The sequence below is a fragment of the Mytilus californianus genome, unplaced genomic scaffold (genome assembly GCF_021869535.1).
Source record: "Mytilus californianus isolate M0D057914Y unplaced genomic scaffold, xbMytCali1.0.p SCAF_18, whole genome shotgun sequence".
NCBI classification, from domain to species: Eukaryota; Metazoa; Mollusca; class Bivalvia; order Mytilida; family Mytilidae; genus Mytilus; species Mytilus californianus.
This window is the reverse complement of record NW_026262666.1, coordinates 6638096-6926453: the sequence shown is the minus strand read 5'-3', so window position 1 is coordinate 6926453 and position 288358 is coordinate 6638096. Positions and strand designations below refer to the sequence as shown.

The following is a 288358-nucleotide window of genomic DNA, read 5'->3' as shown; positions in this document are numbered from 1 at the left end:
AAGCTTTACGACATAAGAGATGATTTCAGCTTCCCAATAAATCATTATTGTGAATTTCTATTTCTATGTAGCATTTCAAAACATGGCCGAAAAAAAACTTAATCATCCTATTCTGAAATTACCCTCATCTTGAGTTAGAAATGGTAGGTCTTTTGTTTGTGCATCTCTGGTTATTCGAGAAATGTCTAGATAACTATATGTTAGAATGGTATACAATTACGGAGTGAACTCCCTTAATTGTTAATCTCTAGTGCATTCCAACCATACCATATCTTGAAATACCACAAAAGGTAAGGAAAGGAATGTTATATTCGTACACCATTATACATTCGGAACTTTAAAAAATGGAAACTTTAGCGGGTTTTGTTTGTCATGTTTTGCTCACTGCCTGATTTTTAGACAGATTTGCACTTCACACTAAACATACATACTCGGATCCAGATCAGTAAAAATCATTTCAATGTTTACTGTAAACACATTTGGAGAAAACTGGTAAGACAAACTAGTGAATACTACTAATAGTCGAGTGACATTAAACATACAATTTCATTTTAAATGCACCCACCGAACATACGGCTAAATCATATACCATTCGAAAGCATATCATTCTGTCAGTTCTTTTTTGCCTGGTCGTCAAATATTCGTAGGGTGCAATTTATGTTAAATCACGATAAAAGGTCAAGGACGGACAATTTCTTATTTTACAAGACGTCAGCATTTTTGCATTTTCTGTCTTCTAAAGAAAAAAATTCAGTGTGGAAATATGAACACTTTTACAAACAGCGACTATTAGTCGATTATCAAACGTACTTCTGCGTTGACATGAGTTGTCACTGATATGGTCATAAGTATAAATCAATTGTTTGCAAAACAATGCATTTTTCGAAATACTACAAATTTTCTACCGCGTGTATAGATAACCTTAGCTGTATTTGACAAAATCTTTCGGAGTCTGGGGCCAAAAATGCACTTCAACTTCGTCTTTGGCCTTTTTACTGTTTTTGATTCAACCGTCACTAGGAAGTCTTTTAAAGACAAAACGTGCGTCCGGCGTAAACTTTTTAAGCCTGGTATCTATGAGGAGTTTATTTACATCAACTTACAGTCTATATTTTTTTTATTTTAACATTCTAGCAATTCGCAACAATTAAAGTTATAACCAGACTTTCTAAATAGTAAAATTTTTACATGTAGAATAAAAAGCTTTAACAGAATAATTACTTTGTGTCACACCAACAATTTAACCATCACCAAGAACGCTTTGTGAAATAACAAATTTAATGTTCCAAAAACCTCAAATGGTAGGAGAAAGCCACAAAGAGACAACCAAAGCTATAAGGGTCCTGCTATAGAGTCAAACAAGGACAAGACCAACAAGACTTGTCACAGTAGCTGTGGTCTTTTCGGAGCCCCAGAAAGAACAACAGTTGACTCGAAGGTAGGTTCATATTTGATGATGTGTACAGAGATTCCGGTAGGAGGGCGTATAAAATATTTTCTTCAAAATTTGGAAAACATAACAACAGATTAGTGAGTACTTTCAATAATACAGGAAGGTTACAAATTGGAATTTCTTCAAAGACTTGCATGGACAGGTATCAAGAAAACTATAGTATCTCACAAAAAATAGATTCTTTATTAGAAAAGAATGCAATAGAAAAAGTGAATTTCCTGGAATCTCTCACTGGTTTTTACAGTACACTATTTCTGGTACCAAAGAAAAACGAAAAGATGAGACCTGTGACAAATTTAAAGCCATTAAATGCACATCTGAAGAAAGTTCATTTCAAGAAGGACACATTGAGCAAATTTATAAATCTAGTGAAACCAAAAGATTGGGCGATTTCAATAGATCTGAGCGATGCATATTTGCATGTACCAATATTTCAGAAAAATCGTCCGTAAATGAGGTTTTGCATAGCAAATCAATGTTATCAATGGAAAGCAATGTGCTTTGGCCCAACATGTGCTCCTCGAATTTTTTCAAAACTGATGTCAGTGGTAGCTGCATTTCTGAGAACTCAAAATATCAGAATGTCATTGTACTTAGACGATTGATTGATAGTCAATCAAGATCAGCAACAATTAGTTCCAAGTCAACTGATAACATATGTAGGGGGAGATTTTCATTTAGACAAGGGTTTAGTGTATCCAACAATAGAAAGGAAAGAGAAAATAAAGATATTTCTAAAAAAAAATGTTTTCAGGGAAGACTTTGGCTTTAGATTTTTTGAAAATTTTGGGGATGATGGCATCATGCAACGAGTTGATTTCCAATGCTCGTCTGTTTAAGAGGCCCATTCAACTTCATTTGTTAAGTTTTTGGATACCAGTCAGCAAAAAATATGTTGGCACATGTTCCATTGACACAACATCTGAAATCCTATCTTGGAAATATTCAGCCAGCACGCTGAAAGGCTGATATTTGCAATTACCGAAAATCAATGTGACCATAACAACAGATGCTTCAATGACAGGTTATAGGGGTCACATGGGAAAACAGATTTTTCAAGGAGTTTGGAATTTGGAACAGAAACTTTGGCACATAAATTGTTTGGAAATGACAGCTGTAATTTTGACATTTCAGCATTTTCTGAAATTTTTGAAGGGAAAATGTGTTTTAATAAGGAGCGACAACACAAGTGTAGTACAAAACATAAATCGTCAAGGGGGACGAAGTCACCAAATTTATGTTACTTGACTTGGGAGCTATGGCAGATAGCACTTTAAAACAATAAAGTCTTGAAAGCAGCCCATAATATGGGCAAAACGAATGTTTTAGCGGATCATTTGATTCGGGAAAAGGTTTGTCCAACAGAATGGTCTCTGATCAAGTCAATAGTGCAGCAGATTTTTTTCTGATTTGGGGAACCCCATTGATATATTTGTTTGCATCAAGGGAAATTCGACCGACAGAAAATATTTTGCATTGGATTCCTCATCCCAATGCTTTGGCCTTGGATGCTCTGGCAATTCCTTGGGAGAACATGTACGAGTATGTGTTTCCCCCAATTTGTCTGATTCCAAGGATATGACAATATATAAGGAAGTTCCACTGTCAGATAATTTTGATTGCGCCCCGGTTGCCAAGGAGACACTGAGATTTTACAGTTACTGATAGCGTGTCCAAAAAGACTAACAGTAATGGACAATTTGTGGTCTCAGGCCAAAATGAAAATTTTTCATCCAGATCCAGAAATATTAAATCTGACGGCATGACTTCTTTCGACAGACATTTTGAAACAGAGAGATTTTCTCAATCAACTAGAACATTGCTCTCAGCTTCATGGTCAGATGGTACAAAATAACTATTCCTCAAAATTCGAAAAGTTTAATAGCTGGTGTAGTGTTACGGCCAGAAAATCGCATTTTAATTGTAGCCAACAAAAGACACAAATCAATAATAAAATTTAACAAGATTTATTATACACAAGTTTACAAGCAGTATTACACAAATAGCAATGTCAACTTAACTGTCAAAATATGAGTCCAATCTTTTATCTTTTCTTTATCCGGAAATCTTCTCGGGAATCCACACAGAATATTACGTCCAATAGGTCACAATCTAGTAGGATGTAGTTTGTAAATAAAAGTGTCAATGCAACTGCTGAGAATGTTGATGTCTATCGATGTCTAAGTCTATATCTATGTCTCACTTAAGGGTAGCATTTATATATGCTTGTAACGGAGCGTTCTAGATAACGGTAGAATTGAATTACGCATCTTTTGTTATGATCATTCTGGAAACGTTATGTAAGTGAAATAGAAAGTTCTAATCATTCCATGAGTATCCGTGATGGTCCTAGTGATTTCTAAACTGCATAGTTGTAACACAATGTGTATTATTTTGTACACAATGTAAATTATATAACAGGCCACACAACACAAATTAGGCTAACTTCATAAATATGATAGTTACAATATCATAACAGTAGTTGGAGAGGGGCCTCGGTGGCCGAGTGGTCTAAGTATTACTACTGTAATCACTAGCCAGTCAACACTGAGGTTGTGAGTTTGAAGCCCGCTCGTGATGGTGCACTCGACTGCAATCTTAATTGACTAGGATTGTCAGTTTTCCTATCGAAGGTCGGCTTCCTCCACCAATAAAAACTGGCCGCCACGAAATAGCCCAAAAGCGGTGCTTAAAAGTGGCGTTAAAACACCAAAAATCAAATCAAATCAGTAGTGAGAGACAAATTGATCCATATTCAGCAAATTTAAATCAGGTGGCTGATCTTTTGGCTCATTTGTTTCATACTGGTTTGCAATATACGACAATAGTAGGTTATCGATCAATGTTTTCTGCAGTGTTACCTCCAGTGCAACATAGTTAGAATTGTTAAAGGTGTGTTTAATTCTAGACCATCTAAGGTTAAAATTCTACCTGAATGGAGCTTAGAACTATTATTACAGGCTCTTTTAAAAGAAACCATTTGAGCCTATGCAGGAAGTTGATTTAAAGTTTATTACTTTAAAAACAGTATGTTTAGTTGCTATAACTACATTTAGAAGATGTAGTTATTTACAAAGCCTCCGTATTGATGAAGTCAATGAGAGTTCAGTGTAAGGGTATCACTTCTGTAAGACATGGCTTAACTATGCAAGATTGGTAAAAGCATTTTGGAGAAAAATTATTTGTACCTAGTTTTCCAGGGAAAACTTTGATAGATCCAAAAAGGGTTCTTTCATTATATTTGGATAAAACTAAGAATTTTCGGGAAAAGTTAAGTGAATCAGAAAGAAATAAACTTTTTCTGGGAATAAATGAACCACATAAGCCGGTGTCAACAGTAACTATTTCAAGTTGGATTGTTCAGGCCATTAGAATAGCTTATGATGATGACAATATGAAAGTAAATGCACATTCAACACGTGGTATAGCTTCAAGTTTGGCTTTGTACAAGGGAGCTTCGTTGAAGTCAATATTAGATTCTGCAGACTGGGCAGTTGAATCAACATTCGCAAAATTTTATTTGCGAGATTTTTATGCTACTAAGGTTTTATAGTAGGATGTTAGCATACAAATTCATTTATTTGTATGGTATTTTGTTTGTTTATTTGCAGTACTCCCACCCCTGGATTGCCCCCAAAAAGGGAGGTCCTAAATATTCAATCTGTATTTTGTATGTTGAGCGTGTCCGATCGTCGGGTTTCTAATCCAGACACAACTATCCTCAGGCTCAGTATGTCCGAATATGATTGTTTGTTTATATTTGAGAAGAAAGGGGGGGTGGTTATTAAACCGTTACATATAAAATACATTTATGATTACCTTCATTAAACTGACACAGGTAAGTGCTTTGGGTGATAATATTGCCTTTATCTTTAGTCTCTTCTACCAAATCCAACGCTTGACTCCGTCTTATACCCGTCCATATTTATTGACAACTGCATACAAGGAGTTTGATGTATTTGTTTTAAAAAAAAAAGAATGCATGAAACGGTCAACCTTGACCTGCTGATCCATATTAGCACATGTATTTAACGGGAATATGCAAAACAGCAACTTTGACATTTGTAAAATCTAAAAAGTTTGAACGAAGATAGCCAAAGTAAGGTTACTAGTGGGGTTTCATGTTAAAAAAGTCTTATAAATTATGGTTTGATATTGTAAATAAATATTCTATCCATTCTTTTTCATTTAGTAATTAATGTTAAGAAATATAGGTTTAGCATGGGGTGTAAGTTAGTTATACACCTCGGGATACGGCGTGTCTGGATAAGAAACACCTCCGGCCTCCGGCCGTCGGGGTTTCTTATCCAGACACACCGATCCCTCGGTGTATAACTATTACATAAATGTTAATTCTCACTGGTAGGTATAACTCTATTATTAAAAATCTCAATTTGGGAACAAATTGTTCCAATCTTCCACAATATCAATTTTCTGTCGTTACTGATAAAACAACTAATATAGAATGTAACAATGTGATAGCAAAACAAAATAGCAGGATTTGTGATTGTAAAACGCATTCGAATATTCAACGAGAATAAACTTCTTAATATGTTTTCCACTTTTGACATGGAAAAAACTTATTTTTTAATGCACATACCTTGCATATTACATAAGCACTTTCATCACCATTTTTTTTTTTTTATAAATGTGGAAAATTATTTTCTCCTGATATTGGCAACAATCGAGATGTTATCTTTAAACAATTAAAAGCAAAATGATTACTATTTGCAGATGGTGGTATTTAGGGCAACTGCAAAAGCTTCCTTAGAAGGCTGATTCCTGGTCAATTTTATCTTGATTGCAGTTTGAAATTTAAAAAAGAAATCCCTTCACCAATAAACGATAAATTCATTCCATTTTTGACATAAATTATTGATACCTGAAGAAATATTTTGCTTTTTGCACAATTTTATCATTATTGAAGTGTTTTGTAAGAATTGCATTTTTTTGCAAATATTGCACAATTAATATTTGAATATGCATTTGAATTTGAATTATGGTATTCTGTTCTATTATGTCCTTATGAGTTTTAGAAAAATAATATCGTAGAAGAACCAGCAAAGTGCATTTTTAAATTCTTGTGAAATTTGGGAATGTCCATTCTTGACCTTTGACCTCGATTTAAAAAAATATGCAACGTACGAATTATTGACGACCGGGCAAAACAGAAAGTACAGATGATAAGATTTGGAATGATAAATAAAATAGCCGTATTTTACCACGTCTTAGATTGTGGTTTAACATCTATGTCGTCGGTCTGCTAAGTAGTCCCAAATATGACTGTTTTGTCGAGTGTGAATTTGCATTACTATACGACGTGTCTCGGTATTTAAACATCCAATATTCATGTATTTGTTATGTTTCTCTAGTGGGTTTTGTTGGAAATTGTGTTATGTTTTATCGTTTGTGGTTTGAATTCTGTATTTTCGGTACATTTCACATATGTCTTATTTGTCAGTTTAGTCGAGTTAATTTCCATTTTCCATTAATAAAGTATTGTATTAGTCTAAATAATTATGACGTCGTTACAGCATTAATTTAAATAGACTTTCAAGACCTTCATAATCAAGATAATAATTTGGATTAGTATTGTAAAAATAATTGTAAATTTTGGATCTCGTTTCATATAATTGTATGAATTTTAAGATTATATATACGTCACAAATATACGTCACTGTTTGTGGTGTCCTGTGCTGTCGTTAAAGGAAGATGTCCGTTGTTATTCTGCGGTTTACATGTTGAAATGCATTATTATATTATTTATTTATCCGTTTCTCTGTGCTGAGTGTTCTTGCGTTTGTTTGTACTGTATTGCTGTCAGGTAATGTTGTCATTTTTATCGATATTTTCTTAACATTGCCATATACACGGGAGGTTTGGCTAGCCATAAAACCAGTTCAACCCACCATTTGTTTCTTAAAATGTCCTGTATCAAGTCAGAAATATGGCAGTTGTTATCAAATAGTCTGTTTATATGTATGTTGGCGTTTGTTTTTGTTGCACTTCAGTGTTTCTGTTGTTCCGTTGTTTTCCTCTCAAAGTTGGTGTGTTCCTCTCGGTTTTTGTTTGCAACCCGGATATGTTTTCTCTCAGTCGATTTATGACTTTTGAACAGCGGTATACTACTGTTGCTTTTATTTAGGTGGGTGCAGTAAAGTCGTTTACTAAGCATCTTTTTGAAAAATATCACTCGCCTATAAAACTACATGTCATATTTCAAACAAATATTAATATACGCACTAAATCTCATACAGAATCTCCTTTTCATGTGAAAGGTGACGTTGTAATAACATAACAATAATATAAATTGTTATAGAACTGAACCGCGTACAACTATGAATTTGCTCCCTAAAATTGAGTCTAGAACACAACACTGTTATATAATTGATATGTTGTGTGAAAGCAAGCTGTTAATGCCTTTAAAATGGCTCTACACGTGTAAAGTAATCTCTACAAATGTTTTGTTCAAACAACAGCTTATTTTTACCTGCATAGATACTCAACAAATTTAGTAATGAGTTTAAAGGCCAGTATAACAAAACAACAATTTAAACAAACAAAGATCAATGTAAGACGGAGTAGAGCTCTCCATCGATAGCCGTAAAACGGTATTAAAACACGAGAAATATTTCCATAATCATTTCGTACCTCAAAAATTGTAAATATTATATCGTGTGCCTATATTGCAACGAAAGATCCCCAACATGTAAGCAAAAGTTTGAGATTTTTACCTCCAGTTCAATCGTAAGTTATCAAATCAAGACGGAGAATGACGGGAAATCTACTCATAATCATGTTTCCAAACGTTTAGAGGTCACATTTACTTTTATTTCAACCAATAAGAAGCCTTTTCATGCAATTTCATAGTAATTTTCAGAGGTGGGTAATACCCCCGCACATTGTGGAAGTAAATGATATTTCATTTCTCAGTCTTGACCAAATTTTTAGGATATATTTTTGTGCAACCGTATAAAAAAATAATTCTGATGAAAATTCAACATCCTTCACTTTTAAATTTTGTTAATTAATTTAATGTCTGAAACACAGGCTTCTCGTTGGTTTTTACTTAGTAATAGCGCAACTGCAAAATATTTCGAATATGTCTCCTTTTCCTTTTCACCGACGTATGTAATTCTTCAATGGCATTGACTTCCCCACTGAATTGTCAAGTGTTTTGTAAATCCCATTTGAAATGAAAAAAGTAAGAGCAATTTCAAAGATGACTGTCTAATAAATTTTAAGAACTACCTTTTAAAACTAAGTTCATTTCAAATAAGGAAAGGAATCATATAGACTTTAATAAAATATGATAAAATTAATCAATAGTTGTTATCACAAGTTAGTTCCATTGACAATATTTTTTTCTAATTATTGTATCTGCATAAAAACGTCCACGATCCTGTGTTTCACTCACCTGCACATAATTATTCCCCTATAGATAACAAAGATACAGGACGTTGTGCTTTATGTTGGCTGATACATCAAATCCTTTTGCGTGAGTTTATAAATAAAATACATCTGTATATAAAAATTGTAACATTAAGTCACGTTTCATAATCACTGAATTTCAAAGTCGTTAATTTTCTTTCTTTGTCTTTAGTGGTTTCTTTTGGGCTTGTATTTGTGAGAGTAACGGATGTGCTTGCTGCTTGAAAAAGCAAGCTTTCTCATGTTGTGGAGTTACATTAACCATAAAAAGTATTTTTATGCACCCATTTTTATGACATGCTATATCATAAACCTTTTAAAAGCATTATAATCTGTATTATCTGTTTTGCCCAGTCGTTAAATATTTGTACGGTATAATTTAAGCAAAATCAAGATCAAAGGTCAATGAGGGGCATTTTTTTTTTTTTTTTTTAAATGTCATCATTTTTGCATATTCTGCCTTCTTAGTATTTAAATATTGTATTAAAACATGAGATTAACAGACTCATCTGGCTCTTTTTATATATTAATAGCGCATTTTTTAATAAAAAAAAGGGCCTTTTTCCAGAAATTCCATTTAATAATTTAAATCACTGAAAACGAAAATATGTGTTTGTATTTTAATATTAATCACCTAACACCAAATATAATCCTTTATTCATTGCTAAGGAGTTTTTCATCACTAATTGACCACAATCAGACCAATTATTAATTTAACGGTTAATCACTCAACACATACAGATTCCCAAAATACAGCTACCTGCAAAATGATAGGTGTTTTATCTGTCATACTTGAGAAAATGAGATACTCTCATAGCAGTTTGAAGAAAAACAATTCTTAAAAATTAATAAGTTAGAGGAGAATGATGTACAAGGAATTCATACTCTATATGGTAATTTAGTGTCGGATTTTCTTTATTGAAAAAAAAACATTTAATGAAAACACTAAGGTGTTTCTACCTTTAGGCAAAACTCGTCCAAATCGTTTGGTACATTGTTTACTTATTTTTTAATTTTCAACTCTCTTCAAGTTTTTATTTTATTTGGCCTTCTAACTCTTTTCATTCGAGCACCACTATGTAGACGAAATACATTATACATGTTATGATGGGTTCAAGAGGAATCGAAGTGGCAAAATAATATAGATTCCCATAATGAAATCGAGAATGGAAACGGAGAATGTCAAAGCTCTATGACACCTGACATGTGTGTTCTCAATTTTACAAGCTTTAAATTGTTTTGAATCTAGAAATAACTGCTAACGCTACCATTACTTAATGTTACAATGATTAGTTGCATAACTTAACCGCGAAATACGTTCTGATTACTTTCAGATATGAAAATATGGTGAAATTATATGTTTCCTTTTGACATTAGTGATATTAACTATGTGTCTTCCACTAACAATTTTAATTGACTAGGATTGTCAGTTTTCCTACCGAAGGTCGGTTGTTCTCTCCGGGCAATCAGGCTTCCTCCACCAATAAAAACTGACCGCCATGAAATAGCACAATAGAGTTGAAAGTGACGTTTAACACCAACCAATCAATCAATTAATTCACTAACAATCCATAGGAGTAAATAATAACATTAGCAGTACCAATACTATTGCACCAGATGCGCAATTCGACAATAGAAGTTTCTCCCGTGATGCTAGAGGGCAAACTTTTGAAATCCAAAACCTAATGCAAACGTTGAAGACCTGATAAAACAAAAAAAATACTTTAGTATAACTAAATCAGGGCAAGGATTCATAGCTCTTCATTAGGGAGATGTATTGCTTTATTTAGAATTATTTCCAAAATGTTAACAGCAATTTTTATCACAGCAATATCCGTATTTTCATGCCGGTACCGAAGTACTCGCTTATTGGCTGGTGATACCATCGGGGACTAACAATCCACCAACAGGGGTATCGACCCAGCAGTACCACTTTTACTGCAACCGATGCCTATTCGACAATTAATGTCTTTGTGGTGATGCACAAGGCCAAAATACTTGTAATTCAAAACCTTATACAATCGTTGAAGAGCACTTCAAGCCAAAAAGGACCTAAAGTATAGCCAAAACCGAGCAAGGAATAAAAGCTATGCATAAGGGAGATATATCCCTTAATTTTAAAATGATTCCGAAATTATTAACATCAAATTTCAATCAAAAAAATATCCGTATTTTCATGCCAGTACCGAAGTATGGGATGGTGATAGCTTCGGTGACTAACAGTCCACCAATAGAGGTATCGACCCAGTCGTAGTATTAACTTCAACGGTACCAATTTTACTGTACCAGATTCACATTTCGACAATTAATGTCTCTTCAGTGATGCCCGAGGCCAAAATATTTGTGATACAAACGTTGAAGATCTGATCAACCCAAAACTGACCTACAGTATAGCGAAAATTGGGTAAGGAAACAGAGCTTTGGATAATGGAGATATATTCCTCAATTTGAAATGAATTGCAAAATTTTTACACAAATTTCAATAAAATCAATATCCTTATTTTCATGAAACTAAATACAAATTCCCTAGATGCCGACAAAACCATTAGTTAAAACAAAGTAAAACCACTGACAAAGTTCTTGACTTGGGTGGTTGAAATCAAACCTCTCCTTGGTGGTTTCAAATTGGTTTCCAAATCCATAAAAAAAAATCCTTTATCAGCAGTTCACATGGTTCACACGTATACAACATTTTTGCGCCTTTTCTGGCAAGGGAGCACGACCATATTTGTTATGGTAAGATGACAGATGTCTAGCAATGTTTGGTTATAACCAGATATGTGTAACTTGAGCCGTGACAGAACCGTTAAGCTTTTACCCTTGCGCTCATTGAAGTGGAGTGGATATTTCTTACTATTACAGCATTAAAGGTAAAAACTTGACACATGTGATATTTATCTAAATAGCTTCATATAACATCGTAACAGTTAACTAATTTTAACATTTTGACATTTTGTTATTTTTGCCAAGAAGGCAGAAAAGCAGAAAAAAGAACGAAAGTATATTTCGAGTTATCCAGTATAAAATAGAAAAAAAATTAAATTATAAAGACTAGACAGTTGTTAATTGAAAAGATTGCTTACATTATATATCCGAATCGAACCGATGCTTTCGGATTTTGTTTGTCCCTTTTTTGTCTCTTGGTGTTTAAAAAAGAAAATCATGATTTGACCAATATGAAATTGGGATAATAATTCATCACATCTTCAATTTTTAAACTAAAACTTTCAACAAAATAATAATGGGTAGATATGCAGCGTAGCTGTCGATTTTCAAATACTTCTTAGTTTGAATCAACGAGATCAAATCTTAACCTCATTCTCTAAGCTACAGTCTATATGGTTTCTTTCAGTTTTAAGAAACATTTCAAAGATACAGGGCTTATATTATCTAGTATTCAGTTACCAGAAACACGTAACGTCTAACTACGCCTCATCAGAAGCGCTCAATTTAAAAGAGGAGACGAAATTAACAGGAGATGAGACAATTGTCATACAAGCACATCTTCTTAGGTTCTATGTCAAGTTAACAGTGTATCCAAGTAGTGAGATACTTGATAGAGACCGTATATCCATCATTCATGTGTGATGAAAATACATTAAAAGTTATCATTTATTTAACGATTCACATACAACATATATTTGGCATTTTAAAAGGTATAAGCACTAAAAGTATCCGAGCAAGGAGTTAATAATTAAGGATATATATAACGTTGGATAAATCAAAATATGATGATATAGATACAAATATAGATATTCCAAGAAAAATACGATATACATTCTTTTCGATGGTTTTTACAGATACAGTATATATTTCTGGACATTAAGCTATCTTATCACTAATAAAAACGAAGAAACGTATTAAGCATCCTGTCCTTTGTCTTCATGTATAGATATAAATGGTTCTAATTCATCTACTGAATATTCCAGACTTTAACATGCGCGTAGTGGACATGTCTGAGGTAACTGCTTTTCTTCTGGTGACTCTTCACGTAAATCAACAAGTTCTCCGACTTGCTCCTTCTTCGAATTTTCGTGCTCTGGAGTATCTGCATTTACGATTGATTCAATGTTTTCGTTGACCTTATTACCACATTCGTCATTGCTAGTAGAATTCGAATCAAAGTATAGATTGTCGTCATTTTCTTTTGTCTGACCCGAGTTGCTTAGTTTAGAATTTTGTGTTATTTGCATCAAATCAGACTTTCGTTCAGCAAACAATTTCCTTACTACAAGGTACAACTGAAGAAGCGAGAAGCCAAACATAATTACATGTATAATAATGACTGCAAAAAAATTACCACGGTGTTCCACTATTTCTGTCGGGCACAGTTTCATTGCTATATTGTGATACATCTACTCTGGCAATCTGAAGTATTAAGATTTTCATTATCATGTAAAAAGTTAAATCACAAAAATACTGAACTCCGAGGAAAATTCAAAACGTAAAGTCCCTAATCAAATGGCAAAATCAAAAGCACAAACACATCAAACGAATGGATAACAAGTCCATATTCTGCAGTTTACAAAGTATTGAAGCTGGTTCGTCATACATTTGCGTATTAGTAAATCCCATACCAAATGCTTTTGATTATAATTTCCCACTTTTTTTCATTGTTTTGTTGTTTATAAAGATCTCCATGTCTGATACCAACGTAGGCGTGGAGCAAAACTTTTGTAAGTCACAGACAAAGCTAGGAGCAAAATGATGTCGATTGGGAGCGTGCATGATTGTGAAAATGACGTACCTGTTTTTCTGTTGTATGCAAAAGATACGTCATCTTTTCAAAGAGAGTTCTATCGGACGTATTCCGCATAGAATATTTGCAAATGTACAGGCTAAAGTATGTGTAAAACTCTGTGTTGAATAAGGAATGCTAGTTATGTGTTCAGCTGCAAATTTTCCATTTTCATACAACAGAATAGAATTATAAGGAGATTGCAGTGGTTTTGCACATAAATGATGCAATATGCAGTATTCATCCGGTAAGACATGATTCCAGGATTGTTGGTCACAAAGTTTTTCCCTGGTCAGTAGATGTTTTCCAGTTCCAAAATGACTTGCAAGTGTTAATAATAAAAGCATTTTTGCTAGAAATGTATGAACAGTGTATGTGTCTCCATTGTATTCAGCACCTGCAATATAATTTTTCAGAGTTATAATTATCACAGTTTTGTTGCTGAGGCCTGTATATGTACAGTATTAAAAAGTAATACTGTAAATTCAGAAATTTTTGCGAGGATTTTATCATTGAGAATAATGGGTAAGCATCGCAATAATTAAAACTCGCATGCATTTTGATATCTGATAGATATATCTGTTTGCAATGTTTCTTGAAATAGCAATAATTAATCTCGCATGTATGTCCATTCTCAAAAAATCGCAATATAAATGAATACACGCAATAATTTCTGAATTTACAGTAGTGAAATCAATTAATTATTGCCAATTACGTATTGATCATTTGCTCCAACCAGATTAGCTGCCATTTCAATAAATAAAAAAACAATAATCATCAACAGATCGTTTATTGATACAGAAGGTCAGAACCCATCGTTTCAAAAATATAATAAAAAGTATGGGTCACCATGCTATTTTTCAAGCTACAAGTCGTGCAAAATTGCCGAAATTTGCATAGATTGTTCATGAAAAAACTATGAGGTAGAATTTAAAAATAAAATATTGATAAGATAGGTTTTATAATATGCTTTAAGAAAATAAAAAAATAAAATAAAAAGCGCTCTTCCTTTGCTTCCTGTGTGTTTTTTTGCAATACATGTACTGATTTTGTGTCATCAATGGATACCCCATATCCTTTATTTTTCTATTATGTTAATATAATAAACATGTAATTTTGTTTGGAGCAAGATATTTGTCAAAGAATACTAGTGATATAAGAATTTGAAGCGTTTGAATCGCAAATGAGTTTATGACAATAGTTGCAACATTTTTGTAACCTGCTGGCTGGAGTATGACTTTTGAAATCAAATTATACGTTTAAATCTTAATTACACATGATTCCATTACAGAACGCTTGTTAAGTATACCTCATCACAATATTTCTGAAGCTCATCTTCAACTATTGAAAGAATTGTGGGAAGATGTTTACAAAATCTTGACGACCCGGCAATATATCGTTCTTTATAAGGAGTTAAATTATGTATCTAGTATAAAGATGGAAGATTCTCGTCGTCCCTTTTTATGTTAATACTGAATGAGAGAAGGACGGATTTGTGATTTTCTAGCATCTTTTTTTTTCGTTATTAATGAAGGGGTATACGTTGGATTCCCATTTTGCTATAAATGCCAAGTTCTTTACTGAGACATTCCAAATAATGATTTTTGCATGTAAAAACAATATTGCTCGAGGCTTTGTCTACTGGAGCAACAACATATTTGTCGTGAAGAGAGAATAAAGAATGCCCAACCTCGGGTTTCTTGGAAGGGTCATAAACCCGTAAGTTTATTGTGCATTGTAGGTTTTGAATGCGCCTATATATACATGACCGAACAACTTTGATCCATTCGACTAAAGTGTCGAGTTTTGTTTCGCGCTTTGCTTATTTTCTGGCATATTCGTCAAATAATCCATCAGTAACTTATAGTTCTTCTTCCAGTTGATGGGCTAGGGAACTCGTTATTTCGGGACTTTGAATAACAAATATCTAAGTTATTGTTAGTTTATGATGTTAAGGTCTCCAGTCATAAAACAACCAGCGGGACTATATTTGTATGGGACCGGGAATTTTGGATTTTTACATCCCAAAAGTGTAAAAGTCTTTAATACCCTCTTGTAATTGAAAATCTTGGAAGCAATTGGTTTGGTTTAAGTTTATGAAATGACAATTATAGTTTTATCTTTGAAGTAGTCTAGTATAGTTTTCTGCACGGATTTGTTAATACTGATGACATCCAAACCCTTATTTGGAAGTAGTTGTCACTGGTTTTAATAGCATGTGGCTAGCAACGTCCATAATTACTTTGTTTTCTTATTCAAACAAACGGCATGGATACAAGTTATATAATTTGGCTCCTACACTACTATAGGATTCCGTATGGTAAAGTTGATGCAATCTCTTCGAAATTTTTATAGACACCATTGTGGTTTCATTGACTGTAAAGGGAAATATTGTTTATGTACCTAGTATTTTTGTGTAAGAATAACTTGCTCATGCTTACAAATTTGTCCAGTGTGTTGCTCAAAACCGTTTTTCCTGTATGCCCTTACGCTGCTGTATTATATATGTGTCGAATTACAGACACTGGTATTACAGAGTTTAATATCAGCATGTTAACTTTATGTGAGCATAACTTCAGTATAACTACATATAATCTGATAAGTTTCTATCACAAGATTCTTGTTTTGATCCTCATTGAACTTAATGATATGTACTTTTGTTATGGAACTTATTGAAATTAAAGGGGTGAGCTTGAGATCTCAAAAAATAGTTTAACCCCGAAATGTTCACATTAATCAGAAATCTTGTTAGCGCTTGTCTTTGATATGTGCAGTTTGTGTTTGTCCTTTTTTCATTTGGAGAATGGAGTGTACATTTCAGATCGTCCAAAGCCTCTGTCAAATTCATATACAGCTTTTTAGCTCACCTGGCCCGAAGGGCCAAGTGAGCTTTTCTCATCACTTGGCGTCCGTCGTCCGTCGTCCGGCGTCGTCCGTCGTCGTCCGTCGTCGGCGTTAACTTTTTACATTTTGAACTTCTTCTAGAGAACCACTGAATGGAATGAAACCAAACATGGCATGAATGTTCCTTATGAGGTGTTGACCAAGTGTTGTTACTTTGTAGCCGATCCATCATCCAAGATGGCCGCCAGCGGGGGACTTAGTTTAACATAGGACCCTATGGGAAATGCATACAAATGACTTCTTTTAGAGAACCACTGAATGGAATGAAACCAAACATGGCATGAATGTTCCTTATGAGGTGCTCACCAAGTGTTGTTACTTTGTAGCAGATCCATCATCCAAGATGGCCGCCAGCGGGGGACTTAGTTTAACATAGGACACTATGGGAAATGCATACAAATGACTTCTTTTAGAGAACAACTGAATGGAATAAAACCAAACATGGCATGAATGTTCCTTATGAGGTGCTGACCATGTGTTGTTACTTTGTAGCCGATCCATCATCCAAGATGGCCGCCATCGGGGAACTTAGTTTAACATAGGACCCTATGGGAAATACATACAAATGTCTTCTTTTATAGAACCACTGAATGGAATGAAACCAAACATGGCATGAATGTTCCTTATGAGGTTCTGACCAAGTGTTGTTACTTTGTAGCCGATCCATCATCCAAGATGGCCGCCAGCGGGGGACTTAGTTTAACATAGGACCCTATGGGAAATACATAAAAATGTCCTCTTTTAGAGAACCACTGAATGGAATTAAACCAAACATGGCATGAATGTTCCTTATGAGATGCTGACCAAGTGTTGTTACTTTGCAGTCGGTCCATCATCCAAGATGGCCGCCAGCAGGGGACTTAGTTTAACATAGGACCCTATGGGAAATACATATAAATGTCTTCTTTTAGAGAACCACTGAATGGAATGAAACCAAACATGGCATGAATGTCCCTTATGAGGTTCTGACCAAGTGTTGTTACTTTGTAGCCGATCCATCATCCAAGATGGCCGCCAGTGGGGGACTTAGTTTAACATAGGACCTATGGGAAATACATACAAATGTCTTCTTTTAGAGAACCACTGAATGGAATGAAACCAAACATGGCATGAATGTTCCTTATGAGGTTCTGACCAAGTGTTGTTACTTTGTAGCCGATCCATCATCCAAGATGGCCGCCAGCGGGGGACTTAGTTTAACATAGGACCCTATAGGAAATACATAAAAATGTCTTCTTTTAGAGAACCACTGAATGGAATGAAACCAAACATGGCATGAATGTTCCTTATGAGATGCTGACCAAGTGTTGTTACTTTGCAGTCGGTCCATCATCCAAGATGGCCGCCAGCAGGGGACTTAGTTTAACATAGGACCCTATGGGAAATACATACAAATGTCTTCTTTTAGAGAACCACTGAATGGAATGAAACCAAACATGGCATGAATGTCCCTTATGAGGTTCTGACCAAGTGTTGTTACTTTGTAGCCGATCCATCATCCAAGATGGCCGCCAGTGGGGGACTTAGTTTAACATAGGACCTATGGGAAATACATACAAATGTCTTCTTTTAGAGAACCACTGAATGGAATGAAACCAAACATGGCATAATGTTCCTTATGAGGTGCTGACCAAGTGTTGTTACTTTGCAGTCGGTCCATCATCCAAGATGGCCGACAGCGGGGGACTTAGTTTAACAAAGGACCTATGGGAAATACATACAAATGTCTTCTTTTAGCGAACCACTGAATGGAATGAAACCAAACATGGCATGAATGTTCCTTATGAGATGCTGACCAAGTGTTGTTACTTTGCAGTCGGTCCATCATCCAAGATGGCCGACAGCAGGGGACTTAGTTTAACAAAGGACCTATGGGAAATACATACAAATGTCATCTTTTAGAGAACCACTGAATGGAATGAAACCAAACATGGCATGAATCTTCCTTATGAGATGCTGACCAAGTGTTGCTACTTTGTAGCCGATCCATCATCAAAGATGGCCGACAGCGGGGGACTTAGTTTAACATAGGACCCTATGGGAAATACATACAATTGTCTTCTTTTAGAGAACCACTGAATGGAATTGAACCAAACAAGGCATGCATGTTCCTTATGAGTTGCTGACCAAGTGTTGTTACTTTGCAGTCGATCCATCATCCAAGATGGCCGCTAGGGGGGGGGGGGGGGGGGGGGGGGGGGGGTGGGGGGGGCTTAGTTTAACATAGGACCCTATGGGAAATACATACAAATGTCTTCTTTTAGAGTACCACTGAATGGAATGAAACCAAACGTGGCATGAATGTTCCTTATGAAGTGCTGACCAAGTGTTGCTACTTTGTTGCCGATTTACTGTTCAAGATGGCCACCAGGATATTTTATTAAATAACGGGACCAATATTAATCAAAATTTGGCCTCAATCATTATTTGGGTATCTGTTATGATTTTTATCTATCTTTACATGATTTCTAAAACCAAAGTAGAGTCAGGTGAGCGACACAGGCTCTTGAGAGCCTCTAGTTATATTTAGATTTGGGAAGATTAAGAGCTTATCACTTGTCTATTGCTGAAAGCCGGAATTTGACTTATATATATCTTTTGGTTTTGGTTTCATGATGTTCCGTATCTGTATCCATATTTGGTAGGTCTCATTACTCAATACGATATGCAGAAAGAGAGATGGATGTTTACAATCGCAATAATGTCGTAGAGGACTCTGAAGATTTTCGATTCATTGTGTTTTCTACTATCTTTTGCCATTAATCAACGTGTTTTTTTTTAATTTCCGATTAGCTGGCAAAAATTGAAATCATCTGTCATTGTGTACTTGGAATCGAGGTATGCCATTTTTAGTGTCAACGTCACTAAATGAGTAGCTTGTATCATATTATTTTATTAGCTTTAATGTGTACAAGGAACTAAGATTTTGCCGAAGCTAGTCTATCCACAATTGTGATCTGAAAAAGACAGGCTTATGTTGTACTGTTACATTACTGTCCCAGGTTAGGGGAGGGTTGGGATCCCGCTAACATGTTTAACCCCGCCACATTCTGTATGTATGTGCCTGTCCCAAGTCAGGAGCCTGTAATTCAGTGGTTGTCGTTTGTTTATGTGTTACACATTTGTTTTTCGTTCATTTTTGTACATAAATAAGGCCGTTTGTTTTCTCGTTTGAATTGTTTTACATTGTCATTTCGGGCCTTTTATAGCTGACTGTGCGGTATGGGCTTTGCTCATTGTTGAATGCCGTACGGTGACCTATAGTTTTTATTTTCTGTGTCATTTGGTCTCTTGTGGAGAGTTGTTTCATTGGCAATCATATAACATCTTCTTTTTTATATTAGCTTCGTTGATTTTTTTTGCAACTTTGATTGACCAGGAGGTTTTATGATGTCTGTGACAGCGCATGGGATTCTTAATTTATAAAATAAAGGCACCCTTTCTTTGAATTCGTTCGATTCTATGGATGTAATTCTCTAGACAGGAATCAAAAACAACTAAGGCTTATTGGAAGAGCACTGAATACCATAAACTCCAAACAGTAGTACCCAATCTGATTAAGGCTTTCTTTGCCTAGGGGTAGAAAAACCTAAGTGTTTCGAATGATTTTAGCAGTTCTGTTACAGTAAATTTACAGAAAATGATCGCTTCAATCGTATTTCTTGTCAGCATGACTACATGATTGGTGATGCTAAGGGGCTTATAATTGAGTACGCCGGGTGCGCGTTTCATCTATACAATACAAAAAAGAAGATGTGGTATGATTGCCAATGAGACAATTCTCCACAAGAGACCAAATGACACAGAAATTAACAACTATATGTCACCGTACGACCTTCAACAATGAGCAAAGCCCATACTGCATAGTCAGCTATAAAAGGCCCCGAAATAACAATGTAAAACAATTCAAACGAGAAAACTAACGGCCAAATTTATGTACAAAATAATGAACGAAAAACAAATATGTAACACAGCAACAAACGACAACCACTGAATTACAGGATCCTGACTTGGGACAGGCACATACTGACTCTTCAGTGACTCAATATGGAGCACTTCATCGCATGCCTTTAAAACTAGAGAATTAAAATATCTGTTTGATTTTTAATCAACGCTTCCCGTTAAAAAGTATCAATCAGTATGCTTATATAAGAACCAGAGGAGGTAACAGAATGAAAGACATAATGACAGTTGGCAAGCACATTTTATTTTTTCCAGGTTGTTGAGGATGTGGAGGCAATGTATTCCAAAAGATTCGGGGTAGCTGATGAGAGTCGTGTCAATATATATTTTGCTTTTGTGCAAATGTAAGGCAGTATACATGTGTCCAGTTGGCTGTGGAATATTAAACAAAAAGTAGTTGCTAGTCGTGTGTTTAGGAAAAGTGTACTGATTCAAGTGTGATGTTCTGGACATCTGTTGTAGTGTATTCATGGTAGTAGTTCAAAGCAAGTTTACAAATTTTGAATATCAATGAATTAATGTTAATACTCTCATATTTTCAACACAATCAGTGTACTCACGTATAGGCAAGAGTATATCAAATAAGTAGCAACAGAAGAACTGGGACAAGGCGATTTCTCATCTTTGTTAGGTAACTAACAGTCCTTCTGAAGAAAATATATACTCTTACGGTAGAGAAGTGGAGGAATAATTAAGATCAGCCATAGGTGTAAGCCTTGGAAACATGCTCTTGTTCATATATCCTACCTCTCTTTGGATGAATTTTAAATGGCATTTAAACACAAACATTCGAATCGAATTTTAAGTTTTATTAATTTTGATTAAAAAAAATATTTAATTTCCCTGGAGGCGCTCTCAAAAAATTTAATTTTGTTGTTTTAGCTTAAGAAAGCAAGAAAGCAACAACATTCTTACAGGAAACCGATTAGTCGAGTATCATTTTGGTAATCGATACTCGAGTACTCGAGTACTCGTTGACATCCCTAGTATTTATATAACTTGAAATCAGCAGAGAGATATATATATTGTACTGTAAAGGAGAATAAACCTTTGTGTTGATGCGTGGACACCTGGTTCAATTCTTTTGTGATTAATATCTGTATTCTGAAGTACACATAGATATTGCTTTGTCAGAAGACAAGTATTTTTCTAAATCGAAAAAGCGATGACATGTCCACCCACGCATACCTTCCAATGAAATGCTTGAAAACAGAAAACTCACCATTTCCCAGCATTCATAAGTTCCAATAATACTGATTCTTTACATTTGAAAAAAAATAATGATAATTCTAGCTCACAAATGGACACGAAGCAGATATTTGGCCATGCAGGGGATCAGGCTATATTGTTTGAAGTGCAAAGAAGTATGATTTACAATATACCCAACGTGCTCATGGCTTTTGGCATAAAATGGAAACAATTAAATGACGATAACTAGCTAGTTCTTGACTTGTAGGGTATAGATTTTCAGTGATATTTGTTTATAGTATGAGGGTACTATTAAAGTTACCATCCATGAATATACTTATATCTACATATATTTTCCTTTGGTATAATTTACAGTTCATGTGTAGTAATAAACAACAAGTGTAAAGACGTCATAAACAATCCGAGAAAAGCACGACCTTGTGCAATGCCAAACTATAAGTAGATAGTATCTACAGGATGTAGGATCATGAGTTCTCATGACTGTATATATATGTAAACCTCAGATCTGTGTACGGCCTCAAATCTGTGTCCGTTTCGCCAATCTGTGCCCCATCGTGACGTCAATCGCTAATCTATGTCCGTTAAAAAAGATACGGCCTCAAATCTGTGTCCTATTTTCAAATTTGTTTTCAATCGTGACGTCATTCGCAAATCTATGTTCGTTTAAAAGATACGGCCTCAAATCTGTGTTCTTTTTTTAAATCTTTTTCCAGTTTGTTTCGCCATGCGCAAATTTATGCCAGTCTAATAAGTACGGCCTTATAGGATTTTTGTTTTATTTTAGTCATTTCCCATAATTTAATGTTAAGTTGGGATGTGTTCTCCATGTGTGTGCTTAAAAATTTTACATGCGTGTGTAATTATTGTATGATTTACATTTTATTGTAAAACTACAACATTTTCAAATTGTTTGTTTTTCTTGATCCCTTGTTTAATTGTTCTGTAGTAATTATCGTTACTTCCCTTTACTCATTACGTCTTGATAACAAATACGAAATATAAGTTAATAAACAACCTGAGACAAAATGACATCTGTATACAAGCAACTAAAGATACATGTATGGCCTTCAACAATGAACTGAACCTATTCTGTATCGTAATCTGTAAACACATACACCTATTTGTTCAATGTTTCAATGTATAGGTACCACATACAAATGTTTAGGGTATAATTTATTGCCGGTTTAACAACGACATTTTGTGCCACTATCTTGTTAAAAAAGTTTTTTTTCTGGTGAAACTATTCCGGTTTCGAATCTATGTATTTTTAAAAATCCATTGTGTACCATGACATCAACATTCAACAACCGTAACATAATTCTGTGTACAAACTATTGGCATAACGAGCATACATGTTACTTTATTAATGTGCCTTCAAGAATGAAACTACACATATTTTTTTACTTGATAACGGTTTGCTATGTCTTACGTCACCACATTTCGATAAAGGACATAGATTTGTGACAAAAATGGCCATAGATCTGAGTTAATAATGGACATAGATTTGAGACAATAAAAGACATAGATTTGAGACAATAAAGGACATAAATTTGGAACGTCTATGACGCAATATTAAAAGGGACATAGATTTGCGGAAAAGACATAGATTTGAGGCTGGACATAGATTTGAGGCTTACATATATATTGACACTGACGAAGGCTATTTGTTAAGCCGAAATATTTATCAACACGATTTATAACATCATCTTCGTATATTACCATCTTCAATATTAGTACCGTTGTGCATATCTTTAGACTTATATATATATATATTATATATATATATATATATATACATGTATATAGCAGTATATATTTAGTTGTGTTTTATTTTTCAAAAAACAAAATCAATTTAAAATTTAGTACTGATAAAAACAATATTTAAAGATGTAACTACTGTATTTAATTGATAACCTTTTAGAAGAAGTTTATTCAAAGGATCAATTAGTTTACATGGATCGTAACTAAATTTAAGGGCCCTATAAACAACATCAACAAAATTAAGAAGTGATATCCTGTTTTTAAATAGAATTCTAAAGGTACAGCAAAAATTCCTAACCAAATCTGTGTATCTATGAAAGAATTTGGGAAAGGTTTTATTCAATTTGTCGTCCAATTATACATAAATTTTAAAGTTCATTGAAATCAAAAACGCGACTTCAAGCACGGGCATAGCGAACAAGTTGTGAAATATTCACAACGTAATAACGGGCCACAGGAACATAACCGTCCAAAAAGGGAAAATTGACAATCGGGAACGACAAATCGTCTCTTTTGTCGTTAACTTTTTTATAGAGTTTCCTGTGTGAAACTGAAAGGTCAAAAACTAGAAAAGGACATTTATTGCTGTCAGTATTAGATTTCCGCATTCAAATTAGAAAATCCTAGATTTTTTAAAGCAAACTTGACATATCATCAAGTTGGTTTTTTTTAGTTTATCAATTAAATGTGATTAAGACGGGTCTTTACTGAGTTTGGCCCTTAACTGTGATTCATAACATACATTGTATTGCCAAAACGTACAACGATGTTGTCAAGGAGAAAATTTACATATTTCATCGTCTCGTCACAGTTCCAGTAGGTATATCTAGCATATTTCCTTTTATTTCATTAAAGAAGAAGGTTTTATATGATTTGCAGCAAAATTCTGTAATCAAATGTTTCAAAGGACCAGTCTAATAGAGAACTTCTGTTCGATCAGATTGTGTGGTAGGGTAGTGTACAGAGTCGAAAATTTATAACTGTCAACCGAATTGAACGGACCATCAAAAGCCCGTAATTTATCCAAAACATCTAAAGGGTTTTTAATACTCCAAAATTAGTTAATTTTATTATTTTCATATGCTTTATTATAAAAATTTTAATAACAAGTTCTTTAATAGAAGTAAGGGAACTACGGTGACCTACAGATGTTAACTTCTACGTCATTTTGTCTCCGATGCAGAGTTGTCTCATTGGCAATCATGCCACATGTTCTTATTGTTATATTTTTAAACAGCACAGAAAGATTAGTCATAGAACACTTTCTAAAAGTCGAGTTGAAACGAAATTTGAAAGGATTTTTGAGAACATAGTAGGGACTTTTTGTTTCTTTGGAGCACATGGCCTTAAATGTAGATGACTGTATAATTTCATTCTGAAGATCTTCCGTGTAGTATTTACGTCATACCACTACCGCATTTTTATGAACACAAATTAAACGTTATGCGAATACCTTTTATAAGTTGGTTGACCGTTATGGAATAACCGTTTCACAGATGATATCGGATATCTTCCTTATGTCGTTACTACAATACCCTTCCCTTTTCACGAATGTGACCTACCGAATTAGACTATTTACCGGATTTGTAATAACATAAGCAACACGACGGGTGCCACATGTGGAGCAGGATCTGCTTACCCTTCCGGAGCACCTGAGATCACCCCCAGTTTTTGGTGAGGTTCGTGTTGCTTAGTCTTTAGTTTTCTATATTGTGTCATCTGTACTATTATTTGTCTATTTGTCTTTTTTTATTTTTGGCCATGGCGTTGTCAGTTTGTTTTCGATCTATGAGTTTGACTGTCCCTCTGGTATCTTTCGTCCCTCTTTTACTTGAATTTAGTTTTTTATCCTAGAAATGATCGTCTTACTTACACATGTTACAATTTTACTAATCTATAAATTATTACTTTAATGACCTAACAACACTCTTTCTAATTTAATTTCGACGATGGACATACGGTATTTTGGTCCTTTTTCAGAAATTACTTTAATGACCTAACAACACTCTTTCTAATTTATTTTCGACGATGGACGGTATTTTGGTCCTTTTTCAGAAAGTTTGTAACCTCTCGGTCTTGAACGATGTTGGGCAGGGGCGTAGATACCCGGAGGCACGACAGCACCTGCATCCACGTCGTTTTCACAACAACAACAAAAACAACAACAAAACAGAGAGAGAGAGACGTACAAAGTTATAATATAGGAATTGGTCAATCAGACAGATTGGGAGAGGTATTAACGTGATGCATCTACTATGGAACGTGATATTTGTTTAACTTTCGTATATATAAAATAAGGAGATGTGGTATGATTTCCAATGAGATAACTATCCACCAAAGTTAAAATGAAGTGGATGTAAGTAATTATAGGCAACCGTACGGCATAAAAAAGTAAACTTCTACTTATACGTACAAGAAACTATAGTTGGCTCTAAAGCCTCTATGTTATCAAAATATAAAGCCAGGAGGTATAATGTTTTGAACGGTGGAGTCATAAAAAATGCTAGACAAATCAGTGATAAAATCAATACCTCTATTAATGTGTCATGTTTTTAGAAAATGCCTTTGATGATCTTGAGGTTTGTCAATACGAGGATGCAGTCTATGGTGACAAAAAGACAGCTCTCACTGCTCACAAGCAAAAAAAAACGTAACTGTGAACTATAAGTGCATACACCACAACATGCACAAGCACTGGTACTCCACTGTGACATTCTACCTGTCCAGTTTCAACTGCTAACGAATGAAAAAAAGTATCATTTGGGATACAAGAGGGATTATAAATCAAGTTGTGCTGAAATCTCCAAGAGAACCATCCGGCGTTTCATGTTGAAGTTAGCGTATACCGGCAATTTTTTGTTGATTAAAGAGGGCGTAAAGGGGGGCATCTGCACGGAAGAACGCGAAATAAAATTGCCATTTCACGATGAACGAACAATTAAAAATTTCTTGCACGTTGATCTTTTTACCGATTTCACGAAACACGGTGAATAACGAACCTTTTTCACGGCTGCACTGACGTGAAATAAAAATGGCAAAACACGTTGCACGAAAATAGCCCTTTACCACCCTCATTAAATGTGTCTTCTAAAATATGAACAGTAATATTGACCTTATCAGGCTATTTAAATATACAGTTTAAAACATTATATAACTTACTTTTATGAATAATTTGTTCAGTGTTAGATCTGGGACTAATACCGATAAATGTATTAGTCCCAGGTAAGATGTATGAGAAATGTTTTCCAAAAACACTTTATAACAGATATGTCTGGACTTTATTTCAATGAAAATTACTTACTTACTTATACTTGTTAGAAGGTGTAACTAATTACATTCACCATTTAATATTCCATTATTGTGTATTTTAATATGATATATGAATGATGGTATGTAGTTGATCATTGAAAGGATTCATATATATCGTTACTATAAATCCTTGATCATCAGTACTGCCAAGTTTTCATGAAGCAAATGCGTGAGATTTGGCCAAAATTGTAAAGATCAAAGAGAAAAAACAATATATCAAAGGAAAATGCCGCCAAATATGCATGAAAATGCGTGAGTGAGACTTGGCAGCCCTGAATCATTGTTGTGTGAATATTCTTGTGTTCTTTTGTATGTAAACGATCAAAAATCTAATAAAGATAAAAAAAAACAAGTAACTCAATAACATGCTTCGCTTGACTTAATTTTTAAGCCCGTCATTTTCCGCGGACTAATTATTTAGTTTTTAATCATCAGATTTGATTCAAAATCATTCAAGACAAATGTTAGCAAATGGAGAATCATTACATTTTCAAGATTAGCAATGACGTAGAATAAAATCCATGTGACACGTATTTGGGGTCAAACCGTGGACGAACCGTGTTCTGCTTTTCAACTGAGCTGGTAGGTCACCAGGGGCGTGTTTTTTTGTTCTTCGGTAGTGAACCAGAAGAGGCCCATTTCTGTTTTTTTGCATTGGGAAGATCTTCTGGCTCTCTTCTACCTCTTCCTTTTAAATAGGTAGTTTAGACGGCAGAAGCACATAACAAACATGGCGTCGCTTAGTCTAAATAACATTAATAAATTTATGAATGCAGATATAATAGAATGTGAGCTGTGTGATAAACGTTTTTATGGTATGACAGCCTTAGTAGAACATTCTTGTAGGAACGATAAGCTGGATAAATATAAGAACTACACGGACAATAACAGTAAGGGGACGACTATTTGATAGTCTGGGGAGGGGGAGGGGGCAGGAGGATATTTTGCGGATTTATTATTCATTTTAATCTGTCGCTAATCATGCTTTTATTTTAGCTCTAACCTGGCCACATTTTTCATATATAAAATCCTCTTGTCCCCCACCCCACCTCCCAAAAAAAAATATCAAATGGTTTTCCCCTTATTTAACACAACTTTAAATTGATTGATTGTTGGTTGCTTATTTAGAACGTCCAGTGACAAAAAATTCATGCATGTTCAGGAAAACACGAGTGTAAAAGTCAGGTATATATTATAAAAATAAGGAGATGTAGTATGCTTGCCAATGAGGCAACTATCCACCCAAGTTCAAATGAAGTGGATGTAAGCAATTATAAGCAATCGTACGGCCTTCAACAATAACAAAAACCCATACCGTATAGTCGGCTATAAAAGACCCCGACATGAAAAATGTAAACCAATTCAAACAAGAAAACTAACGGCCTAATTCTATATTACAAAACAATTTACAAAAAATCAAATATGAGTTGACAGACAACCACTGAACTATACAGGTTCCTGACTTGGGACATGCACATAAAGAATATGGCAGGATTAAACATGTTTGTGAGCGCTCAACTCTTCTCTAAACTGGGACAGTGGTGTAACAGTACCACATAAGAACAAACTGTAAAAATCAGTTGCAATTAAATTAACTCAACAGATCGGTACGAGACACAAACAACAACTAACATTAAGACAATAGACAGAAAGCACCGAAATAAGAGTATTTGCAGTCATTGAAAGTTTGTTCAAAGCTAATTACAAGTAACGCTGACATAAATCTTGTTCTCCCAGACTAAGTATACCTTGTGGTGGTCCGAAGGTTTTGACAATAAAAATTTTGCAATAGAAATAATTGTTAGAATTGACCAGCTGATTTTCCTCAAGGATCACCAGGGAAAAAAGTTTTGAGAACTCGGTGATATCTTTGCCGTATATACAAAAATAATCCAGTTTAGTTACTTTAAAAAAAATGATAGACAAGATGTTCTTTTCGATCATATAACAGACAAACATTGACAAATTCTTGCACAGTTTAAGATTATTCCTGAAAATCAAATGGTCGGGGCTTCAAGCCGGATTTATTTAGCAAAATTGAGTTAGGAAAGCATAAAGAAAAAATGTCCAACCAATTTTCTTTGTTTTTATACTTATTGTATAATTACATCAATGTCAAAACAGAGCACTCCATTACAGACTTGACTCAAGCTAGCGAACAATTGTAGCGAACAATTAGCCAGCGAACAATTAGGAGGTATAACCAAAAACCACAATTTCACATAAGACAATCACGTTTTTTTCGAGCTAGCGAACAATTACAGAGACCTAGCGGACAATTATAAGAATATTCAAAATATTAAACAAAAACGAATAAAAAAAATTAAAACAAAAGGGATACCATAAAGATTTTGAGCAATTTATAGAGATTGTGACAGGCAACGACTGTAAAGGTAACATAGAGGAGACATTATCGTATCTAATAAGACAAACTCCAAAATGGTTTATGTTTAAAAATCTGAAGTTAAGTTTAAACTGAAATTGTAAAAACGAAAAGGGAGGAGGGGGCATACATTAAGTTGATTTTTGACCCATTTATAGAGATTGTGACGGTACACGACTGCATAGGTGATGCAGCTGAGACATAAGCGTATCTATTCAGACGAACTCCAGGATGGTTTATGTTAAAAATCTGAAGTAAGGTTGAAAAAATTGTAATTAAAAACAAAAAGGGGGATACCTTAAGTTGATTGTCGACCCATTCATAGAGACTGTGACGGGCAACGACTGCCTATAGGTGATGCAGCGGAGACATTGGCGCAACGTTTAGAAAAAACACCAGAGTAGTTTATGTTCGAAAATATGAATTTACGGTTAAAAAACTGAAATTGTGAAATTGACAAAATGAGATTAGGGGGGAAGGCCAATTTAAGTTAATTTTGAACCAATTTCATGAGATTGTGACGGGCAACGATTCTATAGGTGTTGTAGAGGAGACATTGGAGCATCGTTTAAGAAAATCTTTTAAAAAAAAGTTAATTTTGGACAAATTTCAAGAGATTTTGACGGGCAACGACTATATAGGTGTTGTAGAGGAGACAATGGCGCATCGTTTAATAAAATCTCCAGAGTGGTTTATGTTCGAAAATCTGAAGTTCCGGTTAAAAAACTGAATTTGTGAAATTGACTAAATGAGATTGGGGGTTAGGCCAATTTAAGTTAATTTTGGACCAATTTCAAGAGATTGTGACGGGCAACGACTATACAGGTGTTGTAGAAGAGACATTGGCGCATCGTTTAGGAAAAACTCCAGAGTGGTTTATGTTCGAAAATCTGAAGTTACGGTTAAAAAACTGAAACTTTTATTGTAAAATTGACAAAATGAGATAAGGGGGTAGGCCAATTCAAGTTAATTTTGGACTCATTTGAAGAGATTGTGACGATCAACGACTATATGAGTGTTGTAGAGGAGACAATGGCGCATCGTTTAAGAAAATCTCCAGAGTGGTTTATGTTCGAAAATCTCAAGTAACGGTTAAAAAACTGAAATTGTGAAATTGACAAAATGAGATTGGGGGGGTAGGCCAATTTAAGTAAATTTTGGACCTATTTCAAGAGATTTTGACGGGCAACGACTATAAAGGTGTTGTAGAGGAGACAATGGCGCATCGTTTAAGAAAATCTCCAGAGTGGTTTATGTTTGAAAATCTGAAGTTACGGTTAAAAAACTGAAACTTTTATTGTGAAATTGACAAAATGAGATTAGGGGGGTAGGGCAATTCAAGTTAAATTTGGACTAATTTGAAGAGATTGTGACGGGCAACAACTATATGAGTGTTGTAGAGGAGACAATGGCGCATCGTTTAAGAAAATCTCCAGAGTGGTTTATGTTCGAAAATCTGAAGTTACGGTTAAAAAACTGAAACTTTTATTGTGAAATTCACAAAATGAGATTAGGGGGGTAGGCCAATTTAAGTTAATTTTGGACCAATTTCAAGAGATTGTGACGGGCAACGATTACATAGGTGTTGTAGAGGAGACATTTGCGCATCGTTTAAGAAAATCTCCAGAGTGGTTTATGTTCGAAAATCTGAAGTTCCGGTTAAAAAACTGAAAATTTTATTGTGAAATTGACAAAATGAGATTAGGGGGGTAGGGCACTAAAAGAAAAATTTGGACCATTTTAAAGAGATTGTGACGGGCAACGACTATATAGGTGTTGAAGAGGAGACATTGGCGCATCGTTTAAGAAAATCTCCAGAGTAGTTTATGTTCGAAAATCTGAAGTTACGGTTAAAAAACTGAAATTGTGAAATTGACAAAATGAGATTAGGGGGGTAGGCCAATTTAAGTTAATTTTGGACCAATTTCAAGAGATTGTGACGGGCAACGATTACATACGTGTTGTAGAGGAGACATTAGCGCATCGTTTAAGAAAATCTCCAGAGTGGTTTATGTTCGAAAATCTGAAGTTCCGGTTAAAAAACTGAAATTGTGAAATTAACTAAATGAGATTGGGGGTTAGGCCAATTTAAGTTAATTTTGGACCAATTTTAAGAGATTGTGACGGGCAACGACTATAAAGGTGTTGTAGAAGAGACATTGGCGCATCGTTTAGGAAAATCTCCAGAGTGGTTTATGTTCGAAAATCTGAAGTTACGGTTAAAAAACTGAAAATTTTATTGTGAAATTGACAAAATGAGATTAGGGGGGTAGGCCAATTTAAGTTAATTTTGGACCAATTTCAAGAGATTGTGACGGGCAACGACTATATAGGTGTTGTAGAAGAGACATTGGCGCATCGTTTAGGAAAATCTCCAGAGTGGTTTATGTTCGAAAATCTGAAGTTACGGTTAAAAAACTGAAATTTTATTGTGAAATTGACAAAATGAGATTAGGGGGGTAGGGCAATTCAAGTTAATTTTGGACCTATTTCAAGAGATTGTGACGGGCAACGACTATATAGGTGTTGTAGAAGAAACATTGGCGCATCGTTTAAGAAAATCTCCAGAGTGGTTTATGTTCGAAAATCTGAAGTTACGGTTAAAAAACTGAAAATTTTATTGTGAAATTGACAAAATGAGATTAGGGGGGTAGGGCAATTCAAGTTAATTTTGGACATATTTCAAGAGATTGTGACGGGCAACGACTATATAGGTGTTGTAGAAGAAACATTGGCGCATCGTTTAAGAAAATCTCCAGAGTGGTTTATGTTCGAAAATCTGAAGTTACGGTTAAAAAACTGAAACTTTTATTGTGAAATTGACAAAATGAGATTAGGGGGGTAGGCCAATTTAAGTTAATTTTGGACCAATTTCAAGAGATTGTGACGGGCAACGATTACATAGGTGTTGTAGAGGAGACATTTGCGCATCGTTTAAGAAAATCTCCAGAGTGGTTTATGTTCGAAAATCTGAAGTTACGGTTAAAAAACTGAAAATTTTATTGTGAAATTGACAAAATGAGATTAGGGGGGTAGGGCACTAAAAGAAAAATTTGGACCATTTTAAAGAGATTGTGACGGGCAACGACTATATAGGTGTTGAAGAGGAGACATTGGCGCATCGTTTAAGAAAATCTCCAGAGTGGTTTATGTTCGAAAATCTGAAGTTCCGGTTAAAAAACTGAAATTGTGAAATTGACTAAATGAGATTGGGGTTTAGGCCAATTTAAGTTAATTTTGGACCAATTTTAAGAGATTGTGACGGGCAACGACTATATAGGTGTTGTAGAAGAAACAATGGCGCATCGTTTAAGAAAATCTCCAGAGTGGTTTATGTTCGAAAATCTGAAGTTACGGTTAAAAAACTGAAACTTTTATTGTGAAATTGACAAAATGAGATTAGGGGGGTAGGGCAATTCAAGTTATTTTTTGACATATTTCAAGAGATTGTGACGGGCAACGACTATATAGGTGTTGTAGAAGAAACAATGGCGCATCGTTTAAGAAAATCTCCAGAGTGGTTTATGTTCGAAAATCTGAAGTTACGGTTAAAAAACTGAAACTTTTATTGTGATATTGACAAAATGAGATTAGGGGGGAAGGCCAATTTAAACTAATTTTGGACCAATTTCAAGAGATTGTGACGGGCAACGATTACATAGGTGTTGTAGAGGAGACATTTGCGCATCGTTTAAGAAAATCTCCAGAGTGGTTTATGTTCGAAAATCTGAAGTTACGGTTAAAAAACTGAAAATTTTATTGTGAAATTGACAAAATTAGATTAGGGGGGTAGGGCACTAAAAGAAAAATTTGGACCATTTTAAAGAGATTGTGACGGGCAACGACTATATAGGTGTTGAAGAGGAGACATTGGCGCATCGTTTAAGAAAATCTCCAGAGTAGTTTATGTTCGAAAATCTGAACCTACGGTTAAAAAACTGAAATTGTGAAATTGACAAAATGAGATTAGGGGGGTAGGCCAATTTAAGTTAATTTTGGACCAATTTCAAGAGATTGTGACGGGCAACGATTACATACGTGTTGTAGAGGAGACATTAGCGCATCGTTTAAGAAAATCTCCAGAGTGGTTTATGTTCGAAAATCTGAAGTTCCGGTTAAAAAACTAAAAAGTGTGAAATTGACTAAATGAGATTGGGGGTTAGGCCAATTTAAGTTAATTTTGGACCAATTTTAAGAGATTGTGACGGGCAACGACTATATAGGTGTTGTAGAAGAGACATTTGCGCATCGTTTAGGAAAATCTCCAGAGTGGTTTATGTTCGAAAATCTGAAGTTACGGTTAAAAAACTGAAAATTTTATTGTGAAATTGACAAAATGAGATTAGGGGGGTAGGCCAATTTAAGTTAATTTTGGACCAATTTCAAGAGATTGTGACGGGCAACGATTACATAGGTGTTGTAGAGGAGACATTTGCGCATCGTTTAAGAAAATCTCCAGAGTGGTTTATGTTCGAAAATCTGAAGTTCCGGTTAAAAAACTGAAAATTTTATTGTGAAATTGACAAAATGAGATTAGGGGGGTAGGGCACTAAAAAAAAAATTTGGACCATTTTAAAGAGATTGTGACGGGCAACGACTATATAGGTGTTGAAGAGGAGACATTGGCGCATCGTTTAAGAAAATCTCCAGAGTGGTTTATGTTCGAAAATCTGAAGTTCCGGTTAAAAAACTGAAATAGTGAAATTGACTAAATGAGATTGGGGGTTAGGCCAATTTAAGTTAATTTTGAACCAATTTTAAGAGATTGTGATGGGCAACGACTATATAGGTGTTGTAGAAGAGACATTGGCGCATCGTTTAGGAAAATCTCCAGAGTAGTTTATGTTCGAAAATCTGAAGTTACGGTAAAAAAACTGAAAATTTTATTGTGAAATTGACAAGTGAGATTAGGGGGGTAGGGCAATTCAAGTTAATTTTGGACATATTTCAAGAGATTGTGACGGGCAACGACTATATAGGTGTTGTAGAAGAAACAATGGCACATCGTTTAAGAAAATCTCCAGAGTGGTTTATGTTCGAAAATCTGAAGTTACGGTTAAAAAGCTGAAAATGTTATTGTGAAATTGACAAAATGAGATTAAAACGGTAGGGCACTAAAAGAAAAAATTGGACCATTTTAAAGAGATTATGACGGGCAACGACTATATAGGTGTTGTAGAGGAGACATTGGCGCATCGTTTAAGAAAATCTCCTGAGTGGTTTATGTTCGAAAATCTGAAGTTACGGTTAAAAAACTGAAAATGTTATTGTGAAATTGACAAAATGAGATTAAAACGGTAGGGCACTAAAAGAAAAAATTGGACCATTTTAAAGAGATTATGACGGGCAACGACTATATAGGTGTTGTAGAGGAGACATTGGCGCATCGTTTATGAAAATCTCCTGAGTGGTTTATGTTCGAAAATCTGAAGTTACGGTTAAAAAACTGAAAATTTTAATGTGAAATTGACAGAATGAGATTAAGGGGGTAGGGCACTAAAAGAAAAATTTGGACCATTTTAAAGAGATTGTGACGGGCAACGACTATATAGGTGTTCAAGAGGAGACATTGGCGCATCGTTTAAGAAAATCTCCAGAGTGGTTTACGTTCGAAAATCTGAAGCTACGGTTAAAAAACTGAAAATTTTATTGTGAAATTGACAAAATGAGATGAGGGGGGGAGGGCACTAAAAGAAAAATTTGGACCATTTTAAAGAGATTGTGACGGGCAACGACTATATAGGTGTTGAAGAAGAGACATTGGCGCATCGTTTAAGAAAATCTCCAGAGTAGTTTATGTTCGAAAATCTGAAGTTACGGTTTAAAAAACTGAAATTGTAAAATTGACAAAATGAGATTAGGGGGCAGGCCAATTTAAGTTAATTTTGGACCAATTTAAGAGATTGTGACGGGCAACGACTATACAGGTTTTGTAAAGGAGACATTGGCGCATCGTTTAAGAAAATCTCCAGAGTAGTTTATGTTCGAAAATCTGAAGTTACGGTTAAAAAACTGAAATTGTGAAATTGACAAAATGAGATAAGGGGGGTAGGCCAATTTAAGTTAATTTTGGACAAATTTTAAGAGATTGTGACGGGCAACGACTATATAGGTGTTGTAGAGGAGACAATGGCGCATCGTTTAAGAAAATGTCCAAGAGTGGTTTATGTTCGAAAATCTGAAGTTACGGTTAAAAAACTGAAATTGTCAAATTGACAAAATGAGATAAGAGGGGTAGGCCAATTTAAATTAATTTTGGACCAATTTCAAGAGATTGTGACGGGCAACGACTATATAGGTGTTGTAGAGGAGACAATGGCGCATTGTTTAAGAAATTATCCAGAGTGGTTTATGTTCGAAAATCTGAAGTTACGGTTAAAAAACTGAAAATTTTATTGTGAAATTGACAAAATGAGATTAGGGGGGTAGGGCAATTCAAGTTAATTTTGGACCTATTTCAAGAGATTGTGACGGGCAACGACTATATAGGTGTTGAAGAGGAGACATTGGCGCATCGTTTAAGAAAATCTCCAGAGTAGTTCATGTTCGAAAATCTGAAGTTACGGTAAAAAAACTGAAATTGTGAAATTCACAAAATGAGATTAGGGGGCAGGCCAATTTAAGTTAATTTTGGACCAATTTAAGAGATTGTGACGGGCAACGACTATACAGGTTTTGTAAAGGAGACATTGGCGCATCGTTTAAGAAAATCTCCAGAGTAGTTTATGTTCGAAAATCTGAAGTTACGGTTAAAAAACTGAAAATTTTATTGTGAAATTGACAAAATGAGATTAGGGGGGTAGGGCACTAAAAGAAAAATTTAGACCATTTTAAAGAGATTGTGACGGGCAACGACTATATAGGTGTTGTAGAAGAGACATTGGCGCATCGTTTACGAAAATCTCCAGAGTGGTTTATGTTCGAAAATCTGAAGTTACGGTTAAAAAACTGAAAATTTTATTGTGTAATTGACAAAATGAGATTAGGGGGGTAGGGCAATTCAAGTTAATTTTGGACCTATTTCAAGAGATTGTGACGAGCAACGACTATTTAGGTGTTGTAGAAGAAACAATGGCGCATCGTTTAAGAAAATCTTCAGAGTGGTTTATGTTCGAAAATCTGAAGTTACGGTTAAAAAACTGAAAATGTTATTGTGAAATTGACAAAATGAGATTAAAGGGGTAGGGCACTAAAAGAAAAAATTGGACCATTTTAAAGAGATTATGACGGACAACGACTATATAGGTGTTGTAGAGGAGACATTGGCGCATCGTTTAAGAAAATCTCCTGAGTGGTTTATGTTCGAAAATCTGAAGTTACGGTTAAAAAACTGAAAATTTTATTGTGAAATTGACAGAATGAGATTAAGGGGGTAGGGCACTAAAAGAAAAATTTTGGACCATTTTAAAGAGATTGTGACGGGCAACGACTATATAGGTGTTGAAGAGGAGACATTGGCGCATCGTTTAAGAAAATCTCCAGAGTGGTTTACGTTCGAAAATCTGAAGTTACGGTTAAAAAACTGAAAATTTTATTGTGAAATTGACAAATTGAGATTAGGGTGGTAGGGCACTAAAAGAAAAATTTGGACCATTTTAAAGAGATTGTGACGGGCAACGACTATATAGGTGTTGAAGAGGAGACATTGGCGCATCGTTTAAGAAAATCTCCAGAGTAGTTTATGTTCGAAAATCTGAAGTTACGGTTAAAAAACTGAAAATTTTATTGTGAAATTGACAAAATGAGATTAGGGGGGTAGGGCACTAAAAGAAAAATTTGCACCATTTTAAAGAGATTGTGACGGGCAACGACTATATAGGTGTTGTAGAGGAGACATTGGCGCATCGTTTAAGAAAATCTCCTGAGTGGTTTATGTTCGAAAATCTGAAGTTACGGTTAAAAAACTGAAAATTTTATTGTGAAATTGACAGAATGAGATTAAGGGGGTAGGGCACTAAAAGAAAAATTTAGACCATTTTAAAGAGATTGTGACGGGCAACGACTATATAGGTGTTGAAAAAGAGACATTGGCGCATCGTTTAAGAAAATCTCCAGAGTAGTTTATGTTCGAAAATCTGAAGTTACGGTTAAAAAACTGAAAATTTTATTGTGAAATTGACAGAATGAGATTAAGGGGATAGGGCACTAAAAGAAAAATTTGGACCATTTTAAAGAGATTGTGACGGGCAACGACTATATAGGTGTTGAAGAGGAGACATTGGCGCATTGTTTAAGAAAATCTCCAGAGTAGTTTATGTTCGAAAATCTGAAGTTACGGTTAAAAAACTGAAAATTTTATTGTGAAATTGACAAAATGAGATTAGGGGGGTAGGGCACTAAAAGAAAAATTTGGACCATTTTAAAGAGATTGTGACGGGCAACGACTATATAGGTGTTGTAGAGGAGACATTGGCGCATCGTTTAAGAAAATCTCCTGAGTGGTTTATGTTCGAAAATCTGAAGTTACGGTTAAAAAACTGAAAATTTTATTGTGAAATTGACAAAATGAGATTAGGGGGGTAGGGCAATTCAAGTTAATTTTGGACCTATTTCAAGAGATTGTGACGGGCAACGACTATATAGGTGTTGAAGAGGAGACATTGGCGCATCGTTTAAGAAAATCTCCAGAGTAGTTTATGTTCGAAAATCTGAAGTTACGGTAAAAAACTGAAATTGTGAAATTCACAAAATGAGATTAGGGGGCAGGCCAATTTAAGTTAATTTTGGACCAATTTAAGAGATTGTGACGGGCAACGACTATACAGGTTTTGTAAAGGAGACATTGGCGCATTGTTTAAGAAAATCTCCAGAGTAGTTTATGTTCGAAAATCTGAAGTTACGGTTAAAAAACTGAAAATTTTATTGTGAAATTGACAAAATGAGATTAGGGGGGTAGGGCACTAAAAGAAAAATTTGGACCATTTTAAAGAGATTGTGACGGGCAACGACTATATAGGTGTTGTAGAAGAGACATTGGCGCATCGTTTACGAAAATCTCCAGAGTGGTTTATGTTCGAAAATCTGAAGTTACGGTTAAAAAACTGAAAATTTTATTGTGTAATTGACAAAATGAGATTAGGGGGGTAGGGCAATTCAAGTTAATTTTGGACCTATTTCAAGAGATTGTGACGAGCAACGACTATTTAGGTGTTGTAGAAGAAACAATGGCGCATCGTTTAAGAAAATCTTCAGAGTGGTTTATGTTCGAAAATCTGAAGTTACGGTTAAAAAACTGAAAATGTTATTGTGAAATTGACAAAATGAGATTAAAGGGGTAGGGCACTAAAAGAAAAAATTGGACCATTTTAAAGAGATTATGACGGACAACGACTATATAGGTGTTGTAGAGGAGACATTGGCGCATCGTTTAAGAAAATCTCCTGAGTGGTTTATGTTCGAAAATCTGAAGTTACGGTTAAAAAACTGAAAATTTTATTGTGAAATTGACAGAATGAGATTAAGGGGGTAGGGCACTAAAAGAAAAATTTTGGACCATTTTAAAGAGATTGTGACGGGCAACGACTATATAGGTGTTAAAGAGGAGACATTGGCGCATCGTTTAAGAAAATCTCCAGAGTGGTTTACGTTCGAAAATCTGAAGTTACGGTTAAAAAACTGAAAATTTTATTGTGAAATTGACAAATTGAGATTAGGGTGGTAGGGCACTAAAAGAAAAATTTGGACCATTTTAAAGAGATTGTGACGGGCAACGACTATATAGGTGTTGAAGAGGAGACATTGGCGCATCGTTTAAGAAAATTTCCAGAGTAGTTTATGTTCGAAAATCTGAAGTTACGGTTAAAAAACTGAAAATTTTATTGTGAAATTGACAAAATGAGATTAGGGGGGTAGGGCACTAAAAGAAAAAATTGCACCATTTTAAAGAGATTGTGACGGGCAACAACTATATAGGTGTTGTAGAAGAGACATTGGCGCATCGTTTAAGAAAATCTCCTGAGTGGTTTATGTTCGAAAATCTGAAGTTACGGTTAAAAAACTGAAAATTTTAATGTGAAATTGACAGAATGAGATTAAGGGGGTAGGGCACTAAAAGAAAAATTTGGACCATTTTAAAGAGATTGTGACGGGCAACGACTATATAGGTGTTGAAAAAGAGACATTGGCGCATCGTTTAAGAAAATCTCCAGAGTAGTTTATGTTCGAAAATCTGAAGTTACGGTTAAAAAACTGAAAATTTTATTATGAAATTGACAGAATGAGATTAAGGGGGTAGGGCACAAAAAAAAAATTTGGACCATTTTAAAGAGATTGTGACGGGCAACGACTATATAGGTGTTGAAGAGGAGACATTGGCGCATCGTTTAAGAAAATCTCCAGAGTAGTTTATGTTCGAAAATCTGAAGTTACGGTTAAAAAACTGAAAATTTTATTGTGAAATTGACAAAATGAGATTAGGGGGGTAGGGCACTAAAAGAAAAATTTGGACCATTTTAAAGAGATTGTGACGGGCAACGACTATATAGGTGTTGTAGAGGAGACATTGGCGCATCGTTTAAGAAAATCTCCTGAGTGGTTTATGTTCGAAAATCTGAAGTTACGGTTAAAAAACTGAAAATTTTTTTGTGAAATTGACAGAATGAGATTAAGGGGGTAGGGCACTAAAAGAAAAATTTGGACCATTTTAAAGAGATTGTGACGGGCAACGACTATATAGGTGTTGAAGAGGAGACATTGGCGCATCGTTTAAGAAAATCTCCAGAGTAGTTTATGTTCGAAAATCTGAAGTTACGGTTAAAAAACTGAAAATGTTATTGTGAAATTGACAGAATGAGATTAAGGGGGTAGGGCACTAAAAGAAAAATTTGGACCATTTTAAAGAGATTGTGACGGGCAACGACTATATAGGTGTTGAAGAGGAGACATTGGCGCATCGTTTAAGAAAATCTCCAGAGTGGTTTACGTTCGAAAATCTGAAGTTACGGTTAAAAAACTGAAAATTTTATTGTGAAATTGACAAATTGAGATTAGGGTGGTAGGGCACTAAAAGAAAAATTTGGACCATTTTAAAGAGATTGTGACGGGCAACGACTATATAGGTGTTGAAGAGGAGACATTGGCGCATCGTTTAAGAAAATCTCCAGAGTAGTTTATGTTCGAAAATCTGAAGTTACGGTTAAAAAACTGAAAATTTTATTGTGAAATTGACAAAATGAGATTAGGGGGGTAGGGCACTAAAAGAAAAATTTGGACCATTTTAAAGAGATTGTGACGGGCAACGACTATATAGGTGTTGTAGAGGAGACATTGGCGCATCGTTTAAGAAAATCTCCTGAGTGGTTTATGTTCGAAAATCTGAAGTTACGGTTAAAAAACTGAAAATTTTATTGTGAAATTGACAGAATGAGATTAAGGGGGTAGGGCACTAAAAGAAAAATTTGGACCATTTTAAAGAGATTGTGACGGGCAACGACTATATAGGTGTTGAAAAAGAGACATTGGCGCATCGTTTAAGAAAATCTCCAGAGTAGTTTATGTTCGAAAATCTGAAGTTACGGTTAAAAAACTGAAAATTTTATTGTGAAATTGACAGAATGAGATTAAGGGGGTAGGGCACTAAAAGAAAAATTTGGACCATTTTAAAGAGATTGTGACGGGCAACGACTATATAGGTGTTGAAGAGGAGACATTGGCGCATCGTTTAAGAAAATCTCCAGAGTAGTTTATGTTCGAAAATCTGAAGTTACGGTTAAAAAACTGAAAATTTTATTGTGAAATTGACAAAATGAGATTAGGGGGGTAGGGCACTAAAAGAAAAATTTGGACCATTTTAAAGAGATTGTGACGGGCAACGACTATATAGGTGTTGTAGAGGAGACATTGGCGCATCGTTTAAGAAAATCTCCTGAGTGGTTTATGTTCGAAAATCTGAAGTTACGGTTAAAAAACTGAAAATTTTATTGTGAAATTGACAAAATGAGATTAGGGGGGTAGGGCACTAAAAGAAAAATTTGGACCATTTTAAAGAAATTGTGACGGGCAACGACTATATAGGTGTTGTAGAGGAGACAATGGCGCATCGTTTAAGAAAATCTCCAGAGTGGTTTATGTTCGAAAATCTGAAGTTCCGGTTAAAAAACTGAAATTTTGAAATTGACTAAATGAGATTGGGGGTTAGGCCAATTTAAGTTAATTTTGGACCAATTTCAAGAGATTGTGACGGGCAACGACTATATAGGTGTTGTCGAAGAGACATTGGCGCATCGTTTAGGAAAATCTCCAGAGTGGTTTATGTTCGAAAATCTGAAGTTACGGTTGAAAAACTGAAACTTTTATTGTGATTATTGAAATTGACAAAATGAGATTAGGGGGTTAGGGCAATTCAAGTTAATTTTGGACTAATTTGAAGAGATTGTGACGGGCAACGACTATATAGGTGTTGTAGGGGAGACAATGGCGTATCGTTTAAGAAAATCTCCAGAGTGGTTTATGTTCGAAAATCTGAAGTTACGGTTAAAAATCTGAAATAGTGAAATTGACAAAAACGGAAAAATTTATGAAATTTTCGTTTCCGTTCTCTAACTTCAGTTTGCCTCAACCAAATGTTATGAAGCTTAGACACAATGCTTATTACCACAAAACGATCTCAACTGTATGTGGAAGTTGACTCATGCATATTTAAAATCTTGAAAAATAGACCAACACTCATCCTTAATGTTTAAAATTAATTATTTTCCAATTATTCAAAGTGACAATTTATATACCTTCAGACATTTATTGACATGTACAATATAATATTTCAGATCACTTGAAGTAGTATTGGCAGTAATTTTAAAGTGATCATTTGATTAAGCATTTGAATGGGCTTGATAGTGCTTTCTTTTTTCGATATCTCTCTTTTTGTAGTATTCATTCAAAATTCGTAATTTGTCTAAATAAACATATCTTTAATAAATAAATATCACAAAATAATAAAGAAAAAACATACGGAAACAGAAGAGAGCAAGTGGCCGAAAATGGTTTATTTATTACAATAACAAAAATAGACATAATTTGAAAGTCACAATTATGAAATGCTTACGTTTTCCCTTTTCTTTAGATTACTACGTATTCGTGAACATATACATGCAAACAAATAAATATTTTCCTCTCATTCTACGTTTAGAATTAACAATGGGAATGGAATTAAATGAGGTTTTTCTAAACATTTAATTTTATTATACTTCACGTCAAAATGCCATATTTTGATTGGCTAATACGAGGGTGTAATTTACTCTATTACCCTTCATGGAGACGCTTGATCAAGTGTGCGCTTTATTAAATACGACTCTATCATATGGCAAATACTCTATTACCCTTCACGGAGACGCTTGATCAAGTGTGCGCTTTATTAAATACGACTCTATCCTATGGCAAATACTCTATTACCCTTCACGGAGACGCTTGATCAAGTGTGCGCTTTATTAAATACGAGGTATAATAGTTGTGGTTCTTATGATCTAAAAACCACGATATGGACCACGCTCTGATTGGCTTATTTATTTTTCATTTTTGTTATCTATCATACGATTGGTTCTCAATGTAACTCGGATTTATTCTACGAAAAAAAGAGTTTCCGAAGTGTACTTTCTGTTTCGATTTCACGTTATATTTATACTGCTGTTAATTGACGGGCAAGAAGTCTTTAAGATGCGGAAAAGGGTAAACACTTAAACAAAAATTGCATGTTTACGACCAAATAACAAACATACCTTTGTTTTAAACATTAAGGCCAAAATATCAGGATTTGATCCAACCTGGGATTTATAAACTTAAAAGTTTTCAGTATAACTTATAAGTCTTTAACTAATGAGTGGTGTGAGCATGTTGATAGTAAGAGATATTCATATTCATTATTACACAGTTGTGCCCCTATGATTTTTTTTATTATTGCCCTTAGAATAGGGGGTCTAATTTTTTTTTGGGGGGGGGGTTCTGATCCTGGATCCCACTTATTGTTTAGTGAGAATCCCGTATCCCTCTTCTCATTGCCATAATAGCGCATGTAATTTCCTGTGTCCTGCCGGACTTCATTTCCTGTTTTTACGCTTAATTATTCGACCATCACGTGTCATGCTTAAAAAAATCAGCCAATACCGGGTCACGCTTAGACCCTAATGAGACCCACTTAATTAGTATTCATAACCATATGATTAAACAGTTAGGCTGTGATAATCGTCTGATTATTGCCCATTATAATCATGATCATATGATTAAACAGTTCCGCTGTGATCATTGTCTGATTATTGCCCTTGATAATCTTGATCATATGATTAAACAGTTCGGCCGTGATGATCGTCTGATTATTGCCCTTGATATTCAGTATCATATAATCAAACAGTTAGGCCATGATGATTGTTTGATTATTGCCCTTAGTATTCATAACCATATGAATAAACAGTTAGGTTGTGATGATCGTCTGATTATTTCCCTTGATAATCATGATCACATGATTAAACAGTTAGGCCATGATGATTGTCTGAGTATTGCCCTTGATAATCATGATCATAGGACTAAACAGTTAGGCCGTGATGATCGTCTGATTATTGCCCTTGATAATCATGATTAAACAGTTAGGCCATGATGACTGTTTGATTATTGCCATCAAAATTCATGATTTTCTTATTACACAGTTTGACCGTGATGATCATTTGATTATTTCCCTTACTTTTCATGATTATCTGATTACATATTTTTGATTATTGCCCTTAATATTCATAATTATCTAATGTAAGGTTTGATTGTTGCCCTTGATATTCATGATAGATTAGATAATGTTATATCACACTTTGATCATGTTAATCATTTGATTATTACCCTTATTGTACATGATCCCGGATTTTGAAAAAGGGGTAGAGGCCCTATGGTAAACCAACATTTAGAGCAATACGTTTATAAAGTCTATACATTTATCATATATGAAGCTCCCTGCTCCCTCTAAATCTGCCTTTGATGATAATGTTATTACAGGGTTTAATCATCACTTCAAATTGATTGGTTAATTATTGTCTTTTATAACCTTGTTTAATCATGCCAATAGTTTTGATTTCTGCCCTAAAAATTCATGATCATGTTATTTAATAGGTTGATCATTAAATAGTTAAATAGTTTGATCACTGCAATGTAATTGCAATACTTATATCAAGCCTGTACCTTAGAACCATATCAACAAAACAATACATACATGTCATATAGACTGTACCTAAGAACCATATTAGACAAAACTTATAACCTGAACCTAAGAACCATATAGACAAAACTTATAACATAAACCTAAGAATCATAAACAATACATATACCTTCAATATAAGAACCATAGAAAAATATATAAAGCCTATATCTAAGAACCGTAGGAAATACATATATACTGTAGACTATACTTAAACACCATAGACAACATAATAAGCTTATAAAATTATCTAAGAATTATAGACAATATATACAGCCTATTTCTAACAACAATATACTATACATATAGACTGAAACTAAGAACCATAGACAAAACATATCATGCATATATCCTTTATCAAAGAACAATAGATAATACATATAAACTAAACCTAAGAACCATAGACTATACATATAGCCTATATCTAAGAACCACAGACAATACATATAGACTGTACCTAAGAACCATAGACAATACATAATACATATAGACTGAACCTAAGAACCATAGACAATACATTATACATATAGACTGAACCTAAGAACCATAGACAATACATAATACATATAGACTGAACTTAAGAACCATAGACAATACATAATACATATAGACTGAACCTAAGAACCATAGACAATACATAATACTTATAGACTGAACCTAAGAACCATAGACAATACATTATATATATAGACTGAACCTAAGAACCATAGACAATACATAATACATATAGACTGAACCTAAGAACCATAGACAATACATAATACATATAGACTGAACCTAAGAACCATAGACAATACATTATACATATAGACTGAACCTAAGAACCATAGACAAACATAATACATATATCCTTTATCTAGACTCAAAGACAATACATTATACATATATATCCTTTATCTAGACCCAAAGACAATACATATAGACCAGTTAGGCATATAACTCTACAGGGTTATTCCAGAAAATATCTTACATGTGTTATTACAGATACTTTCATGAGTTGTCTACTCTTTAATCCTTTTATTATCTAAATCTGTGAGAACAAATGTTTGTGATTAGTAAAATAAATCATAAACATTTTAATATTTAGTGGGCTCTAGGGAACTCTTGAAACTTTGTGGAAAAACTAAATGCATAGCCTTGAAAACTGATTTTTGAATTTTCATAAACCATGTAAAATCAATGTGATGAGGCTTTTAAGGGATAAACTTAGCTGTAATAACAAGGCTTAGATATTAAAAGCATGTGACTTATTATATGAGACACTTGGGAATTACTGGGAAGCTTGCAGAGAACCTAATTACATGCTCTGATCCTTATTTCTTACAATAAACTAAAAAACATTGTAATTAAGCCTGATGTATGTCTGAGCAAATGCTTTGGAGTGATGTAGAAAAGCTATAATAACACCCTTTTAAATAGTTATTACAGGCATATTTTTTCTGTAATAACAAGTTACATAGATGTACTATGCATGTTTGGCAAACTATGAACTGTTATATCTTTCTATAGTTGTGTATACATAGGACAAGAGTAATATCGATAGAACTTGTCAACATTTTAACAAAACTAATTATGTATATTGTCCCTTTGAAACATGTAACAAACATATGTTATCACAGTTCTTTGATTTTTTAGTCCACAATAACAAATATATGTTATTTTTCTCTAATAACCCTATAGAGTTATATCCTTGACTGTAGGTGGAACCTAAGAATCATAGACAATACATATAGACTCTACCTAAGAACAACAGACAATACATATAGACTGAACCTAAGAACTATAGACAACACATAATATATGTATATAGACTGTACCTAATAACCATAGACAATACATATAGACTGTACCTAAAAACCATAGACCATACATATAGACTGTACCTTAGAAACATAGATAATACATATAGCCTATATCTAAGAACACTAGACTGTACATGCAGACTGAACCTAAGAACCATAGACAATACATATAAACTCTATACATAAGAACCATAGACAATACATATTGCCTATATCTAAGAACCATAGACAATACATATAGCCTATACATAAGAACCATAGACAATACACGTAGACTAAACCTAAGAACCATAGACAATACAAATAGACTGTACGGTCTGTACCTAAGAACCATAAACAATACATATAGACCATATCTAAGAAGCATAGACTATACATACAGACTGAACATAAGAACCATAAACAATACATATAGCCTATATCTAAGAACCATAGACAATACATATAGACTACCTTAGAACCATAGACAATACATATAGCCTATATCTAAGAACCATAGAATATACATACAGACTGAACCTAAGAACCATAGACAATACATAAAGACTGTATCTAAGAACCATAGACAATACATATAGCCTATATCTAAGAAACATAGACAATATATATATAGACTGTACCTAAGAACCATACACAATATATATATAGACTGTACCTAAGAACCATAGACAATACATATAGCCTATATCTAAGAACCATAGACAATATATATATAGACTGTACCTAAGAACCATACACAATATATATAAAGACTGTACCTAAGATCCATAGACAATACATATAGCCTATATCTAAGAACCATAGACAATATATATATAGACTGTACCTAAGAACCATAGACAATACATACAGCCTATATCTAAGAACCATAGACAATATATATAGCCTATATCTAAGTACCATAGACAATACATATAGTTCCGTGTTGAAGGCCGTACTTTGACCTATAATGGTTTACGTTTATAAATTGTTACTTGGATGGAGAGTTGTCTCATTGGAACACATCTTCCTATATCTATATACCTAAGAACAATAGACAATACACATAGACTAAACCTAAGAACCATAGACAATACAAATAGACTGTACCTAAGAACCATCAACAAAACATATAAACTGAAACTAAGAACCATGGACAATGCATATAGACTATACCTAAGAACCATAGACAATACATATAGCCTATATCTAAAAACCATAGACAATACATATAGCCTATATCTAAGAACCATAGACAATACATATAAATTGAACATGAGAACCATAGACAATGCATATAGCCTGTATCTTAGAACCATAGACAATGCATATAGACTGAACCTAAGAACCATATCTAAGAACCATAGGCAATACATATGGACCATTTCTAAGAACCATAGACAATACATATAGACTGAACCTAAGAACCATAGACAATACATATAGCCTGTATCTTAGAACCATAGACAATACATACAGACTTAACCTAAGAACCATTTCTAAGAACCATAGACAATACATATAGACTGAACCTAAGAACCATAGACAATACATATAGCCTGTATCTTAGAACCATAGACAATGCATATAGCCTGTATCTTAGAACCATAGACAATGCATATAGACTGAACCTAAGAACCATAGACAATACATATAGCCTGTATCTTAGAACCATAGACAATATATAAATCCAAATGTAACAACCATAGACAATACATTTAGCTTATACATTACCTGTAGTAAATGTTATATTGAATTCAATTATTTTTCTGTCTACAGAGTTCCAGGAGACTTGGTGCATTCATTCATAGTTAACAAATCACATTGTAAAGGTTTTGGACACACTCTGTAATCTAACACCAGATTTATTAGATACTGGTATGTATATAGACAATATCAATATTGTTTTATTTTTAGATTTGGTAAGTGCCCCATGCATTAATTTTGAACCCTATCATTTAAAATTAAAAATTCCCTTTTTCTCTATGAATTAATCCATAGGTTTTTGGACTGGAAACATAGGTATAAAAATAAAAAGATGTGGTATGATTGCCACCAGAGACTAATTGACATAGAGGTAAGGAACTTAAGGTCATTGTACAGCCTTCAAAAATGAGCAAACCCATTAAAGAACAAATAAAAATGTTCAGCTGATAAATGGCCTAACTCATCAGATCAATACAAACATGACAATTAAACCACAAAAACAAAGGGAGCCAATTTATCAGCAAAAAGATTTTTCCGATCATGTTTGTTGTGACAAATGAAATATTTAGCTTGAAAATTAAGTCTGCAAGGCCCTGCTATCTATGTTCCCTAGGCTTATATTATTGGTTGAAATCCTGATCATTTGTCCACTTTTACAACAACCTCCATTTTACATAATTGAAGTGTCTTGGGCAATTTTCTGTATTAAAAGATAAACAAAAAGTGTCCTGTTTTAATACTTTCTTACACATGTAATCATCAATTTGAAACACTTTCAGCTTGTTGCAATGGTCAGAAAAGACATTCCTTAATCTACTCTTTTATATATTTCTAACACAAGAAAATATATACATTATAAAATATGTGGCAAGGAAACCCTTGGTTATTTATACAAGAATGTTATTCTATGCAAGAGTGTAATATTATCTTCTTGCAAACCTAATGGAACTTTTACATTGGGTCATCTTCTTTTGGTCAAGGTATTTAAACATTTATCTGTTCTATTATCAATTGAATAATTACAATAGTTATAAGTCTCTTTATAGTTTATTCACTTGGACCTTTAAATATCTTCTAAGAGAAATCTATCAATCAATGATTAATTTACATGAATAACAAAGATGAAAAGACATGTATCAACTCACAAAACCTCTTGCTTGCCAATTCTATAAATTCTGCAAGATCATGCATAAAAAAAAAAGATATTTTCGTCAGTAACTATTTGACAGAATGTGGTCAACTGCTATACAGTAATGAGTTGTAGAGAGTTTGCTCTTTTCAGGTCTTTCATGCACCAAATTCTATACTTTCTTTTCAAAATGCAATGTGTTCTGTCCGACTTCTTTGAAAATTTATAGTGTAAGTTCTAAAAGAATTAATGAGAGCTTACACATTCTAACATAAGAATTTTATATTTCAGGTTGTTCAACATCTACTATGTCAAAGTTCACATAAAACCTCAAGGAGTTAGCACACAGATGGTTCAGCAGAATAACTGAATAAAACAACAAAAAAAGATTTTAACATTCTGTAATACATGAACTATTGAAATTATTCATAGGCACTGCACATAAATATATATGAAAAATTATAAACTTTTGATGTCTTTAATTATAGGAACTATTTACAAGTTGTCTAGTATATAATAATGACATGAAAAAAATACCATATTTTAAAAACATTTTTGTAATATTTAAATTATCCATGAAAATTTTCTTGAAGCTTTTTTTAAAAATTTCATTGGATAAAAGAGATGGTAGGTGGAAATTCTGCTTAGATAATATGAAAACTAACTAAACAAATAGTAAACATGTATACTACTTTTGGAAAAAGATACCTACATCTTTATCGAAGCATAATTGAGTATAACAATAAAATCAATACCATCGATTGTTTGTAAATATTTATGCTTATATTTCAATAATGAGTAAAAATCATTATCATTTATTGAAACAACTGGCTCAGAAATGCTTACCAATAACTAGAACCAAGGTGTGAAGGACATATTATCTATTACATTTTGTAAATTATCAGAATATATGTGACATTAGCAAAAGGACTATTTTAGTTTTTGATTATATAAGCTTAATACTTAATGAGGCCATCACTTGTTATATATTAAAAACATATTTTGACGTAAAGGCATATTTACAAACAATTAGTTTTAGATAATACAGGTAATAACAGAAACCAAGGGTTTAAACACATTTGTGTTACAATTCTGTTGTTTACAGAGTATACACATATTTATAAACAACTAATAAATATAGATTCTACCACTGCATCGAGTGTGATACGATATTAATCCACTCGAGACAGTTAAATTTTCAAATTTAAAACGAGAGGCTCGCCGAGAGTTTTAAATATTTAAAATTTAACTGTCGAGAGTGGATAAATATCGTATTGCACGAAATTTGGTGGTGGAATCTGTTTCTCTAATGATTTTCTAACAATATGCAGGCAAACTTATTCCTTCTTTTCGAATGATCTGCAAAAAGATGTGTTCTTTCTATCTGACGTCATCAGGCATGGTCGCCTTTTTTCATGCCATCACAATAGGAAATTCAGCGGAAAGCAAGAAAATTCGACGTCATAATCGGATTTTAACCAATGAAGAACTGAGATCAAACGAACTACACGTTGACTAATTTTTTTTATACAATGGGTGCAGAAAGGGATAAATTGACGAAGAATTAGAGAAAATAATATAAACCTGAAATATTTGTTAGCTGTGGTTATTATATACAGTCTATATATAGTGTCTGTGGTTCTTCAAGAAATTTAATATAAATTGTCTGCAGTTGTTCGATACAGACTATATAAATTGTCTGTATATGAATAAGGAGATATGGTATGTTTGCCAATGAGACAACTATCCACCAAAGTTCAAATGATGTTAGCAGTTATTGACAACCATACAGAATTCTACAATGAGAAAAATAACCCAAACCATATAGTCAGCATTAAAAGGCATCGACATGAAAAAAAATGAAACAATTCAATTGAGAAAACTAATGTCTTAACTTATAGCAAATCAATTTACAAATATGACAGACATGAACCAACAACAAGCACTGAACTTCAGTGTCCTTACTTGGGAAAAGCACACCAATAGTGCAGTTATAAGATACTGTCTGCATTTATTGTCTGTGGTTGTTAGATACAGTGTGTATATGTTGTCTGTGGTTGTTAGATACAGTGTGTATATGTTATCTGTGGTTGTTAGATACAGTGTATATGTTATCTGTGGTTGCTAGATATAGTGTGTATATGTTGTCTGTGGTTGCTAGATACAGTGTGTATATGTTATCTGTGGTTGTTAGATACAGTGTGTATATGTTATCTGTGGTTGTTAGATACAGTGTGTATATGTTATCTGTGGTTGTTAGATGCAGTCTGTTAATGTTGTCTGTGGTTCTAAGATACAGTGTGTATATGTTGTCTGTGGTTCCTAGATACAGTGTGTATATGTTGTCTGTGGTTATTACAGTGTGTATATGTTGTCTGTGGTTGTTAGATACAGTGTGTATATGTTATCTGTGGTTGCTAGATACAGTGTGTATATGTTATCTGTGGTTGCTAGATACAGTGTGTATATGTTGTCTGTGGTTGCTAGATACAGTGTGTATATGTTATCTGTGGTTGTTAGATACAGTGTGTATATGTTATCTGTGGTTGTTAGATACAGTGTGTATATGTTATTTGTGGTTGTTAGATGCAGTCTGTTAATGTTGTCTGTGGTTCTAAGATACAGTGTGTATATGTTGTCTGTGGTTCCTAGATACAGTGTGAATATGTTGTCTGTGTATATTGTCTGTGGTTGCTAGATACAGTGGGTATATGTTGTCTGTGGTTCCTAGATACAGTGTGAATATGTTGTCTGTGTATATTGTCTGTGGTTGCTAGATACAGTGTGTATACGTTGTCTGTGGTTGCTAGATACAGTGTGTATATGTTGTCTGTGGTTGCTAGATACAGTGTGTATATGTTGTCTGTGGTTCTTAGATACAGTGTGTATATGTTGTCTGTGGTTCTTAAATACAGTGTGAATATGGTGTCTGTGGTTCTTGGATACAGTCTGTTTATATTGTCTGTGGTTGCTAGATAGTGTGTATATGTTGTTTGTGTTTGCTAGATACAATGGGTATATGTTGTCTGTGTTTGCTAGATACAGTGTATATATGTTGTCTGTGGTTGCTAGATACAGTGTGTATATGTTGTCTGTGGTTCTTAGATGCAGTGTGTATATGTTGTCTGTGGTTCTTAGATACAGTGTGAATATGGTGTCTGTGGTTCTTGGATACAGTCTGTGTATATTGTCTGTGGTTGCTAGATAGTGTGTATATGTTGTTTGTGTTTGCTAGATACAGTGTGTATATGTTGTTTGTGTTTGCTAGATACAGTGTGTATATGTTGTCTGTGGTTGCTAGATACAGTGTGTATATGTTGTCTGTGATTGCTAGATATAGTGTGTATATGTTGTATATGGTTGCTAGATAAGGGTGTATATGTTGTCTGTGGTTATCAGATACAGTCTATATATGTTGTCTGTGGTCCTTAATTACAGCCAGTGTATATTGTCTGTGATTGCTAGATACAGTATGTATATGTTGTTTGTGGTTGTCAAATGCAGTCTGTTTAAATTGTCTGTGGTTGTTAGATACATTCTGTGTATATTGTCTGTGGTTCTTTGATAGTCTTTGGATATTGTCTGTGGTTGCTAGATACAGTGTGTATATGTTGTCTGTGCTTGTTTGGCCATGGCGTTGTCAGTTTGTTTTCGATCTATGAGTTTGACTGTCCCTCTGGTATCTTTCGTCCCTCTTTTAGACAGAGCCAGTATATGCTGTCTGTAGGTTTTAGATACAGTCTGTATATGTTGTCTATGGTTGATAGGTAAATCTAGAATAGAGGTTATATAGAAACAGGGAATGTGTCAAAAAGACAACCGATATGTCTTTAACGAATAGAGAAAATCCAACATCTGGAGGCGGGCTTCAGTTTGCTCCTAAAATAATGTATTCTAGTTCAGTTAAAAAAAAAGGAATATATATATAAAAAGAAGATGATGTATGATTGCCAATGAGACAACTCTCCACAAGAGACCAAACGACACAGAAATTAATAGCTATAGGTCATCGTACGGCCTTCAACAATGAACAAAGCCTGAAACTGCATAGTCGGCTATAAAAGGCCCCGAAATCACTAATGTAATACAATTCAAAAAACAAAAAACTAACGGCATAATGTACAAAAAAAATGAAAGAAAAACAAATATGTAACACAACAAAAAACGACAACCACTGAATTACACGCACCTGACTTGGGACCAGCAGTGAGCACATAGATACATAATGTGGCGGGGGTTGAACATGTTAGCGGGAATCCAACCCTCTCCTAACCTGGAACTGTGGTGTAACAGTACAACATCAGACCGAACTATAAAAATCAGTTGAAAAAAGGCTTAACTCATCAGATGATACACATAGAAATAAACATAACAAAACAACGTGGACGTGACCGGGTATTGTACATCCCAACAACATAAAGACACTAAGTACAGATCTGAGAGTACTCGATCGAAGTTACCGGCAGCTAGTTCAAAGCCAATATCAACTTATATAAAAAAAATCATTCATCCAAGACTAAATTATTAATTAGTACACATCCACCATCCAATGGATTTAGTGTAAAGACATCATAAACAGTCAGAGAAAAACATGACCTTGTGCAATGCCAAGATACGAGAGTCGATAGCTTGTAGATCAATGAAAGAGTGTATATATATAACAATAATATCATTGAGTTTGCTTTTAACTTAATGATAACAAAATCAATATTAACACAAAAAAAACATCATTCAAAGATTTACATGGTAATTATATAATATGAAAAAAGTGTGTACCGTTTTGTATGATGTAATTGGACCTTATGATATAAAGTATACGGTCATTTGATAATTCTGTAAGTGTTGTATGATGTACTAGTAATTGGACCTTATGGTATAAGGTAGATGGTTATTTGGTACAGTCTATAAAGACTTTGTAAAGAATCACTCTGATTCAAACAAAAAATTCTCTGAAACTGACATTATCAAGATGCTTGATTTCTTGATTGACAACATATTTGTTACGTTTGGAGGACGTACGTGTTTTTCAACAGACTGTCGGAATTCCAATGGGAACCAATTGTGCCCCTATTCTTGCCAACTTGTTTCTTTATCATTATGAGGCTGACTTCATACAGGAACTTCTTATGAAGAAAGATAAGAAGTTAGCAATATCCTTTAACTCTACATTCCGCTATATAGATGATGTTCTCTCACTAAATAATACAAAATTTGGTGACTATGTTCAACGAATCTATCCCATCGAACTAGAGATATAGGATACTACAGATACAGTTAAGTCTGCCTCATATCTTGACTTACATCTAGAAATGACAATGAGGGTCGGTTGAAAACAAAACTTTACGACAAAAGAGATGATTTCAGCTTCCCAATTTTGAACTTTCCATTTCTATGTAGCAACATTCCAGCAGCGCCTGCATACGGAGTATATATCTCTCAATTGATACGATATTCCCGGGCTTGTGTTTCCTATCATGATTTCCTTGATAGAGGATTGCTGCTCACAAGGAAGCTATTAAACCAAGAGTTCCAAATGGTGAAGTTGAAGTCATCCCTTCGTAAATTTTACGGACGCCATCACGAGTTGGTTGACCGTTATATGGAATAACCGTTTCACAGATGATATCGGATATGTTCCTTATGTCGAAACTACAATACCCTCCCTTTTCACGAATGTGACTTACCGAATTAGACTATTTACCGGATTTGTAATAACATAAGCAACACGACGGGTGCCACATGTGAAGCTGGATCTGCTTACCCTTCAGACGCACCCGAGATCACCCCCAGTTTTTGGTGGGGTTCGTGTTACTTAGTCTTTGGTTTTCTATGTTGTGTCATCTGTACTATTATTTGTCTGTTTGTCTTTTTATTTTTGGCCATGGCGTTGTCAGTTTGTTTTCGATCTATGAGTTTGACTGTCTCTCTGGTATCTTTCGTCCCTCATCTATAAGTGTTGCATGTGGTTTTTTGACCTAATTGTATAAGGTATGTTGTTTTTTGTACAGTCTATAAGTTTTGAGACAATTCGACCTTGAGGTATGAAGTATATGGCTATTTGATTCATTCTATGATTGTTGTCTGAGGTATTTGGATCTTCTGGTATAAGATATGTAGCTATTTAAAACAGTATAAATTGAGTGTTGTAAGAGATTATTCGAATTAAAAGGGTACGTCAAGAGAAGTTTTGAATCTTGATAGTAATTGTAACAAGCATTATTTGTTGAATAAAATTATAATGTGTTACAGTACATACAATTATTATTGAATATTTTAATGGATTCTGCTTCGTTTCATGAAAAACAAATGGCCAACGTAGCTTCAAAAGTCTTTGTTTAGGGTTGAATAAATCGTACTTTGTAAACAAACAAAAAACTCTGATACAATTTATATCACGTTCGGAGGACGTTTTTTTTTCCACAAACTGTCGACCGAATCCCATGGAAAGCAACTGGGCTCTTCTTCCTGCCGAATTGTTCCGTTATTCACATGAGACACACTCCATACGGAGCTTCTACGGAAGAATGAAAAGAAGCTAGCATTAATTTGTTCACTTTTTGCTATCAAGATGAGGTCATCTCACTGAATAATTAAAAGTTTGGTGACTATGTTGAACAAATCTATCCCATCGAACGTGAAATTAAGGATACACAATATACAGATAAATCTGCCTCATATCATGACTTATATCTTAAATTGTCAATGAGTATCGGCTGAGATCAAAACTTTACGACAATATAGAGATGATTCAGCTTCCCACTGTACATTTTCCGTTTCTATGTAATGACATCCCAGCAGCAGCTGCATATAGATTATTTATCTCACAGTTGAAATGATATTCAAAAGTTTGCATTCCCTATCATGATTTCCTTAATAGGGAATTGCTGCTTAAAAGGAAGATATTGACCTATGAGTTCCAAGTGGTAGAGTAATCTATAGACAACATGTATCTAGGAATCACACCATCTACAGACATCTTGTATCGTGGAACCATACCATCTATAGACAACTTATACCGAGGAAACAACACAATGAATGACAACTTGTATAAATGTAAGAACCACACATTCTATAGATAACATATATCTAGGAACCATACCATCTGTACACAACTTGTATCAAGGAACCACACCATATATGGACAACATGTACTGAGGAAGCACACCATCTATAGACAACTTGTATCTAGGAACCCCAACATCTATAAAAAACTTATATCGAGGAACAAAACCATATAAAGATAACCTGTATCTAGGAACCACACCATATATAGATAACTTATATCTAGTAACCACACCGTCTGTAGACACCTGTTATCTAGGAACCAAGCAATATATAGATAAATAAAGGCATCAGTAGTACACCGCTGTTCGAAAGTCATAAATCGATTGAGAGAAAACAAATCCGGGGTACAAATTAAAACCGAGGGAAACACATCAACTATATGAGGAAAACAACGAAACAACAGAAACACTAAAGTGCAACAAAAAACCAAACGACAATGCAACACACACAGAAACGAACTATAAGATAACAACTGCCATATTCCTGACTTGGTACAGGATATTTTAAGAAAAAATGGTGGGTTGAACCTGGTTTTGTGGCTAGCCAAACCTCGTGCTTTTATGGCAATGCTAAATATAACACTAAAAGGACAACATTACATGGCAGGACTGCAATACAAATAAACTTTCAGGACAAAGAAATACACAAATAAACAATACAATAATACATGCTAATAGTTAGCAAAGGTACCAGGCTTATAATTTAATACGCCAGACGCGCGTTTCATCTCCATAAGACTAAGTTATTTCTTGGAACCATACCATCTAAAGACAACTTGTATCCGTATCCAGAAACAATACCATATATTGTATTTAGGAACAATACCTTCAATAAATAACTTATTTCTAGAAACCATACCGTTTATTTAAAACTTGTATCTGGGAACCACACCATCTATAGACAATTTGTATCTAAGAACCACGCCATCTTAACGCACCATCTTAAGATAACCTTAGGAATAGATTACCTTAGCTGTATTTGGCAAAAAATTTAGGAATTTTAGTCCTCAATGCTCTTAAACTTCGTACTTTTTTGGGCCTTTTTAACTTTGTTGGATTCGAGCATCACTGATGAGTCTTTTGTAGACGAAACGCGCGTCTGGCGTAAATAAAAAATGTAGTCCTGGTATCTATGATGAGTTTATTTATATCTAGGAATCATACTATGTATTCAAAACTTGTATCCAGCAACCATTACATCTACAGAAAACTTGTATCTAAGAACCAAACCACATATAAACAACTTATATCTAGGAACCACGCCTTATATAAATAACTTATATCTAGGAACCATACCTTCTATAAATAACTTATTTCTATGAATCATGCCATTTATTTAAAACTTGTATCTAGGAACCACACCATCTATCGAGGAACCACACCTTATATAGACAACATGTTTCTAGGAACCACACAATATATAGTCAGCTTGTATCTAGGAACCACACCATCTATAGACAACTCATATTGAGGAACCACACCGTATATAGACAACATGTACCCAGGAACCATACGAAATATAGAAAACAAGAATCTAGGAACCATACCCAGACAACATGTATCTTGATATTATAGACATCGTGTATCCAGAAACACACTATGTATAGAAATCCATCATATTGAACTAATTTTCTTTTAAAACCAACCTGTATCTAAGAACCATGTTATGTATAGACAAGAGAGGCAAAAGATACCAAAGAGACATTCAAACTCATAACTGTTGGTGTTCCCGTTTGAATGGTTTTACACTAGTCATTTTTGGGGCCCTTTAGAGCTTGGTGTTTGGTGTGAGTCAAGGCTCTGTGTTGAAGACCGTACTTTGACCTATAATGGTTTACTTTTATAAATTGTAACTTGGATGGAGAGTTGTTTCATTGGCACTCATACCACATCTTCTAATATCTATCATAAGCCGAAAAAAAAACTGACAACACTGTGGCTAAAAAAGGGGAAAAGACCAACAAACAAAATTATACAAAACACAAAACAGAAAACTAAAGACTGAGCAACATGAAACCCACCAAAAACGTTAACTGTATTGAAGAACCTTACAAGGCTTTTTTACATAACCAGTACTTAAGACACATACCAATTTGAATCCTTTTGTTTTAAGAACCATGAACTACCTGTTAAAACAACCTGTATCGAAGAACTCCACATTATAAAAACTACTTCATATGAGAGCCATATATATATATATAAACCATGTAAAAAGAACCTGTATATTTGAACCTTAGATATACTAGTATATATGATTAATATACGCCTTTACTCTGTATTTTTATTTCAAAATTCAACCAGTTATTCCTTCCAACATTACACAACAGTATTAATATAGGCTATGGTTATGAAGAGACACTGTTCACATCTAGAATTTTGTCACCTGGTTGCATTTAGTAGTGTATACGATATTTTCACACAGTTTTATGGTCAAACGAAGATAGTTGGTCACAGGTTGTATGTATAACTTTACAGTCCTCAATGTATTCTCGCCTTAATTACTCTTAATGTTATGTATGTTTGTATATTTCAACAGTTTTTGTTAGTGAATTTCAATAATATTTTGCGGAATCAAAGTGTTGTTTTGGCTCTGCAGCATACTTGGGCATATCATGGTCAACTGTTTTTCCCAGTATTAGCCAATACAAGTAAATGCTCATAAATTGGGATTGTGCTTTCATTGTAGTAAGAAGGCTGCATTTGTAATAATTTTGATATGTGTAAATAATTAGATGACTGAGTAAACAATATTTTTGGCTTTCCAATTATATTTTACAACATTTAAAATACAATAAAATCAAACCAAACATGAATAAAGAGTCTATAACCTAATACAGGTTGGTTGGTCATGAATCTAAACAATGCCATATACAAAGATATAAAAAGACAAATAAAAGATTCACAAATATTTATTTTCTAAATTTATCCCCTGGTTGTATTTCAGCATTTCCTGTCACATGAAAAATCAATTTTGTATCAATTACATAAATATCTAAGAAATTTGTGCTGTTCAAAATCAATTGAGATATGGATTATTAAGATGTTCTAATTACAACAAAATTTTTAGCTTAAATACATCACTGAAAATGTATGCATATAAAAACAAGAAATTGTGTCCATAGAACATGGATGCCTCACTCGAACTATCATTTTCTATGTGGACCGTGAAATTGGGGTCAAAACTATAATTTGGCATTAAAATTAGGAAGATTATATCATAGGGAACATGTGTACTAAGTAACAAGTTGATTGGACTTCAACTTCATCAAAATCTACCTTGACCAAAAACTTTAACCTGAAGCGGGACAGACGGACAAACGAACAGACTAGAAAATGTAATGCCCCTCTACTAATGTAGGTGGGGCATAAAAAAAATATTTCTTTTTTACATAAATTGTCGCTTTCATTTCCTATTATACTACATGTCCCTCATGTGTTGTTGTATTGACACATTAAAAGTGTGACCACCTGCCACACGCTGAACACCTTATTCTCCATGACAATTGTACCAGCTAATGGCATCCCATTATGTCATACATTTCTCTTGTCAGCCATTGGCAGTCTTTTAGCAACTTGCATTGTTCTGTTCTAAACACCCTGGCTCAAGAATAGCCTGAGGATGTTCAAACCTGGATGTGCTGGGCTGATGTATTTTAAGCCCTACACTTTCTGTAAAAAAATAAGAACACATATAAAATCTAGGAGAAAAAATGTATAGTTACACATAAAAAGCTGTCATCGATCTTCTTTCAGTACAAAGGTAGCTAAATTAAATAATGTGTCCTTTGAAACACATTGACTAAAATTAAAAACACTTATCTCAAAAAGCTATTATAGTGCATACTGGTACATGACCAGACATGAATACATGTAAAGTTATCCATTCTTTTAATACTAATTCTAAAAGGTAATCAACGTAACAATTTTTATCTGTTCTTTAATTGATTTTGTTATATATATATGAATTAAAACATAACTAAATATGTATTTTTATACAGTTGTGAACACTTCAGGAACTACATATTGTTTGATACTTAAGTTTTGGAATTGCACAGTGTCATGGTTTTCTTAGACTGGTAATTGCATCTTCATATTAAATCCACTGGAGGAAAACTGATTGATATTTCAGTCTTGAAAACCTGTTTTTAAATTTTTTTTAAATTGGTTTTGAATAATGGGGCTTTGTATTGATTTGATGAGTCAAGCCTTTTTCAACTGGTTTTACAGTTAGTTCTCAATTTGTGCTGTAACACCACTTTCTCTGGTTAATGGAAGGTTGAGCCCTCATTAACATGGTTAACCCATACTCATTTAGTAAGTTATTGTCCTAAGACATTTTGTCATGTTACTAGCTTTCATAGTTTAATTTCTAGTATAGTTTTTGTTCATTGTTACAGGATCATATGATGACATTTACTTGCTTAGATATGTGGTATCTGATGGATAGTTGCCTCAGCTAAACAAATCTCAATATATGTTTTTTTTCTCGATATATTATGGTTTGTTTGTTTTTCAACATGTACTTTGGATCCTTAATGGTTTATGATCATTTAATGCCACAACTGTATTTCCTAATCAATATAGTATACTCATGAATAGATATTGTACCATTTGTGTACTTACTTAAAAACTCAATGGACTTGGTTTCTTTGTTCAATATAATTGACACCACGGTCTCACCATTTTCCAACATTTTATTCACCTGGAAGTAAAAAGAAATGTTCCAAAAAGACTTGGAAAGAACAATTGTTCAGAGTACCTAGAAAACATTGGTAAAAATCTATTTCTTCTCTGTGATTATTTTTGGTCAATGTAAACTTTTAAAAAGAACAATTTGATCAAAATTATCAGTTTAGATGTATAACAAATTTAACGAAAATGCCAAACATAAGATATTTTGACCTGTATCAAATTTTGAGGATTGTGGCTTCATAATTATTTGTGGAATACACATTTTTGTCGATTTCTTGGGCATGGGTAAACCGCTATTACAAATTTAAATACATTGTATTTAATAAAGAAGCCATTCTGTATTAGCTTGAATGCAGCCTTTTGCAAAACCATGAATCCAAATATCCATTAAAGTTTGATTTTTCTCAATCAACGAAAAACAAAATTGATCCAAATTAATGGATGTAGCTGCATATATAAATCTAAAGTATCAAAGGTAGAACTCCTAGTAGAAATCGTTGGGTTATTTAAATTTAACTAACCAGCTTCTTCGCCTTTTCCCAATCTTCCTTGTTGTTTTCTTGGTCCTATAAATAAATATAGTAAATTATTTATCAAACTAGAACAGCTATTATATGTATTATGCACTACCATTTATTTTTATGAATCATTATTACCAAAAGAAATAAAGAAACTTAGGCCTGCACAAGTAAAGTGGGAAACAAGATGTATATGTTGTGCTGGCTGTATGTTCTATACCCCTCTAAATCATGTGTGATTTAACATTCCTCACATCTCAGGCTTGACTAAATTTAAATCTATTGATTTGGTTGATTTTTGCAGCATTGACTTACTTCAATGCAGACAATTTTTGTTGGTCGAGGGAGCCAGAATTCCAGAAGAAATTGGAATGCTATTATATTTATATAAAGTTTACCAATAATGCTTGTGGTACTAAGCCAATTTATAGTGTCCCCCAAAGAGTGAATGTCATGCTTGAGCAATAGATCTTACATTCAGGAATTTCAGGCTATATGTATTGTCTATGGTTCTCAGGTACAGGTTGTGTATTTTCTATAGTTCATAGGTACATGCAATTTGTATTGTCTCAGTTTTTTGTCTGTGGTTCTTGGGTAGAGTCTATATGAATTGTCAGTGGTTCTTGGATATAGGCTATATGTATTGTTTATGGTTCTTAGATATAGTCTATATGGATTGTCTATGGTTCTTAGATATATTCTATATGTATTGTTTATGGTTCTTAGATATAGTCAATATGTATTGTCTTTGGTTCTTAAAGATATATTCTATATGTATTGTCTATGGTTCTTAGATATAGTCTATATGGATTGTGTATGCTTCTCAGATATATTCTATATGGATTGTCTATGGCTCTTAGATATAGTCTATATGTATTGTCTATGGTTCTTAGATAAAGTCTTTATGTATTGTCTATGGTGCTTAAATATATTCTATATGGATTGTCTATGGTTCTTAGATATATTCTATATGAAGTGTCTATGGTTCTTAGATTAAGTCTATATTTATTGTCTATGGTTTTTAGATATAATCTTATATGTATTGTCTATGGTTCTTAGATATACAGTCTATATGTATCGTCTATGGTTCTTAGGTTCAGTCTATATTTATTGTCTTTGGTTCTTAAATATATTATACATGAATTGTCTATGGTTCTTGGATATAGGCTATATGTATTGTCTATGGTTCTTAGATATAGGTTATATGTATTGTCTATGGTTCTTAGGTTCAGTCTATATTTATTGTATTTGGTTCTTAAACATATTATTCATGAATTGTCTATGGTTCTTGGATATAGGCTGTATGTATTGTCTATGGTTCTAAGATATAGTCTATATTTATTGTCTGTGGTTCTTAGATATAGTCTATATGAATTGTCTATGGCTTTGTGATAAAGTCTATATGTATTGTCTATGGTTCTTAGATATAGTCTATATGTATTGTCTTTGGTTCTTAGATATATTCTATATGGATTGTCTATGGCTCTTAGATATAGTCTATATGGATTGTCTTTGGTTCTTAGATATATTCTATATGTATTGTCTTTGGTTCTTAGATATATTCTATATGTATTGTCTATGGTTCTTAGATATAGGCTTAAGGTATTTTCTAGGGTTCTTATGTTTAGTTTATATGCATCATATATGGTTCTTAGATATAGGGTACATGTATTGTTTATGGTTCTTAGATATATGCTTTATTAATTGTCTATATGGTTCTTAGTTTCAGTCTATATGTATTGTCTATGGTTCTTAGGTTAAGTCTATATGTATTGTCTTTGGTTCTTAAATATATGCTACATATATTGTCTATGGTTCTTAGATATAGGCTGTATGTATTGTCTATGGTTCTTATGTTCAGTCTATATATATATTGTCCATGAGTCTTAGATATAGGCTATATGTATTGTCTATGGTTCTTAGGTTCAGTCTATATATATATTGTCTATATATGGTTATATGGTTCAGTTTATATGTATTGTCTATGGTTCTTAGGTACAGTCTATATGTATTGTCTAAGGTTCTTAAGTTCAGTCTATATTTATTGTATTTGGTTCTTAAACATATTATTCATGAATTGTCTATGGTTCTTGGATATAGGCTGTATGTATTGTCTATGGTTCTAAGATATAGTCTATATTTATTGTCTGTGGTTCTTAGATATAGTCTATATGAATTGTCTATGGCTTTGTGATAAAGTCTATATGTATTGTCTATGGTTCTTAGATATAGTCTATATGTATTGTCTTTGGTTCTTAGATATATTCTATATGGATTGTCTATGGCTCTTAGATATAGTCTATATGGATTGTCTTTGGTTCTTAGATATATTCTATATGTATTGTCTTTGGTTCTTAGATATATTCTATATGTATTGTCTATGGTTCTTAGATATAGGCTATATAGATTGTCTATTGTTCTTGGATATAGGCTATATGTATTGTATTTGGTTCTTAAGATATTGTCTATATGTATTGCCTATGGTTCTTAGGTTCAGTCTTTATGTATTGTCTATGGTTCTTAGATATAGTCTATATGTATTGCCTATGGTTCTTAGGTTCAGTCCATATGTATTGTCTATGGTTCTTAGGTTAAGTCTATATGTATTGTCTATGGTTCTAAAATATATGCTACATATATTGTCTATGGTTCTTATATATAGGCTATATGTTTGGTCTATATGGTTCTTAGGTTCAGTCTATATGTATAGTATATAGTTGTTAGATAAAGGCGTTATATATTGTCTATAATTCTTAGATATCAGCTTGATATGTTGTCTATGGTCTTTAGGTACAGTCAATGTGTATTTTCTATGGTTCTTAGATATAGGCTTAAGGTATTTTCTAGGGTTCTTATGTTTAGTTTATATGTATCATATATGGTTCTTAGATATAGGGTACATGTATTGTTTATGGTTCTTAGATATATGCTTTATTAATTGTCTATATGGTTCTTAGTTTCAGTCTATATGTATTGTCTATGGTTCTTAGGTTAAGTCTATATGTATTGTCTTTGGTTCTTAAATATATGCTACATATATTGTCTATGGTTCTTAGATATAGGCTGTATGTATTGTCTATGGTTCTTATGTTCAGTCTATATATATATTGTCCATGGTTCTTAGATATAGGCTATATGTATTGTCTATGGTTCTTAGGTTCAGTCTATATATATTGTCTATATATGGTTATATGGTTCAGTTTATATGTATTGTCTATGGTTCTTAGGTACAGTCTATATGTATTGTCTAAGGTTCTTAAGTTCAGTCTATATGAATTGTCTATGGTTCTTAGATATAGGCCATATGTATTTTCTATGGTTCTTAGGTTCAGTCTATATATATATTGTCTATGGTTCTTAGGTTCAGTCTATATCTATTGTCTATGGTTCTTAGGTACAGTCTATATGTATTGTCTATGGTTCTTATGTTCAGTCTATATGAATTATCTATGGTTCTTAGAAAAAGGCTATATGTTTTGTCTATATGGTTCTTAGGTTCAGTCTATATGTATAGTATATAGTTGTTTGATAAATGTGTTATATATTGTCTGTAATTCTTAGATATCAGCTTGATATGTTGTCTATGGTCTTTAGGTACAGTCTATATGTATTTTCTATGGTTCTTAGATATAGGCTTAATGTATTTTCTATGGTTCTTATGTTTAGTTTATATGTATCATATATGGTTCTTAGATATAGGGTACATGTATTGTTTATGGTTCTTAGATATATGCTGTAACCACATAATCATAAACATTAGGGGAGTATTCAAACTAATAAAATGATCAACCGATATAATAACATGATCATGATCATGAATTTTTAGGGCAGAAATCGAAACTATCGGCATGATTAAACCAGGTTATAAAGGACAATAATCAAACAATCGATTCGAAATGATGATGATGATTAAACCCTGTAATCACATGATCATCAAAGACGGATTTAGAGGGGGCAGGGAGCTTCATATATGATAAATGTATAAGACTTTTAAACATATTGCTCCAAACGTTGGTTTTCCATAGGGCCTCACCCCCTTTTTCAAAATCCTGGAATCATGGATCATGAATAATAAGGGCAATAATCAAATGATTAACATGATCAAAGTGTGATATTACATTATCTAATCTATCAAGGGCAATAATCAAACCTTAAATTAGATAATTATGAATATTAAGGGCAATAATCAAAAATATGTAATCAGATAATCATGAATAGTAAAGGCAATAATCAATAGATTATCATGTTTAACTGTTCAATCATATCATTATGGTTATTAAGGATAATAATCAAATGATCATCATGTTCGAAACTGTGTAATCAGATGATTATGAATATAAGGCCGGCAATATTCAAACGATCATCATGTTCAAACTGTGTAATCAGATGATCATGAATATTCAGGGCAATAATCAAACGATCATCGTGTTCAAACTATGTAATTAAATAATCATGAATATTAAGGGCAATAATCTAACGATCATCATAGTCAAACTGCGTAATCAGATAATCATGAATATTAATGGTAATAATCAAACAATCATCATGGCCTAACTGTTCAATCATATGATCATGATTATCAGGGGAAAAAATCAATCAATCATCATGGCCTAACTGTTTAAATATATGATCATGATTATCAAGGGCAATAATCAGAAGATCATCATGGCCTAACTGTGTAATCATATGGTTATATATATTAAGGGCAATAATCAAACAGTCATCATGGCCTAAATGTTAAATCATATGATCATGATTATCAAGGGCAATAATCAGACGATCATCACGGCCTAACTGTGTAATCATATGATTATGAATATAAAGGGCAAAAATCAAACAATCATAATGGTCCAACTGAGTAATCATATGATTATGAATATTAATGGCAATAATCAAACAATCATCATGGCCTAACTGTTTAATCATATGATCATGATTATCAAGGGCAATAATCAGAGAATCACCATGGCCTAACTGTGTAATCATATGATTATGAATATTAATGGCAATAATCAAACAATCATCATGGCCTAACTGTTTAATCATATGATCATGATTATCAAGGGCAATATTCAGACGATCATCACGGCCTAACTGTGTAATCATATGATTATGAATATAAAGGGCAAAAATCAAACAATCATAATGGTCCAACTGAGTAATCATATGATTATGAATACTAATGGCAATAATCAAACAATCATCATGGCCTAACTGTTTAATCATATGATCATGATTATCAAGGGCAATAATCAGAGAATCACCATGGCCTAACTGTGTAATCATATGATTATGAATATTAATGGCAATAATCAAACAATCATCATGGCCTAACTGTTTAATTATATGATCATGATTATCAAGGGCAATATTCAGACGATCATCACGGCCTAACTGTGTAATCATATGATTATGAACATAAAGGGCAATATTTAAACGATCATCATGGTCAATCTGTGGAATAATATGATTATGATGATTATGAATATTAAGAGCAATAATCAAACAATCAACATGATTTGAATGTGTGATCAACTTATCATGAATAATAATTTCTTCTAACTATCAACATAATCACACCGTGTAATCATATAATCATGAATATCAGGGGAAAACTCTTACTATCAACATGATCACACTACTCACTAGTTAAATGACTTATAATGATTAACTTATTCAGAGAATTTTATAAATCCCAGGTTGGACCAGAGCCTGATATTTTGGCCTAAATGTTTAAAGCAAAGGTATGTTTATTATTTGGTCGTAAACAGGCAATTTTTGTTTTCGTGTTTACCCTTTTCTGCATCTTTAGGACTCACTTACCCGTCAGTTAACAGCAGTATAAATATAACGTGAAATCGAAACAGAAAGTACGCTTCGGAAATTCTCTTTTTCGTAGAATAAATCCGAGTTACATTAAGAACCAATTGTATGATAGATAACAAAAATGAAAAATAAATATTAAGCCAATCAGAGCGTGGTCCATATCGTGGTTTTTAAGTCCTAAAAACCACTACTATTATACCTCTAAATACGGATGGTTGTTATGTACAAGACGTCATAGTTTATTACTTTGAATTTGAAATTTAATCGACAGTAATAACAGAACATTCAGTATAATAAATTAAATAACACATGTCTGAGAGGGTGATAGAGCAGATTGTTACCCCTCGAAAAGACATTGTCAACCTTGGCTTCGCCTCAGTTGACAATGTTTTCTCGGGGTAACAATCTGCTCAATAACCCTCTCAGCTATGTGTTATTTATATAATGTATAATTCTGTTAATATTTGAAATGTATGTTCTTATTATTTATTTTCTTTTTGTTGGGTTGCTTAATGATTGACATTTGCACTTCATTTGGTTTTATTTATACCAAATGAATACTCATTCATTTTACAATAACAATAACAATAGGTCTTGACAGATACAAGTTCTTAATTACTTCATTTAATTTAAGGATGAAAATGCAAAGGGATACTGAATAACTATTACATCTTATTTACTTTTGTTTTAATGAGTTTGGACAGATGGGCATAAATCCTTCATTTGAAACAATTAAACTTGTTATAAAATATTGTAAGAGGAAATCTGTCACTGAAACCAATTATTCCACCTTAAAATTTGATGGTTCACACAATAAAATTCTAACCTTAGAGATTTGGTAAATTGTTTTAAATGGCTTTCTATAATCATTATCATGATCATGATAATCTATCATGTGTCTCTAGATTTCAATTCATGTTTTATTAAAGAAACAGGGGGGGGGGGGGGGGGACACACACATTGAATGAAAAGTGATATTACAAATTTAATATAACATAACCAAATAACGAAACATTTAACATAAATAGTTTAAGAAAGGTCGTAATGGAATTGTAGCAAACTTCGCACACTTTTAAATGACTTTGTAAATCAACGAAAAATACTCCGGCGTTATGGTCATTATTTTTCATAACAATTCTTTCAGTGGAATTTTGATAAAGTCGTGTATTTTTTCCAGAAAAGGTTCTGTTTCGTACACATCGCTATGTGTGATTTCTCGAAATTTCTACATTTTCTGCTATTTATCCGTAGCGAGTTAACTTCTCCAGCTAAAATTTTACCGCTGGTAAATCATTTGTTATTTGTCTCATAATAGTTAAATTCATATAATGGCACTCATACATATAAGTTTTATAACATCAAGAATCAATTTCAAATAAATTTCAAACCTTCGTTCAGTTTAATAAAGGAAATAAAATACGAAACATTCTTACACATTTTACAAATTGAACCTTATATACCCGTATATATAATATTTTGGTGAAACACTTATATTTTCTTTCCTCCTTCATATTCAACTGACTTGCCGATTGCAGCCTGCAACCAACGGGAAGTGCTATTTTGCAGGTTGCGGGTTGCGGGTTGCAGGTTGCGGGTTGCAGCTCACACATATAAATATTATATACGTAAAAAGGTCATATTAGGGGAATTAATACATATAAAATCTACCCCATGACTAATAAAGGAGAAGGCTCACGAAGGGTTAAAATTGTCCCTAAATTTTTGATGTTTTTTAAATCGGGACAAAAAACTTAAAACTTATAGAAATACTTGTGATAATACTATTAGGTCAAAAATATATTTTTTTTGCACCTTCCTTTCAACTTTATGAAGCTATGACCCCTTAAATAAACATTATTTGTATTAAAGGTCAATTTTGGTAAATTTTTTAATTAATTAAGCTTGGCCGCCATTCACGATCCAAAATTTTTTTATATTGATGAACTCTATATCCGCAAAATTGGAATCTTTTAGTTACAAAACATTTTGGATCGTAGGTGGCGGCCAAGGGTTTCCTAAAGCTTTTGGGTCTGGAAATTGCACAAGATCATCATATTTTGACAAAATGTCCAAAATGGGCCTACTTTGGAGAATATTATGTACTTTTATGAAAAGAACAGATTTATTTAGCAGTAAGGTTTTTGAAAAAGACCAATTTACGAACCAAACTGTGAACCTTTTGGTGTTTTATGATAAAGTTGATATTTTAGGCCATTTTGTGCCATAAGTGAACCTTGTCCTTACAATTATTTCTTACAGTACTGTGTGGTAAAAGTGTCTTGTCAGTTATCAGTTGTCAGTATTTAATTTTCTTTTTATCATAATCTTCAAATTCAATAATCATAATGTTAATACACATACATGTATCTTTTGGTGCTAATCGTACTGCTCAATTGCTATTAATAGTTCTTAACATTGATTCTATAGTGAAGTTAAAGTAATAAAAACTACAAATTGACATAGGCTGAACAGGTTCTATGGACACATTAATCTGTCTTAATCTAGTTACATAAACAATTAAATTCCTTTCAATGGACATTAAAAATCTTTGAGGCTAATATTAAGAAATTATTAGCTTTAAATAATTAATTGCTTTTTTTTGCCAAAACAGAAGGGACACCTCTATTTGTCGGTCTTTACTCAGTGATTTAGCACTTTTGGTTATCTCTAGCAATTATCTGGTTTCTCAACTGTCAAGTCAAACAGTAACTTTATTTTTATAAAACTTTATTCAAGGTGAGCAAAAAATACAACTTTTAAAACAGAAGTGTGTTCAGCTGCTTAAACAGCCATTTTCTGAGAATACATTTCTGTTTGGCCTCCCCAACATTACTGACTGGTTTGTCAGAAAGAGACAAAACACCTCGCAAAACACGATTATTAAGTTTACGTATAATTTCTCCAATACAGAAGTGACGTACTTAGATACTGAGGTGTACAAAGGGGAGCATTTTAAATCGAGTGGTGTCCTTGATTTCAGGTTGCATGTCTTATGAGTATCTCCCAATTACAAGTGCACATCTTAGACATACTTTTCAAATTGTAATAACAAGTGAAACAAGTCGTCACTTAAGAAACAACTAGAACACACCCGCGAAATCGCGGGCTTTTAGAGTGTGGTTGAAAGTATGTAATCTGTTGTAGGATGAATTTTTGTAAAAGATTTTATGACTGGAGAATTTCAAAAACGGTATCAAATTAGAAAGGTCATAGGTACATGTACATGTACTTGGGGACATTACAATTTTTTTTTAGCCCTCCCCCTTTTTTCCAAAGTCCGTTATTTTTTGTTTTTCTGTTAATTTTAATTATTTTCGCGTTTTTTTCTGTATATTATGAACATACATATACTATAAATGAAGTGCATTTGCTATTTACTATCAATTCCAAGTTTACTATCTAGGGCGGTCACTGATATATTATATAGAGACTCTCTAGATCTCTAAATAATATAGCAGTGACCGCCGTGGATAGTAGACTTGGAATTGATGGTAAATAGCAAATACACTTTATTTATAGTATATGCATTATCATAGTACATGTAGTATACAGAAAACGCGAAAATAATTGTGCTGTTCCCAAGTACTTATGAAAATTATATGTAATTTTAAGAGTCCTAAACGGAAGTCTTGTCTATGACTTAAGAGTCCGTCCGATGACGAAAATATTATCGGGACGCCTTTATTATCGTTTCCTCCCAAAATAACCCAAACTGAATAATCATAAGCGAGGATGACAAATGCGACTATGCGTGATACCTATAGGACACAGAGGCATGATGATTTATTTATTGTGGAAGGAAGAGAAGCGACACACAAAATGAGGTCTTCTCATTTAATAGTATAAATAGCAACGAGACTGATCTCAACAACATTTTATGACTTTGGAGAAATAAACTTATAGATAGAGGAGGTTATGATATTAAAGTTTCAAACTGCGTAAGACATTACAGATGTGAAACACAAGATTAAAAGATGCAGTACACTCTGTCAAATAATTTTAGAAAAAAGGAAATTTCACTTGCACTGCATGGTAACTAAATATATAACCCTGCAGTAATAATTCTTAACAGAGCTTTTAAGAAACATTGGCATATTTTTCAAAGAGATGAATATTGTTTTGATTGATATTCAATAAAAAAGGAGTTCCAATGTCTCCCGCGTTGCACTTATTTAATATTTTCAAGTGGCATAATTTTATCATCTTATTAAAAAATCCGATTGTCCACCTTTATAGAACTTGTCCGAGATACTGCTGATATTAATCTAAAGTATAAGTTTTATAAATATCTGGCAAGAATTGTACCTGTATGAGCGCTAACGAGGCCATTTTCCATAAATTTAATATTTCCAAGGAACATAACTCTTTTAAAAAAAAGTCGATCGTCCACCATTTTAGAACTTAATTTTAACTTTGAAGGAGCATCAATTGAAAACAAGACTTTTGAATAGGTAGGCTTTTGAGAAGGACCCTTGCTAAGAATGCAATAGAACTTCGCTGAAAAAATTCAGAAACACCGTTGATTAAAAATATATACAATGATATACGTATGTACATCTAGCCGTTTAAAGGCAATAAGTCTTTACCACTATATAAAAACTGTGTCAAGTCTTGATGTTTTAGTATGTATGTTCTATGCATTTGTTGAAAGTTTTCCCCAGACATTTGTTCAGTTTTCTCTTTTCGAACAGAAAGTGTATGTATTAGATACACTCTGAGGGTGTTAGACCAATTAAGTGCATTTACATCTCAAGATATTATGATTAATGTAAAGTGATAGATTTCTATTGTTAGGTGTAAGTTTATTTACAGCAGAATGTTGTTTAACGTAATTGGATACCCTGCCTTTAACACATGTTGATCATAAAATTGTGTAAATTAGATACACCCTCTCATGCTAATGCCCTCGTTGTATATCTAATACTTAAACCCGCAACCTTCAACCTGCAACCCGCAACCCGCAACCTGCATTTTAGACAATTTCGCAACCAACAGTCCGCTCCGGTATCACTTGGTCCAACTCTTTATTGGAATGATTGAAATATTGTAATCACAAGTCAATTTATCTACAAAACTACTTTTGAAATACCAAATGGTTTTTTTTCAATTCTTAATTTTCATCCTTATGATACTTTACTTCAGAACTTGTTCCTGTATTGTTATGAATTTCAGTTAATGGCCAATTTCTTAGTGAAGATTCGTCTAAATTCCATTTAATAGATACATTTAAAAACGCTTACCGTTACCTTGGTGGCATTTTTGCTTCAAATAATAAAGAATTCCCTAATCATACTGCTGAAATTTACCCCAGAGAACTTACTTTAAATAAAAGTAATACTTGTATAAACAGCAATACTTTTGCTTTTTGCAGATTTTGACATATGACTACATATCAGTTTCATACGAACAAATTCGTATGGGTTCCGTGGAACCCAGTGTCTCGCCTACTTTTGCTGTTAGTCGCAGGCTCAACAAAAATGGGGAAATAATTATTGCAAATTTTCCTCTAGATACTATCTTTTGATTGTAAGAAGCTTCTGTTCAAGTTTGGAAGGAATCCAGGATGGTTTCTGAATCTAATAAATGTTTTAAAAACTTTAACTGCAGACTGTATGTAATGTTAACTGGAAGAACAACTAAGTCCATTTATAAGTAATATACGGAAAAACAGGAATTTTTTTTTCACAAAATTTCCTTCTAGATACTAGCTTTTGATCATAAACAAGCTCCTGTCCAAGTTTGGTACAAATCCAGGATAGTGTAAAGAAAGTTATTAAAATTTGAAAAACTTTAACCACACAGTTAATGTTATGTTAACTGGCAGAAAAAATAAGTCCAGTTATGAGTAAAATACGGATAAACAGGATTATTTTTTTACAAAATTTTCTTCTGGATACTATCTTATGATCATAAACAAGCTTCTGTACAAGTATGGTACAAATCCAGGATAGTTTAAGAAAGTTATTAAAATTTGAAAAACTTTAACCACAGAGTGAATGTTATGTTAACTGGCAGAAAAACTAAGTCCATTTATAAGTAAAATACGGATCAACAGGATTATTTTTTTAACAAAATTAACTTTTGAATACTATCTTATGATTATAAACAAGCTTCTGTCCAAGGTTGGTACAAATCCAGGATAGTTTAAGAAAGTTATTAAAATTTGAAAAACTTTAACCACAGAGTGAATGTTATGTTAACTGGCAGAAAAACTAAGTCCATTTATAAGTAAAATACGGATAAACAGGATTATTTTTTTAACAAAATTAACTTTTGAATACTATCTTATGATCATAAACAAGCTTCTGTCCAAGTATGGTACAAATCCAGGATAGTTTAAGAAAGTTATTAAAATTTGAAAAACTTTAACCACAGAGTGAATATTTGTGGACGCCGCCGACGACGCTGGACGACGACGACGACAACGCCGACGACGGAATGTAGGATCGCTATGTCTCGCTTTTGCGACAAAAGTCGCAGGCTCGACAAAAATCAAAAGAAAACTTCACGACGACAAAATAGACGATTTTGTGCCCTTGATCGTTTTAAAGCGTGAATTGATCGGTCTTTTTCGAGTGTTATCATGTTTTTTTCGTGTGAATATGGTGTAAAATGTTAACAAACAGACTTCTTCTCTTTTCGTAAGACGGGAAATAAAAGTTTAAAAAAAACGTCAAAGGTAAAAACATCGATTGAAGTTATACACGTTGAATATAAAATTATCCTTAGAAAGCTCTTTTTGAATATTCAAAAATGTGTAATAAAGCCATCTGTAGGGTGTAGGTAGGTGAAATTCTAACATAAAAACCGATCTAAAATTGATACTTTAAGTCAGAAGAGCATAAGTTATGGAACAAAATAACATTTGGTTGAGACAAATTGGAGTTAAAGAGAACGGAAATGAAAATTTCAGCAATTTTTCTATTTGTAAAGGAGTATAACTCTAGAACGGTAAAAGTGACGCCACCAAAATTAAAATTTGATCTGTGTTTTGTGGTAATAAGCATCGTTTGTTGATGTGGTTCATAAGTGTTTCTCGTTTCTCGTTATTTATATAGATTAGACCGTTGGTTTTCCCGTTTGAATGGTTTTACACTAGTAATTTTTGGGGCCCTTTATAGCTTGCTGTTCGGTGTGAGCTAAGGCTCCATGTTGAAGACCGTACTTTGACCTATAATTGTTTACTTTTATAAATTTTGACTTGGATGGAGAGTTGTCTCATTGGCACTCATACCACATCTTCTTATATCTATACATTGTGTAAAAGTTTTATGACAATTGGTTGAGGCAAACTAAAGTTAGAGAATGGAAACCAATTTTGGGACGTACGGACACAGGGACGTTTAGACGGACAAGGGTAAAGTTTAATGCCCCTCCGCTACGGCGGGGGCATAATAAGCTAAATAATATTGGTAGGTTATCGAGTCTCTTTTTGTGATAAAAATTATATGTTTTTTTTTTAAATAGGACGAATAGGATGACTCGGACTTTTACATTAAATTTAGCATTGGCATTATTTGGGACATACGGATGAACGGACGTACAGACGGACAAGGGTAAAGTTTAATGCCCCTCCGCTACGGCGGGGGCATAATAAGCTAAAAAATATTGATAGGTTATCGAGTTCCTTTTTGTGATATATGATTTTTTTTTTAAATGGGGCGAAAAGGATGACTCGGACTTTTACATTATATTTAGCATCGGCATTATTTGGGACATACGGATGCACGGACGTACAGACGGACAATGGTAAAGCTTAATGCCCCTCCGCTACGGCGGGGCATAATAAACTAAAAATATTGATAGGTTATAGAATTCCTTTTTGTGATATATGTTTTTTTTAATGGGGGGAAAAGGATGACTTGGACTTTTACCTTATATTTAGCATTGGCATTATTTGGGACGTACAGACGCACGGACGTACAGACGGACAAGGGTAAATCTTAATGCCCCTCCGCTACGGCGGGGGCATAATAAGCTAAAAATATTGATAGGTTATAGAATTCCTTTTTGTTATATTTTTTTCACTAGAATTATTTCACACGCAAGTAAATGTAAATATATTTATTTTCTAAAAAAAAAAAGTTCGATATCGCACAGCTAATTCTTCTAAAATCTAGAAACAACTTATTAACATAAAAGTTGACAAACACTTAAATTGGAACACGTGCAACCTAGTTAATTCACGAGAAAGATAATAAACCGTTATTAGCTACCACAGACGAACATCTATCAACTCTTGCCATAAACTTGCGTATCGTCCCCATAACATTTATGAATTTGACAGATGCTGAGTTCGGACAGACAAAACAATAAACATTGATATAAACATCTATTAAAATTTTAAATTCAAATCAAAGTTGTCTTTTAAATTTCGTTTTTGTATTACTGTTCTCTCATATTTTCCATTATTTTGTGAAAAAATGAAATTGCCTCAGTCAAATAATTTGACAAAGTTTATCAGAAGTTTAGCTATTACCCTATTATACTCAACGAAGCTCGGAGATAAATGTACGTTCACCCGTAGAACGTTTAACAACTGTTGACTCGTCGAAAAAAGGGAAGGGGTGTGGTTTGGTCATTCAACAAGATAATTCCAAAGCTTTCAGACAAATTACTTCTTTATTTCAGCAATCACTTCTTTTTTATAGGACTTAATAGGACTGTATTATATTTCTTTCCATTTTTGGGGACCATTATTATCAATTATGTTGTGTGCAGTATACAAATATGTAATAATGTGCACGTTTACAATCATCCATGTTTTATGTGGATGGCGAAGGAGTTGACAGAAAGAGATATGCAAAAAGAATATAAAATGACTTTGTCAAAGTTTTAGGACCCTGTTATTTCAATAAAAAAAATTACTTACTTCATTGTCGTGTTTGTGGACTATCGACTCAAGAGAATGTTGATTTCAACAAAGTGTGTTGTAAACGGTGCAACATACTGTCGGATAGCGGGAAAAATATTGATGTACTTTTTTATACAAGTATAAAAAGTAACATCATTCCAAGGTACCCCCCCCCCCCCCTATTTTTTTTAACCTAACTTCAGATTTCCAAACATAAACGATTCTGGAGTTTTTCTAAATAGATACGCCAATGTCTTCTCTAATGTCTCCTCTACGTTACATATACAGTCGTTGCCCGTCACAATCTCTATCAATTGGTCTTCAATCATCTTAAGGTACGCCATCCCTCGTTTTTACAATTTCAGTTTTTTAACCGTTACTTCAGATTTTGAACATAAACCACTCTGGAGATTTTCCTAAACGATGCGCCAATGTCTCCTCTACAACACCTATATAGTCGTTGTCCGTCACAATCTCTTTGAAATGGTCCAAAATTTCCTTTTAGTGCCCTACCCCCCTAATTTCATTTTGTCAATTTCACAATAAAATTTTCAGTTTTTTAACCGTAACTTCAGATTTTCGAACATAAACCACTCTGGAGATTTTCTTAAACGATGCGCCAATGTCTCCTCTACAACACCTATATAGTCGTTGCCCGTCACAATTTCTTTGAAGTGGTCCAAAATTTCCTTTTAGTGCCCTACCCCCTTAATCTCATTATGTCAATTTCGCAATAAAATTTTCAGTTTTTTAACCGTAACTTCAGATTTTCGAACATAAACCACTCTGGAGATTTTCTTAAACGATGCGCCATTGTTCCCTCTACAACACCTATTAAGTTGTTGCCCGTCACAATCTCTTGAAATTGGTCCAAAATTAACTTAAATTGCCCTACCCCCCTAATCTCATTTTGTCAATTTCACTATAAAATTTTCAGATTTTTAATCGTAACTTCAGATTTTCGAACATAAACCACTCTGGAGATTTTCTTAAACGATGCGCCATTGTTTCCTCTACAACACCTATATAGTCGTTCTCCGTCACAATCTCTTTAAAATGGTCCAAATTTTTCTTTTAGTGCCCTACCCCCCTAATCTCATTTTGTCAATTTCACAATAAAATTTTCAGTTTTTTAACCGTAACTTCAGATTTTCGAACATAAACCACTCTGGAGATTTTCTTAAACGATGCACCAATCCTCTACAACACCTATATAGTCGTTGCCCGTCACAATCACTTTAAAATGGTCCAAATTTTTCTTTTAGTGCCCTACCCCTCTAATCTCATTTTGTCAATTTCACAATAAAATTTTCAGTTTTTTAACCGTAACTTCAGATTTTCGAACATAAACCACTCTGGAGATTTTCTTAAACGACGCGCCATTGTCTCCTCTATAACACCTATATAGTCGTTGCCCGTCACAATCTCTTGAAATTGGTCCAAAATTAACTTAAATTGGCCTACCCCCCTAATCTCATTTTGTCAATTTCACAATTTCAGTTTTTTAACCGTAACTTCAGATTTTCGAACATAAACCACTCTGGAGATTTTCTTAAACGATGCGCCATTGTCTCCTCTACAACATCCATATAATCGTTGCCCGTCACAATCTCTTGAAATTGGTCCAAAATTAACTTCAATTGGCCTACCCCCTAATCTCATTTTGTCAATTTCACAATTTCAGTTTTTTAACCGTAACTTCAGATTTTCGAACATAAACTACTCTGGATATTTTCTTAAACGATGCGCCATTGTCTCCTCTACAACACCTATATAGTCGTTGCCCGTCACAATCTCTTGAAGATGGTCCAAAATTAACTTAAATTGGCATACCCCCTAATCTCATTTTGTCAATTTCAGTTTTTTAACCGTAAGTTCAGATTTTTGAACATAAACCACTCTGGAGATTTTCTTAAACGATGCGCCATTGTCTCCTCTACAACACTTATATAGTCGTTGATCGTCACAATCTCTTCAAATTAGTCCAAAATTAACTTGAATCGGCCTACCCCTTATCTCATTTTGTCAATTTCACAATAAAAGTTTCAGTTTTTTAATCGTAACTTCAGATTTTCGAACATAAATCAATCTGGAGATTTTCTTAAACAAAGCGCCATTGTCTCCCCTACAACACCTATATAGTCATTGCCCGTCACAATCTCTTCAAATTGGTCCAAAATTAACTTAAATTGGCCTAACCCCTAATCTCATTTATTCAATTTCACAATTTCAGTTTTTTAACCGTAGGTTCAGATTTTCGAACATAAATCAATCTGGAGATTTTCTTAAACAAAGCGCCAATGTCTCCTCTACAACACCTTTATAGTCATTGCCCGTCACAATCTCTATAAATTAGTCCAAAATTAACTTTGAGTGCCCAACCCCACAATCTCATTTTGAAAGTTTCAGTTTTTTAACCCTAACTTCCGATTTTCGAACATAATGTGATCTGGATTTTTTTTTCTACACGATGCGCCAATGTCTCCTCTACAACAACTATATAGTCGTTGCCCGTCACAATCTCTATAAATTGGTTCAACATTAACTTTTAGTGCCCTACCCCCCTAATCTTATTTTGTCAATTTCAGTTTTTTACCGTAACTTCAGATTTTCGAACATAAACCTCTCTGGAGATTTTCCTAAACGATGCAGAAATGTCTCCTCTAAAACACCTATATAGTCGTTGCCTGTAACAATCTATTCAAATTGGTCAAAAATTAACTTAAAATGTCCTATACCCAAATTTCATTTTGTTAATTTCAGTTTTTTTTCTACCACAATTTAAGATTTTCGAACATAAACCACTCTGGAGATTTTCCTAAACTATGCGGCACTATCTCCTCTTAAACACCTATATAGCCTAACCTGTCACAATCTCTATTAATCGGACCAAACAACGTAAAGTGCACCCCCATTCCCTAAAAATGCATTGTGTCATTGTGTTAACTTATGGTCATTGTAATCCAGCTGTCTATTGAATGCCTTATGTGGATTTATTTAGTTAGGAAAGAAAAGCTTTGTATTCTTTATATATGAAGTATGGTTTCCCTTTTGTTTTAAGTTAGTTTTTTCGTTTTTGTTTAAGATTGTATGTATTCTCATAATTGTTCGCTAGCTCGAACAAACGTGTTAACCTTATGTGATATTGTGGTTTTTAGTTATACCTCCTAATTGTTCGCTAGCTAATTGTTCGCTAGCTTGAGTCAGGTCCATTACAGTCATGTTTACCGAATATAAACTGACGTATCTTAATTTTCTAATAAATCATCGTAAATTTCATTTATGTCATCCAACATATAAAAAAATTCTGCTATATTCGACGGCAAATTGAATTTTTTTTTTATTGCTTCTTCTACAGAATATCTCCAGAAGAGGTCCAGATTCATTTTTTTTGTACTCTTCACCAGAAGACATTCTGGAGATGTACAGAAGAGACCAATGAAACACGCCCCAGTACTAATTAATGTTTTAAGATATGTGTTTTCGTATTTATGAAGGTTGTGTGCTCCTCTATGTCAGTTGTTCGACTTGGTTAGCATAGCGTGTTGATACGTTTTCAGTTATTGTTAATTCCCCATTTTATTTTGTTTGTTTTGATAATTTGAAAACAGTATATTGGTGGTCTAATCGCGGACGCTCATGCACAAATATTAGCTAGGACGGGATGTTTAAAGACCTTGGCTACACATTTAGGTCTCGCATGGTCAGTATCGAATGAAATGTGAGCTACAACACTCCATTAGTGTACCTCATTCGCTTTATTCATTGGCCTAGATACGACATCACATGATATTATTATATTTAGATTCGCACATATTTCCGTCACATTTGTAAATGTAAGTATCGTTGTTATATTTATCTTTCAGTCTGTCTGTTCGTTTCAGGTTAATTGAAATTTCCAACTTTTTAGAAAATGCACATAAAAATTGTATCAACAGTCAATGTGTGTTAATTACACTTACAATAAAATTAAAGTGTAAAAAAAAGAAAAGTCTTTGTTAAAGCTAAAAATATGGAAATATCAAATTTTTCATGTTTACAGTACAGTGAATTGAATGATTTTTCCTTTGAAGAATTAAGTGAAGATTCTTTCATTCTGGAAAATTGGTGATGTCACTTGATTCCAGCCACTATTAATTATAAAGAAAATGTAGCAAACATCATATGAATTCAATAACTTTTGGTACTTTTATGTGTAAATTTATAACAAAAGTTGAACATTTTGTACATTGTATTTCAGTGCTATTAGAACAATACACCAGGTAACTGGTTAATTGACTATGAGTGGTGAGGAAAACAATTTAAATTCTTCAAAATGTGACCAATTAAGATGTAAAAGGCAAAGATTAATGCCACTTCTCTGTACTGATGTATTTAGTGATGAGAATAAAGATTTTAAAAAATTGAACCAAATGGTGTGAAGTATTTTTAGCATCTGTTTTTTTAGGTGAATAGTAAAAAGTAAAATCACAAAAATACTTGTGGTATGATGGGTCACTCCTCCAGGAAGTATTCCTTCAAAGACTTATTTGTCATCGTTGTTTCTGTTTTTAAATACATTACAAGCCGGTAATTGATGTTTACTTTACATTATCATGTGATAAAACAAAGTTACAAAGTTATGACTAATAAATTGAAATAGAATTTTCAGAGAGGATTTCTTTTAGAAATTTTTTACACTGATATATATATATATATATACATTGTATACAAAATAATATGATGCACTAAAATGTTCAGGTATACCAATCCAACAGATATTGTCCAAACAGTGTAAAATGTATATGCAATATATTTTGTTTTTAATATGAGGTGGGTTTTACAATAATGTCAGTATATATCCGGTAATATAATAAACTTGATAGATAAAACAAGTAATTGTGAATTGTAGTGTACAGCTTAATGGGTAGATTTATAATTTAGTCATTTTAGTGTTTACCTTTACATGAATTAAAAAAAATTACAGCACTAGAATGCATGCATGATGCAACTACAACATTTTGTTTCACGAAAAATATATTTGACTTGTTTTTTTAATGTTTACTGGACTGATTAAGTTTATTTTGATAACGTCAGTCATAATTGATTTTTTGACATATATGTTAGATATCAGAGAAAATATAATGCAAATCTATAATTTGAAGATTTTACTTTGAGATTACGAAAGTCAATTGTATATCATTGTATATACAGAAGTGTTTTTCCAAGAAATTTTTGAATGCATATTTTAATTTTTTTAAAGGGATAAACATGATCAATTTGAATTGAAATTTTATCTTTTTCCATGTAATTATATCCCAAAACTTTTCATGTCGTAATCTTAATATGTCATTCACCATTCAGATTTAAATTTTAAAAATGTTATCATTGAAACTGCTACAGGTACATGTCTGGTTTTTTTTATCTCACAATTTATATCAGGAAGGACATTTGAGGGAATTTTGTATGCTAATTAAAGAAAATTTTCTCTGTGCCTTACATTTCCTTGTTCATGTGTTGTTTTATAAACATGACATAAAAGAAAATTTGTTATCTAACTTTAGTTTGCCTCAACTATATTTTATGAAACTTATACACAATGCTCATTACCACAAAACACAGATCCAGTTTGAATTTTGGTGGTGTCATTTTTACCGTTCTAGAGTTATGCCCCTTTACAAGGAAAAATTGCTGAATTTTTCGTTTCTGTTCTCTAACTTAAGAGTGCCTCAACTAAATGTTATGAACATATACATGATGCTTATTACCACAAAACTCGGATCAAGTACAAATTTGGGTAGTGTCACTTTTACAGTTCTTGAGTTCTGTCCCTTTATAACGTTATATGCAGTAAATGTTCCTAACGGAATAAATGGTATAGAATATTTGTTCCAACAGGAATAGATATTATGACATTGTTTATAACAAAGTTTCCAGTGGAACTTCTGTTAGGCAGAACAAATATACGTTGACAGTGGGGGCATCATCTGTGTCCCATGGACACATTCCCAATTTATTTATTTTCATTTTTGCCTATTATCTCAAAAACTATAGTAATAGTGAGAAACTTTAAAGTGCAAAAATAACCAGTAAGACAAGATCTACAAATAAGCAACAGCATGTTACATGGCTGAAATTGTCAGTCGACTCCTTATATGAATTTTAACTCTGGAGTAAAAATTTAGATTATTGATTAAAACATGTAGTTAAACCAGAAGAAATGTGTGAATGACTTTCAAGTGTAAAACACCATTTAAAAAAGGGCTTCAGATGCACAAAATTTATATTTAGTGTTGTGTTCATTTAATCATCTATACTACTACATGTAACTTTTCACGAGTAATTTGAAAAAGATAAGTTTTGAAGTGAATCTGACTCACTCACTTTGTTGACTACACTTATATCATGTGTATACAAATGTATATTTATAGTTCCTTTGTCATGTTCAGTGTATGTAAAAACAAATTTGTAAATTAGTGCTTTTATTTATATGATTTGGATATCATTTTAAATAATTGGATTAGAAATTATATAATATATATATTTTATCAGTATCTTCTGCACATAATTGAATAAAAATCAGTGCAAACTGTCTTCAAAATATATTTACAAAAAGGGAGACAATTCAATTTTAGCTAGAAGCAAAATGAATTTTCAAAATGTGTTCAAAGGGAGACAACTCAATCTCAACATTTGACATAATTCAAAGTACTGTTCAGGTTGTCAAATGCACTTAAATTTTAACGATAAAAAAATATTAATGCAATTTTTTATGTAACAAGTTTTTTCATTGGCTGATCCTTTACTGTTAAATCCACAGTTAACTTGTCTGACACTGAACTTGTCATAACTACATGTAGGGAGTGAGCTGCCATATTGAATTTCTTGGATCAACAAATGTTCGATTACTACAATCATGACAATAGAATAAAAAATAAAACAAAGTCTACCTCAAAAACGCTGGTTTAAGTGAATTAATCCAAAATTGAATCGAAGAAGTAACATATCTAGCCATGACGTTTATGCACCAAAATCATTCATGAAGTTTCGTAAAATTTTACTATAGTTCAAATTTATACATTTTTTTCAAGCTCTAAGGTATTATTTCTTATTGTAATGCATTAGAATTGGAATAACAGTACTGGGTACTGTAGTTGAAGAGTTGCCACCGTCAATAGGGATTACTGCCTACACTATAGGTAATACTGGATTTGCTACAAATCAACAATTGATTTTTTTTATTAAACATTCTTAAGGTTCAAACATCTGTTGCACTGATGCAACATTTAAAATCCCAAATCATTTATTTTGTGTCTACGTTTCAAGAACACACACACCTTCAATAAGAAGCATACATAATCTTACCCATGTAGAAAACTAATGTCAGTTGCTTGGATAAGAACTGTTATTTGGGACCTCTAATGCATTAACCATGGTGTAATGTGTGATGCTGTTATCATGTAGCAGCAGCATGAAAATTAATTTTCAATTTTGAAACCAATTATTTCCTGCATTTTGTGTTGCAGAGTATACATATTCGTCTTCTGTCTACCTGCATACAACTTCTGCAATTTGCAGTTTTTCGAACACTAGCTTCATTATGATAGATGTATACATGTACCATGTATACTGAAAATTCAGAAATTATTGTGTGCATTTATTATTGCAATTTTGTCATTTTAGACCAAAATGTGATTATTATTTTTGCGATACTTAGGAAAAATTCTGCTTCATTCATATAAAAAATCCAAAATTGGAGTTTCAATTATTGTGATTACAACCCTGTCGCATTTTTCGCAATTTAATAAAAACATTGCAATAATTTCAGAATTTACAGTATACATGGTATATGAACAATTTAAAGAAATGTGTTTGCCATTAAGCTCTATATAAAAAAATTGAATTGGACTCAGTACATAAACACATAAACATGACTTCATCGACAAGAACAGATACAGTCTTTGGCATACATTCCAGTAACTTTTTTCTGATTTAAACAATAGGATATATATCTCTTTACCACTTATAATTATTATTCTTCTTAAAGATAAAGATAATAAAAAAGATATGTTTCATTCCAAGTGCCCATGATGAGCAAAGTAACTTGTTACAATATGATTATTTTGTAATTTAGAGACACAAATAATTTTGACAATCATATATAAATATATGGATATGGTCCGAGTACACAGTTATCGTCCTTTGATTTTCGTTGTCCACAAATATAGTCCCTAGTGTGGACAGTGTGTTACTTGCCATTTTTTTTATACCCCTTCCAAATTTATTTCTTCATGTTTTATGCCTCAAATAGCAAGTAGGGGGATGAAATTACACTGTAAAAAAATTTGGGTCATGAATTTTAAAGTTAAGTAGTGATTTGGTCCAGCTGAAAAAGGTTAAAAATAAGCACTTCGGAAGCTGTCAAAAGATTTCAAGACCCCCTTAACATAAAATTGTCCATATTTTGAGTTAGAGCCGATGAAGTTTTCTATAATTTTGATATAATTTGTCCCAAACGTAGTACAACACACTATAAAAATATTATTGAGAAAGCGCAGGTGGGATTTTTTTAATTTTTATTTATTGTCTAAAAGAAATGCACTACGAAATAACTGTGTACTCGGACCATATAATCACCTTATATTATGCAAATGTTCTTAAGCCACAACCAGACCAGAGCCATTTATTATGTGTATAAAAGCATTAATAAAACATATTATATAAAATATTTACAGGCAAATATTCTTAATGGGTTACATATAGGTGTATCTGTACTTGATATGAGTGGAAATTTTCAGTTGAACTTTGCCTAATAAACTATAAATAGAACCATGTAATGTATTATATATATATACTATTGGAAATTTTATGCTATTTATATCAGGTCTATTGAAAGGTCACATAAAGATTAAAAAATATCAAAATCTATTCTTAATGTATTTATAGAATTGAACTGAATTTACATGTATAATGTAATTGTGGGATGGGACATTTTAAATGGATTAGAACAAATCTATCTTATAGATTGCATACCTTGCTGAATACAAATAGAGGCACTGATGGGAATTTTAATACATCCCACTAATTATATTATAGAAAAAGATACCCAAAATTTTGAAAAAGGAGAGTTTCGAAAACTTAACCAAAGAGAGATTGCAATTTATTTTTCTACTGATAGTTAGAATACATTTCCCAAATAACACTAGGTCTGATATATGATTTATCCATGGCTGAATAAGAATTTCAAAGGGAGGGAGCAAATTGAAAATTTGAGTAGTAACATAGGAAGATTGTAGGTGTATACAATATATAAATATCACATAGCTGAGAGGGTGATCATTGTGATAGAGCAGATTGTTACGCAGAGGAAACATTGTCAACTGAGGCAAAGCCGAGGTTGACAATGCTTTTTCGAGGGGTACCAATCTGCTCTTTCACCCTCTCAGCTGTGTGTTATTAGTCCCCTACCGACGAAGTCGAAGGGGACTTTAGGTTTGCACTCTGTCTGTCTGTCTGTCCGTCTGTCTGTCCATCTGTCAGTCCGGCAAATCAGTTTTCCAGACTTTTTTTCTTCGTGCTTGAAGATATTGATTTGATATTTGGTTTATTGTTTTGTCATGACAAGTTACAGGTCAAGTTCAATTTTCACGATTTTAGCTTTTCTATTTTTTCAGTTAAAGCCCTTTCCCTAGAATTAAATTTTTGATGAAATACTTATTAATTAGAAGATTTTTGTTCAAAGGGAAATAACTCATTTTTTAAAAATGACATTTTGGATTTTTTTCCTTTTCTTTGGTAAATTGTTTGAATAATTTAGTGGTAGGTTTGTTTGTCATTCTTGAAGATATTGATTTGATAATTAGTATATAGTTTTATCATGACAAGTTACAGATCAAGTTGGAAATTTGTTTCAGTATGATGATTTTGTGCAGAGTTATGGTCTTTGGACATAGAAAATTCACTTAAATAATCAGTTTTCTCAACAGTTTTTTTCGTCATGCTTTAATATTTTGACTTGATATTTATATGTAGTTTACTACATGACAAGTTATAGATCAAGTTAGAATTTTGTTCCAATACAATGAATTTTTAACCGGTAGGGGACTATATATGTATTGCCATGCAATACTCACAGAATGCTTGTTTAATTTATTATACTGAATGAAAATATTCATTAAAAGTGTTTTCCCAATTATGTCATTGATTGTCTGCAAACAGTTCCATGGAGTATAAAGGTAGACAACAACTCATCTAAATTAAAACTATTTTTCTTCTATTTCATATGAAAATGACAAAGCATTTCTTTTATTATCTATTTGATTTGTAATCTGTGAATCTACTATTGATGTCATAATAAATAGAATTAATAACAGTGGGACACTTACATACAACATTTAACATGGCTCTAAAAGTTGTCTCCCCTGAAACTGTCAAAAGACATCCCCCCCCCCTTTTTTAGACTGGATTTATCCTTATTCATAATTGGTGTTTAGAGAGGTTTATTTGCAGTTATTTTGTTCCTTTCCCATCCAGATTTTTATTTCCTGACATTGAACATTGTACACTATTTTTATCCTCAGCCCTAACCTAAGGTTTATCAAGGTATATATGTTCAGTTTAATAATTCAAAGTCATGCATGGTCTTTAATTTTCATAAAATTTGACATTGAATGGACGGACTCTGCAGACTGTAAAGATGGCACCACAATGGAATTTTGATGTAATTAAATGTGAATGTAGATCATCTATATTTGAATGTTACTATTCTTTCATTAAAAATACTGCATATCAGGAGTCCTGCAGTTATATTTACAAATAATGCACAATTAGTGTTACATATTTTAGGTTATGATATGTAAAGAATGACAGACACTGCATTACCAGGAACTTTCACAAATCTCAACGGCGTGAATTTTACAGGGAATGCTGGAAACTTCTTCAATCAAAATACACGAAGTGACACAGATAGTAGGACTTCAACATTTAACAATTCTCAAAACTCCAGAAAAGGACCTAAATATCCACAATACTCCATAACATGTATCAGATTGTCAACATTTCAAACATGGCCAACCAGTATTCAACAACACCCAGAAACTATGGCAGAGGCTGGTTTTTATTATACAGGTAATTAAAATATGAATAAAATTTAGTAACGGGATGTCTCTACTACTGCTTTTTTTTTAGAGTAGTTTTTGTTGGCATATGTCCCTAAATGACCTAAGGAATGTTTTTAAGGATTTTTTCAATTTGATGAATTTGGCTTCATTCTGAAGTTGGGATGTTTAATTTCAATATATATTTTAGATATTAGCCGACTATGTTAATGACATATTTACATACATGTACACCTTATGTTTATATCAAGAAAGTTTTTTTCGTAATTGGTTTATGCATTTCAATAATTTCATTAAAATACAAATATATATTTATATTTTACCTAAAACAACATGAACAATGTTAAATAACATTTTAATAATATTAATAGTGGTTGAAAGGTTTCAATTTAATCTGAGAATTAAGATGTTTTTGTTTCAATTATAATACAATATTGTCTCAATATTTCCATTGTGTTTCTTCTTTAATTTAATTATCATGATTTAGTTATACAATGTCTGTATGCATACTTTGTACATTCATTGTACATGAAAATTGTCTAGAATAGGGCCCTCTATCTGGATTAGCATGATTAGTGAAATATCTTATCATATGAGATTTTTTTATAGTGATGCTACTGGTTCAAATCCTTTTTCTTGCATTGCTCTTTTTCACAACTATGTTTTTTCATTTTGTTAATGATCAGATTAGAATTCTAAAGCTCTTACCTATAGATGATCGAAAAACCTATACCATGTACTATTTATAATTTACAATACAGAGATCTTGAAATTTATCCTCTAATATTGATAGTTTTTGAATAAATGAATGACCAATTAATTATCGGTACTTCCTGTTTATCAACAATAAGTTTTCAATCATACATCGTCAGCATGGCAAATCAAACCATTCATTTTGCAATTCTATCAAGATTAAGAAAAACTCAGCATACTAAGTAAATATATGTACAATGTTTTCTGACTGTTGGTGATTCATTCACCGGTAGAAATTAGAATACAGTAGAAACTTAAAAACTATTTTAAATCTTACCTTCATAGCAAAATTTCGTATGCCTACATAGCTGAGTTTCCAAATATGATGTCACCCTTTACTTGATTTAAACATTCTAAAAATAAACTCCATTCATAGGTAGAAAACCATATACAAATTTTTAAATCCCCACTTTACTTGTACAGTGGAAACAGTATTGTTCAAAGGATTCGTATGTCTTGACTAAAACACCTTTTTTTCTTAATTTTTTTTGTTTGCAGAAACTATATTACAAAATGTATTATTTACAGTGCAACAATATCATGAATATATATAGCAAAATTGTTCATCAAAATAAGAGCTACAATAAGTTAGCATGGTTGAAAATGTAAAATTGAATCCTTAGGGGAGCTATTGCCCTTGAAAGATGATATTTACCTATTTTAATTTTTTGTATATATTGCAGAAACTATGATAGATAAAAAAAAAATAGCAAAAAAGTTCAGCCCAATGAGATCTATAAATAAGTCAACTTGGCCAAAATTGTCATTCTTCTCCTTACTCCTTACTATTTCCGCTGAAAGATGATAATTACTTAATTTTTTTTGCATTTTTGTCATAATCTATAGTGGATAGAGAGTAACTTTAAAAACCAGATCTTCAAGCAAGTCAGCATTTCCTTTTATTATCATGATCATGTTTATCTGTAAAAAAATAAGCAATGAAGATTTAATTATTTCAGGGGCCTTGGTGGCCGAGTGGTCTAAGTAGTCAAACTACTGTATCACTAGCCAGTCAACTCTGAGGTTGTGAGTTTGAATCGTGCAGGGGGCAGGTGCACTCGACTCCAATCTTAATTGACTAGGATTGTCAGTTTTCCTACGGAAGGACGTGGTTCTCTCCGGGCACTCTGACTTCCTCCACCAATAAAAACTGACTGCCACGAAATAGCATAATAGTGTTGAAAGTGACGTTAATCACCAATCAATCAATTTAATTATTTCCATGTTTATTTTTTGCATGATTTAATTTAATTACAGTTATTTAATTATTTACAGGTAACAATGACCATGTACGATGTTTTCACTGTGGTATAGGACTACAGAACTGGGACTCTGAAGATAATCCTTTTGTAGAACATGCTAGGTGGTCTTCAGAATGTCAGTTTCTCAAAGACAAGAAGGGTTTAGACTTCATTGCTACTGTACAAGATGCTGTCAAGAGAGTACAAATGGTAAATAATATAAATTTTATCATCAATAATAATCTTTGATAAAGTAAGCAATAACATTTTTGAGAGTTTTGAAAATTGGTATCCTAGTATGAATAATATTTGATTCCAAAGTAGCTTATTCCATGTATTCAATTGCAACTAAAATTGTGTCCACATTTATTAATATGGCATGAGGTCATTGCCTGTCTATTTACAGAATTCTGTTAAATATGTTTGCTAATCTTAATATAGACTTTTGTCAGTTATATGGAATCGTATAGTTTATTTGATCCATGTATTGCCAATAAAATTTTAACCAGCTAACCCCTATAATTTTCTTTTCATAATTTTATTACATATAAATCAAACAGTTTTGAAAATCTTAAAAAATTCTTGTTATTTTTTCATAGTTTTTGAAAGAAAAAAATGTCAATGCTTATTTAATGTATGAAAAATCTAGAGAATCATTTCCTGTCAAATTTTCCATTGATTTTATCTCAAAAACAAGGACACTGACCTTACATTTTTTTTTTTTTTTTTTAAGTTTTGTTATTGATACACTATCAATTTATAAGTCTTTTTTTCAAGCACACCAATCAATATTAATAAATTTCAGAAATATACATTTCTCTTCTAATCTTCAAATCACTTCGTGTTAAAAGGGTAAAAACACCTTTTCCAATATTTCAGGAGGAGGCACTGAACACAGATGGTGTAGCAGAGACTATTGAGAGTGACTGTGAAGAAGATGGAAATTCAAGATCAGAGGATAGAGGCAGAGGCAAATAATACTGTTTTATATTTACATACTATTAACTTGCATTACAAAGTAAACCTAAATTATTGATTATCAGGATTTTTTTTCAGATTGATATTGTAATTTATTAGCTGTGAGTTGCTATTGGAAGATTTTTTTGGCAAGTGAGAAGCTTTAAAGCATCATTTTGTGTTGCAGCTAACATTTTAGATATATCTGTTAAAGGAAATTGCACTTGGTCCTTGAAAGAAAGAATAGTTTTTATTTGTTTTATATTAAAGTTCCCTATGAATTTTGAAACTTTCTTAAAGTAACAGATGCAATAGATATTTCATGAACAAAGCTAAAAGAATTACCTTAGAAGCAGTCAATGACAGTACATATGTACAGGGCTCACGCTAGCAGGCGACTGTGGCATTAAAGTCACTTTCCCGTCTGTCACTTCTCTTTGCCTCTGATTGTCAAAAGCAATATCTAGTCGCCCCATTGTTCACAATACTCGCTTTCAGCATGGTTCAGTCGTTTTCGTCATCAGCAATTTTCTATTTTTACCAAGTCGATGAAACAGCAATTATTCTTTTAAAAGTAAAGAAATTCAAAGACATTAACGATTTATTTTCTTTAGAAAAGAGGTTAAAGCATTGACTGAAGTTGCTTGCATGTTATAATTTCCATAAAGACAATTTTTTATCACTTCCGGTACTTGTAAGTGTTACTCGAGAGCATACATCAATTCATTCTAACTTTCGGCAAAATAAGTTTGTTACTTCACGAGAATGTGATGAAAGTTGCCTTAAGTAAATGTTCTAACCATTTATTGCATTGAAAACTTCATATTCCTTTCCAAATAGCTTGTCAAACATCGTTTTTTGTAACTTTTCTTCGTACGCCATTGAAATATTTGTACGAACTACAGATCGGAGTAGGGATTCATTGGAAACGGACCAGCTATGACCGAAATCCGTATTCTTATGATAATAACTACGGAGGCATGAATGGTACAGCTGACAGAAGAATATTGATTCCAAAAGGAAAGATTTGTATTCCACACGCATTAGTAGACTTTGGTTAGATCTACTTGATTAATGTATATATTTCCATGTATATATGCATTGATTCAATTTATTAATTAAAGTTGCTTAACTCTAGGACTATTATACTAATATCAATATGTTATGTCCCAGCTTAACTTTTTTAAATTTATATATCTTTATAATGAGAAAAATTGAATTTCATAAACATGAAAAACAGAGTAGTTTTTTAATTGTATTTTAATTGATATATATTATACTTTCTTTTCCTTTTTGATATAAAAAAAGTTGGGTTGTTTTAGTGCTAGATATTTAGTTGGTAGTTTCTGACAAGATGACTAATATAATTGTGCAACTAGATATGATATACTTAAACAACTTTGAATTTGAACTGTTATGAATTGAACAATATAAAAAAAAAAAGATACATATGGCCCTTTATATTATAGTAAAAACCAAACATCGTAGCGCCACGAGCGAATGAGCACTTCTCTTTCAAATCTCACCACTTCTCCTTATCATTTTCAAAAAGAGAAGTCACTTCTCCCTATGATTCTGAAGTAGTGTGAGCCCTGATGTATATATATGGAATCTTTAAATGTTCATAATAGTGATTGGTGAATATATCAGAGGCTAATCAATATTAGGTATCATCATGATGTTGAATTGTGAGAGCACAGTATCCATAATTGTCAATATGAAGAGTTGCAATATTGTTCCTTTCTTCCACATGATTAAAAGGAGATTTTGGGTACAATCAATGAGAAAACAACTCAATTTATATTTTAGGATGGTGTTAAAAAGTCTAATATCTACGGAACTATTGTATTTTTCATTAAGTGTGATGATAATATTATATTTTAGATGTCTTACCTAGTGGTAAACCTCCTTCAAAAGCTGAGAAAAAGAACCCGCTGTTAACAGACGCTGCTCAGAGCATATTAACAATGGGATATTTACCTAAGGTTATCAGGATCGTTGTGGACAGAGTTCTTAAAGAGAAAGGTAGGAACTTGCAATGCAAAGACTAAAATAAAAATAAGGAAATGTGGTGTGATTGCCAATGAGACAACTATCCATCAAAGTTCAAATGAAGTGCACGTGGATGTAAGCAATTATAGGTAACTCTTCCACACATTTTCCTTTTTTCCTGAGGGTTATAACCATTATGTTTTATTTATTTTCTTGTCTTCATTTAACATGTTTAATAGAAATCAAATTCATTCCTTGATAAGCCAGTCTGTAAATCATGCATATCATGTTTATTTCCTAATATTAAGATAAAGACTGATATTTTCCTGTCTGAAGCAGAAAAAGTTTAATATAAATATTGGAAAATCATAATGATGTTTATTTCTGTAAAGTTATTTACATACAAGACATATACAGATCACAGAATAGTATTACATAGTATCAGATGGTAAATGTAAAGTTTTGTAAATGTTAACAGGCAAGACAGGCCTTGAGATTCATGTTACTTCATTTCAAAGGATATATCTGTTAATGAACTGTATATTTTTAAAGTATCATGTTTACTTAACAAACAGGATATGTTAGAGTATTGAACGTCCAAACCTGGGTCATTGAACTACTATGTCAATATAGGATCTTCTTAAAATGTCAAATGTCACCGATTATTTGCTCATTTAAATTTCAAGTGAAACTTTATCAATTTAGTAAATGGAGTTAATTCTTTATCACCATATGGACTTGTTACTAGTTGAAACGTGAATATACTTGGGAGAAAAAGAGTAACAAGTTAACCCAATTGCTAGTTTTTATTTGTCGATCTTTTGCAGTATCAAAGTACACCATTTCTTTACATTTGAGTGTAAGTCATATTTCCTGATTTTAATGAATTATTTTCCTAATGTTTAGATCTATGATGACATGCCCCCTTTTAATTTTGACTTGTTCACTGTTAAATAGTTCTTGGATCTTTATTGTTGAACACTTTATAATTCTTATCTTGTTCATGTAGTCTCATAACTCAAGCATGTCAAGTTTGCTTCATAATCATGATAATAAATCTAATGACGCTTGCAAAAAAAGTTTATTGCCATAAAAATAAGCTCCATTCTGATTTTGACTATTTCAAATTTGTCTAATATGCTAATGTCAAGTTCAATACTGGTGTTATAAAGGCAATACTTTGTTTGTTTTCTCAAAGTATTGACCTTTTTCTTCTAACCTTATGACATTTATAAAAATCCAACAACCAATAAAAGCTAACCTCCTTTTCATTTTTCTTACCTTTTTCAGTTTTTGTTCTGAAGATATTAGACTTTTATGGTTTAAATAAGGGGCTTGGCATAGAAAAGGCTTATTGCATAGCTGTTTATTTAGATGAACATGATGAAACATATACTGTTGTCTTGCTTATTAAAATCCTTGATGATGAGATTAATTTCATAAAAACACCATTTATTATTCCCTTTATTATACCCATTGAGCATGTGTTTTTCATTACATGTTTTTAAGCTTCTGTATTGGAATGATTTTATATTTGGTCTTGAACTTTATAATGTGTAATAGTTTTAAAGGGTAAGAAAGAATTTGCAGATCTGCCTAGCGGTCTCTTGGTGTACGATTACAAGTTTTTATTATGCCCTGACTGAGTATGGAATTTCTTGTCCAATCCTCATAAAGATTAGTGTACACTTTTCATGAAATCTTGATGGTTTTCCCTAATATTGATGTTTTTTTTTAAATTTTTATGATAAGTGCTTAAAGTTAAATTTTATATATTCAGAACTCTTGAAAATGGAGCAATTGCTATGTACATTGTATGGTGATCAATAATAAAGATTAGGTGTTAACCTATTGATTGTTGGTTGCTTAACGTCCAGTGGCAAATATTTCATGCATGTTTAGGATGAGATGGTGTGAATAAAAGAAGTGTATCTGGTATAGCAAGGAATTGACAAAAATGCATCTACCGTGTCACATTTTCTAAGTCTTTCCATGCCTATTGTCACTTACCATTATTTATATTTTTTTCACTATGTAAAACTTCACTATGTATTTATGTTTTTCACTTGTCACAAGTCCACAATGTGAATATATACTAAATATATACGTAGAACATTAGATATTTATCCTTCCATATAGAAAGTTTACACAATTTTATTTTTTTTTTCAAAATTTATTCTCAAACAGTGTGTGTAAGGTTAACTTGTAATAAAAGTAATCTTTATCATGCTAAAATAAGCAATATGTGACATTTTCATGGATTATTTATTTGGGGAAATGTTAAAATTCAATGAACATTACGGGGGTAACATTGTATTTTTAAGACAAAGTGTAAATGAATCAAAGCATTTTCTATATACTCCTTCATATTTGTGTATATTAGAAATATAAATATGAACTGTTGTGTAATGAAATATTTTAGATGTTGGGAATAGCTAGAGTTAGTTCTGTAGATTTGTGATTGTTGTTTTCTTCTTATTCACTCAGTAAAATGGCAAATGATTGATATTTATCCTAAAAATGGCTATCTCTGAAGCTTCTTGTCTGCAAAATGAAGAAATAACTCAGGTTAGAAAAAATTCATGCAATAGAAAAACAAAGGATATAGGGTATCCATGCATGACTCAAAATCAGTACATGCACAGCAAAAAACACACAAAAAGCAAAGGAACAGCGCCTTTATTGCTGTTCTTCATCTTAAAGTCACAGTTTTTTGTTTTAGATTTTCACAACAGGGATGTAACATTTATTTGCTTTTAAAAATCGTTGTAATTTGAGTAAAGTATAGCAGTGAGGCGGTGACTGTACCATAGTATAGATGAAAGTAAAAAGTAAAATAACAAAAATTCCGAACTCCCAGGAAAATTCTAAACAGAGAGTCCATAAGTAAATGGCAAATTCAAAAGGTCAAACACATCAAACAAAGGATAACTACTGTCATAATCCTGACTTGGTACAGGCATTTTCTTATATAGAAAATGGTGGATGGAACCTGGTTTTATAGCTATCTAAACCTCTCACTTGTATGACAGTCGCATAAAATTCCATTATATTGACAACGATGTGTGAACAAAACAAATTTAAACCGACATAATAGGTAAGCCACTTGATGTCATGAATTATTTCTATTCTGATATGAAAAATGTGCCAAATAATTATTCTATTTGAAGTAAAATTAGTTATTTGTTCTCAAAATGAAAATTTTTACATCAGCATTTTTGTTTACAGTATTATGAACCTTCCATCACTAAATATATCATTCCAAACATAAAATGCAGAGTTTGACAAGTGTTTTTAACATTTTCAAAATTTGACAGACTTAAAAGAATGTTTTTTGAACTGTTTGCCTCCTGATCTGTGAAAATAAAGGTTGCACAAGTCATAGAGCCAGTTATAGATCATTCAAATTTGGCTAATAAGTGTCAACTTTTACACTTCTCTACAGGAAAAATGGCAGTTTTAAAGGACATTGCATATTTAAGAACAAGTATGAAGATTGCTAGCAAAAGTATTTTACTTTGTAATACCAGTACTTTACAAGAAAAAATTAGTTTTCTTTTAATTATAGCCACACTTTACTCTTTTTTTAATGTATCTATCATGTTGATAGTTAGCCTGTATTTATATTAACCACTACTTAGCACATTTTTAGATACAGAAACTATTGCGAGGTATTTTTTTATGTGATTAATGTGACTGGATGAGTATTGCAATAATGGGAACTGGCATTCTTATATCTAGTACTTATATCTGTTTGCAGCTTTTCCTAAAATCGCAATAATTAATCTCATCAATTTGGTGGGTCTGGTCAAAATGGCAATAATAAATGCTCGCGATAATTTCTGAATTTACAGCACTTTTGTTTCAATATTCTACCTCATTATCACTTTCTCTTTCAAATTAAGTATTTTTATTTCATATTACTGTTAATTAAATTTTATTTAAAGGTTGGGCTAGCATGTCATCTCGAAGATTAATGGAAGAAATATACAAAATAGAGGACAGTGGGGAAATACCAAGATCCGAATTATCTGTACCAATGAATTCAAAGTTTAAACATTCATTAGTAAGCATAAAAAAGGGTTCAAAAGTTGTTCCAAGAGGTAAGTACATTTCTGTTGAATTTAATTATTCTTGGGTTTACTATACCAACCCTCATTATTTTGGTACCTACATAAAACTATTTCTTTGATGTGAAATTTATATATTTTAAAATAGTCACTTTTGAAATCAGAAGATAATTGATAGATGCTTATAAGTAATTGTTGCTTAACATCTTGTGGCAAATATTACATGCATATTCAGGATGATAATATATTACAGCTCTTTTCATAATGCTAGCAAGACAAAGGTTTGTTTGGTTTGCTTGCTTTGTTTGTATCAATGTTTGCTCAAGCATTGTGATTAAGATTGACATCTGAAAACAACATAAAAAAGCAGATTTAAACTTGTATACATTATATTTAAATTTGATTGGACATTATCAAATAATCAAATTTACCTATACACAGGCTTAACTCTGCCTACTTATATTGTTTGCAGATGTCGATCTTAATTACAATGCTTAAGCAAACATTTATACAAACAAAGCAAGCAAGTCAAACAAACCTTTGTCTTGCTAGCATTATGAAAAGAGCTGTAATGGAATATGAATATATCCTGTTTAACAGTTGACCAATATGCTTGTTATATAGTTATCCTTGAGATTGGCTTTAGATTCAAACTTCTATTTAAGCAAGACAACTCAATTTAATTTTTATGAATCATACTAAATCATGTTTCCTGCTTTTTGATGAATACTTTTAAAAGTTTTTTTAATTTTAATGTGTATGTTCATAAATGAATTATAACTTCAATTTTTCAATGTTAATATATATTTTCTTTGAATTGAAAAATACTCACTGTTTTGTAACTGAATCCAAAGTATGGGAGGTAACTCTTCAATATCCAGTTCTTGCAAAAAAGCATATTTTACAACAAGTCAATATGGTGACCTCATTAAATCACATTTTCTTTTCACTAAAGGAGGGTTTAATATAAGCATCAGATTAGTTAGGTTCAAGATGTAATTCTTAAATTTGTCTTTAAACAGTTGAAGTAAAGAAGATATCACAAGAAAATCAAGAAATGAAAGAACAGACACAGTGCAAGATTTGCTGTGAAATGCCTGTTTCTATTGTGTTTTTGCCCTGTGGTCATATATCGTCTTGTTCCCAATGTGCCCCAGCCTTGAAATCTTGTCCTGTATGCAGGTCAGAAATCAAAGGTTCTGTCAAAGTTCAGTTCAAATAACCAAGTCATGTAGTAGCTTATCTGCCATTGGTGTTTCTTTTTTAATCTTCTGAAAATATATATTATATACAGGACTATTGTGTATTTACATATTTTGGCAAAACGTCAAAACACAATATACACTAGAATACAAGTTTTCCCAAATCCATGAAATTTGGTAAATAAATGAATAGGCAGTATTTGTTGCTTTGTATGCTTATTATACACAATATTAATATTTTTATGTCATTGCTGAATTTACTGGACATCACAGACATTTTAATTGACAGAAAAGAAAACAGTGCAGGGAGGAAGGAATACAAATTTAAGTGTAGGGATGAATTTAATTGGTTGAATTGTTCCAAAGATTTTCGAAGCTTTTATGGACAAGAAATTTACAGCTATGTATGGAAGAATATTTCAAGTCTGAACCTTACTGTTTGAAAGCTATTGTGAAGACTTATTATCTCCCCTTGATTGTTGTTATACTCGTATGTTTTAATAATATATAGAACGAGTACAATTTCTTGATAATAAATATTACACATTTATTTTCAATTACTGAATTGTGATGTTTTAAGAAACAATATAAAGACAAAGGACCAGTTTAGATCTAGAACGATCCTGAGTTAATGATATGTATAATATATCATGTATATAGTGGCACATAACAAATGTCATTGCATCAGTTATACTATTAACATCATCATATTTGTTATTAAATCATATTTTTTATTAGATCATATCTATTTTTATCATCAATAAGTAGTAGATACATTTCAATTATTTGATGAAAATTGAACATCTGATTAGTCCACCATGAGAATATTATTATTGTTGACCTACATGTATAATGTAAGTTGTTACCCAACAACTATTTTAAAACTTGAAATACTTATTTTCTTAATATTTTGTGTAAATTTAGTGAGTTATTTCCATTCTTTACAATTTGTTTCTCCTGTATACGGGAGTGAAAAATGTATATGAATGTAATTTGTTATGTGTTCAAGTTGAAACTTGTATGAGAAACATTTTGATTTAGTTATTTCCTGATCACAATCTCAAAGTTGTTATCTCTCCAATATCATTTGAACTCTATTAATATTTTTGTCAAAGTTTGAGTATATACAATAAAATGCCCAATATAAGAGGGGTATGAACCCCTTTCAAGTAAATAATATTCCCATCCAAACCAAATTTTTTAATGATAAAATTGAGAATGGAAATGGGGAATGTGTCAAAGAGACAACAACCCGACCATAGAGCAGACAACAGCCGAGTCTGCATTTGCATGCAGATACTTGCAGACCAGGAGACGCTCACACTGTTAATGCACTTGTTCATACATCAATTAGGAGTTAATGGGATTCGCTCAGGTCTTAACTTTTGATTTGCCATATGTTTATTCCAAATATGTTTTAAGAGTTTAGAAGATCAATAAACTTGTGTTGCCTTGATTTTACATACCATATGTCTATGATATATTATAGTGAACATAATTTTTATCTGCACAGACAGTTTGCTTTTCACTTTATACCTAATTTCCAAAATTGTAAATCTTGTATATATATTGTATTGATTCTGAATTGTAGTATTTAGCCTATGGTAGTTTACTTATTACTTTTATATTTTAAAAGAAACATTAATGGCAGATAAAAAGTGAAAAAATATGGGATGCCCATATTACTCACAACATGTATCAGCTAACTTTTGGATGTGTTGAGAAATTTGGAAATGATGCTTTATGATCATGGGTTTCTCATCACTCCCAGTTAACTGCTACAAGCTATCACCGATGTGTTCATGTCATTACTAGTCTTTCAATGCCTTTGGCAGAATGGCCTGAAGTTTTACTTTTTTGTTGTTTGTGGTTTTTTTACACAAGTTTTTGTTTACATTTGTTTAACTTACTTTTACATAAGTTATCGAATTAAGTATGAAACGGGTATCATATATAAATACGTTATAGTCAAGATTATATTTTTGTTTATTATTTTATGAGTTGGATAGAAAAGGCCAATATTTATAAGACAAGAAATATGCCTCTCCTATTTTTTTTTATATAAAATGAAGTGTCCTTAAAGTAAGTTCCTTATTGTACTCAAAAGGTTTATGATATGTAGATGTCTGTGAGGACATACAAAGATGTAATACCTAACAATTTTGGTGGCAGTTGTCAATATCCTTCAGCCAAAGTTCTTAAACGGTATTATAGATTTGACATCTATAATAATACTGTATAGACAAACTAAAATAGGGCATCTCTGATGAAGGTTCCCTGAGAAAACACTATGTTTTCCGAATACCTGAAACATTGATATCTACCTATCGAGTGGTTTATTATCGATGTAAGTGGTAATATTGATTGATTGATTGTTGGTTGCTTAAAATAAAGGGTCAGATATTTCATGCATTTCTAGGAAATTCAAGATTATAAAAATGTACAATATGGGGCAAAAATTAAAGGTAAGAAATATAGTCAAAGCTTTGTGTACAAAATATTGTCATACTGTTATGTATAAGATAAATTCTTCTAATCATATTCTGGTCCAAACATAAAATGCTAGGTATGATCAGTAGAAAATAAGGCAGGATTTCTTCAAAAATTTCCCTAAAAAGTGTTCTAACCAAAATTAACAAAATGTGGTGAAAAGTTAAAAGTACAAATATAGACCAAATGTAATCTACAGATGTGTACAAAGTACAAAATATGGTCATAATGTAATGAACAAAAACAAAAGTTGTTTTAATTCTTCATAACATTAAATATGGTCAAAATCTAGTGTGCAATGTAAGGTAAAATGATCGAGTACAAAATGTGGTCAAATCTTATTTCGAAAAATGTGATCAAATAGTAGCATACAAATATGTTCAATGTTAAGGCATAAATATGGTCAGAATTTAATTTAAAAATGTCAAAAACATCTGTCATTTCCTAATTTATTGAGTAAACAACATGTAATGCACAAACTTGTTTTTTAAATTGTCATAAATTATGCAGAAAAGGTTCTGACATGAATACACACATAGCTACTACATGTTTTGGTTATCACAGAAAAATGTTTATTTCAGGATTACACATTTTGTATATCGGGAAAGTTGTAAGTATTTATGCTTAGCCAAGAAACATTCACTGGGTGTCCTTGTTGTATCTTTACACAACACCAAGGCTATGTTTTATGCTTTTGCGACTACATTTTGTTGCTGTGTTACAAACACATACATTTGTTTTGTATATGTGCTTGTAGAATAAAGCACAAGAGAGTGTTCCGCATAATGTAAGAACACTATGGATTTAGTTCAGTGATACATTATTGCATAAGGCACTTGATTTTTTCTTTGAAATGATGAGTCTTTCGGATGACAGGCAGCTTATTTTTATTCGTTAGTTATGTTAATAAACGTTTTTCGTGATTTAAAGAATGTGTCTTTGTCTTTTCCTTTTTTATTTTATTTTTTTTTTGGGGGGTGGGGGGGGGGGGGAATGTGGTAGCATAGAGAGGCTTTAGGGAGATGGTCAGGAAAAAGATGCAAGATAAAAAGTGCCCTGGAAGTGTTATAGCAGTTCCTGTTCCAATAGTCAGACTTGTCTTACTGCAAATCTGGTGATAAGTTGATTTGGATATGCCATAAACGAAAAAAAGATTTGGTTTGCAAGTTTGGCTGTACCTGTAAAAAACTTATTTCAGGCGGAATCGCACATCCTTAATTTTATGGTGATGTTGTTTACTGAGTCTGGAAATTTATATACGATCCAGGTAAACTTATCAATCCTTTAAATAAACTGGTATTCTAAAAGGTTACCAATTCAACACTAATTAGATCTTTGAATATTGTTTTTATTGGTATAAATATTGATTTTGTTATCAGTAAATTAAAATCATACTAAATAGTTTTGTTATACACATATGCACTTTGACGGTACTACAGTCTGTTGATACCTTTATTTTGGCATTGCACAAGGTCATGTTTTTCTCTGACTATCTTTACACTAAATCCACTTGATGTTGAATGTGTACTGATTGATATTTTAGTCTTAGATACATGATTTTTTTTTATTAGTTGTTATTGGCTTTAAACTAGCTGTCAGTAACTGCGAGTACTCTCAGATCTGTACTTCGAGTCCTTTTTGTTGTTAGGGATTATGGATGGATAAATACCCAGCCACGTCCGGTCTGTGTTTATGTGTAATGTTTTTCATCTTTGTATTGATCTGATTAGTTAAGCCTTTTTCAACTAATTTTTATACGACCGTCGTATATTGGTATGACGTTGGCGTCGTCGTCGTCCGAAGACACATTGGTTTTCGCACTCTAGCTTTAGTTTAAGTGAATGGATCTCTATGAAATTTTACCATAATGTTCAATACCACAAAAGGAAGGTTGGGATTGATTTTGGGGGTTATGGTACCAACAGTTAAGGAATAAGGGGCCAAAAATAAGCATTTTTGTAACTTCCAGACATAACTTGTGTGTTAGTGTATGGATCTCTCTGACATTGTACCACAAGGTTCCATATCACAAAGGGAATGCTTGGATTGATTTTGGGGGTAATTGACTCAAAATTTTAGGAATTAGGGGCCAAAAAAGGGGCAAAAAACAAGCATTTTTCCTAGTTTCATGTCAATAACTTGTGTGTAAGTGTATGGATCTTTCTGAAATTGTACTACAAGGTTCAATATCACAAAGGTAAAGCTGGAATTGAGTTTGGGGGTAATTGCCCAAAAAGTTTAGGAATAAGGGGCCAAAAATAAGCATTTTTCTAGTTTCCAGACAATAACTTGTGTTCAAGTGTATGGATCTCTTTGAAATTGTACTGCAAGGTTCCATATCACAAAGGGAATGCTTGGATTGATTTTGGCGGTAATTGCCTCAAAATTTTAGGAATAAGGAGCAAAAAACAAGCATTTTTCTAGTTTCATGACAATAACTTGTGTGTAAGTCTATGGATCTTTCTGAAATTGTACTACAAGGTTCCATATCACAAAGGGAAAGATGGAATGGAGTTTGGGGGTAATTGCCCAAAACGTTTAGGAAAAAGGGGCCAAAAATAAGCATTTTTCTAGTTTGAGGACAATAACTTGTGTTCAAGTGTATGGATCTCTCTGAAATTGTACTGCAAGGTACCATACCACAAAGGGAAGGCTGGGATTGAGTTTGGGGGTGATGAATCATAAGGGGGATCAAAAATGTGGGGGGGGGGGGGTTCCTTTTTTTTTCTTTAAAATTTTCCATTTTAAATTGGTTATTTCTGATTTATATATAAAAGCAAATAATAATGATATGGTATGAATAGGTAAATTAAAAATTTTTAAGTTCTTAGACCACATTCATTCTGTGTCAGAAACCTATGCTGTGTCAAATATTTAATCACAATCCAAATTCAGTGCTGTATCAAGCTTGAATGTTGTGTCCATTCTTGCCCCAACTGTTCAGGGTTCGACCTCTGCGGTCGTATCAAGCTGCGCCCAGCGGAGCATTTTATTATAGTGTGTTCTTATGTTGTGCTGTTACACCACTGTTCCAGGTTAAGGGGAGGGTTGAGCTCTCACAAACATGTTAAACCCCGCCACTTTCTTTATATGCCTGTCCCAAGTCAGGAGCCTGTAGTTCAGTGGTTGTCGTTGGTTCATGTCTGTCATATTTGTTTTTCGTTAATTGTTTTGTTATAAATTAGGTCGTAAGTTTTTTAAATTGAATTGTTTCATAATTTCATGTCGGGGCTTTTTATAGCCGACTATACGGTATGGGGTTTTCTCATTGTTGAAGGCCGTACGGTTGCCTATAATTGCTTACATCCACTTTATTTGAACTTTGGTGACTAGTTGTCTCATTGGCAATCATACCTCATCTCCTTTTTTTATAATGGTTGACGTTTGTACAAAGATATTCCGTAATAGTCATGCAGATCGGTGACAAAATTTTGGGTTTGATGATAAAAACACCCAATTTGACATGGTAGTAGCTATGGGTGTTTCAAACAATATTGGACATACCTTGAAATTTCAATATGGCGGCTACTTCCAAGGTGGCCGCCATACAATATCAAAATCAACATATATCACTTATACAAGGCCACATTTAAGGTCAAATACGGCATGGTAGTAGTGCTGGGTGTTTCGAAAAATATTAGCTATGGACCCACCTTAAAATTTCAATACGACGGCTTTTTCCAAGATGGCCGCCACAATATATCAAAGTAAAAAAATATCCTTTATATTTGTTCAAATTTGTCATGTTAGTAGTGATTGGTGCTTTAAACGATATTAGCTATGAATCCACATTGAAATTTCAATATAGCGGTTTTTTTAAGATGGCCGCCATAAGATATCAAAATCAACAAATATCCCTTATAGAAGGTTACAAAGTGTTTTGTTTTGACGTACCTTCAGTTAAACTAAGTGCCCTATAATACCAAGTGTATGCCACATTAATATACTAATGTCAAACAGCAAAAGTTCTGAGGAACGTATAGAAAGTCGTTACTACGGTAGCTTTCTTGCAGAACAATGAAGGATCACGTATAGACGCTGGCGTTATTTCAATATTTAAACTAAACTTAACCAGAGTGTATACTTCTCGACTCGGAACAGTTTCCTATATGACCAACTGGAAGAGGACATAGTAATGATAAAAAAAAATGCAGTAATGCCAGGCCATTAACAAAGCAGGTATTTGCTTCTTCTCTTTAATGATTATTTCGGTGTTGCAATTAAACAAGCAACCTCAACAATAGGTTTGTATGACAACGATACTTGAAAAAAGCTGCACATGCAGGTAGTTCAAAAAGACATGATGTAGGCAAAAGTCTTCCAGAGTCATTAAAACATGAGTTGATATTCCATTGCGGCAAATACGAAGCTTTCCATTTCAAAGTTACTTCTGTCTGTTTTTTATATTCTTGAATATCACCATCAACTAAACCAAGACCATCTCTTAATGTATATAACCTTCTTCTGGATGCTAGGACCAGGAAGAGAGGTACTAAATGACCTAATGTACAGTTAACGTTTGTCTTTTATGAATGATCCAAGTATTTATCTACAGTACTAGAAGATTCCATCTATGAAACATTCAACATTGAATATGTGTTTCCTCCCTCGAATCCTGGTGGTTTTATAACAGCAGCCAAGGACAATATTGACAACAAGAATTCAACTACGGCTAAAGAATCGTTATATGGTACGAAACTTTCAATATTTCAATATTTCTTAGTCTAATTTGGCATATTAGTCATAACCTCATGCTTTGAAATATATGCATTTCCCTTATAATCTCTGGTACTTAAACCAATATATTATGCGCCAGCACAACTGTTCGTATTATTGCTATAACTTATTAGATATATTACTATTTAATCAGATATACCCTTAATACTAACCAAATACAACCATGCGTTTCATACTTACATCTAATAATAACCGTTTTATAGAAATGCACTCTGTCAATTGTCTAACCAGAAATACATGTATGCCAAGTTGGTAAAATTAGTTAATTGTGCAAATCTATTATCATATGGTTTTTATCAGTTAATAAAATGATAACACAGATGGCTTGAAGCAGATGATAATGAAAACATTCAATATGTCTGGAAAGCATTCCACACATGTACAGCCAAGACAAACTGTATCCGTCTTTATATGTCAGTCCGCATTGACCTATGTTTCAGGAAGATATCAAATATGTCACAACGATTCGACATTCCATGAATACAATCCAACAATGTGTAATTTTTTCCTAGACATGTATCAATTATCGCTTTTGAGCAATCATTAAAAAAATGATTAAAAAACAGTGGTTGGACAAGTGTTCAATAAATGAAACACAGTACTTCATGAACAGCAAATTCTTTTTAGCGGCTCTCATGAACAAGCATTTCCACGAGGTGTAATTTTCATTCTTATACACAGATCCTGACATAATTCTTACTGAGGAACGCAACCGTGGTTTGAACTATGTAACATTCAAAGAATGCAGTAAGATGAAATTAAGAGTCCACTAAACCATAACTGGCCTGTAACAACATATTGATGTGAGATCATTAAGAGAATGTTCCTTCTGGGTGAAAAAAGATTCCATTATACGGTTTATTCATTGGTTCTTTGCATTTTCCATCCAAATTATGGCTTCCATAAAACCAGGTTCAACCCACCATTTTTTCTTAAAATGTCCTTACCAAGTCAGGAATATGGCAGTTGTTATCAGATAGTCCGTTTCTATGTATGTTGGCGTTTGCTGTAGTTGTAGTTCAGTGTTTTTATTGTTCCGTTGTTTTCCTCTTATAGTTGATGTGTTTCCCTCGGTTTTAGTTTGTTACCCGGATTTGTTTTTCTCTTAATCGAATTATGACTATTGAACAGCGGTACACTACTGTTGCCTTTATTTCCAGTACCCGTGCGCGGTATTATGATATTCAACTATACAGTTTAAGTGTTGCAAACGTAATTTCAATATCGCACAACCACAGCATTTAATGGTATTTTGTCTAGAAATTGCCATAGGAATTAACAACTTTAATCCACCTTTATAAGATAACGTGATCAGGTAAACCATATGCTGTTCTACATCAGGAAAGGTTAAAAGGCAAACACATAACATGATCAAAGCATGTGAAAGCTTGAGGCGGGGAATGTTTCGGTCTTTTACCAAGAGCGCTACTTCGAGTGACTGTGGATGGCATATAACCTATTAAAAATTGATCACAAATTATCATCATTTTTCTAAAGAGCTAATAAAATGTGGTTGACAGATAAAACGGATGCTACGGTAGATGAAAATGCGCTAGTGAAATGATGTTATGTACGGTGCTGTTATGGGGAGTAGGGACAAGACTAAATGTGCTGTCCTCAAGAAACATTTTGAAAACTGCATTGAAAATGTGTAGTTGTGTACCAAATCAGGAATATGACAGTTGTTTTCCATTCATTTGATGTGTTTGAGCTTTTGATTTTGCCATTTGATAAGGGACTTTCCGTTTTGAATTTTCCTTGGAGTTCGGTATTTTTGTAATTTTAATTTTTAGATGATGAAAAAGATGGAGAAGATACTTAGCCACTCTAAAATCATTAATAAAACAAAACCAGATAAAACGATGGATAAAAAAACGGCAGTCAAGAAATAACTACATAAAATCTAAGAATTGAGCAACACTAACCCCAACTAAACACCGGGGATAATTTCAGGTGCTCAATAAGGGTCAACAGTTTCTATTCAACAAGAACACCTGCCTAAGTGCTCTTGTGTATATAGATTGGTGAGACACATCCAGTAATTAGGCATTTATCATATAATAATGGATTTATAAATGTCTCTTTTCTAACCCTTAGAATCACAAAATTTAAAACCTGTAAAAACAATTGGTACATGTATATTATCTTAAACTTGTGATATTTGGAAATGAAATAAGGTTTCCCATGACTTTCATAGATTGACAACACAGACATTGAAAAATAAAGAACAAATAACACAGCATTGAAAGCATAAATAACACGAGTCCCTTTTCATCAAAACTAGGGGTCAACGCAAGTGTTCCGGAATGGTGAGTAGTTTCTGGCCAACTGGTAGCACTCATTGCAAGTAGAAATTCGGTGATTAGTCGTTTTTATTAATCATCTTAATGCTACCACAATCGAGGAAAAAGAAGGATTGTGTCAAGGAAAAATGGAACACATCCATTATCATTTGTGAATCAGATGGTACTTAACGGTCAAACAAATCCTGATGTCGTCCTCAAAACGTTCAAATGTTTCCATTTATGGGATCTTTTATTAAATTGTCTTGCAAGCAGCATCCATTTATCATGGAAATGCAATCCCTAGGATATTGTATGTACTGCAAAATGCAAACTGATAGAAGTAATATCAGCAAAGCCTTGTCTTAGTTTTGTTCATTTTGACTTTTTGGCGGCCATTTTGAAATTTTCCGCCATTTTTATAAAAAAAAAATGAAAAGTCAAATATAACCTCATGACTTACCAGAGATATTGGATTACATTTTATATGTTTTTGAAGTATTTGGTTTGAATATTATTTCCTTTAAAGTATATAAAATTGTGAAATTTGGACGGTTTGGCAGACATCTTGAAAATGGCTGCCATATTTGATTTTTAGAGTGCATCCATAGCTTAAATTGACTACCAAATATATATCTACAATTGTACAAAATTTCATAAATTTATCAACAAACCCACCAATTCTTCTAAAAATATGCAAGAATCAAACCTTGATCGCGTCTGTATAACTAAGAAGATATGACATAAGTTTTACTATCGAGACCCCTTGGTACAATGACTTCTTTGTAAGCAGTTACCCTCTAAAAATCATAAAAGGAAAGCAAGCCCTGAAATATCGTATCCACCCAGATCTATATATATATACTCCACATGCAGATGTTGCTGGTATATTGTTACATAGAAATGGAAAGTTCACAATGGGTATATTATGACAACCTAATTTTTGTCCCAAAGCTTAGCTCTTGTCTGACCCTTATTGTCAATTTCTAGTTGGTTTTTAAGCTGCTGCCAGACTATAAACTATAGAATAATAACCTATATCAATTTCTAGTTATTGTTACGAGCAGCTTTGCGTTTTACTCATCTGCAACAAATAATGCAATTGAAATACAAGTCTAACTTTTTGGTAACACTGTCTATTTGAGAACATTTGGTCTCTTGTGAAGAGTTGTCTCATTTGCAATCATACCACATCTTCTTTTTTATAAGTACTGTAAATTCGAAACATTTTGAGTGCATATCTTATTGCAATTTAAGAAGAAAGGATAAAATGCGAGATTAATTATTGCGATTTCATTAACTGCTGCATGCAAATAATGATATAAAAATTTAAATTAGTTTTGATATTGCCATCAAACTTGCATGTCAGCTGGACTGTCATTTAAACCTACAAAGAAGACCCAAAGAAATACAATAGACCAATAGCTGCTGTATTACTTGGATATTTCATACGACATACTAAGATAGATAAATTTATAGCGTATCATGTTATAACGATGATCATCTTTATCGTCATATAAACAAATTAAATGTTTATGACAAAAAAAAAGGAAACATCAATGCAATATAAAGCTAACATGAATCATTGTAATACCATCCAGAATTATTACAAAACATGAAAAAGTAAGCTCAGTTTTAATGACTGCTTCTGTCTTCATTTCTAATGACTGCTGCAAAAACTGACCGATTAGTTTCACAAATTCTGATGGTGTAGGGTTTAATAATTTGATAATTTTTCATATTACACTGCAAGAGGAAATGTGCCTAGTTTGAAAGAACATGACAGAAAGCAAACTTTAGCCTAACTTATTTAGGAGTTTTGAAATATTCACCCTTTTTATTTTTTCTAGGTTGTTGACGCTATTACGACTTTTGGTGAAACACTTTCTTATAATAAAATCGTGGAACAGTGTTCATTAAGGGAAATTCTGTATCTGGACCAAGTTTAATAACTCTGTTTAAAAATAACTTACATTTGTCAACATGACTCAAAATTATTTTCATTAAAATTTTATGTTTATCTTCTATTTCTCTCTTGGTCAGATTTTTGAGTGGATTAACTTCTTTAAAATTGTCTATTTAATGTAGTATATATCGCTACCAGACCACAATAATCTTGACAGCTTTATACCAAAAATATGTATAGGGGTTGGCAAGAGATTTTGACAACATCAAAGCCTTTATGAAGGTAACAGGTACGTAAATGGATGATCTCACGGAATTTTATGAAATTTTGCATACAAATAGAGCACGAGGAACTGCACATGAAAATCGAAAAATTATATATATAACTTTTATACTTTCTGAGATATAGCAAATAAAATATCCGGAAATAGTAGTACAAATGTATAGAATACACGTAAATATCGTAAATAAGTACAGCAATTCTGACTTAGAATCAACATTTCTCGAATCCTGTCCTCCGAAATTTTCTTTAAAAAATGTTACTTTAAATTGCCATTTCTCAATAACGTGTCCTACGAATATTCTTTAAAATTGATATGTTATTGTCACTGAAATTTCCGTTTTATTGATATAAAATTTATAGGGGGTCACCGAATTTGGTTTTTGAGTAAGAATAGTTGAATCTTCTGTACAGCGTGGACAAAGCGATGAAAAGGCAAAAATAATCGTGACGTCGCGGTTATAATTCTTATTTTTCGACGTTTTTAGATATTATAGAGACAATTGAGTGATTTATACAGCAAAAACGAATTCGGTGACACCCTATGACTTTCATATCAACAAAACAAAAATTTTAGTGGCAATAACATATCAATTTTAAAGAATAGTCGTAGGACACGTTATTGAGAAATGGCAATTTAAACTTAAAATTTTCAATACTTTTTTAATATTTACGTGCATCCTATACATTTGAAACTCTGTTTACAGAACATTCAGAATGCTGTATATCCGAAAGTATAAAAGTTACTTATTTATTTTTTCGATATTCATTTGCAGCTTCACATGCTATAATTGCTTGTAAAATTTCATAAAAATCCGTGAGATTGACAATTTACGTACTTATTTACCTTAAAAGAAGTCTTAAAGCTGACTATACGGTATGGGTTTTTCTCATTGTTGAAGGCCGTACGGTTGGCTGTAGGTGCTTACATCCATTTTATTTGAACTTTGGTGGATAGTTGTCTCATTGGCAATCATACCTCATCTCCTTATTTTTATATTTATATCTTCGGTGTAAAGTCTAGCTAGAAAGATAAAAGACTAAATCGAAATGAAATGATCTAATGGAAATCTTCAAAGTTAGATCGTGTATCAACATCTGAAGCAGACATTTTTGTATTCCCAATATAAATTTACAACAGTTTAAATGCTTTTCAGAGTAAGTTTTGTCTATAGAATGAAATCGACCAATATTTTATTTTTTTAGTCTCGGAGTTCTACCCTATGATAGGTCAAATAACTATCCGAAATGAAATTTCCGACAATGTAAGTTAAGACTGGGCGTACTTATTTGTCAAAAAGATTATTTGAGACCTGTATAGGAAGATTGTTACAGAAAAAGTTTCGACTTTTAACAGAAAACAACACTTTTAGGCCTGTCTAGCAAGATCCTCTAGATTTTGATTCATGTTATCATTTCATCTTAGAAGTGAACCTAGGAACTTATATTCAGGAACATTTTGTAATAATTCATTTCCATAAATAATAAATGATTCCACATTACTACTTCTGTGATGTGGAATAAACATACTTTTAAGAGTGAGCTTCCAGTTATCACAAACAAACACTCGGGTTATTTACACTGTTTTGCATATGGTAAAGGTATGTTAAAATATTGACGACTTTAATATAAAAACATTACACACTTTTTAGTAATGTGCGCACTGTAGACGTTCAAGTATAAGATTTAAAAAATAATATTAGATCTGCATGGAAAATAGTACATCATTCTGCTTTTTTATTTTACATATAATAGGTGTTTTAATAAAGCCAATACTTAAATTGTTCTTTAACATATTAGTAAATGGAAGATTTTCTACAAATCTTTTAATTGTATAATAGCATGCTTCACCAATGCAATGGTATTGTTTTATATAATTCCATTTGCTCTTAAGAACAAGCTGATACACACCTGAACTTAAAACAGTGTCTAATAATCTTAGATCTTAGATACCAGAATAGTAGTCAAATCTGTAATTTTACCTCAACTCTGAAGGAGTAAAGTATACTGTTAAACCTCTTTCTGTCCTGTCTCATAAGATTCCGTCGCATTTTTCTCATGAACTACAAATCATAGCTTCGCGGAATTTGTTTATAGGTTTCATGCGAACATACCTTCTTGTGTGATGAGGTTTCAGATCCATGGATCTTAACTTCAAGTTTACCGCATTTTGTGCGCTTACGTCATCTTTACACTAAATCAATGGGTATATACTGATTGATATTTGAATTTTCATTTGTTGTTATTGGCTTTGAACGAGATTTCAGTAACAGCAGGTATTCTCGGATCGGTACTTTGTGCCTTTGTCCTATTTTGTTCTTTTAGCGTCTATCTTTTTAATTGATTTTGATAGTTTGTTCTTATGTTGTTCTGTTACGCCGCTATCCTGGGTTAAGGGAGGGTTGGTATCCGCAAATATGGTTAGTCCTGCCATATTCTGTATGTGCCTGTCCAAAGTCTGGAGCCTGTCATTCATTGGTTGTCGTTTGTTGTTTATATCATATTTGGTTTTTTTCGTTGTAATGTTTTAATGTTTTATACATAAATCTTGCCGTTGGTTTTCTTGTTTAAATAGATTTACATTTGCCATGTCGGGGCCTTTCATAGCTTGCTATATGGTACTTGTTTTGCCCATTCTTATAGTGACCTATAGTTGCTTATTTCTTAGCGATTTGGTCTAACGGAAGCAGACCGTCTGCGTCGACATGGTAAACGTCTCATGCTATGCATGCATCGATATATACTACATACAGGCTCTGCATGAATGTTCCTACATACTCAATTGGAAAGCTGAAAGCATCCCGTTTGTCGTTAAGCTATGTTCTCAACCGACCTTCTTTGTCAGTATCTAGATGAAAGTCAAGATATATGAGACAAACTTCACGTTATCTGTTTGTCCTCTATTTCAAGTTTGATGGGATATATGGATATATTCAACATTACCACCGAAAGTGACTTATTACCGTATACTTATTTGCATGATTAACATGACAGGTGCCATGTGTGGAGCAGGAAATACTTACCCTTCACCGGTTTTGATGGTATTTGTGTTGCTTAGTGTTAAGTGTTCTGTGTCGTGTTTTTTGTTATTGTTATTTGTTCCTTTGTTATTTTATTTTTGGCCATGTTGGCTTTTTTTATCTTTTGGTATCTGTTTTTCTATTTTTTTATATTAAAGGAAATGCTGCATCCCAACTGTTTTCTGTAATGATATGAATGCATTTTTTGGAATCATTTGTTTCATTTTTTTTTAATTTTTTTTGGTGAGAAGGATGAAAAGGAATGAATTATCTTACATTGCCATACGGATATACGGAATAATTCGATTTTCTATTGCAAATCAGTCCCTTCTTTAAAGCTTGCCGATTCAAGAGAGGCGAAAGATACCAAAGGGACATTCAATATAAAAATATCTCAATCAATTAATAACACTTAAAATGGTCTGTTGTATACAAAAGAAGGTGAAGATCCAAAGTGGACATTGAAAATTGAAAGGTCGAGACAAACCGACAATGCCATAGCCAGAAAACGAAAGACAATATTCGGCTCTTAAAAATGCATGCGGTAATCCTTTCAATATTGTGGTGTGGTGTGAAATTGGAAACCATTTATCCGAAATCACAATAAATAGCACTGACATCTGTAATTTCTATTTTGTTTTCTATCGGATTGTTTTAAAGTTTGAATAAATAATAACAGTTTAAAAAATACTAAAACATTTATTGATATTTAAAATTTCTTTCTGAAGGCCATCGCACATGACATCTTAATATCTCCTTCCGTCTCATTATTGTTGGGTGTCTCGCTAGATCCTCTAACATATCCTGCGGTATTGCATGATGTTTTCATTGGATTACCCTTGTCGTTCTCCAGGTCAGGTATCTGTAAAAGAAAATGTCACTTAATAAATTTTAAGTGATGAAATAAAAAAAAGTATGATGTGTATGTCAGTATGCATAAAACCTAATATTGATCACACAGCCAATCGTACAGGAAGGCACATACAAAGTTTATGAGCGTCAATTCATATACTGGGACGGTCAAAATCATTCATGGTTAAGTAAACCTGATAGAGTAAAATCGTGGTTTACAATAAGTTCATGAAAATATGAAAATAGGGTAGCTATCTGAAACGTATATATATATAAAAAAAATAATGTTGAGAACATTCTAATAGACAGTTGATATTACTATCAAATTACATACCGTCAAAAAAAAGACATTCAAATATGATATAAATCATATATTGCAACTCCTCTGACGTTATACGAAAATATACACAATTGATGCATGTTTCATTAGATAATTTACCTTTCGTGTTTTACCCCGCTTTACTAGATTAAATATCTCTTCTGCATCTAGTACATTGGTTAGCTGTTGCGTATTATGAATACTTTTCTTAGAATCATCAGCAGCCTGATGGTTCTGTGGAAGTAATCCTGTTATGTATCCAACTCTGCGTTCGGGATAAGACTAGAAAAAGATTGACAGAAAAGATTAATAATTATCAGAATCAATCAATAACACTTAAAATAGTTTGTTGTATACAAACGAAGCTGCAGATCTGAATATTAAAAATATTAAAAGGTCGAGACAAACTGACAATGCCATGACAAGAAAACGAAAGACCTCGTAAAGACAAATAAGTTCACAAACACTACATAGAAAACTAAAAACTGAGCCACACGATTTCCACAAAAAACTTTGGGTGATCCCTGGTGCTATGGAAGGGAAAGCAGATCCTGCTCCAATAGTGGCACCTGTCATGTTGCTCATGGAAAGTACAAAATGGAGATAAGTCTCATTCGGTGATATCACAATCGAGGAAAAGAGGAAGGCATTGTGGATACGATAGTTTGAACATATTTTGGGTCATCTGTGACACATATATCTCTTTGCGGACAACCAACACGTGATAGCATCCTTATTACGTTCGAAGACATAACTCTACCACTTGAATCCTTAGTTCAATAGCTTTGTGAGAAGCATATCTCTGTCAAGGGAATCATGATAGGACACTCAAGCTCTGGAATATCGTATCTAGTGATAGATACATGTATGTACTCCATATACATATGCTGCTGGTATTTTGCTACATAGAAATGGAAAAGTAACATTTGGAAATCTCAAACCATCCCTTTTGTCATAAAGATTTGTTATCATCAACCCTCATTGTCAATTTCTAGATGAAAGTGGATATATGAAGGAGACTAAACTGTATCTGTGATGTTCATTGTTTCAATTTCGATTGGATAGATGCGATATTTACCCAACTTTAATCTTTAAGGGAGAGGACATCATCTTTATACCGGAAAAAAAAGTTGTTGAATATTTTTCTAATGGTTTAAAAACATGCTAGCGTTTTCTATTATTAAACTTGAAAAGCTCCCGTATGAACAAAATTATTGACAAAAATACCAAACTCCAAGGTAAATTCAAATAGGGTGGAGGTCCATTAAACCTGACAAAATCAAACGTTAAACTATAACAACCAGCAGAATGAATGGAAAGCAACTGTCATATTCCTGACTTGGTACAGGCATTTTCCGAAGAAAATGGTGGGTTTAACCTGGTTTTATAGCTGTCCGAACATTAGAAGCACGAAACAAGTCGATAGAAGGAGCAGATGGTTGCCATGCCAATTTCTCGTTGAAAAAAAAACACATCTTCAAAAGTTATAAATGCATTACTTATAAGAAACCAAACATCTTCATGTTGTTAGTCGAGAAATTTTTTTATTTGAATCAGACGGCTTTAGTTCACAAAGTAAGATTTATCCCTTCCTCAAACAAAAATATATATATATCTACGTTGGCCTTCTTTTAATGAAACACAGTAGATAGATTTCTGTCCAAATTTTTTAGAATAGGTAATAACAATGAAAAGGGTAGATAAGTCATATTATAATGGAGGAAAGGAATTTAGATGCACTATAAACCACTGTCCCAGGTTAGGGGAGGGTTGAGCGCTCACAAACATGTTTGACCCCGCCACATTCTTTATGTGCCTGTCCCAAATCAGGAGCCTGTAGTTCAGTGGTGGTCGTTTGTTCATGTCTGTCATATTTGTTTTTCGTAAATTGTTTTGTTATAAATTATACCGTTTGTTTTCTCAATTGAATTGTTTCATATTTTTCATGTCGGGGCCTTTTATAGCCAACCATACGATATGGGTTTTTCTCATTGTTGAAGGCCGTACGGTTGCCTATAATTGCTTACATTCACTTCATTTGAACGTTGGTGGTTAGTTGTCTCATTGGCAATCATACCACATCTCCTTTTTTTATATAACAGATCTTTATATGTTTTCTTACATAATCCCTAGAGTAAGTAGTTTCTCAGCTACTCTAAAGCACGTCTTGGATTGATGATAGAATTTAAACTTAGGCTGTCCAATTTAAACCAGTTTTTGCTTATATCAATGTCAGGGACTTTTTCAACTCACATAGTTAATATAAAAATAGGAACATGTGGAATGATTGCCAATGAGACAACTCTCCACAAGAGACCAAATGACAAAGAAATTAACAACTATATGTCACCGTACCGCCTTCAACAGCTGCATACTATACAAATCAAGAATCTAGAATAACACGAGGAATTATAATAATTGGTACGGATCCAGATAGTATCTAGTCTACGCGGTTTTTTTTCAAAATTCAATCATAAGCAATCATTCGACATTAAAATGCATTGTATGTTGGTCAAATCATCTTTCTCTGTGTAAGTTAATAGTTAATCTAAAACCAGGTTTAATCAATCATTTTTACATAAGGAAATGCCTGTATCAAGTCAGGAATATGACAGTTGTTTTCCATTCGTTAGATGTGTTTGAGCTTTTGATTTTGACATTTTATGAAGGACTTTCCATTTAGAATTTCCCTTGGAGTTCGGTATTTTTGTCATTCTACTTTTTTTCTAGATGTTATCTTAATTTCAATTATTTTGAACTTCGAACATTTTACTTTAGATAATGCATCTTAACAAGTTAGTTAGGGGGTTTATATGTGTTTCAAAAATCAGTCTTTTATTGTAAATATATAATTAACATTCAATTCATATTTTTCTTTCTTTTATTTTAGTTTCCTGTAATCCATCAGATTTTCTGTGATTAATAACTGCTACGAATTTCGTGAATGTTTTAGAAAATTATTTTGAAGACCATATATGCAAGATTTCGATATTGTTTATTTAATAGTTTATTAGATATGTTTACGTATCTGTTGTTTATATGTTTTCATTACAAACCATTAATAGAAACATGAGGGATGGGCTGATTTAAGTATTTTGCTTTGTATCAGTGTTAGTTTTTATACTTACCTGTATGTCGTTCATATTCGTTCCATCCAAGTACTTCATTTGCAAGAGGCTAACGGAGACATCCTTCTGTTCTATGCATCCACAGTTCCAATCACTTTTCTTAGAAGCTTTTCCACTCTTGAAAACACAACAGATATTTTCTATAATTAATTTTTACTACATCATGCATACTATTCTCAAGCAAGTTGTAAACTAAAAATAAAGACTTTAGTTGCATATATATTGCATTATTATGAGAATGAAAAAGCACAACATTTCATTTTTCAATACAAGTTCTTCAAAGCCAGCATAATTTTAATGTATAATTTTCATGAAATTATGTTATTTAAAATCCTAAAAGCGATTATCCTTTTGCTGTTCGGTGTATTGAATGGTTTTATTAACGTTGAAGATATTAAACGAAAGTTATCTAGTCTTTGTTTTTATTGCTATACTTAAATATATCTTTGTTAGATTAATGTATGTTGCTTGTGTATAGTGAACTGAGTTTATTCTTTTGCCCTTCTATCACAAAATGGAAAATAAAAGAATACGTTGTATAAACGTATAACAAAAATCCCTACTTTCTGTTTTCCTCTTTATGTTTTACGCATTTGTCAAAATTAAAAAGTAAAAGAACAGCGCTCGTATTGCTGTTCTGCAACATGAATCAACATCACACACCTAGCTGCAAGTTGAAGATGATTTATACCACTATCTGGTCGGACGGATTTTTTCATTTACGTTCACGTGTTACACTGAGAGGAAACACAATTAATGTTTAAGCGCATCCGAAGCTATATAAGCAACATTGACTTAAATGTAGTTGGCCGTATGGTGACCTAATTGGCAGTCATATTTACTTATAAGTATATGGCTTAACCTCCAAGTATTAACTTGTCTGAGATATTTGCAGCCATAGTTTTTAGTAAAATTAACAAATTATCAAATTTAAAATCTATTTAAAAATATAGTGCGGTAAAATAGTAGCTTTATAATGTTTAATTATTCTATAAAGAACCAAACCGAAAATCCGCCAACAGCTTCAGAGTTTGACATATTAAATTCACTAACAACGAATATGACATAACACAAGATCTGATGAACGTTCTACATGCCCAAAGGGATATTTTCATTTCTCTCTGTTTTGTCTAGCAATTAGCATAATTGGGTTTTTTACATGATTTTAGTCATTAATGTCGGACAATCCGTTTTGATCTTAATTAGTATATTTACCAGAATATGATCACTTCCAAATTTCAACCACTCAAACTGTCTGTCTTCTAAGATTTTGTAACTATGATTCTCCATGGAAGGTTGAATATATTTACCTGGTGTTTCCCAAACAAACGTATGGCCGAGGGAAATATCCTGAAAAAGTTGGTCAAATGCTTTAGAGTTCTATACAATAAGAACTTGTGAAATAGATTAGATATTTAGCTTTACAAAATGAAAATTTTCTTTATCATTCACTACGAATAAACAAAGGATATATTTTTAATTGTGATCTTTGCCCGTTTGGTTTTTCATTACTTCGTAGTGGTGCATCACTTTATTTCTGTATAAGCTTTTTTCGTTCCAGGCCATTGGTAAATGTTGTTTAATTTTCTTATTGTTTATTTACTTACATTTTCCTCTACTGAATCGTTGATTCGCTTACTCATCTTGTTTCCCATTTTATCTCCTTTTACCTTGTACTGTAAATAATGATATTAAATTGGTTAAATAACTGGACTATAATGAACAGGTGTAATTTTATTAAACACCATTCCTTAATTCTATTGGACGTATACACAGATACAAACAAGTGTTAATAGATGTCCCCATATGCCGGTGAATTGTTTTCTTCCGTTTAGATAACTCATATCCTTCATTTTTAAAAGAATCCTTTTCGGGAAGAGCCACGTTGAAATCTCGGATGTCTAATCATTTTAAATAAAACAGATCTTTTCGATGTATAAAATTGAATCAGAGAAATTACGTCACACATGATGTCATCAATTATTAAGTCACTTATGACGTCAAAGCTCTTGTGTTAAATGAACGCCATTGTGACAACCTCAATCACCTGATTACAATTAAGTTATGTGCATGTCGGGTTTAAAATGACTATAAAGGTCCTTAGGAGTTAGATATCTTGTCACGTATGCATGACAATAAATACCCTTTCTCTCTCCTGCTTTTTGAAGTAACAATTTGATTTAAGTGACCTATTTTTCCGACCTTAATATTTTGTCTCTAAACCTCATTCAATGTTCTTATTTCTTTTCAAATTCTTTATAAAATGATGAAAGTGTTTTATTATTTATTTGCAATCTAATTTCTTGTTTAGACCGGAAGGTTTTCATTTTCAACAATGATGTCTTCTTACATGTATGACTGAATGAATATCAAGTTTAACGAAAACATCAGTATACTAACGAAAATATTGTAAGTCATTTAGACTTAAATGTCTTAGCTTTTCATAAAAGTTTCCTTAATTGATTGAATAACTACACTTCTGTCAAAAAGATGCAACTTGGTTAACGTATCCAAATGATTCTACGATAGGTCTGATTATAAGTTGATTTTATCGAGTTTATCGTAGATGCTTCATAATATAGGAGAATAAGTATTTATCAATTTTCTAATATTTTTTGTTCATGTTTATGTCACGGTTATATGTATATCTGTAGTCATTAGTCATTAAAGATTATTCTAAAAAGATTACTATCATCTTTCCAAATATACTCGAAGAAAATCCAAGATATCTGGACTTTCAATTCTGAAAAGCTATAAAGTGTAGTGCTGCATGATTTCTTAACGTTAAGTTGAGTATTGCAGCATGCTTTCAGTTGTTGCGCTTATTCATTCCAATGCATTCATTCATGAGTTGTAAAAACTCATCAAAGGTAGTTAGCTATGAAATTTATGTTTGTTTTATCTATTTTACTGCTATTTTTGAGCTTTTCGTGTTCTGGTTTGTACAGTAAATACGCTTATGTTCCGTTTGTTATCTACTTATCCTCATCTAGATAAAAAAAAGAGGGTTGAGATCTTAAAATAGTTGTTTAACCCCGACACATTTGCATGTGCCTGTCTCAAGTCGGTACCCTCGTCTGTATTTATTCTATGCCATATATAAATGTTTGGGTTTTTTTGTTTTGTTTTTTTTTTAATTGGGCTTTATAGCAGATCTTTGATTGTTTTGGTAAATTTATGAACAACGTACAAATATAAAATTAAGGAGTTGGGTATGATTGCCAATGAGACAACTATCCACCAAAGTTCATATGAAGTGGATTTAAAGACTATTTGGGGATTTCGGAGCTAAGTACTTTTCCTGTACTAGTTTGAATAGAATTTTAGCCTATATACACCAATTCCTACCAACAAAGTTATAAAGTCTATCATTTCATAGCATTGCGACTCACAAGTAATGAACACAATTAATAGATAAAGCTACATATAAGGAGTAAAGGAAGTACTAAAATTCATTCTTCCCCAGATATGTCAACGATTTAACTAACTGCTTCCCTGGCATGTCAACAATATAACTTATAGGGTTTAGCAGTGCTTGATAATGGTAACCTTTCAGTTATGAAAAATTTCTTTTTGTATGGCCTTGAAACAAAGTTGTTGGCGCCATATAGTTTTATCCTTATCCGTCATTCCGTCATTCCTTTATTCCTTCATTCCGCAAAATAAAGTTATGCGGACCTTTTTTCTCAACTTCTTCACATATTGAGCTGATTTTTAGTATGTGAGTCTACTATGATCACGTTTAAGTTTGGTTCCGCTTTGCTGATTTTTGCCCAAGATACGGGCTTTGGACTAATGATAGCAGTTACGCAGACTTTATTCTTAACAACTTTACACATTGAGCTGATTGTTAGTATGTGAGTCAACTATGAAGAGTTACATATCAAGTTCAATATTGGTTCTGCTCCGCTGATTTTTGTTGAAATTGCATGCTTTGGACATTAAAAATTTTGTGAAAATAACAGTTATGCAAACTTTTTCCTAAACTTCTTCACACATTGAGCTAATTTTTAGTATGTGCGTATACTATGATGAGTTACAGATTGGTTTACGTTTGGTGCCGCTCCATCCATTGAGTTTTGCTGCAATCATGGGCTTTGGACATTGAAAATTTTGTGAAAATAACAGTTAAACAGACTTTCATTCTCAAATTTTCACACCTAAAAACGGTTTCAAGATTTTTCGGCGAACGGAGTTAATCGTGTCGTTCGTCACATCTGGTTTTTATATATATTATGCTTTTTCTGAGATTTCCTTTTTCGTCCTATTAGTCTAGATAAAGTTGTGAACAAATTTAAACACAGAAAATCAAATATTGTTGAAGGGGGAGGAATTGAACTTTTGCAATTTAATTGGGTATCTCATAATCAAACAAACTATATGAATGTTGAATCATTCTGGAACAAATTTATATTCAATGCTGTTTCGCGCCATCTTACTTGTTTAACCAGCTACATTCTGCATGTGCCTGTCCAAAGTCAGGAGCCTGTCATTCAGGGGCTATCGTTTGTTGCTGTCTATCATATTTATTTTTCATTTATTATTTTGTACATAAATCAGGCCGTTAGTATTCTCGTTTGAATTGTTTAACAAATGTCATTTTGGGGGCTTTTATAGCTGACTATGCGGTATGGGTTTTACTCATTGTTGAAGGCCGTACGGTGACCTGAAGGTGTTAATTTCTGTGTCATTTAGTCTCTTGTGGAGAGTTGTCTCATTGGCAATCATACCATATCTTCTTTTTTTTTATATATGTATAATATTGATTTTTCAGATAAATGTATTCTTTGGGTCGTCTCCACTTTGTTGTACGGTTCTCGTTTTTTTTTTCCACCCTTGAAAACCCTTAAATTGCCTTCAATATGAAACACAACAACAAAAACGTTTTTCCACTGATATCATCATCATATCTGCGATTTCATGTTTATCAACAGTATAGCTTGTCTGTTCTGATTGTAAGGTTTTCGTGGTAATGAAGCAATTTTTCCTGTTATTCTTATTTCCATCTTGAATTGCTCAAAGTGAAAATCTTATCCAGCTATCATCTCCTAACTTGATTTCATATAACTATTTTTATATTTAGCTAATTAATCCTTACATCTATTAGTGTAAAGAATTCACACTGTACACGTGAAAAGTTTAAGATATATTTCAGTATTATATATCGGGTAGAATTAAATTTTAAAACATTGTCGTGCATGTTTAATATTATCTTTCACTACTTTTTAATTTTTGTAATTTCCATGCATTGAATTGCTTTTATATTTATCTGCATTTTGCCTCTGAAAATTCATAATTTTACGATAACTTTTAATTGACAATATTACATGTATGCAGGGTTCTTTTGTCATTCAAAAGGGCGCATATTACTCTCTGAGTAAAGTATATCTTATCTGAGGTTGTACTTAACTATGCAAGTAATTGCATGTTCTGCCTCAAAATTAACAAACGTAATGATATTTAATCGTGACCAATTATTCTAATGAAAATTCTACCGTTTCTTATCATTGTTATAATGAAGTTTGTCATCTACTAATACTAGCTAATTCTTTTTCTTTTGGGGTGACTTGTTAATATTTTTCTTCATGTCATTCGTTCAGATGCCCGATATCGTATTCGTGTTTTTGTTTATTTTGAAATATAAACAAAAATCAGGTATCCAACTCTGTAACTAAATACGATTTTGTTTTCTCTATTATTTCTTAAGGATTATTATTTCCATGATATTGTCATACGAATATATGTCTGATGCAGTTAACCACATCCGTTCTTTTTTTTTTCAAAGTGAAACGAAGTTTATTTGATTGGATATAATGTTGCCTTAATTGTTATTTTTTTTTTAAATTAGCAATTATCAATGATATATTAGTACTGTTTACCATTTGAGAACTATCGGCTAAGATATAGATTTTTTTTTTTTTTTTTAAATTAATTAGGGAGCTTCTCCGGTGATTATGATGATTTCATCCTAAAACAGTTAAAACTATTTTATTGATGAACGTTTCGTTCATGTTAGGGATGGTTTAGATAGTGAAAGTAAAATGAACAGTATAAAAATACATTGCAATGACAATCAATACAAAATGACAGATATGCGTTCCAATAATTTGTTTTGATCTTTAGTTTAATAGATACTTCCCTTAAGTAATTCTATCAAAATACTTTCAACTAACAATACACTCAGATACTCATAGCATACATATAATGAAATAATGTACTTACATTTTATAACCCTAAACTATGGCACAAAATATCCTTCGAATTTAACTGCGTATCAGGAAATATTGGTATCGTACATATAGACAGTGACTGTTTTACTATTTTTAGATACCAAGAAACGAAAGCAAAAGTACGTTTCGTCAGACTATGATTTTTTGAAATTTAAGGTGGTACCTAACACTACAGGGAGATAACTCTGTAAAAATCAGCTAAACGTTTCAATCACGTTGTATTGTTAAGGAAATATTAAGCTTCTCAATGATCAAAATTAGTGTTTGTCAAACTGCTATATAACCAATGAAATTTTTCTGATAAAGTGGTTGGTTCAAATTTTTTGAAATTTTTATATTTTTGTCAAAGGGTCAAAGTAAACATTTTGTCAAAATTTTATGAAAATTAAACGAGCCAAATTAATATTAGTCAAGGTGTTGGGTACCACCTTAAGATTGGAAAATATATTGATTTTTTAAATATGTTCAATAGTATAAAGTAAATCTTGATATTTTTAGAAAATCGCTGTTCACCCGATAAGAGTATCTACCTTTTGTCGTATTTAAGATACGGCAAATTTTTTTATTCATTTTACTCATTTATTCCTTTGTTATTATTACTGTTATTTTTATGTCTATATATCTCTTTCTTGTATTGTCTTTTTTTTTAGTGACCCATTGCTTGAATTTCTGTTTGTTCTTCATATAATCTTCATCTTTATCTCGGTAGTTTGACACTATACTAGTGGTCAAATCTCCTTAAAATGAGCAAAGCTTTCGTTTTCGCTGTTTTCTATTATATTTTTTGTTATTAAAGAGTCTTTGACCTCCTTAATTTGTGCAAACAGTATGCCTGTTGAATACTTACTGTAGGAGAAACTACGAAACATAGAAAGCAACGGGGCTATGAAATAGTGGTTTTATACCATAAAGAACAACAACTGTTTTAGAGGCTAATGGAACTATGCAGAAATAGCAAAAATAGTATGTTACTACACTGATTATTAACTCTTTTATTCTTATTAACATATACGATAGAATTAATTGCCAATCTAATACAGCAATGTCCGTTTCTATACTTGGACAGTTCGAATGTTCTTGAACCCGTCGAATATTCAGATCATTTATAGATATTAACTTAAACCCGAACTTCTCAAATATTTAGAACATTGAATTATGTCAATTCTCTTTCAGGAAATATATCATTAGTTACATAGTGTGCTAGTGACCTAACACGATATATATGGGGTCAGTAAATTCCATATGGAGTGAGAGCGAAGAAAAAGACAATTAAAAATTAGAATTAGTATTCATCGTCTTATTTCTCTACATTATTGTCAACCATCATTGATATAAACTTTATTCGCAGAAAATAATATATATATTGGTATTTACCCATCATAGCTATTTGGACCATGACGTAAACTGTCGAAGTGCTAGCCATGAAAAATCAATACGTATCACATGCTGCATTTAGTCATAATGATAATTTGGCAGCAATAATTCATCTTGTGATTTACTTGAATGATATATAACGACACATGGCAACTGAGATTAGTTCTTTTTTCACCGTTACATGGCACTTTATCACTTATTACGGCAAACACCGCATGTGAATGATAATTGTCGTATTGGAATATTTAAACAACTATTCTTCTTAGGATAGTTATGTATAAGTTTACTGCATATAAACGCAATCATACCAGCAAACTCACCCTAAACAAATATAAAATTTGGCTATATATACGGCAGAAATATAACTTTCATTAAGAAATTTAAAGAAAGACTATTTCAATAAGTTTTTTGTCTTTATTACAATGATAAATACCATCATTTTTTATCATATACCTCATTCGTTTGTTTCAGTTTCTAGATCATTCAAGAGGACGCCATAATTCCAATAAAAAATCAAAGGGAAATATGGGAATATGTATTTCAGGCTCACCAAATAAGTAGACCATAATTTCTAAACGGACAAATAAGTTTTCTGAATGACAACTGGTGCACATTTTGAGTTTATCATTTGCATTTATACCTTTCTTGGTAGGTGTTTGAGAAGGGCAATAAATAAGAATTAAACAATATTCAAATTATAAATACAAACCGATCAAAAGAAATGGAAACGTTAGTATTTTTTATTCTCCTGTATCAATGTGTTGACGTATTATAATATTATTGATGGTACGTTGTTATAATGTAAAAGAAGGGACATGGAGTATCAATTCATGGTACAAAATCCTACCCGGGCTTTCTGATTTTGGTAGTTTTTGTCAATAAATGAATTTAGCTGTCTTGTTTCCCTCAATTAGAGAGTAACCTGACAACTATTTACTGATATCAAAACTTTCTGTTGCATAAAGTGTCTTGATTCTTTCAAATCATATGAACAAAAAGTTCTGAAATGTAAAAGCGTTCTTTTGTTCGAGTTTACATTTTTTGGAACTTTTTGGCGTCGTTTTCATTCACGCATCCTTGTCAATATAATGGAATTTGATGCGACTGTCATACAAGTGAGAGGTTAAGCTAGCTATAAAACCAGGTTCAATCCACCATTTTCTACATAAAAAAATGCCTGTACCAAGTCAGGAATATGACAGTTGTTATCCATTCGTTTGATGTGTTTGAGCTTTTGATTTTGCCATTTGATTAGGGACTTTCCTTTTTGAATTTTCTTCGGAGTTCAGTATTTTTGTGATTTTACTTTTTGCATAAAATGGTACATTATTAGCGTAAAAATGAACGACTTTTGACATAGAGATTTATGACAAAGTTACGATTCTTTAGAAAGCTGAAACTATGAAACACCATAAAACAATAAATCAATATGTAACAACGACCGTATAACTTATCTAGACTGCGCGAAATCAAATGAGGAGGGTTGAGTTCAAACAAAAAAGTCGTCTTCGTATATATGTCCCTCGTAAGAGTCATAGCCAATGTGTGTCGTTTGTTAGAAATAATAATTTTCATTGCAAAGTTTTGATAAGCAGCTGAGTTTTTGAATGTAAAGAATAGCATGGATCCACATCTTGCAAATAATTTCTACCAAACTGATTCTCTTGGAGACTTTTTTAACAAGTCATAAAGTTGGAGCTCTTTTGATTCGTGTTAAAGGCATCAAGTGGACCATGAGGTGTTAGAATATTAAAGCACTATCCCTTGGTTTATGTATTTCTCAAATATGTAAAGGATTTTGTGACATGAACTGATAAAGCATATTCTTTCAATTCAATACTTTAAGTTGATTTTGATATTAAAATATTTCATAGATACGCAAATCCGTAGACAATTTTCTTGTCGTTATAACGCTACCATTTGCCTTTTCTCTGTTAGTCATGGTTATAAAGAATATTTTTCAAATGACTGTTAACAATAGTGATCCATTTCAGGTTTTCTAACATTTTCAAAATTTACAGGTTGTTGCTATTCTGTTTTATAGTAGAGTATTCAAAAAAGATATGTATATAATATGTAGTCCACAATTCTATTGGATCACATTGTTGAAACGAAAAAGGCTAATATCTTTCACAAAAACAATTATTACTCTTGAAATTACATTGACATGAGCGTAAGAAAAATAGATTAACAAGTCCTCGTCTTTACATGCTTCAGTAAATGTCCAATATTCGAGACCCTAAAACAAAATTCTGCGGAACAAGTATTTTTACTTTGGAATAGCATATGACGACAGTTGTTCAACATGTTCAATGCGAACACTTTTTATTTCAGTATATAATGAGTCCTTTTATTATTTGTCGATTCTCATATTCAAACTAACGGCACGCCATGTACTAATAAATATTGTTTAATATATTGTGTAAACAATACCTATAACATGTATAACTTGAATTCAGTCTTAGATCATATTGAGATCAATTCTTAAAATTTACCGTTTATTGGTTTAATTTTCCACAGACTAATGTCAAGTTGCACAAACAACACTTAATAAATAAAATCTAGAATAAATTGTATAGTTCCAGTTCGTAACATATATAACACTGTGTTGTACGATAAGTTTGTATCACTATAATTATCAACATGTGATTGACCCGAGAATCAAATTACTATAAATAAACACGGAAAAACCATATTGTTATTAAATTTTCCTGAAAAGCGAAAGATTATAAATAAACTTGAAAAGTCCAAATCTTTAAATAGATCGATAACAACGTTAGTAGTCGAAACTAACTTTGAATTGCGAAATAATTTCAGAAAAATGTCAATGAGTAACGGTATTTTTTTTTTATTTTTTTATTTTTTTTTTATTTTACTTTTTACCTTTATATTGATTGGTTATTGGGACTCAATGTTAATGTTGATATTTTATATAAACCTTTTTTCAATTGGATTATAATTCATGTACATGTCATTTTGTTATATTCTACACAAACACGCATCATATGGTTAAAAGGAAGTAAATAAAGATGACTGACGCCACCTAGATTTCACATCCAAGATAATAGGTAGAAGTAAAAATATTTTCTGCTGCCCTGGTAATTAGAAATCAAAATTGAAAAAATGAGAAATGAGTGTTGGCCATTGGTGTAGAAATAGCGAGAAATTTAGAGGAAACTCTCTGTGACGAGCAACATTTTCTGTGCCAAATTTAGCAAGGGGTGTTCTTCATTTAAACTATTTCGAAAATTCCGGAAACGTTGAGTACCATTAAAAAATGCCAGTTTTCTATCAAAAAAGCTGCGGCACCATATGTGTTTTGCAGTTTCAATTACACCCAAAGGTGTTGATAATTCAGAATTCGACATTTTTTTCAATGGATCTTTGATAGTGAAAACGTAGGACCAAAAAAGGCTACCATTGTCGCCTATGTAATTAATTACTTCATTGTAACCTAAAGCGAAATAACGGTTTCTGGCGCATCACTGTATTTTTCGAGATATTTTAGAAATTGGATAGGTAAATTAATAAGGTACTAAGTGATAAACTGTATCAGAAGAAAATTGCTGATCGCCATGAAACTATAGCATATATCAAATTTTTACTGTTTTTTTTTATTCTTCTGCCTAAGGGGTAGGGTTCATTAACCTACTGTAAGAACGAGAATTCTGTCAAGGACTCTGTCTTTAATCATTTCTCCTTATCCTCGATAACACTGCATGTATTCATGCATATCTAAAAAAGGGGGGCTTATTTTTTGCTGACGTTATTGAAATTTTGGTATTTTTAATGGCCAAAATGTGCCAAAATGCTCCTAAAATATTAAAATTAGGTAAAAAATCAAAGGCTGTACATGTTTCTCCTTAGTATCGATGAATTGAATATTCTGCACACGATTCATGTAAAACACATAACAGCAATGATAAATTCTTAGTTTCAGCATTTTTAAAGTCTATTTCATAAAATATTTTGACTCTTATGTAACGGTGTTCGTATATTCGTGATAAAGACATATAAGTTTGACACAATTATCAAATCATTAGCCTAAAGTCTTTAATAGGCCTAAATCGAACTTCATTTATCAAACACCTCGTTTTAAACAAAGACAAACAGTCAAAATAAGCTGGTCAATGGCCTCAAGTCTGTAAAAAGTAACGTTTTCTGCAAAGGGGAGTACCTGTAAAGAAAGTCATTTTAAATGATGAACAATTGTATCTTTAATCCAAAAATTGGAACTTAAGCAGCAGGGGTATATAGTAATCGACTAATGTAAAGGTTGTCCGATTTTATTTAAATATATGTCAGTATAGGTTAAAAGGAAGTAAATAAAGATGACTGGCGCCACCTAGATTTCACATCCAAGATAATAGGTAGAAGTAAAAATATTTTCTGCTGCCCTGGTAATTAGAAATCAAGATTGAAAAAATGAGAAATGAGTGTTGGCCATTGGTGTAGAAATAGCGAGAAATTTAGAGGAAACTCTCTGTGACGAGCAACATTTTCTGTGCCAAATTTAGCAAGGGGTGTTCTTCATTTATACTATTTCGAAAATTCCGGAAACGTTGAGTACCATTAAAAAATGCCAATTTTCTATCAAAAAAGCTGCGGCACCATATGTGTTTTGCAGTTTCAATTACACCCAAAGGTGTTGATAATTCAGAATTCGACATTTTTTTCAATGGATCTTTGATGGTGAAAACGTAGGACCAAAAAAGGCTACCATTGTCGCCTATGTAATTAATTACTTCATTGTAATCATATACTTGTAAGTAAAAGTGTCTTGTAATTAAGACCAAAGATATTAGGAAATATACCAGTAACTTGATATAGTGTGTGTTATTGTGTTTAAATAAAACGCATATAACAGAAATAGTTATGTTGTATCTTTTTTTAATATTTAATCATTATAAAGAATATATGAAATAATTATATCCTTTGCAAACTGTAACTTGAAAAAAATCGAAGGCCTTAAATATATTTTTTTAATTTATTACAAAATGTAATGAAGAACAATGATAATAGCGCTGTCCTTTTGCTTCTAGATTTCATCTGCATTTATTAATTTTGATTTATGATTTGATACATGATATTATTTTTACATCACGAGTTTCATGTAAGAAATGTTCAGTTGACAATACCAAACTTTATACACTATTTTCTCCCTCGGCTTTTTTTTCTGTAAGCTTATTATAAAAGTTTCTGGGGTCCACATCCTTTTTTAATTCGCGGGGGCATAAAAAATTGTTTGCATCTCAACAAGAAGAAATTACCATTTAATAACATTACATCTCCTCAATCTCTGTGAGGAACAAAATTACCGGTCGGCATCGTTTATGTACAATTAAAATATTTATACGACAATGAATCAAAATACTATATATGAATTATATACGGTATATGACAGAAAAACAAAACAAGTTTACCTTGGATTAAACAAATAATGATATGACAAAAAAAACTGATGCAGTACAAACAATATTTATTTCAATGTATAATGAGACATGTGGTATTTATAGACTGTCATACTCACACAAACGATTATACTTTCCATGTACTAATACGTCCAATTGAAAATATACTGTTGATATCAATTACAGTGTGAAGTTAGTTTTATATTATATCAAGAACAAATTCTAAAAGTTTACTACTATACTAATATTATGCTCCAAAAATGAATAATGAATTGCACATTAACACTTTTAAATACCTGAACACTGATCGATAACTGACGGGATTTGACAGATAAAGGTAATTCAATCGACACAAAAAGTATGAGTCTTTAAATTGTTCACGCCCACAATTAACGCCACCAATGATCTTTTCTTCGTCGTCATGTAGAACGATGTCACATTCTCTGAGAAATTTAAACATTTGATTAAATGAAACATAAAAAATAAGTATAGAAATCAAATCTAAAGATATTTATTTACATGACTGATCATACATTATACGAGGGAAATTTGTGCATTGTCTTTTAAATTAAGAATGAAAGTGGAAATTTTGCCAAATGGCGGTTACGAATGTTTACATTTTTTCATCAAAACAAAAGCTGACACAAATGTGTACCTCGTCATGTATATGTAAATTATTGATTGTTTGTAGATTTTTCAATGACATTTACTTTTATGTAAAAGAGAGGCGAAATATACAAAACGCACATTCAAACTCATTAGTCGAAAATAAACTGACAACGCCATTACAAGTTCTTAGGAGCCAGGTCTCTTGATTTTGAATTCACATTGGGGCGGAGTTTTTTTTTCTTCATTTTTATAAATATTATATATGTATACAGAATACAATGGATTCGTCGTGTGTTGGTTTACTTCAAACCCTAGGTATTTAGCGGCTGTTGCACAGCACACTGATTATCCTACTTGCTCCGAGCTGACTCTGTTGTTCCTATGTCTCAAAACTCAGCATGCCTAAGTATCTGATTTCTTTTATTTTTTGTCAATCCAAAGAACATATGAGAAATAGCTTCAATTTTGATGAAAGTTAATGTCATCAAATGGAACGTATGGTTTGACAAATGTACGACTTTATGGACAGTGGTAAGTAATTTTTCCAGTATAAAAATTTTACGATAAGAGTTATCTCCCCTTAAATGGATAAGTTGTAAAATTGATTTTAAAAAACACAAATATTTGGTATTTGTTTAAACATTTTGGATAATGCAATAAATCAGTTATTTTTCTTTAAACAAATAAACAGTCTTACACATAAATTGCAAATCTCTCTCAAAATTTGCAGATTTAGGCAAAGAACTAGACCGATTGTGTACTTCTATTGCACAATCCAAGATGGCGATATACAGTGAATCTACCTTAACACTTTACTACTGTTACTAAGTTGTTGTCATTATATTGACACCTGGCATTTGTGTCCTGGAGTATTATTGCAGTTTTCCGTTAGCATATGAGTTAGTAAATCGACAAGAAAGGGACTTTCTTTGCTGTGTTGCGTGCTCGAAGCATCTGACTTGGTACACGGACACTACACACATGTGGTGGGTTAAACACAGTTTAAGTTTTCCAATTATGGCCCTTTATAGCTTACTGTTCGGTGTGAGCCAAGGCTCCGTGTTGAAGACCGTACTGTGACCTATAATGGTTTACTTTTATAAATTTTGACTTGGATGGAGAGTTGTCTCATTGGCACTCATACCACATCTTCTTATATCTATAGATATAAACTAATACATGACATTTTCATTTGATGTACTGAATTTTTTTTATTGGAAGGTCAGGCGATTATTATGACTACACTCTGATGAAGGCTTCGTCCGTTGTTTGATATAAAGAGTGTCTCTGTCAACAATGATAGAATCAACATCTTCAACATAAACTCTAGCAACAGGAAATGGAATAATACATTACAGGTCATTCTCTGTCACCTGGTCTGATGTACACAATTATAAGCCGGGTATCTTTGATCAGTATATTTGGTCGATATACGATGAATAATTTGATATTTCCTGTAACGATCAAGAAAACAATTCATGGAAACATACAAAAAATGAGGGAAACACATGAACTCCAAATCCCAATTTGTTCAAATGGCACAAATTAGGAAACAATCAGTAACATCACTTGACGATTATTCTGGTATCTAAAGATGTAATGCTGTTAAAAGGTTTTGTTAGTGAGTTTAGACTCAGAAATACCGTATCAATCAAGCAATCCATGATGTTGACCGTATGTAGTATAGAGCAGTTTATGTTAAAGAAGCATACCTCAATGAAGCTGAAGTCCGTATAGCGTGAACATGCTCGAGTGTAACGTATGCTCGTATGACATATGCTTGCAGCTGCTACTCAGACTTTGTGAAACGTCATCAGTGTCAGAGTAAACAATTGATGAGTCAGGGTTTTGTCAAACAACGTCTCTTCGTTCATCCACCAAGACCTAATAGATAAATACTCAGTGTCTACTTCACAAATAATACAAGATGGTCTTCAGTTATAGATTATAGGTGCTGAAGTTAGTTTCCCAGTTATTTGTCTTCGTGCTATTATGTTTCTTTTGTTCGTATGACTTTTGACGTGACTCGGTATTCATCCATCCCGCCAACGGGTTTTTAACTATTGAGCTTTGGGCATTCCTGGTGAAGATGGGTCCTGAGGTGCTATTCGGACACAAAGGGTTTTTACAGTTCTGTTTCTATTTTGTTTACCCTTGTAATTATATTTACTTAGTTTTTACTTTATCGAGAAAGTGTATACTTTATACGGTATGTATCAACGACAAAAAATTGTTTGGTTGACATCGTTATCAAACGGTAGACGCATGAAATTTATAACGTGTTGTTTGAATTTTTTACTATCTACTACATCATTTTTGTTGGTGTCTTTGTAAGAATAATTTGTAGTTTTTGTCAGTTGTGTTGTATGTCTGTGATGTAAGTTAACACAATTTTGGCTGGTGGATCCAATTATGTCACATTTACCTATTATGACAACTGTCAAACAAGTGGGAGGTTGAGCTAGCTTTAAAACCAGATTTAATCCCACCATTTTCTTCGGAAAATGCCTATACCAAGTCAGGAATATGGCTGGTTTTTTTTTTCATTTGTCTCGTTGATTGATAGCGTTCGATTTTGTAAGCTTTTATGGACTTTCCCCCTTTTTGAATTTGCCTTGTAGCTCGGTATTTTTGTTATACTTTTTTATGTACACGCTAAACGGTGGAGCAGAGGGTATGATACTACTGAGAAATGGGGAGTTAGACATTTGGAAAGTTGTAATTACTACGTTTGTCATATACAATGTATTTTAGTTTAAATTGGTCCATTTGTGTCATAATAGGCCTTTTATAGCTGACTATACAGTATGGATTTTACTTATTGTTGAAGACATACGGTGACCCGTGATTGCTTGAATCAACACTATTTGGACTCTATTGGATAGTTGTCTCATTGGCACTCATAGCTCATCTTCCTAATTTATACTTAGATAGATATATATTTACTGTTATTTTCAGGTCCCTTTTGAGCATATAACTTTTTACCTATTCAAGTACTTATGCATTCTAGCCTTTCAGTTAATCTAGTGTCACTTCTAAATGTAAATTGAGAAAAACCTCCGAGTGCATCAAATTATCAATTAATATTTTCATTAACATGAGAGAAATTTTGGATAATTTTTTTTGTTTAGCCGCTATTCAGGGCTCGGGACTAAGTAGCAGTTGTAAAATTAAAAGACACCTGTTACACCTAATGCTGTTTTATTTTTTTTATTCTTTTTTTTGTTGAATTGCAACATCTTTGAAAAAATGAATTATTCTTTTATATAAAAGGAGAAAAGACTCTTGGGGGTAAAATTGGCCCAAATTCATATTCTATTGACATATTTTTCAAAGGATATGTATTATGTAAGGGTTTCAAAACAACAAAGTTTTATGGGCAGAATATGCCGTTTTCTTACTATAATGTCATAAAAATGCTTTGGCAACTGAGCTTTGATATCAGCTTTTTAATCTAGTTATTCTTTCGTATATATTTTGTATACTTTACAATAATTTATTTTCGACTTATGATTTTGAATGTCCCTTCGGTATCTTTCGCCTCTCTTTTAATGACTCATTAACACAAAGTGAATGCATACACTAGTGTTACAGTAGTGTAATTATAGAAACACAGTTGATAAGTTAGATAATTTTATATCAGAAATATCGATGCTATGGTAACACCAATGTTTACTAAACCACTTTTAACATTATCATGTATTATGTTCAATCACAAATATTCTTGCACAAATAACATATATATACAATGTAGTTATTTTTACATTTATCGTTTACTTAACTTTAACCATTAACTATTAAATAAAAAGCTGTGCACTTTTTTTTATAATCTTTCAATTTATTCGAAAATACAACCAAGGCAACAAAAGTTATGATTGACAACATTATGTTTGATGTTCTTAACACTATTAACTATACAATTTAAACTGCTCGGTAGTAGTTATCTTTATAAAGCTTTTCAAATTTTTTTCACATATAAATATACAGATCTCGTGCTCTTCTCATGCATCCTTTTATTTTATTCAAAATGTTGCCGAGGTTACATGCATTACATATAAACAAATTCTTTTGAAACAGAGCATATCAGCCAATTCAGACTGTTGATTGCAACATGTATTGAACAACAATTATTATCACACAATTCGGGTATCGTGTTATCTATAATAAAAATGACACTACGGGGTTTTAATTAAACAATATCACAATTGCCATATTTTTCCTTCCCTTCTATATAGTAAAAAGTAAAATCACAAAAATACTGAACTCCGAGGAAAATCCAAAAAGGAAAGTCCCGAATCAAATGGCAAAATCAAAAGCTCAAACACATCAAACACATCAAACGAATGGATAACAACTGTCATATTCCTGACTTGGTATAGGCAACAAATGCACAAATCTGCAGATAAACATAAAATAAAAATAAAAATAGTTAGTTTGTTGTCTTACACTTCAGATTTAAACATATTTACTTCTCCCAAAGATGAGTCTTTCAAATCTATAAAAGGGTTAAAGAAAAATATGTGGATTCTTCAGGATATTAAATATATATATAATATGCTGAAAGATAATCGGTGTTGCCAACGATGTCACAGAAGCAAGGATTTGAATCGCGCTAAGGGAAGAAAAATGATAACGCAAATTTGCAAATTAACTTTGTTGGGCAAAATTTAAGACAAAGATATTTAAACACGTGAAAACTTTACGACATACATCCTCCATCGGATAACCTGTGGTTATACAGGACTCAAACCATAATATATATATAATTCGTCTCAAATTTAGCCCAATAATGTTAGATCTTTCCTCTGCCGGATTCGAACCCCTGTTTCTGTGACATCATGGCAACACCACCTGCACTGTTTCCGACGACCTTGACAACTAGACCAACTAGGCTATATAAATATAGCTTACGTTAGTCGAGTGATACCTTTCTCCTGGGCTTTATCCAGGGTTGTAACACATTAACTTTTGTAAAGTGGCAAGTAGATGGTGTACCTTTCAGATCCGCTATAATTTGTCTGTCGTAAAGGATGGTAAAATTACTTACAATGCCGCCACATCAAATTTTAATTGTAACATGTTTAGACGTATATAATAAAATTAAAATTTGATGTTGTGACATAATAAGTAAATTTATCATCCATAACGAAAGACAAACCATAGCCGATCTGAAAGGTACACCATCTACTTGCTATTTACTAATTGAAAAATTGCCACTCAGTATCACAATAAATAACTTAAGGCCAACAAATACATACTTTGAATTAGATTTTTGTGACTCCACGTACTTTCAGATCTGTACTTTGTATCGATTTAATGAGTTAAGCCCTTTTCGACTGATTTTGATAGTTTTTTCTTATTCTGGGCTGTATATTCAACAGTGTCCTTTGTTGGGGGAGGGTTGCGCTCCAGCAAACATGTTTTATTGTGACCAATAGTTGCTATTTTTTACGTCGAAGAGTTGTCCTATTAGCATTCATACCACATCTTCTTATTTTTATATAAATAAAAAGTAGACATCAAGTATGTTTTGAAATATTGACGTAAAACTCGTTTAAATGTATTAAAAATTCAATTTCCTTTACTCTACCGCATGTAAACTGTTTTCACATTCGACATTGCAACCCAAACATTTGCTATCATTATAGAAGCTCATGAAATAAACATATATCTATAAATCATATCTATAATGCTGAATATTTTTCAATTAGTCGCAAAGAGTTTTGTGTTCGTAGCGGTTGACAAGGCAGCCAACAATTTGGTGCTGGTATGACGTAAATACTACACGGAAGTCCTTAAGAATGAAATTATACATTCACCTACACCCGAGGGTGTACGCTCGACAAAGAGTCAAATAGTAAATAATCATGTCACTAACACAGCGCAGCCTCCACTGAACATTTTAAGGTCCCCACTATGAATTGGTTACATAATTATAAACTACACAAAAAACCAAAAAATACATCGCTTCATCTCGAGCTCTAGTAAGTGTTCTACTACTAAACTGTCAGGGTTTATAACTAGTTCCCTAACTAATATCAAAGAAATTATCATGAACTTTTGTAATAAATTATTTTAAACTAGTGGAATTCACTATTTTAGAAAAATTCTTTGGATGTTTTAGATAAATTACGTGCTTTTGATGGTCCTTTTGATTCGATTGACAGTTTTGACTTGTCCACTCTTTATAATGACACTTCCACACAATCATATCAAACAAATTTTGTCCTTTCTAATTAAATGTTCGTTTGAAAAATCTGATTGCAAATTGGTTTGTTGAAACTCCAACAGAGCCTTTTTCTCTACTGAGAAAGGTAAATATGCTTGATATACTTACTGGAGATCGATTGATTGAAGCTTGATTTTCTCCTTGGCAACATTTATGTACGTTTCGGAAATAAAGTTTATCGAGAGGTTGTGGGTATTCCTATGGACACAAATTGTGCCCTTTAATAACATACCTTTTTCTGTACTTTTATTAATCACAGTTTATGGCCAAAAACCAGTCTAAATTCCATTCAATTGATATTTCCAACAACACTTACCGTTATCTTGATGATCTTTTTTCGTTAAAGAATCAAGAATTGTCTAAATATACAGTCGAAATTTACCCAAAGGAACTTACTTTAAATAAATCAAATATTGACAACAATATCTGTCCTTTCCAGGATTTAGATATTTCAGTTTTACACGAGAAGCACACATATTTCCGATAAAAGCAATCATTTTTCTTTCCCTATTGTTAATTTTCCTTTTTTGAACGATGATGTTCCTTTGGCACCGTCTTACGGTATTTTTATATCCCAACTGGTTCGCCAGGCCTGTGTCTGTAGTGGCCTTTTGGATTCCAATGAGCGTAATCTATGTATTGTATATTATTAAGTCAGGGATTTCGTTACCACAAATTACTTAAAACCTTTACTAAATTCTTCCATAGATACAACGATTTGGTTTGAAAGTCTAGCTGTACTTGTAGAACACTTATTTCAAACGGAATATCACATTCTATTTTTTACGGTGATGTTGTTAACCGAGCCCGGAAATTGAGATACGATCTGGGTAAATTTGTCAATCCTTTAAATAAACTCATTCTAAAAGGTTTCCAATTCAACACTGTAGATTAGATCTTTGAATATTATTTTGTTATCAGCAAATTAAAACCAAACTAAATATTATTGTTATACACATATGCACATTCACGGTACTCTTTCGATACCTATATTTTGGCATTACACAAGGTCATGTTTTCTAAGACTGCTAATGACGTATTAACACTAAATTCATTGGATGTTGGATATGTATTGATTGATATTTTGGTCTAAGATACATATATGTACTTTGTGTTTTCGTTACATGTTTTTCTGCTTTGTGTTGTTCTGAAGAGTTAATATAAATAAGAAGATGTGGTATAAGTGCAAATGAGACAACTCTCCATCCAAGTCACAATGTATAAAAAGTTAATAATTATAGGTCAAAGTACGGCCTTCAACACGGAGCATTGGCTCACACCGAACAACAAGCTATAAAAGGCCCCAAAATGACTAGTGTCAAACAATTCAAACAGGAAAACAATCTATATAAAAAACGAGAAATGAGAAACACCTATGAACCACACCTACAAACGACAACCACTGAACAACAGGCTCCTGACTTAGGACAGGTGCATAAAAATGCAGCGGGTTTAAACGTTTAACAGGCGCCAACCTTCACCCTAACCTGAGACAGTAGTGTAACATTACAACATTACAACATAAAAAGACACACTATAAAATATCAATTGAAATGGCTTAACTCGATCAAAAAGACATTTAAACAAAAACAAGTAAACATACACTGAACGAATAAGTTTGATCTATGACACTATATAAATACAATATTAAAACGTAGGTGCCTATATAACATAGACGTTACAGGTAGTAATAAAAAAGATGAAGGAAGAGTGTCAATAAGACAACTCTTACTATGGACAAAATGACGTTACATAAAACAACGTACACAGGTAAGTTTAAATATAATAATTTTGTTGTTAGGAGTACGGAAGTAAACATTTTTAACCAAAATTAATAAATTTGTTGTTCAGAGTATTTAGTTATGTTTTAATTTGTTGATGACAAAATCGATGTAAGTCCCAATGTAAACAATATTCAAAGATCTTATTACAACATAAATAAGATGACCTATACTAATAAGTTTGTTTAAAGGGTCGATGAGTTCACACGGATCACATAGTGATTTCCGCGCTTTTAGTACAATATTACCGTAAAATTTAGGATGTGATATACCGTTTTTAATCAGTTTTCTACAAGTACAGCCAAATTTACTAATCAAATCTTTGTATCTATGAAAGAATTTAGTAAATTTTTTAAGTAATTTATGGTAACGATATCCCTGACTTAATAATTTACCAGTGATGCATTGAATACGTTCGTTAAAATCTATAACATCACTACACACACGGGCATATCGAAAGAGTTGGGATATATAAACACCGTGCGCGATGGAACCCAAGGAACATCGCCTTCTAAATAAGGAAAATTAACAATAGCGAATGAAAAATCGTCTCTTTTGCCGTAAATTTTAGTATGGAGTTTCCCTTTATAAATTGAAATGTCTAAATCTAGAAAAGGACAACTACTGCTGTTTATGTTAGATTTATTTAAAATAAGTTCCTTTGGGTAAATTTCAGTAGTATATTTAGAGAGCTCTGGATTATTTAACGAAAAAATATTATCAAGATAACTGTAGGTATTGTTGAATGTGTCAACCAAATGTAACAATGACGTGTCTTTACTGAGTTTGGCCATAAACTGTGATTCATAGCAATATAGGAATAAATTTGCAAATAAATGGGCCTTTAAACATGTTTAATCAGTCCACATTCTGCATGTGCCTGTCCCAAGTCAGGAGCCTGTAGTTCAGTGGTTGTCGTTAGTTCATGTCTCTCATGTTTGTTTTTTGTACATTGTTTTGTAATAAATTATGCCGTTAGTTTTCTCATTTGAATTGTTTTATATTTTTCATATCGAGGCTTTCAACAATGAGAAAAACCCATACCGTATAGTCGGCTATACAAGGCCGTACGGTGACCTATAGTTGTTACTTTCTTTGTCATTTGCTTACATCCACTTCATTAGGACTTTGGTGGTGGATAGTTGTCTCATTGGCATTCATACCACATCTCCTTATTTTTATATCAGCATCTAATTATAGACCATACTGGTCCCTGGCTTCAAAATGTTTTATCATCATTTAATAACACAAGACAAGGTTTAGGTTATATGAAAGAGGCAACATTTCAATTCAATTCTTTTTCAAGTTGAAGTTGAAACCTTACTTAAAATATTCCTTATTTGCTGAATCATTATTTACGTACTTTCATACTCTTAAAAGTTATCTAGTGAAATATGTACATATTATTATATGGATATGTTTTTTCAGTGAACGTAATTTTGATCAATAGTTTTTGTTGTTGTCTAAAACAATGTCTAATATTTAAATATGCTCTTGAAATGATATATCAAACGTCTTAATTTTCTTCTATAGTTTAAGACCATTCAACTTTAATCATTTTTCATTTAATTAAGGATTTAAAGCAATCAATTTTCTAATAACGTCAAGCAATAAACTACTAGAAAAAAGAAAACCATCAATGGTCGGATTCAAACATGACAGGTTGCAACCATCACGCAAAATAAAAGGAGAAAGGAATCACGATGTAATTTATAAATAATTATAAACGGAGTGCTCAATTTTCAGTATCTGTCTATCCTTATAAATACTACTTATTTTGAATTTAATTAATTCGATGCAACAATTCGACAAACTAACCAGAATAAAACGGTTGACTTTGATGTGTTTTACTAGTCAAACTTGAGTAGAAAATATAGTGTTTTAATAACTTACCGTTTACGATCTACGAAATCCTACACATCTGTCGCCGGGTTACTGGTATAAAGTAAAATCACAAAAATACGGAACTCCGAGGAAAATTCAAAACGGAAAGTCCCTAATCAAACCTTTTAATTATTCAAGTTCTTTCAGTAGTTTTGTTTAAAGATTATTTGTATTTCACCACTCATCATTCCACTATAAACTCTTTTACGATAACACCAGAAACATTTCATATTTTGTTCCGTAGGCACCACTTAACAAATACTGGTTGGGGCCTACCTTATAAATTACTAACATTATATCTATTCAAAGATACTCTATCAGATTATTACTTTTGTAATGCGTAAAAAAAATAGTGAGAATCTGATTTCTTTTCGTAAGATTTCCATTTGAAATTCGGGATGAACGCAGTTGTCCCCCACAAAAATATTCACCAAGTGCAAATAAGCTAAAATTTGAAGAAAAAAAATTTATCATGCTTGTGAAGTGAGGCCAAAACACTGCATTATGACCTCATACTCTTCGAAAATGTTTTCTTTCCTAAAAGTTAATTTGATCAAATATTAAAAAAAGGCTATTGATATAAGAATAAGCAGGAAATTTGGCTAATGTTGATCCTTAGAGGCTCTACTGCTGGTTGACTGTAAGCCCCGGAGGATATCATAAGCTCAGTAGTCAGTGATTCGGCACTGATATTATTTATTTCAAAATATTCAATGAATTTGCCGTTGAAAAATTAAGGAATGAGGTTCTCAATCCCTCAGGCAAAGTTGCTCTGAAATGGATGTTACTATACTTTTTTGTCCCTTTTTATAATGTACATGTAGCTCCTCCCCCGTTTAGGTAAAATGTATTAAAACTTCTTTAGCTTTCAAATGTTTTGGTTTGGGCGTTTCAGATGAATGTAAATCCAGAAAAGCGCCTTAGACGCACAAAATTTGCCTTATTGTGTTTTTGCATATGAATGAAAACGAATAAAAAGCCTACAACAAAAATCAAAATAGTTTACAAAATGTTTTAAAACAAAATTAACAGATATAAGGTTTACTCAGCAAAAATATGTATGGAAAATCAAAAGGCAAGCGAATATTAAAAATTATTTGAAGGGTGAGAATTGAACATCTTAAACTATACTTAATATCGCACTAGTTGTAAATAGCTATTTAAATTTGAAAGCATTACAGCAGTACCTGCATATGGAGTATATATATCCAGTTAATGTGATACCCTAGAGCTTGCATTTTGGTCCGGGCGTTGTTAGTTTGTTTTCGACGTTTGAGTTGGAATATCCCTTTGGGATCGTTCGCCTCTCTTTACTCTGTCAGATTTTAAACTTTCTACAGAAATACACATTGAGTTAAAAAAAAGTCATGTTTGCACGCGGTTTATTATCTAATTATAGTTTATCAACAAATTCATAAAAGAAAAGAAATTGAGTTATATTGTATTCAAAATTACAAAATTAAGATAAAGGAAGACATCGACAATTCAACCAACTGTATAAAAGAATATACAATTTGGAGTTTAGTATGACGTCCATTATCACTGAACTAGTATACATATTTGTTTAGGGGCCAGCTGAAGGACGACTCCGGGTGCGGGAGTTTCTCGCTGCATTGAAGGCCCATTGGTGGCCTTCGGCTGTTGTCTGCTCTATGGTCGGGTTGTTGTCTCTTTGACACATTTCACATTTCCATTCTCAATTTTACATATAAAAAACAACACAATATAAAATCAGAAATGTCGTCAACAGTTAAAAAACATTAGGGACAAACGCTCATATTAAAAACAAAACAATATATAATCAGCAATGAATAATGAAGTCTTCATGTTTTTCTGTATACCTTTGTTTAACTTAGGTGATAGCAGAACAAAAAGATATACTATGATATACTTTTATCTGTTCAGCTAAATCTCGTCTTCAAAGTACATATATAACACATATAAAATAAGGACATGTGGTTTAAATTACCAATGAGAAATTTTAAAACCAAATCCAAATGAGGGTATTACTCCTATACAGTATCCGTAGGCCGTCAACAATGAACAGCTACAAATCACGAAAGCCATGAAAAACTTGAAACATTTTAAACGAATACTGTCAGTTAATAAAAAAGCAAAAAAATGAAAGCAACAGCAAATTTAACAAGACAAAACTGTAAGTTCCACAACCTCTTGATCCTTTACTAACATGTGACGAACCAGAGTCTGATGACTGAAACGTTTTCGCCGATCCTTCGAAATAAACATCTGGGTATCGATAGTCCCCTCCGTTTTCTTTAATATAGTCTTCAATTTTCTTTTCGTTACTATCTTTTTTTAGATAAATTGCTGCGCTCATTGTCAGTGGCGGCTTTACCAGAACTTCATCTTCGCCTGTAACTGCTGTTATTTTTTCCAAGGCAAGTCCATATACACTTCTAATGGTGAAAATGATTTTTCCTATTACGAAATCCTGAGCCTTTGTCATTTTTTTTGACGTGCTAACAAAACTTTTAAAAGTATAATCATAGTCTATATCTGTAGGAAAGTATTTTTGTCCTCGGAATACTGTATCATGAGTCGTGCAATAACTGGTTAGTTTTTCACAAAGAAGGTCATGTGAAATTTTCAGAAGTTTAATATATGTTCTAAACATATCTTTATTCCCCGAGTCAGATAGATGTTCATTTGAATCTCCGCGCATTAGTGCATTCACTGGACTGTACGTTTCTGGATAAGGCCATGTGTATATGTGTACAATTTCAACTGCAGCTTTTATATTACTAATGTAAGATATATATTTGCCTTTTTTTGTTGCTGGTTTTGTTTGATTACGACAATCGAGATAATAATTAGAATGATAATGTTTACAAAACTGGCTATCGAGATACGATTTTGTCCATCTTAAAACGTCAGCTTCTAGATCTTAAGAAAATAAAATGTATATATTAAACATGTTAACTGTCCCAAAAAAATTATATTTTAAATTGCCTTCATATTTAAGTCTAACATGTCTAAATTCCGTATGATCTCTTACGTGTTTCTGCCAAGTTATTCCAAAAAATCTGCATAAAAGCCAACAAAATCTAAAAAGGGTGCTTTCTGTTTTATGTTCGTTATGGATTTTGTCATTGGTCGTGTTTTTAGGGCCTAAATACACGAAGTTATGGATTTGTTGAGGTAGTTATTATATGCTCCTGACTTTGACAAATGATTTTTTTAAACATATACAAAAGGTATAAATTATTCAATTAAACTACATATTCAAAATACAAGGAGATCCTTAGTCGCAAAGGGTTCCTCATATGGAGAATGGTATGCTCTCCTTTTCGTACTTTCGTACCACCTAAGATTAGTTCGGATTTTTCTGGGTTTGTGTTGATAAACCTTTAAAAAATTTTTGTTGTTTTTTAAGACTGTTGTCATTAATCTTTTGTTTTTAAATGTGTTGTTATTTATTTACTGTCGTATGATATTTTCTATATTTGTTCAAGAATATTTGAAGAAGTGATAAGACGAAAAAACTGGAAGATACTTACGGAACTTTAAAACTAATAACTCAGCATAAAAACTGACAGCAACTAGTGTACTGGTTAAAAATTGATACTACAGAATAGTTTTAAAAACAACACCAGTAGTTAATTTTAAGAAACCTGGACTTATTTGTAATCTGTAAATAACTGAAACTTTTACAGAAAATCATTAAAAATCAAAAGAACGAAAATAAGATAAAAAGTTATGATCAAAATAGTAAACTGTTACTTTATTAATATTTAAACTTCGATATCTTTTTATTAGTAAGCGTCCAATGACTTTTCTATTAGAAAATATTTCAATTAATTAAAAAATAGTGACCATAATTAAGAAATAGAAAAAGGTCACTATTAAGGATAGAGAATGTGAACTGTGTCATTTGCTGGAGGATGAGGAACACTTCCTCTTTAACGTAAAATTAACACAAAGCCTAAGGAATAATCTATTTAAAAAATGTTTACCTTCTCATAATTATGTCTCTTTCCACAGATCAATAAAAATTAAAAGAAATGCTATAATCCTGTATCATGGAACATGTTAAAAATGTTGGCTCCTTTTTATACAGAAAACTTTTTCCATGTGTTTAATTCTTTTAGAGTTATTTCTTTGCGTTATTATGTATGTTTTTTGTTTTTGTCACAAGATAATAATGTTTAAATGTCAATAAACAAATTATTGAATTTTGCTGTAATGCATATTTTGAAATGTCAATAGAGAACAAATAAATTGCCTAAATTATGTATATATTAAGCCCTAAAGAAAATCTTAAACATTTGTTAATCACTGATGAATGGAGATCGGTATCTCTAAATCTGAACAATTTTGATATTGATTAATTTGAGAAAACCCTTTTCAAAAGAAAAAAGCAGACTTTGTAAGATCCATAGAAATTGGAGAATTTGTAAGTTTGGAATATATTAGAAACTGATATTCATTTATGCTTCATTTGACAAAAATACATGTAAGAAATAACTTAAATTGAGAGAATTTTTTAAAAGTTATACAGCAAAACAAACAGTTATTGCAGTATAAGCTAAAAATAAAAACAGGTCATGAGACAACTTTTTTTCTAAATATTTTTGAGCTATATGTTTAGCTAGTTTTATTACTTATTTATTTTTTTTAATTTTCTAGTCGTTATCACAGTAATTATATTGACGATATTTAATTTAATTTTCTCTAATTCTTAATCGATTTATCCTTTTCCTGACCTGTTGATTGTTTTTATTTAATAAACCTGTGATTCCTTTTATGTCAGTTCTTGATTGGTCAAAATTCGATCATGACGTCAAATGTCCTTGCTTTCCTCTGAAATTACTATTGTGACGTCATGCAAAAAACCGACCATGCCTGAAGAAGTCACATAGAAAGAACAAATTTTTTTACAGGTCGTTCGAAAAGAAGGATTAAGACTGTCTGTATGTTGTCTAAAAATCATTAGAGAAACAGATTCCACCACCAAATCTCGTGCAATACGATATTTATCCACTCTTGACAGTTACATTTTAAACATTTAAAACGCTCGGCGAGCCTCGCGTTTTAAAATTTGAAAATTTAGCTATATCGAGTAGATAAATATCGTGGGAGAATCTGCATTTATCACTTAAATATAATCATGATTTCTCTTTACCCTTGGCTAGGTTTTGATAAGTACTTTGTGTATTAATTAAGCAACAGGGGGTATAATGATTGTCATAAATGGCCATCATGCTGGTGGCCACCATTAATGAGAGTATGTCACAGGTAGTGCTGTTGCAAGATACGCTTAATCTAGTGATGCATTTACTCGGTCCTCTTCCATTTCATTAGTTACTCATAGTGTTTGTTTGTTACATTGCGTTAGTTCTTTTAAATCATTAACTATATTTGAACAAACTATTGTCGCCTTAATTGGTCAAATTGGCAATCGTCGTCTAAAACATCATGTTCATATGAACGAAAATTTGCAATAAACTCATTGAAAGATGAAAATATATTTCAAACTGCAATTTCTCCGTTTTAAGCCTTGTCTTACTGGAACATGGGCTTCCGATAGATGCTTGTGATATAGCCGGACTAATTGTATAAAATTATAGGATGAAAAACCATTTTCCAATAACTGCTTTATGGTATAATATAATATTCGTTGTCTCTCAATCGAATTAATGACTTTTGAACAGACGTATACTACTGTTGATTTTATCTATCACCACCAGATCGAAATTTTTGCTGGTGGACAGTCTGTCCCCGAGGATTCTACCAGTCCGGTAGCATAATAGCATGAATACAAGTAGAATAAATAATGTTATCAAAATAATAATGATAACAATGTATCAATCGGATGTTGTCAAGGACACAACAACACCAATTTTATCAGGTGTCCTCAGGATCATCTTAAAGGATGTCATGAAAACGACACATGTGCAGTCTTCTGATTCCTCGTTGTACTATAAAAATTCAGACAAGTTTGTTTATATTCGGCCCTGTACTGTTCAACTTTCAGATATTTTAGATTTCAATGACAGCTTTCAATATTGCTCTATTTCCGTAAAAGTTGAAGAACCTGTGGTATACTAATATCTGATACCCACCTTCAAAGTAACTTAACAACCAAAAGTTACAATATACACAGCCATGATAATTTAAATTGTACAAATCTACAAATCTCTCTATAAACATTTTAATCAGCCTGACCATTCTATCGTTTCAATGAAAGTCCTTTCCCTATGGATGCAATGACAACCTGATGGTGTAGTACTGTCAATAAATTACAAATATTTAACATTTCTGCTCGACGAAATAGAAGTCATGGTTACAAAATTTATACACCACCTGCCGTTCACACTGTGACAATTGATAGTCTGTTATCGTCTGTTCAAAAACTTTTAGGAATTCACCATATCAGAACTAAATTATACTCAATTCCATTATCAAAACTTCAATTACTATTTCAAGAGGCCAGAAATACTTCCGTTATTAATTCTTATTATGTTTTGTATAGATTAATTGCAATAATCATGGACATTGCTAACCATAGACTATTAAAACCCGTATCAACTACATCCATAAATGAGGAAAAAAGTTGTTTTTTTTAAGTAGAATTCACGAATAAATGTTTAGATGCTATCAATATTAGCAATATTTTCAATTTTTAATTGACAATATATTTGTTGAGTTTGGAGGATTGATATTTCAACAGTCTGTATTCCAATGGGTACTAATTGTGCAACTCTTCTGGACTACTTGTTTTTGTGCTCGAATGAAGCAGAATTCATTCAGAACCTTCTGAGAGACAAAAAGAAAAATCACCTTGCAAAATTCTTTTTTTTTTACTTTCAGATATATTGATGATGACCTATCACTGAATGACCCATATTTCAGTCAGTACTTGCATCTCATATATCCCAGTGAACTTGAAATTAAGGATACTACTGATACTAGAAGGACTGCTTCATACCTTGATCTTTTCCTCAGTATTGACACAAATGGACGACTTCACACTTAAACCTATGACAAACGGGATGATTTCAACTTCCCAATTATCAAGTTCCCATTTCTCAGCAGTAACATACCCTCTGTTCCGTCGTTTGGTGTTTATATATCTCAATTGATACGTTATGCTCGTGTATGTTCACAATATACGGAATTCGTATACAGGAGCGTGCTCCTTACGCAGAAACTGCTCCAAAAAGTAAAATCATAAAAATACTGAACTCCGAGGAAAATTCAAAACAGAAAGTCCCTAATCAAATTGCAAAATCAAAAGCTCCAACACACCAAACGAAGGGACAAAAACTGTCATATTCCAGACTTGGTACAGGCATTTTCTTATGTAGAAAATGGTGGATTAAACCTGGTTTTATAGCTGGTTGATCTATACGATGTGTCTGTATCTAAACTAATGAATGACATTTTTACCAAGTCTTAGATTGTGGTTTAACATCTAAGTCGTCTGTCTTCTAAGTACCGAACGTTACCTATTCCCGAATATGACTTATTTGCCGAGTGTGAATTTGCATTGCTATACGACGTGTATCGGTATTTGTGCATCCAACTTTCGTGTGTTTATTTATGATGTCTCTGTTGTGTTTTCAGTTGGATACTGTGTTATGTCCTATCGTTTGTGGTTTGAATTCTGTATTTTAGGTACATTTCACATATGTCTTATTTGTCAGTATAGTCGAGTTAATTTCCATTTTCCATGGATAAAGTATTGTGTTAGTCCAAATAATTATGACGTCGTACCGTCATAATCATGATAATTGTTTGGACTAGTATAATTGTGAAAATAATTGTAAGAGTATATATTCGTTACAAAAATACGTCACTGTTTGTGATGTCCTGTGCTGTCGTTACGGAAGATGTTCGTTGTTATTCTGCAGTGTACATGTTTAACGACTATTATATTATTTATTTGTTCTTTTCTCTGTGCTGATTGTTTTTGCGTTTGTTTGTGCTGTATTTCTGTCACGTTGTGATGTCATTTTAGCGATATTTTTGAAAATATAAAGCGGGAGGTTTGGCTAGCTATAAAACCAGGTTTAACCCACCATTTTTTTTTAAAATGTCCTGTACCAAGTCAGGAATATGGAAGTTGTTATCAAACACTTTATTTCTATGTATGTTGCATTGGCGTTTGTTTTTGTTGCACTTCAGTGTTTCTGTTGCTCCGTTGTTTTCCTCTTATATATAAAAAAGAAGATGTGGTATGATTTCCAATGAGACAACTCTCCACAAGAGACCAAATGACACAGTTTATAGTTGATGAGTTTCCCTCGGTTTTAGTTTGTAACCCTGATTTGTTATCTCTCAATCGATATATGACTTTTGAACAGCGGCATACTACAGTTGCCTTTATTTATTCAAGTTTATTCAATATTTACCTCCTTTTGCAATGAAATCTCCAATCATCATATATAAAAGAATACCTCCCAACATGCTTATGCTTTTGAACATTTTCCAGTCAAAAATTCTGAAATGAAATTAAGAAAGCCCTTTTTGATATTTTGTCATATTAAATGTGCAAGACGGTATATATGTAAAACATTAATATTAGTGTAATTTATATTAATTATGTGGAGAACGACATTACCTACTAACAAATATAATGATATGTTTCACACAGGACGCGGATGTTTTAAATTGCATCGCAAGCACAAATACTGTATACAGTGTATTTTAAGAAAACAGAAAGAGAAGATACTTCAGGCGCTATCAAGACTCGCAATACTTATAAAAACAGAGAATACCATGGCCAAAAAGCAAAACAACGACAACAAAAAGTATAAATATGCAGCAACATGATTCCAAAAATAATCCAGGTAGGATGGTGATGGGGACGAAAGGATGTTTAACAGCCAGTGGCAAACTAAATTCACATTCAGGACGAGAGCATGGTAATGTGATATGAGTCAAAACACTTTTTTTTACCAAACCGACACGCTGAGCCGGATCTTTTGCTTGCCAGTCCAAAAGGTAAGTCTGCAGGAAGACATGTTACTTCTCTTAGTCACATTGTTCTGACACCGAGCCAATCAGTATTTGATCTAACTCATAAATGCCACGTGCATAGCGGAGAAGCAGCAATTACCAATTTTCAGGTCTTTGGTTTGACCCGGACAGGGTTAGAACGAACGACCTCCCGCACTCGAGACAACCCACTCCAGCGAGCTTTCGATGCAGTTAAACCAGGTATGGAATAACATTTAATTTCTTTTAGAATGTATTGATGAGCTATTTTATGGTTATGCAATTTACAACACTCAGGAACACATAGATAATATGTCTGGTGTCTACTCTTGTGCAGTCTGTAGCGATCTTCCAAGTTCAAACTTGTGTTGTGTTATAAGTGTTTTATTTGGTTTTATTGTTTTAAAAAATCGGTTTTAATTCATTTTTTTCATATGTAAAAAATCTCAAATCGAAAACGAAAACAAAGGACATTATGGTTGTATTGCGTGGGCACTTAATTTGTTTAACCTTAATGAAATGAAATTAGCATAGATATATTGCTGCAATAAACAAATATTTAATACAATTAGTTTTTTGTTTAAGAGGGGGAATGCAAATTTAATCAATTTCCATCAGCAAACAAACACAGTAAAGCTCGGCGAATGATTTGTTTCTAGTTTCGACAATTGTTGTCAAATATATGCATTTCATTATGCTGAATACTTTAATAAATTTTACGTTATACTTTTAACAGCGTCGTTATGTGATTTATATGAGATTTCATATCTATAATGTATTGCAATTGTATTCTATCAATTTTTTTTTCTAAAAAAATCTATTTTCCACAGGCTTTGCGTAGTTGATTTTTTTCTATAATCATATCATCAACCCTTTTTGTTAGCATAACATATCAATTCTAATTCCCAGTTTAACCAACACGTCTGAGTAACCTGTACTTATCCTCAACTATGCTTGTCCATGGGAATATTTCCAAATATCATTTCTCAACGAAAGTTGGCAGATATTTTCTTTTATAATATGTGTTATCCTAAATTTGGTATATTATCTTTTATTTTTGTCTCGACACCGACGAGTTTTGCTTAAAATGACCCATAGTGATAATTATCAGGAGAAAGAAACTTCGTTTCAGGGAAAGCTAAGTATTTTAGATGTAACAAGAACTGAATATTGTTTTATGACAGATGTCATTCAGGTCATTGTCGGGGTTCTATTAACATGTATAAACAAATGTCAATCAATTCGTGGTTGTCGTCTGTCGCCTCCGTTAATCTTACAGAAATATTCTCTTTTGAAACCACTGGGCCGATTGGAACTAGATAAGGGATAATTATAAGTAGACGAAGTCATCAACGCTTGACATAGATCATCAAGGTAAATTGAAGTATTGTTGAATATAATGAAAATAGATACATTTAAATCTTGCAATTCTTACATGTCTGTTTTGACCAAAAGTGCTGCAGACGAGTTATTTCCAATAAATGACGATATTACATTGAAAGTTGTTATTTTAGGTCAGCACTATGTACTTCTAACGCCCGTAAACTGTAACAAGAAATGGAATGGAACATCGGTAAACCGCGAATCAGATGAAACAACACTGGACACTGAATGTAAAGTCTAGCTGCAGAACTTGAACACTTCAATCACAATCTTTACTTTTTTTTTATTTTCCTACGCTTAACACTACTATTATATTTCATGCTAAATTGAAAGATGGACCTCATCGTCTCATTAAACTGAGCTTCATCTACAAATGAAAATCGAAGATACAATTTCCTTGTAAACGTTCAAGAAAAGTTTAATCTTAATTTGTGAAGAAGTACAAAAACTCTAGCAATAAATACACAGAAAAAGTATGATATCAAATAAAAGTTGAATTCTTTTATCGAGGAGATAATTGTTGATGTTGGTGGAAACATATTTCAACAGACAGTCGATATTTGAAAGGGTATGAATTATATAACCCTACTGGTCGAATTTCTTAATTTAAATAAAGCAGAATTCATGCCGAATTGCATGGAATTTTACAACAAAAAAAAGAAAATGTTGCAAGGTTTTTCAGTTTTACTTTCGAATAAATTGATGATGTCCTGTCAATCAAATATCCACATGTCAGTGAGTGCTTCAATCTAATATACCCCAGTAAACTCAAAATTTACATCGAACCGAAAATAGAAAATCTGATCTTTTTCTATGACAAACGTTATAATTACAAATTTCTAATTATCAACTTCTAATATTAAGTACCGAAACGATGTTTATGTGTTTCGACTCAAGAGCTTTTGTGGTCTCAGAATTATACCGATTATTGTGTTTCTATTCCCGATTGAAAAATGTTTATTAGTATGGCGGGCGATGATTGCATTGCAGGAGACGCTTACCATTCAGATGCACTCGGCCTGTTTTTTTTTAGATTCCATGCAATTCACTCAGTTTTTGTTACCTTGATTGTTACACTTGTAATATCTGAGATTTGAAAATCGATACATTGCTGTTGTCTTAACTTACCAGTTGTTTGCTTCTACCAGGTTACGGTTATGCTTTGAAAATTGTTACAGATAATAAAAATTAATCCTGATAGCAAATTTAATCACCAATATTAGATCCAGAAATAAGTCAGTTGGCTTATTGTACAAATGTATGAGTAGATGTTGGTCAACCTTAAAATTTTATCTATAACGGCAGATCTTTAAAGAAGTCAAATGACACAAAATGTCATTCGACTCCTTTTATGAGTAATAGTCCATCCATAGCAATTTCTACCAATTATTTCGTCTGTTATGAAAATCTTGAAAGTATACAAGATAGATCAATAAATAAATTAAAATACTGATATCGTTAGCCGAAATCTTATATGAGATATTGTTTTTTTAATTTAATTAATTAGTTTAGACATTTAATAAAAACTACAATAGATAGAAAATAATTTTGAACATAAAATATGACGAGAAAGATAAGATAATATCTATAATTGTGTTCATAACCTCAATACATTGTCCAATCCTTATAGAAGTTTTCTGTGACAATGTTACCCCTACTTGCAGTTTTCGATATAATCATCAAAAACTATAATAGATAGTAATAGAAAGAATTTTAGAAACACAAAAATGCTTAAATGAAAAAAAATGACAATAAAGACAATACAGACGGAATCATCTGATTTAACTTTTTATATGATATATTTCCTTTAAAAAAAATTATCCATTTTACGCTTTTTTTTTTTGGTGTTATAGCGAAAACTCTATCAGATAGAAAAAAAGTATAACAAAATTACCGAACTCTAAGACAAATTAAAAAAGGTGAAGTCTACAAAACCTGTCAAAATTAAATGCTTTGAACAAACGAAACAAGCGAAAAACGATTGCCATATTCATGACTTGGTACAGGAAATTTTCTGGTAGGTCAAACCTGGTTCCATCCCTAGATGAACCTCCAACTTGTATGACTGTCGTTTATAGTTATATTGGTAAAATTAGGTGTGCAACCCAAACACACATAATAGTTTAATGGGACAATAATTGGGATCCAGCAGCAAAAAATGTGCAAATATACATCACAGACATACAACACAACAGACTTAAAAAGTCAAACAAACATACAAATAAATCTAACAATGACGCCACCAAAAAGATGTAGATAGTAAATTTGACTATGACGTCAACAAAAGGGTGTTTGTTGTTGATAGTTTATACCGTATATAATATACATTTCACCATAAATCAAAAATCAACTTAATATAGATACAAGGGTAAACAAAATAAATATAACACTGTAAAAACCCTTTGTGTCCGAATCGCATCTCAGGATCCACCTTCTCAGACACCGCTGGCGTTTTACAAAGTCTCTATAGCAGCGGCAAGCTGTTGAATACCGTATGATAAGAGAAGTGTATACTCCATACGCGGATGAAGTTGGTAAATTGCAGCTAAGGTGAGGAAAAAATTTATATTTTCAAAATTGAAATCGTCTCGTTTGTAACAGATTCTGTAATTGAGATGCCGGCTGTTGTCAGATATGAGGCAAATTCGAAGGAAGATGTATCTGTGGTTTCTTTTCTTCAATATTTAGTTCAAGAGGGTCCTCATCAGAAAAGTTTGGATTATTAAAAGAAAGAGCATCATCAATATACCTGTATTATATGTGAAATTAAACAATCTGATTTCCTTGATCTTCTTGATTTTTACAATTGTCTGAAGGAACTTCGACTCATATAAACATAAGAAAAGATCGGACAGAAAAAAGATGTACAGTTTGCTCCTATAGGTTTGCCGACATCCTGCTGGAAAATTTAAATTCCAACTTCAACAAACATGTAGTCAATGAGAAACTATAGCATACTGATCACTTGTTCATCGGTGTAGCATGTTTTATTTTCGGGTTCATTTTTCTGAAAATATAAAGAATTTTATTCCAAAATAATAAATTTTGAGAGTATGGTACCATTGTTATGGAGGAAAGCATTGTGGGTTTTTTTTAAGACGGGTATAATAATTTTGAGGAAGAAATAGAATACAGCTAAAGTGGTAAACAAAATAAATATAAAAATGAAGATGTGGTATGATTGGTAATGAGACAACTCTTTACAAGAGACCAAAAGACACAGAAATTAACAACTATAGTTCACCGTACGGCCTTCAACAATGAGCAAAGCCCATACCGCATAGTCAGCTATAAAAGGCCCCGAAATGACAAATGTAAAACAATTCAAACGAGAAAACTAACGGCCTAATTAATGTACAAAAAAATGAACGAAAACAAAAATGTAACACAGCAACAAACGACAACCACTGAATTACAGACTCCTGACTTGGGACAGGCACATACATACATAATGTGGCGGGGTTAAACATGTTAGCGGGATCCCAACCATCCCCTAACATGGAACAGTGGTGTAAGCAATAGTTATCCCATGAGGACGCAGTGTGTCAGTGTAAGATCACTCCGACGGCCGGAGCTCCCAGCTCTTCTAGACTATATGAAAAAACATTTACGCTTCATAACATCTAGTTCAGAATGCCATACAATGATTATAATATACTTTATATATTACTATATAGTATATACCTTTTATGAGCCCCGGATACAACGTTTAAATATGTTTAATTAACAGTGAGTTTGTACCCAGTCGTCCTGGAGTAGGGGTATGAATCGGGGCTTCATATGCTAAAGTTCTTGAGTTCAATTCCCCGCATAGACACTGGAAATTTAGTAGATTGTTTCTACATAATTTTGAAAGTTAGTCTTTATTCCGCTTAAATATTTCTCAAGTTTTATTGTGTGTTCGACATTCCCGCCAAAATGTTACAGAACAAAAGAAAGCATGCATAACATGGAAACTCAAGGTAGGGTGATCTGGTAGGGGTGATCCGACTCAGATCACCCCTGTTAGAACAAAGGAGTTGGGATGTAACAGTACAACATATTAACGAACTATAAAAATCAGTTGAAAAAGGCTTAACTCATCAGATGGATACAAATAAAAACACATCTAGAAAAAAACACAGAGTACTTGTACTTCCCAACAACAATAAGATACTAGGTACAGATCTGAGAGTACTCGCAGTTACTGACAGTTAGTTCAAAGCTAATAACAACTAATAAAAAAATAATGCGTCTAAGAATAAATTATCAATCATTTCACATCCAACATCCAATGAATTTAGTGTAAAGATGTCATAAACAGTCAGAGAAAAACATGACCTTGTGCAATGCCAATATACAGGTATCGAGGGATTGTGGAGTACACGAGTACCTTGAATAACTCTTCAAGTACGTTAAATAACCGTAATAATTTATCGAATACTGGTAGTACTTATTTCCCATATCTTATGAATTATACCCATTTTGCATTTTTAGATATAATCATTAAAATATTGTAAAAAAAAGTTTTACAAAAAAGAAATTGATCAGCAGGACAAAACATGCATATAATTGTATTAGCTGAAATCGTCAATCAACTCCATATAACACGTATGGCCCTTTAATTTACCCATTTTCAAATGTTTGCGTTTTTGGAACAACTTATAGTGTGAAAGTACAACAGAACAAGATACCCAATTTATTGTGTGTTTACTTTTACTTTGAACTTAAATAGATACAATTGAACTTAATCATTATACTATATATTAATCTTCTGTGACTTTGCCAATGTAAATATATGGTCGTTTGACTCAGAAGGAACACATCTTTCTTTCAAAAAACGTTTTATACAAGAATATTTATATATATTTACGCCAGTGATTTAAATTTGGATAGGTCTCACTAGGAATGGACTTCAGACTGAAACGGTCATTTTGATCTGAACGTCATCTGAAAATTCTAACCAATATTATATCAATCAGTCATATCCGATCTTAAGCCAATTTTTAGACTTATCCACTACTGTAAATGAAGTACTGATCAGACAATTTGCTCGAGTCAATTCAGGTTTTGTTTTCAGTATAGCTGATAAAATAATTCGGTATAATGGTAATGTGTACAGGTAAAAAACAACTACTGAATAATAATAAATAAACTCATCATAGATACCAGGATGGAAATTTTGTATTTACGCTAGACGCGCGTTTCGTCTACAAAAGACTCATTAGTGACGCTCGAATCAAAAAAAGTTAAAAAGGCCAAATAAAGTACGAAGTTGAAGAGCATAGAGGACCAAAAATTCCTAAAAGTTTTGCCAAATACAGCTAAGGTAATCTATTGCTGAGGTAAAAAAAAACTTAGTATTTCAAAAATTCAAAGTTTTGTAAACAGTTAATTTATCATTATGACCATATCATAATAATTCGTTTGTTTTGTAATATCGTGTTTGTGTTTCGTTTATAGTTTTGTACATAAAACAGGCCGTATAATGATCTATAGTTGTTGACTGCTTCATTTAGTCTGTAGTAGAGTTGTCTCATTCACAATCATACCACATCTTCTTATTCTTAAAAGGTTGTCAAGTGAGTAAAAGAAACAAAAATGCGCAATATATTGCACTTATGATTTTGTTTCAAAATAAGATAATTCAAATGGTGATACCAACCACACACAAAGACCGAAACATAAAAAGATGTCTCTTTGTAATTTTGGTTCCTTTTTGACGGTTTAAATGAATTCATTAACTGCATACGGTTTGGTTGTTTTGTTAAGAAAACATCTCTTTAAACTTACATAATGAATTTTGGAGTATAACAAACACGGAATATTCGTTTTGTTGGTTACATGAAACTTGTGAGATTCACTGACACTTAACATGCTTAAGGCAATCTTATCCTTTACAGTTAATAGAGCGATATTTTTAACATTTTGTTTCTCAAAACATAACTAAGTCTAATGTTCTTCTCATCATAAAATGTTCAACCAGTTGTCAAACCTGCGAACTGGTGTATCATTACATTATTATACTACAAGGTTACATTATTTTTAAGTTAGTTTTATTTGTTTATGTTCCATTTTTACTTCGTACATGTTTTTAAGCCCTGTCTACGATAGAAGGAATGCATAAGATTTTTCGGTCTATCTGTCCGGACGACGGGACTTCTTAATTAATCATTCCGGATTAAACTTAAATGTGCATGCTATTTAAAAAAAAAAGTTCAATATACAAATATTTGTGAAATAATTCTATCTTAAACAGATTAATCAAAACGGATTTTTTCACAAAAGAAGTAATCATATTTGAATAAAGATATACATGATATAGGCAGTATGTTGTTTTTATGCAACGCCGCCGTAATTGAATAAATCGGCAGATGAACAAGTAGTGGTGCTCAACCAATACTTGTTCATGATTTGTTTTCTTACCGCGCTTATAAGACTACTCTTTCTAAAATTGGATATAAAGGCTATGTCACCTTGTCTAGATTTAATCAGAGCAGTTTTGTAATCGCTATATATATCAACAATGCAAAAATAAAGGTGACGGGAAATAGACTTGTCAATAAAAGAAGCAATAAAAGGCAAGATATTAACCACATTTAACGACAATGATTAACAACATTTCAATTTGGCCTGTTTACAGGGTGTTAATTTACAATTAAACCATATGCTTAAGACGAAAAGCAATTTGTTGTCACATATTTATTGGATTTAACATAATTTTGTGTCATCCACAATACCAAAAACTTGTATTTGAACTTACAAGAAAATGCCTACTGAATCGCGGATCAAACAAAGAATGAAACCACTATGATAATATCCGAATTAGCTCATTTATCTCTACAATATCTAAGACAATTGAAACTGGGAATACTTTGGGCAGATAAACATTTGAAGAATAACACTTATTGATGATAAAAAATCACTCTTTATGACTAGCTTCCTTATCAGGTCATGCATATCGTTGGTTCCCCGTAACAAAAGAATAAAATTTCCCAGCTAAATTTAATGTTTGATAAAACAATTGTTTTATGTATAGCATTTTCAAATTTTGATGTTATTTGAATGCACAATAATAAGTGTTGATGTGTTTTAGTTTTCAATTTGAAATATTATTTTTTTACTCCATACAAAGTAAACCCTAGGGTGACTGGGGTATGGAAATATGATCCGGTCCTCTTTCGACCAGTAGTAAAATAGTCCATTTTGGCTGTACAAGATGTTCAAATACCCAACCACTTCCGGTCAGAATGAACACTTTTAATCCGGTTACACGCTAAGAACCATTGCAGCAACTATTTATTGGGTCCTTGCATGGCCTTTTTCAATGCTTAATTTCTGTCCATATCCAATATCCCCTCATTTTAGATTGCATTCCAAATTTACTTCCCATTCATCCTGATCGACTTCTATTAAAAGACCAACATATTGTACTTGTAGTTAATTTGGTCTCGTCTTGGACATGCTTGAAATATTTGTCACTTAACGTAAAGCAAACACAAATCAATCTTTAATTAAAGCATCATTCGGTATGGTGTAACACAAATATATAGAGACGTATTTTATTCAAATTGAAACAAAATTTAAAAAGGCACACACTTTTTGAAAGAAAACCTTCAAGAACTATCATATTTTTCGAACCAATAAGGCTTGAATGGATGGAGACCATACTTCAATATATCAATTATCCAGAAGTGTCGTGTTTTATATCAAAAATAAACTCACGGGTACGTACACATTTTCTTCTTCAGAATTGAAGGTGTGCAATGTCACTGGATTCAGCTTTTACAACTACAACATCTGTGAAAATTATACTGCCATGTGATAATAATGTTCTCTTTTGTAAGAAAAGCTGTTCTGAACCCTTAAAAGAATATTGGAAATCTGGACTTTGAAAACATCTTTTTAGGGGTAACCAATAATAATGTATGCATGGCCTTATGTTTGATTCGTCAGTGACCAAAACATGAACGCTACCCAATACTGATTGGACTACCGGTATTTTTGTAGTCTAAGGGATCACAGATCAGTAATACAAAGCGACAAACACACAATTTGTGAACTTACACCAATGCAACAAATATATAAAACAATCATGCAAAATTTATTATTACTAATCTCCATCTTAGGATTGTGTGCTAATGATGAACGAATTGACACAAGCTAAGGAAAAACAATATACATTACTTTTTACACATACTTGTAAAAATTCACTTTTTTCATTTTCACACTTTTCAACAATATAAAATCCCAAAAGGCAAGTAAAAGTGTGAACAGTAGAGACGACACACAATTTCGAGTGATATTAGAAAACATAGAGAACTTGAAACATAAACATTATCTGACTTTTTTTTTTATCATTTTCTGCAAATTAAATGTTACTCGTTTGTTAAATAACACGACCTGTTAATTTTCTGAATCCCATGCACTAGCTTTGCAATGAAACACATTTTCGTGTTTGTTGTATTGTAATAAATAATTCGAATTTAATTTTCTTTCATAACTTTTGCTGACTAGTAAACATGAGATAATCAAAATATAATTTTCTTCACAGGGATAAAGGTTCTAACAATTCAAGTTTTAAAATTCCCTTTAATCATTTGCAGTATATGCAATTATGACGTTCTACAAGTTGTACTGTTAAAAATAAAAAATCAACTTCATCTCCTCTGTTTTATCCATTTGGTTCCATATCTCCAAATATATACTATATATTATTAATACAGATGAAGCTGATGATATACAGAAAACTCATTCTTTCAAAGTACAGTTTGCACCATCCGTCTCAATTTACGTCAGATGGATATATTTTCTTTATTCTTTGTCAGTGTTATCCTTTGAAATTTGTTAAAAGACAATTAAATATTAAATTGACCTACTAACGAAAAAGAAATTAATTTACAGGAAATCGGACAATTTATTTTTTATTCTTAAATCTTTCTTAATGAATAACTTAATCTATACTTGCCTAAACAGAGGTTAAGAAACTTCGTCCAAAGATGTATGTGCAAACATTGATCTCCCTCTAAATTGACATACACAATGTGTAATCAATATGTAGTCATGGAGAAGAACTTGTTTTTATATGTTTAAATGTGCCAAAATCTTTTATTGATAATTTTAAAGAACAGCTGGCTTTCAAAAAATCAACGATATTTACGGCAACCAATTAGAGACATGCAAAAAAGAAACCTAAACATGCAAAATAAATCGTTATTTTATACAAAAGTCGTGTACGACTTCAATCGTCGTCAGTCCAACATAATATGTCGTTATACGGACTTAATGAAACAGAACAAACCGATGTGTATTACTCCAACCAACAGTCTTCCCAGGTTAATTAATTCTCCAAAATTACACAATGGATCTTTACAATCTGTTGTTTCGATGTTTATAAACCTTCAATACTACTTTTTTTATTAATATGTAGGTCAATTAGGTGATCCTACCAAATTAAATGAAAGGAACACATTCAGTTGAAAAATCATATACATCATACCCAAGTAGATGGGATAACAATTAATCTTCTATTTTCGATTTCTTAAACAATTCTAAATAATTTTTTTAAACAATCACCTCAAAACAGAAAAAAAACGTTGATCCCTATATATGCAACATCCAACCTACATTTGGAACAGCAAAGGAGTGCTTTGACAAAAACATTTTATCAGTAGAACCATACAGTTTCTGTATGTAAAAAGTAAAATCACAAAAATACTGAACTCCGAGGAAAATTCGATAAGGAAAGTCCCTAATCAAATGGCAAAATCAAAAGCTCAAACACATTAAACGAATGGATAACAACTGTCATATTCCTGACTTTGTACAGGCATTTTCTTATGTAGAAAATGATGGATTGAACCTGGTTTTATACACATTTTGCATTACAACAGTGTTGGCCATGCCTGAATATAACTGAATTGGTATTTGATGGGAATATGAGGTAACAGATTTGACCAAGAGCTACAATGTTCTTATTAGGTAAAGACAAAGCGGGTCATCTGTCCAGACAGTAATAGGGTAAGAGAATAACAGGAATGATCAGCTTAAATATATATTTCTAGCATCAGTTTCACTATAAATGTTTTTGTTTCATATAAGAAAAGAAATGAATTATGAAATAAACTTAAGCTAGGAAACATAATTATATGCAAAATATGATAGTCACGTACGACGAAGATCTTCCATTTCTATCCAACGTAAAATTTTAAGTGTATGTACATGAAAAAAACATATACCACATGATAGTTAAAATGTTGTTGTTTTTATTTTTTTCGTTTTTTCGTTTTATTCCAATTAACCTGGCATTAAGAGTACTACAGAAACTAGAATATAAAAATAAGGAGATGTGGCATGATTGTCACTGAGGCAATTATCCACCAAAGTTCAAATGAAGTGGATTTAAGCAATTATAGGCAACCGTGCGGAAAGGAGAAAAAACTCATACCGTATGGTCGGCTATAAAAGGCCCCTACATGAAAAATATGAAACAATTCAATTGAGAAAACTAACGGCCTAATTTATAACAAAACAATTTACGAAGAACGAAAATGTCAGCTTCACATCGTGATCTTTTTCTCAATATTGACCCAAATTGAAGACTTCAAACTATAATTTATGACAAACGTGATGATTGCAACTATAATTGCTTAAATCCACTTCATTTGAACTTTGGTGGATAATTGCCTCAGTGACAATCATGCCACATCTCCTTATTTTTATATTCTAGTTTCTGTAGTACTCTTAATGCCAGGTTAATTGGAATAAAACGAAAAAACGAAAAAAATAAAAACAACAACATTTTAACTATCATGTGGTATATGTTTTTTTCATGTACATACACTTAAAATTTTACGTTGGATAGAAATGGAAGATCTTCGTCGTACGTGACTATCATATTTTGCATATAATTATGTTTCCTAGCTTAAGTTTATTTCATAATATTATATGTCTCAGCAGTATCATACCCTCTGCTCCATCGTATCGCGGCTACATATCTCAACTGATGCGTTACGCTTTTGTACTTTCATGCTATAAAATGTCATTGACAGGAGTATGCTCCTTATTCGAAAACTCGACATTACACAAGTTCAAACATTTTAAATTCCAAAATGGAAAGTTTGAAAAAGGATTAATAAAATTTGTCGTTTGTTATTCTGCATTGAAATACTTTACACTTCTTAAACTGTTCTTGCTGTATGTAATCAGCTCTTGAGGTCAGTAGACAACATTAGATTGTACGACGAATTGAAGCGCCTTTAACTTACGTTCAGTAACTTTAAGCAATCTTAAATACAATATAATTGTTGAGAGCCGTAAATTTACTGATTTATTTGTCACCTTTTATACACACAGCTCTGATTGAGCTACCAATTACAGATCTTCGATAGTTTCAAATGCATTTAAGAACAACTTTTAAAGACTCGGGAGTTTAAGCGCCACTGGGTGGTGTTTTTTTTTTTTTGCTTGTTGTTTGAACGAGTGAAAAACAACTATCATTTTACTTACTTGGTACAGGCAATTTTCGAAAGAAAATGGTGTGTTAAACCTGGTTTTATAGCTCACTAAACCTCCCACTTATATGACAATTGTTAATAGGTACGTCATATTGACAAAATTTGGTAAGTAACCCAAAACAGAATCCTTACGTAGCAACTATCATGCAGTATTAAATATCGTCAGTATTACCATTTTAGTCAATATAAGGACAAAAAAATATTCTGACCAGTTTTGGTTTCCGTACTTTTTTTTCGGTATTTCAATAGCATGAGTTCGAATCCCGGCGAGGGAAGAACAAAAGTTTGCTCAACAATGTTAAATCTGCAAATTTGCTTCTTGGTCTTCCCTCGCCGGATTCGAACTCATGCTATTGGGATATCGAGACAACAGCGCCTGCACTCTGTCCAGCGCTCTAGGCCAATCGGTCACCTAGACTGAACTAAAAATTCAGCTTTCGGAGGCCTGGTGTTACCTTTCCTCGTCAGTAGAATCTAGAGTTGTAACACAGTACATAATATATAAGGCATGAAGATGGAATTGATTGCAGATTAGCTAAATCATCTATCGCAACGGATCGTAAGATGCAGTCACAGAAATAACTATATGATAAGTACGTCTAAACAAGTGACAACTCTACGACAGATCCATCCATATAGATATTCAAACATCAGTGCTCTTGCAACACATTAACATGTCATTTTCTTACAGGAAGTATGATATTTTAAGAATTTTAAATTAATTGAGCTATTAGAATATGATATATATTACAATGTTAATTTATATGTACACAAATTATTTGGTAGTTTTTATATCATTAGAAACCTTATTACAAACGGGACATTATATGCTAATGTTAACAGAGATATTGTTTATTTAGATACGATATATATTAACTTAATTGTCCTATGAAATATCACTTTTAAATACTGTTTTTATCGGTCCTAACGATTATTATGTTCTTGATTAATCAAAACAGAACTAAACATATTTGAATACATAGTCATTAAAATTGAGAATGGAAATGGGGAATGTGTCAAAGAGACAACAACCCGATATTAGAGCAGACAACAGGCAAAGGCCACCAATGGGTCTTTAATGCAGCGAGAAACTCCCGCACCCGGAGGCGTCCTTCAGCTGGCCCCTAAACAAATATGTATACTAGTTCAGTGATAATGGACGTCGTACTAAACTCAAATTATACACAAGAAACTAAAATTAAAAATAATACAAGACTAACAAAGGCCAGAGGCTCATTAACATGTTTCATTCTGTATTCTATGGTTATTTATATTTTGGCATTGCCAAAAGTGATACTTTTCTTAGACGGTTGATGGATCTTTTTCACTAAATCTGTATGATAGACAATAGTTACTATTTTATTGTTAGGAAAACAGATTTATTTATTAGTTGGAATAAGCTTTAAACTAATTTTCAGCTACTGTGAGTACTCTTAGATGGGTACTTTTTTTCTACTGTCTTTTTGTAACTGGTTTTGATTTCTTTCAACTCGTAATGATCTAATGAGTCAAGCACTCTACAACTGATTTTTACAGGATGTTTTTATAAGATAAGGTGGAAGGTAAGGTGATATCAAAATGTTTTACCGCTATGATAGAAATGTGTTGTTGTCTCCGTATGCATAATCCCAAATCATATCGTTACCTATCAGGATTTTGTTGATTGCTGGTTTCTGCTTACAGGAAAGCTGCTGGAACAAAGGTTCGTAATGGTAAAGTTCAGATCTTCTTTTTTAAATTTCATGAACGCCTTTCCGGCTTTGTTTCCTATAACGTTCGTTATATGCCATAGACTACCTCTATTATGTTCTTCTGTCCAAGTCAAGCTCACCGCAACTCCGTCCATTTTTATACAACTGAATACCTTTATCAATGTTATTGTTCAACCCTATGATGATCTGTTGCGAACCTTTTCATTTAATTTTTAAATGTGAGTCTTCTTTGATTGTTTGATGTATGATGTTGATTACTCCTGGTTAATATTTACTTTTCTTAAGCTCAGTAATTATTTTGCGTAACCTTATTTCATTATATTTGGTTTAAGTTTATTCAATCTTTACTTGCTTTGTTGTCTGTTTTTTACGGTCATTGTTTCGAATATCGGGTTTGGATTTCATTATTAGTGTCTCCTTTTTTTAACATAAATATACATATTAACAATAGTGAAGATCTCTTTAGATAACACTATTTATTGTAGTTATAACAATAAGAATATTAACGGTGACAAAAAAAATGATAATAGAGAAAAAAAAAACTTGCACATCACGGAAAAAGTATTGAAATAGAGATGTTTTTTTGATTTTGTATTGCCGTAACAAAATCTGTTTTGATCATTAAAAAAATTTTATGGACGCCATCACGAGTTGGTTGATCGTCAAGGAAACTCTGTTTTACAGATACCGTTCCCTTTTCCCCGAATGTGACTTACCGAATTAGACTTATCACCGGGTTTGTACTAACATGAGCAACACGACGGGTGCTACATGTGGAGCAGGATCTGATTACCCTTCCGTAGTACCCCCAGTTTTTGGTGGGTTTGTGTTGCTCGTTATTTTTTTTTTTTTTTTTTTTTTTTTTTTTTTTTTTTTTTTTTTTTATTTTTTTATTTTTTTTTTTTTTTTTTGTGTTCTGTGTACTTTTGTTTGTCTGTTTGTCTTTTTCTTTTTTAGCCATGGCGTTGTCAGTTTATTTTCGACTTGTGAGTTTAAATGTCCCTGTGGTATCTTTCGCCTCTCTTTTAAAAAAATAATTCATATGAAGAACAATCATTGAATGTGACAAGGTAAGTAGAAGCACTGTTCTTTGTTCTTTGTTGTTTACTTTTACTTTAATAGATGTAAAAACTGCAAAGAAAATAAATACATGTCAAAATGAATTTGAGTACTTTTCTTGCAGGTTTTTTTTTAGAAAGCAACGAAGTCTAGTTTTAATGTTTTTTTATACTTTTATGCGCGATACAAATCAGTCTCATTAATTTTCTATTTGCATCTTCAGGGGTTGGTTTTTGTATTGATTTGCATCCTGTATGAAATATTTTCATAAATATATGGTAGCCTTACCAATGGACCTTCTAATAGCTAAAGTGTTAGACATATTTCAATCATATAAGCTGTTGTCTTTTTGTAACAGAGCGACAATAAAAGTTCTCTTGTACATGCTTCTGTCTTGTAAACTTTCTGCATATATAAACTTCTGTCCGAGTTTTGTTTTTGTTTTGTTATCATTATTTAACATAATTATTGAGCAAGCTTTTAGTGTACCTGTGAAATATTTAGCATGAACATATCTTCAATGTCTATTTTCTAGGAAGGTATTTGCACTGCATGAGGTTATTGACTTATAACGTATTTCAAACTGTGTTTTGTTGACACTTACATGGTATATATACGTTCGGACAAATATATGTCAATGTTTCATCAAAAATTATATATATATAACACATTACTATGTGTGCATAAAAGGCTTTTTGTAAAGGACTCATTGAGTCGAAAAATTTACAAGGTATTTGAAGGGAAATTTTAAATTTTGGTCGAATTTCTTTGTTATGTTTCACTACGGTTAGTAAGTGCATGTTCTTAAACCCTGCTGACTGCCATTGGCAATTGCCAAATAAACGGATCAAAAGATGTTACAAAATGAATCTTTTAAAACTATTTTTTTAATACCAAACAGAAAACAAAAAACTTGCGGAAAAGATGGTATACCGCAAACAAAACATGCAAATATTAGTACACCATATCCGGATTTCGACAATTAATGTCTCTTCAGTGTTGTAGGGATCGAAACGGTATTTGGAAGGCCATATAATTTACCTCAATTTAGGATAGACTCATATATATATATATGTCAATAAATAATGACTACATGTAGTTTGCATATTCTAATTTTTTAGATAAATAAAACCTTATCATGCTTATTCCATTATCAATTCAACTATTTCTAGTGCAAGTACACACTTGGTTGACACATTGGTGTAATTTGGCTGACCAACCGTTCCCAATTGAAGTCTTGTGGTTGAATGAATACTGGTCTGAAATTGGAAGGTCATGTGTTTCGAGCATTGTTTTTTAAATAAAGGCAGGCAGTAGTAGTATACCGCTGTTCAATAGTCATCAATCGATTTAACTGAAACAAATCCGGGTCACACTAAAAATTTGAAAATTGGTATTTATTAGGCCGTTAGTTTTCGCGTTTTAATTGTTTCCCACATCAAGGCCTTTAATAGCAGAGTATACAGTATGGGTTTTTCTCATTGTTGAAATGCATACCGTGACTTATAATTGCTTACAGCCACTTGATTTGAACTCTGGTGGATAGTTGTCTCATTGGCAATTATACCGCATCTCCTTCTTTTTATATCTGGTGCTTTTCTGTTCAATAGCATGCTGCATTTAGCAGTATTAAAAAAGGATTGTATGCTAACTGTCAGAATGATGTTCAGATAGAGTGACATGTTTCCTGCAGACTGTTACCCATTACACTAGCAACTTGAAAATTTGCTCTGCATGTGGGTATAGTATAAAAACACTGTTCATATTCCTTTAGTATTGGCATGTTCTGTTCTCATACATAATATGGCATACTATATGCTTGTAATATATGCCACTTGACATTAAACACAATACATTAAGCCATTCATGTTATTTGTGTATAAAAAAAATAAATCTGCATTATAGTACATAATTTTGTGAGGTAGACGAATCCGGCGTTAAGACGATCAAATTGCCTTTCAAAGTACAAAATTAGACAGATCAGTCATATTTTGACACCATTGACTCATTGCTTTCATTTGGATTAAATTGGACTGATAATAGATTAATTAGACAGAAAAATGCTATTTTCCATTACGACAAACACGCTTCTTACCATTTGTAGACGTGCGTAAAATGAATTTCAATGTTTTTCTTATTTATTTTTTTCTTATTTTCTTATTTTTCAAAAAGGAAAACGCATGATCTGTAAAGTTTCTCAAATTTCTAAACACCGCGCTATTTCATTATTGTAAGAAAAATGTAAAATCACAAAAATACTAAACTCCGAGGAAAATTCAATCGGAAAGTCCCTAATCACATGGCAAAATCAAATGACAAAACACATCAAACGAATGGACAACAACTGTAATATTCCTGACTTGGTACAGGCATTTTCAAATGTAGAAAATGGTGGATTGAACCTGGTTTTATGGCGCTAAACCTCTCACTTGTACGACAGTCTTATCAAATTCCGTTATATGAAAGAACTCACTGACAGTTTGATGGTCAATTGAAGCATACGTGTGTGTAAAAAGAAATGCAAATTAACCAGTTTTCAAATATACAGAATATACCTAACTTTTAAAGCATTCGGATTAGGAACGATCAGCAAAGTTTAATTGTGAATTATCAAGTAAGAGGGTCTGGATGGGGATCTTCATTTCTATATTCTTTAATTTTTAAGTCATTTTTCTATATTCTTCACTTATATTGGCCATTAATCTCGAGACAGACTGTAAAAGAGGCGCGAAAGATACCAGAGGGACATTCAAAGCAATTCATAACTGCCTAAATTTGTTATTCTAGTATAAACACAACCGGTAAATCTTGTGGAAAAAATGCTATACAATAAGATCGTATGACGAGCATACGAAATTTCGGTATGGTGAAATATCTTGAGGTTTTTTTTTATTAAAAAATGTATGCTCGAAAACCGTCAGTTTAAATATATATATATAAAGGAGAATATATAAGAACAGTTTCAATTGTTTACCCTGCAAAACACCATAATTAATTCCCGTAATTTTGATCGGGTTCAAATTGCTTAACATTTAGTTTTTTAATACATGAACTGTTCTGCAGACTGTTGTTTGTCGTTTAAAAAAAATCAACTATTTACAATTTTAAATTGTTCGAAGTGCTAGGATTTCTACCTCAGGAATACATTATCTTACCTGTATTTAGCAAAATGCTCTTTCGCTTCTTATTGTATTTGACCTTTTGACTGTTTTGATTTGAGCGTCACTGATGAGTCTTTTGTAATTGAAACGCGCGTCTGGTGTACGAAAGTATGTGTGAAGAGTTTTATTTCGTCTTGTTTCTTTTGATCATGGTGATGTCGTATTTTCTGTGGACTACGTTTTCATTCACCTTTGTCATCATCTATTCCCTTTCAGAATATAAAAAAAAATCATAATACAAACATTTTCTCTTTAAACAGAAAAAAAACAAATTAGAATACAATGCTAAACAACTTAGACTCTTCTAATAATTTTCTGCCAAATTTAAAGAATTTTTAATCTGTCTGAAAAGAACTATAGGAATAACGAAATTACAGAAACAGCGTCAGGATACCTTTCTGTATTACATTTTTCATTTAGATTTCGTATTCAAGTGTACTTCGGCGAATGAACTGGGAAAAAACGGGTATCATTTGTAGCAATCACTTTGTCATTTTATTGATTCCGGCATCGCATCTTATAGCACATACAATACAAGAAAGATTATTATTTTCTTTCAAGTGTATTATAAAGATTTTATCTTTTCTTTCTTCTCTGCGTCTGCCATTTTTTGAACTTCAGCTTTTTGATTGCATTCTGGTATCTTAATACAATTATTTCGTATCACAAAAACTATAAATTACACTTTTTCAGGCATAACATTCCCGTCCTGTTTGTCCTACATATTGCATACATGTTTGTTTTGTTCACACATTGTTGTCAATATAACGGGATTTTTTTAAACGAACACAGGAACATCTATACCTCTTCCGAAAACCTAAGAAATTCAAAAGCATAATTTACCAACATTTAGGTAAACGCAACCACAATATTAAATTTATAAGATTCCAACCACTCAAAACGATCCAGAATCAGCAAGGGCAATCGCATAAACAATTTGAAGATTCCCGTAAAATTATCGACCTGCCTTGGATTAAACGACTTCAGACAGCTTAACCCCTGGGTCTATATGACAATATACTTGGACAAGGGAACATGTCTAAAACTTCTTCTATTGATATCATGAATATTGTTGATAAAAGATAACGTAATAATAGGTCTCATGGCAATCGAAATCAACGAATTAAACATCGTATAAATTATACACTTGATAATCTCCTATCTATATTTAAAAACAATGGCAGGCATCAATTATTATGTAAACTGGGTCAAATACCAATTAGTAAATTACATGATATTTTCAAGGAGTGTGACACAATCTCTTTCTTCAGCCCACTATATGAATATTTGCGTATAATTACAGCTTCTTGCCGCCATAGGCTGTTCCCGCGTATCAATAAACCTGAAGGTTGCACTTTGTAAATACAGCTGTTTCTCAAACCACGCCTCTTTTGGGGAGATATAGAATATTCATAGATAATTAATTTTGTTGACATACTGGTTCCCAGTTATGATCTCTAGGTTTCATTTTATAGAAACATAACTTGGGAATGTTACCAGTAAATATACATATGCATATTGTCTATATAGAAATCTGTGGTAATCCTACAATCAAGGTAGGGATAGTTAAGAAATTTAGTTTTAGTTTAAACTCTTAGAAGTTATAAACGTTGAAAATATGCCGCACAGCCCTATATTTTGACCTTTGAAAAAAATTGTAGTGCATATGAACTTTCCATTCTAGGATATGATTTTTTTCAAAACTTCATAGTAAAAGTGGTACAGTTTTAGCCGTAAAAGGAGTTCCTATGGGAAATTGCATTGTCAATATTTACAGAAATGCAACACGAAGATCATCAACGGCACTTTCTGAAAAATTAAATATATTAACAGAGGTATTGATTTAATCAACTTATCGAGTATATTTAATGACTCTACTATTCAAAACTGTATAACTCCTAATTTTGATAACACAGAACCACCTATTATTTCGTACACATACAAAAAAAACAGCAAAAGTTTAATTTTTAATTATACGTCAGTAACATCAGACGTCAATGTAGAAAATAATACTCCTTTAACTAGAAACTGTGAATCGTCGAAGTTTAGATATGACCCCTAAGGCCATGTTATAACGGAGGACCTCAATATCGTCCAAGACAGAGAGGTTAAAAAAATTTTGAAAAAAGGACCAAAATATCGTCTTCCTCTAAAATAGATTGGAAACAGTGTCGTCAGGTCACAAAAGACGCTCTTTCATCGTATTGTAAAAATTGGTGTAAACGGGAAAAATCTGATAAAAAATCTCTTGATTCTTATTTAGATAAATGTATGAATGTTGTGGATATTTGAAAATAATTCAGAAATAAATAAAAGAGTACATAATACGCCTATTTCCAGAATAAGAAATAAACTTCAAGAACTTTAAAAGCGGTTTGTGTTTGTACCGGCCGACAAAGCAGCCAACAATATGTGGTGGTGGTATGCCGTAAATACTACAAAGACGTTCTTAAGAATGAAATTTTAAACTCATCTACATTCAAGTCTGTGCGCTCCACAGATAGTCATATAGTAAACAAACATATCATAACCACATCACAGCTTAAGGCCTCTTCTGAACATTTGAAGGTCCCTACTATGTATTGGTTACCTACACTACACGAAAAACCAGTAATATAACGTCTCGGCCTCTAGTAAGTGTTCTACAACTAAACTTTCAATGCTTTTAACAAGTTCCTTAACTACTAGGAAAGAATTTATCATAAACTTTTGAAATAGAATATATGAAAATAGTGGAATTAAATAATTTTGGAGTGTCAAAAATTCTTTGGATGTTTAAGAAAAATTACGTGCTTTTGATGGTCCTTTTGATTCTATTCACAGTTTTAACTTTTCAACTCTTTACACTACACTTCCACACAATCTTATCAAACAAAAGTTTTATTATTTAATTAAATGGTCGTTTTATAAATTTGAATACAAATATATTTGCTGCAACTCATTTAAAGCCTTCTTCGCTAATGAGAAAGAAAAATATGCTAGATATACTTACTGGAGGTGTGATGAGATGATTGAAGCTGTTAATTTTCTCCTTGATAATATTTATGTACGTTTCGGCAGCATAGTTTATCGACAGATTGTAGGTATTCCTATGGGCACTAATTGTGCCCCTTTAATAGCAGACTTGTTTTTGTACTGTTATGAATCACAGTTTATGACCAAAATCGGTAAAGACCCGTCTAAATTGCATTTAATTGATAAATTCAACAACACTTACCGTTATCTTGATAACTATACTGCCGAAATTTACCCAAAGGAACTTACTTTAAATAAATCAAATGTAAACGGTAATAACTGTCCTTTCCTAGATGTAGATATTTCAGTTTTACACTGGAAACTCCACACTAACATTTACGACAAAAGGGACGATTTTTCGTTCCCTATTGTTAATTTTCCTTTTTTGGATGGTGATGTTCCTTTGGCACCATCTTGCGGTGTTTATATATCACAGCTCGTTCGTTTTGCCCGTGTCTGCTATGACGTTTTAGATTTTAATGAACGTAATCTATGTATTACTGGTAAATTATTAAGTCAGGGATTTCGTTACCACAAATTACTTAAAACTTCTACTAAATTCTTCCACAGATATAAAGATTTGGTTTGGAAGTTTGGTTGTACCTGTAGAAAAATTATTTCAAACGGGATAACACATCCTCATTTTTACGGAGATGTTGTTTGTCGTGCCCGGAAATTTAGAAACGATCCTGGTAAACTTATCGATCCTTTTAATAAACTTATTCTAAAAGGTTACCAATTCAACACTGTAATTAGATCTTTGAATATTGTTTTTCTTGGTATCAATATTGATTTTGTTATCAGTAAATTAAAAGCAAACTAAATATTATTGTTATATACATATGCACTTTCTTGGACCTACAATCTTTCGATAACTGTATCTCGGCATTGCACAATATCATATTTTTCTCTGACTGTTTATAACGTCTTTACACTAAATCCATTGGATGTTGGATGTGTACTGATTGATAATTTAGTCTTAGATGCATGATTTTTTTATTAGTTGTTATTGGCTTTCAACCAGCTGTCAGTAACTGTGAATACTCTCAGACCTGTACTTAGTGTCCTTTTGTTGTTGGGATGTACAAGTACCCGGCTACGTCCACTCTGTGATTTTGCTAGAAATATTTCTATTTGTATCCATCTGATGAGTTAAGCCTTTTTCAACTGATTTTTATAGTTCGTTCTTATGTTGTACTGTTACACCACTGTCTCAGGTTAGGGGGAGGGTTGGAATCCCGCTAACATGTTTAACCCCGCCACATTCTGTATGTATGTGCCTGTCCCAAGTCAGGAGTCTGTAATTCAGTGGTTGTCGTTTGTTGCTGTGTTACATATTTGTTTTTCGTTCATTTTTTTTTACATTAATTAAGCCGTTAGTTTTCTCTTTTGAATTGTTTTACATTTGTCATTTCGGGGCCTTTTATAGCTGACTTTGCGGTATGGGCTTTGCTCATTGTTGAAGGCTGAACGGTGACCTATAGTTGTTAATTTCTGTGTCATTTTGGTCTCTTGTGAAGAGTTGTCTCATTGGCAATCATACCACATCTTCTTTTTTGTAAGTAGTAAGAGACAGTTTTGGAGGTATTGTTCCGTAAAGATCTCCTTCAAGTTGATGCTTTCAATCTTTTTTCTATTTTTTGGGGTTTGCATTGCTATGCTTTCCAGTGCACCTAGTAATGATTATTCAAGGCTCATGTACCGCACGTTAATATGGTGTTAATATGTCCTTTGATTGAGTTAAGCTATTTCAGTTGATATTTTATAGTGTGTCTTTCTATGTTGTGATGTTACACTATTGTTTCAGAAAAAGGGTGAAGGTTTGGTACCATTAAAACGTTTAAACCCGCTGCATTTGTTTGCACCTGTCCTAAGTCAGGAATCTGATGTTCAGTAGTTGTCGTTTGTTGATGTGGTTCATAAGTGTTTCTCGTTTCTCGTTTTTTATATAGATTAGACCGTTGGTTTTCCCGTTTGAATGGTTTTACACTAGTAATTTTTTGGGACCCTTTATAGCTTACTGTTCGGTGTGAGCCAAGGCTCCGTGTTGAAGACCGTACTGTGACCTATAATGGTTTACTTTTATAAATTTTGACTTGGATGGAGAGTTGTCTCATTGGCACTCATACCACATCTTCTTATATGTAATAAAATAATTATATAAGCTGAATAATATAGGTCAAATGTCTTATTTGATTATTGGTCTCACCTTTCTTTTTGAAGGAGAGCAAACACAATTAGAATATTATTATGTACAGAATCTATTATTTGTCAGAAGAGTTTTTTAAACACCTCTTCTCGTTAAAAGAATATCAGATTTTTTTAAAAGAGAGATTCAGATGAATAAAGTTTAAATTTTAACTTTCAACTAAAATATTAAGCAAAGGAAATTAAGTGGAAATTCTGATACCAATTCAGTAAATTGAAAGCATGCTGCGATTGTGTAAATTGTAAGTAAATACTCACAACCAAGGAACGATTTTGTTACTTTATTACAAATAAAGTTAAATAGCAAAACTACCGAACTCCAAGGAAAATTCAAAACGAAAAGTCCTTTATCAAATGGCAAAATCAAAAGTTCAAATACATCAAACACTGGAAAACAACTGCCATATTCCTGACTTGGTACAGGCATTTCCTTATGTAGGAAATGGTGAATTAAACCTGTTTTCATAGCTAGCTAAAACTCTCACTTGTATGGCAGTCGCATTTAATTCCATTATATCATGTATATTGACAACAAGTTGCTAGCAAAACAAGCATACATAATAGGTAAAAAAAGTTTGTTAAATATCATGTCAGTATCGTAGTACGCAAAATTCAACGTTTATTTTTTAATTAAAAAAGGTTTCAATGTCTGACGACTCCTTTTGAAAAGATATGTACACCTTATAACTAATCTGTAAAAAGTGGTAAAATAATTCATAACATATTTGTTATTTAAATGATTGCAAAATCTCAAAAACAAATTATCTGAATATTATATTTGACAAAATTTAACATTTTAATGTATTTTTTGCTTAATTTATTTTTTAAAAATTGATTGAAAAATTGAAATAGTTGAGAGAGTGGTTAAAGTTACGTAGGGGATAATTGAAATTCATCTGTCGAAAAAAAACCAACAAAACAATACCAAAAAACGAAAATTTGGAAAAGACAAACAACAGATTAAAAAACACTACACAGAAAACTCAGCCCGACCAATACGAAAAACATTTGCAAATACATATATCCAAAATAGATAAGATCTTGATACTTTCACAGAATTATTGCATCAAGATGTGTATAACCTTGTGTTATACTCCACCAGGAAGTGAAATGAAAATTTGTTTGACATCGTTTAGATTCCTCAGCTCAGACACAATGCTAGGACGCCCTTACTGCATGTAATATAAAAATAAGGAGATGTGGAATAACTGTTAATAAGACAACTTTTCACCAAAGTCCAAATAAAGTGGATGTAAGCAATTATAGGCATCCGTACGGCAGTCGAAAATGAGAAAAACCCATACCGAATGGTCGGCTATAAAAGGCACCGATATGAAAAATATGAAACCATTTAATTGAAAAAACTAACGGTAAAATTAACAACAAAACAATTTACGAACAAAAATTTGACAGACATGAACCACCGACAACCACTGATCTACAGGCTCCTGACTCTGAACAGGCACATACAGAATGTGGCGGGATTAAACATGTGTGTGTGTGTACTCAACCCTCCCCTAAAAGAGAGGCGAAAGATACCAAAGGGACATTCATACTCATAAGTCGAAAATAAAATGAGTAATTAATTGTAATTGAGTGGTTGTTGTTTGTTACTGTTGATCATATGTGTTGTTTGTTTATTGTTTTGTTCAGCTCTTGTATTGTTCTTTTAACATAAGACATGGGGTGAATTACATTGCAATGTAATGCATTACATTACAATTACTTTGACAAAACCATGCATTATATTACAATTACCATTATATGAATTTATCAAAGTAATGCATTACATTACAATTACTTTTGCAAAGTAATGCATTGAATTACACATTTCATTTGTAAATTTTATTATCAAGTGAAAAGAAAATTCAAACATTTTGAAAAACAACATAAAGTCACAAAAGCATATTCAGTAACTGTTCCATGCATTGAATATAAGTAATAATGGGCTGTTATGCCAAGAAATCCTTTCATTGACCTGTTAGACCATAGGTCAACAGTGAGACAGATGTGACCAGCTTGTCATGCAATAATTGACGTACTTCCTTGGCTTTAGTATGAATAAGTTTAGACGAGAGATGTTTCCTGCTTGGAAGGTTAAATCTTGGGTCAAGTTTTTCAACAAAGTTCCTAAAGTTTTGGTTTTCAAATGTAGCAAACGGAAGTAAATCACCGGCAATAAACTGAATTAATGCATCTGTAGCCTCTTTTTGCTTAGGATCATTTATATGATATTTCTGATTTCCAGTCTGTTTAACAAAACCTATCAAAGTTGATTGCTCTTCTGTCTTTGGTTTTAAGGTATCAATGTATACATCTCTGTGTTTTCTCTAAAAAGAAATTACAGAGATGTAGTTAAGTACATATTTTTACTGAATGTTTACTTTTCTTTTATAAAAATACATTTGTTTTTTTTTTGTTTTTTTTTTTAATTTCAATCAAAATATTTACTAATCTTTCCTAACTAAGTAATAAACATAGAGCTTAATTTATGACAAATGGAGAAAAGATTGATTGTAAAACAAACAAATTAGTGTTTTATGACAATGTTCAATTATCTGTTATTTAATCAAGATGAGATATTCATTTATCTTTTGACAACAAGTGAACACTTTTACAGTATAGCTTTTCATATATAATTTTTATTTATGCAGGAAAATGCAGGAAATAGAATGAAGTAAAAAGACATTAAAAAAGATAACTCAGTCTGTCTGATATACAGTGTTGTGTTATTCTTTTAAAAGTAATTTGGACATTCTAGTATTTATACAAATTTTATTTTTATTTATATATTTGTGAAATATTTCTTACATATTAATACAATATCTTAATTATTGAAAATCTTACATTAAGATAAGTTACAAAATTTGATGTTATCTTTAGACTACCAGATATAACAGAAAAGCAATGTTTGCATTTTGCCTTGAACTTTGTATTCCTGTCATCAATATTTCCAGGAAAGTCAAAATGATCTAGAGAGTTCGACATGTCTCTTCAAAATAACAAATTCTACTGCAAAGTGATAACTTTTCACTAAAGTATATTAAATATTTTTTTCAAGTTCTACCTAGGGCAAGGATTAAACTCCAAATTCCCTCTAGTGATTTAGGTAAAGTGTGAAAAATAATGCCTTAATGGTAAATAGAAAATCAATATTTAAATGATTATATTCTGAGTTAATCAAGAAATCTTCAATTCTATTTTAGTTAAATCTCCAGCAATCTGTTAAAGATATATAGTATACAAAAAAGTAATGCCATGTAATGCAATGTAATGCATGAAATTACACAGATTTTTTCTAAAGTAATGCATTACATTACAATTACATGTAATGCTAAAAATCCTGCATTACACATTACATGCAATTACAATTACACATTTGCATTACCCCATGCCTGGTTAACATACATATCAATTTTGGTCATCCAATTCGTAATAATAAACGTTAAAATTATGTACTGTCGAGAAATGGGAAGGTTACAATTGGGATATATAAGATACAAGATCTCACAGAAATATGGGTTATTGAGTGACAGGACTTAATCATTATATCTAAAAGTGAAATTAAAGAACTTTGCAAGATCTTCTTTTCTCTTTGGATGAGAAGGTTTTGAATGAATTCTGCTTCATATGAGTAATAAAACAAGTCTGCCAGTACGGGTGTTCAACTAGTATTTGATTGAGCATCAGGGTTATTAATGTTATCTAAATTATGAAATTCATGAAATTCGAAACCCTTTTCTTGACTAACTTTCATCAGGACCGCTCAAACCGAATGCCCATGGATGCGAATATAACCTGAAATGTTAGGATATATATGACCAAAAAGGACACAAGCAGATTAGCCAATTTCAAGTAAGGTCAACTGTGCCTGAGGTAGTTGGAACCTTAGTTTCTTAATAATTCCTTAATTAAGAACGGGTTATTTTAATCAAGTATATGTTTTAAACCTTGTCAGTGACTACTGAGCTTATGATAACCTCGGGACCACAGTCCACCAGCAGCTGTAGAAGTGTTCATAATTTTTTCAATTATGGAAAGATAGTGATTGAAGATTGTGCAGTAGATCTTACGAATTTAATGAATCAATATCAGATAGGCAACGCTACTTGACATCGTGACAATATTTTGAAAGCCATCTTTTGCTGTAGAAGGAATAGTGGACAGAACTTTAGAAAGATTTGAAAACAAACATCTTAATCACCCGGCTATATATCGTTGTTTTTAAAGATTTTTGTGAATTTAGGGGTCTAGTATAAAGACAGAATTTGTGATTTTTTTTTTAAATCTCCCTTTTCGTGAATGAAGTAGGGTATATGTGGGATTCCGAGTTTACTGTGAATTCGTGGTTCTGTAGTTAGATATACCAAATAATGATTATTACATATTAAAAATATATTGTTTAAGGCTTTGTCTGCAGGAACAACAAAACATTCGTCGTGAAGAAATTATTAAGCATCCAAAACCGCGGGCTTCTTTACAGGATCAGAAACCAGTTTGATTATTGTCCGTCGTAAATTCTGAATGCATGCATGACCCAAAACCTTGGTCCATTCAGATGAAGTTTCCATTTTGTGCACACCTTGCTCGCGCGTTATCAATTTGCAGGCATAGTCCTCAACTGCAGATTACTGAACAATGCAGTTAAGGGCTTTACTTCCAGTAAATGGTCCAGAATTTAACAGAAACAATTAAAGATTAACCAAATAACATTAAGACTAAGAAAACTACTGACGAGGTTTTTGAGACAGTCACGTGTGAATGTGGCGAGGTTAAAATATTTACTGGGATCTCAGCCGTTTCAATTTCCATCAAGATATTTACAAAACGTTCATAAAAGAACCTGTAAAAAACAAATACAGGAAAAGCACTAAACTCTTGAATAACGGTATAAAAGATAACTAAAACACAATGCGAATAACAAATGTTACTGCATTGAAGAATGCCTGCAGTAAGTAACACACTAAATGACAATAGAAGTAAGCTTGGAAGATCTTAAACACATGAAAGCTTGTTTTAATTGTCTTGGCAACTACTGAGTAGCAGATTGTAAGTCTCAAGGGACGTGTAAGCAGCGTGGATGATAAATACCATACCAGTATTTGTGCAAGTAAGAATCATTCTTTGTTTCTGGTGCTTTGACTAAATACTAATGATAACAAATTTGCCTCATAAAATCAACAAAGTTTAGCCACAACCGCTACGGCAATGCACAGCACTACATATTCACAAGTTCTACTAAAGACCGCGATTGCCACGGTGCAGTTGAACGCTCAAGTGAGTATGGACACAAACATACTTTTCGATGAAGGGGCTCAGCGCTCGTTTATAACAGAGGGTCTGGCAGAGCAACTAGAATTAAAGTCACATGGAACAAAAGTCATATCCATTTCTGGGTATAGAGGAGGTGATGAGTCAGTACGTGATTTGAAAACTGCTAATATATGTGTACGCACGGATGACGGAAGCCGAATACAGCTGAATATGCTTTTTTGTATCTGGAATAGCTTCACCAATACGGATACATACTATCGAGACACCTAACTCACCGTATTTGTGAGGGTTTAGATTGGCACACCCACTTTCAGATCATGACGTTTCATCCGTTAATATATTGAAAGAAGGTGACTTTTATTGGGATTTCATTGAGGATAAGACAAAACGAGGTAACGATCCAACTGCAGGCAATTCAAGAATATGTTATTTGTTATCAGACCCAACACAGAAATTAACCGAAGAAGGAACTACAATCATGATAAACATTCTAATTTCACACAAAGAAGATGATTCGACTTTTAAAAGTTCTGGAGAATCGAGTCCTTGAAAATTACACCTCATATAAAGGAGAAAACAAACACAGAATATGCGCATTACATCCCTCACCATTCGGTCAAGAAAGATTCAGAAACAACCCAATCTATATTATTTATGAGTGTGGTTAGAGTGCAATATGTCAAGAATACTGAAGTGAAGTGACAGTAAAGTCAAATTATCTTATTTTATATTAGAGACATTGATTTTCACGAGACATTTCGTTTTATTTATATATGAAGTCTCAATCAGTTCAAAGACAATTTTTTTCAGTTAATTCATTATATTGAGCCACTTTCTGCGGCCTCGGAGAATGTTGACAAGCACACACAAACGTTAACCTGATGTTGTGCGGATGTTGATATGGATCGTTAGGGAACTTATATTGTAACGTCATTCTTTATGATTGTTTGTAAAATCGGCACTATAAAAATCTCTATCATACGTATATAACGGATAGGGAAAGATTGAATCTGCCTTCCATACAATAGATGTGGCGGATTAAATGGCTCTGGATCGGAAATGTCCGACGATATGTAGGTAAGCGTAATCCAACTAGTCTTTCCCAAAAACCGAGTACCATGAGGCACGTTTGTAATTTGATTTTCTGGTAGCGTAGGCAATGGTTTGAATCCAAAATTAATACGGTCGTGGTTGATATTAATCGTAAGCCTAAAACTTTGATATAATTATCTCCATGGTTAATGTTTTGAGATTTGGCTAAATCGTTAAATGCTTTACAATTTGATGCCCTTAAGAGTAAGTTGCATACACCTTTGTTCATCAATGTTCTTGATTCTTCATAAAACTTCAAGTTCACTTGTGTTGTCAAATCCTGCAATGATGTCGACGTATAATCCATCTATACGTTTTTCTGATGTATGATTTGACTTTTCATGTAAATGTTTCAATAAATTAAGGTCGCATTTAATATAATAGTTGAAAACGTTTTGCCGAACAGGATAGCTTTGAAGCGGTAAGTGATCAACTCTGATGTAGGATCTGTTGACTCTTTTAGCAAGAAAAATCTTGTCATATCTCTGTTTTTTTCATTCAACTTGAATGTCATTTATCAGTAACTTTGTAAATCTATGCTTTGTCGGTATCGAGTATGGGAATTACGCATTATCTGGACACAGATATGTTTTTGAATGCTTATCCTCAAATTCAACGCATAGCTTGACGCCAATTACAAGTGTATTTGGACAAAGACGGATTAATTCGATGTGGTAGACGTATCAAAAACACATCGCTTAATTTGAATACAAATTATTGTGATACAACTGGTGGTCTAAAATACTAATAATGGAAAATAACACATTGTAGATTGCGTGCGTCCGACTCTACTGTTGTTTTTGTTTTTACCTTGGAACAAGTTTCACAAAGTAAATTACACAAAACACAACAGGACTAAAGGCATACTTGTATTATTAGATATGAATTAAAATACAAAACTTCTTCTACTGGAAGAAATATAAATAATTTAGAATAAACATTTGACTAAGGTAACATATGATGATGGTCCGTGGTATAATTTTTTTATTTGACATTACCTTTTTGATACAGGTCATCCGAAACATTTTTTTCCAGGGTAGCAGTATGTCTGCTTTTTATTCTGACTTTTCATAAATTAATAATTATAATGATAATCGTGCAACGCCGATCCTTTCAACATGGAGCGTAACGAATATATGAGAGAGCGGCGAAAGATACCAAAGGGACATTCAAAGTCGAAAATAAACTAACAATGCCATGACAAAAACAGAAGTGTCAAACAGCAATATACAAAACACAACATCGAAAACTAAAGACTGAGCAACACGAACCCAACCAAAAACCGGGGGTGATTTCAAGAAGGTGCTTCGGAAGGGTAAGCAGATCCTGCTCCACATGTGGCACCCGTCGTGCTGCCCATGTAAGTACAAACCCGGTGATAAGTCTACTTCGGTAGGTCACATCGGAGCAGAGGAAGGCGGGGTTGTGTTTAAGACGATTGGAACATATCCGTCGTTATCTGTGAAACAGATATCCGTAACGGTCAACCATTTGGAACTCATTATATCTCATTATCTTCATCACTTGGAACTCAATATATCTCATCATCTAAAATAAAAAAATTGCCAAATTATGAGAATCACATTACCTTGAAATGGTAAGCAATACATAGTATAACGTTACACTCATGCAGCTCCAGCTTTTTGAAGATTCTGAAATTATTAGCATAGATTTAATTTCAAATCATTAAATGAACAAAATATATTATTTTGATATCGCTTGCCGCGCACGTCAACTGAAAAAAAAAATTTCTTAAGATAAAAAATGTTCATCGTGCGTTTTTTTCATTTTCTTACTAGCTAGCTTCGAGAGAAGAGCTCAGAGAAATAGACTGTGTGTTAACTAACCTTTTCTTTGGTGTGTTCCTGTGATCTTTTTTTTTTTTATTCGGAATAAATTTTGAAATGTCGTCATGGCAATTTTATAGACAACGTATTATCATTAGAAGACATTAGTGTATCCGTCAATAGTCAACAAATGCATATATGACTGACAATGTAAAAACACGTGGATCGCAGTAAAATGTCTAAATTAACATATAAAAATGACTGATAATCCCAAAAAGGGAAAATATTCACCCTACACCGCCCAGCCATACCACAAGGGTATATAATGGCTCAAAAGAACGGCTAGGGTCCCTGCTACCTATCTGCACTCTTACTTATTCTGTATTGTAAACTTGAAAGCCAAAAACAAATTAAAGGCACCCGGAGCCAGTTCCGGTTATAGCTGTTATCTAAATACTCTTAACGTTATAAGTTTCCCATGACACCGCCTTAGCTCGTAGACATGTTTTTGGTATTCCAAAATGATCACAAAGGACTGTGCTTTGGGTTAAAATTAATAATCAGCCATATTAAGCTTGTTTTAATAAAGTTTCCTACTGGTTATATTTGGCAAAATTGTTGCAAATTGACAAAAAGTCAGAATACTTGAACTTTGCGCATGCGTGTCAGACAATTGCGTCATACAACTACTGCGAAACAAATATCATATGTTGTACTTTGCAATACCTTTTATTTGAGCTATTAAACGTTTATTTATCATCAGTATTAAAAAAGGTTGCCGCAAAATGAATTTTGAAATTTATTGATTTTTCAAAAAAAAAAGGGGGGTTGACATTTTTGGAATTTTATCCTGGTCGCCTGGATGGTCCAAACCCTACGAAACTTGGTCAGATTAAAGATTATATGTTTATCAATCGATGTCATACTTTAAACTACCTTATTTATAATGTTTTTGAAAAAAAATACGAGTCTCCATATACGTGAATAATAAAAAAAAAAAACGTCCCATACATTTTTGGATCATTGCGGAACATATAATATATCGTGTACACTTAAATAACTTTCGTTTGAGCTATCAACCGTTACTTTATCTTTCAAAACAAAACCAAAATTGCAATTTTTCGAAAATAGGGGGGGGGGGGGGCGATGTTACGAGACATTGCGAAACGTTATTAAACCTTTGCGAAGACGTGTTACTTCTATTTGTAAATGAATTACCTTTCAGATGAGCCCGAGTTGTTTGTAAAAATCGATACAGTAATAAAAAAGTTACAATGGTTACAATACATGGTACCTTGGGTCTAAAAATGCGAGCCAGAGGTAAACTTCGGACGAACGAAATCAACTTTTTCGAAGACCGAAACTCAATAACAGGAAGTCATATCTTTGCGAAGTTTGGTGGTATGTGACCCCCAAGGACCCTTTCTGCCCCTCAAAAATTCACCTGGCAACAATCCCGACGTTAACACCGATTTTTAGCCCGCGAGCCACAAGGAAGTTTGAAAATTTGAGATGCTGTTGAGGTCTTCACCAAGAAGGAGCTTAAGACCATCGCGAAGAGACGTGGTATCACCGAGTACTCCGGAATAAAGAGAGCTGACCTGATAAAACTGGTTAGGAAGGACATAGAAAATACCCCCATCGAGGAGGAAATCAGAGTAGCTGACAGGCGCGATGCGTTGAAAGGTGTATTTGGCGCCGTTGCTGTTGAACCGCTAAAGCAGCATGATTTGGATACGTTGTTCAAGGTAAGTGACAGCACCATCTCCAGTACAGTCGCGGATGCCCTCGCCAAAATGAGGGGTTTGAAGGTGCATCTGGTGCTACAGGTGAAGTTGGTAAAGACGAACCCCAAAACCGGAGAAAGCATCCATATTACCCCCTACTTTAGATCAGCGGTGGTAACGATCACCCAATCAACGGACATTGAATTCGATATTGTCACAATAGTAGTGAAGGTAAAGGAGAATATGGCCAAGTACATGCGCGAGGGCAGCGGGTGGACATTAGGCCACATCGAGCGACTAGAAATCCACCTGAACAAATTCAAACCGCTCGCCGGGAGCTCCTACATTCCAACCCCATCGGAACTTGCTAAAAAGAAGACGATCGTCAATGTGAGAAACGAGGATGATCGCTGTTTCCAATGGACGGTGTTAGCGGCCCTACATCAGGATGAGGTGGATGGGAATCATGCCTACAGCCTGAATCAGTACAATGGGAGGGTGAGCTCAAATTTGATGGTATTGACTTCCCAGTCTCGCTCTCAAGGCGATCGACAAATTTGAGAGACAGAATGTGGACCTCAACATCAACGTCTTCGGCTACGACGGCTCGAAGAAGGGTGAGGATGAAGAAGAGGATCTTCAACTATATCCCCTGCGGATTTCGAAGAACACCGGCGCGAGACACATAGACCTCCTGTTTCTAACCAGCAGGAATTCGTCATGCGTGGAGCAGGAAATGACCGCCATCGTTAAGGTGTATAAAGGCAAGAAACCCATGCTAAAGACCGAAGAAGACAAGGAGAGGTTCGACTCCAGCGAGGACTGCAACATCTGCGGTGGGGCACTAAACGGGGATAAGGTCCGCGACCATGACCACCTCACCGGAAAGTATCGCGGCGCTGCACACAACCAGTGCAACTTGGACTTCCAACCTCCCAGATTCGTCCCCATTGTGTTCCACAATTTGAGTGGGTACGACGCCCACCTGTTCGTCAGGGAGTTGGGCTTCAGCGACGGTAAGATTGACTGCATTCCCAACACCGACGAGAAGTACATTAGCTTCTCAAAGAAGGTCGGTGATCTAGAGATGAGGGTTCATCGATTCGTGCCGCTTCATGCGAAACTCCCTAGACACCATAGCAAAAAATCTAACGAATAATAAATTTAAGGCGGTGAAGAAGTTTTTCGGAGACCGTTATGAACTGATGATCAGGAGCTCGAGGGGAGTGTATCCTTATGATCACATGGACGGTCCGCGAAGATGAGGGAAATAGAACTACCATCATCTCACGAGTTCTTTAGCAAACTTAACGATGAGCACATCAGTGATGACGACTATGCACATGCTCAACGTGTGTTTAAAGCATTTGAATGTCAATCGATGCAAGCCTACCACGACCTGTACTTGAAAGCTGATGTGGCACAATTAGAGGACATCTTTGAGAACTTTAGGGATGTTTGCAAGCTAGATCCCATGTGGTACTACACCGCCCCGGACTAGCCTACGACGCCGCGCTCAAAACCACAAAGGTCAGATTGGAACTCATCTCAGACCCCGACATGCTCCTGATGTTTGAAAAGGCAACCAGAGGAGGAGTCGCCATGATCTCACATCATGTCGATGTGAGATCAGTTGAGAACAGCCCTTACATGAACAGCTACAACAACTTCCAGCCCACCAAGTACCTGACCTACCTCGACGCTACCAATCTCTATGGGTGGGCGATGGCACAACCCTTACCCACGAGAGTCGGAGGAGATTGAGAACAGCTTGAACTACTCCGACGATCATGAGTATGGCACTATGGTGGAATGCGATCGTGACTACCCGCGGGAACTTCACGATGACCACAATGATTACCCGCTAGCGCCTGAGAACGTGGAGATCAACAAAGTGCACAAGCTCATTCCAACACTACGCAACCGGGTCAAGTACGTCCTCTACCACAGAAACCTCAATCAGTAGCTATCAATGGGTATGAAGTTGAGCAAGGTGCATCGCATCATTAGATTTGAGCAGTCCCCCTGGCTTAAAATGTACATCGACCTGAACACCAACCTCCGAGCCGTAGCCAAGACCGATTCCAAGAAGGAGTTCTTCAAGCTGATGAACAACTCGGTGTTCGGGAAGACCATGGAGAACATCCGGAAGCGGGTTGACGTCAAGCTTGTGACCACGGAGAAGCAGGCGCTGAAGCTCGTTGCCATGGCCAACTTCGATCGGCGAGTGATCTTCACCGAAAACTTGGCAGCGATCCACATGAAGAAAACCAAGCTCAAGTTCGACAAGCCGGTCTACCTAGGAAGTTGCATCTTGGATCTCTCAAAGACCCTGATGACTTCCACTACAACTTAATGAAGTCAATGTACTGCACCAACTCCAAACTCCTGTTTACAGACACGGACAACTATGCCTATGAAATCCAAAACCAGGACTTCTACCGAGACATTACAACCCACGTCCAGGGTAAGTTCAACACCTCCAACTACCCGACCAATCACCCCTGCAGCATCACAACCGGTGTGAACAAGAAGATCGTTGGTATGTTCAAGGACTACTGTGGCGGCAAGACGATGACTGAGTTCGTAGGGCTCCGGGCGAAAATGTATGCCTACAAAGTGGAGGATCAGGTCAGCAAGCGAGCGAAGGGTGTCAAGAAGAAAGTGATTAAGCGCGACATCACCTTCAACGACTACAAGCGATGCCTGAACACCAGGAGATCTACAAGCCAAGGAACTTCATCCACAGCCACCTTCACCAAATGTACACCGAGGAGGTCAACAAGATCGAACTATCAGCCAAGGATGACAAACGTTACATCTTACCCGATGGAATCAGCACTCTGGCTCATGGACATAACAAAATTGAACAATACCTTAAAGAAAGGTCTTGATAGAAGTAGCAATGCCTGCAAACAAACCTATCATCAAAAAATGTCTTAATCAATCAATGAGTTTAGAACGACAACAGTTCAACACATGTAAACAGATCATGGAAGACGCCCATAGACGATCGCAACTTCGCGCTCGTTTGGAGGCTAGAAGACTTAAAATAAATGATTCGACTACACAACATCATGCTTCTCAACACATCATCAAGAGTGTGGTATTTTAAACCATGATACATTAAGGGATCCGGGAACCCATTGGACGTGTTGGTTTAAGACTACATTCACCAAGGTGTACTTCGACTCGAGCGGATTTCCAAACCTTGACGAGATGGTTGACTACCTAAAATATAACATCGACTACAACACCGATGAACTACAGAGTAGAGGAACAGTGGTCTGTGGACACTTGTGTTTGTATGTCTTGAAATTTTTGTCGGAAGGTCAACCTTTTAATGACGTCGTGTTTTCATTGCTGGTCTAAATAAAAGACATGGTTGACAAGTTTGAAATCTATGGACATGAAGACATCAATAGGAACAGTTTTCTCGAAGACCTGAACATGAACGACAATCGTAACCCTAACCTTAAACCTCCGAGTCATGGTACGGATGCTGCAACAAAACGACGGGTCATGCAGCAGGTGAAAGCATTACAATCCGAGTGTGACCAAACAAAGTACAGATGGTAAAAGGATACGATACAGCAATCGAAGCCCGTGAGAAAAAATGAATAAGTCTAAAACCACCCTGCAACAAGATCTCTGGGAAATAGTAAATAAGTCTGAAACTACCCTACAACAAAAACTCGATGCGTCTGTATCCAAACTGCAACAAGAACTGGAGGAATAAGTAAATACATCTCAAACCATCTAACAACAAAAAACCGATGCATCGGTGAAACGCTCGTTACTCATGCAAGGTGTTACCAGTGCAGCAATAAAAAAAATTAATGCATCGGTGAAACGTTCGTTGGCAATGGGTGAGAAAAACAAGGAAGAACTCGACGGTTTAAGCATCTTTGTTCAATTGAAACATGCTTAAGGGGGTTAACCTTTTTCTATTGATCCGAACTGTATCCCCTACTTTAAATTTACCCTGTTTTAATGGAAGAAGGTTACCATACAAGTTCCAATAGACTAGATTTTCATGTTCTTTTTGACTAGCAGCGATAGAAGTCATTTTGATAGATCTATGTTTAGACGTATTGTACTGATGCACGAGATCATTCAATACATCGATGTAAGTACGTGTAGAATTAGCTGAAAAGTATTTAAACATTTTTTCCTTCATATTACGGTTCCAACGTTCAACGATATTCGACTTTTCTTCATTCTCGGTAGAGTACAGTTCAATAGCATGCTTCCGAAGTAACTTCTCTTTGTTGTAAAATTCAGTACCTTTATATGTCCATAACTTTTGAGGAAGTCGTGATGTGAAGACCTTTTGAGAGACATCGCTGACCGTGACACCTTTCTTGTTTTAAGCGGTATGAACCATCCGTATTTAGAAAACACATTGATGATACTTAGAATAAATTTAAATCCTTTGTAATCGCGAGAAAAAGAACTCATATCGACAAGATCGGCAGTCCAAATCTCATCCACACCTCCAGCGATCACACGACGTTTCTTGAATTGACGTCGAACGGGTGTATGTAATTCTTCTACTAATTGATCTGTCCATTTTTTTAAAGTCCCAAACCAAATCGCCTTTTACTGTTGATGAGAGGTCTTACGATACCACGGTCCATAATCTCTCTCACGGTTGAATGGTGGATGGAGTCTAATTGACTTAACATATTTTTATCACGCATGTCGATGTAGCTGTATGTCGAGCATAACAAAGATCATGACGATAGGCAGCTTCTTCATCGACTCGATTGATAGGTTTAGACCAAGATTTAGGTTTTATATCTTCATTGAGTCGTTGATGTGACTTAGTCCCAGGTCCCGTAAACAGATGTCCCGGAAGATGCATTTCTACGGGTAGATGGTTAATGACTTTATTCATGAAACCCTTACCGACAAACTGAGATTTTGTAGATCCACATACGGCGCAGATTCCACCTCTCCGTCTCGTCCGTTGCTAGCCGTCTTTTCGAAGAGGCTTTTGGTGTCTGTGGTTCTCTAACATTAGAGTGTCATTTTATTTAAATAAATGGATGTTGAAGATATCTCATACAATGAAACGACTGCGAACAGAAGGAATCACTTCCTCCTTCCGCAGCGATCGATTCGAGGTCTGATTATTGGAAAGTCAGACTGTGGTAAGACGACATTACACATCAACTGTCTCCTTAATTTCGATTAACTACACAAAAGACCATTGATAGATTACGATTGTTTGTATTTTTTTTTTTTGGAAAATCCCTTCACCAACACATCTATCGACTCTTGCAACAAACATTCGAAAAGGGTTATCAAAAGAGGATATACGTCATCTCTTATCCGGTAAAGGAAAATGTCCTCACTCTTTGATCGATGTCGTAGAAGGTGTACATCCACCTGAACAACGATCTTGTATCGATGCCTTTTTCTATGAACAAGGAAACGATGTACCAGACTCTAGAGAGCTTGATCCCCGTAAGAACTTAATGGTGTTTGATGATTTGATGTTAAGTAAACAAATCAAGTGTGAATATTACTACGCTAGACGTCGACATAACAACGTGGAATGTTTCTATCTATGTCAAAATTACTTTAAACTTCCCCGTCAAACGATTCGGGAAAATTTTAACTTCATCTGCCTATTTCCACAAGACGCTAAAAATCTTTAACACATTCATCGCGATCATTGCTCGGATCTCACCTTTGAGGAGTTTAAGACGTTGTGCAATCACTGTTTGTCTACACCTTACGGATTTGTCACCAGCGATCTGACTAGTCCTAAGGAAAATGGAAAATACAGATTTGAATTAAAAGACTTCTATCGTTTAAAATAAAGGAATGGACCTGGATTTTGAACCTTACTTTGACATGTTTGGTCATAACAGCGATAGTAGTAGTAGTAGTAGCGATGATGTTGATTTAAGACCTTGTCGTGAACATAACCTTTGTACTTTTTGACGACAGGATAAAACTATGCTTAACATGTGGTGTTGAACAAATCTACAATCGATTTAGTAATGGTGATGATGTCGACAACTGGAATCTAGGAAAAACCTACCATCGACAGAAACCTCAACTATCATCATGTAGTGCAAAGACGATCAGAGGACATCAATGCACTCATCGGTGTCAACCGAACCATGACCTACGCCTCAGACATTTGAAACTTACGGGACCTCCAAAACCTTAACAACCCCAATGCAGTGCAATGACAAACAGAGGACATCAGTGTGTGAATCTATGTCATCCAAATCAAGACCTTTACCTTTACCACTTGGATTAAAGGAAGATGGACATTTACTCCATTGTTCCATCAACTCATCCATCGGACATGGTCGATAACGATGAAGTGCTTTCGATACATCGCGATAGGGCTCAACGCTTCAATACTTCAACGCTTAAACGCTTCAACGCTCCAACGCTTAACATTCCATTGTTCAACGCTCAACGTTCAACGCTCATTGCTCATCGTTCATCGTTTATCACTATGAATACATGACGTTTATCAGCATCCCCGATCTTAAAAAAATGAAAACAACACGTTATTGATTTAATGCGTTCGAAGAGTTATATGCAAAAAGTACATAAAAAATAGCCAAGTTCATCTAAGATCAACGTTGCCTGAGGGAGTAAATAACGTGAAGTTCTTGCTAAGGAGTTTCACGATATACAACTTACAAGAACGACTGGACAAACAAGGATTGAGTCTTGATCTTAACAAGTTTTTTTAAAGCCGTCGTAGAAGCACAAGAGAAAACGGCTTCTAAGATCACTAAGACGATTGAAGATCTCCCAGCGATCCTACCTCCTTCACCTTCTAGAGTTTGCAGATCCACTCCCTATCGAACCAGCTTCAGGTACAACTCTTGGAACTTGAGCACAAAAGTATTTACAACTCAGTATATCAAAGGATGCTGACCACATCTTAGGACTAAGATCTGAAGACAGTGGTGGTATTTAAATTCAATTTGGAAATACACACGTTACCTTTGAAGGAGATGATCTCTTTGTGGATGAAGTACGATACAAAGGAACACTTGGATTGTGGGAACTCATGGTCAAGAAACGCCCTGAAACATATGAACCGGAGGACTGACTTAAAGGCTTATGAAGCTATTTTGAAGATACAAATGCAATGTATAAAAATCATGATCCAGCGTCTGGACCTAAATCAAACAAAATGGAAAGCCATCGTGTCGGACCTGTACAAAAAAAAAGTTCGGTAGCTGACTGCAACAACCCATAGTTCTACCCTCAGACTTTGATCAACTCCTCGATCGATTAGAGCTGTGTGCTGCTTCTCATCAAGCTGGAAACAGTGGTGTACGCAATGAAATCGTAGCCATCCTCGACACCATGAAAAAGAGCGGTTTCATCAACAGTGAGGAGTACACACAGATTCATCGTCAACTCCTTTAAATTGAAGAATGTCATATTGTGAAGCATTTAAACGAGCTAACGTACCTATGCCTTCGTTTGATATCTCACACTTAAAACCTTGGATGGTGTATCAACACATATGGGACGAACAACGGGGGTAGGGGGTTCGACGGGTTTGGGTTGGAATCATCCACGTTGGAGTGAGATTTTTCGTCTTCAACACGAAGAAAAAGCGTACGGCATTTACACGGATACGGAAGAAGGCATCATCGCGTGTAAGTTTTGTCACTCCAAAAAAGTCTTGTACCATTCCAAACAAGTCAGGGCAAGTGATGAACCTGAAACCATTTACGCCTTGTGTGGTGTGTGTCACAAAAGTGGGTTGTTGACACCTAAACTCCTATAAATAAATGATAGACCTAAATAAAGGATATCGTCAAAAGTACGTGTATGATGGTAGTGGTCTCTTTGACACGATCGACAATTTAGCTGGACGCATGTTTAACTCTTCTACCGCAAAGACATTGGGGAGTAAAGCCATGACTGCTGCCACCAATGCAGTTCTTAAAGTTGTTGAAAAAGGAGTTACCAAAGCTTTGGATCATGTGATTCATAAAGTGAGTAGGAAACCTCATCAGCAAGTCCGTTTGAACAACATCGTCTCCTCCTCTAAAAGCAAAAAGGTTCCTCAGCAGAAAACCCGTTTAAACAATATCATCTCAGGCAGTGGTATTGCAACCATTCACGACTTCGTCAAACGCTATAAATAAATGAATGATATACTTAGTATCACAGAAGGTTTGTCTTTTGATGAACGTATTCAGGAGTATCAAGTCCATGAATACGAACCCCAAACTGGAGCTTCTTTAAACACGTCAGGTGCTGAAATAAAAATCAACATCGAAACCCAAGATCCGTTTGTCCATCCAGCTGAGAGTTATCTTTTCGTGGAAGGACGACTTCTGAAAAACCTTGAAGTCTTGAACCTATCTTGAAACTAAAAGAAGTAGAATGCATATCTGGTATCCCTTGTCAACAATGGTATCATGCATCTCTTCAAAAGCATCGGTTATAAACTGTCCGGTCAGCAGATCGAATAGCTCAATATTTCAGGTATAGCGACTACTCTCTTGGGGTTGTTGACGTATCCTGATGACTTTAGCAAATCGCGAGGTCTCAACCAATTGTCGTATTAAGATTCTACGACTGACGCCGAGGCTGATAACACTGGTTTTGCAGCTAGACATGTTTACATCATCGCCAAACCTACAACCAAAGGAATGTTTTCATTCGCCCTACCTTTAAAACACATCTTTGGTTTCGCAGAGGATTATGACAAGATCGTGTATGGATTCAAACACGAACTAACACTCGTGCGAGACTCTGATGCAAACGCAGTGTTAAGAGCAGCAGCGGCAGATCCAGCAAAGATCTTATTACGTAAACTATCCTGGTTCGTTCATCATGTAGTACCCTCCGATGAAAACAAGATGAAACTATACAAAACGATCCAAAACAAAACTAAACTCAACTGTGGTTTCCGCATGAGACAGTGCGATTCCATTTCCGTTCCCCAAAGTAGAAAATTCACTTGGCGACTCTCTGCCAAGAGTGGACGGGAGAAGACCAGATTCATCATCGTTGCCTTCCAAACCGATAAAAGTATCGATCAAACTTATAACGCAGCCGTGTTTGATCACTGTCGATTACAAAATATCCATGTCACCCTGAATGCTCACCGTTATCCAGCCGTAGACTTTTAAACACCCTCTTCACCCAGTGTCAAGTCTCTAGGGTGTACAAGGAAACCACAGACTTTCGTAAAAAGTTCTTCAACATGAATCATCTCGTTAGCAAAAGTAACTACAACCCTTCTGACCTGATAGACCTATACCCTTTGTTCGTCATCGATGTGAGTCTAAGTCTCCGGCCTGAAAAGATGAAAGAGTTGGTGGTTGACATTAAAATCAGAGCAGAATTCGGACACAATGTTCCAATACAAGCCTTTGCACTGGTGATCTCAGATAGAGTCCTGCAGTTCGAGTCTGATGGACAACAGATGAACGTTGTGTTCTAAAGTCTAAATAAATGGATCATAACTTGTTACAACGCATAGTTGACAATACAGCACCTAGGGAGGGGTTCTCTTTCATTATGTCTTATATTAACAACAAAATCGATAACCGGTTCAATCCACCCATTCACTTAAAACATGGAAATAGGTATGAAATGGCTCTGGTCAACCTGGAGACTTACTACTCTTTCCAAAATATTCATGCAGGAAACAACACGTTTCGTTATTCTTATGATAATGGTAGTACCTGGTTTAGTATTACACTGAATACTGGGTCTTACTCTATCTAAAACATCAACGACGTGTTACTAAAGAATATACACCTCAACAAACACCTTACCAAAATCCACATCGGTGCTAATCACAGTACACTGAGGGCAACACTTACTTTAGCTATAAACTATCAAGTCGATTTTAATGTTGACAATAGCATCAATACAGTGCTGGGCTTTAACAAAGAAATATACACACACTATCGAGCTACAAACGGTTACACAGAAGGTGAGACTATTGTCAGCATCACCAGCATCAACAGCATTCTCGTCAATAGTGATATCATCAGTGGTAACAATGTCAATGGATTACAACAACCCACCATCTACAGTTTCTTTCCAAATGTATCCCCTGGTATGAAAATCATTCAAACCCCTAGAAACTTGGTCTATTCACCAGTCACACTGAAAACCTTCCATCGCATGAGTACTACTCTGACGGATCAAGATGGAAATCCCATCGAACTGAGAGGTGAACATTTAAGCATACGTTTTCATTTTCGTGAGATATAAACCACCTTAAAATGGAAAGTAATAACTTAATATGGAACACAACAAGAGATGTTATTGGTGCGTGTGTAAAGTAAACTCTGAAGATGAGGTGGTGTGGTGTCCTGTTGACAAACATTACCAGTCCACGTACTAGTATTGGAGTAACATTACGGTGAAAGATTACACCAAAAGTACTAGTTTGTGGTGCTTCTTTGCCCCTTTTGTTCGTTTGAATGTTGTTTAGCCTTCGTATGTTAGGAGTAAATCGTTACTGTTAGAGATGTTTAAACAAGAAAGTGACCGGGATGAACCCGAACCTTGTCGTGCGAGTCATCGTTCTGTTTTAAGTGTGTTTGGAGGTACCATAGGGTATGATGAATTTAAGAAATTGTTCGTGACTAAAACGTATTACATGCAACGTGCCTTACTGTTAAAACCACTTCAACACGAGTATGCTGCGGTCAAAAATGGATCTAAGTAAAAACGGGTTTTTTTATGGACCAGTTCCCTAAAAAAGAAATCTTCGTTAGGTATAAATAAATGAACTATCATACTTATGGTTTGAATTTGACACAAGGTCAAGCCCATAAATTACAAAAAGCAGTCAAGAATGGTTGTCATGTTAGTATTCCTTTATCGCATGCTAATCTAACGGGGAACGATAAGATGTTGCTCACTCAGCGACAACTACGAAAGATCGACAAGCTGTTAAAAAGCGGTAAAGGTGGTATGGTCTTGGAGTTGAGTGTAAAATAACTCAAACAAAACAGGAAAAAGGAATGTGGACTCTTACCCGCGTTGGCCGGTTTTGCTATGAGAGCTCTTCCCATGTTAGCCAAGAGTGTACTCCCCGCTTTGGGAGTGGGTGCATTAAGTGGTTTAGGTAGTGCTTCCATGAGCAAAGGCATTGGGTCTGGTCTCTACCTTAAACGTGGAGGTAATGTGTGTTGTGTCAAGGTTAAGGGAAAAGGTCTATATTTCGCCCCAGGTCAACTCCCTTCTACCTATGGGAATGGTCTTTACTTAAAACATGGTAATCAGTTTTATGATGGTCAGGGATTGCTTTTAGGTCCCAATAGTCCCTTGGGTCACGTTCTTCTCCTAGGTTGGATGCAAGGAAACGTATCGAAAAGACAAAATTCGATCCGTTGAACACCTACTAGAGGTAGAGATGCTTAAATACACCAACATTCTAAACACCTACAACAGACTAGATAGGATGATTTCCATCGCATTAGGAACCTGTCATTCATTCGTTGGGAATGATGGGATTTACGGTAGTATCCAAACGTATTAACGAAAAACTTTTAAAAAAAATAAAGGTACCGTACACCTTATCAGAACTTTGAAATCCAAGATCGAAGATGCAGTTAGTAAGGCTTTGAATGATGATGACATTAGTGACATAGGGTTTACGGGTATTGTTACATGCTTAGACTCTTACTACAATGAAAAACAACACCTACGACAACCTAAGACAGACCTTACTGTGCATCCTCCCACGGAACGTCCATCATGTCTATTACACCGAGCTCCTCCTCCGACATACATGAGAGATAGGTATCCAAACTCACCAATCCGCGTATCCACAACTCGGTGACTAAAGGTAGTATATCCAAAGCGGGATGTCGACTAGACGTTTCACTTATCTATACTATATAACGCTTTTCGGGTTCGACCTCCGTTGGTAGATACCGGACAAGTAAGATACCGGTTTCCTCGATGAGGTCGATTAACGCGTCCTTTGAGACCCTGCTGTACCCCTCAGACTCAAATTCTTAGCTATCCCACGGAGCGTCTTCGTGGAAAAAATCACCGATTCATTTCCAAGAACTAAACCGGTTTCCTCAATGAGGTCGATTTACGCGTCCTTTGAGACCCTACTGTACCCCCTCAGACCCAAATGCTTAGCTATCCCACGAAGCTTGTTCACGGTATAAGACTCCGACTCATTTCTGAGTAGCCATTGTAGGGCTCTGTTAACTACGTGAGTGCATGAAGAAGAAGACAACATCAGGATAATTTACACTTAGTAGAGCGACTTTCTTTTAAAAGTATTTTTTCAATTTTCTATCTCGTACTCATATTCGAGAGAAACATCCCCTTTCTTACTTTCATCTCTTACTCCTAGTCAAGACATGTCCTACTTTCACTTTTACTTTACTAACGACCGGAAGTGACGTCATTTTCACTTTCACTTTCCTACTTTCACTTTCACTTTCAGTTTAACATCTCTTATGTTTACCATTGTTGTGCTATTTTTCAAGTGACATGCTGATTTTCTACTCTTAAAATGAAAGTGGTGTAGAATCCCTCCTTTTCACACTACTTACCTTCCTCTTCGCTTGTATAATCCCCACTGATGAAACGCACTGCTTGTCTCTGGACGCGTTCTAATGCACTAATGTCCTTGATTAAATAAGAGTCCCATACTATAGATTCGTATTCTAGCAGTGACCCGATTAGCCATATATAGGCTTGTTTCCTGCAATCCTTTGGACAGTGACGGATGTTTCGCAAAAAGCCTAGAGTGGAGTTGGCTTTCTTCACGGTTTTAGCGGTATGAACGCCCCATTTCAGATCATCTGAAATAATAACACTGACGTACGGATTGTGTTGTACCTGTTGCAGGATGTGAGTTTATTTGTTGTTGACGCTCATCACGTAACATTTTTTAGCATTGAATCGCATACCCCATTTTGTTGCCCATTCTTCCAATGATACAAGGTCGTTTTGTAGTAGTTGGTGTTCCTGTTGTGTTTGGACTTACCTATATAGTAGGCGATCGTCGGCGAATAGTCTGACTTGAGATTTAACAGTTTCAGATAAGTCATTAATGGGACACAATAAAAGCAGAGGTCCAAGTACCGTGCCTTGATGTACCCCTGATGCTACACCTACAGAGTTAGAATTTTCGCCATCTACCAGGACTCGCATAGATCGTTTCGTAAGGAACATATTGAGCCAATCTAGAATTGTTCCATCAATACCCTCACTTTCGCGTTTGGATAACAGCCTTTTGTGCGGGACCGTGTCGAAGGCTTTAGAGAAATCCAGTATCACAATATCTGTCTGGTGGCCTTTGTCATAAAGTTGTAGTAAGTCGTTCATAGTTGTTAAAAGTTGGGTTTCACAGGAGAAACCTGAACGGAAGCCATGCTGGAATAGTGTGAGTATACGGTTCCTTTCTTGGTGTTTAAGGATATGCTTACATGTAATGTGTTCAAGCAGCTTGCAGGTAACGCAGGTAAGAGAAACAAGTCTATAGTTCTCTGGTGTGTTAATATTTCCTTTCTTAAATACAGGAGTTATTTTCGCATTTAACCAATTAGTAGGTGCCTGATTTTACAGATTGATGAAAGATGTGTCTCAGCCCAGGTGCTAGTTGTTTAGAGCAGTTTTTCAGGATAATGTTTGGTAAGTGGTCTGGCCCAACGGCTTTGAATGGTTTTATGTTCTTTAAAATTTGTTATCGTCGGTGTTGGTATTGGCTGATCGACTTTCTTGTCAATGTTTGGTGTTGCGTGTAGTGTGTCTTTTGTAAAAACCGATTCAAATTGGTTTAGAAGTATATTTGCCTTCTCTTTGTTGTCGTTAACAAGGGCTCCATTCTGTTTCATTGCTGGTATACCAATGTTTTCTTGTCGTTTGGATTTAACATAACGCCAGTATGGTTCTGTGATGTTTTCTTGTACACCTTGGTAAATAGTATTGTTAATATAGTTTATCTCTGCTTTTTAAATTCTTTTTTTTCACTTTTTCTGGAAGCTTTTGTAATTATTCCACTGTTTTGATTTCTTTGCGTGCTTATAAAATGTTATTTTGAGTTTTAACAATCGGCTTAGATTTCTGTTGAGCTTTGGCAGTAATTATCTGGATGAGCATACCTTTGACTGGGTGTGTTGGTCGATAATTGCGATATCGATTTTGGATTCCATGGATGTTGACATTTGTTCCATTTCTTTGTAGATAGAGTCCCAATTGGCTTTGTTGAACATGTATTTCTTACGCTTTGACTATTTGATATAGTGTGTGGAATTATGTCAAAGTCTAAAAATTTAGTTGAACAGTGTGTATGAGTGAGTGATAAATTACATAATTCTATAAAGTTAATATAAGTAAATATTTGATCAACCACATTGAAGGTGTGATAATTCTATGTTTTCAAACTAGCAGTATTACATAATATTGAAGATAGATATATATGGCTTTCCTTCCGGTTTCATATTGATATTTGAAGGGGCATATGCTGTCAAATTCATGTTCACCGATTTGACCAAATTCTCATATTAGATTTATAACATACTAAAACGTATATCCAAATTACAATAAGTCTAAAATAAACAATTAACAATGCATGGATTCGATAATATATATCAGCATTTCATGTGTATTTTAGTATATATGCCATCTAATCAACCATCAAGATAATCTCCTAAAACTGACGACGTTCACGTAATCAGATATAAACAGACATAAATATGGAACTAACTGTGCACAACTTATTGCGGACCTGATGAGTTACAATTTATAACTAAAATCAGCAAAGACCCATCGAAACAACATCTGATTCAAAAATGTAATAACACTTTTAGATATTTAGATGATATATTGGCTCTCAATAATGACGACTTCAGTATGTACACTAAAGAGATTTACCCTGCCGAACTGACTTTAAATAAAGCTATTACTAACAATGAACACTGCCCTTTCCTGGATCTTGATATTTTTATCTTTAACGGGAAGCTTAATACCAAAATTTATGATAAAAGAGACGATTTTTCATTTCCTATTGTTAATTATCCATTTTTAGATGGTGACGTTCCCTTGTCACCATCTTATGGTGTTTATATATCTCAACTTGTTCGATTCGCTCGTGTATGTAACAACGTATTTGATTTCAACGAAAGAAATCTCTGAATTACTGAAAAATTATTACACCAGGGTTTTCGATATCACAAACTAGTCAAAACATGTACTAAATTTTATCATCGGTACAAGGACATCATTCGTAAATATAAATCAACATGCAGACATCTTATACGTTCAGGTATTTCACATCCAATATTTTATGGTAATATTCTGTACAAAGCACAAAAATGTCGGCATTCACCTCATAAGCTAACCAAACCTTTAAACAGACTTATTCGGAAGGGATATAGTTACTGTTGTCAGGTCATTAAGGATTGCATATTTTGGTATTAATATTGATTCACTCATAGGGTCTTTGCATCGGATTTAACACATTTATTCTAAAACCAGTTGTTAGTATCATACCATCATAAAATATATGAGAAGAACATAACCCGTATCATGCCAACAACTGGTTTTATTCTAAAACCAGTTGTTGGCATGATACGGGTTATGTTCTTCTCATATATTTTATGATGGTATGATACTAAACCGCTAACGGGAGGGATTGTACCTTATTTTCATATGATGAAGACATAATCTTTCAATCAGTTTAATTGAGGTCTGGAGCTGGCATGTCAGTAACTGCAAGTAGTCCTTTGTTAATTTATGTCTCATTGTCATTTTGCTTAGTTTCTTTTGTTACCTATTCTGACATCGGACTCGGACTTCTTTTAAACTGAGTGTTACTGTGCGTATTGCTATGCGTTTCTTTATTCTACATTGTCTAGAGGTATAGGGGGGGTTGAGATCTCACAAAACATGTTTAACCCCGCCGCATTTTTGCCCCTGTCCCAAGTCAGGAGCCTCTGGCCTTTGTTAGTCTTGTATGTTTTTTTTAATTTTAGTTCCTTTATATGTTTTGGAGTTTAGTGTGACGTCCATTTTCACTGAACCAGTACACAATTTTATTTAGGGGCCAGCTGAGGACCACCTCCGGGTGCGGGATTTTCTCGCTGCGTTGAAGACCCATTGTGGCCTTCGGCTGTTATCTGCTCTTTGGTCGGGTTGTTGTCTCTTTGACATATTCCCCATTTCCATTCTCAATTTTATAAATAGATTTCGACCACGTGCAATTAGATTTTTCCAGGTCTGTTTGATTTCATGTAATAGTTTAGACAAATAAGTTAATCATCGTTTTTACCTGTATAAGAATTTTTTTTTTTGTGGATAGAATCAGTCAACGAAATGGTTCACCTTTGTTTCACTTTCAATGTTGACATTCTTTTCCTTTTAATCTAGTACATGCGTAACCCTATCTCTAGCTAAGGGGTTAAATTGACGGTCACATCAATACGGATTCAATGAGGTCGAACTATTCACTTGCAAGTGAATCATTCATCAGCGATGTTTCTTAGCTTATTTTGACAAAATTGAACTAAACAGACTGCTAAAAGCGTATTATTATTTTACTACTAGTATTTCATTTTCAATAATGATTGAACAAAAAAAATCATATTTTTTTTTGTATATCTCGTAGCTAATGCCCATTTAAAGAATATAGGCTAGTTACTCACCAATCATTGATGTGAACCTTTACACTACATGTTAGGTTAAATTCCTATTATATGACTTAATTCACATTTCTATTCCATTGTTAGAGTTTTTATGCTGATATCTTCATTCTTCTTTCGTTTTGGAAATTTTAACAGTTTTCCTGTATGTGTAACATAAAATAATTAAATGTTTATAACCTCCCTTTCATGAGACAAAATTTCATGACAATCCAACTATGAAATATTGCCTAAATATGCACAATATCTATCCTTGGACAACCTCCTTTATACTAGACAAAATCTCATACTATTCATCTATGAAATATCGTCTGTGTATGGACAAAATTGCATATGGAAATGTGTCCTTCTCTGGACATTATTTCATAGATGGGAACAAAATTGCATGAAGACAATATTTCATAGGACAATTAATTAACTTTGCTTTAAATATGCATGTGCATATTGAGAAATTGATTTTAAAATAATTGATGATTACAACTGGTTGAATTGTACCATCAATAAAGATGAAATAAAGAACCTTTAGGCCCATACAACTTGTTTGAGTTTATTCACAAGGAAAATACAACTACATAAAAAAGGCAATAATTATACAATACATGTGGAGAGTCAGTCTGTAACGTATACAAAGGAGGATAACTCTAGGTCCACATCATCACAATCACATATAATATTAGCTCTCAAATCAAAAAACAGATTCAGATAATCACAGAATTTATATATAAATTGCAAGTCATCATTTGACATTATCCAAAGCATACGATCATCTTTATGTAACTCTCAAGTTATGAAACTTACAAGATGTATCGATATATTATATTTATATATACGCTATAAATTTAGATATAAAGATGCAGGTACATAAAAACTTAAGCTTCTTTTTCAAACGTGTTGAGTGATCAAACTGGCATATTCTATCTGACATATCTGAACGAGGTCATACAACCAATTTTCCATATATGACTATCAACTGTTCTCTTATAAGGATGTTTCTCAATTCGAAGACTATAATTATATATGCTATTCAACACAAGCATGACAAGGTGAATCGTTTTTTTTTTTTTTTTTTTTTTTTTTTTTTTTTTTTTGGTTTATGAATTTATCAAATCTTTCAAATGCAAAGCTAAATTTGAAATTAAAATAGATTTTTAATTTGCTGTGTTCGATCAACATGGGACATGGAGTCTCTATAATGTCTGAATGCTTTCCATTATCCTATAGACAGTCATTAAAACTTATCCTTATATGTCGCGATTTTTAAATAAGGCGATCATGTGTTTCCCGGCAAGAGGATGGCAGTTAATTAACTTTTTTGGTATAAATTCGGTTACTAGTAGTATAAGGTTGTAAGGCAATTGAACGTTATGTAAAATTTAGTTACTGTACGCATATTTTGTATTTTGTGGGGAACAAAATACTAAGAAAATTCAGAAAATTCAGGAATGAGCTTTTCCTTTTTTTTTAATGATTTTGAAACCACTTATGAAAAATTACTGGAAAAGTCTAAATATCCATCACTTGAAACCAAAAGAATGAGAACAATTTACCTAATTAGAGACCTGTGAAAGAATAAAAAAAAGAAAAGTCCTGTTTTTGTGCAAGATCTGTATTGTATTAGGTCAGGTTTAGGAATTTTTGTCAGATGTTCGGACTCCTTGGGGTTTTTTTTCCTACGATACAGGGTAAAATATTTTGCCCCATAACACCCATTTTTCTTTTCATATAAGACTTCAATAGCTCATAAAAGGTCATTTACCAAAATTTAAGCAGATTCTAGATTTCTTTTCTTTCGATTTGATACCCAAATAATACCAATGCAAATGTAAGGTAAAATATGTATTGTATGTCTCTGGTAGAAGTACGAGTTGGTAAAAGAAAGAGTTAGAAAAAAATCGCGTACGAGTTGGTTGAGTACGAGTTTTCAAAGGTACGAGTTGTCATAGATCCAGTCCGAGTTAACCTATGTTCCCTGAAGAATGTGCGACTTATAGCAAGGGGCGTGTTTTTTTGTTCTTCGGTAGTAAGCCAGAAGATGTCCATTTCTGTTTTTTTGCATATGGGAAGATCTTCTGGCTCTCTTCTACCTCTTCCTTTTAAATAGGTGGTTTAGACGGCAGAGGCACATAATAAACATGGCGTCGCTAAGTCTAAATGACTTTAATAAATTTATGAATGCAACTATATTAGAATGTGAGCTTTGTGATAAACGTTTTTATGGTATGGCAGCTTAAGTAGGACATCCCTGTAGGGACGATAAGCTGGATAAATATAAGAACTACACGGACAATAACAGTAAGGGGACGATTATTTGATATTCTGGGGAGGGGAGGGGGCAGGTCGATTTTTTGCGGATTTATTATTCATTTTCATCTGTCGCTAATCATGTCTATTTTTCAGCTCTTACCAGGACCCTATATATTCATATGTAAAATCTTTCTGCCCCCCCCCCCCCCCCCCAAAAAAAATATCAAATGTTTTTCCCCTCATTTAACACAAGTTTAACATGTTTAAATTGATTTATTGTTGGTGGCTTATTTTTAACGTCCAGTGACAAATGTTTCATGCATGTTCAGGAAAACACGAGTTTAAAAGTCAGGTATATAATATAAAAAAGCCTTTAAAGGAGATGTGGTATGATTGCCAATGAGGCAACTATCCACCGGAGTTCAAATGAATGGATGTAAGCAATTATAGGCAACCGTACGGTTTTCAACAATGACAAAAACCCATACCGTATAGTCGGCTATTAAAGTCCCCGACATGAAAAATGATAAACAATTCAAACGAAAAATCTAACGGCCTTATTATATATAACAAAACAATTTACAAAAAATCAAATATGAGTCGACAGATATGAACCAACGACAACCACTGAACTACAGACTCCTGACTTGGGACAGGCACATAAAGAATATGGCAGGGTTAAACATGTTTGTGAGCGCTCAATCCTCCGCTAAACTGGGATAGTGGTGTATCAGTACAACACAAGAACAAACTGTAAAAATCCGTTGCAATTAGATTAACTCAAAAGATCGGTACAAGACTCAACAAACAACTAACATTAAGACAATAGACACAAAGCACCGAAATAAGAGTATTTGCAGCTAATGAAAGTTTGTTCAAAGCTAATTACAACTAACACTGAAATAAATATCCCAGATTAAAGTATCAATCAGTACACAAGCAACGGATTTAGTCATAAACAGTCTGAGAAACACCATGACCTTGCATGTATACCTTGTATATGGTCATTTTTATAAATTTCCTGTTTACATAAGTATGAATTCTTCGAAATACTAAGGATTTTCTTTTCCCAGGCATAGATTACCTTAGCCGTATTTGGGACAACTTTTTGGAATTTTGGGTCCTCAATGCTCTTCAACTTTGTACTTGTTTGGCTTTATAACTATTTTGATCTGAGCGTCACTGATGAGTCTTACGTAGACGAAACGCGCGTCTGGCGTATTAAATTATAAGCCTGGTACTGCTTTGATAACTATTGTATACATGTACGTGCATATACAATTAAGGTTTTCAAAAAGTGGTGGTCCGAAGGTTTTGCCCATCGCAATTTTGCAATAGAAATAATAGTTAGGACCAGCAGAATTTCTTCAAGGACCACCAGGGAAAATAATTTTGAGAACTCTGCGATGTTCTTTTCGATCATATGCCAGACAAACATTGACAAATTGTTGTACAGTTTAAGATTATTCCTGAAAGTCAAATGGTCGGGGCTTTAAGCCGGATTTGTTTAGCAAAATTGAGTTAGGACAGCATAAAGAAAAAAATGTCACGTACACAGCGATTTTTTCCAACCAATTTTCTTTGTTTTTACACGTATTGTATAATTGCATCAATGCCAAAACAGAGCACACCAATTACAGTCATGTCTATCGTATCGGAACTAACGTATCTTAATTTTCTAATGAATCATCGTAAACTTCATTTATGTAAACCAACATAAAAAAAAATCAGCTGTTTTCGACGGCAAATTGAATTTTTGTTTTATTGCTTCTTCTACAGAATATCTCCAGAAGAGGTCCATATTTTTTTGTACTCTTCACCAGAAGACATTCTGGAGATGTACAGAAGAGACCAATGAAACACGCCCCAGTTTGTCAGCCAATGTCAAGGTTATTAATACGAACGAAAACTTCCAGAGATATAAATATAAATATCTACACATTTAGAAATATGACCTTGAGGACCTCATGCATAAAGCCAAAAGGTATCAACTGACAAGATTGTGTAGATACTATTGAAATTAACACATTTAGAAATTGAAAAATCAACTCGTAGTTCAGGAACTGAGGCAGTTTACTTTCGACTGTGGACATACGTTTGATTAAGGTGAATGTTGTTTTACGCCCACTTTACATGTAGTTTTGAGATTATAAAGTGATTTTCTTTTGTTATGCACCTTAGTTATGGATTTATTACCAATATAAATCGTTTGATGTATGTGAGAATACACACACACACTCTCCATATATATATACTGTTATATATATTAAGTCAATATATTGGAAGAAAAGGATTATATTATAGATAATTCAGCATTGATCAGAATTTTTTTTAGAAAACCTTAACAAGCTATAGCTTTTCTAATTTATTCCAATTATTTTTTTATGGAAATAATTAAGTGAAACATTCATCATGTGTATATAAATAATGGTTGTATTATTTATTCTGAAGAAGCTTAATTTATCAATTATGATCATGCGTTTCAAATAAATCATGATGTCATTATCGTTATTTTTTTTACACTGGAAACTAATTTATATTCATTGTAATTTAATATTTGTTGAGTGTTACATGATCTTACAGAAGTTATTAGGATTGGATGGTAAAATTAAAAATGATGCTGCATGGTTATATTTATTTACTAGGAATTTATCAAATATGATGACAGTATTTTTGATATCAGGTTTAAAAAAGTTCAGTTCACTTTGCACTGGTTGACTGCTGGAACCTAATTCAAAGAATTGCTTCTTAGTTAATCTTACAAAAACTCTGCATTACTGTGAGGAACATAGTAAAGTGAACTGTGTAAAGTAATTGGATCCCTTCTTTGTTATTCTGTTGTTGGAAAGAATGGTGTAAATTGGGTTATTATGAGTGTTTCTATTTCTTAGAAATTTCCACACAGGATGAAAACTGAAGTGTTATACTATGAGAATGATAAACTATTGTAGCAAGAAGTTTTTTTTACAGAAATGAGCATCAAATACAACAAAATGGGTATGCTATACTTTCATAGGAAAGGTGTTAATTTAGGAGCAGCTTTTGTTATGATTTTTCATTATGACAACAATCTTAATGAAAAACATAACGTATTCCTTATTTTAAAATATTTGAACAGTACAACGAAGTGGAGGAAAATGAGGTAAAGCAACCAGATGAAATACTTCTATTTATAGATTTATATCAGTTTAAAAAGTGGACTTTCCACTTAGGGATCAGCACTCATGTTTCACAGTCATGTGTAATCACATTTTTAAACCAATCGGCAATCCTGTCCTGGGTTTATTTTCTTTCTTCTTTTGCATATGACTAATGTATTAAGTCTATGTTTATTCTACCATGAATTTGTGTCTACAGTCTATTTATACTTCAAAAAAATTTATTAAAAATTTCTTGATATCTTTTATATATATATAACATGAACCATACCTTTCATTGATGAGGATTTGAATAAGCAAACATATGTCGTAGGATTTCAAATCACTTTTTAGCACTTAGTTATTTTTTCAATTTTTGAATAAACAATTTAAAGGTATTCAATTCTTCATGAAGGTGTCAAATTTAAATTTTGTATTATTATGCTTCAGTGCACACATATATTTAATATTTTTAATATTGAATTAATTCATCTTTCAGTCAGTTAGGTGTAATACTTATAGGTGTGTGTTTGTATTTACCAAAAAAATAATTTACGTTTAGAGGTAAATTATTGGGCGGGAGAACAAATGTAGAGTTGCATCCCTTGACATTCGACAATGTTCAGTATTAACTATTTTATTTCTTATATACATGATATAAGTAAAAAGGTCATATGTTCTTCTTTTCTTTATTTTTCTTGACTACAATGCTCTGTTGGTGTGTTTAATTGCATGTTTATTTATAATTGTCTTTATCTTGTTCACTATTCATAAAAGTCAAATTTGATTACTTCATAGACAATAAAAATCTCATACGTCTGTTATCTTGTCTGTTATCTTCAAAATGCTAATTTATTTTACTTTTTTATTTTTTTTGGGGGGGGGGGCAAAGAACTTATCATGTATCATGTATATAATTAAACAACCTTAATAAATAATTGGTGTAAAATTTAATAGTAATCACATATATTAAAATTTGGACTATGGTCTGAAAATGCACTACATGTAGTTATATTAATTTTTTATGAGACCATGTTTCTTGTGGATTTTGGTTAAATAGGTAAAAAGTCACACAATTGACACACGTATATGTAGGAGAAAAGCCACAAGACAATTATTTGAAATTTCATGATAACATACATGTAAATGTTTGTGTCACACATGTGAAGTAAATATCAATGGAATTGTGTATGATTATCCTCTTGAGCTTTGTATAGTGTTGGTAAATCAATTAAACATGTTAAAATGCTTCAGCTCAAATTTGAAAGACTTGCACCTCTGTCAAAAGTTTTTCAATTACTGCTATCCAGTTAAGATACATGTATATTGTAAAAACATTTCCTTTAACTCCAGAAATACAAAGCAAATCAAAAGAATTGTTTTAAAGGTAGGCAAACAATACTGAAAGAAAAAAAGGTATTACCCCTGACTGTCAGTCATGTGACTATTTTAAAAACTTTCACAATTTCTTTTACAGTAGTGTCTACATATCACTTTTGCATTTAAGTAAATTTACAGAGACTCTACTTCCTTATTAGGACTTAAATGATTTAAAGATATTACATTGGCCCACACCAATCACACGTTCTGATTTTGAGTGTACATATATAGAATACTTACAGTAGACCATTGATATATGGGTTGCTGTCACATGCTTAAAAGTACATCCTGAAACAAGAAAATGTTATATTGAATATTATTGGATCTGATGAAAAATACTACATAGTCATTTGATTATATTTTCACTACTGTTATATCCTTGTATTTAAGTCGTTAGTTTATTCTTAATGATGGTTGTGAAATACTTGGCAGTGATATTTTAATAATAAGTGTCTACATTGCTGCCTTTTTACCTGCATTTATAGGAAAAGTCTGGTTTATATCTTCGATATTTTTTGTATGTATGATTATAAGTCATATTATTTTATGCAAGTTAATGTTTACCATGGACTTAAATGTAAAATTCTAAAAAGTCTTTTTTTATTTCAAAATAAGAAAATCAAACTTCATTCTTCAACAACTTTATTATTTTACAGGCTCTTGACTAATGAATGCTCTTCAACTTTGTACAAGTTTGTTTGGCTTTATAACTATTTTGATCTGAGCGTCACTGATGAGTCTTATGTAGACGAAACGCGCGTCTGGCGTATTAAATTATAATCCTGGTACCTTTGATAACTATTTAAACATCTAAAATGGCAACGTTTGAATATTTTCTATTTACATCTATTTATCAATGTCATGCTGTCCATCTTTGAATTCTTTGAAACTAACTATATTTTTATAAATAATTTTGACCTCATACATGGACAGAAAAAATTCTGTTAGAAAACTGTTGACTTTGATTTGTTTTGTTTAAAGTGTTCTTTTTTTATTATTATTTGAGAAAAAGAATTGCAGGCAATGTTTTACAGTCAGAGATATAACTCTATAGGGTTATTACAGAAAATAACTTGCGTGTGTTATTACAGACACTTTCATGAGTTGTCTACTCTTTATTCCTTAAATTTTCTAAATCTGCAATAACATACGTTTGTTATTTGTAAAATAAATCAAACATATTTTTATTTATAATGGACTCTAGGGAACTCTTGAGACTTTGCACAGAAACTAAATGCATAACCTTGATAATTAATTTTTTAATTAAATTAATACATTTTTGATTAACCATGGTAAATCAATGAGACGAGGCTTTTAAGGGATAAACTTAGCTGTAATAACATAGCTTAGTTATTAAAGGAATGTAACTTATTATATGAGACACTTGGGAATTACTGGGAAGCTTGCGCAGAACCTCATTACATGCTCTGGTCATTATTTCTTACAATAAATTAAAATACATTGTAATTAAGCATGATGTATGTCTGAGAAAATGCTTTGGAGTGATATAGAGAAGCTGTGATAACACCCTTTAGTTATTACAGGCATATTTTTTCTGTAATAACATATAGGTGTACTATGCAAAATTGGCAAACTATGAACTGTTATATCTTTCTATAGTTAAGTATACATAAAGACAATAGTAATATCAATAGAACTTGTATGCATTTTAACTAAACTAGTGATGTATATTGTCCCTTTGAAACATGTAACATACATATGTTATCACAGTTCTTTGATTTTTTAGTCCACAATAACAAATGTATGTTATTTTTCTGTAATAACCCTATAGAGTTATATCCCTGACTGTTTTAATGGTCAATGATTTAGTTATAAATGTATCAAAGGAAATCCAATAAACAATTTAGGTAAAGCTAGCAAAAATAACTTAATACTAATTCAATAATATTTAAAAAAGTTATAATTTCATAATTAAATGTCCCTCTTCTATGGGTAAATTTCGTTTTGATAAGTACATGTCTGAACTAAGTAATTTGGCAATATTAGGGCCACATTATTAGTTATTTGATATTTGACATGTTTTTATAAATTTCCCTTCTGAAAAGAAATGGTTCAGAATATTTAAAGATGACCCATTTAATCAAAGATTTATGTAAGAAGTGGAAAAAAAATATACAGGATACAAATTTAGTCCAAATTTATCCATTTCAGGCATTTATGTTCAATTACTTTAAACCAAAAAGCTTAAGATTGCTTTCATTTTGCAATGTAAATATAAGATAAAATGTAGTTATTTCAATTGTATATATTTATGCATTATTTTGAATTGGAGTTATCTTTCTTTGTCCATAATTGTAGATGAACTTATAAATAACCAATCAATACTCACCTGCTCACAAGCACTTTCATGAATTTTGTTGGGTTTTTTTATAATTTTTTGTGTATTTGTTTTTACTTACTATTTTTTGTTGTGGTGTGTTTTTGGGGAGATGTTTATGAAGATGAAGGGAAAACATTGATATTCCAATTTGTGCTTATCATACATGTATTGAAGTATTTTTCAACTTTAAAGAAAAACATTTACAAGCATTAAACATACATGTAATGACAAAATATTAGGACAGGGGAACATAACTAAAACTTCAATCAATGTCATTAATATTGTCGATAAACGACTTAGAAATAAAAGGTCTCATGGCAAACGCAAAAACCGTAATCAACGTATTAAACATCGTATAAATTATACACTTGCTGATCTGTTATCTATAATAAAAAATAATGGCAGACATCAAGTATTATGCAAACTGGGTCAGATACCAATAAATAAATTATATGCTATTTTTTCTGGAGTGTGATACAATTTCTTTTTTTAGCCCAATGTATGAATACACCCGTATTATTACAGCCTTTTGTCATCATAGGCTATTTCCTAGTATCGATAAACCTGAAAATCATAAACGGCATTTTCTTAAATTAAAATATATAAATAGAGGTATTGATTTTATTAACTTATCTAGTATATTCATTGACTCTACCATCCAAAGCCAAATACCTCCATATTTTGATAATATAGAACCACCTATTATTTCGTATTCTTATAAAAAACCCAGCAGAAGTTTGATTTTTAATTATACGTCAGTTACATCAGACGTCAATATAGAAAATAATGTTCCTTCCACTTGAGATTGTGAAACATCTAGTTTTAGATATGTTCCCTATGGTCATGTCCTTACAGGAGACCTCAACATCGTCAAAGACCGTGAGGTCATAACTTTTCTTAAGAAAGGACCGAAATATTGTCCTCCATCTAAAAAAGAATTGGAAACAGTGTCGTCAGATCATTAAAGACGCTCTGTCTGTCTACTGTAAAAATTGGTGTAAACGTGAAAAATCTGATAAAAAATCTCTAGACAGTTATTTGAATAAAATTATGAATACTGTTAATATTCGTATATCTCATTTTGAAAACAATTCTGAAATTAGTAATAGGGTCCATGATATTCCCATTTCCAAAAAAAAAATAAACTCCAAGTACTCGCAAAGTGGTTTGTGTTCGTACCGGCAGACAAAGCAGCAAATAATGTAGTGGTGGTGTGACGCATATACTACACGGAAGTTCTCCAAAACGAAATTACAAATTCATCAACATTCAGGTCCGTACGCTCCACAGAGAGTCAAATTGTAAACAAGCATATCACTGCCACTACCCAGCTTAAGGCCTCTTCCGAACATTTGAAAGTCCCTACTATGTACTGGTTACCTAAATTGCACAAAAAACCATTTAAATTCCGTTTCATCTCCGCATCTAGTAAGTGTTCTACTACTAATCTATCAGTGCTTCTAACTACCTCCCTTACTACTATCAAAGAACTTGTTATTAACTTTTGTAATAAAGCTTATGAAAATAATGGTATTAATTTTTTTTGGAGTGTTAAAAATTCTTTAGAGGTTTTAGATAAAATACATGCTTTTGATGGTCCTTTTAATTCTGTTGACAGTTATGATTTTTCTACTCTCTATACTACACTTCCACACAATCTTATCAAGAAAAAGTTTTCATATTTAATTAAATGGTCTTTTGAAAAATCTCATTACAAATTTATTTGCTGTAACTCGTTTAAAGCCTTTTTCTGTTACGAAAAAGGAAAGTATGCTAGATACACTTACTGGAAATGTGAAGATATGATTGAAGCTTTAAATTTTCTCCTGGACAACATATATGTACGTTTCGGCGATAGAGTGTATCGACAAGTAGTAGGTATTCCTATGGGCACTAACTGCGTCCCTTTAATAGCAGATTTATTCCTGTATTGCTATGAATCTCAGTTTATGACCAAACTCAGTAAAGACACGTCATTGTTACATTTGGTTGATACATTCAACAATACCTTCCGTTATCTAGATGATATTTTTTCGTTAAATAATCCAGAGTTCTCTAAATATACTACCGAAATTTACCCAATAGAACTTACTTTAACTAAATCTAACATAAACAGCAGTAGTTGTCCTTTTCTGGATTTGGACATTTCAATCTCTAAAGGAAAATTTACGACAAAAGAGACGATTTTTCATTCCCTATTGTTAATTTTCCTTTTTTAGACGGCGATGTTCCTTTGGCTCCATCATACGGTGTATATATATCCCAACTCGTTCGTTATGCCCGTGTGTGTAGTGATGTCATGGATTTTAACGAACGTAATCAATGCATCACTGGTAAATTATTAAATCAAGGATTTCGTTACCATAAATTACGTAAAACTTTTGCTAAGTTCTTTCATAGATACAAAGATTTGATTAGTAAATTTGGCTGTACTTGTAGAAAACTGATTAAAAACGGTATTTCACATCCTAAATTTTACGGTAATATTGTATTAAAAGCGCGGAAATCACTATGATATCCGTGTAAACTCATCGAACCTTTAAACAAACTTATTAGTAAAGGTTATCTTACCAATGTTGTAATAAGATCTTTTAATATAGTTTACCTTGGCACTAGTATCGATTTTGTCATCAGCAAATTAAAACGTAACTAAATTTGTATTTTTTTCAAGTGGGATGTATAAAGACACACCCACGTTCGTTTAGATCTATAAAGAGGTTAAACTCCTAACTATCCTACTGTCTGTCGATACATTCATTTTTGGCATTGCACTAGTCATGTCTTCTTTGACTGTCCATGACGTTAAAATACTAAATCCCTGGGATGTGTTTTAGTTGATTTTAGTCTCTGATGCATGATTTTTTATTATTAATTGTTTTGGCTTTTAACGCTGTCAGTAACTGCGAGTACTCTCAAATCTTACTTTCTTCTTTATTTGACCTGTTGATACTAATTGTATTGCTTTTTTGTTATTTAATGTTATTCAGGGTTATATCTGGTCTATAAACCAGCTTTGATAAGTGTTTGGTATATCTATAAATTTTCACTTCGTACTATGAACATCTATATTATTTATTTTGTAAAAATATTTCCTTTCTCTATTGGTACTGTACACGTATACCTAACAACAAAATTATTTTCATTTACCTGTGTTTAAAGTTATTGCAAATGGCTGATATTTTTGTTCGAGCATATTGTTTTTCTTTAATTGTTTAACATTTCTTACCGATATAACATGTGACTTTTATTATTCTTCCCTTAGTTTATTTATTTTGTATTTACATTGTGTCATAGGTCAAAGTTATTTGTTCAGTGTATGTTCAATGGTGTTAATATGTCCTTTGATTGAGTTAAGCTATTTTAGTTGATATTTTATAGTGTGTCTTTCTATGTTGTGATGTTACACTATTGTTTCAGAAAAAGGGTGAAGGTTTGGTACCATTAAAACGTTTAAAACCCGCTGCATTTGTTTGCACCTGCCCTAAGTCAGGAATCTGATGTTCAGTAGTTGTCGTTTGTTGATGTGGTTCATAATTGTTTCTCGTTTCTTGTTTTTTATATAGATTAGACCGTTGGTTTTCCTGTTTGAATGGTTTTACACTAGTAATTTTTTGGGGCCCTTTATATCTTACTGTTCGGTGTGAGCCAAGGCTCCGTGTTGAAGACTGTACTGTGACCTATAATGGTTTACTTTTATAAATTTTGACTTTGATGGAGAGTTGTCTCATTGACACTCATACCACATCTTCTTATATCTATGTAATAGTAATAAGTGATGGTATCTCATCTTTTAACAATGTTTAACATTTTGTATTTATCCAACTAATAAGTGAGTTCCAACCCCACACATGGTAAGTGCATTTTTGTCGAGCCTTCGACTTTTGTCGAAAAAGCGAGACATAGCGATCCTACATTCCGTCAGCGGCAGCTTCCACAAATATTCACTCTGTGGTTAAAGTTTTTAAAATTTTAATAACTTTCTCAAACTATCCTGGATTTCTACCAAACTTGGACAGAAGCTTGTTTATGATCATAAGATAGTATTCAAAAGTAAATTTTGTAAAAAAAAATTCCTGTTTTTCCGTATTTTACTTATAAATGGACTGAGTTTTTCTGCCAGGAAACATTACATTCACTCTGTGGTTAAAGTTTTTAAAATTTTAATAACTTTCTCAAACTATCCTGGATTTCTACCAAACTTGGTTAGAAGCTTGTGTATGACCATAAGATAGTATCAAGAAGTAAATTTAAAAAAAAAAATTCCTGTTTTTCCGTATTTTACTCATAAATGGACTTAGTTTTTCTACCAGGAAACATTACATTCACTCTGTGGTAAAAGTTTTAAAAAATTTTGATAACTTTCTTAAACTATCCTGGATTTGTACCAAACATGGACAGAAGTTTGTTTATGATCAAAAGCTAGTATCTAGAAGGAAATTTTTATTAAAATTTAGTACTTGTTTATCCATATTTTACTTATAAATGGACTTAGTTTTTCTTCCAGTTAACATTACATACAGTCTGCAGTTAAATTTTTTAAAACATTTATTAGATTCATAAATTATCCTGGATTTTTACCAAACTTGGACAGAAGCTTCTTACAATAAAAAAATTGTATCGAGAGGAATATTTTTATTAAATTTTTTCCTCATCTCATTTTTGTTGAGCCTGTGATTAACAGCAAAAGTAGGCGAGACACTGGGTTCTGCGGAACCCTTACGAATTTTTAGTTGGCTTAATTGGCTAGGATTGCCAGTTTTTTTGGCTGGAGGTCAAGGTTCTTTGCAGGCACTCTGGCTTCCTTCACCATTAAAAACTGTCCTTCACGAAATAGCCAATAGTGCTGAAAGTAATGCACCAAAAATTAATCAATCAATCCAAGCAATAAAAATTTGCAAAGAGGCAAGTTTACATAACAGACAAAAGAATCAACATGCTTAATTTAAGTCTTAAAGTTGAACTATTCATAATAATACATGCAGGATAAAGTATAAGTTGTTTGCACATCATGTATTTAATGATAAATTAAAAGGTAACTGTCTCTTTTTTTGTATTTTTTATCCGGATTTGAAGCCCGGGATGGTTTTTAGTATGGTGGTGTTTTTTTTTCAATAAATATAGGCAAAAATTAACCTTTTTTCATTAATCAGTTCAAATATTTAAAAGCTAATTTAAATGATATTTAAAAGCTGATTAAAATGACCAAAAGCATTGTTATTTCCTCTCTGCTACTGCTTATTAATAAGCAGCTTATCGATACTTAGGATACATGATGTATTAACATGAAGGGCCTTGGTGGTTGAGTCCTCTAAGTAGTCAAAATACTATATCACTAGCTTGTCAACACTGAGGTTGTTAGTTTGAATCCTGCATGTGGTACCATTCGAATTCAATCTCAATTGACTAGGATCGTAACTTTTCAAGTCTTAATTTTCCTACCACAGGTAGGTGGTTCTCTCCGGACGCTCTGGCTTCCTCCATCAATAAAAACTGACCGCCAAGAAAAAGCAAATGATGCTGAAAGTGGCGTTAATCACTAATCCATCAATGAATCAATCTACTTCCGGTTGTTATATATGTTCAAAATTTTATTCCACCAAATACATTCCTATATTATGACATTATTACATGTACAGATATAAGATTCCAAAAAAATGCATCCATTTGAAAAGGATGAGGTACATTGTAAAGTAACCTTTTTTCAGGAGTGCCAGACTTTATAGCACTCAACACAGTTTGGTTACAAATTTATAGCTCAAATCAGATCAGACATCGTCTAGACGTCTTGGTTTTTATCATAGTAATGAATTGCAGTCAGATCATTTTATTCATTCTTTTTTCTTCTTTTTTTTTTTCCTTTTTTGCATGTTAATAATTGGATTCAGCAAATACAATTTATTGAAAACGATAACTTTATCATAGTCCTTTAAGTGTTAATTTAAATAATAATTGTTTGCTGTCTAGAGGCCTATACAACCTATAATGTATGATGTTTAAACATGTCACACATTGCTAATATACCATGTGTACATATACATAGTAATTAATATTAATGAATATTATCTATAAACATGTACGTTTGACATTTTGTTATCAAAACAGAATTTAATTTGTCGGTGATCAATTAATTATATAACAGTAATTCTTTTGTATTGAGTACCTGAATAAGTCATCCTTGCAAAAAATGCATCTTAAAGATGTAAACAGGAAAGAAAACAAGTGCATGTGTAAGTTGTGTTTGTTCACGTGATGGGGAAATTCCAGTGAACATTCAGAACATTGATATTTATAAATCCTTGTAATGTTTGGTGTATGATATTGTGTATAAATATATCATATGGAATTTTTATGCTATTTTTAGATTATTAAATAGAACTGACATAATTTAAATTTAAAACTTATAATGTACATATTATGAAGGCTAGTAGGTTTCTTATGCTTATAAATACATTTGTATAAAAAATGTCATGTATGCATTTTTTAAAGGTTTTTTAAAAACAAAGAAGAAAAAAGGAAATTGTTTGTTTGAATATTAAAATATCAATATACATATGATATATAGTTAGTTTCATTGGCAATCATATATCACATCTTTTTATTATTTATATTTAAACATGTATCTTGCAAAATAGATAAATGTAAAGAATACCAATAAGACCTGTACGAATGAATGGATTAATTTGATTCCCCTCAACCCTGAAGGGAAATAAAAAAAACCTTCAGCATCAATCTTTGATCCAGTTATTTTAATTTTAATTTTATTTTTTTTTTGTTTTTTGTTGTTTTTATTTTCGTGGGGGGGATGGGGCAATGGTTGAATAAATTTGATGCGTGATTTCAAGATAAGGAATATGGTATACATGTTAAGCACCCGATATTGTTTAAGCAATAAATGAGCTATATTATTTAAGGTCTAGGTTTTCATTCTTTTTTTTTTTAAATTGTTAAATTTTCAGTGTTAAAAAGGTGTCCCAATCCCATCTTTTTGCCATTTTCAGAGAAAGTATCTTTCGTAATTAGTTTCTTAATATTCTTTTCTCTTTTTTTGTTGTGGCTCTTTTAACTAAATTTTAGAACAATTTTTTTTTGCATTCAGACAAATGCTTCAAAATCATCAGTCTCATGTGAAGTATAGCATCTTGAAACCACAGTGTGTTTTAAAGTACATACATCATACATGGATCACAAAATGGCTTTTTGTCATCCTAAAAATTTAGCACTACACTGCTGTCCATATTAGGTTTCATTATATTTTATTCAGACACTTAAGGGCATATGACACAGTAGCAAGCACAGATAATATTTAAATAATAAAAGTGTTGTTTTAGCAACATTACTAATGAAAAGCATGCAAAACTTGCTGAAAAAACAGTCTTTATCTCTTGTGGAGAGTTGTCTCATTGGCAATCATACCACATCTTCTTTTTTATATTTATCACTATTTTCATCGAATTTGTTACATGAATTTGAAAGTATTTTAATGGAATAATGAACATTTAGTATATTTAAGCATGCAAAATAAACTTGTGTGATTTTTTTAATGTTTGGGAGATGGATTTATATAAGAGCACTGCTCTTGTTTCCTTATCCCATTTTTTTTATTTTTTGTTCATTTCATATTTATTTATTCTTGTAGCTATACATACATGACATAACAAATTCTTTAATAAAACATGTTTACACTATAATGTATATTGTAGGATAATAGTATGTGAAGAATGATGGACAATGCATTACCAGGAAATTTTAAAAATTTAAACAGGGATGATCTGCCGGACACATACAGAAATGGAAACCCTAGTTTTCAAGGAAATGCAGGCAATTTTTTCAACCAAAATACACGCAGTGACCCAGATAGTGCTAGGACTACAACATTTAACAACTCACAGAACTCGAGACGAGGACCTAAATATCCTCAATACTCTATAACATGTATCAGATTGTCCACATTCCAAACATGGCCAACCAGTATACAACAACACCCAGAAACTATGGCAGAGGCTGGGTTTTACTATACAGGTAAAGTTTTTGAAAAGGGGGTTTGCTCTGCAATGAATCATTTCTCCTATGTAGTTTGTTCTCTGACACTAATAATACATCTTTTTTTTTCAAAATTACAGTTTGCCATCAACACCCAATGTTATAAACATGTCTAAGAACAAAAAACACCAAGAATGCAAAGACAATCCATAACTTTAAACACAGCGTATCTTTATCTCGTGTTTATACAGGTGCAAAATTTAATCTTTTCAGAAGATTATTTTTGGTCAAATAATGATGAATCCCAATGATTGTGACAGAATTTTAAAACCGATAGACATGGTAGAGCTGGAATTAATTGTATGGTACATGATTTCTTAAACCCCTTTTAAATTATGTTTTACAAAAAAATTATTGATATCATTTTTCTCGGGAGTTAGTTTTAAGGTATGTTTGCTAATGAAAGTCTTTTTCTTTTTCAAGTATTTGCACAAGATGTGCAGATGTATACAGCTGAAAAACTATGAAATGTGTAATAAGCAGTGAATTTTACAAAATGAGCATGTACATGATGTATTTATTATATGTTTATGTGGAAACAACAATCATTAATGCATGTAAATAAAAATGTACTGTTATTTTTTTTAACATCTGTATTTGCACAATTTTTTTTCTGATCTTTTTTCTCAGCAAACTCTACATTTTGTACTAAATCTGAAACAATAGATTTTCTGGTTTATACGAAAGAAATATTGCACAAACCAAGAGTTCCTCTTGGGGATAAATATAGTATTACAACAAAATTCTATTTACAACTTTACCTTACTGGTATATGTATTTAACCTTCCTTATATGACAACACAGTACTGTGCACACTTTAAGGTTTTGTGTTAAAAATAGTTATACGTCATCCCTGAAAACAAAAATGTAAAAACTATGTACACAATAAACATTTTGCATATCTTTAAATACACCTTAACAAACATATATTTCACTGTACTTGTTGAATACCATATAAGGTATTGTATGATAGCACAGAAAATACCAAGACCTACATTTACAGTTTCCTTTATTTTTATCGTGTTTTAAACTTTATAAGATTGGTTTCTATTTTATGTAATTTGTAATAATTGTGTACATTTTTATATTTAATATTCATGTTTTGAATTGGAGGAAATTGAATATTCAGGTTCTTGAAAAATTGGAAGTTTATTTGATAACTGCCAAAAATAGTTGTCAACTCTGTCAAATATTTAACTGAAAATTGTAAAATAACCGTGAACATATTGAATGAGTTGATTACAAAATTGGTCACTGTCCATTCATGTTGCACTGCCGGTTAAAATTACAGGAAGTGCCATCCAGAGAAAATCCTTTAAAAGTTTACAAGACATATACATTTACCTCTAAGTTGAAAATATTGTCTTACATTTATGTAAAATTTGGTTTTGGAAAATTAAACAGTTACATGTATAATCACTTAAATATATCACATAAATTATATAATTATAGGTACTTACATTTTTTCTTGGATATTGTCTTTGAATTTGATATTGTCTCCTTTACACATACTCTATTCCCAGGTATGTTTTTTTCAGCTTTGCTTAGAATATATATTCATACAGTACTAACTTTGCAAATTTAGGATTTTCCCCTATCATGACTATAATATTGAATCTTCACTTCTTGGTGGCAGGCCAAGAAAATTTATGGTGGCAGCCCATGAATCATATGAAACAGGATGTTCAGTTGTAATCAATCTAAGCTGAGCACTATGATCTATTTATTGGACAACCAGATCATCATGACAACTTTTGGACACAGTAACACTATCTTAGTACAGGCGAAGAAAAGGACGGTTATAATAAAACTACTAATGCTCTAATCATGCTGATGTAATATATGTAATGGGTTTATTCTATTTTGCAAAAATATATTAGTAAATATATATCAAGTAAAAAAAGTATATGGGAAGAATTTTTTGTTGTTGTATTACATTTAAAAGCCACCATTTTAAGTTTTCTGATAAATGATATAATTGAACTTTTGGCTTCTTGTTATCGAAGTAAGATTTAAATAGTTTTTATGGTCAGTAATCGATTGACATATTATCTATGTCCTATTCATTCAACAATTTCTGAACATACATGGTTAGTCAAACATTATCAGGGCAAACTGATATTAAAAAAAAAATGTTAGAAGGCTACTTCCTGTTTGCCATTACATGTACTGTGAATATATGTATGAAGACTTTTCAAAATGGTGAATCAAAAAGTTGTTCTACCCACATTTCTGCAGCTAGTACTGCTGAACAGATTGATTTCATATTTGATCAGCAGCTTGACCCTGATCAGTTGTATAACATGTGTGCAATTTTTGGATCTGTCAGACATCTGTCGTACTTCCTGTTTTCCCATTCTTCTAATTTTTCACTATGTTGAATGAACTTAAAAATATGTTCTCAAACATTTCTTTGGTATACCACTGAATAGAGTGTATACATATTTGGTCAGCAGCTAGGCAGTCATGATTGGTTATGTGTGGACTTTTATCCAATCTTTAAAACACTTACTTCCTGTTTAGTGATAATTTGAAGTACACATTGGGTATGCTTAGCAAGACAATGCTTGAAATCGTGTTTGCTTTTAGTAAAGCAATATATTTTCAGTTAAATGGGGTTTTGTTTTGTTTTGTTTTTTTCATTTTGATGACAGATGGTTACTTTTTACATTTCTAAAGTTAAATCAAAATCTTTCCTCCTATTTTTCAGTTTGAATGCTAACAGAATTGGAGCTGAAAAATAATTCATATGTAAATTTGTATTTACAGGTAGCAATGATAATGAACAGTTGTGAAATAGGACTACAGAATAAAATTCAGACTCAGAAGACAATGATCTTTTAAATTTATTTATATTTACAGGAAACAATGACCATGTACGATGTTTTCACTGTGGTATTGGACTACAGAACTGGGACTCTGAAGATAATCCTTTCGTAGAACATGCTAGGTGGTCTTCAGAATGTCAATTCCTCAAAGACAAGAAAGGATTAGACTTCATTGCTACTGTACAAGATGCTGTCAGGAGAGTACAGATGGTAAGTCAAGTGATATTGTCTGACTACAACTTTATAGAGAAGACAGTTCACTGGTAATTCAGAATTTACTGTGTGCATTATTATACTCCCACTCTAGGAGTGGGGATTATTTTACAATCCTTTGTCCATTTGTTCTTCCGATATACATGACATATATTTTGTCACTTTTATTTGAAACAAATTAATGACTTCATATTTGGTTAGCAGCTTAAGAGTGAGGAGTTGTAATGTGTGAGGATTTTTTTATTTGTCAGACACCTACTTCCTGTTTCAAAACTTTGAATTATGAGTTGGGGTATGATAAAGCTAAGCATAAAGTACATTCTTGTTTTGAGATTTTTGCAGCATTACTATGAGTATTGTTTGCTACCTTTAGTTTCATTCTGTGGTTAGATGTTTTTTAGACATCAATAACTTTGTGAAACCATTGTGGAATTTAAGAAACTAGGACATATTTCTTCTTCATGATATAAGGGACGACATCAAAAGTTCAATGTAGGATAAAAAACTTAATTCACATAGTGTTTTCGCTGTCCCACCACCCCTCTCTTAACTTAATTTGAGAAAAATTGATTGACCAATATGGATATATGTAAAATCGATTTTGGATTAACAAAACTTGCAGCAATTTTCAATTGACATCAATAACTTTGATAAAACTTCACAAAGAATTTTATGAAACTTGGACAGATGCTTCTTAGTGATCAAAGATAGCATCTTGAACCAAATTTGAAAAAAATTTAAAAAATTTTATATTTTACTGATAGTTTTATACAGTTTACAGTTAATATTTACTTACATAAGAGTGAAATACTTACACATCAATAACTTTTTCAAACCTTCATCATGTTCATCGAAAGTAAACATCTACAGAAGATTTTTCATGTTTATTACTAAGAAATAGCATCTGAAGAAAAACATTTTATTTTATTTTATTTTCTGTATTTACTGATAAAGGATTTGACTATTTGGCAGTCAACATTTACACTTTTACACTGACAGCAGAAATCACAGACGAGAGACAGGTTTCGGGGAACCTTTTACTTATATGTCATGCTTCAGTGACTTTGGAATATTGATATCTAGTTTTCTACTTGTGGGTTTGTTCTTTATATTAGTACTTTTTCCTGGTCACAGATGTTTGGTTTGTTTTGCATTAGCACCTTTTTATTTTATTTTAAGGGAAATGTCTGTCAAATTTTTGACGGGACGTATTATGTTATACAAATGTCCGGCGTCCGTCCGTTTGTCCGTCCGTCTGTCTGTCCGGCGTAAACATGTCGCACCGTAACTTGAGAATGACTTATCCAAATTTCATGAAACTTAACATAGTTGTTTCTTATGATGGTCAAACGATCTGTATATTTTTTGGTGAAAATAAGATTAAAACTTTTTGAGTTACAGGACTTAGTAACTAAAACAGGTGTGTGTTTTTTTTCACATGTCGCGCCGTATCTCAAAAACGATTTATGATTATTGCTTAAAACTTTACACACTTCTTAGTTATATTAATCTTAAGATCTGTATACTTTTTGGTGATGATTCAAAATTTTATTTTAGAGATATTGAGTATTTTGTTAAAAAGGGGGAGGGGTTTTGAGTTTTTTGTAAAAAAAAAAGGGGGTTTTTGCATGTCACGCCATATGTCAGAAACTATTTATGCTTATTGCATAAAAATTCACACATAAGACGACGGGCGTATCATGCATTCATGGCGCAGCTGTTTATTTTATTAAGCATGCGTCTGATCATTGTTACTTGAATTTGACTAAATAGATATTCATGTTACATTAGCATGTTATCGTCATTCCATATGCATATAATATTTGCCAATAGATGTTCAGCAAGCATTGATGAATCAATCAGTGTGGATGATTTTGATATTTCAGGAGGAGGCGTTGAACACAGATGGAGTAGCAGAGACTTTTGAGAATGACTATGAAGAAGATGGAAATATCAGATCAGAAGTCACAGGCAAAGGTAAATAATGTAGTTTAACTTACACACAATTAACTTTCATTTGATAAACTGTTCAATTCAATATTATTTATCCTGGACTCAAAAAGAAAATAGAATTCAAGATATATCTCCTTTTACTCATATTTTATTTGGGCATTTCATCATTGAATGATGGTGTTTCAGATGCAGTATGAAAGGGTATCTCTTTTTATTTTGCTGCTTAGACGTTTAAAAAAAAAGTTTGTTAATTTTTTTAAAATCAAAATGTGCAGAAATTTAGTACAAAATTATTGCAATTGTTTTCTATGGTATACAGCCTTTAATCTGATTACATGGGGATTTTTTTTCCAATTTACTTACATGTACTAATAAAAATTTATCTGAGATGAAAATGAGTGAGACAGCAACCAAACAACTGCTAATTTTTAGCTCACCTGGCCTGAAAGGCCAAGTGATCTTTTCTCATCACTTGGCGTCCGTCGTCATTGTTAAATTTTACAAAAATCTTCTCCTCTGAAACTACTTGGCCAAATTTAACCAAACTTGGCCACAATCATTATTGGGGTATCTAGTTTTAAAATATGTCCGATGACCCTGCCTGCCAACCAACATGGCCCACATGGCTAAAAATAGAACGTCGGGTAAAATGCAGTTTTTTGCTTATATCTCTGAAACCAAAGCATTTATAGGAAATCTGACATTGGGGGGGGGGTATAAAATGTTCATCAGGTTTTAGATCTATTTGCCCTGTAATTTTCTTACGACGAATCAGACAACCCGTTGTTGGGTTGCTGCCCCTGAACTAGTAATTTTAAGGAAATTTTGCAGTTTTTTTAGGTTATTATCTTCAATATTATTATATATAGAGATAAACTGTAAACAGCAGTAATGTTCAGCAAAGTAAGATCTACAAATAAGTCAAACATGACCAATTTTTAACAATTTTTCGTAAATTTTTGTAATCTTTTACAAAAATCTTCTCTGAAACTACTGAGACAAATTTAACCAAACTTGGCCACAATCATCATTAGGGTATTTAATTGTAAAAATGTGTCCGATGACCCTGCCTGCCAACCAACATGGCTGACATGGCTAAAAATAGAACATGGATGTAAAATGCAGTTTTTGGCTTATATCTCTGAAACTAAAACAAAAGTATAATGGTTGCATTATTTCATGCATCAATTATGAACAATAATATCAGGTGAGCGACACCGGCTCCTTGGAGCCTTTAGTTAAGAATACAAAGCGTTTTAATTTTGACTCCAGATTACAGTGTGTGTATCTATTAATGATTTCCAATATATGAAAAAAATTGAAATTATATTACTGTGATCTTCTAAAAAAAAAAACACTAAAAAATGCTGTTAAAATTTATAATGCTAATATGCTTATTTCATCACACTTTTCCACAAAAATGAATCATAAAATTTCTGAATATACAGTAGTTTGGTTGAAAAATCTATATTTTATAAACTGAGAATGTAATGTTAGAAGAGGAACAAAAAAGACTGTACCCATTGATATTATGGTATGCTCTTGATATTTACTTTTTTTCTTTGTAACTTAGATATCTTACCTAGTGGGAAACCTCCAACGAAAGCTGAGAAAAAGAATCCATTATTAACAGATGCAGCTCAGAGTATATTAACGATGGGATATCTACCTAAAGTTATCAAAACTGTTGTTGATAAAGTTCTAAGAGAGAAAGGTAGTCAAAAGATTCAAAATGGAGAATAACTCACAAATTCTGAAATCCTTCTAATAACCTCTTCATTTCTGAGATTTAAAATTTTATCTGTTTTGATTTAATTCCTTGAAATCACTACCATTTATACGCTTACTACTAGTATATTTATATAATCTATTTATACCCAACAACTAGTCCTAGAATATAGTCCTCATGGCTATTTCAGAAAATGTAAATGTTTTGAGATGCATGATGATATATCTTTTTTCCTTCCCACCACACATGCAAATCATGAAATGGAAAAACAAGTCATAATTTTTCAGATGGTAAATGTTAAAGTTTTGTAAATGTTAACAGACATGGCAAATGTTAAAGAAATTTTCACAGCAGTTCAAGGTCTGTTTATATATATAAATCCAATGTATAATTTACATTCAGGAATATGTAGATGTGTGTACAAGCCTTGGTCTAAGCTTCATTCACTGAACAGAAAGACATGGGAATGAATTAAATGGAACACAAGTATGTCCTCTGGGTGATCCTCTCAAAATGTCACTGTTTTCTAGAAATAAGCATTGAGAAATGATACAGTTTGTTGTACAATGTTGTATTGAGATGAGAAATCTCTGGCCATAAATATTTGAAAACATTATTACATATTATTAAGAATTGCACATCCGTTCTTATAAATTAATTATAATAGAAATCAATTATTATTGAAGTTGTGGACACTGACTTAAAAATCTTAGTCTCAACATAGTGAAATACTTTAATTGAAGCATTTGTTTTATTTATGATTTATTTTAAGATCCTGCTTTGTTAAATAATATGTTTCAAATGCAAGGCTCATGCTACTGATTGACTTGGTTGAATAAGTCGCTTTCCCATCCATCACTCCCCTTTTCCCTATTGTAGAAAGCAAATCTAGTCATGCAGGTGTGAACAACAGAACTTCGCTTTTGTCATCAGTAATTTTCTATTTTCATCAAGTTCACGTAACGGCAATTTTTCATTTATAAGTAAACAAATTCAACACAGAAAATACAGAAAATTTATTACATAAGAAATGATGATAATATTGACTTTATAGACTGTTTTTTGGGCATGCAGGCTGAGCGCTAGCTAGCCCTGCAAACAGTTTCGGTGAAAGAATTATGAACCTTACAACCAATAAAAAATGAATAGGATACAAATGGCGAGATATTTATGTTTGAAAATGAAAGTGCAAAAGTTAAATTCTTTCACCTTCCTTTACAAAACTTGAAAGCTACTTTTCCTATTACTAGAAAGTTCCTTTTAAACATAGTGACACTTTTAGAGGATTACTCATTAGATATAAACAGTTTTAAGTTTAACTCCTTTGACAGAGAAAAGATTTAGTGAGCTACACTGTATATGATGTATACAATGAAAAACAACCTTGTCTATAGACTCATTCAGATATGTTTATGAATTTAATATTCATATTATCATAAAACATTATACATCGTAATCAAATTGTTTACTTTTAAGTTATTATACTAAGTCTTTAAACTTGTAATTGTAACTCTTGGCAAATATTTCAAAGACAAAGATTTGATATCTTTAATAGACAAAGTTCTTATTGATTTCTATACTGGAAATTATATAAAATATAAGACAAAGTTCTGATTGATTCTATACTGGAAATGATTTAAACTGTATTTGTATTAAATTGCTGTCTGCTTAGCCATATTTCCACAGTTTTTTAATTGCATCTCTATTTTTTACATGTACTTTTTTTGCTCATACATATTTAATAGGTTTATATATATATATATATATTCGTTCAAGAGGCAGAACGTCAACTCTCTGATGAGAGATTTTATAAGAAATTAGACTCTGACCCCACCCCTCAATTCAACAAAGAGATCACCACAAACCTGAAAAACATGTGTGAAGAGGGACATATTGATGAAAACACATTTGAATATCTAAAACCTGAAAAATCAAAGCCTGGGCGTTTCTATCTTCTGCCCAAAATACATAAAGTCAATAATCCAGGTAGACCAATTGTTTCCACCAATGACCACCCTACAGAGAAAATATCAGAATTTATTGACTTTCATCTGAGACCACATGTGGAAAATTTACCATCCTATATACAAGACACAACACATTATCTTAAGAAAATGGAATCTTTGAACCCTCTCCCACCTGAAACGATCCTTGTCTCGCTTGATGTTACCTCCCTCTATACTAACATCCCCCATGACGATGGTATTGAAGCCTGTAGGGAAGTCTGGAACTCTCGTAACACCTTACATCCACCGACTGAATGTCTCATCCAGCTTCTAACTTTGGTATTACAATGCAATAACTTCACATTCAATGGTGAACACTTTCTCCAAGTTAATGGAACAGCAATGGGAACAAAGATGGCCCCGTCTTATGCCAATATTTTTATGGGGAAATTAGAACAGAGAATTCTCAATTCTTCTCTTTATCAACCCCTCTCTTGGTTCCGATTTATCGATGATATTGACATGAAGTGGGATAATACTGAACAAGAACTAAATTTGTTCATTCAACATGCCAACGATGCCCATCCCTCAATAAAATTCACATATGAAATCTCTGACTCTAAGATCACATTTCTTGACACTACAACGCAAGTGAGGGATGGAAACATATTTACAGATCTGTATTGCAAGCCCACAGACAAACATCAATATCTATCTCCTTTGAGTTGTCACCCTAAACATTGCACCAAGAGCATTCCCTACAGCCAGGCCATGCGAATAAAAAGGATTTGCTCCACCAACGATATTGCAAAAAAACGACTACAAGAACTTCGCGGTCACCTAAAACATCGGGGCTACAAAAGAAAAGACATTGATAAAGGTTTTTCTCGTGCTAACAACATCAGCCGAGATGAACTTTTACAATATAAAGTCAAAAAGGTCAACAGGAGGGTGCCTTTTGTGTTGACTTACCATCCAAAATTTGACAACTTATCTCACCTAATCCGCGAAAATTGGAAAGAAATCGAAAAACATCCTAAACTATCCAAGATCTTTCCCGAGCCACCTGTACTGGCTTTCCGTAGGCCCAAAAGCCTTAAAGACTTGCTGGTGAGAGCTGATTTATCATCTCAAGCAGGCTCTTCGTCTGTGGGCTCTTGCAAGGGTTGCGGAAACAAACGATGTCTGACTTGCAAACAAATACTGGTTACCCAGACTTTTAACAGTCACTCCACTGGTACAGAATACACCATATTTTGCAATGTGAATTGCAAGACTACAAATGTTGTGTATCTCCTACAGTGTAAATGTGGTAAACAGTATGTTGGCGAGTCAGAACAGCCGTTTCACAAACGAATGAATGGTCATCGTAGCGACTACCAATGCAAGCCAGACCTCCCTCTCAGTCGACATTTGAGATCCCCTGGCCACACTAAGGCAGATCTCAATCGACTGACCATTACAATCATTGACCACAACTCTGCTTGGTCTAGGGAGGATAGACTCACTCGGGAAAGATTTTGGATAAGAAAATTAACAACTTTGGCACCAAATGGGATAAATGAAAAGATGTAGTTCGACTCCATGCAGTGCTTCACATTTGGGTTGTATTACTTTTTATTACAGTCTCTGTTTCTATTTCTTTACCTTACTCATCTCTAAAATAAATCTGTTGAATATACCAATTTAAATTGCTTAATTTTTTGAGGGATGTAAAAGTACCAAGCCACGTTCAACTAGTTAACCTTAGTCAAAATTTATTATTATATTTTAACGGCCGTTTGTTTGCGATGTTTAAATACGCAGACTCTGTTGCAACTACTCTACCGTTGTCAAATTTGAAATATTTACAAATTTAGATCGTTCAGTGCTGTTTATTTGGAATTCTTATTGACGCAATCGTTCTTGTAACATCATAACTGTCGTCACCGTTAAAGCTTTAGAATTGTGCTAGTTCATATCGCACATTATTATTTTTATTTAAAGCATATATTTGAACTCTCTGTTGTAATTAGTCATATAACCTATGTCGTGTTTAACACATATTTAGAATTGTGCAAGCGTCTTACCTGATGTTCGGTTTGACATTTTTATTGTATAAATTTCAAGATTTGTATAGTTTAATCTAAGTAGACTGATATATGATTCATTCAACATCACAATCATATTTACTGATGAAGGATATCTGTTATCCGAAATATTTATAAATAAGTACATTTATAGTTCCTTTTTTTGTTATTGGTGTTGTTGTGTACACTTTTTAGGCGTTTATATAATTTATTTATTGTGTACGTGTATCGTTACTCGTAACGATCCAGCGCCCTCGTGGGAAAAATCGTTGACTATTATTCAGACGTTTTATATATATATATATATATATATAAGAAGTCATGTACATGTAAATCTTTGTGGGGAGTGCTATATGACCTTTTTCTAAGAGTAGTTCATGAAATCCATACTAATTCAAGTTTTCCTTATTCCTATATTTAATTCACCCTTACTGCACCTATCTTACCTCAATATATTTATTCAATCATATTTCACAGTAATAAGATGAGTGATTTAACAACAACCTTTTCTTCAAAAGCTTGGCTTTCACACTATTAAACAGGGTGATGATACACTTTTGGGATGTGGGATATAGAGGGTAAAAAAAGGGGGGATGTGAGATTTAAAGGGTTAAAAAAGTGGGGATCTGGGAAAAAGAAGGTAAAAAAGTGGAAGGTGGGGGAAAATTAGCAGAAAAAAAGCAGGATTCAGGAAATGAGCACCCCATCTTATTATAGCACTTTATTTAACATAATTTGTAATATTATTTACACTTATTTCATACATATATGACCACTATTAAGGAATAATCTCAAATTTAATGAATGATCAGTTGGAGAAATAATAAACTTTTTTTGTCCAAAATTTGTTTTTAGGCTGGGCATATATGTCCTCCAGAAGTTTAATGGAAGAAATTTACAAAATAGAGGAAAATGGAGAAATACCTAAATCTGAACTAACAATACCAATGAGTTCCAACTTGAAGAGTTCTGTCGTAAGCATGAAGAAGAGCATGAAAGTTCTTCCTAGAGGTAATTATTTCACCTGTATTGTTTGAATTGTTTCACACTTCATCATTTAAGGGCCTTTTATACCTGACATTTTGCTCATTGTTAAAGGCAGTACAAATGTAGTCATTAATCAATTTAATAAAAATAAATTATGTTTCAAAATTCAATTGTAATATAATTCTTCTCATTCTTGCCACTGTGAATGACGAATAAAATATTTGTTTGTTTTGTCTCATTGACAAGTCATACCACATTTACTTATTTTTATACATGTAGTACAATAGTATGTGAAATGAAACTAGTTGTTAAATAAAAATAAACTAATGATAACAGATCTTTGATAGTCTATTTTCAATATTTTTACAACTATTGTAAATTCAGAAATTATTGCGTGCATTTATTATTGCGATTTTGTCATTTTAGACTAAAATGCGATTTTGATTTTTGCGATATTGAGAAAAATCCTGTTTAATTCATATAAAAAAATTCAAAATGCGAGTTTAAATTATTGCGATTATAACCCTGTCGCATTTTTCGCAATAATAAAAACATCGCAATAATTTCTGAATTTACAGTATTTAAATCTCTGGGCAATTAAGGTTTAGTATATATCCAGTCTGCACCAAAAACTTTTCCCACTATTAGTCCGAAGACCAATATTCCAACATTTTTCTAATTTGTCTAAACAAAGTTTTACAAAAACTTACTAGTCCAGACTCCGATATCGGACTAGTGGCTAATTGTGTAGACTGTAATATCCTTAAGACAACAGTCTATTTTTGAAGTTGTTATTTTATTTCATTTAAAGTTTACAATGCTTTGCAATATGTGACATGACTTTTCAGCTTCCACTATCTTTAAATAAACTAATATGTTAGCAGTATTCATCAAAAACTATAAATTTGCTATTGTTTTTCTTGCTTTGATTTTATTAGGATACAAAAAATTAAAAAAATTGTAATTTATTGTTTGATTTTCCATAATTATTGGTTATATATGGAAAACTCCTCATTGGCCGAGTCGTCTTAGTAGTGTGTTTGTGCCCTGTACCTGGTACATGTAGGTGCGTTTGACTCTAATCTTAATTGACTAGGATTGCCATTTATCCTGCCAAAGGTCAGTGCTCTTCCTCCACTGATAAAAACTGGCCACCAAGAAGAAGCCAATAGCGTTCAAAGTGGCTTTAAAACACCTAAAATCAATCATAAAATGGAATGCTACTAAAAACATTTCAAAATTAAAAGACACAATTCATAGAGTGTATATCCTGTTGTCATAATATTGTATAACTATCGTTTATTTTTCCTTTAAAACAGTTGATGTTAAGAAGATAGCACAGGAAAATCAAGAAATGAAAGAACAGACACAGTGCAAGATTTGTTGTGAGGACATTGTGTCGATCGTATTTTTGCCTTGTGGACATTTATCATCCTGTTCACAGTGTGCCCCTGCCTTGAAATCATGTCCTGTATGCAGGTCTGAAATCAAAGGCTCGGTCAAAGTTCAATTTAAAAACTAACCAAGTCATGTAGTAGCTCATCTGCCATTAATTTTTTTATGAAAACTTTGTAAAATACATGTACATTTACATATGACTGATTTATGTTGTTTCATTTATTTTGTAATCTTACATGTAATTTATGTAGATAAGTGGTTTATATGATGATTTAAATATCTCATATTCCCATATATTCTCATGATTGTTTTGTAAAGTAATTCCATTACTACTGTAATACATCATTTCAATAACTCATGTTGAACTCACTCATTAACTGTGGCGTTGAAGGCCTAAAGTGCTATATATGAAGAAATATTGATTTCTATCACTCAAATTTCATAATATTATGATTTAAAAGTTGAAAATTATATGTTATATTTCCACCAAAAAAATGTGTAAAATCAACTTCTTTTTTTAATGTTCTGTTCTGAGAAGTGATAAATTACATTGCACAGAAATCGATTATTCAGTCAGTATGCTTTAAGTCATGTTTATGTATGTTTATCAACAACTGGTATAAAAATCAAAATTATATTGACCCCTTGCAACATAAAAGGTAAGTGAAGGTACGGTCATGTTGTCAATCCAAATAGAAAGTGTTATAAGTTATACAACCCTTTGTCAAGATGAATGTTTGTGTGATGAGGTTTATCTTTTACTACAAATAATTTGTCATTGACATATTTTCAATCCGAAAAAAATGACCATGAAACTTCTTAACAAGCTTAAGACTGAAGCTCTTTTAAACCAGTAAATATTTTTGACTAGCTGTGACATGATTTGAAAATTACATTATCTTTATACGATGATTCACATTGCATTTCTAGATATAAGTGTTATAAACAATTTTTGTTTGAATTTGTTTTTTAAAAAGGATAGTGCAATATATAGTTTGAAGCCGGGAAGTTATACATTTATTATAATGCTAAAGTATTGCTTGTTCCAGATATTTGAATTTGTTGTTATTGTGCTTGTATTGTGGTAATGGTAATGTACATAGGTGTTTTCACATTGTTAGTAGTTTACTTTTTATAAACTATATGATTCATAAAACATTAATGGCAGATGACGAGTCTGTTTTTCAATCACTGACTTTGATACCAGTTCAAGAATTTTGTGCAGGGATACAGTTTTTGCTACATACAGGTGTAGATTTTCTATGCAAAGAGTTCTAGAATTGGAATCCAAGTCAGTATTCGGAAAATAGACCATTGTGAAACATTATGGAAATTTTCCAAAAAATTTCACAACTTGTAATTAGATTAACTGTCTGAAAAATCTTGATAGTTACTTTTTTACAACTAATCACCAGCATGTGTTCATGTCAAAACTAGTCATTCACATCAAATTTATTTGATTGAAGCATTGCAGCTCTCTTTTATATCAGCCGAAGTCTTTCTTTTACAATTATTCCCTTTTGTTTATTTTGGTTAAAATGTATATAATTAATAGCAAGTTCTACATTTTTTTATTAGATAAATAATTTGAAATGCAAGTTATGCTTTTTTGTAAATATGTAAGTTTAAAAGTTTTGAAAGTTATTTTTTTACATATAAAATTTACATGCAAGATATGCATATATATATTTTTTTAGTTTACTTATATAGTTTAAATAAAAGCCCATGTTACCTATTTTTTGTATTTTTATTTAATATTGTTCAATGTCAGAAACGACTTATGATTTAATGCATTTTCTATAAGTTTCCTTTAATATAAACATGATTTAGGCAGCTTTTTAAATTGTCCAACATTTTTGTTGAGTACCGGTAGATATATTACCTCTAGCTGTGTTTTTTTAAATTTTGGTTTTTTGTATGTTTCGGAGTTTAGTGTTGCGTCAATTTTGCTGAACTTGTTTACATTATTGTTTAGGGGCAAGCTAAAGCCAGCCTCCGGGTGCAGGATTAACTCAATGCATTAAAGACCCATTGGTGGCCATGGGATGTTTTCTGCTCTTTGGTCGGATTGTTGTCTCTTTCCCGGTTTCCATTCTCTATTCTATATAATTAAGGTGGTACCTAACACTACAGGGAGATAACTCTGTAAAAATCAATTAAACGTTTTAATTACGTTGTATTGTTAAGGAAATATTAAGCTTCTCAGTGATCAAAATTAGTGTTTGTCAAACTGCTATATAACCAGTGAAATTTTTCTGATAAAGTGGTTGGTTCAAATTTTTTGAAATTTTTATATTTCTGTCAAAGGGTCAAAGTAAACATTTTGTCAAAATTTTATGAAAATTAAACGAGCCAAATTAATATTAGTCAAGGTGTTGGGTACCACCTTAAACATCCCTACAAAGGGTTTTTAAATACACTCTTGGTGCTACATAATGACACAATTGATAATATATTCTTCATAATTTACTCAGGGAAATAATTGAGAATAAAATAAAGTGAAATAGATTAGTATTTACTATAAAATGTGAACTATCAGATTATAACATTGAATTTTCTGATATGTTTATATGTGTATGAACATGCACTTGTTCATGTATAACATAAAACACACAAGCCATTGATTAAGGTCATCTCTGAAGATGGATACCTGGAAGATCTAATTCTTCCGAAAATCCTGAAACACTGGTTAAAGGTACACTATATGAATCAGTGTAAGTTTCAAATAAGTTAATAAAATAAAATATGTGTAGATTAAGTAGGCAGTTTTTTTTTTAACCACTTCATTTGTCAAATAATAGAAATAAAATTAGACATTTTGATAGTCCTTGTCAGAAGTTGAGTATAAAAGGTCGGCTTTGTTTGGGTTTTTTCACAATAAGACAAAGTTCTGACATGAATACATCAAGCTACTACATGGTCTTGGTTTTTTGTTGGTTATTTTTTTTTATATATATTGAAGTTTTATTGATGAGAGAGAGAAATGCAGAAAAATATACATTTTTCACATCACAATTTAAACACAGAAAATGCATATGGTATATCAGAAAAAGTACTGTTTGAAGGGAAAAAAAAGGATAATGTATGGATTGTGAGGCTTTGAATGATTTGAAGGTATTCTCAGGTTTCTGAGAATAATTCATGGGTAGTATTTATATTGTGTGTAAGATGAAAGTTAATTTTCCACCCTCATACATTTTTTTCAGAATACATAACTTAAAAGTCTTTCAGATTGTTTATGATAAGGCAGCTTGCTTCAGTTACGAATTTACATTACTCAATTTGCTTTATTTTGTCTAAAATTGTTCGAAAAACAGATTCTACTACCATGTCATGTGAGATACGATATTTCATTTCTCTTTACTGTTAGATTTTAATGTTAAAAATTTGACTGTCTTTAGAGAAGAAATATAGTATCACACCTTATGCAGTGGTAGAATCTATATTTTTCTGCAAGGTGAGCAACACAGGCTATTTGCAGTGTTTTAATTTGATTGCTATAATTTATATGTAATTGAGCTCAGGAATGTTAAGGAACATAATATTACAACGTCCTACTGTGTGAAAACCACTGGCAATGACTTTCACTTCAGGACTCTTGTTTCGGATTTTTCAAACTTTGAAAAGGATACCAGTAATCAAATTCTGATGTTTCTAACAGTTGTATGTTCAAACTTTTATGCAAAATGAAGCAATATTACAATATAAGTAAAAATATTTTACCATTTTATTATAGAGCGTTCGCTGACTACCATTTATGCCATGGAAATTGCAACTAAGAAATATATTCATAAAGGCATAAAGTGTAAATTGATGAAAATGCATTGCAGTTCCAAAATATTCTAAAGTGAAAATTTGTTTTTTCATTCCTAAAGCTGGACAAAGAATTATTTTTGCCCCAATAAGGATCAGTAGAAACTTGATTTCACTCTGTAATTACTTTTTCAGCAATTGCTCTATTAAGTGATGATATATATATATGCCTAAGATTGTCTTAACATACACTTTAGTGTGCAGATTAGACATTATTTACAAAATTTTTGTTTCAATGCAATCTGCTCTATATCACATATAAAATGGTGAGACGTTTCTTCTTATATTTTCATTAACAAAAAATTACCCAAGATTCAACACATCTGTCACAACTACAAAGTTGTTCTGAATAGTCGAAAGTCAAGAGTGGATTATGTTCAATATTTTACATCAAGGAGATGCTTACAGAGGGCATATGTATTTCTAGTGTTTATTTTGCATATATTTTCAGGCACAATGTTTGCTCTTATTGTATGCTTATAATATGTCAAATCACATACATACAGAAAACATACTAGTATGGATCTTTATGTTTCAGAATCATCACAATATTTTCATTTCTTTTTGTTGTGGAAAATTTTGAAGCACATTTTTTTATTTGTAGATTTTCTTGGTTTATCAAATGGGTTTAAAAAAAGGATACATTTTTAGTGATTTTATTATCGTATCATTCAAGAGTTAACTGTTTTTGTGTGTAGATTGCTATCTTTTGATTTGATAGTGACATTTGGTGTGCTGATTGAAGAGTTGGTTTTTTAAACCAGAAATAGAATTACAGATAATTATTTACATTATTTAACATAATATCATTTTTATTCAAATTTTGGGGTGAATTTTCCCTTTAAAGTTATATTTGATAATTATTTTTCATTAATCCATAAGTTATCTCCCTTTCCTAGCATTTGAAAAAGTTACTATCTTTTGGAAGATATTTTTACATAAATTCATAACTTTTCCAATTTTGTAATAGTTCATTTTATTACATTGGTTGCAATGAATAACCATGATTTCCCAGTGAAATGAAAACCTAAAACTTGGTTATTTCACTCCTCTGATGTCATACAACAATAGGTGTTGTCAAGACATTGTTAATGACGTCGCATCAAAACAAATTTTGAATGCTTAGAAAGAGATATAGTTCCTTACATTTTTACTTTAATTCCATTAAAAACCCTATAATAAAAAGAATAACTAATCAAAGAATTAAAAAATTAAAAAATGGAAAAATATTCAAGTCGCGACCAAACAGCACTGATAATTAACTCATGTGCTATGAGCATTCATGAATTATTGTGTTGTTTGGTCAATCGTTTTCTATATTTGAATTCATCCATTAGTTATTTTATAAATCTTCTTCTTTTCATTTGTAATTTCTTAATCATATTTATTATATTTGGGTAAAAGAAATATATAAAAGATTATTAAAGAAAAAAATATATATAGATATAAATGACGATAAAGTTGAAAAATACTTATTAAACAAAATAAATCCTTTTTAATTATCAATCACCCATAAGGCAATAGACCGCTTCTATAAGGAATTTAACTGCATAAGATACAAGTGTATAATTATGTGTTGAGTTCATTCCATTTTTATGGGGTAAAGATTGCATCAAATGCAATCAAAACCCTATTGTACTGACTTGATATTTTAATCTTCCAAGGTTCATCACTACCTAACTGATAGTTCAAATAAAATAGTGCAGTGAAGTGATCATTCTTTAGATCCTATCCAGCCTATGTCAAGCAATTTATTAATGATGTGTTATAATTAGGTATTCAAGTTACAATATGATGTGTATTGAATCACTGTACTTTTCTTTATTGAAAATTACATAAGTAATGCATGGCGTATGAACATGTTATAAAAATAGACTCAACTTCAATGATCAATCTTGAACAAAGGAAGATAACTCCAACTCAAGTTTATAATTTGTCTAGCTAATTACCATTCAATGTTTTATTTTAAATTCACAAAATTGCAAAATGAAGGCAATCTTTACCCTTTCAGTGTTCACAAGTACTTTGATAAACCCAGTGTGTACATTGATTATCCAACCTGATAAATATTAAGAATTTTAATATTTTTATTGAAATAAGGATATTTTCAAATTTATAAAAAAAAACTACATTTTCTGCTAATTAAGAGAGCGAAATATTAGGTTATACTGTTGAATATTGTTGCAAACAGTTTTTTTTTTAAATGAAAGGGCCTGTTGTCCTACAAACACATATTCTTGTTTACTTCTCTTTTCAGGATGCTGAGACATTTTCTAAGAAAGAACACTTCTTTTTATACATATATAATAATACTAATGATAGAAGTAAATGCTTTATTACTCTCATTATTGTATATTATATATAACATTTTTTCTTTATAATTGAACTACTAACAAAGTTTCCTTTGATTTCACAACAAAGTTTCCATTGATGTGAGATCTAAGTTCTGTGGATTCTTTCATTTTTGTTGGTACACAATGTACCAATTTTCGGGAATTACAAAAAAAATCATATTTTCGTGGATTCCTGATTTCATGGTTTTGCCAAAGTATGTATACAAGCTTAAAGATAATTTGTAATAAAGAATCCACAGTAGAAACACACAATATTACACTATGATGATTAATATTTGTTTGTAGGTGAAATAAGTAAGTTTGTAAGTAAATTTTGTTGATCATCAGATCAAAATAAAAGTAAAATTCTTCATCAAAAAATAATAAAAGAAACCAAATTTTTTTTTATCTTTTATTGAAGTTATCTCCCATGAATTTTCTTTAGTTACAGTATACAACAATAAGGGAAACAGCCACTGAGATAACACCAAATATTTATGTTGGAAGTTGAAATCATAGAGATTTCTCAGTTGTAATAATACAGCAACACATTTTATATATCCATTCAATTATTTGAGAAAAAAAATCATTATCGTTAAGTTACTCTTGATTTTGCATTTCTCAACATGTTTTAAATACTAAAAAAAGACCAAGAAAAAATTTATCAGTTTTACAATTTGAAACTTGAGTTAAATGATAAATGCAAGTAAAATTTAACAATCAGTCACACCCACCTAATTGGAAAATGGAAATTATTTGTATGCATAGCTGTAAAGATGTGCAGTAAATGATTTGAAAAGGCAACCAACTAACACCAGTGGAAAAAAACACAGACACATAAATGTCATCATACAGTTTAGGACATTTATCATATACAGAATTTGACAAGGTTAAGCATGTTTGCAAGTGCTCAAATGTCCCAAAATTTGGGACAGTGGTCTAACAGCACATTGTAAGAAAAAACAGTAAAAATCAGTTTGGAAAAGGCTTGACTTGTCAGATCGACATGAATCACATAAAAGACTAACAAAAAGATAAATACACAAAGTACAAATCACATAAACGACTAACAAAAAGATAAATACACAAAGTACTCATATACTGAAAGCTAGTTCAAAGCCAATTACAGCTAATATATACTGGATTTAATCATGTTTCCCAGACAAAAATGTCAATCAGTACATTTAATTGAGAATTTCAAGCCAGGTCCACACTTATCATGGTGAAATACCCAATAAGTTCGAAAAGTTGGCAGGTTTGTCTCACTTGCAATCATACAACATATCCTTATTTTTATATGGTGACCAGCAGTTATTTGCAGCCTTGTTCTTTGTTGAATGGTAGATAGTTATCTCACTGGCAATCATAGAACCAGTCTATATTATACCATGCTAAGAAGTAGCACAGGTATATAGTTTTTGATTGGTCTGTCACTCGTTCTGTGGCTTTCAACCAGTCAGTCCATGAGGCCATCAGTCATTTTCGTTTCCAGATGAGAACTTTAATACATTATATCAAATTGCAACCTTACTTTGATATATGGTCACCTTTAGTGAGAGAAAGATCACAATGTCAAAGGTCAAGGTCATAGTTACTAAATACTAGTACAGACAGAACTTTGTGTAACCAAGTGGTTTTTGGATACGACTTCAAATACTTATGGGATTGCAACCTTACTTGGATATAAATGGTCACATATGAGAGGAAGATCCCTATTGATTTTGAAGGAATACCTCCAAGGTCAAGGCCATAGTTACTAAAAATAGACCAAATTTTGCGCACAACATGGTTTCTGGATGCTAAATCAAATACTTTGTGTGGGACTGCTACTTTACTTGGATATATAGTAAGATGCAGATCACTTTTGATTTTGCAGTCACTTAGTCTAATGGTCAATACCATAGTTACTAAAAACATATTGTGTCAGACAATATTACTGTCTAAATCCATATCCGAGAGGAATTATACCTTAAGTAAGCAGAAAAAACTACACCATCATTTCTCTATATCCTTTATTCTTTATAATTGAATAATTAAAGCTAGAGAAAATTTTCTTGGAAATAATGTGCAGGATGTCAAGACATACTGTCTATGTATAGCAAAACTGTTAGACGATTCTTCTAGGAGTTATTGACCTTAAATGACAATTTTTCATATAATAAGCAAGAATCAATCTATAATTTAGACAAAACATGGCCAAAATGGTCAGTTGATTCCAGAGTTATTGAACTTGAATGAAAATATCAACCAAATTATTTTATGTTTTGGGATTTTATCTTCAAAACTATAAAATTAAAAAAAAAGATAAACACTCAGGACAGCAAAATTGTTCTGCAAGACGAGAATTTAAAGTCAACAGGGCTGAAATCATCAGTCAACCTAGCGATAATATTCTGAAGCTTTGAACATGATAAATGATCAGTAACATTAAATCTATATAGAAGTAAAAAAATTGAAGTAACTAAAAATCACAATTTTAATTATTTTTGTCTCCCCTGCAGTCACAGAATGGAAGACATAGGTCTGCTGATCCTGCAGCCGCAGCATAAACTACAAAAAATGTATTTGAATAAAGCTTTATATGTTAGAAGATAGACGACCTGTATGCTTTAATACCTGTGTATAGATGCCTTATGTTATGACATTTGGATCTGTCATGTCCATTGTCCTTGGCCTTAAAAAAAAAACCAGGGTTGTGAATTTCTTAGTTATGAGTAGTAGGATAATTATATTTGTATACAGGATCAGTGCAAGGACTGTATGTATGTCAAACATGGTTAAATGACCTTGACCTCATTTAATGGATGAATGTCAAGGTTAAAGTTAAATGATAAGGTCTGTTTCTTGCATTCTTTACGCAGTAGGTCAACTATTTTTTTGGGGGAATGATTTTAAGATGTTCTTGTCTGACTGAAAGGGTTCATCTGACCTTGACCTCATTTTCATAGTTCATTGGTTAATGTTTAGTCACTAAATTTGGTGCATGGAATGATTGTTAAGTGTTCATGTCTGTCTGGCTAGTATCTTTTGACCTTTACCTCTTTTTCATAGTTCATTAGTCAATTTTAAGTTTTTCTTGGTAAGGTCAGTTTCTGTAGCATTTCCATGATCATTGATGTTGAGTAGTTTATGTGATACCTGTAGTAAGACCTTAATATTAAAGAACTTTTGCATAAAACCAATCTAAAATCAGTAATGCAGGCGAGTCATAACACCATGTGCACTTTTTTTTTATTTTTGCCTATTAATGTATTATCGTAAAAACCATAACAGATCGAATAAACTCTGTACAGCAAATGAGGATAGTTTTCATTCAACCCAAATATTCTGGTTACTGTGAATCAATTCTATGCAAAAAGGCCAGGTGAGCAAAGCAATACCAGCTACTTGGTGCCTGCAGTTTCATTTAGATATTTTTTGTGCTTTGAACCATTCTAACAGCCCATTCCTACTGGTCTTTATTCCAATGGCAAACCATGTTTTTGGGACTTATAGGAATGACAATGTTCATGTTTTGTAAGCACAAATTCTTCTGAACTGCTAGACTTTTAATAATAAAACCTCGCACAGTTTTAGGATCCTACCCGAGGTGCATAAAGGAATATATTCGATGCCCTATGTGTAAAAGGGGAGATCATTGAACTTGCATAATTCTATATTTCAAAATAAGGTTAGTCTGTCATGTGCACATCTCCTTGACAACAGGGCAGGTATAAACTTTACACAGATGCAGAACACTATTCCTTATCCAAAATGTTTAAAGGGAGATAATCAAATTTTCAGGGTAGGGGAATCCTTTTGTTAGTTTACTCTCTGTACAAGTTAATGTTTGTTTTAATGTTATTTTGTCACAAGACTTGCCCAGATTAGGAAAAGGATTGAGTGCTCACAAGCATGTTTAACATCACATTTTATGTGACTGTCCAGTAGTTGTCTGTCATAATTGATTTTTAATGATACGTTAAATCTGGCTGTTAGATTTCCCTTATGAATTATGTCACATCTCTTGAGGCATTCCATGGTTAAACTATAAGGTATGGGTTTTGCACAATGTTGAAGACTTTACGGTTACCTGTAGTTGTTTATAACATCCTTGACCTTTGTTCTTTGATGAATAGTTGGCAACCATACCTCATCTCCTTGTTTTTATATCATGTTAGTATTCTAGAGTAGAAATCATCAGCTCTGAAGGTTTACCAATTGTAAATAAGAAACAGATGACAAAAAAAATCAAATGAAAGTGTCAGATTGAAATACTGTAAATTCAGAAATTTTTGTGATGGTTAAGGTTTTGCAAAATTTTAAACTCCGTTTTTAAATTTTAATAGCATTACTTATATGCAGAATTTTCTAAAATGGTAAAAATTTATTTTAATCAATTGTTCATCAATCATAATAAATACACAATAAATACAAGCAGAAATTTAAGAATTTACAGTAGATCAAAATCATAAGGGAGCATTATTATAGATCTTGCCAATATCAACTAAAAAACAAACAAAATTTCCTCATTTTATTTACAATCACAATATAAATATGATATTCCCTAATATACAAACATTTAGAATTGTACCAATGGATTTTAAACATCCTGATCAAGTGTACATATCAACAATACACAAAGGTTACGTAATGATTCAACACAAAGTTTTTCTCCGACAATTCAGCCCTTGTAAATCTATAGTAATTATTCTATAAAAATGGCCCCAAAAACAGGATGACAAACCATAATACTGCGGATTCATTTATTTGTGTCGATACCAATTTTTGTGGACCAAGATAAAATTGTATATTTCATGGATATTTGATTTCGTGGTTTTGCCAAAGCCTGTATTCAAGCGCTATAAAATTTGTGGTTTATCTGTATCAACGAAAATTGGTATCCAAAGAATAATAATTAATCGACAGTAGCTTCTTTACAATTAATGAGTTCATGTATATATGATACTGAACAAAATTGACATTTGTTTTTAAATCTTTCTCAGAGATGTTGAAATTTTTCAGTCTTTGTCAGACATGACTGGAAACTTTTGACAAGGACCACTAAAAATCTGAAGTGTTTTATAATATACATAACTACAGAAAATGATACATAAGCCACAAGGACTGACAATCCCCAAATAGATTTCAACAAATTTGCTTTTTTTCCTTAAAAGTTAGATTTTCCAAGGGATGTAACTGTAAATATGTAATTTAGAATTTACAAGAGAAGAAAATTTTCCTGTGTAAATTTATGAATGCAACCTTCAATGTAGTCATCTATCAACAATGCCGTAGTATCAATAGGTCACACAAACATTAGTTATATTCAAAAACTAGATTTGTCTACCAATAAAAACAATTCCCCCTCAATACCTTTCTGAATCACAGTTTAATTGCACCACTTAAAACTTGAATAAGAAAAAAAAGTTACTATTTCTACATGTATCCCCTATTAACATATAAATTTTTACTACATTTAATAGGAAATTTTATATGTATTTTTTTGTGGACCTCAGTACCACATTCACGGGGGGTCTCAACATGGGATTTTGGGTACAGTTGTGCAGCTGGGATTTAAAAAACGCCCCCCATTCATATATTGAATAATTGTGAAATCCCTACCTATACATATATCTATATAAAGAGTTTGGGAAATTCAGTGAAGATCGTTCACAACAAACTGAAAAATTATGACCCATTGATATATCACAATTTGTCAATTACTACCTATTGATATATTTCCTCTGTAAAATTGCACCCCATTGATATATTTGACGTATCAAAAAAGGGACCCATTCCAGCGGCACATATGTAAATACCTTCATATAGGAAGAGACCCCCCTGTGGCCACATTAGTACAGTTGTAAACCATATACTGTGGATTCATTTATTTTCGTGGGTACCAATTTTTTTTTTTCATAAAAAATTGTGTTTTCGTTTTTTTGTCTGCATACAAGCCTATACAATATTTGTTTTTCGTTGAACATTTTAATTTTATGATTCTTCTGTAACCATGGAATTCACATAAGTTGGTATCCCACAAATACATATAATAATGAATCTATAGTAGTTATATAGAATGCACAGCCATAAAAATTATTTTATTTACTTCTTGCACAAGACGCTTACAAAAAAAAAAAAAAAACATTTCACAACTTGGAACATTTTTTCAGGTTAACTTTTTGCACATACATTATACATTGTAGTAAAGTATTGACACTGAGATATGTCTCGCAGTCTTAATCACAAACTAATACATTGTTGCCGCCCCAGAAAACAGCCTAAATCTCGCTTTTTCGACTTTGTCGAAGCAGGGTAAAAACTGATTATTCAATTTGGAGGACATTTTCTCCAATTTATGGAAAAATTACATACATCCTAATTCCCCAATGTTCTTTCAAAAGAAATTGAGGATCTAAATTGATGTATTCCTAACAGAAGCTTCTAATGATACAATATTCAGACCAAATACAAAATATAAATGAGATGATGTGGTGTGGTGTGATTGCCAATGAGACAAATTTCCACCAAAGACGCATGACGTAGAAGTTAGCAACTATAAAACAATTATTCTTTATCACAATCAAGCATTAATTTCTACAGCAAAAAAAAAAACCACATAAACTAACAACCTATGAAAAAAGCTAAGCAGTAACAAAATATCTTGCTAAAATAAATAAAAAAAAGATGCACTCATATAATAAATGGGATTGTCAGTGACTTTCAGATACATATTCATATATGACTTGTATACCGGTAATTTTATTTCTAGACATCTATGAGGGTGTGGATGGGGTTTAAAGAATAATGGGCAAAAAGCGCAGAATAAAGGACAAAAAAAATAAAGAATCGAGAAAATTAGGCAAAATAAATAAAGAATGGAGAATAATGTCTACAAAATTAAAGAAAAAATAATTTAAAAAAAAATGACCCCCATCCAAACCCTTATTTATATGACAAATCCTAAAATAAATAGGATTAAACATGAACAAAGAAAACAATTTGAAACATAAGTCGATTTGAAAAGTATTGCAACTCTATTTACATTAAAATACATTATATTCTCTAACATTTTATAAGTTTACATTCCTCTAGAATTTGTAAGGGTAAAAATCAATATTACTCCAAGAAAACGACTTGATTTAGGGACATTATCTTTCACCCAAGCTCAACTAGAGCAGTTCTAGTTTCTGCTTTCAGTGAAAGTATTTAAAAAGCTTCAAATTAAAAATAATGTTTGTATAATTATGTGTCTCTCGATTTTGATTTCATAAATATGAAATTAATAAAATTGAGAATGGAAATGGGGAATGTGTCAAAGAGACAACAACCCGACCATAGAGCAGACAACAGCCGAAGGCCACCAATGGGTCTTCAATGCAGCGAGAAACTCCCGCACCCGGAGGCGTCCTTCAGCTGGCCCCTAAACAAATATGTATACTAGTTCAGTGATAATGGACTACACAAATACAAGTACACAAAGGCCATAAGGGATACGCCTTGAGGAAATATGTTATCTGTTTTTATTTTGTTTTACTGTTGTTAATGGTTTAAATTCAAAATACATCATTTTCAGAAATACCACTGGTAAAAAATTTCCAGAAGATATGTTTGCCTAATGAATGATGCTATGTTATTCTATTTATTTTCAGTTGAAGAGCAGCAATATGTTCAGTGATCAGTTCAGTTCCTACTTCTAGTGCTCAAGGTTATCATACAGATACTTCCAATTATTTTACAGATATCTCAATAAAATGTTCGATGTTTTAATTTTTTAGTCTACAAAAAATTATTTTGATAAAAAAAACTCATCTGCAAAGAATTATGCTATGTCAATTCAGAATGATGCTAAAATGTCATACACAGGAACACTTAATCTATAAATCTTTGATATTGAGAAATCTCATATATAATAAGTTACTTTTATAAGAAGTATAACAATTTCAACATATATCATCGATGACAACAATTTTTTTAAAACCAAAGCTACATGCAAAAGACCTTATTCTAACAAAATGAAAGTTTTATGTCCTATTTAATAACTAATTAACATGGCCAAAAACAAATAATAAAATGAACATGACACAGTTAACTGTGCACGCTTGAGTGATCTGATGGAATAAGTGACCAGTTTAAGGTAAGTTTATGTAATCTTATTGGTCCCTTTGAGTTCAACAAAACAAGTAACTTGTCTATATTAACAAATGACAAATCTGATGTTATATTTACAACCAGTAAACAAGTAGAACCAATAAACAAACAAACAATTCAATGTATACCACTCTTCAAGGGATAATCTGAAGTGGTGTTCGCTAAAGAAATTAAAAACAACATCCTCAAATTGAAAATTTTTCCAATAGGATTGTGGTACTGAAGTTATTTATTAAGTACATGTATCAAAATAATATCAAATTAAATCCTAAGGGAGTTAATTTCTGTTGATATCAGTAAAAAACAAATTGTATGATTGGGTATAATGATGCTGAAATGTCAGGCAGAGAAAACTGATCAATCCTTATCAATGAGAAGTCTTTGTTATTTTTGTAGTAATTACAACAATTTAAAATAAATGATCAATGAAGACTTTTTCTACACAAAGTCATGGGAGAATATGGGCACAAAATATTCTGCAATTAAATTATGCCCTTATCTATCAATGAAAGTTTTGAATCATGAAATGATTCATATATTGTATAATCGTAACAATGTACTCATTTATCTAGAGGAATTCTTCAACTTAATGAGTATTGACTACAAAACGTACTAACTTATAGTTTATAAGGCTGTTAAAAAAAATGTCAGTTTCTCAGAAATAGTACTGATAAATGTACCTCTATCCATTGGATATCAATCTTGATTGGTAATTAATAAACTGTTTGGAACAACAGTAGAATTTCACAACAGGAATCCAGTTTACTGCACTGTATATTGCTGTAGTATTCTGTAAATTGATACTGGATCCTTGCTGTGTAATGCTATTGTTGGACTGGTTGAACATTTTGGGGCCAGTTTTTAAATATCCGTTGTACAAGGATGATGTCAAACTAAAGTAGTATGGGAGTATACAGATAGAGGTTTTTCTTCCTTAGCTAAAATGTAGTATATATTGTGATATGTTCAAAAACATAATATAAATGATAGGTCACCAAACTTGTTTTGAAGATACAGGTTGTGAAAAAATGACACATTATGTATGGATTATAGTGAAAAGCATCATAATGTGAATAGACAGTAAACTAATAGATAGAAATCTTAAATAAAATATGAGAAGATAGCTCTCATAAAGTGTTTTAAGAATATCAAAAGAAAAACACAGTTAATTTTTTCCGACTATAACATAAAACAGAAAACGGAAACATTTTAGTAATTATAATATAAAATCACATAAATTTGTTCCTTTAAAAGAATTTTTTTTTTAATAAATTGTATTCTGGCAACAAAAATTTGCTGACTTCATTTAAAAGTGTTCTACTATTATACAATCCAAGATGGCTGAAGACACCCATACCACCTCAAGAATAGATCTTCTTCATTTCTGAACTTTTGGCAAGAAATTTATCGTTAATTGTGACAAGAAAATGAGAGCAATTCTTTAACGGCCTTATCTATGTAACAATTACAATTTACAGTCATAAATAACAAAAACTGATAAAATCTGAAATATACCATTAATAAAACAATTAATGTGCATTATATTTAACATAACAATGTTATTTTTGATTATCTGTAATCAAAAGCCGGAGATTCTTCTGTTTTGTTAGAGTCCTGTATGTTGTTTGTATGGAACGTTCCTACATCAATTCTCTTGCTAGGACTGTTGCTACTACTTCCTGTCGCTCCTGGTGATCTAAAATTAGAAATAAGTGGAAAGCTGAAGGTCATGTGATCAATTGCTAAACACACAAATGCGCCTCAAATCTTGAATTTAGGAAAACCTTTTAAATCTTTGTCACAATTTATATTGAGACAAATACATATATTGACACATGGCGCTAACTGGAGTTGTAAGTTGTAATACATATATTCTTTTAATGTTTGATAAAAATTGTTTCCCTTGACTGACTTTATGAATTGTGTGATTTTTGTACTGTCACACTACTATTCAAAGGTAAGGGGAAGGGTTGAGCACTCACAAACTAATTTAACCCCACCACATTGTTTATGTGCTTGTCCCAGGTCAGAAGCCTGTTACTTAGTGTTAGTTGCTGTTTGTCATATTTGTTTTTCTTTTATTGTTTTGACATAAATTGATTTTCTCGTTGGCAATCATACCAAATCTCCTTATTTTTGTAAGTTGATTCTAAAGCGTGATGATACTCCCTCTACTTTAATGATGCAAAAGTACTTTTTGTTTTAATATTATGACTAATTTAATCTGCTCTGCACACAGAAACTAGAATATAACTTAGAGTAGCACTATCTTCTGGTAATTGCTTAAAACTGTTTTGTATGAAAGATTATTTAGTACAGTAATTGTCCCTTATATCTCAGAAAACAAGAATTTGTTGACATTATTTTGTTGACAGCTGTTCTAGATTAATGAGTAGATTGGTCTCCTTTTACCAGAAAGGATTTGAATTTGTTTATTCTTGCTCAAATTGAAACTTTTTATTTCATTAAAGGCCTTACATGAGGCATGATATTACAGACAAACAATATAAACAAACATAATGCATGAACAAAAATAAACATATGTAAATGTAGGAAATAACTTAGGAAGGTTAATATCACTTAAATATAGAAAAGTTGAATTTATCTTAGAATGTTAAGTTTTTGGCATTATGAGTAGAGTGGTCTGCCCTTACTTGAGAGGACTAGATTTTGTTGACATTTGTTCTGAACTGTTAGTTTTGGTTTTATGGGTAGAGTGATCTGCCCTTACCTGAGAGGACTAGAATTTGTTGACATTTGTTCAGAACTGTTAGTTTTGGTTTTATGGGTAGAGTGATCTGCCCTTACCTGAGAGGACTGGAATTTGTTGACATTTGTTCAGAACTGTTAGTTTTGGTTTTATGAGTAGAGTGATCTGCCCTTACCTGAGAGGACTAGAATTTGTTGACATTTGTTCAGAACTGTTAGTTTTGGTTTTATGGGTAGAGTGATCTACCCTTACCTGAGAGGACTAGAATTTGTTGACATTTGTTCAGAACTGTTAGTTTTGGTTTTATGGGTAGAGTGATCTGCCCTTACCTGAGAGGACTAGAATTTGTTGACATTTGATCAGAACTGTTAGTTTTAGTTTTATGGGAAGAGTGATCTGCCCTTACCTGAGAGGACTAGAATTTGTTGACATTTGTTCAGAACTGTTAGTTTTGGTTTTATGAGTAGAGTGATCTGTCCTTACCTGAGAGGACAAGAATTTGTTGACATTTGTTCAGAACTGTTAGTTTTGGTTTTATGGGTAGAGTGATCTACCCTTACCTGAGAGGACTAGAATTTGTTGACATTTGTTCAGAACTGTTAGTTTTGGTTTTATGGGTAGAGTGATCTGCCCTTACCTGAGAGGACTAGAATTTGTTGACATTTGATCAGAACTGTTAGTTTTGGTTTTATGGGTAGAGTGATCTGCCCTTACCTGAGAGGACATTTGTTCAGAACTGTTAGTTTTGATTTTATGGGTAGAGTGATCTGCCCTTACCTGAAAGGACTAGAATTTGTTGACATTTGTTCAGAACTGTTAGTTTTGGTTTTATGAGTAGAGTGATCTGCCCTTACCTGAGAGGACTAGAATTTGTTGACATTTGTTCAGAACTGTTAGTTTTGGTTTTATGGGTAAAGTGATCTACCCTTACCTGAGAGAACTAGAATTTGTTGACATTTGTTCAGAACTGTTAGTTTTGGTTTTATGGGTAGAATGATCTGCCCTTACCTGAGAGGACTAGAATTTGTTGACATTTGTTCAGAACTGTTAGTTTTGGTTTTATGGGTAGAGTGGTCTGCCCTTACCTGAGAGGACTAGAATTTGTTGACATTTGTTCAGAACTGTTAGTTTTGGTTTTATGGGTAGAGTGGTCTGCCCTTAGCTGAGAGGACTAGAATTTGTTGACATTTGTTCAGAACTGTTAGTTTTGGTTTTATGGGTAGAGTGGTCTGCCCTTAGCTGAGAGGACTAGAATTTGTTGACATTTGTTCAGAACTGTTAGTTTTGGTTTTATGGGTAGAGTGATCTGCCCTTACCTGAGAGGACTAGAATTTGTTGACATTTGTTCAGAACTGTTAGTTTTGGTTTTATGGGTAGAGTGATCTGCCTTTATCTGAGAGGACTAGAATTTGTTGACATTTGTTCATAACTGTTAGTTTTGGCATTATGAGTAGAGTGATCTGCCCTTACCTGAGAGGACTAGAATTTGTTGACATTTGTTCAGAACTGTTAGTTCTGGTTTTATGAGTAGAGTGGTCTGGATAGGACTAGAATTTGTTGACATTTGTTCAGAACTGTTAGTTTTGGTTTTATGAGTAGAGTGATCTGTCCTTACCTGAGAGGACTAGAATTTGTTGACATTTGTTCAGAACTGTTAGTTTTGGTTTTATGAGTAGAGTGATCTGCCCTTACCTGAGAGAACTAGAATTTGTTGACATTTGTTCAGAACTGTTAGTTTTGGTTTTATGGGTAGAGTGATCTGCCCTTACCTGAGAGGACTAGAATTTGTTGACATTTATTCAGAACTGTTAGTTTTGGTTTTATGGGTAGAGTGATCTGCCCTTACCTGAGAGGACTAGAATTTGTTGACATTTGTTCAGAACTGTTAGTTTTGGTTTTATGGGTAGAGTGATCTGCCCTTACCTGAGAGGACTAGAATTTGTTGACATTTGTTCAGAACAGTTAGTTTTGGTTTTATGGGTAGAGTGGTCTGCCCTTACCTGAGAGGACTAGAATTTGTTGACATTTGTTCAGAACTGTTAGTTTTGGTTTTATGAGTAGAGTGATCTGCCCTTACCTGAGAGGACTAGAATTTGTTGACATTTAATAGTTCAGAACTGTTAGTTTTGGTTTTATGAGTAGAGTGATCTGCCCTTACCTGAGAGGACTAGAATTTGTTGACATTTGTTCAGAACTGTTAGTTTTGGTTTTATGAGTAGAGTGATCTGCCCTTACCTGAGAGGACTAATAGATTGAAATAAACAATTAATTTCCCCATAGGCGACAATGATAGCCTTTTTCGAGATACAGACTTCAGAAAGTTGATTTTTTTAACGAAACCTTGCTAGAATTAAAGAAAAGTTATTAGGACAGTATTTTTTGGTCCAAAAAATATAGGTTTGCGTTGCTTTTCTTAGCGTAATTTGTACTTATCTCCTATGCCTATCAATTTTGCACTTAAAAATACGTGTCTCATATTAGCGTTTTAAAGACATCTCAGTTCCATTAGGGCTAAGGAAAATAATTTATTTGGCCTTTGGTATAATGCAGAATGCACGAAGTCTCTAATAACAAAAAATAACGGGCGCACATATCAACCAATCAGGATTAGCTATACTCTTAATTCTGAATACCATGTTATGCTCATGAAATGGCTGCGCCCATAAAATCTAATGGTGTATTGTAACCTATACGGTATTTAATACTTTCTAGAATCATGCAATTCATAGTTCGTTAGATGCACAAATATATATGCCACACAAAAATCATCTTCAAAACGTTCTGGCATTACTCTCTGAATTTTCACAATTTTTTATCAGAGGTGACCCCAGTCAAAAAATGGGGAAAAAAATTTTCTGATTTTTTGAGTAAATGCGGTTCTGCTAAAAAGGGCCTGAAGATAATGTCCACTTTCTCCAATGATTCTTTGTATGTCATCAAGTACTGATTATATTGATACCAAAACCGATCCAATATGTAACTACTACGGTGAATTTTGAACAACAATTTTAAATGAAACCATTTTCGTATAAAAGTACATTTTTGAAACAGACTATAGCATTTCAAAATATGAAAAATGTGTAAATATTTGTGTTTAAACATCGAAAACTATTCGTTAACTACAAAATGTCATGCCTATTCTCTTTTTTATAGTCTGTCATTCGAGTGAACATTTCAATGTTCGAAGGGGATCATTTCTGTACATTTTCACTGAATTTGGTAATTTCGATAACAGCACTTGGATCGAGATTGTCATGTTTAAAAATCGATTTGTATATCCAAACTCTAGACGTGTACGTGCTTTTTTCAAACAAATCAGCAGAAGTTCAGAAAATGACATATTCTCTCCACAGTAAGTCAAAAGTCGAACCCACCCTTGTTTCTAAGGTAAAACGCAATACAAAAATGAAACAGACTATAGCTTAAAAACTAGTTAATCAATAATTCATTTGTCACCAAAAAATACGGTTTCACATCAAATATCAAGTAAAATTACTGTTTTTGACACTTTTTGAGCACTATGATAAAGAAATGTCGACGCTGTATAGATTGAAATAAACAATTAATTTCCCCTTAGGCGACAATGATAGCCTTTTTCGAGATACAGACTTCAGAAAGTTGATTTTTTTAACGAAAACCTTGCTAGAATTAAAGAAAAGTTATTAGGACAGTATTTTTTGGTCCAAAAAATATAGGTTCGCGTTGCTTTTCTTAGCGTAATTTGTACTTATCTCCCATGCCTATCAATTTTGCACTTAAAAATACGTGTCTCATATTAGCGTTTTAAAGACATCTCAGTTCCATTAGGGCTAAGGAAAATAATTTATTTGGCCTTTGGTATAATGCAGAATGCACGAAGTCTCTAATAACAAAAAATAATGGGCGCACATATCAACCAATCAGGATTAGCTATACTCTTAATTCTGAATACCATGTTATGCTCATGAAATGGCTGCGCCCATAAAATCTAATGGTGTATTGTAACCTATACGGTATTTAATACTTTCTAGAATCATGCAATTCATAGTTCGTTAGATGCACAAATATATATGCCACACAAAAATCATCTTCAAAACGTTCTGGCATTACTCTCTGAATTTTCACAATTTTTTATCAGAGGTGACCCCAGTCAAAAAATGGGGAAAAAAATTTTCTGATTTTTTGAGTAAATGCGGTTCTGCTAAAAAGGGCCTGAAGATAATGTCCACTTTCTCCAATGATTCTTTGTATGTCATCAAGTACTGATTATATTGATACCAAAACCGATCCAATATGTAACTACTACGGTGAATTTTGAACAACAATTTTAAATGAAACCATTTTCGTATAAAAGTACATTTTTGAAACAGACTATAGCATTTCAAAATATGAAAAATGTGTAAATATTTGTGTTTAAACATCGAAAACTATTCGTTAACTACAAAATGTCATGCCTATTCTCTTTTTTATAGTCTGTCATTCGAGTGAACATTTCAATGTTCGAAGGGGATCATTTCTGTACATTTTCACTGAATTTGGTAATTTCGATAACAGCACTTGGATCGAGATTGTCATGTTTAAAAATCGATTTGTATATCCAAACTCTAGACGTGTACGTGCTTTTTTCAAACAAATCAGCAGAAGTTCAGAAAATGACATATTCTCTCCACAGTAAGTCAAAAGTCGAACCCACCCTTGTTTCTAAGGTAAAACGCAATACAAAAATGAAACAGACTATAGCTTAAAAACTAGTTAATCAATAATTCATTTGTCACCAAAAAATACGGTTTCACATCAAATATCAAGTAAAATTACTGTTTTTGACACTTTTTGAGCACTATGATAAAGAAATGTCGACGCTGTATAGATTGAAATAAACAATTAATTTCCCCTTAGGCGACAATGATAGCCTTTTTCGAGATACAGACTTCAGAAAGTTGATTTTTTTAACGAAAACCTTGCTAGAATTAAAGAAAAGTTATTAGGACAGTATTTTTTGGTCCAAAAAATATAGGTTCGCGTTGCTTTTCTTAGCGTAATTTGTACTTATCTCCCATGCCTATCAATTTTGCACTTAAAAATACGTGTCTCATATTAGCGTTTTAAAGACATCTCAGTTCCATTAGGGCTAAGGAAAATAATTTATTTGGCCTTTGGTATAATGCAGAATGCACGAAGTCTCTAATAACAAAAAATAATGGGCGCACATATCAACCAATCAGGATTAGCTATACTCTTAATTCTGAATACCATGTTATGCTCATGAAATGGCTGCGCCCATAAAATCTAATGGTGTATTGTAACCTATACGGTATTTAATACTTTCTAGAATCATGCAATTCATAGTTCGTTAGATGCACAAATATATATGCCACACAAAAATCATCTTCAAAACGTTCTGGCATTACTCTCTGAATTTTCACAATTTTTTATCAGAGGTGACCCCAGTCAAAAAATGGGGAAAAAAATTTTCTGATTTTTTGAGTAAATGCGGTTCTGCTAAAAAGGGCCTGAAGATAATGTCCACTTTCTCCAATGATTCTTTGTATGTCATCAAGTACTGATTATATTGATACCAAAACCGATCCAATATGTAACTACTACGGTGAATTTTGAACAACAATTTTAAATGAAACCATTTTCGTATAAAAGTACATTTTTGAAACAGACTATAGCATTTCAAAATATGAAAAATGTGTAAATATTTGTGTTTAAACATCGAAAACTATTCGTTAACTACAAAATGTCATGCCTATTCTCTTTTTTATAGTCTGTCATTCGAGTGAACATTTCAATGTTCGAAGGGGATCATTTCTGTACATTTTCACTGAATTTGGTAATTTCGATAACAGCACTTGGATCGAGATTGTCATGTTTAAAAATCGATTTGTATATCCAAACTCTAGACGTGTACGTGCTTTTTTCAAACAAATCAGCAGAAGTTCAGAAAATGACATATTCTCTCCACAGTAAGTCAAAAGTCGAACCCACCCTTGTTTCTAAGGTAAAACGCAATACAAAAATGAAACAGACTATAGCTTAAAACCGGTTAATCAATAATTCATTTGTCACCAAAAAATACGGTTTCACATCAAATATCAAGTAAAATTACTGTTTTTGACACTTTTTGAGCACTATGATAAAGAAATGTCGACGCTGTATAGATTGAAATAAACAATTAATTTCCCCTTAGGCGACAATGATAGCCTTTTTCGAGATACAGACTTCAGAAAGTTGATTTTTTTAACGAAAACCTTGCTAGAATTAAAGAAAAGTTATTAGGACAGTATTTTTTGGTCCAAAAAATATAGGTTCGCGTTGCTTTTCTTAGCGTAATTTGTACTTATCTCCTATGCCTATCAATTTTGCACTTAAAAATACGTGTCTCATCTTAGCATTTAAAAGACATTTCAGTTCTGTTAGGGCTAAGGAAAATAATTTATTTGGCCTTTGGTATAATGCAGAATGCACGAAGTCTCTAATAACAAAAAATAACGGGCGCACATATCAACCAATCAGGATTAGCTATACTCTTAATTCTGAATACCATGCTCATAAAATGGCTGCGCCCATAAAATCTAATGGTGTATTGTAACCAGAATTTGTTGACATTTAATAGTTCAGAACTGTTAGTTTTGGTTTTATGAGTAGAGTGATCTGCCCTTACCTGAGAGGACTAGAATTTGTTGACATTTGTTCAGAACTGTTAGTTTTGGTTTTATGGGTAGAGTGATCTGCCCTTACCTGAGAGGACTAGAATTTGTTGACATTTGTTCAGAACTGTTAGTTTTGGTTTTATGGGTAGAGTGGTCTGCCCTTACCTGAGAGGAATAGAATTTGTTGACATTTGTTCAGAACTGTTAGTTTTGGTTTTATGGGTAGAGTGATCTGCCCTTACCTGAGAGGACTAGAATTTGTTGACATTTCATCAGAACTGTTAGTTTTGGTTTTATGGGTAGAGTGGTCTGCCCTTACCTGAGAGGACTAGAATCTGTTGACATTTGTTCAGAACTGTTAGTTTTGGTTTTATGAGTAGAGTGATCTGCCCTTACCTGAGAGGACTAGAATTTGTTGACATTTGTTCAGAACTGTTAGTTTTGGTTTTATGGGTAGAGTGATCTGCCCTTACCTGAGAGGACTAGAATTTGTTGACATTTGTTCAGAACTGTTAGTTTTGGTTTCATGGGTAGAGTGATCTGCCCTTACCTGAGAGGACTAGAATTTGTTGACATTTGTTCAGAACTGTTAGTTTTGGTTTTATGGGTAGAGTGATCTGCCCTTACCTGAGAGGACTAGAATTTGTTGACATTTGTTCAGAACTGTTAGTTTTGGTTTTATTGGTAGAGTGGTCTGCCCTTACCTGAGAGGAATAGAATTTGTTGGCAGCAGGGGACATTTGTTCAGAACTGTTAGTTTTGGTTTTATGGGTAGAGTGGTCTGCCCTTACCTGAGAGGACTAGAATTTGTTGACATTTGTTCAGAACTGTTAGTTTTGGTTTTATGAGTAGAGTGATCTGCCTTGTCTGTTTCACTTGCTGTACTTAGAACTTCATCGTCATATATTCTGTATCTGCAAAAAAAGTTTTGAGATCACACCAGAAAATCTGATTAACACACTGAATGCAGGGGTGTTTCTAAAATTCTATTTTGATTTTACCATTTATCTGATTTTATCATAATCAACATAATTGGGTGTGTTGTGTGCTAAGCCGAACAACTTGTAAGTCAAAGTATCAGAAAACAGGAAGTGGCTGTCTGACAGATAAAAAAAACACTTGCATGTTACAACTCATCACTGCCAAGCTGTTGACTAAATATGAAGACATTCTGTTCTTTTAAGTTTATTCAACATATTAACAATTTAAAGTATTCATCAGCTGGAAGAAGGTTCTGTCAGACTTGGAAGAGTGGTCATATGTTTCAACTCATAATTGTCAAGCTGCTGACCAAATATAAAGTGATTCTGTTACGCGGTGTCTGCGAAACGTGTAACAGAAACCACTCCCAAAGTGGGAATATAACAATTTTGATGATAATTTTCAGCTTCTAGATTATGTAATTGTGCTATTATCAAGGTAGCAATTCCTTTATGAAGACTTGACATTAAACAGATTTGTTCTATTTCATTTTATGATGATCTCAAATTATTCGTGTCTTTGGAATTTCAACTTTTATGTCCTGCCTACATATGATCTAATTCTAGAGATGAATAGCTCTTAGGTCCTTATGATATTTTTTGACAATTTGCAGACCATAGATGGTCTATAAGCTAGGTGCAAAAAGGGTCTTTACTGGCCTAACTTTTCACTGAAATTTGAACTTTTGATATAGGAGTTCAATTTATTTCTGTTCAAAACAATACATTTTTTATGCCTGATGTCACAATAAATGCAGTTTTGTGTCTTTGGAATTTCAACTTTTATGTCCTGCGCACATATGATCTAGCTTATTCTAGAGATGAGTAGTGTATGCTGATATTAGTATCATAAGTTAACTTTACCTAAAACCATTCTCATCTTCATATTCATGATTCTCATCATCACTATCTTCATCAGGGGAGACAAACATAACTTCTAGTTCTATATCTCCCGTCTAAAAATAGAAAATAAGAGAGACAAACATAAGTTCTAGTTCTATATCTCATGTCTAAGAGTAGAAAACAAGAGACAAACAAGTTCTAGTTGTAAATTCAGAAATTATTGAAAGGTTTTTATTAATGCAAATAATGCGACTTGGTGAGAATTGCATTTATAAGAACTGAAATCACAATAATTAACATTGCATTGTTGTCCATTCTTTGAAAATCCCAATAATAAATGCACGCAATAATTTTTGAAGTTACATTATCTCCTGTATTAAAATAGAAACTATGTGAGACAAACATATATTCTAGTTCTAAATTTCCGGGGTAAAAAATCAAGGGAGACACACATTACTTCTATTCTTTATCTTCTAAAAATAAACTCAAGCAAGAGAAAAGCTACTTCTACATCTCCATCTCTTGTATTCGTAAAATTAAGGGAGGCAAGCTTTACTTTTAGATCTATATTTCCTGCGTAAATAAAAAATGGAAGGATATACAAGTTTTAAAATAAGCGTTTTGAATAATTGTATTCTGATTTAAATAGCAACATAGATCAAATTTGAGCTAAATTCAAGGCTAATATAGTTTCTGTTTAAAAACATACAACAAGAGTGCACACGCTGAAATGTCTCACCTGTTTTACTGACCATTGATTTTATGTTGAGAGTCTTAAAGGAAAAGGTTTTACTAAAAGCATTACAGAAACTTAACATTTTTAAAAATCTATGACAATGAGGTCAAGGTCAGATAAATTGTGTCAGACAGACATATACACCTTACAATTTTTGTATACACGTATACCAAATATAGTTGACCTATTGCTATGCCAACTGAAAAACAGACCAAAACACAAAAACTTATTAAAAGGAACCATAAATATGAGGTCAAGGTCAGATGATACCTGCCAGACATACATGTGCACCTTACAATTATTCCATACATCAAATATAGCTGACTTATTGCTATTAGTATTTGAAAAACAGACCAAAACACAAAAGCTTAACATTGACCATTTAACTATAAAAATGAGGTCAAAGTCAGATGATACCTTCCAGTCAGACATGTACACTTACAATCATTCCATACACCAAATATAGTTGACCTATTGCTATTAGTATTTGAAAAACAGATAAAATCAAATAAACTTAACATTGACCAATGAACCATGAAAATGAGGTCAAGGTCAGATGATACTTGCCAGACAGACATGTACACCTTACAATTTTTCTATATACCAAATATAGTACACTTATTTCTTATAGTACTTGAAAAACAGACCAAAACACAAAAACTTAACATTGACCAATGAACCATGAAAATGAGGTCAAGGTCAAATGATACCCGCAAGACAGACTTGTGTACCTTATAATCATTCCATACACCAAATACAGTTGACCTATTGCTTATAGTACTTGAAAAACAGACCAAAACACAAAAAATTAACATTGACAAATGAACCATGAAAATGAGGTCAAGGTTGGATGATACCTGACAGACTGACATGTACCCATTACAATCATTCCATACACCAAATATAGTTGACCTACAGCTTATAGTATTTGAAAAACGGACCTAATCATGTAACTTTAACCTTGATCACTGATACATTAAGGTTAGGTGAACTCTGTCTGACAGACATGTAGACCTTACAAGGAACCCATTTACCAAATATAGTTATCCTATTACTCATAAGTGAGAATTTCACATGACAAATAAAATGCTCCGCTGGGGCGCAGCTTGATATGACCGCAGAGGTCGAACCCTGAACAGTTGGGGCAAGTATGGACACAACATTCAAGCTTGATACAGCACTGAATTTGGATTGTAATTAAATATTTGACACAGCATAGGTTTCTCACACAGAATGAAAGTGGTCTAAGAACTTAAAAATTTTTAATTTACCTATTCAAACCATATCATTATTATTTGCTTTTATATATAAATCAGAAATAACCAATTTAAAATGGAAAATTTTAAAGAAAAAAAAGGAAAAAAAAATCCCCCCCAATTTTTTGAACCCCCTTATGATTCATCACCCCCAAACTCAATCCCAGCTTTCCCTTTGTGGTATGGTACCTTGCAGTACAATTTCAGAGAGATCCATACATTTGAACACAAGTTATTGTCTGGAAACTAGAAAAATGCTTGTTTTTTTGCCCCTTATTCCTAAACGTTTAGGGCAATTACCCCCAAACTCAATTCCAGCTTTCCCTTTGTGATATGGAACCTTGTAGTACAATTTCAAAAAGATCCATACACTTACACACAAGTTATTGTCATGAAACTAGAAAAGTGCTTGTTTTTGCCCCTTTTTGGCACCTAATTCCTAAAATTTGGAGGCAATTACCCCCAAAATCAATCCCAGCATTCCCTTTGTGATATGGAACCTTGTGATACAATGTCAGAGAGATCCATACACTTACACACAAGTTATTGTCATGAAACTAGACAAATGCTTGTTTTTTGCCCCTTTTTGGCCCTTAATTCCTAAAATTTGGAGGCAATTACCCCCAAAATCAATCCAAGCATTCCCTTTGTGATATGGAACCTTGTGATACAATGTCAGAGAGATCCATACACTTACACACAAGTTATTGTCATGAAACTAGAAAAATGCTTGTTTTTTGCCCCTTTTTGGCCCCTAATTCCTAAAATTTGGAGGCAATTACCCCCAAAATCAATCCCAGCATTCCCTTTGTGATATGGAACCTTGTGGTACAATGTCAGAGAGATCCATACACTTACACACAAGTTATCTCTGGAAGTTACAAAAATGCTTATTTTTGGCCCCTAATTCCTTAACTGTGATTACCATAACCCCCAAAATCAATCCCCACCTTGCTTTTGTGGTATTGAACCTTATGGTAAAATTTCATTGAGATCCATTCACTTAAACTAAAGTTAGAGTGCGAAAACTAACGTGTCTTCGTACGACGACGACAACGACAACGTCATACCAATATACGACCACAAAAATTTTTTTGCAGTAGTATAAAAACTCAAATTTTTTTTCAAGCAGTCACTGAACCATGAAAATGAGGTCAGACAATGGACATGTGATTAACGGAAACTTCGTAACATAAGGTATCTGCATACAAGATATGAAGCATCCAGGTCTTCTACCTTCTAAAATATAAGCTTTATACTAATAGTTTACGCCGCCTCCGGATAGTAATACCTATGTCTCGCATACAAAAGGCGAGACACAAATCAATGTAGACAGAAATGAGACAGAAGGCACAAAACTTTCATACTGTGGATTCATTATTATTCGCTGGGTTCCAATTTTGTGGATTTCGTGAGTATAGGTAAACATCCAATTTAAATGTTCAACAAATTTTCTTTAAGGTTTTATGCCTACTTTGGCAAAACCATGAAATCAAATATCCACGAAATTACAAGTTTTTCTCAATCCACAAAAATTGGTACCCACAAAAATATATGAATTCACAGTATCTAGAGATCACAAAGTTGTAAACTTTTCTATATAAGCAAAGTTCTGATAAATGCTGGCTTGACATCAGCTTATCATATGAGCTGGGTCGGATAGATATCAAACTTATGCAAATAAATATCAACACATCTGTTAACCTATTTCGGGTTAAAAAAATCTCTATGCAAAGTCTGTAACTGTTTGAGAATTGAGTCGATGCAGGAACCCTACAAAATAGACCTAAATTCATCTTTTATTTTGTATTTAAATGTTCCAAAATCAATCAAAGTCTTCTAAGTGTACATGTATATGTGCACTTGCATAAGGTTGATTTCTATCCGATGCAGCTCATATTATATTAAAGATAGTTGAGAGTTTAAACAAACCTGTTGGGATAAGACTTGTACAGCCTCTGCATGTTTGGCATTCCTTAGATCAATACTATTTACAGACAGTATAGCATCTCCTACATACAGGTTCTCACATCTATCGGCAGGCTGACCTTCATGGATTTCTGATATCAAGATTGGAACACCATGCTCTTTGCCACCCTGCAATATCAGATTTATTTATTTTTTATCAATCCAGATGTAAAAAAAATGTGTCTTTTTGCAATATATTGAAAATGGGATGACTATTAGAAGTTTGAATTTGTTAACATTAATTGAAATCATACATATAGCCATCAATCCCTACAACTACTCAAAATATCAGAAACACAATTTTTGTATATAGAATAATGAAAAGGGCAAGGTGCAATAAAGGTCTTTATATTTGGCCTTACTTTTCATTCAAATTTAGAATTTCAATATAAGATGACATTTTCATTTCTGTTTTAAAGTTGAGGTGTGGCAAAATTAAAATAAAATGCTCCGCAGGGCGCAGCTTGATACGACCGCAGAGGTCGAACCCTGAACAGTTGGGGCAAGTATGGACACAACATTCAAGCTTGATACAGCTCTGAATTTGGATTGTGATTAAATATTTGACACAGCATAGGTTTCTGACACAGAATGAATGTGGTCTAAGAACTTAAAAATTTTAAATTGGACATTCACCTATTATGGTCCAATATCCAAAATCTAAATACATGGTTAGATTCAGCATATCAAAGAACCCCAAGAATTCAATTTTTGATGAAATCAAACAAAGTTTAATTTTGGACCCTTTTGATCTCAATGTGGACAAAAATGATAACAGGGCCCAAAAATCAAAAATCTAAATACATGGTTAGATTCAGCATATCAAAGAACCCCATATATTCAATTTTTGTTGAAATCAAACAAAGTTTAATTTTGGACCCCGATTTGGACCAACTTGAAAACTGGGCCCATAATCAAAAATCTAAATACATGTTTAGATTCAGCATATCAAAGAACCCTAAAAATTCAATTTTTGTTAAAATCAAACTAAGTTTAATTTTGGACCCTTTGGACCTTTATGTAGACCAATTTGAAAACGGAACCAAAAATTAAGAATCTAAATACACAGTTAGATTCGGCATATCAAAGAACCCCAATAATTCAATTTTTGATGAAATCAAACAAAGTTAAATTTTGGACCCTTTGGACTTCAATGTGGACCAATTTAAAAACGGGGCCCAAAATCCAAAAACTTAATACACGGTTAGATTCAGCATATTAAAGAACCCCATATATTCCATTTTTGTTGAAATCAAACAAAGTTTAATTTTGGACCCCGATTTGGACCAACTTGAAAACTGGGCCCATAATCAAAAATCTAAATACATGGTTAGATTCAGCATATCAAAGAACCCCATATATTCAATTTTTGTTGAAATCAAACAAAGTTTAATTTTGGACCCCGATTTGGACCAACTTGAAAACTGGGCCCATAATCAAAAATCTAAATACATGGTTAGATTCAGCATATCAAAGAACCCCATATATTCAATTTTTGATGAAATCAAACAAAGTTTAATTTTGGACCCTTTTGATCTCAATGTGGACAAAGTTGATAACGGGGCCCAACAATCAAAAATCTAAATACATGGTTAGATTCAGCATATCAAAGAACCCCATATATTCAATTTTTGTTGAAATCAAACAAAGTTTAATTTTGGACCCCGATTTGGACCAACTTGAAAACTGGGCCCATAATCAAAAATCTAAATACATGGTTAGATTCAGCATATCAAAGAACCCCATATATTCAATTTTTGTTGAAATCAAACAAAGTTTAATTTTGGACCAACTCGAAAACTGGGCCCATAATCAAAAATCTAAATACATGGTTAGATTCAGCATATCAAAGAACCCCATATATTCAATTTTTGATGAAATCAAACAAAGTTTAATTTTGGACCCTTTTGATCTCAATGTGGACAAAGTTGATAACGGGGCCCAACAATCAAAAATCTAAATACATGGTTAGATTCAGCATATCAAAGAACCCCATATATTCAATTTTTGTTGAAATCAAACAAAGTTTAATTTTGGACCCCGATTTGGACCAACTTGAAAACTGGGCCCATAATCAAAAATCTAAATACATGGTTAGATTCAGCATATCAAAGAACCCCATATATTCAATTTTTGTTGAAATCAAACAAAGTTTAATTTTGGACCCCGATTTGGACCAACTCGAAAACTGGGCCCATAATCAAAAATCTAAATACATGGTTAGATTCAGCATATCAAAAAACCCCATATATTCAATTTTTGTTGAAATCAAACTAAGTTTAATTTTGGACCCTTTGGACCTTTATGTAGACCAATTTGAAAACAGAACCAAAAATTAAGAATCTAAATACACGGTTAGATTCGGCATATCAAAGAACCCCAATAATTCAATTTTTGATGAAATCAAACAAAGTAAAATTTTGGACCCTTTGGACCTCAATGTGGACCAATTTAAAAACGGGGCCCAAAATCTAAAAACTTAATACACGGTTAGATTCAGCATATTAAAGAACCCCAAGAATTCAAGAATAAAACCCCATTGAAATTGATCAAGAAATAAGCAATTTATACGAAGTATCTTCTTTTGCACAATACTGAGCAATTGATTATTTCTTGCTATTGCGCAATACTGTACAATTGACAATTTCTTGCTATTGCGCAATATTGTGCTATTGGATATTTCTTGCTATTGCGCAATACTGTGCAATTGAAGATTTCTTGCTATTGCGCAATACTGTGCAATTGAAGATTTCTTGCTATTGTGCAATACTGTGCAATTGAAAATTTCTTGCTATTGCACAATACTTATTATATAATAATTTACACATCCTGTTTGGTGTGTATCTCCTACCATATCATTATTATTTGCTTTTAAATATAAATCAGAAATAACCAACTTAAAATGGAAAATTTTAAAAGAAAAAAAAAAAGGAAAAAAAGAAAAAAAAAAGAAAAAAAAAAAAATCCCCCCCCCCCAAAATTTTTTGAACCCCCTTATGATTCATCACCCCCAAACTCAATCTCAGCCTTCCCTTTGTGGTATGGTACCTTGCAGTACAATTTCAGAGAGATCCATACACTTGAACACAAGTTATTGTCTGGAAACTAGAAAAATGCTTATTTTTGGCCCCTTTTTGGCCCCCAATTCCTAAACGTTTCGGGCAATTACCCCCAAACTCAATTCCAGCTTTCCCTTTGTGATATGGAACCTTGTAGTACAATTTCAGAAATATCCAAACACTTACACACAAGTTATTGTCATGAAACTAGAAAAATGCTTGTTTTTTGCCCCTTTTTTGGCCCCTAATTCCTAACATTTTGAGGCAATTACCCCCAAAATCAATTACAGCCTTCCCTTTGTGATATGGAACCTTGTGGTACAATGTCAGAGAGATCCATACACTTACACACAAGTTATTGTCTGGAAGTTACAAAAATGCTTATTGTTGGCCCCTTTTTGGCCCCTAATTCCTTAACTGTTGGTACCATAACCCCCAAAATCAATCCCAACCTTCCTTTCATGGTATTGAACCTTATGGTAAAATTTCATGGAGATCCATTCACTTAAACTAAAGTTAGAGTGCGAAAACCAATGTGTCTTCGGACGACGCCAGACGACGCCGGACGACGACGACGACGACGACGACGACGACAACGACGACGACGACGACGACGACGACGACGACGCCAACGTCATACCAATATACGACCAAAAAATTTTCAATTTTTGCGGTCGTATAAAAAAAAAACAAGAGTTTTTACCCCTGATGTCACAATAAATGCAGTTTTAACGTCACGAAAAAGGCCTTTCTACATGTTTTTGTAAAAACTCCAAAGATTTGGGTCATTTCTTGCATAGTTTTTAGACCCCTTTGAGCACATGAAAGTACCAACTTAATAAATTACACAATTTTGTCTATATGAACAACCACTTTCATATAAATATTATTATGGTGCTTGCATGTGATCAAAAATGCCTAATAGATATTTATGAAAATACACAATGTATGTATATCTGGTCCTTTTGTGTAAAAAATTTGGAATTTTACTATCTTGGTGATCTTTAGGTGTAATACCACCAAATCATAGTACGTCACATCCGGTTGCATACGAAAATAGGTCGAAAAAAAATATTCCCTTGAATTTGACAGTTGTAGGTAATTGATCCTACATTTCATTGCAGTAAATCATTTCTGGGTCATATACATATATCTTGGGTATTTCAAAGCACCATTATTTTTTTATTTGGGGTTTCTATAGAATATTTTGGAAACTTGAGGTTACATGGTTACTAAAGCTTGTATACAGGTTAAAAAAGGGGGAAAATTTGATTGGTTAACTTCCAGTGATGGTTATTTCTTGCTATTTAAGTGAAATATTACAAGTAATGAAATATTCTGAGTGGATTGAGTCTCCAAAACACATTTTATGAGAAAATTGCCTTGAAATAGGACTTTACCATGAATATTAGTTGACAGAACAAGCCATACTTAGAGCTTTGGGGAGCTTTTTCTCCTTATTTCTTATATTCTGCTATACTAGAAAATTTTTCCTAAGAAATACTTTAATAAATATATAGTTTTAAGTAAATGAAATTATTTTTAAAGCAGTAACAACAAATTATTCACCAAAAGAGAAGCTTTTTATGTCCCTCTCTGGAACGCGGCCTACATTTAAGTTTTACGTAAGGACTTATCGAAACCTCCTTGGAGAGAGTAAACTTTTATATGGATAGTTCATTCAGATTGAATACTTCAATTAATCATTTATTATAACATTTCTATCATAAATGAGTGAAGGTTACCCTAAAATTTTTATTTATTGGCCTAAAAAGTAGAAATTTTGAGGAAATGGGAGGTATAAATGGACCAAAAGAGACCTTATAAGGAAGACAAAGAGGTCCATTAGTAGTATTTATCATCCTAAAGTCATCTTTTGTATCATCTTTAACTGTTTGTAGGCAGATGAGATAAATATTTGATCATTTATTGGTCCACACTATATTCTATCATGATGCGGCTTGGTTTGGATTTTTCGAAGAAATTTTGCTCGAATCGCTGTAGATGTCATCTTACATTATACTAGATTTTTCTCAAACTATTGAACTCATTATGACAAAACTTGACAGGAATGCTTGAAATAACCAGTATTACAAAGGAAAAAAGTCACATTCAGTTTATTTAACAAAAAAGTCTTCTTTAGGTGTAATACCACCAAATCATAGTACGTCACATCCAGTTGCATACGAAAATAGGTCGAAAAAAAATATTCCCTTGAATTTGACAGTTGTAGGTAATTGATCCTACATTTCATTGCAGTAAATCATTTCTGGGTCATAAACATATATCTTGGGTATTTCAAAGCACCATTATTTTTTTATTTGGGGTTTCTATAGAATATTTTGGAAACTTGAGGTTACATGGTTACTAAAGCTTGTATACAGGTTAAAAAAGGGGGAAAATTTGATTGGTTAACTTCCAGTGATGGTTATTTTCTTATATGCAATGAAATGTTATGTGAAATTTTTTCTATAGTACTGGACAGGATAAAACTTTACTCATGCCAAGTATTTCTTTATTTGAAACAAAGATAAATTCTGCACAATTTTTTGAAAAGTGCAAATTTAACAAAGACTAATAGGGGAAAATCAATGGTGGTATAACACCTAATATGGGAAGCTGTACATGCACCTTTGACCTTGTGAGTACTCTCATGTGTTAAAATTTCTTGCTATTTAAGTGAAATATTACAAGTAATGAAATATTCTGAGTGGATTGAGTCTCCAAAACACATTTTATGAGAAAATTGCCTTGAAATAGGACTTTACCATGAATATTAGTTGACAGAACAAGCCATACTTAGAGCTTTGGGGAGCTTTTTCTCCTTATTTCTTATATTCTGCTATACTAGAAAATTTTTCCTAAGAAATACTTTAATAAATATATAGTTTTAAGTAAATGAAATTATTTTTAAAGCAGTAACAACAAATTATTCACCAAAAGAGAAGCTTTTTATGTCCCTCTCTGGAACGCGGCCTACATTTAAGTTTTACGTAAGGACTTATCGAAACCTCCTTGGAGAGAGTAAACTTTTATATGGATAGTTCATTCAGATTGAATACTTCAATTAATCATTTATTATAACATTTCTATCATAAATGAGTGAAGGTTACCCTAAAATTTTTATTTATTGGCCTAAAAAGTAGAAATTTTGAGGAAATGGGAGGTATAAATGGACCAAAAGAGACCTTATAAGGAAGACAAAGAGGTCCATTAGTAGTATTTATCATCCTAAAGTCATCTTTTGTATCATCTTTAACTGTTTGTAGGCAGATGAGATAAATATTTGATCATTTATTGGTCCACACTATATTCTATCATGATGCGGCTTGGTTTGGATTTTTCGAAGAAATTTTGCTCGAATCGCTGTAGATGTCATCTTACATTATACTAGATTTTTCTCAAACTATTGAACTCATTATGACAAAACTTGACAGGAATGCTTGAAATAACCAGTATTACAAAGGAAAAAAGTCACATTCAGTTTATTTAACAAAAAAGTCTTCTTTAGGTGTAATACCACCAAATCATAGTACGTCACATCCAGTTGCATACGAAAATAGGTCGAAAAAAAATATTCCCTTGAATTTGACAGTTGTAGGTAATTGATCCTACATTTCATTGCAGTAAATCATTTCTGGGTCATAAACATATATCTTGGGTATTTCAAAGCACCATTATTTTTTTATTTGGGGTTTCTATAGAATATTTTGGAAACTTGAGGTTACATGGTTACTAAAGCTTGTATACAGGTTAAAAAAGGGGGAAAATTTGATTGGTTAACTTCCAGTGATGGTTATTTTCTTATATGCAATGAAATGTTATGTGAAATTTTTTCTATAGTACTGGACAGGATAAAACTTTACTCATGCCAAGTATTTCTTTATTTGAAACAAAGATAAATTCTGCACAATTTTTTGAAAAGTGCAAATCAAACAAAGACTAATAGGGGAAAATCAATGGTGGTATAACACCTTTAGACTATTTTGAAAGCTGAAAAGGGCACTTACTGCACCTCCCCCTTAAGAATGTGCTTAGATCAGGTTTAAAAAAATTTGTTAGATGTTCGGACTCCTTGGTTTTTTTACTTCGATACAGGGTAAAATATTTTGCCCCATAACACCCATTTTTCTTTCAATAGCTCATAAAAGGTCAATTACCAAAATTTAACAGATTCTAGATTTCTTTTCTTTCGATTTGAGAAACAAATAATACCAATGCAAATATAAGGTAAAAGTCCGAGTCAGCCTTTTCCTGCCATTTTTTATACGACCGCAAAAATTAAAAATTTTTTGGTCGTATATTGGTATGACGTTGGCGTCGTCGTTGTCGTCGTTGTCCGGCGTCGTCCGAAGACACATTGGTTTTCGCACTCTAACTTTAGTTTAAGTGAATGGATCTCCATGAAATTTTACCATGAGGTTCAATACCACGAAAGGAAGGTTGGGATTGATTTTGGGGGTTATGGTACCAACAGTTAAGGAATTAGGGGCCAAAAAGGGGCCAAAAATAAGCATTTTTGTAACTTCCAGACAATAACTTGTGTGTAAGTGTATGGATCTCTCTGACATTGTACCACAAGGTTCCATATCACAAAGGGAAGGCTGTAATTGATTTTGGGGGTAATTGCCTCAAAATATTAGGAATTAGGGGCCAAAAAAGGGGCAAAAAACAAGCATTTTTCTAGTTTCATGACAATAACTTGTGTGTAAGTGTTTGGATATTTCTGAAATTGTACTACAAGGTTCCATATCACAAAGGGAAAGCTGGAATTGAGTTTGGGGGTAATTGCCCGAAACGTTTAGGAATTGGGGGCCAAAAAGGGGCCAAAAATAAGCATTTTTCTAGTTTCCAGACAATAACTTGTGTTCAAGTGTATGGATCTCTCTGAAATTGTACTGCAAGGTACCATACCACAAAGGGAAGGCTGGGATTGAGTTTGGGGGTGATGAATCATAAGGGGGTTCAAAAAATTTGGGTGGGGGGGGATTTTTTTTTTCTTTTTTTTCTTTTTTTCCTTTTTTTTTTCTTTTTCCATTTTAAGTTGGTTATTTCTGATTAATATTTAAAAGCAAATAATTATGATATGGTAGGAGATACACACCAAACAGGATGTGTAAATTATTATATAATAAGTATTGTGCAATAGCAAGAAATTTTCAATTGCACAGTATTGCGCAATAGCAAGAAATCTTCAATTGCACAGTATTGCGCAATTGCAAGAAATCTTCAATTGCACAGTATTGCGCAATAGCAAGAAATATCCAATAGCACAATATTGCGCAATAGCAAGAAATTGTCAATTGTACAGTACTGCGCAATAGCAAGAAATATTCAATTGCACAGTATTGTGCAAAAGAAGATACTTCGTATAAATTGCTTATTTCTTGATCAATTTCAATGGGGTTTTATTCTTGAATTCTTGGGGTTCTTTAATATGCTGAATCTAATCGTGTATTAAGTTTTTGGATTTTGGGCCCCGTTTTTAAATTGGTCCACATTGAGGTCCAAAGGGTCCAAAATTTAACTTTGTTTGATTTCATCAAAAATTGAATTAGTGGGGTTCTTTGATATGCCGAATCTAACCGTGTATTTAGATTCTTAATTTTTTGGTTCCGTTTTCAAATTGGTCTACATTAAGGTCCAAAGGGTCCAAAATTAAACTTAGTTTGATTTTAACAAAAATTAAATTTTTAGGGTTCTTTGATATGCTGAATCTAAACATGTATTTAGATTTTTGATTATGGGCCCAGTTTTCAAGTTGGTCCAAATCGGGGTCCAAAATTAAACTTTGTTTGATTTCAACAAAAATTGAATATATGGGGTTCTTTGATATGCTGAATCTAACCATGTATTTAGATTTTTGATTTTTGGGCCCCGTTATCAACTTTGTCCACATTGAGGTCAAAAGGGTCCAAAATTAAACTTTGTTTGATTTCATCAAAAATTGAATTCTTGGGGTTCTTTGATATGCTGAATCTAACCATGTATTTAGATTTTGGATATTGGACCATAATAGGTGAATGTCCAATTTAAAATTTTTAAGTTCTTGGACCACATTCATTCTGTGTCAGAAACCTATGCTGTGTCAAATATTTAATCACAATCCAAATTCAGAGCTGTATCAAGCTTGAATGTTGTGTCCATACTTGCCCCAACTGTTCAGGGTTCGACCTCTGCGGTCGTATCAAGCTGCGCCCTGCGGAGCATTTTATTAACAATTAAATATCTTGAAAAGGAGCTCCATAACCTATCAATATTCTTAGCTTAATTTGTTCCTTAACTAATGCTGTTCTAATACAGTACCATTCAAGAGGACCAGCTCTCCCACACCCTACACCAAGGAAAATGTTGGAGTCACTCCGAAAAACTCCGATATTCCTCCCAAAATGTTGGGAGGAATTTAGGAGTAATCTCTCCCAAAATCGTGTAAATGTTTATTGTGATAGCTACCTCACTCCCTACACCGAGGAATTAATTGCCCTTATCCTACTTTGATCTCTACCCGCAGACCACTGATAGGGTAATTGGGTTACCTGACAGGTACATTTTGTAAAGGTTGATGTAATAAAGAATTATATTTCCGGTCTACTGTACCAGTTTAAGTGTCAAACAGGTGTATAATTTTAAATGTCTTTTTATACTGGTTAAGTTTAATTTTTGTGGTAATAATAAGTTAAAATATTTTCGTATTTCTTGCTTGCCAATCTAAAAATATCTTTACCTAAATGTACTTGCTTTAAAAAAAAAAGGATTATAAAATATAGTGGAAAATGTGAAAAAACGCATTATTTTTTTCAAAGTTAAAGTCTTTATTTGAAAATTATGTGTCTCAAAGTTTTGTATATGCAAGGATTTGTATTTCTATACAAATCCTTGGTATATGCAAGTAAAAAGGAAAATTTATTCACCATTCGTTAGGCATAATAATTATGTAAGTCTACGGCATTTTCTTTTTATGATTATCTAACTGCTTGAATGAATAAAAGATTTAAAAGCAAAATGTTGTTGTTAATTCTTTCAATTGCATTAAAGTTTTATAAAAAATAAAAACTGTACTTAATTTTGACCTCAATGTCTTCACCAGTAAATTAATATTTTATTTACGAAATGGACATACTTGTGTAAAAATAACCGGAAACTTCCGCTAACTTTATGAGAGCAGTTTAAAGAAAATCATAAAAATTACGTGTCACAAAGTTTTGTATATGCAAGTAAAAAAGAAGATATTATTTACCATTCGTTATGCTTAATATTTACGGCATTTTCGTTTTACGATTTGTTGGCATTACTTTAGGATAATAATACATTTCGGTTACAACAGGAATACTTCCACAGCTGCATTAATTCGTCTTTGTATAATATTTATTTTCGCACAATGAATGTAAATTTGTGTCTTTTGAACAGTGATCGTAAAAGATTTAAAAATAATTATTAGCCGTGCGAAGACAATTCCACGATACACATCTCAGTTATCAACAGTTTGGGTTGAACTTGAACTTGACTTACTTAACAATGTTAAATGCTAAAAATAGTTAACATTAATTTTATCCACAGCACGAGATTTTTAAAGGGCGGGAAATAATATCACGTACCAGTAAACTCAGGTGACCTTTCTGGACGACCGTGGGAAAATTCATTCAGGTTTTTAAAGTTGCAGAACGACATTTTTTTGTGCGTTCTTATTGAGGGTCTAGAAGGTGTTTATACAATTGATTAACCGGAATCTAAAATATAAATCTTTTCCGAATAATCGAGAACACATCTTCTTTAGCTATTTGATGTTTTATGTTTTATCAGTCAAAACAGGGTAGACCTGAACATTAGTTAGACGTCCATGGTCAATAATATAAATTTATTGTTGATGAAATATTGAAATTATGATGGAAATTGTCCGGGGGGATCAATTGTGTTCAAATGACAAAAATACGATAAAGAACTGCCAATTGTGGGCGGTTGAGAAATTTTGAAAATGAAATGCTGACTGATTTAACTGGAATAGAATATTATGATGGGCAATTGAGGTTTAATAATAATTAAAGGATTAGTGACCTATCGGATGGCGATAAACGGATTACTTATCATCATAACTTTTAACATCTTTTGTAAACGTTAAATGGCTGAGCGTCATAAACTTGTCAAAAACATGAAGACCGGTAGAATTATAGTAATTTAATGCGAAAATATTTTAACACTTTCCAAATTTAAATGACGAAATCGATATAAAATACTTTCGTCAATTTGAAAACCGTTTCGTAAAATACGAAAATGACAAGCGCTAGCAAAATCACTTGAAGTTATTCCCTTTGTTCAACAGAGTTGTCACTTTACAGTTTCTTTTCGTAATTTAAATTATTCAAGTCTGTATAAATGTACCGAGGTGGTGAAACATAATATTTTAAATTGCTCAATAAATTGAGTTTACTTGTTGATCCGATGAATAGATTGGACGATAGAGTTACCGTAAAAACAACATTTTTTTTATTAGCCAGTTGATTTTTAAATAATGAACAATTAATGCACGGATATTGCTTATTGAGTAAGTCATAAAAGATTCTAATGGTGGCAAAATCGTCTTTGTTGAAAGAACACAATGTATGACCTGACCCAAGTTTTTTTCTTCAAATTTTTTCGTTTGTAAAATTATTTCAAAGATAATGGCGTGGGACAAAAACATATAAGATAATAATTATCTTATTCAAAATGATAATTTCACATCGTTATCTGTCAAAGAAAGGAAAACATTTGTTAAAATTTTAATACTGTTATTTTAAAGCACACCTGTGCAATCAAGATCGATTAAATGTACATAGGTAAATTATCTGGCTAATCCGATTATGTTGTCACGCGTCGTTAATTTTTAGTACATCAGATGGGCAATAAACCAATTAACAGCCACGCGGTGTTGGGAGAGAATCTTTGGAGGAATTTGGGAGTGAAATCCGCAGTACTCGGTGTTGCTCCGAAAAACACAGAAATCGGAAAAAAAACGATATCGAATCGATCCGTTTAAATGGTACTGTAGTATCAATTTTAAATTCTAGATTTTTTTTAATTTCACCTAAGAACATCCTTAACTCTTTTATAACAAGCAGATGAATAAATATATACTAACATTCCATTTAAAAATTCTTTCATATAAAACTTTACTTACAGTTATTGATAAACCTAGCCCATCATCAGCACCTTTCTGTATAAGAACCTTCCTCACATCTCCCAATCCATGCTGTTTTCTTAAGGATTTAAAGTCCTGCAAAATTAACCATAATATTATACTTAGAGAGCACAATATAATTCAGGTACAAATCACTCTTACTGGTGATTATTCTCGGTGAATTCTGGTGATTGTGGGTGAATCACTCTTTAAATTCATCAGGAAAATTTGTCAGGATTGTAAATCACCTCCAATCAATACTCTGTTTTAAATAAATTCACTTAGCAAGAGTGATTTTTCAATTGCCTTGTTTGTATTGAACCTGGGACTAATAGATAATGTAGTAGTCCCAGACTGAACCTAAAATCAAAATCAGACAAAATCATATCCTGTACTTTATATATTGCCAGATATTTTTTTCATTTTCATTGTACTTCTGTCCAGTATTATAATTTTTATAAACTACTTTTTTTATTGAATAGGAACATTGGAATTCCTTTAAAATAATTATGGAATATTATACTTGAGCTTTTTCATTAATCATTTGAGAAACAGATTATACCATTTTACCTATTAATCATGTAAATCATATTAATCCACACTTTGAATTGGATTTTCAATTTTTTTAAATGCTCAGAAATCTTTGGATGTTAACAAAAACATTAATGGTCTTGAATAAAAGTATTTACACTTTTGGTATTTAGCTGAATTTTGTCTCAGAATGACCTGAGATCTGCTCAAAATAACCTTCTGACGTCAAGCAACAATCAATTTTTTAATTATGACGTCAAATTTTTATTAAATTGTGATGTCAAATTTTATGGGAACTTGTGTGATTTTAAGTAATGGCAGACAAATTTGCATACAAGTGTAAGTATGTCTATGGATAATATCTCATTAAATGGGGTGCTGTGATAGAATATGTCCTGATAATAAGGATTTCATCATATCAATATTGAATATCAGCTGTGAGTCACAACATGAAGATCTTAGTCAATGCAAAATAAGAACAAAAAATAATTCATATTGAGTCAATCAGCTGATATTTTACAGTGTCAATATGAGGAATATTTCAGATTGCATTTGTGTTATTTCATGATAGAAATAATGTTTTTTTTTGGTTATACCACCAAAACAGATGAGAACTTAGTACCTTCAACCTAAATATTGTTCTATTAATGGCCTATTCAAACTAATATGCTTGTTATAAACTTTATGTTTTTTGTGCATTAGTGAGCACCATATTTTAAAAAGTTTCCTCGGAGATAAATGTGTAAATAACTCAATTTATCGCTATTTTACGAAAATTTCCTTTGATCTTACCGACTGATAATTTCCTTTCTCAGCAGAGTCTAGTGATATGAAAATTATCGCTAGAAACTAAGGGGGCAAGTGCCGTTGCTAATGAAATTGACATGAAATTGACAACGTCGTCATAGGTAAAATAGCGATAAACAGATTATCATTGGTCATCTCAACTCGGTTGCTTTTCTCGCTTTCGTCGTACCAGCTCAAGCGAAAAAATCAATCTTGTTGAGATGATCAACGATAATCTATAATTATATATGAAAATTTTAAAAAGCTCACGACTTGGGACAGACATATATAGAACAAACCCTATCCCTAATGTGTCTAATTCAAACAAAATCAAAAATATTATATAGAGTTTAGGAAACACAGGCCTAAGTTTATCTAATTTTACAAAACTTACATGGCCTGCAGGAACAGGTAATTTTTTCTTCCAATTATTCCGTCCACGACAAGCTCGTATAACTGTTTTGTGTCTATGTAGATGGATTTCTGCTTCTAACTGGTTCCAAAGTTTGTCATGCTCTGCTCCTCTCATGTCTCTACCTAACAACTGGATCTGCTGAATTCTGCAAAACATAAAAAACATGATAGAAGACTGTAGCAAATTTTTCATTCATATTTAAGAGGAGAACAAATTATCAATAAATCTTATATGCAAGCTCTGCAAATTGGGTCTACCACATTGAAAGGCAAAATGTTTGATTGCTGTCTCAATGATTGTGCCAACATCTCCATTTCTTCAAGGGGCCACAGTGGATAAATGGTTTAAGTAGTTCATCTACAGTAATCACTAGCATTTCAATACTAGAATTGTGCAGGGCTCGACATTGCCGTTTGTCCGATTGTCCAGGACAAGTGGACACAGACGTCAGGCAAGTAGATTCACCATACTACTTGTCCGATGGGACAAGTGAAAAATCGATATCAGATGGAAAATATATCAAATTCAAGACTTATAAATTCCAAAAACAATGGATGATTCTTTTATTGATCATACGAAATGAAATAAATATTCATTGATTGTACATGCTGGCAGCGGCTGACCAGGGGAATATAGGTAAGGGGGAAGGAAATCAATGTTAATATGCTGGGAAGATTTCATTCGAACCTCTCAGGGAGAAGCTTTCATATCGAAAAGGATAAATCTCGAGGGATCCTGGTCACCAAAATCGCGATCTCTAACATGTTTTAATCAGTTGAAACTCACAAGGCGGCCAGGTGTATTTAAAAATAAATGTTTGTAACGCATTTAGGTATATACCAGTGATTCCGAAGGTCGGTCAGACATAGGCAAATGTTCGGTAATTTTGAGTCTGGTCCGATTATTTTCTGTTTCATCTCGGACCAAGTGTTTAGTCATTAATTTAGGGATTTCCCATATTTTCCCGCCAAAAAGTTCCCAACAAATGTAAACATACAAATTTTGCATGTGACCATGATTTGTTTGCAGGATTACTGCTTTTTTTAATTTAATTTGGATATAGATATTCATTTTAAGGTACAGTCAAGCATTGGCATTTTTATAGAATAATTTAAATACAATTTTAAATTTTCAACTTGGAGAAACTTGGTCATACGATGTTTCATCGGTCCGAGTAATCTAAGGCCGAGTTGACTGTTTATAGCGACTGGTTTTTGGTAGAAATATTACCCGCCAAGTTAAATAAATAGGTCGTGGAACCAGTGTAGACATTATTCAACGAAGTTGTCAGATTTGACCGGTGTTTAGTACTGTACTTTGCCGATATTACAACAGTTTTGATGTTCAATGACAAATAAATTTACTAGCCCCTAGGGCTATCGCGCCACAGACTTTCACTAGCCCGACACAAACGTTACTAGTCTAGGGCTATCGGGCTAGCGTTAGTGTCGAACCCTAAATTATAGCATAACAAATTGCTCCCATCATTAGGTATGATCAAAGCTCAAGTGTTATTGGTGCATATCATCAATATGCAAGATTTTCACTTTATTTTGAATTCGGACAAGTGAGTTATGAGTTCAAACAAGTTGATTTTCTTTCAACTTGTCCGAAGGGACAAGTTAGAAAAAATGATAATGTAGAGGCCTGTTGTGATTTGAAATCATGTTTGTGGCAAGGTGAGCGGACTCTGAACTCAATTGACCAGGATTGCCAGTCATCTGGCAAAGGTTGTGGTTCTCTCCATCTTATCGGCTTACTTCACAAATAGAAAATGGCTGCCATGAAATAGGTACTTAGGATCTTTTTTTGTCTAGGTGCTTGAATACTCATCATAAAACTTATCATACATCTACTTCATTTTATATTTACCTTCCAGCTAATTCTTTGTCTAAATACTTAGCGGCAAGTCTTGCACCATAAACTTCTCCCTGCAGAGCTAAAACATATTGACGTAGTTCAGTATTTTCTTTCCTTAATTCTTTAACTTCTGCCTCTAATTTAGCCATGTTTAAAAATTCTGCTTTCTGTGCCTGCAATTCATCCTCCTGAAATTATAAAACAATGAATACTTTAAATTCAGAAATGTCTGCAATGATTTTATTATTGCTTAATTTGCAACAGATAATAGGTTTCGCCAAATACAAACTGGCATTTAAAATCATATAGCATTATTTGGCTAATTCATCTTCTTTCAGTTTCAAGATGAACCTAGGTTCAAGACTTCTTTGAAAGTATTATTCCTAAAAATATATATCCCACTGACCTCTCAACAAATTATATGGGTCACAACTTCATTACATGACGTATTAGCAAAACAAATATTTGACAGTATAAACAATGTACTGATACTACATGTATTCTAGTTCCTCGAGATACAAATTATAGACAAGAAAGGATATGGGAACCCATCCATGGCACAAAATCTGTACAAATGTATATGCACAGCAAAAAACACACAAAGCAAAGGAACAGCATATGTTCTCTAATAAATTTTCTGTCACTACAAAAAGTTTTTTCTCACCAGTTTTTTCATTATGCTTGTAGAATCAGCTTCTATGCCTTTTTCAGCCTGTTTTTGTAACTGTAGTGAGTGAAGTTGTAGTAAGACATTATGGAGTTCCTTCTCAACCAGAGCTTTAGAGGATTTCATTTCTATCATGTCCGATCTCATATCTACTAGCTGTGCCTGGAAATTAAATATAAATTAAATTGGAGGATTTCATTTCTATCATGTCCGATCTCATATCTACTAGCTGTGCCTGGAAATTAAATATAAATTAAATTGGAGGATTTCATTTCTATCATGTCCGATCTCATATCTACTAGCTGTGCCTGGAAATCAAATATAAATTAAATTGGAGGATTTCATTTCTATCATGTTCGATCTCATATCTACTAGCTGTGCCTGGAAATTAAATATAAATAAAATTAACCATGTTAACTAAGGTCATGAAGGTCAAGCCTAATATAATATGAAGATTATCTGTGAACTTATTGATTCATTGATTGTTACATTCTAAAATATATATACATGTATATATATAATATATAAGTCTAAATATGTGACAACTTTATGGCAGATGTTCTCCATCAGATAACATGTGGTTATACAGGGCTAACACCATAATTTATAAATACTTCGTCTCAAATTTAGCCCAACAATGTTAGATCTCCAAATTTTTGTTAATTTATATATATACATGTACATAAAATTGACAATGGAAATGGGAAATATGTCAAAGAGACAACAACCCGACCAAAGAGCAGACAACAGCCGAAGGTCACCAATGGGTCTTCAATGCAGTGAGAAAATGTCTATTACAGAAGTACAAGAGTGCACAGTTGTGAAACACATGTATCAGAAAGCTAAAATAAATATAATAAAAATTAAAAATATCATTCACATTATTTATTTTATGTTCATCTCAAGTACAATGTATATGTACATGTACATGTATTAACGTCAAGAAACAACATGGGAAAAATTACATAAACTCAAGGATGCTTGAAACAGTGATTTTTCTACCTTTTGGGACCTGGGCCCTAGTAGGCAATTGGGAAAAATGTGTCATATAATGTGTGAATTGGAAATAAATAAATAATTGTTTTCATCATATTTTAATGAGGTTATTTAATAGAATTCCATTTTCTATCATCATGATCATCATGATCATGTTCCAATTTGAACATCATCGACAAGTTTATCAAGGTTCTCATCTGCAAGGGTTCATCTTCTGTAGTGTAAAGTTTTGTTATAAAACACTTTGATCATACTGATTCGAAACAATGCTTTGCCGTCCCTAAAATGTTAATTCACATTGGTCAGGATCAATATCACCAAGCAATAGATCAAGATCTACAAAGGCTTTGTCATTTTGGGACCCTTTATAGCTTGCTGTTTGGTGTGAGCCAAGGCTCCGTGTTGAAGGCCGTACTTTGACCTACAATTGTTTACTTTTTACACATTTTGACTTGGATGGAGAGTTGTCTCATTGGTACTCATACCACATCTTCTTATTTCTATTGGGGGCAGAAATTTATTCACACTTTCGTGATTGAAAAGTATTTCAATCCAGTATGTAACCTGATTTTTGTAAGGATTTCATTTCAGGCTTTATGTTGATTACGAAATACCTGTTAACAACTGGACGTCATCCAGATACATACCTAAGCTATTCCATTATAAAACCTAGTTTTGAACATGTTGAAATATGATTGTTATATCCGTCTATATTTGAAGAGGGTTTTTTAGGAACAGTACAACAACCTTTATTTTGAACAAAATCTTGCGAATGATAAAATTATCAATAATCTTTCCTCTACAACCTGATTGGATTGGGAATTTCACTGGTTCATCTGAGAAAATTTCAGGTTTTTCCCAATTGGGAACGGGGCAAATATTCGGCCCACAAAATTTAAGGCATGGAAAATCTCTGTGAAAAAAATACACTAATTTCATGTAATGCATCTCTTTTTCAAACTTAATAACTGCAAGTCATCTGATATTAGAAAATATTTATATATATATATATTAAAACAAAAGTGGGTTATTGTGTTAATAAAGAGTAAAGTGTGAATGTAAATCTGCTTACTTCAACCGATGCACTGTCAATTACAAGAACTATGAGTGTACTCATGGCAATTTTGTGATGTAAACACTGATGTCTGTTACATTGAACCCTAAATCATGATTGATGACAGGTGCATATTGAGCAGGTTGAGAATAACATTTAGTATTTTTTTAAAAGACACGACAAGTCTTAGCTTGGTTGTAATAATTTCAAAAATAGATAGAAAATTGTTTTCTACAGAAAGTCTTACTTCAAGCTTTGCATTTGACTGAAATACTGTTTGAGCTTTGTGACAGAGTTGGGCAAATGCAGCACTGAGGGCTGTCATCTTTTGCCGTCCCTCAAATGTTAATTCACATTGGTCAGGATCAATATCACCAAGCAATAGATCAAGATCTACAAAGGCTTTGTCAAATTCTTTTTCTAAAAGTTCTAACCACCGAAACGATAAAGTAGCTGTCATTTTGGTGAGGCGACAAACATTAATTTTTTTCCTTCAAGGTCTAATTAGTTCGTGATAGGGAGCGAAGAAATTAATGAAATTACAAACGCTCTTAGGATTCAAATGAATAAAAACCAAAATGTCACACGTCATCTAACGGGAAAATTTCCGGAGAAATAAGTTTTTTAAGCGGCAAATTCAAAAAGATAAAATAAACCTTATTTCTAGGTTTATTGTATTTTTATGGTGAAGTTGTTAGTGATTGTTTTTCTTGTTGATAGTGCTTTTGTTTTTTGTTTTTTCCTTTTCTGTTGTTTTTATTTTTTGTTTTTGTTTTTGTATTTTTTTTTTTTAATTAAAATATATATGTTTGATACACCAAGGATTTATATAGTCGTTGATTACATTCATGGCACAAAATCACACACGCACTTGACGAAACCAAGCAAAACAACCTATTAAGCATGTTGCTGCATTTTGTTGTCGTTGTTGTCAACAATGTGTATGCGTTTGTTGAATTGAAGCCTCCCTTTATCTATATATTTTTTTTGTTAAGATTTTTTTTTCTAAATATTTTTTAATATTTTAACTTGTTTTCACTTATTCAATACGTTCTTTCTCTTATCCATACGATATTATGATAACAGTAGATTATTCAGTATGATGCCCCTCTATTCTTATTTTCCCGAAACAAAATGAATAGAGAGGCACCATATATAAACTATTGTTATTGCTATATCGTATGGAAAAGAGCAAGAAAACATAAAAGAAGTGAAGATATTCAAGAATATTTACAAACAAAATTATAACACAAAACAAACAAAAATATAAAGAAAAAGGGTGACCGATCCACAAGCGCCTTTTTTGAAAGAGAGATGCTAGTTGCACGTACGTTAATGAACTTCTACAACAACGTATTTGAAGGCTTTGTGTGTATGATATCCGCTGTACCTTCTTTTTCCAGTTTCTGTCCTTCATCTAGGTCGATTTACTTTTCGGAACCTACCAGTTAGATATATCGTTAATTTGTTTTGGTCCTGAATGTTCATAAAATATTTGCCACTGGACGTCACAAGTTCAGCAAACACATTATTGAAATTTTACCTCAGATTTCCGAATGGAGTTTCTGGGAATCATTTTAAAAAAAATCGCAAGATACAAAGCTGTTTGCTCATTAAACATTTCTGGTCCATTTGTTTTCCCCGATGTAACTATTCCCTATATTCATAATGTAAAACAAAGCAATTGTTATTTGTTTGATTACGATCCGAATATGTTTTCGCATGTGGCATGTGATCGGTGTCTGAATATATTTTTTAAAGTGTTCCACATGGCCCCTCACGGAATAAACTGTAACATGTTATTGTGATCATTTAGTTTGGTGGGGTGCCATATGGAACTCTTGTTGTTTTCAAGTTAAGAGAGAATATTCATCGAAATTCAGATTTTGTTATGAGTCCAGAAAGTTCATCATTTGCTACAAATCTTAGATATCAACGAAATAAGTATGGCTCGTTCTATAAAACGAAAGGTTCTTAAATAAAATTAAGAATTTATTAGTAAAACAAACAATTAACGAATGTCTGTAATGCATTAGTCTGGCGGATCCATGATTCTTTTTAAAGGAAGGGGTATTTCCCCAAAAGTTAGTATTATACCGCCGAGCAGAGCGATGACAAAACGATTTTGGACGATTCTGTTCTACAAAATCATTAATGATATATTTTCCAATCAAGGGGAGATGTACACAATCTACCCCCACACGCTTGAATCCGCGACTGGATATTAAAAGATATCTGTTTTATTATAGAAATTGGATGCTATATTTAATATTTAAGAAGCCATAACCCATCACCCTGCTTTCAACAAACTCGACAGTTAACAGTTTTGAACGTTAATTGTCCACATTTAGTTTAAACCGATCGAAGCCATTTGGTGTTGCTTTTGCATTGAGACTACTATTGCGCAAATACTTAGTATTAATAGTCTCAGGTCTAGAAAAAAACATAATCGTTACAATTAATGACCTTTTCTTATGTGTTAATTCCGTTTTATAATAGTTTACTACGATCTTAAACCACGCAGTAGACGTTCTATTCTATACTATATAAGTACAATTCAATAGAATATGCCAATTATATTCTTGTTTACATAATTAAGCTTCATATTTGTTATCATATTATATTGAAGTATGTTATCTTTCAATTTGTCTGTGGTTTCCTGAAGTTGAAACAGATTATGTCGTGACATGATTACTGTCATTCCCATACGGAAAACCACAGAAAAAATGATTTTATTTAGTACACAGTATTATTTGATAATTGAACAGAAAAGTGCAGCTGTGTTTTAAAATATGATTAAATTATCCATGCATAATATTGTGTGACCCCTTAGACTTTTTTTCCAAGGTATTGGTTTCAAAAAATTGCCTTTCAACCCCAATTTTTGCCACTTTTCTTTAATTTCATGATTTTAATTATGATCATTCATTTCTATTTAAAAAGACTGAATTCATTAAAGTTTGTAAACAATGGTCTTGTTTAGGTTAAGGTGTCACCCTTTATCATTATTCATTCAAATATAAAATACCTGTCTATACTTTATTGAGCAGTCTGTTCCTGAAATTTCAACTATAGAAACACAAAGTATAAAGAAGAAATTCTTAAGTCTTTGGTATGTTTAATTCTCCTTTGAAGTTTTAACCAACGATGAAAACTGAAACTTCTTTTGGTCTACTGCATACCTAAATTACGTACTTATATTGATGACCTAGATCTGCCTTCAATCTGCCAAATTCTCATCGAAACCTCTCAATAAAATTTTGTTTTTAACCAGAAATCTATAAAAAAAAACGGGCGTTATGTAAATGTTAAGCTATCAGATTAATAGGCAGATTTTTATTGATTTTTTTGTTTTTTAATGCTCTTCAACTGTCTAATTGATTAGGCCTTTCAATTGTTTTGATTTGAGCGCTACTTGTGAGTCTTCTATAGACGCATGTCTGTCATATATACTAAATCATAAGTCTTGTATCTTTGATCAGGGGGGTTACATGGGGTGCTCATTTCACCAATCCCGGTTTTATTTTGTGATTTTTTCACACTTTCCACTTTTCACCCTTATTTTCGTAGATCTCACTTTTATTACCACCTATATTCCCATCCCAACTTTTTTTACCCCTATATCCCACATCCCAAAAGCGTGTCACCCCCATCTTTGATTAGCTCTGATTTGAAAATATTAAACAGGGGCGGATCCAGAACCTCGATGTCTGGGGGGGGGGGGGGGGGGGGGGTGCACCATGAAACCAAATTTAAAGATTTGTGAAGAGATGTATATATGGTGGTGGTGTCATGTATTGGGGATGATGGTGGTCGTGGGGGGTGGTGGTGGGGTGGGGGGGGGGGGGGGGGGGGTTAGGTCTTCATTTTCTATATCTTTTCAATAATTTTGGGTCCATTTCTTTCTACTCTTTTATTTGCTGCAAATTGTCCTCTATTCTCTATAGTTCAACACCTTTAATCTGTTTTCTATATTTTTGGGGCCCATTTTTTTCTAGTCTTTACTTTTTTACCATTATTCTCTAATCTGTAAACCCTCATTCACGGTAAACCATTCATACACTCTTTCACGGTAACCTATTCATATCCTCATACACGGTAATTGAAACAAGAAAAAATATACAAATATTACGGTACTATAAGTAGGTTTTCAAAAATACAATATAATTTTATTGATGATTATATATCAGGCACAGACCATTCATGTTTTGTGGAGGGGGGGGTTAAAGACAAATCGACGGTTTCCATAAAAAATAAGAGGAAAAGAAACACGACATTTGAGTTTAAATAAAAAAGCTGTATGCATTGAAAAAATTGTTTGTTGTTTAATAAAGTTCGAAAAAGACTGTTCTGAGAAAGACACATTCCCCAGAAACCGTATACAATGTGAGTGTATGGTAATAAAGACGTATCTCATATCGATACTTACCTTCTTGACACTAAACATCTATTTTTACATATTCTTTTAAGACCGATTTTAGTTTGTAATTTCTTTCCTGATAAGAAGATTTCACTTGTTAATTGATCTTGATCCGGGTAAATCCGCCACTGCTCTCATCAATTAAATCATGATAGGAAACACAAATCCTTGAATACCAATACGACGACATCCTCTATATGCAATGGCTCCTGGGATGACGCTACATATAGAAATGAGGAGTTCTCAATGAAAAAATTGGAAGCAATATATTTTGTCGTAAATTAAGGTTTATATATCAATCGAAGGTAGTTTTAGAGTAACTCTTATTCTGTCCAGTTTGTACTGCCCATAAAATAGACGTTGATAATTTGAAAAGAGGGTTCGTACAACATTTGACAGACAAAACAATACACAGTTGCTTGTGCACATTTGTTAATTAGTTATCCAGTAGAGCAAAAGAAAGATCTATCTTTGACGGAAATTCTAAAGGAATATAAACCATACCTGTGATTTTTCAAGATTTCCTCGTTACTATGTATCGAAGGTGTATATGTTGGGTTTCTAAGTGAATTACCAATACACAATTCCCTTATCAAGCCGTTTAAATAATGCAAACATATGTTTCGGGCTTTGTCTGCGGGCATAACAACATATTTGTCATGGAGGTACGACAAATATCTGTTTTTAGAAAGGGACAAATTAATTGTAATATACCACTCTGTTTAAATAAAAAGTTTACTGAAACTGACATTCAAAGATGCTTGATATTTTTATTTACAGCATATGCTTCCTTTTGGTGGTAGTTTTTGTTAATATGCAGTCTGCATTCCTATGGGAGCCAACTATGCTACTTTCTTGTCGGTTTGATTCTCTATTTATAGGCCGGACAGGCTTTACATCGGAGCTTCTACATATGAATGAAAAACTGACACGATCCTTTAACTTAACTTTCTGCTATATTGATGATGTCCTCTCATGCACTGGACAATCCAAATTTTAGTGAAAATGTTTAATGCACCTATCCCATTGAACACGAAATAAAAGAAATACCAGATACATAACATATAGGTCTGCTTGATATCTTACAATATAAGAGATGATTTAAATTTTCACATTGTACACTTTCCATTTCTATCAGGCAACTTTCCAGCAGCATAAACATGTGGAGTATGTCCCAGTTGATATGTTTTTTAAGACTTGTTATCTTATCATCATTTCCTTCAAAGAGGATTACTGATAATGGTATCTGTATATGTCTGTATGTTACTCAGTGCAGGATCCTCTCGCGGATATATGTGCACTGTGTCTGGAAGGATAGATGGTTGGTTAGTCCAACTGCTGGAGGGCAGTCGTGAAACCCTCAACTGTATTTGAGCATGCGATGTTCTCTTCCAGATGTTTCCACAGCACTATAATTTTCGAAAAAAAGAGTTCTTGCTGATGTCTGTCTTATAGTCAATCAATTTGTATGATCTGCTATTCCTGGTTTCCTGTCTTTCTAAGATATTTGAATATTGGAAACCACTAGTTATTTTAGCCTTGACTTGGCGTTTGTAAGAATCTTGTAGGTTCAATAGCCGGCACCAATCCATCAACTACTTTGTAGAAAATAATCAGCCTCTAGTGTTTTTCTCCGTTCCCGGAGAGGTGGTAATTCTAGCTAAGAAAGCATATTTGTTACACATCTTGTTTCCCTAGATTTGTAGTCGTGCAGGATGAAACGTGTTCCTCTTTTCTGGGGGCATTGACGTAAGTTTCTTCTCAGAAAACCTAGAGAACAGCTTGCAATGCCATTTTCCCTATATGGCTGAAAGTACAGCGTACAGCATGCAATGTCATTTTCCGTATATGACTGAAAGTTGATGAACCAGGGTTATGTCAAAGAAAGTCTCGTCCTTTTTCTAAAAACTATGATCGGAAGAAACCAAGACCTTGTTGATAAATATTCCGTATCAACTTCACAAATAAAACTTGATGGTCTTGAAGTATAGATTTTAGGTAATGACCTTGTATATCATCTTAATTACGTGTTATAGTGTTCTTTTTATTTGTCTTTGTATATTTTTAAACTTTACTATTTAGTCCTTTTTTGGTAATATACTTTTGGCGTGGCTTGGTATTTATACATCCAGCCATTGTGTTATTGTGCTATGGACCTTTTTGTATTTTTTATATTCTTTTCTTTCATTTTTGCTTATGTACTTTGTCCATAAAGTGTCTATATGCCATTTTGTTTTTCTTTGTTGAAATAGTTATTTGTTTTTATAGTGATTAAGATTATAATAAAATGTTGACTGCTGTACCCCAATTTTTGACATTTTAACCTATTATGTCTGTTTGTTTGGCTCACACATTGTTGTCAGTATAATGGAATTCTATGCGACTGTCATACTAGTGAGACTCTCTGAGGTTTAGCTAGCTATAAGACCAGGTTTGATCCGCCGTTTTCTACATAGGGAAATGCCTTTACCGGGTCAGGAATATGAAAGTTGTTCTCCATTCGTTTGATGTGGTTAAGCTGTTGATTTTGCCATTTGGTGAGGGACTTTCCGTTTTGAGTTTTCCTTGGAGTTCGGTATTATTGTTATCCTACTTTTTTCCATAGCTTTGCCAGGAGTTTGTCGTGTGGTACGGTATTGCACGCCTTTGGAAAAGGCAAGGCTCTTTAGGGAGCTACCATTTGATTTCTATGAAATGAAAAATTTTGTCCTGCATTTTTTTTAGTTGTAATCTCTGTCCTGCCTTTTTATTTTTCGCTCTATTCGGTCCTGCCTTTTTTTTATTAGTTTATTCTGACTTTTTTTACATAAATTTTCATCCAGCCTTTTTTTTTTGCAAAGTTGCTCATGCTGCCTTTTTTGTTTTTACTCAAAACTCCTGTCCTGTCTTTTTTTCAAATTTCATCTTTGTAGAATATCTGTGCCACAGATGACGACTTATTTGTTCCATTTGTAGCTAAAATCCCAACCTCTGTTTCTCAATTGTGCAATTACCGAAAGTAATTGGTCACCAAATTTTACATGTCAAGAGCAACAAGGCCGATACCACTGTTGAAGCAAGAACTGTGTTTCTTCGAGTGTGAGCCCATGTGCTCTTTCATTTTCCTTTGCCAACAGATGTCTCGATGCCATCAATAAACTTACTCAATATCCTTTATCATAATCAGTTCAATCGAAAATATCTCCCTACTTTATCAGTATTGACGACTTCAAGTCTAAAATTCCTGAATTTCCCCATTTATTATACTAGTATATAATCCCGCTGACCATATTATTACTGGTGACCTGAACATTGCTATTAACACTTTTCTACATATTGTTTCATCCCAAGGCAGAAAATATCTTCAAAATTTCAGTCGAGGATTATGGCAGGCAATGGGTTAGAGGCAAAAAACACGACATATATTATTTCTGAATGGGCTTAGGCAGAGAGTTCGTTCATACAATTTGGATTAAAAACTGAATGGTTCTATGAATACCCATGCTACATCGATCTTTAAATACCAAAATGCTAAGAACATGTCCTACTTCCATGACAAATATGTTGTTGCCCCGCAGATAAGCTCTAAACAACATCGTGTTAATGTGTTAATCCCAATACACAAACTACTTGATAAATGAATTAGGTACTAGTATTGACAATTCACTAGGAAACTCACCATAAACCCCCGCGACACTTACCAGAAAGGAAATCCTGAATTATCAAAGGTCTGTTCTATGTTCATTTGAAACTTCAAAAAAAAGTGAGGAACTGGCTTTTCCATCACTTTATTGCATACCTAAATAAAAGAGTTATTCCAAAGCATGGACAAACATATACCATCCAAAGAAATCCGCTCAAAAAACAGCATCCCTGGATAACACACAAAATAAGGAAGATGTTCAAAAAGAAAAGCCGATTATACCAGCAAGCTAAATGAACAAAAAATTGGTCAAACTACAGGCACTTCCAAAAAGAAGTCAAAAGTCAAATAAGAAAAGCCGAATGGTCATATATCAACGACACCATACTAAAAGGCCTAGAAACAAACAATACCAAGTCATTCTGGAAATACATCAAATCCAGAAAAAATGACAACATTGGAGTAGCCCCATTAAAAAACAAAGTGAAACTCATCAGCGACAGCAAAGGGAAAGCTGAAATACTAATACAGCAATTCAAATCGGTCTTCACAATAGATAAATCCACAAAAATACCAGACACAACAAAACATATTGAGGATTCTATACCAAACCTCGTAATAACAGAAAAGGGACTAGAAAAACTGCTGAAAGATGTCAACCCGTCAAAAGCTTCTGGACCAGATTGATTTCCAAACAGAATTTTGAAAGCATGTGCAAGTCAAATTACACCAGGACTGACAGCAATCTTCCAAAAATCTATAGACACTGGAACCCTTCCACAAGACTGGCTTAACGCAAACATATCATGCGTTTTAAAAAAAGGTGATAAACATGCTGCTGAGAATTACAGACCTGTATCGTTAACATCAGTACCATGTAAGACCCTGGAAAATATAGATCCGGTTACTCATGTGAACCCAACTACTTGTCACTATGAACGACTTCATGAAAGCATATGATGCCGGACTACAAACCGATATTGCCATACTAGATTTCTCAAAGGCTTTCGACACAGTACCCCATAAGAAACTACTATAAAAAATGGGCGATTATGGAATTCGTGGGCCAATAAACAACTGGCTGAATATGTTTTTGACAAACAGGAAAATAAAAGTGGTAGTGGAAGGAGAACAATCAGAAGAAGTAACGGTGGACTCTGGAGTCCCACAAGGCACAGTCCTAGGACCGTTGCTATTCCTTTGCCATATAAATGACCTCCCAGACGCCGTCAAATCTTCAGTCAGACTTTTCTCTGATGACTGCCTTCTTTACAGAACAGTGAAATCTCAGAAAGACCACGACATACTTCAAAAAGACCTCAAAAACCTAGAAGTATGGGCAGATAACTGGGGAATGCGGTTCAATGCCAAAACATGCTACACCCTAAGCATCAGAAATAAGAGCCATAAATTCTAGTTTAAATGAAAACATACTTCAGCAAGTCCAGCATAACCCGTACCTAGTCCTACAAATTTCGGAGGACCTCAAATGGACCGCCCACATATCAAACGTGGCAAAGAAAGCAAATTCAACACTAGGCTTTCTAAGAAGAAACTTGAAATACTGCCCACAAGATTGTAAAAAAAACAGCTTACATTTCGCTCGTCAGATCAACGATGGAATATGGAGCCATAGTATGGGACCCCTACACGGTAACTAACATAAATAAGCTTTCAAGGATACAACGTCAAGCGGCAAGATTAATCACCAGAGATTACAAGTCAAGAGAGGACGGATGTGTCTCCAAAATGCTTGCCCAACTGGAACTACAAGATCTCCAGACAAGACGAACAAGCCAGAAGTTAATATTTATGTACAAAGTGGTTGAGGGGCTGGTTCCCCTTATTGAACCAGACGAATTCCTCAAAAAAGCACGTCCGAAGAGAACCATAACTGCCAAGAAATTCGAAGAATACCACGCAACACATATTGTGGTAAAGCAAGTAAAGAATCACTCTAAGTGTTTTGACATTCCACCAAGCAAAACACCACAATATTCAAACTCATTCTTTGTGAAGACAGTGATCGCGTGGAATCAGCTAGACGACACTGTAGTGCGCGCATCAAGCGTTGAAAGCTTCAAATCTGTTCTCACGCCCCGTCAATAACCCGTTGTATTAAAGCCACTATTGGTATCGACAACGTATTCATACAGACAGACAGATGTCCTTAAAAACAAAGTTGTAACGCCGTGTCTTCCATGAGCTCTATGAAACCTCTTTCTAAACTAACAACATAACTTTTATTAGCAAATCAAAGCCAAGCTTCAGAGTTATTGTGGCACTTCCTAATCTAGGGGCAATGTGAATCAAATGTGGATACTTAAAAAATCCAAAGATCTGTTAGCGAATATACAATCTAAGTGTCTTTCCTTTTGCAGTAGTATACACGATTTCTGTTTATCTTTTACACAAATATTCCCCATTCGTAAACTTAAAAGAATAGTAGACCATCATAGTTTGTTTCATGAAAAAGAAAGGTACATATATCTTGTTTTTGGGAAGGACAAATCATACTTTGTAAAAAAAAACTATGATTGAAACAAAAAACACTCTGAAACGTAACATTATCAAGATGCTTGATTTGACATATGTGTCATGTTTGGAAGATAATCTGCATTCCCATGGGAATCAACTGCGCTCCTCTTTATACCGACTTGTTCCTTTATTCGTATCAAGCAGACTTCATACAATAGATTCCAAGGAAAAATGAACAGAAGCTAGCACATTCTTTAACTTCAAATTCCGCTATTATATAGATAATTTAAACACTAAATTAATTTAAAAAGTTTGGTGCTTATGTTGAACGCATCTATCCCACAGAACTTATTCAGTCTGGCTTAAGTCTTGACTTACATCTGAAAATTGACAATGAGGG

At 32.9% G+C, this 288358-nt stretch overlaps 4 protein-coding genes and 5 long non-coding RNA genes across 13 annotated transcripts; 5 read left to right on the top strand and 4 right to left on the bottom strand.

Annotated features, from left to right (window-relative positions):
- Positions 1-11762: 11762 nt before the first annotated feature.
- LOC127726673 (uncharacterized) lies at positions 11763-88068 on the bottom strand. The gene is made up of 2 exons (XR_007993634.1): positions 88015-88068; positions 11763-14019 (listed from the first exon to the last, which is right to left on the bottom strand). It is a non-coding gene; the product is annotated as an uncharacterized LOC127726673 (long non-coding RNA).
- On the top strand, positions 17106-18729 carry LOC127726671 (uncharacterized). Its single transcript, XR_007993632.1, has 3 exons — positions 17106-17156; positions 17323-17653; positions 18150-18729. It is a non-coding gene; the product is annotated as an uncharacterized LOC127726671 (long non-coding RNA).
- LOC127726669 (uncharacterized) lies at positions 33286-38278 on the top strand. Its single transcript, XR_007993630.1, has 4 exons — positions 33286-33756; positions 34322-34703; positions 35641-36014; positions 37735-38278. It is a non-coding gene; the product is annotated as an uncharacterized LOC127726669 (long non-coding RNA).
- LOC127726668 (uncharacterized) lies at positions 42619-49864 on the top strand. The gene is made up of 3 exons (XR_007993629.1): positions 42619-42810; positions 47878-47976; positions 49226-49864. It is a non-coding gene; the product is annotated as an uncharacterized LOC127726668 (long non-coding RNA).
- LOC127726666 (uncharacterized) lies at positions 58892-67114 on the bottom strand. Its single transcript, XR_007993626.1, has 4 exons — positions 67032-67114; positions 61212-61256; positions 60622-60700; positions 58892-59667 (listed from the first exon to the last, which is right to left on the bottom strand). It is a non-coding gene; the product is annotated as an uncharacterized LOC127726666 (long non-coding RNA).
- On the top strand, positions 79671-100621 carry LOC127726658 (baculoviral IAP repeat-containing protein 2-like). The gene is made up of 7 exons (XM_052234107.1): positions 79671-79724; positions 86713-86994; positions 89013-89188; positions 89858-89948; positions 91820-91960; positions 95875-96030; positions 97020-100621. The coding sequence occupies exons 2-7, from the start codon at positions 86730-86732 to the stop codon at positions 97217-97219; spliced, it is 1029 nt and encodes a 342-aa protein (XP_052090067.1). The 5' UTR covers positions 79671-79724; positions 86713-86729; the 3' UTR covers positions 97220-100621.
- An 11971-nt stretch (positions 100622-112592) lies between these two features.
- LOC127726663 (uncharacterized) lies at positions 112593-214541 on the bottom strand. 4 transcript variants are annotated; one of them, XM_052234117.1, is made up of 7 exons: positions 214507-214541; positions 206246-206293; positions 117820-117888; positions 117428-117562; positions 116213-116329; positions 113205-113366; positions 112593-112775 (listed from the first exon to the last, which is right to left on the bottom strand). In XM_052234117.1, exons 3-7 carry the CDS (start codon positions 117865-117867, stop codon positions 112623-112625), a joined length of 615 nt encoding a protein of 204 aa, XP_052090077.1. In that variant the 5' UTR covers positions 117868-117888; positions 206246-206293; positions 214507-214541; the 3' UTR covers positions 112593-112622. The 4 variants fall into 4 exon arrangements, with proteins under 4 accessions (XP_052090077.1, XP_052090074.1, XP_052090076.1 ...); XM_052234114.1 differs by lacking the exons at positions 206246-206293; positions 214507-214541 and adding an exon at positions 129347-129545; XM_052234116.1 differs by lacking the exons at positions 206246-206293; positions 214507-214541 and adding an exon at positions 126312-126846.
- LOC127726655 (baculoviral IAP repeat-containing protein 2-like) lies at positions 203467-236057 on the top strand. Of its 2 annotated transcripts, XM_052234098.1 has the most exons (8): positions 203471-203594; positions 216047-216365; positions 219249-219424; positions 221314-221404; positions 222954-223094; positions 227980-228135; positions 229431-232887; positions 232924-236057. In XM_052234098.1, the coding sequence occupies exons 2-7, from the start codon at positions 216065-216067 to the stop codon at positions 229631-229633; spliced, it is 1068 nt and encodes a 355-aa protein (XP_052090058.1). In that variant the 5' UTR covers positions 203471-203594; positions 216047-216064; the 3' UTR covers positions 229634-232887; positions 232924-236057. The 2 variants fall into 2 exon arrangements, with proteins under 2 accessions (XP_052090059.1, XP_052090058.1); XM_052234099.1 differs by lacking the exons at positions 229431-232887; positions 232924-236057 and adding an exon at positions 223512-223595 and having other exon boundaries at positions 203467-203594; positions 227980-228118.
- A 4097-nt stretch (positions 236058-240154) lies between these two features.
- On the bottom strand, positions 240155-277936 carry LOC127726631 (Golgi-associated PDZ and coiled-coil motif-containing protein-like). The gene is made up of 9 exons (XM_052234052.1): positions 277686-277936; positions 275386-275550; positions 274734-274909; positions 272841-273006; positions 271130-271225; positions 258881-259045; positions 254978-255069; positions 253925-254047; positions 240155-245484 (listed from the first exon to the last, which is right to left on the bottom strand). Exons 1-9 carry the CDS (start codon positions 277896-277898, stop codon positions 245358-245360), a joined length of 1323 nt encoding a protein of 440 aa, XP_052090012.1. The 5' UTR covers positions 277899-277936; the 3' UTR covers positions 240155-245357.
- Between the last annotated feature and the right edge of the window lie 10422 nt (positions 277937-288358).

What these genes read in the sequence shown, in the direction of transcription:
- LOC127726655 (XM_052234098.1), top strand. Translation starts at nt 216,065, where the DNA reads ATGATGGACAATGCATTACCAGGAAATTTTAAAAATTTAAACAGGGAT. An exon ending in CTGTCAGGAGAGTACAGATG is followed by an intron (nt 219,425 to 221,313) that starts GTAAGTCAAGTG and finishes TTGATATTTCAG; the next exon opens with GAGGAGGCGTTGAACACAGA. An exon ending in TAAAGTTCTAAGAGAGAAAG is followed by an intron (nt 223,095 to 227,979) that starts GTAGTCAAAAGA and finishes ATTTGTTTTTAG; the next exon opens with GCTGGGCATATATGTCCTCC.
- LOC127726663 (XM_052234114.1), bottom strand. Translation starts at nt 129,367, where the DNA reads ATGGAAAGTATAATCGTTTGT. An exon ending in CGAATATGAACGACATACAG is followed by an intron (nt 113,367 to 116,212) that starts GTAAGTATAAAA and finishes ATCTTTTTCTAG; the next exon opens with TCTTATCCCGAACGCAGAGT. An exon ending in AGCGGGGTAAAACACGAAAG is followed by an intron (nt 112,776 to 113,204) that starts GTAAATTATCTA and finishes TTTCTTTTACAG; the next exon opens with ATACCTGACCTGGAGAACGA.
- LOC127726658 (XM_052234107.1), top strand. Translation starts at nt 86,730, where the DNA reads ATGACAGACACTGCATTACCAGGAACTTTCACAAATCTCAACGGCGTG. An exon ending in CTGTCAAGAGAGTACAAATG is followed by an intron (nt 89,189 to 89,857) that starts GTAAATAATATA and finishes CCAATATTTCAG; the next exon opens with GAGGAGGCACTGAACACAGA. An exon ending in TTCAAAAGTTGTTCCAAGAG is followed by an intron (nt 96,031 to 97,019) that starts GTAAGTACATTT and finishes GTCTTTAAACAG; the next exon opens with TTGAAGTAAAGAAGATATCA.
- LOC127726631 (XM_052234052.1), bottom strand. Translation starts at nt 277,898, where the DNA reads ATGACAGCTACTTTATCGTTTCGGTGGTTAGAACTTTTAGAAAAAGAA. An exon ending in CAAGCATAATGAAAAAACTG is followed by an intron (nt 274,910 to 275,385) that starts GTGAGAAAAAAC and finishes TTATAATTTCAG; the next exon opens with GAGGATGAATTGCAGGCACA. An exon ending in ACAAATTCTAGTCCTCTCAG is followed by an intron (nt 245,485 to 253,924) that starts GTAAGGGCAGAC and finishes TTCTAATTTTAG; the next exon opens with ATCACCAGGAGCGACAGGAA.